Source organism: Schistocerca piceifrons, chromosome 6 (genome assembly GCF_021461385.2).
Source record: "Schistocerca piceifrons isolate TAMUIC-IGC-003096 chromosome 6, iqSchPice1.1, whole genome shotgun sequence".
Lineage (NCBI taxonomy): Eukaryota > Metazoa > Arthropoda > Insecta > Orthoptera > Acrididae > Schistocerca > Schistocerca piceifrons.
The window spans coordinates 16,084,250-16,332,516 of record NC_060143.1 but is presented as its reverse complement, the minus strand read 5'-3'; the positions used below and the strand labels follow the sequence as shown (position 1 = coordinate 16,332,516).

Sequence of the window (248,267 nt, the reverse complement as noted above, 5' to 3'; positions counted from 1 at the left end):
ACCGAGCGCGCTCCGTCTACCTGCTGGCCGGAAGAGGGACAAAAGCTGGATTTCGCGGGGGAAGACATATTTACAGGTGTGTCCAAGGTCGTGACTGACTCAAGCGTCTGTGGGCTAAGGTGAAAGACAAGCTGGAGGTATCGGAGAAGGGAGCGAAAAGAAAGATGGAAAGTGGCAGTAGTGGTTACGAAAAAGATAGTAGTAGTAGTAGTGGTGGTGACGAGGATGAAAATAACAGATATAGAAAGGCGGTTTTAAGGAGATTCCTGTTAATGGAGAATGTTAATTCCCGTTTGACTGACAATATGAATATAAATGAGCACTTATGATAGGCAACTAAAGAAGCAATATTTATGTGAAACAATTGACTGATTTTAAATAGAGTACTTACGGTACATATAGAAATAACGAAGCAATATTTACGTAAAAAAATGAAAAGAAAGAATAAAAATTAACTTATATTAGACAGAGTAAAATATGAGACTTTGTGTCTCGCGAGATTTCGCTCAGTCTTTCAGTTCGGACATGTTCGTCACCGTTTTCCTCCCTCCTTCCGTCTTGGCTACGATCGTGCCATCCTGGGTCCATACATTTTGAAGGCCGAACTGTGTGATCGCAGTGTTCAAAACTTTTAGTCTTTCGCGCGTCAGATCTTCCCTCAGGGTAAACCCACTCTTGGCGAGTTTTCTTTTCTGAGCAAACACTTCAGCTCTTTTCCGGTATGACACAAATTTAATTATTATGGGCCTGGGTTTCATCGCACCTGGTATCCTGCGCCCAACACGGTGGCTTCTGTCAATATCGGCCACGTCGATCTGCACGCCAAGTTTCTCACGCACGAGGCTAATGGCCAGGTCGTCGGTGTTTTCACGATCGTTTTCAGCTACCCCGAACAAGCGCAAGCTGTTCCTTCGCTGATACTGCTCAATTTCATCGGTGGCCGCAGACAGTTTAGCTTCTAGGTCGGCGGCTTTTTTCTCTTGTGCGGCCAGGGACTTTTTAAGAGACTGGATTTCGGTGCTGTTGCGCCCGACAGACTCTTGCAGTTTGTCCATGACCGCGGCCGTCACAGAGTCCGTGATGGATTGCACTATTACGTCTAGCGTGTCTTTTTAAATCTTGCTAATGGGTAATACAAAATGGTTCATGTTATAATGCATTACCTCTTAGTAGGAATATGTATAAAATAAATTTAGAGAGCTGTAGGCATTATGCACACAAATTATCCGTTTGCTTGTAACAATGACCATTTATTTGATGAACTCCAGATAACTGTTATTTACTTTTGAGTAAGCACAAGAAACTGCAACACTTGACAACAACATATCAACAACATACAACAATAGAGAATTGCCATTAAAAACGAAAAGGAACATACTAAAAAGTAATTGAGTTGAGAGATTTTAATTGCAACCCTCAACACTATTCCTCAATTCAAAGAACACTCTATCCACCCCAACAACATTTAAGCAACCTTGCAGCTTTTCAAATTTTTCACTGGGTAATGAGTTAGTCAACAAATCAGCCAGTTGTTCCTTAGTATTTATATAACACACATCAATAATTTCTCTACTCACATTATCTTTGACGAAATTCTATTTAATACCATCGTGTTTCATTCTTCGAACCTTTTTAGCAAAAGAATACAAGATTATTTGTCTTCAAGAATCCTTACTGGGCAGTTGACTTAGAGTCCCACGCCAGTTGCCAGTTGAAATAGTCATAGAAGTTCACCTGCTTCTGTGACCAAAGCTACATTTTTAGCTTCAGTTGAAGGTAAGGAGACACAGCTTTGACGTGTTATTGTCCAACAAACAGTATTTCCATGCACTTTCCAAATTAATTATATGTAGACTTCCTATCTTCTCCACTGCCAAAAACCTGTATCTACATAGCTGAGAACCAACTCTGCTTCTCCTCTTCCATAGCACAAACCAAAACTGAACATTCATCTAATATATCTTGCTACTCTTTTAAGTCCCTTCCAGTGCCTCTCCATTGCATTGATTTAGAGTTTGCTGAAATAATATACTGCTATTCTAAGATCTTGTGTTGTAATCACAGCACACATCAAATAACCATCAACTGTTCTAATGGTTTCGATTCACCTATGTAATCTTGATCATTATTCATCTCTGGTCTGCTTTCCATTGTGGATTTGGTCTCCATTGGTGTCTTAATTGGGTAACAATCGTTCATGTTCAAATTTTCCAGCAATTATTGCAAGTATACAGGTTGACTCATAATCTTTCCGTCGTCTGACCTCTCGAAATCAACGTTCACACATATCTCAAATGAAAAATCGATCTTCTAAATCGTTTTTGATCCTGTTGACCTCATCATAGTTACTTGCAGACAATATAATAAAATCTACATATAAAATGAGATACACTCTACTGTTTTACAAATTATCAATATACAAAAATCTGCCTATGTTTGACTGTGTAAGTCCAGTATTTTGACAAAACTATCAGTTGTTGCTTTCGGTGTATGAGAAACTTGTTTCAGTCCATACAAGTCCTTCTTTAATATAATGATTTGTTTCTTTCTACCTGTGTCATCCCCATGTAGAAAGGCATTTTTGACATCCATATGGCACATAAATATATCCTCTACAATGATGATTGACACCAATGTTCTCAACATGCGAAATATGCAACAGGAGTGTACATTTCATCATAATCATAACCCTTCCTCTGAGCACATCGTTTGACTAAAAACCCTTGCCATCTGTCTTTTCATATCTCCATCTTGATTTCGTTTAATTTTGAACACCCATTCGCTATCACTTGTCTCTGCTCCGGATTCCCATGCCTCATTAAGTTCCAATGACAGCATTTTTCATTGATTGCTTCCCTCCATTCATGTTCATCATGTCCCACTTGTATATTTTCGTAGCATTTAGGAACATCATCAAAAAATGATTCAGCATGCAAGGCTAGTACTGCATAATCGTCAAGTCATACAGGCACCCTTCGTTCCTTGTTACTTCATTGAAGTGTCTGTACCTTTTCAGGGATCTTGACCAGTTCTTTTGAATTATCTGTCTTCTTTTCTTCTTTCTTGTAATCGTCTCTCTAGCATTCTTATGTTCTGGTTTCATCTGTCTTGTATTCTTCTGCCCTGAATTCGTCTGTCTTGTATTCTTCTGCCCTGAATTCGTCTGTCTTGTATTCTTCTGCCCTGTTTACATCTTTTCCTGAATATCATTGCACACTAGTTGGATTTCGTTTCATCAGAAGTTGCATCCAATCCTGAAATGAATTTCTTCAGCTCTGGACTACAAAATCTCTATCCATTTGGTTAACAGCTAATAAAAATGCGTGTAAGAGAATGAGAATCAAACTTTCTAACAACAAGTTCCTTTGAAATTTTGGAAAAGGCTATACAACCCCAAGTTGGGGTTTCTCCCATACCACATAACCACTGGTACTTTTAATCAAAATATCCACGGGTGTACTGCCGGTCTATAGTGTCCAACGGGCACAATATTTCGGCGATCATACATGTCGCCATCATCAGGTGAACTGACGGACTGAGCTCCTGTGAATGTACCGGCACGGAGATCCGTACGTTATGGCTGCTCAGGGGGAACTGGGTTCGGTCGTGGCGGAGGCCGAATTAAATACCCTCCGCCCACGAGGGAGGAGGTAGGCACTGCGTTTATTCCATATACAGGCGCACTCTCGGGGAAAATCGCCCGCATTTTGAAGAAACACCGGGTCGGAACTGTGTTTTGTCCTCCGAATAAAACTCGTGCACTGGTGGGGAGCGCCAAAGATGACTTCGGTTTGAGGAAGGCCGGCGTGTACCAGATTCCGTGTCAATGTAACAAGTCGTATATTGGTATGACGATGCGTACCGTCGAGGATCGATGCCGTGAACACCAGAGGCACACTCGACTGACGTATCCGAGCAAGTCGGCGGTCGCTGAACATTGTTTGTCGGAAAATCACGCTATGGAATATGAACGCACAAGGATTCTGGTACAGACGTCGAGATACTGGGACAGCGTTGTTAGAGAGGCCATCGAAATTCGCACCATTGACGACCTCATAAACCGTGACTGTGGCTATAATCTTAGCAAGGCTTGGGAACCAGGGATTGGGTTAATCAAGAGTAAATCTAGCAAACGTATAGTTGTGACGACCACGGCGGACAGAGCCATCACACCGACGTCATCTCAGACGCCGTCGCAATCTGTTCCACCGCGCGACCGTGACGCGGGGCCCGCACGGCGGGGGGGAGCGCGCCGCGGGCGGAGGGTATTTAAATCGGCCGCCGCCGCGACCGAACCCAGTTCCCCCTGAGCAGCCATAGCGTTCGGATCTCCGTGCCGGTACGTTCACAGCAGCACAGTCTGTCAGTTCACCTGATGATGGCGACATTTATGATCGCCGAAATATTGTGCCTGTTGGACACTGTAGACCAGCAGTACACCCGTGGATATTTTGATTATCAAATACGCCGGGAGAAACTCAAGAATCACACTGATACTTTTCCTTCCAAGGCTGTAGCTGCACTTCTACTTGCTATACACATTGCAGCCAAAACTGTTTCCATCTGCAAACTTTTGTCAAATTTGGATTTAAGAAGTGCACAATGCAAAATAGTCCTCTTTAGACATGCAGAAACCCAATTCTACAGTTGTGTATATCTCATTGTTAACTAAAATTGAAAGTCCAAACCTTCAAAGCAAATTTTCAGTTCATTTGAAGGATATACTCAGCCATTATCACAATAAAGACGAATTAAAATGAGCTGTAGAATTGTTTCAAAAATTTTGAAAAATTTTTGCACTTATGATTTTGCTTCTAGAAAATACATATGTGCAAACAAAATGAGTAAAATCATCAATAAATGTTAAAACATACATTTTATTATTTTATGAGTTTCGAGCAATTGGTCCATTTACGTCACTAATAATAAGTTCTAATGGTATGGTTGTTTTTACTCTTTGTGTTTTATGGGGCTGTGACACCTGTTTCCCATCGGAACATGTGCGACAAAAATCGTAAACTGACTTGTCACATTTGAAGTTCATGTCATACATTAGCATCTGCAACTTACAAATACTATACACTCCTGGAAATTGAAATAAGAACACCGTGAATTCATTGTCCCAGGAAGGGGAAACTTTATTGACACATTCCTGGGGTCAGATGCATCACATGATCACACTGACAGAACCACAGGCACATAGACACAGGCAACAGAGCATGCACAATGTCGGCACTAGTACAGTGTATATCCACCTTTCGCAGCAATGCAGGCTGCTATTCCCCCATGGAGACGGTCGTAGAGATGCTGGATGTAGTCCTATGGAACGGCTTGCCATGCCATTTCCACCTGGCGCCTCAGTTGGACCAGCGTTCGTGCTGGACGTGCAGACCGCGTGAGACGACGCTTCATCCAGTCCCAAACATGCTCAATGGGAGACAGATCCGGAGATCTTGCTGGCCAGGGTAGTTGACTTACACCTTCTAGAGCACGTTGGGTGGCACAGGATACATGCGGACGTGCATTGTCCTGTTGGAACAGCAAGTTCCCTTGCCGGTCTAGGAATGGTAGAACGATGGGTGCGATGACGGTTTGGATGTACCGTGCACTATTCAGTGTCCCCTCGACGATCACCAGTGGTGTACGGCCAGTGTAGGAGATCGCTTCCCACACCATGATGCCGGGTGTTGGCCCTGTGTGCCTCGGGCGTATGCAGTCCTGATTGTGGCGCTCACCTGCACGGCGCCAAACACGCATACGACCATCATTGGCACCAAGGCAGAAGCGACTCTCATCGCTGAAGACGACACGTCTCCATTCGTCCCTCCATTCACGCCTGTCGCGACACCACTGGAGGCGGGCTGCACGATGTTGGGGCGTGAGCGGAAGACAGCCTAACGGTGTGCGGGACCGTAGCCCAGCTTCATGGAGACGGTTGCGAATGGTCCTCGCCGATACCCCAGGAGCAACAGTGTCCCTAATTTGCTGGGAAGTGGCGGTGCGGTCCCCTACGGCACTGCGTAGGATCCTACGGTCTTGGCGTGCATCCGTGCGTCGCTGCGGTCCGGTCCCAGGTCGACGGGCACGTGCACCTTCCGCCGACCACTGGCGACAACATCGATGTACTGTGGAGACCTCACGCCCCACGTGTTGAGCAATTCGGTGGTACGTCCACCCGGCCTCCCGCATGCCCACTATACGCCCTCGCTCAAAGTCCGTCAACTGCACATAAAGTTCACGTCCACGCTGTCGCGGCATGCTACCAGTGTTAAAGACTGCGATGGAGCTCCGTATGCCACGGCAAACTGGCTGACACTGACGGCGGCGGTGCACAAATGCTGCGCAGCTAGCGCCATTCGACGGCCAACACCGCGGTTCCTGGTGTGTCCGCTGTGCCGTGCGTGTGATCATTGCTTGTACAGCCCTCTCGCAGTGTCCGGAGCAAGTATGGTGGGTCTGACACACCGGTGTCAATGTGTTCTTTTTTCCATTTCCAGGAGTGTAGTAACTCGGATCAGGTTGTCTCTGTTGGTGAAACTACATGACATGGCACTTTCTTATTTGTAAAATCTAATGTGCACATGTTTGCCTTGCTCCTTTGTGCAGTGTCAAGAGTCACATTTTCCTTTTGAACAATGCCATCAGACTTGTACAGATGAGGTCTGGAACTGATAAAATATGTGTAATCAGAATCGGAATTTTCTTGTCATTACACAACTGAAAACGTCAATTTCACCAACATACTTAGCATATAGAAATGTTCTGAATGTTGCAATATTCATTTCAGTTGGCACTGGCAATCTTTTCATATTTTTCAGTTCTACACGTATATTACTATTTATTAAATGGTCTGGAGCCCGGGAAACAAAATACAATTTCATTTCAGATGATGATGTTGCTGAAATTTCAGAATTAGCTGCAGGGAAACAGTAATTATTCTCTTTTCTGTATTTATCATCAGAGACTACCCCTGCAGATTTTTGTTTTGGTTTCTGTTCTTTGTTTTTCTCTGGTTTTTGGACAATCTGACATTTTTTGTCCTTTCACTTCACCGAAAAATAACCCCATTATCTGATTTAATATTGCAATCGAAATTACCAGACTTAGATTTCTGTCAAGACTACAACAGAAAACCCATCGATGACTTAATGTGGTCTACCTTGACAACATATAAAAGTACAAAACTACAAAATTCATACAAAATCTAGAGTTAACATATCTAGTGAGAGTGTTTCTAACACTGTGACTAGATTATCTAATCCAGTGGCATTGTCAACAACATAGGGCAAAGAATGTTGGTTTCTTCTAATCTTCCTCTCGAGTTAATTGTCGAAATGGAGAAAAGGATTTGTAAGCAGCAAATTTGTTGGATCAAATTTATAAACTAACAACTGACCTGTTAATCCTCTTCGCTTAAAAGCATTGCACTGTGATAATCACAGATCAAAAAACGTACCAGTAGCTTTGTCTTTGGCAGTCTCTAGATAATTATTCGATATTCTCTGATTTGTGAGTTACATTTGTTCTCACATTTCTTCAAACTTGCTAATAGCATCTCTCTTTGGATGTACAACTAGTATATCATTCCCTTCATATACGACCATTACAGAATACTGCAAGCAGATCCATCTCACTTAACAATACCTCAATTCAAATATTTCTGGTTACTAAAATTAGCTCCAGTGGACAGCAGAATTTAAAATTCCTAGGCCTCATCAGTAGTGAGAAGCAAATTATATGACCTGTAACTCAACACAGGGCCCATAACCTGATAAATTTAGGGATCTGTGGGCGTTCTTAAGGCATATGAATCGTTAGTTTAATTGTAATAATAACGATTTATTTTATGAACTTCAGGCAACTTTTATTTACTTCTGTATCAGCGTAATAAATTGTAACACTTGGCAACAACATCTCAACAACAGAATAAAACATAACAGCACTGAGTTATCATCAAAAAGGGAAAATGACATATTTATTTTATTTATTTATTAACAGTACAGACTGACCTTCACCCTTGGTAACTATAATGGGTTGTTCGCTACTAAAAAATAGTAACAAGTTGCAGAGAGACACTCTCCGCATTTTTCTACAGCGTCACTCAGTACTGTTATGTTACTTGTTGTTTATAATTACTTTCTTCATTTAAAAGAAACTTGTCATGCATAAAGTACATTTTGGAAAAGGAAAACAAATTTTACTATATTCTTAAGAGGAAAATAATAGACGAATATTTCTAGATAAATTAACATCATCTCACCTGCAGAACTACAGCATGTTGCTGGTAACATCAATGTGAAGTCCGTGATACCTGGATGCCCATGACCACTACTTCCAGGATTCTTATAAACAGGTACCTATATATTTTTTAGTGTTATTGTTATGTATTCCTCTATAGGTAGTTCATTGCTACTTGAATCTCAGGTGTAGGGCCTACCAGTTTTATGTAGAACAAAATGTACTTTTTAGAGGGGTATTGTTTAAAGTGAAGGTATAGAAATATCAACCAGTGTACCTACTATGCACCTACTGCACTTCAGCTAGCATTCCTGCAATTGTGATCCTGTACAGAACTCAGCAACATGCCTTCAGGCAACAGTGTCAGCACCAAAACAGAGGACAGTGGTAACATCACGCAACCACCAGATAGTACAACAGATACTACATCAGAACAACATCCTCTACAACTGGCCACACAAGGTAGGAATGCACAAGACATTAACTTACCTGTGTTCTGCATTCACTAACCAAAACTCTGGTTCCTGGATGTGGACATCGTTTCCTAACAACACAATGTCAAATACAACAGACTAAAATACCATTATGTAGTCACTCACCTAACTGAGACTCAAACAATCATAGTAGAGGATGCCTTATACACACATAGCTATGCAGCGCATAAAGCCTGCATAATTAAACATTGTCCAACCACCAGAATACAGGCTCTGCAGATCAATGGCGGATGAGGAATTAGCAAACACATCCCCCACCCACTTACTATGCGACTGCAATAACCAGTGGGATCCGACCTACTTTCCGAGCAGTCCTTCCATACACTATGACTCAGCAGGCTTCCAGAGTGCATGAGACTTATCTTAGCGATGGATAATAACAGTTCACTAAAACTGTTGGTAGACAAAGCTGGAAGCATGGCAGGTTGCATTAAAGAACAGTGTGTTAGCATTAATTCGACCATTGGTGCCCCATACCGAACGTATTGACAGAAGCGGCCGAGCAGAGAGCTCGGTAGAGCAATTCCAAGGCAGACAGTAGGAAGAAGAAGAACTAGACAATGGATGGCAATGAAACAACGACAGCAGTTGGTGCTGGTATTACCGCCAGTTTGGCAACAAGGTTTACACTTTCTAGGCTCAGTGCCAGTTACCAAATGGTGGGGGTGGTGGTTAGTGTTTAACGTCCCGTCGACAACGAGGTCATTAGAGACGGAGCACAAGCTTGGGTAAGGAAGGATTGGGAAGGAAATCGGCTGTGCCTTTTCAAAGGAACCATCCCGGCATTTGCCTGAAGTTACCAAATGCCCTCGACACTGACCATCTACTGTAGCTGTCAAGACACCTTCCCCCTGTTAGAAGTGCCACGCGAAGTTATAAGAAATCGTCCTCTCACAGTGGCACGCCCTGGCCCACGACATGTGAAGATGCCTGCATTGACCTCTGCTCTGTCGTCCTCAGCTCACAGGCACAGCAGCTTCTATGCATGCACTCCCAGCAACAGGTTTCCTGGACAGTAATGGACGAGGGTATCGAGGTGACAGTCAAACACAGGGAATGAACAGCATGTTTCATCCGATTCCAGGAGTACATTGTTTTTGCAGGTTCTGGGACACTAGGACAATTTAAAAAAAAATAAAAAATCCCTCGTGACTGCATCACTCATGATTTTCTTATTTTTCACAAAATTGTCCTAATCTCTCAGAAACTACAAAAACAATCTATTGTTCCTTTTACCTAATAATAATTTAATACAATAAAATAATATAATAATAGCAATAATAAAAATCATTTATTTAACACACATTTCCCATAGGGGAATGTATTGTCATTAAATAAATTAGAGAATTAACTGTTATTTTAAAAACGATTTTTAAAAAAGAGATTTTTTACATCATTTTCTTAGCCCCAAAAATTGCCCTATTTTCGACTTTTCTGAAAAACGTGTTTTTTAAAATCATATTAAAGAATAAGTATATACATTTATTTACTTTCTGCTTTAGCAGCAATAGGATTATTATGAGTTGTTGTTTATAAATGTCTGTTGAAGGAAGATTTATTTATAGATTTACCACATTTACAAGTAACAATTAATTAAAATATATTAATTAACAAAACTAAATTTTAGTAAATTATAAATGGACAACAATAAGAAAATAAAAGATGAATTAGTTAACAATGGTAAATTGTATTGTTTATATAAGTAAATTGTATAAGTTAACAAAAGTAAATTTTAGTAAATTACAAATGGACAACAAAAATAAACAACAATAAAAAATAAAAAAATGAATTAGTTAAAAAAGTACATTATTTTAAAAATTTCCCATTGTGTATGTAAGTAAATTATATGAGAATGTATTAGTTAACAAAAGTTAATTTTATTAATAATCAAATGGACTACAAAAAATTGACAACCCTACTATTTTCTTGTGTATTAAATGGAAAACATAGAGCAAAAGAAATGTACTAAATGCTGTATAGTTAAAGACATTACAGAATATGGAACAAAGTTAGATAAACCAAGATCAATTTGTAAAAAGTGTATAAATAATGATCAACTTAATAGAAATTATTCAAACAAAAAAATTAAGAACGATAACACATTGAACAGTACAAATGATGTAAAAAAGTGTACTAAATGTGAAACAGTAAAAAGTGTAACAGAATATGGAAAAAATTGGGTAAACCTAGATCAATTTGTAAAAAATGATTAAATAATGATCGTATTAGCAGATATTCTATTAAAATGGCTACTATGCAGAATAGTATGGAAGAAATGCAGGACAGAAACCAACAAAATGAACAGAATTGTATGGACAACAAAGAACAAAATCAACAAATTTGTATGGACAACAACTGTTTAAAAATATGCAATTTATGTAATATTAACAAGAATTTACATTGTTTTGCATAAAATGATGGAAAGATACTATCAACTTGTAGAGATTGTAGAAAATTAAGAAGGTCAGAAAATAAAAAAACTAAAATAGATTACCCAAATCTAGGTTTTTTGTTGTGGTATAATTCCCTGTTGTCTAAGAGAATAAATATTATAAAGATGATTTTCCACATATATCCTTCTTCTGTAAATTCGTCCACCATTGCGTTCTTTTACAACTTCTTTATATGGAAAATCATCTTTATAATATTTATCAATATCAACGTCGCTTTCTTCATTAGAATCTAAATCGTTTTCTTCCAAATAACATTTATAAATTGCTTTAAGAATCTTGGTTATATATTTGTTTCTACTTCATTTAATTAAATCTTTTAATTCTACAAAAGCATCTTATTGTTTGCCATAAACTGTAATTTTTACACAACCATTTTTAAGTAAAACTAAATCTAAACATTCTATATGGTATTCTTCATCTAACAAACTATTTAATTTTTCTCGCATATCTTGGTAATGCATTTCATTCTTAAAAAGTAGATCACTTTTGGCGTTTCTGCCTTCTTCCATTTACTATTATAGATTTTTTAATAAGTTGGAGAAAGATTGATTTTAAAATTAAATAGCATAAACTAGATTCATTAATAAATATAATGTTTTTCTTCATTATCTTTAAACCCCAGTATTTTACCGTGATTAGATAAATGTTCAAATTTTACTTTATCTAAATGAATTTATTTAGATTAAATGGATAAATAAATTAATCCTTAAGATGTTGCTTCTTGGGAATCAGATGTATTTGTTTACATAACTAAGAAAACTATAGAAAAAGAATGGTATCTGTTATTATTTAGCTATTTAGTATATAATGTTTACCATATTTATTCTGCAGAAGATGGAAATTTAATTCGACATCGTTATAATTTTGGAAATTATTACATTCGCAAATACATGTAGTTGGAATTAATTACGAATATCCACCATTAATGTTAGACTTTTTTAAACAGAATAATATAGTTATCCCAGATAATTTCGAAACAATTAATTTAGGTACATAAAAATATATAGCAAATTAAATGTCGGTCAATCACCGACGACTTGTAATATGCACATAAAAATTAGATTACAAACACGGGTGTTTCTTTATTCTTATTTGGTGTTGTTTACTTTTAATCTTGAAATTTAGACCTATATTCTTATTTTTAATTTCTTCTTCCAACCAATAACAATTTGGCATATTTTCTGTGTTTAATTTATTGTTGTTGTATACGATTATCTTTGTGTTTTACATAACTGAGGAAACAGATGTATTTGTTTGTATAACTAAGTAAATTAATTATTCCTAAAGATGTATTTGTTTACATAACTAAGTAAACAGATGTATTTGTTTACACAACTAAGGAAACAGATGTATTTGTATATATAACTAAGTAAATTAATTATTTATTTACATAACTGAGGAAACATATGTATTTATTTGCATAATTATGGAAACAGATGTATTTATTTACGGATATAGCGTTTTTTTAATATATATTAGATTATCCAAATTGGACTGACTAAGATTTTCTAATAATTTTTTTGTCATCTTCATCAACATGTTTAAAAACTTATGTGTTTGATTATATTCTAAAATCTCAACAATAAATTTCTTAAAATTTTCATTTTAATATCTTTACATTGGATTTGTTCATTTTCTGTTAGACAACTGGGAATTATACCACAACAAAAAACCTAGATTTGGGTAATCTATTTTAGTTTTTTTTATTTTCTGACCTTCTTAATTTTCTACAATCTCTACAAATTGATAGTATCTTTCCATCATTTTATGCAAAACAATCTAAATTCTTTTCAATATTACATAAATTGTTGTCCATACAAATTTGTTCATTTTGTTCTTTGTTGTCCATACAATTCTGTTCATTTTGTTGGTTTCTGTCCTGCATTTCTTCCATACTATTCTGCATAGTAGCCATTTTAATAGAATATCTGCTAATACGATCATTATTTAATCATTTTTTACAAATTGATCTAGGTTTACCCAATTTTTTCCATATTCTGTTACACTTTTTACTGTTTCACATTTAGTACACTTTTTTACATCATTTGTACTGTTCAATGTGTTATCGTTCTTAATTTTTTTGTTTGAATAATTTCTATTAAGTTGATCATTATTTATACACTTTTTACAAATTGATCTTGGTTTATCTAACTTTGTTCCATATTCTGTAATGTCTTTAACTATACAGCATTTAGTACATTTCTTTTGCTCTATGTTCTCCATTTAATACACATGAAAATAGTAGGGTTGTCAATTTTTTGTAGTCCATTTAATTATTAATAAAATTAACTTTTGTTAACTAATACATTCAAATATAATTTACTTACATACACAATGGGAAATTTTTAAAATAATGTACTTTTTTAACTAATTCATTTTTTTATTTTTTATTGTTGTCCATTTTTGTTGTCCATTTGTAATATACTAAAATTTACTTTTGTTAACTTATACAATTTACTTACATAAACAATACAATTTACCATTGTTAACTAATTCATCTTTTATTTTCTTATTGTTGTCCATTTATAATTTACTAAAATTTAGTTTTGTTAATTAATATATTTTAATTAATTGTTACTTGTAAATGTGGTAAATCTATAAATAAATCTTCCTTCAATAAACATTTATAAACAACAACTCATAATAATCCTATTGCTGCTAAAGCAGAAAGTAAATAAATGTATATACTTATTCTTTAATATAAATTTAAAAAACACGGTTTTCACGAAAGTCGAAAATAGGACTATTTTTGGGGCTAAGAAAATGATGTAAAAATGTCTTTTTTAAAAATCGTTTTTAAAATAATACTTAATTCTCTAATTTATTTAATGACATTACATTCCCCTATGGGAAATGTATGTTAAATAAATGATTTTTATTATTGCTATTATTATATTATTTTATTGTATTATATTATTATTAAGTAATAGGGATAGTATATTGTTTTTGTTGTTTCTGGGAGATTAGGACAATTTTGTGAAAAATAAGAAAATCATGAGTGACGCAGTCATGAGAGATTTTTTATTTTTTTATTAAATTGTCCTAGTGTCCCAGAACCTACAAAAACAATCTACTTCCAGGTGCAGACATTATTCATAAGTGCTGAAATTACATTACTGCCATACCTGGTTTTGAAACCTTTAGTTTCGAAGACACCACACATTGGGCAATGCTGTAGCCGCTAGACACTTCCGTATTCGTTTCACTTGGTCATAAACAACATCAAAATAACACTTAATTACGAATAAAACATCCTATTTGAAGTTTTTAGTGGATGCAGGATCTGATGTCAGTGTTCTACCAAGGGCAATTTTTCAACACAACAGTAAGGGCACCTCATTCCACATCACAGCAGCTAACAACACATACATTCCAACACATGGCGAGAAGAAACTGAACCTTGATATTGGCGTAAAGGAACTAATCACATGGAATTTTTTAATTACAGACATGGAAGAACTTAATATTTGGTCCAGACAACCTATATCATTACCATGTACTTGTGGATATCTGAGGAGTCCCAGTGCCCCAAGCTGCTGTTGTAAGCATGTTGCAACAGGAAGAATTCCAAAGAATCCTGAAAGAATTCCCTAGCCTCACCACTCGACCAACTGACAAACTTGAAAGAAGACCAAAAACACAACACTTTATCCAAATGGCACCAGGACAAACAGTAGCTTTAAGACCTTATCACCTCACACCTGAGAAGTTGACTGCAGCTGAAGCAGACATTGATACGTAGGCTAAGGATGGAAATATGCATCCCTCACACAGCCAATGGGCCTCTCCTCTACACATGGAGCCTAAAAGAGACTCGTCATAGAGACTGTGTCGAGATTACCAGCTACTGAATGGCAGTACCATCACTTACAGGTTCCCCATTCCACACATAAAGGACATGAACGGTGAATTGGTGGGTGCGACAGCTTTTAGTAATGTGCATGTGCGAAAACACAAGTTCTTCGCTCCAGTAGACATGAGTATTCACATATGCCACATGGTGTAAAACATCCTGTCCAGACATGACAGGGCTTCCCCCACCAAGGACTACACAGCATGGAGGGATATACTGTTATATGGACGATATCCCTGTTTTTTTTTCACCCACTGTCACAGGATACTTAGCACCTGCTACAACTTTCTGAATGACTCCAGTAAGCAAGGGTTGTGGTGAATAAACACAAGTGCATTTTTGGGCAATGTAGCATGAACTTTTTAGGGTTTGAGATGTCGACGTCAGGCGTCCTACCCCTTCCAGAACGAGTTAGGGCGACCCAGCAAGGAACGTGACCAAGGACATTCAAAGAATTTAGAAGATTTTGGGGAATGGTTAAATACTACCGCCGCCACCTGCCACATGTGACGCATCTGCTAGGACCATTGGCCTTGACCAGACAGGTTAAAGGAAAATTCACAGCACATATGAGTAGGGTGCTTGAAATTTGGAAGCAACTGTGGCATTTGAGTCAGTGAAGGAGTATGCCACATGGATGGTAGTAATGAGTCATCTGCAAAAAAAAGGCGCCTATGACCATTGTATTAGATGAAAGCTAAGAGGCAGTTGCTGCCATCGTACAACAGCACATTGATAGCACATGGCAGTCCCTGGCATTCCTCTCCTCAATGTTAATAGAGAACCAAAGAACTTGAGCATAATAGGTTGGGAACTGTAAACAATATACACGGCTGTCAAGCATTTCTGTGACTGTATGGAAAGCACAGAATTCACAGTTTTCATAGACCACACTCAAACCACAGCACTATTCAAAAAAGGATCACTCAAGGGCTCGCCCCGAGAAACCAGACAGGTGGACTTCATTTCCCAGTTAACCACTGATGACAACCAAGTGAGAGCAGAAAGAACACTGTCGACAATTATTTGTCCAGAAATTGAACCAAAATTATAGCAGTACGATGGGATCATATCATAGAAGCACAAGAGCTGGACAAGGAATTAGATACGCTAATGGAGGAACAAGGACAGGACTGATAGAGATTGTCACACATGGGCAAAGCAGTGTAGCAGGTGTGTCGGGGAATGAAGACTCCTACGCCATCTGTTGGTGTTCTGTAAAGTCTGTACATTGTGCTGCCCTCTGCAGCGGATATATTTCTACGATAACTGTAAAAGTGGACGTGTGTGAATAAAGGTGTGTGTGAGCAGAAGTTTTACTGTGTCCTTGATATCACTAGTGTGTAGCAACATTTTGGTGCCGAAACCCGGGAGAACACGAAGAGATAGAGTGCTACTACACATTAAAGAGGACTCGACGCCGGCGGAGAAGGTTTTGAGCGACTTCAATCTCAAAATCCGGTCACGTCACGCCACGTTCAGCTCACACAGATAAGTTGCGGCATTGCTCTGAAACTGTAGCAAAGGACACTGCGGGGCGATTGATTTGTATGTGATGTTACTTGATGCATGTTTGTTGGTGGCAGAGCAATAGAGGGCAGTTGGCGTATTATTTGCAAAGCACAACGGGGACTTGCTGAAGTATTGGTAGACTGCAGCGCCATCTGTTAGCAACAGCGACCACTACTAAAGGTCGCGGAGGTTGAAAACTGCACGGCCGCGCCATCTCTTGAGAACTACAAACATCACTAGGGGCTGCTAACGGTTCACACTCGAGGACAGCGCCATCCCTTAGCGATAGCATCCAACTGACGGGGTGTCTTGACCTTGAACGCACTCTCACGACAGAAAGCAAAACCACCAACTCACCATGGCAGAAGCAGTAGCTACGAACTTGGGGAGGCTGCGCCGGAAGCGGACGACCTTGCGATCGAATGCGACGCGTTTCGTCAGCCAAATAAACGCCTTCGATGGTTCTACAGCTGCAGAAGAAGTAGAACACTTCCAGGAACGCCTACAAGAAACATTACAAGAGTTGACCCGACTCAACGATACAATACAGGACTTGCTGGATGACTCTGAATACGAAGCCGACACGGAAGCTTGTGAGGAATATACTGATAAATGCAAACGCGCCCTCCGAAAGGCGAAAGGCCTTCTAGGAGGAGCGCACTCAGGAGACAGAAACGTGACGTCAGCGGCTCAACAACACGCCTGTATGGACATAAAATTGCCTACTATCAAACTGCACGCATTCTCAGGGGATATAGAAGCTTGGCCTCGATTTTGGGAGCAATTCACAGCTTCCATAGACGAGAATCCGATGGTGTCAACAATGAACAAGCATGTATTCCTCCGTGGTTACCTTGATGGGGAACCTAAGGACTTGGTCGATGGCATTGCTGTTACAGCTGATACATATGAGCAGACTAAGCAAATTTTGAAATCCAAATATGGGGATAGGAACAGAATTATCCAAAGTCACCTGGATTTCTTGGAGAATCTTAACACTTCGACTTCAGGCAGTCCAGAGGCTCTCAATTCCACCTACATTGAGTGCCATAAGCGCATCCAAGCACTACGAGCACTAGGAGAAAATGTCGATTCTTATGGGAGAGTGCTTGCACCCAAACTTCTTCGAGCCTTTCCTGAAGAAATTTGCAAAAATTGGCTTGTTCATGCCCGAAGGCAAAAGATTGAAGAAGGGAACCTCACCCACCTTATGGAGTTCTTAAATGAAGAGGTGGAAGGAGCTATCAACACACGCAAAATTCGTGGAGATACTTTACCACACGAAAATTACGTACCAACAGCATCTGCCTTCCACGTAAAGGTTAAAACGAAGAGGGACAAGAAGAAACAACAGAATTCAGAGCCCTTCTGTGTGTATTGCGGCGAAAGAGGGCACTGGGGCCAAGACTGCCAAAAGATTGCAAGCTTGCGGGCAAGAATCGACGCCCTCAAGACAATGAACCGTTGCTTTCTATGCCTGAGACGTGGCCACAACAGAAATCAGTGTTTCAAACGGGGAAAGGCGTCCTGTGCGAAATGTAAGGGGGAGCATCACATTTCTATCTGCAGTAGCCATACCACAACAGTAAATAAAATTGAAACTATGACTTCTAACTTCACATACCTGCAGACTGCTCGTGTGAGTATCACAGGACCCACTGGTAAGAGCAAACAGACACGTGCCATCCTGGACACAGGGAGTCAATCGAGTTTCATTCACTATTCACTGATCGAATCTCTCCAACTAAGTGTCATTGGAAGCACTACTCTCGAGATAACTACTTTCGAATCCAGTTACAATTCATCACTCTCAAGGAAGAAGGTGCAGTTTAATATGATGGGGTGCTCCACTAATTCCCACATATCAGTAACAGCCTTTGAAAGCACAAATAATTTTTCACAGCAACCAACAGTGCCACAAGATGTAGGAGATATGGCCTTGAGGGGTGGTACACCACTCGCAGATCCTAAAGGAGACACTGAAGATCTACCTATTGAGATCCTGATTGGAGCTGATTACTACTGGAGAATCGTGACTTTGGAACAACCAATCAAGGTATCACCATCATTGGTTCTTCTCCCAACAATCTTTGGATATGTTCTCAGTGGAAACAGATCTAGCACCACCGTCAGCAGAGCAACTGTCAACTTTATTCAGGGCAGCTGCAGTGATATATCTGATGAGTCAGTGCGCCGATTTTGGGACCTGGAGACAATCGGGATAACAGAACATCAAGAGCGAGCATTAAAACCCATGGACCACCCCATTTATCAGGAATTCCGAGAATCATACTGTGTGGAATCTGGCCGCAGAGTTGTATCTCTGCCTCGAAAGAAGGATATGCCTCTCTCCTGCAACCGAACAACTGCTGAAGCGCGTCTTCGCTCCTTACAAAACAAGCTGCGAGGGAATGAAGAGTTGAAGGTCATTTACCACGAGACCATGTCGAAATATATTGAGAAGAACCAGGTAGAGGTAGCACCTGAGGACTGTACTGCTGGAAACACATTCTACCTGCCACACCACATTGTGAAGAAATGCATCAGTGGAAGTGTGAAGTATAGAATAGTCTTCGATGCATCCTCACATGAGCCAGAGTCTCTATCGCTGAATGATGCCCTCGAAAAGGGACCAAATTTACTTCCGGATATTCTAGCAATCTTACTACGATTCCGCACACTTCCAGTGGGATTAGTGTGTGATGTGGACCAAGCTTTCCTGCAGTTAACGTTGAAAGAAGAAGACAGAGACCTCACGAGGTTCCTTTGGTATCGTGTTGAGCAAGCTGGAAGTGGTGCCTACATGACCACAAATGACGTGATTGCATATCGCTTCAAACGTTTGCCATTTGGACTTGCACCAAGCCCATTCCTGTTGTCAGCTGCCATAAGGGAGCTAGCAGTACCAAATAGTGAAAAATATCCACTATCCTCAGGACTTGTAAACAAGTCAGTGTTCATGGACGATTTCGTAGCCAGTGTTAGAGACAGCGACACCGCTGCAACTGTTTACCATGAACTGACAGAACTTTTCCAGCAGATAAGTCTTCCATTGTCCAAATGGGCGACTAATTCGAATGATCTGAAGGCAATATGGGATGTCAAAGGCCTTGAAACAAAGACCACAACCCAAGTTTTAGGAATTAATTGGAACACAGAAGATGACTCTATCTGTAGTGACTACGAGAAGATAGCTGAAAATCTAATGGACAAACTGGCTACCAAGAGAAATGTTCTTCGAGCAGCTGCTCAGTTTTATGACCCCCTGGGTGTGTTCACTCCTGTTGGGATCGTTTCAAAGATAATTTTCCAAGACACATGGCTGAGGGGTCTCACATGGGAGGAAGTTTTGCCCACAGATCTTGCATGTCGTTGGCACTCATGGGTCTCAAAGCTTCATCACTTGTCATCACTACATATTCCTAGATGGATAGGGGCGCTGGGCACAGGTGGCTCTGCAGAGGTGCATGTATTCTGTGATGCATCTGAAAGAGCCTACGGCGCTGTTTTGTATATAAGGACATCTACTGAAACTGGATACACTGTGCACCTTGTCTGTAGCAAGAACAGACTGGCTCCTATCAAGAAGGTAACTCTACCCAGGTTGGAGTTACTTGCTGCATTGGTCGGATCACGACTCCTTCATTACTTTTGCCAGGAAACAGGGTTTGATGCCAACAGAGCTACCTTGTGGAGCGACTCAACAGTCACTTTGGAATGGGTACGGAGTGATCCAAACAAATGGAAAACATTTATCAGTAATCGTGTGACAGAGATATTGACATACACCATACCCAGCCAATGGAGGCATTGTCCGGGAAGCCAAAATCCTGCAGATCATCTCACGCGGGGACTAGAAGCAAATCTGCTGGCCACTCTTGATATCTGGTGGGGTGGCCCACCATGGCTTTCAGAAGACAAGCAGTTCTGGCCACTGGAAATCTCAGCCCCACCTCCATCAATGCCAGAAGCCAAAACGAGAGCAAATGTCACTCTGATCACCATCACTGAACCACTACTGGACATTGCAAGGTTTAGTTCATATTGGCGAGTACTGCATATAACTGCCTTTGTATTTCGATTTATCAGCACAACAAGAAACAAAAATAGAATCTCCGGCAGTTTTAGTGCTTTGGAATTACAAAATGCCCGGACCTACTGGATCAGAAGAGTTCAAGAGGAACTATTCACTAGTGAACTGTCTGCATTGCGTAAGGGAGAACAATTGCCCATGGAATCAAAGATTGCTCGATACAATCCCTTTATATCGGATGGCATCCTTCGTCTTGGTGGTAGGCTGCAATGTGCTGCACTGTCACACTCAGAGAAGCATCCAGTTATATTGGATGGACGTCACCATTTCACTGAGCTTCTCATCAGACACACACATGTAAGACTGCATCATCTCGGTGTGCGGATTGTGTTAGGGGAACTGCGAGAAGAATTTTGGATTCTGCGAGGACGACAAGCTGTTCGGAGAGTTCTTCACTCTTGCCTGCCATGCAAGATAATACACAGTCGCCGGTATGAAGAGATGGAGGCCCCACTACCACTGGACAGGGTTCAGCCTTCAAGACCATTTGCAGTAACAGGCATTGATTTTGCCGGACCATTATATGTCAAATCTGGACATCAAACAAAAAGGTCCTACATGGTCCTATTCACATGTGCAACAACACGGGCCATTCATATTGAACTTGCAACTGACATGTCCACTGACAGATTTTTGATGGCCATGCAACGCTTTGCAGGACGTAGGAGCCTACCAGTCACTGTCTACTCAGACAATGCTACAACATTCCATGCAGCCAATCAGAACTGGCAGAGCTTTTCAAAACCATGCAGCATACTGACGTACAGCTCTACTGTGCCCACCATGGAATCACTTGGAAATTCATACCACCACGTGCGGCTTGGTGGGGAGGCTGGTGGGAACGCATGATAGGCTCAGTCAAGCGCTGCCTGAGGAAAGTCCTTGGTCGCTCCCAGGTGGATGAAGAGAGCTTAAACACCACCTTGATCAGCATAGAAGCTGCAATAAACTCACGACCCATCAGTCAAGGAGAGAGCGACACTGCATTGACGCCAGCTCACTTTCTGAATGGTGGGAAATTAGTAACAATTCCATGTGGGCCAGAGCCAGCAACTAGAAAGGATCTTGCCAAGGAGTTCCGACTCAGACAAAAGGTCAATGACGACATCTGGCGCAGGTGGAAGACAGAATACCTCCTGCTGCTAAGACAATATCATGAGGTGAAGGGATACCCTTCGCAAAGGAAACCGAGAATTGGAGAGGTTGTTCTGCTCCAAGAAGACAGCAAACCACGGCACTTGTGGAAGAGGGCTGTGGTAGAAGAAGTGCGGCATGGCAGAGACAGTAAAATACGGTGCATCATCCTCCGCCAGCCAGATGGTATGAAGATCTGTCGACCAGTTCAGCTGGTCATCCCCCTCGAGATGGACCAGGGTGGGGAGGATGTCGGGGAATGAAGACTCCTACGCCATCTGTTGGTGTTCTGTAAAGTCTGTACATTGTGCTGCCCTCTGCAGCGGATATATTTCTACGATAACTGTAAAAGTGGACGTGTGTGAATAAAGGTGTGTGTGAGCAGAAGTTTTACTGTGTCCTTGATATCACTAGTGTGTAGCAACAAGGTGTCAGCAGAGTAAAACTGGCCACCTCACCCTCGGTCCACAAGGATCATTCATCATACCTTCAGCCAGATTTGGGCGTGTACATATGGAACTTGTGAGCCCCCTTTCCTGCTCAAGTGGATTCTGTTACATTTTCTTTTATAAAGAAGTGGAGCCCCTCCATGCCCACGCCAGCATGTTGGCCAAACAAAAAGTCTACTGCCGTCTCTGCATAAAGGTTAGTGTTCACTAAGTGACATCTCATAGGATGTGAGTACTGCATTGTTTGCATACATCTGCGTAAGGTTAACCATTAATGCACACTCATCTGGAGATAGATTGGGTCGGAAATTGAACGAAGGCTAATGGTTTGAAGGGCAGAGGAGAAAAAGTGCCAATTCAAGAGCCAAGGGAAAAAAACTTCTGCGATAACAGGGTCAGGTAGTAAGAGCAATAGCGGATTACTTGTTGCCTGTGACAAGTCATGCAAGGGTAGGTTTTGTTAGTAATAGGTACCATGCATCGATAACATGTCAGAACCATAGGTCAATACAGTGAAAGGAGTCCGGTGCGACAGTACAGTCTGCTGCATTGAGCCCTCTGCTGCACCTTGTCGTTAGCAACTTCGCACAGCATCATTAGGCTGATGTTGAAGGACGGCAGCTACCTGTTGGTGGGCGTCTCTTATTTATTGTGTGGAACAGTTTTTCTGCAGCTGCTCCTTGACCAGCTCTGCTTGCTTGGCGTACTGTGCTGCAGATTCGTCAGAGAACTGCAGGCCGTTCTCTCTCGCATGGAAAATGTACGCTGATTTCTTGTCTTCTCCGTCCTCTATGCTCGTCATCCAGTGGGTTTTGGCATCATTGCTGTTGGTGTTGAGGCGACGGATGTCTTCTTGACGCCCTCCTCCTGCGGTGCTGCTGGGGCGGACGCAGAGACAGGCACCCTAATGCTCTTCTGCGTGAGAGCAGTTGCGTTTGCCGTAGTTTGCACCCCTACAGCTTATCACCGGCCTTGGACAAGGCTACACGCTGTTGCCTCAAGACCTCGCCCTTCTCTGCAGCCAGGGCGGTGCGAAGGCGGCCCTCTCTGCCATCATGATGGCTTTCAGAGCCACTGTGGCTTCTTCCACAGCAGTGCGGAAGTCGACACCACTGTTCTTCTTGGGAGCGCGAGATCCATCCCATCCTTCTGCCACTGGGCGTTCGTCCCCCACTTCTGAACTGTCCCTCAGCTGAGCTGGACTGGTCTGTGCCCATCGTCATTGCCATCTTCTCCGCTGCATCGGGGCGGCCACGGCCGTCTCGCCGCCACTGGCTTGAAAAAGATAGACAGCCGTACCAGCTGGCGACATTCAGTTCACAACACCGGCCGCAAGCTGGCAGCACTTCTCTGCTGCAGTCGCATGCGCGCGGCTGTCGTGCTCGCCGGAGAACTTGACACACCCTGTTGTATTGCAGCAGTACTTGGCGACTGGCCCTCGTCCTGGCACTTGAAGCACTGGGTCTGAGGTTCCATGCCAATAACCTGGTAACCTTAGTGGACCATATTACCTGATCATGGGAGCCCATCTTAGTTGAAGGTAACATGACAGCTATAGTTGCAAAGCTCACTCTAGGTGGTTGGATTGCAAAGTTCAGCACACTGCACAATATCGCTACCATCAAGGGCAGATATTTTACGGCATCTTTATCCGGGAAAACCTATGCCTATGTGGCTGCTCCCACATACACACAATGTGTGCTGGCACTACATGGTCAAATGCGTTACTGCTCATCCTCTTAGGCTTGTGATTGGCAGTCAAAGCAGACCTGCAGCATTCACCGGCACAGCTCGTGTACAACAAAGAGCTACACATTTAAAAAATGATTATTCAAAATGTTTTCGACTTCTGGCTTGTTGTTTGTCAAGTTTCCAATCGCTTTGATGGTAATGCCATCATCCTGTACTCTTGGTTGCCCTGTCTCCCTTGTAATAATATTCCAAATTGTTTTGATTTTGTTATCAGAGGTATTAATCTCAAACATGATGCACATGCTTCTGGACTTTTTAATAACCTTTCTTAATGTAGCACAGTAGTTTTTATAATATTTGGCTGTTTCTGGGTCATTACTCTTTCTTGTTGTTAGATACCAATCACTTTTGTGGTTACAATATATTTTTATTTCTGTAGTAAGCCAAAGTTTTTTGCATAGTTTCTTATAATTAGTTTTAACTTCAAATTCTCTTGCAAGTGTATCATGAAATAAGTTATGTTTTAAATTAGCATTGAATTACTTGTACACCTCATCCCAGTCTAACTGCTCAACTTCAAATTCTCTTGCAAGTGTATCATGAAATAAATTATATTTTAAATTAGCATTGGGTTCCTTGTACACCACATCCCAGTTCAACTGCTGAAGATTTTCCCTGAAATTTCTAATTATTGAGTCATTAATTGAATGCACAACTTTGGAGGGTAGTTTTGAATTACTGAATGAAGCTACGTCATACACTGTAACTAGCTGAGCACCATGATCAGAAAGGCCATTCTCAAAAGGACAAGAATTTATGTTTTTAAACTTACCTTGGTCTATAAAAGTGTTATCTATCAATGTGCTGCTGTCCTTTACTACCTGAGTAGGAAAATCAATGACAGATGTCAAATTGAAAGAACCGAGCAAGACTTACAGGTCATTCTTCCTATTACACTCTTTCACTTAACATTGAAGTCCCCACAAATAATTTCCCATATCTGACAGATAGCACAACAAGGCATCCAAGTTTTCCAGGAATAAATGAAAGTTTCCTGAAGGGGACCTATATACTATTACAATTATAAAAGAACCCTCTTTCAGTTTAAGTTGACAGGCACATGCTTCTATATGTTGCTCTAGACAAAACTTCCTTATATCTAAGCTTCTTACGAGAAGTTTGTGGCACAACTTGACCAGAAGAAGGGATCGGTTGGTAGGACATGTTCTGAGGCATCAAGGGATCACCAATTTAGTATTGGAGGGCAGCGTGGAGGGTAAAAATCGTAGAGGGAGACCAAGAGATGAATACACTAAGCAGATTCAGAAGGATGTAGGTTGCAGTAGGTACTGGGAGATGAAAAAGCTTGCACAGGATAGAGTAGCATGGAGAGCTGCATCAAACCAGTCTCAGAACTGAAGACCACAACAACAACAACAAGCTTCTTACACAGTGATAACTTTTGACATATATGGCAACTCCTCCTCTCACCTTATTCTCTCTACTTATATGTGCAGCTAGTTTATAACCACTGATATTTACCTTTTCCACATCAGATACAATGTGATGCTCAGACAGGCACAGTATATCTATTACATTATCAGATTCAATGTCATCTAAACAAACCAGGAGCTCATCTACTTTATTCTTCTTGTTGAAAAATGGTACCATTATTTTTTACTTTACTTTTGTGAGACTCTACTTTTTTCTTTAATCCAACAATATTTTGGTTAAATATGAGAACAAGGTGGTAACAACAATTCATTTACAAGAAGAATTTGATTTACCACAGTTTTCTTCTGGATGCCTCATTTTAAAATAGCTTTCCACATAAGCTAATCAGAAAGGATATGAAACAGCCATTCGAAAAACTAAAGGTCACCAGAAGGATCAAAATATACAGTGAAAGGAACAAATAGGGATTCTGCAGTAGTTCCACACTATAAAAGCTATTAAAATTACTAAAGAAACGTTGTTAAAAATCAGTATCAGATATCAGTGCTGCCAACAACAGACTCAAGGCTATACAGAATATAGTGATAAGAGAGTCAGGAAAAGTGACCAAAGAACAGAATAAGATCACTACTGAATTGAAGGAAAGGGTTAGAAATGATAAGTCAAAGCAAATATGTTTAGTAACCATTTATTAAATACAGTAGAAAATATAGGGAGAAACATTTCAAGAGCAAATCACAACATCATTATGAAAAAGAAACTCTTAAAATTCAGTCATAAGAATGTGTTGCCGACTTCTCCTTCTGAAAATAGGAAAATTATATATTCTCCATCAAAAAAGATTTTTCTCATGTAATAAGCACAGTCAGATGTAAAATATGTAATGCACCACTACCTCAAAGCACTTTTCCAGGGAGACTGAAATATGCCACTGTTAAAGCCCTCTATAAGAAAGGTGATCCGAGAGACGTCAATAACTATCAACCTGTTTCACTACTAGAATCATTTTCCAAAACTTTTGACTAGGTGGTGTCTTCTAGAATAGTATCTCACCTTAGCAGCAATAATATCCTCATTAACTCACAGCCTACTGGAGTGGCTGAGCAGTTCTAGGCGCTACAGTCTGGAACCGCTCGACTGCTACGGTTGCAGGTTCAAATCCTGCCTCGGGCATGGATGTGTGTGATGTCCTTAGGTTAGTTAGGTTTAAGTAGTTCTAAGTTCTAGGGGACTGATGACCTCAGATGTTAAGTCCCATAGTGCTCAGAGCCATTTGAACCATTTAAACCATTAACTCACAGTTTGCAGTTCAGAAGAGTTGCCATACTGAGAACTTGATTTACATGTTCACTCACCAAATTTTACAAGCATTAAATAAAGAAATAGCGCTGGTTGGTATTTTCTGTGACCTATCTATGGCGTTTGACTCTGTGAATCACACAGTATTCTCCTAGATTAACTGAGGACCATGGGACTGATGGCATAGCCAACAAATAGATAACATCATATCCAACCAAAAGAATTCAGAATGTTGTAATTAGTAATTCAACCAGTGTAGTTCAGGGACATTATTCTGACTGAAGAGAAATCATATGGATTCCTCAAGGCTCAACCTTAGATCTGCTCTTGTTCCTCATATACATAAACAATCTTCCATCTAATATAAAAAAAACAGAATTAGTTATTTTCATAGATGACATTAGTATTGTAATCAATCCAAGCATGGGTACAGTAACAGAAGAATTTGTAAACAGTGTTCTTAAAATTATCATTCACTGGTTTTCTGCAAATGAACTCATGTTCAGTTTTAAAAAGACACAACATATTCAGGTCTGCACATGCAGAGATACTATCCCAATGGTAAGTGTAATGTCAAATAGTGTGGAAACTTCAAAATTCTTATGTGTCCATACAGATGAGAACTTGGACTGAAAAAACAGAATTTTGGAACTCCTAAACCAACTTAGTTCATATACATTTGCACTTAAAATTATAGCAAATCTTCGGAAAAGACAAACCAGTAAGTTTACATATTTTTCATAATTTCATTCAGTAATGTCACTTGGAATAATGTTCTGAGATAAGTGATCTTTAAGAAAGAAAGTCTTCGTTGCCCAAAAATGTACTATAAGAATAATATGTGGTTCTCACCAATGATCGTCTTGTAGATGTGAAGGTCTTATTTCAATAGTGGTACAAGTCCATTTTTGTTCAGTGTGAGATACAGAGTCCTAAAGTTAAATGAGTGCTGAAAAATCTGCAGTTGAGATACCAGAAATATCCAAGCATATGGCTTCATGCTAGAGGTGAACCTTTCTTTCTGTTTGGATTATTAATTGCAATTGTACCACTATTGAAATAAGCCATTCATATAAGCTTAATGAGTGGGCCTATTTGAATGCTGCTTCACACTATATTCATTCAATCATGAAGTTAGTTGTAAACAATCCACTATGGTTCAATGTTGCAACCAAAATTTTTGATCACTTATCCAATGATATAAAATGTCTGACAGACAGAAAAACAAAATTTGAAAACAAACTGAAAAAGTTTCTCCCTGACAAGTGCTTCCATTCCATAGAAGAAGTCTATGGCTGCAGTGTGTAAAAGGTTGTTGTGTCGTCGACTGCTAATATCAATAGTGATCACCAATGTCAACACAAAAAACAATGAACAATTGAGCCTCTTTGGAAATGATTGTCTTTTATGTGCTGTTCCACCATTGTTCTCACGTGTGATGCTACAGTGTAAAGTGTACTCTGATTACATTGTGTGTACAAGAGTTAATTAAGTATTAGTTGATATTTGTATGATTCGTGGCATCAGTACTTGAATATCATTTGTAATCACTGCCACACGAATTCCTACACTGGTGACTTGTCACAACGGTTTGTTTTGTGCAAAACCGGAGAACATACCATAACGCTTATTGCTGAGACAATGGATCTCAAAGTGCATCAGAAGCTATTACGGCCATTCGTCAATCTGGATTATGTGTCCCAAGGATCGCATATTGCACCAAACTGCATGGAGCAACTTAAGAACTAAAATGCGAGTGTCAATGACTATCAAACCCCTCCCATGTGTATTCTTGCTCTTGCTGACACCATATGCCAACATTCAGTGCAATCTTCCTGAGACATGTTTGCTCATTCTAAGTTTTTACACCTTTGCCTACTGATCCGATCTGTCTCTTCAGTCGCTAGGTGGCGCTTCGGTTGCCTATTAGTTGGGTCTTCAGTTGTAGTTCCATGGAGCAGCTTGTTGAACACATGGGCAGTCATTCAGCCGCAGTCAGCGAGGGAGAGAGAAGAGGCACATGTGATGTACAATGAGATGATCATGGAGCTTACACGCCCATGGTTGTCTAATCAGCTTGTGGTCGATAGAGTGGTGTCGGTCAGCAATGCTTGGGCCTAATGTCGACACAACCAGTTTACCCTATATTAACCTGGCATAGTTGCTGATGTGAGTGTTGGAGTGCTGTTAGTTTTCTGGCACAGTCTGTTCTGCCCTTTAGGGATAAGGTACTTGCTACTTGATTTACACATGTGCTCCCACGCTAAAGTTGCTCCCACTATGCTGGATTGCCTATGGTTCCCCATCACTCTGTTTGGCATTATCTGAGTGCTGTATTTGTGTGTTTTAAAATTTCTTTTAATTACAACTTGTTCAATATCTACTTATTTTTTCAGCCATGCCTGTAATTAATTGTCATGTGTTCTAGACTGATACATGTGTTAGTGACCTCTGAGGACTAAACTGAGTCTTATTTGTGCTGGAAGTTGTTGCTTCTCTGACTGATGTAACGACCATAAAATTGTCTACGTCTGTGGTAAGCAAATGCCAACGGCCTTGCTGCAGTGGTAACACCGGTTCCCGTCAGATCACCGAAGTTAAGCACTGTCATGCTGGGCTAGCACTTGGATGGGTGACCATCTGGTCTGCCGAGCGCTGTTGGAAAGCACTCAGCCCTTATGAGGCAAACTGAGGAGCTACTTGACTGAGAAGTAGCAGCTCCGGTCTCGAAAACTTACATATGGCCGGGAGAGTGGTGTGCTGACCACATGCCCCTCTATATCCGCATCCAGTAACGCCTGTGGCTGAGGATGACATGGCGGCCGATCGGTGCCTTTGGGTCTTCCAACATCTGTTCGGACAGAGTTTAGTTTAGCTTTTGTGGTAAGCAAATGCTAGTGGCCCAGTGACTCTTGGTTCATTTGGGGAATTAACTTCTGTGGCTCTGAGATTTTGCCCTTTTCAAGAAAGTTAATCTTTATTGTTTTAAATACGATTACTATTGTAGCTGTTTGAGTGTTATCTCTCAAGATTTGCCTGTTACCTTTCAAGCCACTTAAGTTAATGAGTTTTGGCAGCTGTCTTGTGTATCGACGTGGCTGATGACTACCAAATACATCTGATCACTTCTAGTGCACACCTACACGCCATGCACAGAGAATTGGCAGCCATCTTGTCCTTCCCTGCCACAATTGCCGCACGAAAAGTAGACGGCACATGCAGAAATGTCTGATACTACAAATATGAGTCAGGTCCTCATCCTCTGGTGACTGAGATACACCACGATCAGCTGACAACAAGCCACCAGGCACGTTCCACCGTTTGGAGTATGGAGAGCAATCAACAGATTGCACATAACTGTTGTTTCTGTCACCACTACCTGCATATGCGTTCCTTTCTGCAGTCACCCAAACGTCATCTGTGACCTTCACTAAGTGTCAGTGGTTGTGACACTGCTAAAGCATGCAGTAGAATCACCGGTGTGAATCAAATATGTTTGGTCCCATTATCTGCGTTTACGTGACCAGCATACTAAGCAGCATTTCCTGGTGAATCATCTTCCAAACTCAGCACTCTTCCAGCTCCTTCCGCTACTCAACTGATCACAGATACTTCACCACTACCCAGGGTGGTGACTGGATCAATCGTTATAATATATGGTACTACTGTACATAACATTGATTTCAGTAATGGACAGGTTTTCTAGTGGACATGAACAATGGAACAGAGCACTACAGAGTAGAACGTCTGCCTTTACAATAACGGAGTTCATTATTACAGACGTCACTGTGCAAGCGACTCCGATTATCAGCTCCTATCATTGTTACCTCGACCTCCCGCCAATGTGGAGAGCCTAACTTCGCAGAACTTCAGCCTCAAGGACATCCAACATAATGTGGAGGACCTGCAAAACAGAGTACAGAACTTCATCCACAACCCTGGCAGTAACAACGAGTATGCTCACCTCGACGAATTACTGACTCAGGCTTTATTGAATCTGAATTTTATAGATACTTCTGACAACGTGAATACAGGCTGCCTCTGGAGAAGTGCTGTGAAAACACCAGCCAACACTGGATAAATCTGTTAGACATACTGCAGTCTAGTTTGCCTTCCCATTGAAACTATCTCGTTTTTGAACCAACGAATTGCATACAGGGTAGTGACAGTGCTATCTGTAACAGTGCAAGCGGTGACACTGACTCCGCCACATGTCCATTTAGTGCGTACCAGCCCTTAAGTCACCACGACATTAAGGGTAGCACCAACCACTGAACTGAAACCACAGAGGAACTTCCTGTCTCCTACATGGCACAGTGCCTTCTTTCTGAAAAGTTACTGATCACTGAAGCGCCTGTAGATTAACTAATAACTAAGGACACGGTCCACCCCTCGAACAACCCTTGGGCTTCATTGATAAATTGGCCCCCAAAAAGTATGGCACATTTCATATGTGCAGGGACCCTCAGTTCCAGAACCATTCCTGATCGATATCTGGTACCCAACATCCAAGGCTTTGCCCGTTCACCATCGGATCCCTCTGTTTTCAGCGTCATATGAAACAAGAAGACATACTTGCAAATGCCGGTGGAAATAGATGACACTCCTAAAGCCGCTATTGTAACTCCCTTTGGGTTATTTGGATTTTTATACATGCCACTTGGACTGAAAAATTCGCTACAAACGAAGCAGAGATTCAACTCTACACTGCGTAAACTCTCATTTTGCTTCCCATTTCTGGACAGTGTTCTGATTTCTTCTTCTTCGCCACACGAACGCGAATATCACCTTAAACAGATTTTTACCACCATGGAATGGTTAGGTGTAACACTGAACACCGAAAGTGCCACTTATGACAACAGGAAGTAACATTTATAGGCCACTCCGTTTCGTCAGAGGGACTGAGACCAACAGAGCGAAGGAAGGGGTTAATTCATCTAATACCTAGACTCTCAACTTACAAGGAAATTCATAGATGTTTTGGCATGATCAATTTCTATTGGCGTCACATTCCGCAAGCAGCAGCTATTCTAACACCGCTTACCAACGGCCTTTCCACTATGAACCCGAAGGTAAACAGAATTCTTCTGTGGTCGGAAAATATGTTATAAGCATTTGAATCCATCATACTGTCGTTACTGAAAGCAGCGACATTGGCCCACCCCTCGTCCAAGGCCCACCTGTCTATCTCTGCTGACGCTGGTGACATTGCTAATGGCGCAGTTTTGCAACGAACACTTTTCTCCCATAATTTAGAAGTGTCCTCATGGTTGTGTCAGCATATGACTATGAGTTACTAGTGCTTTGCGACGTGGTGAACGACTTCATGGAAGACACAGAGGGCCAACCCTCCACAAAAATGGTTCAAATGGCTCTGAGCACTATGGGACTCAACATCTATGGTCATCAGTCCCCTAGAACTTAGAACTACTTAAACCTAACTAACCTAAGGACATCACACACATCTATGCCCGAGGCAGGATTCGAACCTGCGACCGTAACAGTCGCTCGGCTCTGGACTGAGCGCCTAGAACCGCTAGACTACCGCGGCCGGCAACCCTCCACACTTTTTACAGATCACTGTCCACTGGTTCACGCCATCCACACCACTTTTTCCAATAGAATGTGCTTATTGAACATCAGTGCGAACACAGGCTCTATATATAAAGTTCGTAACACTTTCAATTATTTATTGCACAAGAACTAAAGATTATACAGGCACATTGTACATACACAGTTTTAATCTGGCAGGAAGTTTCAAATCAGCACACACTCCGCTGCAGAGTGAAAATCTCATTCTGGGATCATCCCACAGGCTGTGGCTAAGCCATGTCTCTGCAGTATCCTTTCTTTCAGAAGTGCTAGTCCGCAAGGTTTGCAGCAGAGCTTCTGTAAAGTTTGGAAGGTAGGAGACGAGGTACTGGCGGAAGTAAAGCTGTGACGACGGGGCCTGAGTCGTGCTTGGGTAGCTCAGTTGGTAGAACACTTGCCCGCAAAAGGCAAAGGTCCCCAGTTCGAGTCTCGGTCCAGCACACAGATCTAATCTGCTAGGAAGTTTCAGATGTCATACATATTGCATTTTGAAGAGAAACACCGAAAGTTTTTTTTACAAACATTCGATATGCGAACCATGAGTGACCCAACAGACGTCAATACACTAATCGAATTCTTGCCATACCCGTCCCAGCATGGCATCGTCGACTGTGGTAGTTGCTTCCTGTCTTCTCTCCTGGAACTCTGCTACATCATTTCGTAGAGGCGGTACATACACTAGATCTCTAATGTGTCCCCACAGAAAAAAGTCACACAGAGTGAGATCTGATGATTGAGGAGGCCATTTCATGAAACAGGTGTAGCACACTTGTTTTTGTCGAACTCCAACACACAGAAAGCTCACTTTGCACCTGAACTCGCCATTTTTGCTACTAGCACTGACTATTGGCAAATTACCAAACTACACTATTTCGGTATAAATTTAAAAAATCAGGGTTTCTCTTCAAAATGACATATGTACTATATCTGTACAATGTTTGGTTCTTGTGCAATAAATAATTGAAACTGTTCCTGGACTTTATGTACACCCTGTATTAACAGTATTACAATGTGAGAATTGTGCATCACTACAAACAGTACAAAAAATGCATTCTTCAAACAGTTGTGCGGGAAACATTATTCTGCACTTACAGAAAACGAAAGTGATTAAAAAAATTCATTAAATTCAGTCTTTCACATACATAACACCTCAATGAAGTGTTAAAAATCTTGAACGAAAGTACAATGGTAGGGACGTTTTCCTCTGCTGCTTCCGACACTCTATTTTTATTGCTCAATTATCAACAGATACGCAACATATGAGCAGGGAGAAAATGTAGTGGCTTGCATTAGATCTTTCACTGGAGTAATTGATTTTGGTGATTTGACCGTAGCACAAGAAAAACAAACATTTACTGGGCCTCCTATAGGACCCCAATAGGAGCTTGAGGTTCCAACACATTAAAGCACCCAGCCGTACAACAAAGTCATGGTGTGACACGTCACAGGGTAGACCACAAAATTTAGTTCCGATGTCATTCGAGAAAATGATCTTTGACAGCTTACACAGTCTGTTCGAAACAGTAGTTTGCCCTTCAATAAGACCAATTATGGAACATTTCGTTTGCTCAGGAATTAAGGCAGACTGCAAGAAAAGGTCACACACCTGCATTCCATGCCACTGTAGCAAAACCAGACACTATGCATTCCCACCACACAGCACATTTAAAGTACAAAAAGGGCATTTCCAGCATCTTCACTTGGATTTAGTCGTCTCTTTGCCAGAATCCAATGGCTATAAGTACATGTTATTGGCTACTGACCATACAACACGTTGTGTAGGGACCTCTACACTATACATTATAATGGCAGAACCCCCATACAGGCATTCTTATATTGTGAGTCTCTCGCTTTGGATGCCCATTGTCCATTACAACTGATCAAGGACATCAATTCGAGTCGCTCTGCTTTGCACAACTGCTCAAATTGAGTGATATGCAACGCTTTCATACAACTGCTTACCATGCACAAAGAAGCAGATGGCACTGCACCCTCAAAGTCGCTTTGATGTGCAATGATGCACAAAGGACTGATGTATTGCTGGGTGTCTGCGCTGCATACAAGGATGACCTGAAGTCCTCTCTCTAAGAGGTTATATAAGTTGAATGACTCACACTGCTGGCAGACTTCTTCTTATCTTAGTCACCAGTTCCAACATTAGACTTAATGCCTTTGGTGCACAATGTTAAACAGCCCATCGCTACTATCTGCACGCCAGCCCTCCCTCATGCACGTAGTATATGGCCAGTTTTTGTGCAGACAGAACTATGTGACTGCATCCACATCACGCTACATGATTACACAGTTTGTACAGCATTATAGCATCCGTATTCCAAGCCCTACAAACTCCTCTAACATGGAGAACAGGCATTTTCAATCCTAGTCAAAGGCAAACCATCGACTCTATCAATCCAATGCCTCAAGAGACTACATGTCAGAATAGGACCTACCTCTTACTTACGCTGTCACTCCACACTGGAATAGGCCGGTGGGGAGGGGGTATTCTGTGACGGCACCGACTGCCGACATCGACAGCGAATGTCAATATCAACGCAATAAACAATGAACAAGTGTAACTTCCTGGCAGATTAAAACTATGTGCCAGACCGAGACTGGAACTCGGGACCTCTGCCTTTCATAGGCAAGTGCTCTACTGTCTGAACTACCCATGCACGACTCACGACCTGTCCACACACAGCTTTAATCTGCCAGGAAGTTTCATATCAGCGCACATTCCACAGCAGAGTGGAAATTTCATTCTGGAATAAATAACTGAGTCTGCTTGGAAATGACTGTCTTTGCTGTGCTGTTCCGCCATTGTTCTCGCATCTGATGCTAAGGTGTAAAGTGTGCTCTAATTGCGTTGTGTGTAAAACAAAATAATTTTTAATGTGAATATAAGACTATTTGTTCCATGTCATTACGATTTATCGTGCAAAATGATCTGAGGAACATGAAAGTAATTAACAAGAAGCGCCGATCGAACTCCCACTGACGCCTCTCCCGAAGGTCGTCTCCTGTACCGATTTAGAGAATCGAATTGTCTCTCGACTATTTAGTGAATGTCGATCCATCGATATCTGTCATCCGATCCGAAGCAGACGTTACCGCGTGTGCGAGTGTGATGATGTGATGTGGGATATAGGAGGTGTTTTTGTGGTTGTGTCCAGCATTGTTTGTATTTGATATCACTTCATCGTGATAATAAAAGTGCCGAGCGGATGATAGCTACTGAGAAAGTAAACAAGACTTCCTATTGTGTGATATGGAACAAAGACTAGACGCTAAACATGGGGTAAACAAATGTATTCTGCAATGAAAAACGTCAACCAGGATAGGAACAATACTCGAAATGATTTTAAAGGTATGTTGTACAAAAATCACCTCCAAATTATTCTTGATACAATACATCTCCGCTGCCGCGGGTTAAATGTAAGAACCACGAAAGCTTTCTTCACAGTTCAGGCTACCGCATGATACCTACACTCCTTCCCAGATTACTGTATTTTTACAAAGACTGTCAGCTGCTGCCACCGAGTTTCCAGTCGGTTTCTTTGTACCAAATTGAACCTAAGAATTTACGTATCAGGTAACAGCCGCAATTTGCTCAAAACTAGTGATTAACATTTATTGTATATATCAGTATATGCATAGACAGAACAAAATTTTTAGTAAGCCCTAATGCCTAAGCACAACATTGCAAATGGAGACATGTGTTTTATTAGTGCGCACGTATTTCGCATAAGACATTTATATATACGATTAATTTCACTTAAATTGTAACTTTATCTACTATAAATAGGGTCATTCCATGCCAAGTGGTCTAAACCTTCCCACCATCATGTCTCCAATTTTCTTCAAATTTTATCTGTAGCACTAGTCAAGTGCTAAATTAAGTTTCTCAAGATTTCAAGCCTCTAGCTGCAATACTTGCTGATCTACACCCCCTTGTCTGAAGGGTAGTAAGTTCGCATGCGCGCGACATCAGACAAAATGCCATTTTTGGGGTCTCATAAAATTGAAACCAATTCATAAGAATGGTTAGTAAGATGAGACCCTGTACAGTTTTTTGTGCTGATTCAAACGAAATTAATTATAAGATTACTGATGCAAAATCCGGTCAAACAAGTCGACTCAAAGTGTACCCCTAATTCTGTCGTGACTTAATGCGACAAATTTTGACCAATATTCAGACTGCAATAATTTCCTTGCAGATAAAGATATGGACTTGAACTTTTTACCAAGTCTTATCTTTGTGCTGGACATAATACAGCTGGATTTCCAACTACCCAGGCTTTATAGTCGCCTTGCAAAATCTCTTCAAATTTGGCAGTGTCAGCGCAAATGGCTTTATTTACCAAAGTTCAAAGCCCATTACTACAAAATAGTCAGCCTGGATTTAATTGTGAATAGTATCATCTGAAAGAGAAACTCTTGCTCTACAAGATGGATATATTTTTCTTTTGCAACGCTTCCATTAAGTGCTTATTTACTCAGGTCAAAGTATCTTATATTTTGTGTGCGCAGTGCCCTGCGTTGGTCCATGATGGCTGAGCCATTACTGGTTATCACAATAAAACCAGCATCCCCATCGCCATAGGGGCCACGCCCGATAGCCATGCAGTAACAGCCACGGGTGGGTATCTTTACTGCAGGTTCCCAAGCCTGATTACAGGGTGTCTTTACCACAGGATCCCAAGCCTGATTGTGGGTTTCTTTATGCAGGTTCCCAAGCCTGTCTTCCTCAGTTACTTCATCATTCTGGAAGCATCGTTGATTTGCAAGAGAATGCTTTCAGGAAAACTGTATTGCCGACCAGATGATGTCACTGATGGAGCTGGAATAACACCAATGATAAGTTGTTCTGGAATCCAGCAAGTATCACGTCTTAAGGGCCAATAAAATGAACTTGCAGGACCATGAGGATGCATAAAGCTTATGAAAGCATCTTTCTGTTCGACTGAGATTTCAACGATGTTTCCAATCCACCATTTCTTTTCATAAATGCAAGCAACATACTGCCCAGGCTGAAGATCCATGACTTGAACTACTACTTCAGCAGCACTAATTTTGGCCAAAAAAGATGTCGCATCATTAGAAACTCTACTGACCTTAATTGTCGTCATATCAATGGGCAAAAAATGGTGGTTTTCTCTTGTGCCAGCTAGAGTGTGCCCTTGCAGGAATCTTTCTTCTTGAGAAGCTTTTTCTTCTTCAACTTCCTCTTTGCTGATGAAAAAGAATTTGATTCCATTGATATTATCATTGCAGAAGTTGAAAAGATCTTTGGGTGTTAGAATCTGGTTTTCATATGGACGTTGCAAACTTGCTCTTGCTGCCAACCGTTTTGTTGTGCCTCCAATGCCATCACAAGGCGACTTTCCATGGCTTGTTCCAAAGAAATTCCATTCTGCCGTTATTTCAAAATCTTCTTTGTGATAGCATAAGTTGAGAAAATTCTTGAAATTCTTATATTGTGCAGCTGAACCATCACTGAAGTAGTGGATGTGGCTTATTTTGGAAAATTGCATCTTCAGGTAATTGATTACTTTTCCAATGTAAACATGGACAGTAATCGTATCGTGTCGAAGGCAGTCACTAATAACACAAAGATTCACACATTGCACCTCTTCGTTTTCACAGTAGTAGACTACAAATGGATGAACTGTTGCTTGACTGTTTTCCCAGTGAAAGCCTTGCACTGCATCTTGAACAATAAATGAATAGTTTTCAGCAAAATCCATTAGTATTATGAATTCGCCTTCTTTCAAATCAGTTTTGAGAGCTTTCAGGTGCTGGCTTTGATACTTGGCAATGTAGTGATGACAAGACAGGTTCCAAATTTTTGCTGCAATATCTTCAACATACTCTTCTGTTGAAAGCTGCTTTGTTTCTAAAGTATCCCTGTCGGTATGAATCCATTGTTTGTACTCAATCAGTTCTTCAGGGTCATTATCTTCAAAATATGTTGCAATAACTGCTTCTACACCTTCTGGACCAGGGCAGTTTTCACAACGATGAAGCATACAATCCTTGTTTTCCAAGCTGCAAACAGCTTTGCTAAGAATTTCCTTGTAGTCTTCATTGATTGATGCACCAGTGAGCATAAGCTTGACATTTTGGTGTATTGTACAGACACAAACTGAGTGCATTCCAGCAGAGCCAACTGTAACACACCATTTTGGTCTAAGCTCGCAAAACTTTGAGAAGCCAATTTCTGGTCCATTTTGCTTCTGATAAGACACGTACATTTCCTTCAAATTGCAAAGCAACAACCGCTTTTGCTTGTACACCTTTGTTCCTGAAATTCTCACAGGCACACAGTCTTTCTTCCCTGGACAAAGTCTGCTGAATTCGTCATCTTGAAAAAAGTCATGTACTTTCTGGACAACTTCATCTGAAAGCTTCCTTCCTTGCCGATTTGCTGGAAAAGCTAGAACACCTTGCTCATTCTTCAGTTTTCTCGCTTGCTTTACCATTCTTTCTGATACATTAAATGCTGTTGTCGTATCTTTAATTGTCCAGCTTCTTGGAACCAAGGTCAATATTTGAACTTTTGTCCTACGATTTGACACTTTACATTTTTCTTTCAACTCTTCTATAAGATTATCAAGATCTGCACAATTATTGCATGGGCGACTTTTACTTGAACTTGGCTGTTCATCGTAATTGATTCCTACAGCAGCAGCAATTTGATTCCCAATTAAACTTTGTGCATCCAAGATCTTTCTTTTTGCATAGCTTTGCTTATCTCTTTTACTTAGTTGTCTTCTTTTCAATGGTGAAGCACCAATAAATGATAAACTTTTGTTGATGGCTGGTTCAGTTTCATCCGTTGTGAAATCTTGTTCAGATTGGGTTGATAGTGATGATGAATCTTCTAGCTTTTGGTTCAGTGCCGACATGCAGCGAGGGCAAAGCTTCTGACCAGGTTTTATATCAATCACTTCTTTTTTCTTTAACAGGCAAAGTTTGGCAGCTGTTTCATTATCAAGCAGTCTAAGTCCAGCTTTTACATTGTGATTCCTCTTCTTGAATGGATTGCAACATTTCTTTTGCATCGCTTGATATTCATGTAGGAAGAGGGCTTCATGGTGGAAGCAAATGATGGAATTTTCGTCAAGTTTGGCTTCTGAACGCGAAACAAGCAATTTCTGGTCACATTCTGTGAAATCACTAAACGCTTTGAATCCAGTCTTCTTAGCATAGAAGATAACATGGCACTTTGATGCAGCAGCATCTTTTCCAATTGAACAGGGGGCCAACGATTCTTCTTCTTCATTAACTTCTGACATCTCTCACTGGCCAATCACTGAATAAAACACGAATGAAATATCCAATTATATCAGTAATTCTAAGCGACTATTAAGATTCAAATTCCTAGAAATGAAGAAAAATTAGTGCATCGCGCATACAAAATATAACAACTTTGATGTGAGTTAATGAGTACTTAATGGTCGCGTTGCAAAAAAAACAAATGTCAGTCTTGTAGAGCAAGAGTTTCTCTTTTAGGTGATACTATTCACAAGCAGATTCAGGCCAACTATTTTTTAGTAATTGGCTTGAAACTTTGGTAAATTTTACCGTTTGTGCTGACACTGCCTAATTTGAAGAGATACTGCAGGGCGACCATATGGCCTGGATCATTGCAAATCCGGCTGCATTATGTCTAGCACAAGCATGAAGCTTGGCCAAAAGTTCAAGTCCATATCTTCAACTGCAAGGAAATCATTGCAGTCTTAATATTGGTCAAAATTTGTCGCGTTGTGTCACGACAAATTTTGAAGTATACTTTGAGTCGAGTTATTTGATCTGGGTTTGCATGAGTAATGTTATACATAATTTCGTTGGAATCAGCAAAAAAAACTGTACAGGGTCGCATCTTACTAACCATTCTTATGAATTAGTTTCGATTTTATTAGACTCCAAATATGACATTTTTTTTATGTTGCATGCACACGGACTAAGTACACTTCAGACAAGGGGGTCTAGATCAGCAGCTATTGCAGCTAGAGGCCTGAAATCTTGGGAAACTTACTTCAACACTTGACTAAAGCTACAGTTAAAATTTGACGAAAATTGGAGACCATGATGGTGGGAACTTTTTTCAGTTTTAGACCACTTGGTGTGGAATGACCCAATAGTCAGGTTCTGAATTGTGCACATTACATTGTAGGCAATGTTTACGACATTTTTATAGTTACATGTGTTTAACATAACAGACACATACATTTTCTCACACATTATGGACGAGTGAACAGCATTTTTAACCTTGGGAGTCTTGAATGTCATGAGTTTTCTTATAAATCTTTCACTCCCTATGTTATGTGAGTAGTTTCAGAAATTTGTAATCACTGAGTTTCTTATGTGAACGTAAAAGTAGCGTAGACAAAATCATGCTGGTGTTGGAAACATGTACCTTCCTTTGGCCTAAGAACTAGCTCATCTAGCCAGTGACAGGAAGGTTTTTAGTCCAAGATTAAACCTGCACTTTGACCATTTCTTTTAAACATACAGGCAGTGTTCATAGTAGGAAATTAAAACTACACCATCAGACAGTAACTGTAATTTATTTATTACTTCTTACGTCAATTAATAGTTAAGGTATGCCATTTACTAATGTGTAAGTCATTGTCCATTGCGTGGATTACTTTTTGAATATGACTCGTGTCAAATGATGCCCCCTCTGTACAACACATTCATCTAGGCAGTGTTGGAAGGTTTCCATTACTCGGCGTAATGTATTCCCTGGGACATTGCTGACGGCAGTTCTGATGCGATCCATCAACTCGGGAATGGTGGCACAACATGTTGGAACACTTCTTGCTTCAGGTAGCTCCAATGGAAAAAGTCTGCACATGAAAGGTCAGGTGAGTGAGGAGGCCAGGAAATGTCACAAAAATGGGAAATAACTCTACCAGGAAATGTCTGATGCAAGAAATCCACGCAAATTCTTGCTGTATGCGAGGTTGCTGCGTCTTGTTGAAACCATAATTTTCCACACCCACATCGACCATACCTAATTGGGGAAGTCTTGCAGCATCTCTAGGTAGCGTTCACTGGTGACAGTTACAGCCACACCACTGTCTTCTTCAAAGAAGAAAGAGCCAATAATCCCAAAGGAAGCAACTCCACACCACACTGTGACACGAGAACCGTGCAAGGGCTTCATGTGCAGTTCACACGGGCTTACATCACTCCAATAATGCCTATTCTGTTTGTTCACTGAACCACATAACTCGAAATGAGCTCCATCTGACATCAGGATGGTGTGCAACATTTGTGGATTTTGGCAAAGGAGATCACGCATGATTAAGCAGAATGTTTCGCGTGAAACCCAATCGCAAGGCCTAATTTCCTGAACAATCTGCAGCTTATATGGGTGAAAATGGAGATATTTGTGCAACATTCGTAAATACAGAAGTGTCCAATTCCCCCTGTCTGCTTTGACCCATGACATCACAAATATGGCGGAAACGACCATACACTACGACTCCAATATGGCGCCTATGACGTCAATACGTAAACATGACCACAAACATGAAAATATATTGAAAAACCAACACACACACACACATTCCACAAAAAACCTGATGAAACCAACAAGAAAGCGTGGAAAATGGGGGGTTTTTGGGTGGGGACAAAGTAAATATAAGCAGATTTAGACACACATCACCATACCAAACCACGCAAAATGACGAAAAAAACCGACAACACAAAACTCCCCACATTCCATTAAACACAATATCCTCTGGAATCGGACACTTCCCTTGATCTGTATAGCTCAGCAGCAGCTCTCGAACCCACAAATTGGAATCGAACATTTCCCTTGACCTATATAGCTCAACAGCAACTCCCGATACTGGAACACCCACAGCCACAACTACACATTGGAATTGAACACTTCCCTTGACCTATATAGGTCAACAGAAACTCCCGATACCAAATCATAAAACCCAAAACTACACCCACGTCCGCAATCGTCACTACTCAAAAAACACAATAAACCAACAGAATTGGAATCAAACACTTCATTGACCTGTTATCCTTACAACATCTCCACATATAGCCATCCCTGGTCCAAGACGCTGGAAATTCAGTAAGCCGCATCTCTTCACGACACACTGAACACTTCACAACTCCATCCAAAAATCCAAATAGTTGAAGAAATTTTATTAGAGACAATGCACTGTCCCCCATCATTGCCGATAACCGAAATCTGTTGACCTTGTCAGTCATATCCATACCTACGAAAGACATAAAAAAAGCAATTTACCAAAATTCACACACGACGAACAGAAAAAAACTATAGTAATATTGTAATATTGACATAAGAAAACCAAAATCGTTAACTCCCTGAAAAATATTCCGTTGAAAGCACAGTCACTGCTAATACCACACACATGCAATGCTAACACACAGCACACAAACACACCACCAGAGAGCACCACCAATCACATCAAAACGACACCTACAAACACGCAATTCTCAGAAACTAAAGTCCACTCCATTGTGACGTCACACACCACAACAGTCTTACGTCATGGGTCAAAGCTGACGGGTGGGATCGGTTGCTTTGGTCAACCACAATATTCTCCTGAATGAGCGACTGGGCATATGCACAGTTTGCGCATGACGACGAGCAGATCTTTTTGGGTTACGCAAGAGTGCAGCACGAGCATTTTCCACGGCTTCTGGTGTTCGCACAGTTCTTTCATTTCTTCCCAGTTTGCCATTGCAGACAGAACCTGTTGTTCGCAATGCACGTACCCACCTCACAACGGTCTGTTCATTTGGAACTTTCCCATGACTTCCCAAGTTGAAATGTTGCCGAAATAGATGCTGGGTAGCAATAACAGAGTGGTTATTCTTGAAATAACTTTCAACAGCAAAGGCATGATGCTGTGCACTCCACCACTCCATATCACTGTCACACTTGAAATGGCAGCTCATTAGTACACGAATGCGGCACGAGCTGGCGCGCATTCCTGCAGTACGTCATTGTACTACACAAGTCAAATTATGCTTTGAACGCTTCCGCACTGTGTACTATCGTTGAAAGTCATTTTAGATATTGTATACATTCTGAGTCCAAATGCAGATAGAAGGGATAATAAAACAATGGAAAATCCAGGTTGCAATGTCAACAACATTACTATTAGGACAGGCGAGTAGCAATCTATCCTGATCATAATATTGTCGACTGTTCTTTATACGATATTTTCAGTACTCCAAAGAGCACACCATGTGGCTTTTTTACCACTTAATATCTCACCCAAACTCTTCAACTTCAATGTCCATCTGCATTAAAAATCATATTACAAATAAAATGGATATCATGGGCAGCACCAACTTGAACATCTGTCTTGTAAAGCACTAACAATCCACAGAAACACTTCTAGCTCCAAACTGTCACTGACATTTGGCCACTGTCAGATGACTAGCAGATATAGTTGAAGTTGGAATGGAAAACTTCTGGCCGACTACTTGTTCTGCACCATCATTCAGTACGAAAAATACTGAATCAGCAAAAAATATCATATTCCTTCCATCAGAATTGCGACAGTGCTTGACAGATGTTAATCGGAAGAATTGGTCTTCCATCATAGAGCCTCTTGACAGCTACATGTTTGCTTTGTAGTCATATCATCCTGAAATCAGCACCAAACTGTATCCACTGACTTGGGAAACACAGTAATACATCCAGAATGAGATTTTCACTCTGCAGCGGAGTGTGCGCTGATATGAAACTTCCTGGCAGATTAAAACTGTGTGCCCGACCGAGACTCGAACTCGGGACCTTTGCCTTTCGCGGGCAAGTGCTCTACCATCTGAGCTACCGAAGCACGACTCACGCCCGGTACTCACAGCTTTACTTCTGCCAGTACCTCGTCTCCTACCTTCCAAACTTTACAGAAGCTCTCCTGCGAACCAAGCAGAACTAGCACTCCTGAAAGCAGGAGAGCTTCTGTAAAGTTTGGAAGGTAGGAGACGAGGTACTGGCAGAAGTAAAGCTGTGAGTACCGGGCGTGAGTCGTGCTTCGGTAGCTCAGATGGTAGAGCACTTGCCCGCGAAAGGCAAAGGTCCCGAGTTCGAGTCTCGGTCGGGCACACAGTTTTAATCTGCCAGGAAGTTTCACAGTAATACATTTCAGTTGCTCTGCATTTAGGAGAGGGTTTTGTCATAATGTGTTGACAATTCATTATTTTTGACCTATGTTATTACATGTCAAAGTCCAGTTTGCACACAGTTGTTGGGTTCTTGTAGTATTTTCATGACACATCTTTGTTCTGTTATTAAAATCAAAAATGAATTCTGCATGGACCTACCATGAAGAATTTTCAGGCCATCAATATTTATTCTTTTTATGTTTTCCAGAAGTCAGAAATGCTACTTCAGAGTCTACTCACTTGATGGGGTAATGGCAGATGTTACAACAGAATTTGTAGGTTGCTACCAGTTCGTATAAATTTTAGCATATGGAATGACTCCTTACCCTCTCCCTTAAAACCCACTTCCTTTCGCTTTTCCCTCTCCTTCCCTCTTTCCTGATGAAGCAACCTTGGGTTGCGAAAGCTTGAAATTTGTGTGTGTGTTTGTGTGTTTTTTATTGTCTCCTATCAACATACCAACGCTTTCGTTTGGTAAGTTACAGCATCTTTGTTTGCTCCCCTTACATGAGCCAGTTGTGAGTTTCTAGCAGAATCATGGTTATAGATGAAATATAGGTACAGTTCTATGTCTGAGCTGAAACAGACATCACCTGAGATTTGTTGTGATGATGTACTATACAGCTATAGATTGCCCCACATTCGTTGCCTGTGAATTTCTCGCTTCAGTGTTTCCTGTAGGCATGTGCTATTTGATGACAAGTTTGTACCCTTCTTTTGGAACTGTGAAGAGTATATGTTTAAAATCTTTCATGTAATTTACATTGCTCGCTCTTGCATGTATCAGCCAGAGTTGATTATTTCTCTGCAGCTCTCCTGGGCAGTCCTTCATTGGAAAACCAATGAGTCCACTTTGTGCTTCACTATCAGTACATCTCAAACTGGAGAAGACCAAAGTGATGGGAATCAGAAAGTGCTGAAGTTCTGTCAAAATATAGTTGGAAGGAAATACATTGAAACAAATAAAAATAGAAAGATGCTTGGGATGTTTGGTGATAGAAAATGGAAGCTGTTTGGAGGAAATAAGAAGTAAAATAACAATGGATAAAAGGTATATTGAAAAGGTGAATGATTTATTGAGAGCAGAAAGGATTTTGATAGAGCTGAGAAAGGAATTCGCTGAGTGTCTTATTATACAGCAAGAAAAGAAGAAATAGTTGTATTGTTTTGGTATATGCTAGTAGAGTGAAATGCTTAAAGTGAAATGTATTGACAAGAATGAGGAGCAAATAAGCACCCCAAAGGCTGCAAGAGGGAAGAATGCAAATGGATTTGATAAGAATGAGGATATATATTTTGAGGAAATTGCCATATATAAAGACGCAAAGATTTGCAGGAAAGAGAGGAAGAGGAAGGACACTTGGAATGGCAGATGACATTAAAAATGGGCAAAGTTACTAGCAGATTAAGGAAGAGAGAAAGGACTTCGGAAATTGGCTAGTGTCCAGTCAACAACCTGGTTCAAGACTGTTATACCAAAGAAGAAACCTCTCAAATCTTTCCATGTATTTCTTTTTATTTGTATTCAAAGTTGGTATTTATGAGTCAAAAGGACTTATTGCCATCATAATACTTAATAATTTACTTCCATAAATCCATACTTCGCCTGCTGGTCAGCAATTGCATCGTCTTCATTGGCACACTATCTGCATTCTTTCTTTTTTTCAGGATTGTTTTTACAAATCATATTACTTAAATGGTTGTTGAGATCTTCATTCTTAGTGCCTATATGATTCAAATACTTGCGGTAGTCTTCCTTACACATTGTTGTGACTTCTGAGTAGTGGAAATTTGTCCTTCTTGTCATAACTATTTGCTATGTCCATAAGGGTGCAACCATTATTTGCAAATTGTTTCCTACCTCATAAGCAACACTAGGTCATTGCCTGTACTTATTAGTCTTCACAACTCTCTAGCTCTCCTTTCTAAGGCTTCCTTTGCCGGCCATTCTCCCTGTGGATTAAATAAGATGGGTCAGGTTATTCTTATGTGAAAACTTTTAATCTCTCTGTAATCAAGATACGTCTGCATTTTCTTTCCCAAATACAAATTAAAATGAGCCTGTCATTCTTCCAGTATTGCAGTTTTCTCAGACAATTCTCTATAGGTTCTTCATTTTAACACTACTGAATGATTCTTGTACTCAGAAGAGCTAATACCGTTTTTCTCTGAATGTTATAACAGTTCCAGAGGTGATTTTGATCATTCTTGTTACATATATATTGTCCCACTTGATTGGCTGAAATCAAATTGATGTTTCCCTTGATGCTAATGTAATCGCTAATTCTAATTGCCTTTAGTATATGAGAAATTGTACAATTTAGATTGATCATTCTGTTGGTAGTACATTTCCTAATATTCTAATTTTTACTGTTGTTCATTCATAGAACACTTTTGAAGCTTTTCATTATAATTGTGAATTCTTTGGATTACTCTAGGTTGGCTGTAACTTTCAGTTTTTTATTTATTTTTGTATTGTTGTACAGTTTTGTCCGTAATCCTTTTGTCCTTAACACCATTTTCAAGTGTCATGTTAAATGTTTTTCATAGAACAATGTTAGATCTTCAAAACATCATTTTTAGATGAAGTTAAAATCAATGACCTAAGCGAACATAAATTATGCTAGATGTAATAACTTACTAGATACAGGAATACAAAGGTGAGGACTAGTTTCGAAATCTGTAATAATTTATGTTATTGTGAGATGTACCCTAAATTGTGAGCCACATTCAGAATCTGATATTAACAGAATTGGTTTCAGTAACTACATGAGTAAGACCATAAACAATCTATCATCCTAGATGAAAGAATACTGCCAAATTGTGGGTATAGGTCAACCAAGCAAATCAGTTGCCAAACGTTATCCGTGTTATAATGTGGTTGATTTAAATAGATTCTTCATAGCATGTACAAAATGAATTTTCCCTCAAGTCATGCTCTTCTGAACTCTGCATGTGTGAACTCTGCATGCAACATATCCTTTGTTCCCACAACCTCCCTGACCTCACTCTTTGATGGTTCTTACGTTCATCCAGTCTTCCTCCACCCCATCCTGTTCCCACCCTGTTCTGTCTTCCTCTCAGTCTCCTATTGCTTTTCCACTTTTGTAACATTTTGTTATCTAATTACCTCAATTTTTCTTCTATGAAAACTCCCATCACCCTCCTGCACTTCACTTGCTGTAACCTAGAGCAAATATATACTTTTACTGCTACAGTATGTTCTCACCATCAAACATTAATACAATTTAAATTGTTGGATCCTTGTATCTGGGAAAACTTTTTTTCCAGAAAATAAGTGAAGTAAAAGGGATTGTCTCTTGAAGTATGAAAAGTTCAGTGTTTGCACTAGAATGCTATCAGTGAGATTTGATGATTCCATGAGCAAATTCAGAGATTTTACGCATGGTACCACAGATATCCTGATGAAATATTTTGCAGTTTGTCTCGTGTAGCCAAGCACTGCTAACAGAGTCAGGGACCCTTGGCAATACAGCAGCTGAGACAATGAATTTGGCGGAGTCTAGTGGAGTCTAGCGATATTTTAAAAAGTCTGGTGGCAGTGGCAGTTAGGAGACTGACATAGTGATGATCTGTTGCCAAAAGAGAGATTGACTCCCACTTGCTCTGTGACCAGTTATACTGCTGTCTTCATAGTTTTAGGTAGTCAACTTGAGTAACCAGCATTCACATGTCACAGTTACTGCCACTTGTGAAAGAGCCACTATACCAACAATATTCGTAGGCTCTGCCATTGGTACATCTTCATCTGTCAATGGCAAAGATTGCTGCTCCTAGCAGTTTTTTCAACTTGCTCCTCCTGGCACCTTATGACACTACCACTGGGAATTAATGTTAATAATGGAGAATAAGTTATGGTTAACCTCTTGATTAGCTACATTACCTGCTGTATGAAACAATCTGTGGGCAATGTCGCTCACTGTTCATGTAGAGGTAGCCACACATAGCTGTTTTAAATCCTTGGTGTCCATGCTGCAACTTTTTGTGGATTCATGAAACTCCAAACTCTACAGTAGTGCAAGTTCCTGAAAAGTTAATTCATGCAACACACTTGGATTTCAATGTTATTGTTTGTTTATTGGGAGTTACTGAATATATCACGAACATTGTCTTATTGTTAATTGAGTGGATGTAATGCATCTTTATTTCTTCCCAAACCAACAAAGCTCCACAATTTTTCATGCAAATAATCATGCTCCCTGATTTGCTCACTTGGTGCAACTTACAGTGGGCTGGCTTGTTACACTATTTTGGGATAGGTCCATAAGTAACCACCAGGTGAAATAAAATGCCTGAAAGCTTGCTGCTCTCCATGAAGGTGACAAGTTGAGTTGGAGACACATACAATGAAAAGGCAGTTGAAAATTAAGCTTTCTGCCAAAGCTTTCATCAGATTCCCCCCTCCAATGCCTCTGATGAAGGCTTTATCCGAAAGCTTAATGTTAACAGTCTTTTCATAATGCCTATCTTCTGCAGTTCAGTGTGTCATCTTTATGGTGAGTAGCAATCTGTGCTCTCCACAACTGTTGATATTCCAACTGGACTTCTGTAATGATTAATCTTTATTCAGTAATAACAGTTACAAGAGGATGTGTGTGGATTTTGTGTGTCCCTATAATTCCTACCAGTTTCCTTACACTCTATCATATATTTTAAGTGTTATTTTATTATCTTTGGCATCTTTGGCCATTCAAGCAAGACAGCCTTTGCAAAGCAAATGTGCATTATGGCATTTAAATGGGGGTTTCCAGCACTGAGCATACCACTCGCTTATCCTCTCATGATACCTACTACTATCATGAATTTGGTTCTGACATTGTACATTGTACTCTTGTTTGGAAAGAACAGGTGCACAGCAGAGAAATTATCTGTGTGTGGAGAGAAGAGTATGATATTCGGCAGCAGTATTTTAGACTTCTGCAAGAATGTAAGGCAGTTGGGGTGAGTACGTAGACAGTTTGTCAACCTCACTGACAGCTCAGGTGTTTGGTACCTTTGGGACTCACACCACCAGCCTTGCCCAGAATAAATATAATATCACAATCCTCCCTCTCCCCTCCATTTTGTCCCCGCCTCACTCTACGTCACAGCTGTTCGTGTCCCCTACCACCCAGCCTATTCAGATTGATGTGTGTGTGTGTGTGTGTGTGTGTGTGTGTGTGTGTGTGTGTGTGTGTGAGAGAGAGAGAGAGAGAGAGAGAGAGAGAGAGAGAGAGAGAGAAGAATTTCATCCGAAAGTAAAGCAATTTTCCATTTCTACACATGTTACTCTTTAACAAATTTATATTTTTCTTTCAGCTCCTGTTCTGAATGACTGCGTGAAATATGTTGAAGAAAGAACTTTTGTCTGTCATCCAGGAAGGACAGACAAAGCACATTTTTATTCTTCTAGGCCTAAACATCATATGCTATTGTGTTCTCCTGTCATGGTGCTCAAGTACTCAGAGCATGGGTATGTACATGTTATGGTACAGCATTCTCATGTGTTCTGTAGATGATTGGTAAATGGGATGAATGAGTCACCTGTAATTCTGCAACTTGGCTGAATAGCTGAGCATATTCATGCACTGTTATAAAGTAGATAAGTAGAGCTGTGAAACTGGCTAAGATGTATTGCATAGTATTAATTGCAGTAAGTAATAATACTGATATTAAAAACTGTAAGTATTAGACATAGACTGTGTTACATCAGTATTATAGAAGAAAAAAATGAAAGTCTATGATGATATTGTAGTGTACCCTGTGTGTTGTAGAAAGCATAGAGTGGATTCATGCTGTCGCATCAAAAAATGTGAACTGAAATCTGATTGTGATGTTCCAAGGGATTTCATACTTGGAGTACTACTTTTCGTAGTATGTATCAATTACTTACATCTGTCTGAGTATATCAATAGCTCCAAAACAGATTGGTTGCATTTCAGACCAAAAATGAATGGAAAGCTTTTGTGAATGTCACTTACCAACCTATGAGCTACTGCAGAATATATTTAGTACCAAAATGTCGGCCACTATAAGAATCTCTGATACATTTAGCCTGGTTTACTTCGTGTACTTTCATTCTTTGGTATGTGTCAGTAATATTTCAGGGCAGCTCACTTCATGCACCTAGAATGTTTTTTAGTCCAAAACTGTTTAACGAATTAAGGATTCTTATAATGTTACAACAATTGCAGCACACCTCATGTCATGAATTTGATGCTGATTGTGTACATTGTGTCCTTATTGGGAAGAAACAGCTGCACAATAAAGAAATTATCTGTTAATAGGGTATAGATTCTTCTGTATTACTGAGATAAGGATATGTTAATCTGCAGTATGTACTTTTAATAGGCTTGTGCAAAAATTTAAGGCAGTTAGTGCCAAACTGGGAGGCATTTCTCGTGACAAACTCCACATATTCTCTGCATGGCATGTAAGATGCATTTACTACAATTGTTCAAAATCTGATGTATCATACAAGTGATTAAACTGATAAGCACCCTCTGTGTAATTGGAAGCATTGACTGCTGAATAAGCACACCTCCAGCCTTGCTCATATTTCCTTCTTAGTGCATTCCTCAATTAAAAAGATGATACAGCAGCTATTCAGTCTGAAAGTAGTTCCTGTCTTATTGTCCTACTATTGCTAAAGGATCCTCTGCAGTGATATTCTAGCAGAAGCTCTCTAATAACTCTCTTGAGATCTACAGTGATTTCGTCCCAGAAGTCCACTATTGCTTCCAATGCCTATTCAGATCTTGGACACATAATAGAACCTCTTACCAAAATCCAATTCCTTCTTCGCTTCTGACATCAACTGTATTGGAAATAACACAGAATATTACACAACACATGACAGCACTTGGCAGCATCAACTTTATTTCCAATCCTTCTAACAAGCTACAAACACAAAGGTTCGTCATTTTGTAATCAAAGACTACAGAGATGCTCCTCCACATTCTCTCCACCCTGGTAAGTTGCCAGAGATATGACCAGCTGGATGGACTTTGTAACAGTTCTCTTATCTGTGCCCCCCCTGCGGGTTTGGGGGTAAGAATAGGCCCGTGGTATTCCTGCCTGTCAGAAGAGGCGACTAAAAGGAGTCTCATGTGTTTCGGCCCTTATGTGATGGTCCCCTCTTGGGTTTGACCTCCATATTTCAAAATTAATCCGAAGAATGAGCCAATTGGGGAAGGGCGCCTTACTTGGTGCATTGTGTCCATCGGCATTGTGATCTTTAGCTCCCCTTTCTCATCATCACATTGCAGTCCCACCCATTCTGCATGTCTTGGGTGAGAATAAGCTGTGCACTATGCAGTGTCGCTTCCTGCCCTGGTTGTAGCCCCCTGACACACAGGGATCACTCTGCTGATGCCTACGCCGCTAACTCCCCACATATGCCAAGGATTAGATGCCTGTCTCCCTGGGGCATCAGGACTCCCCGCAGTGGCCATCCTGCCAGGTGGCCCTAGCTGTGGCTGGGTGGCGCCTGTGGAGAGGGCCCTTGGTCAAAGTGGGTGGCATCAGGGCGGATGACACGCAATGAAGCGTGGCACATCTTCTCTTGCTAGTGGCCAGCCGCCAGCAGTCTCTAAGCGTTTGAGGGCTCACTTAAATGTGCAGAAGTATGACCCCAAATCATTCCCCTCCCTGGCCACACCTTGGGAGGAATGTAGGGCTTCAGAGTGACAGGATCTGTATTCTCCACATTATTTAGTTTGCAGCAGAACTGATGGGTACTTCTCTCTGGAAACCAAGCCTCTGTTTTTTGTTGAGCAGCTGGAAGATAAGTTTGGGGAAGTGACAGCACTGTCCAAGATGCGCAGTGGGTTGGTTTTGATTCAGGCGGAATCCCCAACCCAGTCCCGAGCATTATTCACATGTGACAAGCTGGGTGATATCCCTGTTTCGGTCACTCCCCACAAAAGCTTCAATATTGTCCAGGGCATTATTTTTCATTGTGACCTCCTGTTACAGTCCAATGACGAGTTACATGCTGATTTAGAATGGTGGGGTGTTCATTTCGTCTGGCACGCTTACAGGGGGCCAAAAGACAATAGGGTTGTTACTGATGCCTTCATCTTGGCCTTTGAAGGTGATTCATTACCTGAAAAGCTCAAGGTGACAGTGTACTGCTGTGACATCAAACCCTACGACCCTCCTCCTATGCGGTGCTTTAAATGTTGAAAGTTTGGGCACATGTCCTCCCGGTGCCTTTCCAGAGCCACATGTAGAGATTGCGGACGTTCGCTTCACCCGAATACTCGATGTGCGCCTCCTTCCACCTGTGTGAACTGTGCACAGCATCACTCCCCCTGCTCGCAGGACTGCCCGGTACTCCAAAAGGAGCGTAAAATTATGGAGTAAAAGCCCCTGGGCAGGCTATCTTACTGTGAGGCTAAACTAAAATATGAAAAGCTACAGCCTGTTCCCATGGTATCTTCTTATGCCACTGCCATGACAGCGTCATCATCGATGATGCTGTTACGCCCACCATCTGAGGCTGCTCCTGTGGGTCCTCAGGGCCACCCATATTCCTCCCCCCTCCAGATGTCTGGGGGAAAGACATCTCCTGCTCCTCCCAGAGATTCTACTTTGGGAACGTCGCCCCCCAAAAAGCCAGGGACACTGGTCCCCTCCCTCCCGCCAGAGAAGCAACAGTCTCCTCTGGCTCCTCTCGTGCAGAAGGGGTCCCTTGGGACTCTACCTTCCACGATCCCCACCAGTGGCCCAGGGGACACCAGCCAGTGGCTGAAAGAGCCACTGGCTGCTGGTCGAAGGGCTTCAAGGTCTTTGTCTGTCCCTGAAGCTACTTCTGAGAAGCCCTCCCAGCAAGCCCCTAAGGAGCAGCAAGAGGGCAAAACTTCAAAGAAAAACTCCACTAAGAAACAGGAGCCTCCAGTGTCCTCTGTACCAGCACTCCCCCATGTCTCTGCATCTGATGACGAGATGGAGATTCTGGCGTCCGCTGAGGACCTAGATCTCGCTGACGCCTCGGATGCAATGGTACTGGATGCCAGTACTCAGCAAGTGGCAACGGGTGCTGCTGAGGCCTAATTTGCCTCCTTGGTCACTCCATGCCGCTCCAGACGACAGAAAGCATCATTCTCCAGTGGAACTGCTGCAGTTTTTTCTCCTACCTGGCTGATTACCTCAACTCTTAAGCAATACCCCTGCCTTTTGCATTGTCCTTTGGCAGACCTGGTTTCTTGTCATGTGGACCCCCACCCTTCGTGGCTACTACAAAAACCGTCCTGCCTGTGACAGACTGTCGGGTGGCGTATGTATTTTTGCCCTTACCTCTGTCTGTAGTGAACCTGTGCTCCTTCAAACACCTTTAGAAGCTGTGGCTGTCAGGGTAAGGACACCAAAGGAAATTACCATCTGTAACATCTACCTTCCTCCAGATGGTGAAGCACCACCCCATATTTTAGCTGCACTCTTTTCGCAACTGCCCCCACCTTTTCTCCTTCTGGGTTATTTTAACGCCCATAATCCTTTATTGGGTGGAGCCAAGGTTAATGGCCGTGGCAAAGTTGTCTCAACCTTTGCCTCCTAAACGCAGGTGCCCCCACACATTTCAGTGTGGCACATGGCACATATCCGGCCATTGATCAGTTTCCAGTCATGGTCTCCTCCCATCTATCCACTGGAAAGTACATGATGACTTATGTGGTAGTGACCACTTTCTATGTTTCCTGCCCCTACTGCAGCATCCCTCATCTCGACGCCTGACCAGGTGGGTTCTTCCCAAGGCTGACTGGAACACCTTCACATCCGCTACCAACATAGTATATCCGTCGCATGCCACCATCGATGAAGTGATCCATATCATCAGTAATACCATTGTCACTGCAGCTGAATCAGCAAGCCCTCGATCCTCCAGTTGCCCCCGTCTGAAATCATTGCCTTGGTGGTCACCTGAAATCGCTGCAGCCATTAGAGACCATAGGCGGGCCGTCCAATGACGTAAGTGTCATCCTTCCCAGGAGAACCTTATCTCCTTCAAAAGGCTCCAAGTACAGGCTCGCCTCCTCATCAAACAAAAGAAGTAGGAGTGTTGGGAACATTACGTCTCCACCATTTGAACAGGAATCTTCTGCTCTCAGGTTTGGACCAAGCTCTGTCTACTTTATGGCTACCAGAACCCAGCAGGAGTACCTGGCATTTCCAAAAATGGAGCTGTATCTGCCAGTCCCAACGTAATAGCAGAACATCTTGCTGAGCATTATGCTTGCATCTCTGCATTGGCTATTTACCATCCCACCTTTCGTCTCCTCAAACAGAGGGTGGAGCGACACTGCCTCTCTTTTGCTCCGCGCCGCCCTGAGCCTTACAATGCTCCTTTTAGTGAATGGGAATTCCTTAGTGGCCTTGCCGACTGTCCTGACACATCCGCTGGCCCAGATCACATCCATTCGCAAATGCTGAAACATCTGTCATCGGATTCCCAACACTGCCTCCTGGCTGTCTTCAATCGCATTTGGAGCGATGGCGAATTCCCATCACAGTGGCGGGAAAGTGTCATCATTCCAGTGCTAAAGCCCGGGAAGAACACACTAGATGTTGACAGCTATCGCCCCGTAAGCCTCACCAATGACCTGTGCAAGCTGCTGGAACATACGGTGAGCCAGTGGTTGTGTTGGCTCCTTGAGTCTCCGGACCTCCTGGCTCCATCCCAGGGCGGTTTTTTGCCAAGGGTGCTCCACCAACAACAACTTGGTGTGCCTGGAGTCTGCGGGTGACAACACCTCATTGCCGTCTTTTTCGATCTCACGAAGGCCTATGATACTACTTGGCGACACCACATTCTCGCTACTCTGCATGAGTGGGGTCTTCGGGGCCCACTCCCAATTTTTAACAGAACTTTTTATCGTACCGCACTTTCAGAGTTCGCGTTGGTGCTTCCCATAGCACACCCCATACACAAGAGAATGGGGTCCTGCAGGGCTCTGTCCTGAGCGTCCCACGCTTTTTAATTGCCGTCAGTAGTCTTGCACTAGCAGTAGGATCGTCAGTCTCTCCCTTCCTATAAGCTGACGACTTTTGTATTTCTTTCTGCTCCTCTTCTACTGTTGCATCTGAACGCCGTCTGCAGGGAGCTATACAGAAGTCACAGTTGTAGGCTCTCAGTCACGGCTTCTAGTTTTCGCCCGCCAAAACTTGTGTGATGCCTGTTGTCGTTGTACCGTCCACCCCCATTCAGAACTTCACCTCGATGACCAACTACTAGATAGGCTTACCGCTTTCTGGGACTGATCTTCGATGCCCGCTTAAGTTGGCTTCCCCATATTCATCAGCTTAAAGACAAGTGCTGGCGGCATCTTAATCTACTTCGATGCCTGAGCCCCACCGACTGGTGTGCTGATCATCGTACACTACTGCGGCTGTACCAAGTTGTTGTACAGTCCTGTGTGATTAAGGAAGCGTGGTGTATGGTTCAGCCGCCCCTTCTGTACTGAGTCTACTAGACCCTCTCCACTGCTGTGGAGTTTGCCTTGCTACGGGAGCCTTTCGATCTAGCCCCCTGAACAGCCTCCTTGTAGAAGCTGGCGTTCCTCCATTGTGGCTCTGGCGGCAAATATTACTCAAAAACTATACTGCCCACATCCGTAGTTCACCTCGCCACCCAAATTACCGTTTTGTTTTTCCCAACACAGCGGTCCATCTCCCGCAACAGCAGCCCAGAACTGGGAATCCCTTCGCTGTCCATGTCTGGTCACTTCTTCATGACCTTGACACTTCACCCCTACCACCTTTCCTGCAGACTCGCTTCCATACACCTCCATGGTCCATACCTCGGCCACAGCTTCGGTTGAACCTTTTGCTTGCCCCAAAGGCTCAGTCCCATCTGAGGTCCTTTGCCGGAATTTTCTCTCTTTGTTCTTGGCAAGTTTGGGGCCTCAGAAATCATCTACACAGATGGACCACTGGTCAACAGTCTTGTTGGCTTTGCTTATGCTCATGTTGACCATACAGAACAATGCTCCTTGCTGGTTGGCTGCAGCATATTCACTGCAGAGCTGGTTGCCATCTATTGTGTTCTTGAACATATCCGCTCCTGCTCTGGTGAGTCCTTCGTCATTTGTATTGACTCCTTAAGCAGCCTACAAGCCCTCCCTGGTGCATCAGGACTCCCAGCGATGGCCATCCTGGCAGGTGGCCCTAGCTGCGGCTGGGTGGCGCCCATTGGGAGGACTCTTGGTCGGAGTGGGTGGCATCAGGGCGGATGACACACAATTAAGCGTGGTACATAATCTCTTGCTGGTGGCCAGCCACCAGCAGTCTCTGTAAGTGTTCGAGGGCTCAATTTAATGTAAACACGTATGACACCAAATCTTTACTCTCCCTGGTCACACCATGGGAGGAACGAAAGGCTAAGGTTGGCAGTGAAACTTATTCGCTCCGGTACCTAGTATGTACGAGAGCTGACAGGGAGTCTTTCATGACTATGAAGCCTCAGTTCTTTGTCGAGCATTTAGAGGACGAGTTTGGGGAGGTGGAGGGCTTGTCCAAAATGCGCTCTGGGTCAGTCTTAATAAAAACAGCATCCTCTGCCCAGTCATGGGCATTACTCATCTGTGACCAGTTGGGGATATTTCTGTTACCATCTCGCCCATAAGAGTTTAAGTATGGTCCAGGGTATTATATTCCACAGGGACCTTCTTTTGCAGTCTGATGATGAGCTGCGCGCGAATTTGGAGGGACGATGTGTTCATTTCGTCCGGCGCATTCATTGCGGTTCGAGGGATAATCAGGTTGCCACCTGTGCCTTCATCTTGGCCTTTGAGGGTGATACATTGCCTGAGAAGGGCAAGATGAAGGTCTACCACTGTGACGTCAAGCCCTATATCCCTCCCCTGATGCGGTGCTTTAAGTTCTGGAAATCTGGCCATATGTCTTCCCGCTGTACTTCCAGTCCACATGTCGAGATTGCGGACGCCCATCACTTCCCAATACTCCATGTGCCCCACCTCCCATCTGTGTCAACTGCGGAGAACATCATTCACCTCGCTCGCCAGACTGCAGGATTTTACAGAAAGAGTGGAAAATAATGGAATATAAGACCCTGGACTGACTGACCTACACTAATGCTAAGCGGAAGTTTGAATGCCTCCATCCTGTTCATATGACCTCCTCTTACGCCACTGCGACCACTGTTCTAGCCCCATCAGCCCCACCTACAACAGTCACCTCTCAGAGCCAGAAGACTACACCTGCCCTCTTGCTTGTGGGGGACACTACCCTCCCTGTTGCTCCTGTGCCACTTACTTTGGGAGCAACACCCCCCGACCCATAGGGGCCATCCGTCCCCACTTCTAAGCCGGAGAAGCGTCTAACTTCTTTGGCTCCTCTCGCTCGCAAGGGGACCCTTGGGTCCCTCCTTTCCCAGGTTTCCAACAGTGGGAAAGATGACACCCACCAGTCGCTGAAGTGCCCACAAGAAGCTGGTCCTCAGGCTTCATGATCCTCCTCCATCCCGGAGACTGAATCAGTGACACCCTCCCAGCCAGTGAAACCCAAGCAGCAGCGAGAAAAGTCCATGAAGGAGACATCTAAGACCAAAGAACTTGTGGTGGTACCCACACCACCACTCCCTACAGGCTCTGTGTCTGAGGATGAAGTGGAGATTCTGGCATCTGCTGAGGACCCAGATCTCCCCGGACCCTCAGACACGGATGTCAATTGCACACATCCTCAGTTGGTGGCAGCAGGTAACCCAGTGGTGTAATCTGCCTCCTTGGTCCCTTCACACCTTTTTCGGCCACAGAACATGTCATTCTCCAGTGGATTTGCAGCGGTTTTTTCCACCACCTTGCTGAGCTCCGACAACTTCTCAGCCTTCGTCCTTTCTTCTGCATTGCTCTCCAGGAAACTTGTTTCCGGTGATGCGAACCACCGCCCTCCATGGCTATCAGGGTTATTATAAGAATTGGGCAGCTTATGAGAGGGTGTCTGGTGGCATCTGCATCTATGTCCTTAACTCTCTTTACAGCGAGTGTGTACCTCTTCAAAAACCTTTAGAGGCTGTCATTGTTCGGGTGTGGATGCCTCAGGCTGTTACTGTCTGCAGTATCTATCTTCCACTGGATGGTGATGTCCCACAGCATGTATTGGCTGTGCTGATAGACCAACTGCCGCTACCTTTTCTGTTACCGGGCAATTTTAATGCCTATAACCCTTTGTGGGGTGGCTTGGTGGCAACAGGCCAAGTCACTGTCATTGAGCAAGTGTTGGCACAGCTCGACCTTTCCCTCTTAAATAATGGTGCCTCCACACATTTCAGTGTGGTGCATGACATGTATTCAGCCATCAGCCTTTCAGTCTGCAGCCCTAGCTTTCTACCATCTGTCTAATGGAGTGTGCATGGCGACTTGTGCGGTAGTGACCACATTCCGATCTCTCTGTCACTGTCGCAGCGTCACTCTTCTGGGCGCCCCTCCAGATGGGCTATGAATAAGGCTGCCTGGGACTTGTTTGCCTCCATTGCCACTATTGAGCCTCTTTCTAATAACGCCATTGATGTGGTGGTTCACACAATCACCAGCGGCATCGTTTCTGCTGCAGAATCTGCAATTCCCTGTTCTTCCAGGTCCCCCCAGCGGAGGACTGTCCCTTGGTGGACACTCGAGATTACTGGAGTGATTAGAGATCGCAGGCGGGCCCTCCAACATCATAAGTGGCACCCATCCATTGAACACCTCATTGCCTTTAAACGGCCCTGTGCCCGAGCCCGATGCCTTATTCACCGATGCAAGCAGGAGTGCTAGGAAAGGTATGTCTCGACCAGTGGCATCCGTACCTCTCCATCGCAGGTTTGGGCCAAGATCAGGTGGCTCTATGGCTATCGGACCCCCGTCAGCGTACCTGGGCTTTCCCTGACTGTAGCAGTGTGTACTGCCTCTGACACAATTGCAAAACTCTTAGTGGAGCATTATGCTAAGAGTTCCGCTTCTCTGAAATACCTGCTGGCCTTCCGCTCCCTGAAAGTGTGGTTGGAACATTGGAGCCTTTCACTCCACACGTGCTACCCTGAATTGTACAATGCTCCATTCATTGAGTGCGAAATGCAAAGTGCCCTAGCCGCTTGTCCTAATATGCCTCCCGGGCCGGATCGCATCCACTATCAGATGCTCAAACACATCTCAGTGAACTGCCAGCGGCGCCTCCTAGACATTTTCAACCGTATCTGGGTTGAGAGTGAGTTCCTGTCTCAGTGGCTGGAAAGCATTGTCATACCAGTGTTGAAGCCTTACAGGAACCCATTGGAGGTGGACAGCTACTGCCCCATTAGCCTCACCAATGTTCTGTGCAAGTTGCTTGAATGCGTGGGAGCCGGAGGTTGAGTAGGCTACTTGAGTCTTGGGGCCTTCTGGCTCTGTCTCAGGGTGGACTCTGTAAGGGCTGCTCTGCCACCAATATTCTGGTCTGCCTATAGTCTGCCATCCGTACGGCATTTACCTGTTGTCAACATCTGGTTGCCGTCTTTTTTGACATGTGAAAGGCATACAATACCATATGGTGACATCACATCCACACCACGCTTCGTGGATGGGGTCTTAGGGACTTGCTCCCGATTTTTATTCATAATTTTCTGTCGCTTCATTCCTTCCGCGTGCTAGTTGGTTCGTCCCATAGTTTCCCCCGAGTCCAGGAGAATGGGGTCCCGCAAAGCTCTGTCTTGAGTGTGTGCCTCTTTTTACTTGCTATCAATGGGCTAGCTGCAGCTGTGAGAACATCCATATCAGCTTCTTTCTATGCTGATGGCTTTCGCTGGTACTATAGCTCCACTGGAATTGAGGTTGCTGAACGGCAGCTACAGGCCGCTATCCGCAGGGTGCAGTCGTGGGTCATCATGCATGGCTTCCAGTTCTCGGCTGCCAAGACCTGCATCATAAATTTCTGCTGGTGTCACACTATCCATCGAAGCCACGGCTTTATCTTTGCAGCAAACCTCTTGCTGTGGTGGAGACACACCGTTTTTTTTTTTTTTTGGCTTGCTTTTTGATACCCAGTTGACTTGGCTCCCTCATATTTGAGACCTTAAACAAATGTGCTGGCGGCATCTTAACGCTCTTCATTGCTTGAGTCACACCAGCTGGGGTACCGACCAGTCTACCCTTCTATGACTGTATGAGGCATTGATTCAGCCCCGTCTCGATTATGGGGGCCTGGCTTATGATCGGGATCACCTTCCGCATTGGGGTTGCTTGACCTCATACTTCACTGCAGGATCTGACTTGCAACTGGAGCTTTCCGCATAAGCCCTGTAAACAGCATACTTATGGAGACTGGTGTCCCTCCATTGTGGAACCGGCACCTATGTCTACTGTCTGCTTATGCTGCATGTGTTTGTAGCTTGCCCGGGTATCCAAATTACCGTCTCCTGTTCGCCAACTCGGTCGTCCATCATCCAGATCGGCGGCCCAGGTCAGGGTGTACCATCGTGGTTCACGTCCGGGCTCTTCTCTCTGGGCTTGAGTTTTTCCCTCACCCACCTCTTTTCCGGGCCCATATTCGTATACCCCCGTGATGTGTGCCCTGCCCATGCCTTCGGCTGGATTTGGCACAGGCCCGAAGGACTCAGTCTCTCCTGAGGCCCTCTGCCACCGCTTTCATTCCATCCTAGGCGCATTTCACAGCTCTGATACGGCCTATACCGACAGTTTGATGGTTACTGGTCGAGTTGGTTATGCTTTTACTCTTGGGGATCATTCTGAACAATGCACATTGCAGACTGGCTGCAGCGTTTTCACTGCAGAGCTTGTTACCATCTCTCACACCCTAGAGTATATCCGCTCCTGCTCAGGTGAGTCCTTCATTATCTGTAGTGACTCCCTGAGTGGTTTACGAGCTATTGACCAGTGTTTCCCTCACTCTCATCTGGTGATGGCTACCCAGAAGTCCCTCTATACTCTTTCCCATTGTGGCTGCTCCGTGGTCTTTGTGTGGAGCCTGGGTCATGTTGGCATCCCAGGTAATGAACTTGTTAACATGCTGGCCAAACAGGCTGTCAGTGCACTGGCCTTGGAGATTGGCCTTTCAAAATGTGATCTCCAATCAGTTTTGCGGCAGAAGGTCCTCGACACGTAGGGTGATAAATGGCGCACTCTGCCTTCACCCAACAAACTTCGGGTCGTCAAGGAGACTACAGGTGTGTGGCGCTCCTCCTTGCGAACCTTCCACAAGGACTCAGTTGTTCTCTGCCGGCTACACATTGGCCACACCTGACTGATTCATGGTCATCTCTTGCACCGTGAGGACCCACCCCTCTGTCGCTGTGGATCATTGTTGACAGTGGTCCACATCTTGTTGGCCTGTCTGCTTTAAACTGTGCTCAGGCAGACGTTTCCGCAGCCTGATACGCTCCCTGCACTTTTAACAAATGACGCTGCAATGGCAGACTTAGTTTTGAGTTTTATTCGTTCAGGGGGCTTTTATCGCTCGATCTAAGGGTTTGTCTTTTTTTGTGTTGAGTCTGGCCTTTGGCCTACGGTTTTAGATTGGGTTTGCTTTTTTTTTTAATCCCTTGTGGGTGCTTCATGGTCGTGGAAAAAGGGACCAATGACCTTTGCAGTCTGGTCCCTTCAACCCCCACAAACCAACCAACCAGTTACTCAGCTTGGTGTTTCAGGGTGTCCTCCTTAGGGATATCATGCCAAATTCTGACCAATTGGCATGTTAGATTATCAAAAACCTGAGCTGATTGGAGGGCCCTGCCCATAATGCTCCAGACATTCTCAGCTGAGGAGATATCTGACAACCTTGCTGGCCTAGGTAGGATTTGGCTAGCATGCAGACAGCCACCTTGTGTGGGTGGAAAGACATTATTGTGCTGAAATGTAAGCCCAGGATGGCTTCCCATGAAGGGCAACAAAATGTGGTGTAGAATATTGTCGATGTGCTGCTGGGCTGGTAAGGGTGCCTTAGATGACTACCAGAGTGTCCTGATATGTCAGGCCGCATGGTAGGGGGCAGTCAGGTTGGTATCCCACCATTGTGTGGAGTGTCTCCACACATGTCTTCTATGGTTATTGGGCTCAGTTTGAAGTGGGACTCATCAGTGAAGACAGTTCTACTCCAGTCAACAAGATTACAGGCTGAATGTGCTCGACACCACTGCAAACAGATTTGTTGGTCCACAGAGGTCAATGGTAGTTGACTCAAGGGGCACCATAAGCTCAGCACCCTTTCTGTAAACCACCTGTTAATGGTCCTCGTGGTCAGTGAAGCACCAGTTTCACATTGGATCGATGATGATGATGATGATGATGATGATGATGATGATGAATCTGGGACTCTTGAGTGCCTCTCTAATGATTGCTCAATCCTCTGGGCCTGTCGTCTCTCTCTAGATGTAGGATAGTGGCATTGCTCATATTCAAAAGTTGAGCAATTTACCGATTACTCCAACCGGCATCTTTGAGCTTTACAACATGTCCTCTCTCTTATGCTGACATCTGCGTTTAATGTTCATGTGCCTGTCTGCAAGGCATAGTTATTGTCCATCTGAGTATATGAATGAAGTTCACAAACACTTTATGTCCTGGCATCAACATGTCCCCTGATTACTATCCTTGCCAGCTGTGCAGTGAAATTACATTACAGTGTCACACATTCATCTATCGGCTGCCAAAGTTTGCAGTTTTTTATTTTCTGTCAGTACCTGTATGTATATCAATTTGTGGCGAGTTTGCATAACTCCTTTGTGGTGCTTCATTTTTCTGTATTACAATGTATTTACTAACTATGTGTAATTTTTGTTTTAGTTTAAAGGCAACCATTCATCCATAGTGGACCACTGTGTGGAGCAAGAGACATGTAAAATGAAATGGCATTCACACTAGCTTTTGAGCTCTTTTTTTTGGCAAAAGTGCACACACAGATACACAAGTGCTGTGTCCACGCGAGTACGCATTTGGTTCTCTGTTTGATTGTGTTGGTGAATGTGTATGTACCTTTGCTAGAAAAAGAGCAACCGCTCAAAAACGAGTGTGAATCCTGTTTCCTGTTACATGTCTCTGTACTCTGTCAATCGATCTGCTATTGGCGGTTGGTTGCCTTTCCCATATTTTGGATGTTGCTCCGTACAGGAATTTCCATTATTGTTTTACCTTTTAATTAACTTATTCTTGTTCCATTTTAATATCTAATACATTTGTCTTTAAATATTCTAATTGGCCTCCTTGCTGTTGCTATCAAACAGCAGGCTCTCTGAAACATCTCCTTACTTGGTTATCCTACAGATGGCACAGCACTACTTGGCTCATGCTCCATAATATTGTGGACCATTTTGACAATGAAAATAAGTTTAAAAAATTATCATTTGCTGAATGAAACATAATCATTACAGGTTGTTTTCTTTTCTTCTGCTGAAGCCTAAATTCCTTCATCGTGTCTGTTGCTCTGGAGGGTCTGGGTTTTGCTAGTAGTGTTGTAAGTCTCCATTTGACAAGAAAGTTTGTTGGGGAGAGCAATTGGTTGTCACTGGTATTGAGGGTTGCTTTATTATTGATGGGTGTTGTTTGCATGCTTTTAGCATCCCTACTTCAGCATCTGAGTGTTTTCAGATGTATCATTTCCTGAATCCCACCATCCTCATGCATTAAGCTGAGAGCCATATTGGCAAAACAGAGAGAACTATTTTTCAGTATCACTCTGGTTGCCATAAGCAGCTTTTTGGGAAGACCTTTATGTTCTTCGGTGGTATCTGTTAACTAAAGTTTTGTGCCATGCTCAGTTCTTTTGATGTATTTGCAAACAGTTTGAATTTGTGAATTTAATGTGATCTCCAAACACAATGACAGTGATATCAGCATTATTCCATCCACTTCATTGCTTCACATGTGTTAGTCTGCATAACTTTGATGAAGATTCAAATGTATTGACTCACTGACTGAGGAGTGTCAAAACAGCTGTAATTTTAGGCCATCAATTAAAGCTCTGCTATGAAAGTAAACTGGCTGTCAGCATCTAGTATACAGTGTGTACCTTTGCATTTGCTTCTGAATCCTGTTGCATATATACATGCCATTTGGATTTAAGTGGGACTTGGACTGCCCATGTTGACCATTATGAGATCCATGGAAACACTAAAAGAAGCAAATAATTTCAGGCCGCCGTAAAATAATAAATGATGATTCCTTCTACAGAGGGAGCAGATGGGTCTTTCTTCCCCCATGCAGTGTCTGACAGTGTGGTACTGACTGGGTCTAAGGATATCCTGATTGCATGGTCTCAGGATATCAAGCTGATCAAGTGTGTGTGCTATTTTCTTACAGTCCTGTACCTGATGACTACATTGTTGGCAAAACACACACTATGCCAATGTAGTACAGTGGTGGGGCAAGTGGTGTTGGTATGCAGCCAGTGATCCTTGAGAACGTTCTGTATACACCTACAAAACATGAATCACATTGAGCATGTAGCACTCGAGAAGAACTACAATTGGTTGGCAGTTGATCCCTGCCACTGAACTTACTGAAATGCCAAAATTTATTTTAATTGAAAGAGGTATAATGGGCAACTACACTCATGCTCATAAATTAAGGATAATTGCAGAATGTGGTGCCACACAACGTGGTGGCACTAATAGCATAGGCTTACAGAGAACACATACGACACAGATCTGTAAGTCCGTGATATTGGTGATAAGTTGAGAAAACTGTCCCGAAACACATGTGCTACGAAACGCCACTGTTTCCTGCACATGTTCCCCCGACACCAATATGGCATATGATCACCATGCACACATACACAGGCCGCACAACGGGTTGGGATACTCTGGATCAGGTGGTCGAGTGATTCTAAATGAATCTTGTGTACTACATCTTCCAAGAAGAGCTGCAGAATGTGAATAACTTAATGCCTACAGATATTATAGAAAGCACATAGTGGTTTTGTTCAAGAACAATGCCAAAGACAGAGATAATCTTGTCCCAAGGATTTCTTGAATCTGTCAGTCGGCTACTATGAGTGTTGTTTTGACCTTCATTAGATACTATCTGTTTCAGGGTTAGCACTTCCAAATCATTTAGAGCAGCTTGAATAATCCAGTTGTGATCTTTATATCATGCATGTATTCTCTTTGTATCCTCATAAGTTAAGCAGTCACACCAGTGTTATCCGTCAGCAACTTAGGTTCTCCTTCAGGATACCTGGAAAGAGGTACTGGTAACATACAATGGAAGGTAATAGTAATTTCAATGTGTTCTGAATGCATAGCAGCTGAAATTGGTGACAAATAAACAGTAGCCATGTTACTAATTATTAGTTCAAATAAAACCATTGTAAAGTCAATTTAGGTTACTTCCCAAATAACCATAGAAAATGTGATGAGTATGACCTACAGAATGTACACTCATGCTCACAAATTAAGGATAATGCTGATACATGGTGAAACAACGCTCTGGTGGGCAGTTTGTGGGTTTAAATCACCTCGGGCTATGACCATGGGGTGCTGCTGGTAGCAGTCCACATACACAGAGGTGTATTGGTGCATGTCAGAGTATGGTGCAGCGAGTAAGTGTGCAGACATTTTTAGATGTGCTAATGGTGACTGTGTGTTAAAAATGGCTCAAAGAACACATGAACACATATTGATGACATTATGAGGGGTAGAGTACGAGGGTGACTGGAGGCTGGTCAAACAAAGCAGGTCGTAACACAGGCCCACCGTGTGCCACAAAGTGTGATCTCAAGGTTATGGCAATGATTCCAGCAGACAGGAAATGTGTCCAGGCACTACAGCACGAGACGTCCACAGTGTACAACGCCACAAGAAGACCGATATCCCACCATCAGTGCCTGCAGGCGGCCATGGAGTAATGCAGGTGGCCTTGCTCGGGACCTTACCGCAGCCACTGGAACAGTTGTCTCCAGACACACAGTCAACAGACAACTGAACAGACGTGGTTTATTCGCCCGGAGACCTACAAAGTGCATTCCACTGACCCCTGGTCACAGGAGAGCCCGTAAAGCCTGGTGTCAACAACACAGTACATGGTCATTGGAACAATGGTCCCAGGTTATGTTCACGAATGAGTCCAGGTATAGTCTGAACAGTGATTCTCGCCAGGTTTTTATCTGGCGTGAACCAGGAACCAGATACCAACCCCTTAATGTCCTTGAAAGGGACCTGTATTGAGGTCATGGTTTGATGGTGTGGGGTACACCCCTGCATGTCTTTGACAGAGGAACTGTAACAGGTCAGGTGCATCGGGACATCACTTTGCATCAGTATGTCCACCTTTTCAGGGGTGCAGTGGGTCCCACCTTCCTCCTAATGGATGATAATGTACGGCCCCACTGAGCTGCCATCGTGGAGGAGTACCTTGAAACAGAAGATATCAGGTGAATGGAGTGGCCTGCCTGTTCTCCAGACCTAAACCCCATCAAGCACATTTGGGATACTCTTCGTCGACGTATTGCTGCACGTCTTCAAACCCCTACAACAATACGGGAGCTCCGACAGGCACTTGTGCAAAAATGAGAGGGTATACCCCAGCAGCCACTCGACCACCTGATCCAGAGTATGCCAACCCATTGTGCAGCCTGTGTACGTGTGCATGGTGATCATATCCCATATTGATGTCGGAGCAACATTCAGGAAACAGTAGCATTTCGTAGCACATGTGTTTCGGGACAGTTTTCTCAACTTATCACCAATACCGTGGACTTTCTAATAATACCACCACTTGCAAAGTAGGTTAGAAATCAGATTAATAATGTTGCTCACGCAGCATATGTTCGCTTTATCGGGCAACAACAAAGTTAGTGACTGTGGATGGTATCGTCAGAATGGAAATAATGAAGTCACTGTAAAAAAGTCATTAATTTTGGCACTTATCTTGAATAGATTCCCACGTAGATTTTGTCGAAGTTGTTATGGCTCATCTTGTTGATTCTAGGGTGATTCCACTTTGACTGCTAGAAGGTCCAGATCTGTATTTTAGCAATATTTGAAGACCTAACAAATGCGTTTTTCAGGAAATTCTTAATGATCAAACAATCCCAGATCAGAACGATGGTATGATAGAAATAATTTTTGACTTGGTGTTCACGATCCACATTTTTATTAAACTTCTTGTAAATTCACATATACTTCTTAATTGTCACATCATCAAGAAAACAGTTTTGTATCAATCTTCATATATTTAATTTCCACTTTAACCAAACACAAGACTTGACTGTTCTCTTACAAAGCGAAATAACAACTTAACTTCTGCAAATTGAAACAAAGACTGCTCTGTGCGCATTCGCGCCAAAACGGTTACAAGTAAGTCAAAGATTATGACAGTCTTACAGAAATGAATACACACTAGAACCATATCACTGTAATATGTTGATACATAGGAGTACCTATACATTAATAAAACCAAATGTGAATATTGTCACAAAAATATGTCTGTTACTTCACAGAAATGTAGTATGATATTACTGGTATCGAGAACTGTGGTTGGAATGCCGTAATGGTCATGTAAATAAAGAACCATTACAACTTACAGATCTGTGTCATATGTGTTCCCTGTAAGCCTATGCTATTAGTGCCAGTTTTGTGTGGTGCCACGTTGTGTGGCACCACGTTTTGCAATTATCCTTAATTTATGAGCATGAGTGTAGTTGCCCATTATACCTCTTAATTTGATATTAAGCTGCTCTGCCTCTTTCTTAACAGGTAAGACAAAAGTGCATCATATGTAATCTCTAATCATCAATCTCCAAAGTGTAGATAAGTTATTTATTATAGGTTTCAGCACAAAATGTTTGAAATAATATAGAATATTGTACAACAAACACATCAGCTGATTCCACATTATCTTTATTTCCATATTTGCCAAACTTGATAGTAGCACCAAGATATGTCACTGAAGCTTTTCTAGATCCTGCACACCAACCTTCCTAATGTGGGCTAAATAAACTGTCCCAAGAACTTTATTGTGCCTTATTAATGTGCTTCCACTGCAAGAACATACATCTTACATTCTGATAAAAACCATTCATTTTTTACATTTGTCACATGGTATTACAGCAGTGCTACATCAGGCACCGTGTGTGCTTCAGTTAAGGCTTGGATTACAGGGAGCAGACTTCCATCACTGCAAAACACATTTTAGTTCTCTTTGACTGATGACAGTTAAATGGGCCACTGAAACTACCCAGTAATGGGTTACATGTGTACACCACAGTACCTGAACTCTGCAAGAGCACTGATGCTTTGTAATGATGCACTAACAGCAACTGACAGTTTGCATACGATGTTGAGAGCTACCTATGGTTTGAGGAGCTAAGTTCCAGGATGAAGTGCCAACTGACAAATAATTTTAATTAGACTGTAGTCCAGCCATTTGCCCACAGTCCAACCTTACGTTCCCCTCTTCTGCAACCTTGTTGTCTCTCCCAGCATCGTACAAACTCCAAACTTACTACCTTATTCCATGTAGAGATGACAAACTGTGTCCTTTTGAAGGGAACATATTTTTAAAAAAAGTCTGTCACACAGCCAACGGCACTCTCTCAGTGTATGAGTATACCAACCTGTTTATGGGCCACCTACAGGACTCCTTTACACCTACACAGAATCAGAAATCCCTCATCTGGTTATCTTTGTGACCATCATGTGGGGACAAGGGCATGCTGTCCTCATTCCTCCATAACCTTGCCGTCATTTCTTCACCCGATTCAGTTCACTGGGAAACATTCATGAACAAAACCTTCACCTCTCTGATGGAACCATAAAAAACCTTCATCTGGTTCAAATTCATCAACTGTAACCAGTAACTTTACTTTTATGGGCTGTCACTGCTCCATGCTGAAATTCCCCTCCTGTACAGACTTGCCTTCTGCAGACAATGTCTGTGCTGTGATACACAGTCACATTTAATATAAACCTTTCTAAGACTTTCACAGACACCATCCTCTTTTAAATCTGGTCAATAAGCAGATCTCCCATCCCTGATATTCATAATACTCAACCACAGTAACTAAATCAGTTCCAAAAACCACCCCCATCCCATACTGTCCATAAACTGGAACAGCTGAATAGCATCCTTCACTTGAACTTAAACTACATTTTATTACACCTCGAAATGAGGAATGTCTTCCTCCAAAATCATTTCCATTGTTGTCATGGTCATTGCCCACTACCAACGTATGAAAATATTCTGGGTCATTTTCATGACACTCCTGCTTCCAACTCCTTGCACACAGGCCATGACCATGTGGTGAACCTATATGGAACTGTCTATTGCATGCATCCAGCGCATCCTTTTCCACAAAGGCAGTACAATCTGTGAAAGCAAGCATGTCATATACCAACAGTTCTGCAGCTACTGCATGGTTTTTATATTGGCAAAGCCATTAACTAAATGTCTACTTGTGTAAAACACCGTAGCCAAACTGTAACAAAGAACAGGATTGAACTTCCCATGCTGGAGCATGCTACAGAGCACAACATGGAAAACATTAGTGACTGTTTCACAACCCACATCGTCTTAATCTTCCCTTCCACCACAAACTCCTGTGAATTATATGGTTAGTGAGAGTACTGCTTTCCAAACACACCTTTTGGTCCTGCAATCCATTGGAAGAATCCTACGTCTACCCATGCCACTGTTACTACCCAAATTTTCTGCCCCCACCCCCCTGTCCCTTGCAGTCAGCACTTACTTGTTACTCGACTCTGGCCCCCTCCCTTCAGTTCAATTATTTATGTTTGTGTACCTTCATCCAACTCTTTCTCTTACTTTTCTCATGATTTCATGTGCAGTGTGAGGAGTAATCTGTCTTGCTGCCTCTGTTGCCCTGATATTTTGTATTCCTGTTAATAAGAATGAAGCCAGCATTGGATTTAATTTTCCACTGAGTTATTTTTTATTGATGCTACTGTTATACAATAGATGTCTTCATTGACTGTTTAAAAATGAAAATTCTATGTTTAAAAACTTTTTTGAGGCAAGATGCAAAATGTTAAGTTATGCTGATAGACACATGTAAAAGTGCAAACACTATTCTTGCTTTTGGAACTAATAATTCATTCTTTGAGGAAGAGAGAGATATGGATGTTAGAAGGTCAAAAAGGAAGGGCAGATCACTCAGGGAAAGTAGTAAAGCATCACTTGCTAAGTCACTATGTGGGTTAAAACATGTGTTGAGTGATTGTGACGAAAAATAAGATTTTGACAGTGGCGTAATTCACAACAGAACTCAATGCTGCATAATTCGCTGCAGAACTCAATGCTGCACACGTAAACTCAGTCAGCAACAGAATGACACGAAGGGAGTTCCATAAGTTGGGAATCGCAGGGCAAGCTGGAATTCCAAAACCACACATCAATGATGTAAATGCCTGTAATAGGGATATGTTGTACTGAATCATTAAACCTGGGTTATGGAGCAATGGAAGAGTGTCATTTGATCGGATGATTTTGCTTACATTGTATCCAACTTCTGCCTGAATTTACATTCCAAAAGTGAAACATGGTGGTGGTTTGTTGATGATTTGGTCAGCCGTATTGTGATGTTCCATGGTCCCCATGGTTACTCTGTAATGGTGCATTACTACCAAGGATTATGTCCCCATTTTGGCTCATCAGGTCCATCCAATGGTACAGTGTTTTCCCCAATGATGACTCTGTGTTCCAAGATGACAGGCCCCCTGTTCACACACCTCACATCATCCAGGACAGTTTTGTAGCAGAAGGATGTATTGTCACATCTCCCCTGTCCACCACAGTCACCAGATCTCTATATTATTGAGCTTTTGTGGTCTATTTTGGAGAGAAGGGTGTATGGTCGCATCCACCTCTGCCATCATTGCCTGAACGTGCCACTATTTTTCAGGAAGAATGCTATAAGGTTCCCTTGAAAACCATACAGAACCTGTATTTATCCACTTGGAAATGATTAGAAGCTTTTTTGGATGACAGCAGTTTTCCTACAGTGCGTTAGGCATGGTAATGTGCTATTTTTGTGATGCGTCCATATTTTTGTCCATTCCCTGTATGCCTCTCTCCTCCTCAAAGAAGAAACTATTCGTTCCAGAAGCTGGAATGATATGTATACTTTCATATGTGTATATTGGTAGTATTTAATATTTTTCTCCTAGAGATAAGTACTGGCCAGAATTTTGTCTTAAAAATACTTTTCTCAAGTGAATTTTTCTTTTGACAAAGTATTATATTTGCCACATTTGCTGAATTTTGTTGTGAATTAAAATTAGACAATTGTAAATTCTTATTTCTGCTTGTTTTATTTTTCTAGCTTTGTTGGCCTACACTTACACAATGGGATTTAATATACTAAGGTAAGTTTCTTTCCTTCTGTTTCCATTAAATGTTATAGTTAGTGCTTAATTAATGGTCAGTATACATCTTTCTTTGTTAACACAATTTTCTTTTACCATTGGCTTACTATTAAATTAAAGAAACCCTTTGAATAAAGTCTCTCTCTCTCTCTCTCTCTCTCTCTCTCTCTCTCTCTCTCTCTCACACACACACACACACACACACACACACACACACACACACTTAGGACTTAATGGCTCTCTATGTATTTCTGTGGTAAATAAGAGTCATGCCTTGTTTGCAACTAGTTCTTTTCTGATGGAGGTATATACATACATTCAATAATTTCTGGAATGTTCTTTACTGTTCCTTCAACTGACAGTCGTGCATCCACTTATAAATGAAGAAATCCCAAAGAGATTCTAAAGATAAAATATATTGCTTTTTAGGTGTAGGATTGGTTGTGATTACACTGTCTACCATAAGGGAATTGGGTTGATCACAGAGGCTTTTAGGATGAGCTCCATTCCTTGATGCTGGTGAGCCACCACTTCCCATCTGACGGCAACTACTCTTGGTGCAACAAGTATACAAAATATCCTCCATACCCCAAGCATGAGCATATATCGACGTTACTTATCCTCCTATGTAGCAGTTTTGCACTAATTGTCCTAGTGAATGTTATTTGCCAAGATTAAAGCAAATTCTCACCTTGTCTTCTTAAGAGGGTCAGAATTGTTTGAAATTTGACTAATTTTAGAAAAAAAATTCCAAATACTGTGTTTAGGGATTAGTCTGATAATATGTTGAGTGAGCACCAGATTTTTAAGACTGTGGTTACAGACACATCAAAACAGGGAATTCCTTGGACGCTCAATAGTAATCTATCATTGTATCTTCAGGATCTGCCTATGAGATATGTGTTCTGTGTACTATGCTGAGTTGTACGTGCTTCTCAATACACCAAAGCCGATGAGAAGGGGACCAGAGGAAAATGTTTCTCATCTATTCAGTTTCCCTTAGTGCCCTGTAGGCCCTTCAACAAATGTGCTCAACTGGAAAGAAAATATACAGAACATTCATGATTCTTGTCTTTTGCAGTGGCAGCATGGAAAAGTGGTGGCATTCTGCTGGGTACATGTATACACATGAATAAAGGGAAACAACCAAACTGACATAGCAGCCAAGGTGTGCTATGAATATGCCAAAATTGAAGAATGAATCATTCCCTTACTGGTTTTGAACACACTATTGAACCGGGTGATGCATCATGGGAGTTATGCATCATGAGGGTCATGTATCATGGGTGTCATGCATCATTGCATCATGGGAGGACAGGGGGCTGGAATGGGAAACAATGTATTATGGGCTGTAAAACCAACTGTCCATTCATAACTTTCCTCTTCTTGATCACGCATGCAGAATGAAGTCCTACTCACCTGTCTCGACATGAGACATAGCTCCCTTTACACACAAATTTTTGCTCCAGTGTGAGAACCCAACCATTTGTATTACCTGTGACACAAACATTTTGGGATGAATTCATGTTGAAATGCTTATGGGTTTCTTTTAACCATGTTTATCTCATAATGATTTTCATAAGGGCAATAAAGACCCCTTGTACCACATGTATCATCAACCTCATCATCATCATCATCATCATCATCATCATCAATGGACACAGAACATGTATAAATGCTGCACTGTGTAAGGGGTTACTCCTTTTTTACTGCTCCACTCCCGGCAGGCAGCAGCTGATATGTTGAAACCTCATAAATTAACTAACAAAAAATGGTGTTGAAAAAGATAGAGGGAATTATTGAGCAACAGTTAGCTGCAGACAGCACAAGTAATCACTTACCTGCATGTAGAACAGTTCTATTTATTAAGTGGTCCATATTTAGTAATAGAGATTTAATAGGTGAAACTTATTGGCCTAGCAAACAGTGAACAATAAGTAGGATTCTTTGCAATATTTTAATAAACTGCATCGTGAGTGGCAACTATTTCACATATAAATGTATGCTTATTCAGTACTTTGTGGCTTCACAACTAAATAGTTATTTTTTGAAGTTAGAACTTTTTATGTTCAAAGGAAAGTTCAGTTAAGAAATATAATACAACAGATTCACTGACCATAACTTGCCTTCAGGAGACAAAATGTGTAATACTACCGATAGACATGTGTAAAAGAGACACAATACCTAGCTTTCAGAATGAATAATTCCTTCCTTGTGGCTGCAAGATGAATAGGTTGTGCAGGGTTAAGAAATTAAATAGAGGTCACTCAGCATGTGAAAGACCCATCTATAGGGAGAAATACAGGTGTTTCTCTCTCATCTTGGAGCCTAAATGATCTGACTTCCTTTTTAACATTTCCTGACCTACTGCTCTTGCTTCCCCAATGGAGGTATTTCTAGTACCAAAAACTAGGTAGTGTGTCAGCTATACTTTTGTATACGTCTGTCAACAGTATTAGACAATTTGCCTCCTGAAAGATAGGACTGATCAGCGAATCTCATAATTTATTAATTATTATTGTTGTTGTTGTTATGGTCTTCAGTCCAGAGACTGGTTTGATGCAGCTCTTCATGCTACTCTATTCTCTGCAAGCTTCTTCATCTCCCAGTACCTACTGCAACCTACATCCTTCTGATTCTGCACTGTGTGTTCATCTCTTGGTCTCCCTCTACGATTTTTACCCTCAACTCTGCCCTCCAATACTAAATTAGTGATCCCTTGATGCCTCAGAACATGTCCTATCAACCGATCCCTTCTTCTGGTCAAGTTGTGCCACAAACTTCTCTTCTCCCCAATCCTATTCAAAACCTCCTCAATAGTTATATGATTTACCCAACTAATCTTCAGCATTCTTCTGTAGCACCACATTTCAAAAGCTTCTATTCTCTTCTTGTCCAAAATAATAATCGTCCATGTTTCACTTCCATACATGGCTACACTCCATACAAATACTTTCAGAAACGACTTCCTGACACCTAAATCTATACTCAATGTTAACAAGTTTCTCTTCTTCAGGAACGCTTTCTTTGCCATTGCCAATCTACATTTTATATCCTCTCTACTTTGACCATCATCAGTTATTTTTCTCCCCAAATATGAAAACTCATCTACTACTTTGAGTGTCTCATTTCCTAATGTAATTCCCTCAGCATCACTATCCTCATTTTGCTTTTGTTGATGTTCAACTTCTTTCAAGACACTGTCCATTCCATTCAACTGCTCTTCCAGGTCCTTTGCTGTCTCTGACAGAATTATAATGTCATCGGCAAACCTCAGAGTTCTTATCCATGGATTTTAATTCCTACTCCAAGTTTTTCTTTTGTTTCCTTTACGGCTTGTTCAATATACAGATTGAATAACATCGGGGATAGGCTACAACCCTATCTTACTCCCTTCCCTACCACTGCTTCCCTTTCATGCCCCTCGACTCTTATAACTGCCATTTGATTTCTGTACAGATTGTAAATAGCCTTTCGCTCCCTGTAATAGACCCCTGCCACCTCCAGAATTTAAAAGAGAGTATTCCAGTCAACATTGTCAAATGCTTTCTCTAAGTCTACAAATACTAGAAAGGTAGGTTTCCCTTTCCTTAATTTGTCTTTTAAGATAAGTCATAGGGTCAGTATTACCTCACGTGTTCAGACATTTCTGCAGAATCCAAACTGATGTTCCCCGAGGTCGGCTTCTACCAGTTTTTCCATTCATGTGTAAAGAATTCGCATTAGTATTTTGCAGCTATGATAGTTTGGTAATTTTCACATCTGTCAACGCCTGCTTTCTTTGGTATTGGAATTATTATATTTTTCTTGAGGTCTGAGGGTATTTCACCTGTCTCATACATCTCGGACACCGGTTGGTAGTTTTGTCAGGGCTGGCTCTCCCAAGGCTATCAGTAGTTCTGATGGAATGTTGTCTACTCCCAGGGCCTTGTTTTAACTTAGGTCTTTCAGTGCTCTGTCAAACTCTTCATGCAGTATCATATTTCCCATTTTGTCTTCATCTACGTCTTCTTTCATTTCCATAATATTGTCCTCAAGTACATCGCCCTTGTATAGACCTTCTATATACTCCTTCCACCTTTGTACTTTCCCTTCTTTGCTTAGAACTGAGTTTCCATCTGAGTTCTTGATATTCATAAAAGTGGTTCTCTTTTCTCCAAAGGTCTCTTTAATTTTCCTGTAGGCAGTATCTATCTTACCACTCGTGAGATAAGCCTCTACATCCTTACATTTGTCCTCTAGCAACCGTGCTTAGCCATTTTGCACTTCCCGTCAATCTCATTTTTGAGACGTTTGTATTCCTTTTTGCCTGCTTCATTTATTGCATTTTTATATTTTCTCCTTTCATCAATTAAATTCAATATTTCTTCTGTTACCCAAGGATTTCTACCAGCCCTCGTCATTTTACTGACTTGATCCTCTGCTGCCTTCACTATTTCATCTCTTAAAGCTACTCATTCTTCTTCTACTATATTTCTTTCCCCCGTTCTTGTCAATTGTTCCCTAATGCTCTTTCTGAAACTTTCTACAACCTCGGGTTTAGTCACTTTATCCAGGTCCCATCTCCTTAAATTTTCACATTTTTGCAGTTTCTTCAGTTTTAATCTACAGTTCGTATCCAATAGATTGTGATCAGAGTCCACATCTTCCCCTGGAAATGTCTTGCAATTTAAAACCTGGTTCCTAAATCTCTGTCTTGCTATTATATAATCTCAGAAACGTTCCAGTGACTACAGGCGTCTTCCATGTACACAACCTTCTTTCATGATTCTTGAACCAAGTGTTAGCTATGATTAAGTTATGCTCTGTGCAAAATTCTATATTTTATCAGGTGGCTTCCTCTTTCATTCCTTACCCCCATTCCATATTCACCTGCTACTTTTCCTTCTCTTCCTTTTCCTGCTGTCGAATTCCAGTCAGCAATAACTATTAAATTTTCATCTCCCTTCACTATCTGAATAATTTCTTTTATCTCATCATACATTTCATTAAGCGCTTCGTCATCTGTGGAGCAAGTTGCATATAAACTTGCACTACTGTGGTAGGCGTGGGCTTTGTGTCTATCTTGGCTACAATAATGCTTTCACTCTGCTGATCATAGTAGCTTACTCACAATCCTATTTTTTTATTCATTATTAAACCTACTCCTGCATTCCCCTATTTGATTTTGTATTTATAACCCTGTGTTCACCTGACCAGAAGTCTTGTTCCTCCTGCCAGCGAACTTCACTAATTCCCACTATAGCTAACTTTAACCTATCCACTTCCCTTTTTTAATTTTCGGACCTACCTATCTGATTAAAGGATCTGATCTTCCACACTCCAATACATAGAATGACAGTTTTCTTTCTCCTGATAATGACATCCTCCTGAGTAGTCCCCGCATGGATATCCAAATGGGGGACTATTTTACCTCCGGAATATTTTACTCAAGAGGACGCCATCATCATTTAACCATACAGTAAAGCTGCATGCCCTTGGGAAAAATTACGGCTGTAGTTTCCGCTTGCTTTCAGCCATTCACAGTATCAGCACAGTAAGGCCATTTTGCTCAATGTTACAAGGCCAGATCAGTCAGTCATCCAGACTGTTGTCCCAGCAACTACTGAAAAGGCTACTGCCCCTCTTCAGGAACCACACGTTTGTCTGGCCTCTGGCCTCTCAACAGATACCCCTCTGTTGTGGTTGCAACTATGGTATGGCTATCTGTATCATTGAGGCACACAAGCCTCCCCATCAATGGCAAGGTCCATGGTTCAGGGTTCATGGGTGATTAATGTTCTGTATTTTTAACGCCTATTTTTATATACATTAAAAAAATCTTTGAAACATTCTATGAATTCACTCTGCAGTTACATATTTTCCCTTGCAAGCCACTGTATAGTGTTGTCATGAAGGTTATTTAATCTAAGGTAATGAGAGAAACTGTACTGTAGGGACAATACAGTTTTCAATCTAATAATCTATCTTTTAGGGTTTCTTTTGGCATTGATTCCAGTAACTTAAAGAAATTATTTGCAATATTAATGTAATTATTCCTGGTAATGTGAAAAGTTGTTATCTGTTACATGGAAGGAGGTGGGGATTATTTGGCATTTCTTTCTACCTCTGTTAGAAAACCTAGTTGGGAACACATCTTTTATGAGAAGAGTGTTCACTGGACAATGAAGCATCCATATTACTTTTTTATTTTCAAACAAATAAATCTACTTCAGTTAATAATGTGTTGGTTTGGTAAATGGCCTAGCACATTTAATGGGACTCAGTGGCTGTTGTACATGACTAACAGATTTTCGTCTTGGGCCCTGCTGCTTCCCCTCTGTTACTTTTATATCTGAGATGAAGGGCAGTAACTGCAGTTCATTAGAAACAACAGTATCATTAAAAAAAGATTCAGTATTTTCTATACACCAGAACAGTTAAACAGCATACTGAGTGAAAAATGTGAAGTATACATAGTTTGCAAGCAAGATTTCCCACAATTATAGGAAGGTAGCAACATGCGTACAGGTTTTGTTATGAAAGAAAAAGAACACTCATATATTTGTTTGAGTACTGTTAATTAGTAGAAAGATGCATGATTTTCAAAAAGCACTTTTCATGAGTATGGAAAGGGTTGTAAAACCTCATAATATTTCCACCCAGTATTGGGGGATATTAGTTTGCAGTAGATGAAAAAACAAGTGTGACAAAGCTTCACCTATAATTAGTTACCATTGCATCTGTGTAGAGAGGCCAATTGTACAGCTGAAAAACATTTTTCCATTGCAGGGGAAGAAAGATTAATGTGGAAGAAAAACAGTAATGTGTATGGTGAGGGGGACAATGAATCTACATGGGGAAATGCAAAGGCAAGAAAACTAATGAAATTGGCTTTTCTGCTTGGAAAATGCTGCTACTCCATTAATAGTTGGAATAGTAGAGAAGGAATAAATCAGAAAGTATTTGTAGTGGAGGAACAGGTTGGGAATACAGTTTTTTTATTCAAATGGCTTTGACATCAGAAGAATTGTGAGAAATGACATTGGAAATGACTAGACTCAATAAGTTCAGATTGTCTACATTCTCAGTTAGAGATACTTAAGGTAGGTTCACTTATTCTCAGAAGATGGTAGTTCGAAAGAGATGTTTCCAGTATGTGGTATTTTGTGCTGTGAATACCACCAAAGGTCCCATAGCACTGTGCATGCATGTTTGTAGAAAGTTGCATGATTTTCAAAAAGCACTTTTCTTGAGTATGGAAAGAGTTGTAAAACCTCTTAATATTTCCACAAAATGTTGGAGGATCTTAGTTTGCAGCATATGAGAAAACAAGTTTGACAATGTTTCACCTGTTGCTGATGATGAATAATCAATTAATTATTTAATTGAAACATTTCAGGACAAATGTTTTTTGGTCCCTACAAAGGTGAATGTTTGATTGAAGATGTTCATGCGATAGTCTGTATTTCCTGCAGTTTACCCAGCCTCTTATAATTACAGTTAGTTGTTACATACTTCAAAATCCCTTGCTGTCACCCTGTTTTGTGTGAAATTGCATGAAAATAATGTCCATTAGTTGTGGCATTAGAATAAAATGCTGTAGCTATACGTACATGAATTGTGATAAAGTTTGACAGGTACCCTAATTTTTTGTGTTTGACTAATAACTCATGGTTGATACTGTTGATAAGTCATATTCGGTGCAGCAGCAGATTTGTGAAATGTGCCATTTCGCTCATTTAGGATCGAAGAAACGAAACTCCAAAAACAGTGTTATGAGATAATTCGATTTAAAGGTTTTGTACAAAAAACTTGAGTACTTTCTAATAGTTTTTCACAAACCTTTCTGTGGTAAATAAAGAGTATACTTCATTGACTGTTGTTTTCTACTAGGTGTTACATATTCTAGTCACTTGGTGGACACTAATGAAATAATTTATGAAATTATGTCTGTCCGATCGTTAAGTTAATGGCTACTGCTGTATAACATATGAACATCAAACAAACAATATGCAGCTTTAAGCAATATTATCATATTAAAGATTACTGCAGTTGTGTTAATAATGTCTTTATAAATACAGATTACACGGAATAATCTATGGGAATGTGTCAAGTTTTATTCAATGAGTGCTACAAGCAAGAGAATAAAAGTCATTATTATTTGTTTGCAGTAACATTGAACTTAAAAAAATAATTTACAGGTAACAGAAATAATGTTCTTGTTTTTTAATCTTCACATAACAAACATAGGAAAATCATTTTAACGAAGCACAGTGCTCTCTCACACCTGTTTTTCTGTTTGTGGATTATTGTTTCAAAAATAATACAACACAGACATTTAAATGGGCCAAAATCAGTGGTTTGCATGAAATAGCTAAGGTGATGAACTAGCAACAATAATGAAGGAGACAAGAAAAAAAAAAAAAAAACAGAAAATAAGAATGAAGTCTATTCCTGTGAATCTTCCATGTTTTCCTCATTTTCTAAATCGTTAGCAGCATTGAGTCCTTGATATAATGTGTGATACCTGGGAGGTGTAATACCCTTATTACAAAAATCTATAAGATCTCTTTTTCTTTTCTTTACTCAATGCGGACAGGACTGTCACATGGTGTATATGCTGGAGGTCTTTCTTACAATTGTATAACAGCCAATGGGATAAAAAACATCCATATGTTTACCTTTTCTTTCGATGCTTGAATGCACTGAGTCTACTTCCAATTGTGAATGTCGAGGTTCAAAGAAGTCAATAGTTGGAATGTGCAGCGTATTCACTGCATGCAAACACATAATGCTCATGTTGGCATTCCTGTTCTGGTTCCCATGTGCATCAGAAAAGTGCTCATGTTGGCATTCCTGTTCTGGCCCTCATATGTACCAGAAAATAAGGTTATCAGTTTTCCTATTGCATGATTTTTCAAAAAAATCCCACAGACATGAAGCCACCTGCATGGATCGTCTTTTTGCTGTTGTCTCGTCGCATGTGTGGCAATTGGTTTTGTTTTCTCTTACATTAAGAACTGTGAGATTGTATACGGAGAGCCTTCTTTTATGGAATACTGCCTTTGCATTCACTTTCGGCAGTAAAGCACAGCCTGTAAGTCAAATTCAGCTATAGTTCAATTCTTTTATCTTGGCAGCTCGCGCATGCCTGCCCAGACGCGGGAGATTGCTGTGTTGCCAGTTGCAAACTACGCACGCGCCAAGAGAAGCAGCGCAATAGTGTAGTATAGTTCACAAACTTACGTTTAGGGAGGAGCGCGCAGTTTATGAAGTAAAGCCACCATGGCTGCATTAACCCTTTCACTGCTACAGAGACTTGCTCCCCGCATTCTGCGCTGTGCGCGATTTTGTCATCACTGTACTGCTCACCTGTGCAGACACATGGTGTTCCGACTGCTTTGACACTCTTATCATTCGATTTCACAAAAACTATTTGGCCAAAAAATTTCATTTTTACACATTTTCTAGACTGATGCCTTCCCCCCATAAATGGCTTAATTTTGTCTCGATGTTCTACGCAGTTATTGTGCAGCATTAAATGTAGTAAACCACGGCACGAAATTTTGAAGAGTTTGCAGAGGTAAAAGTCCATAGCGTATACTTTCTGTATGGTGGATTTTAGGTGCCACAATGTTGAGAATGAAATGTGGACAAGATACCTAAATTTCATATAAAATTTACTGTATAACAATACCTCATTTAATTTAAGTACCAGATAGGTATCATATGTAGTATTGAGAAATATTCCGTCTTTCGTGACTGTAATAAAAGTTTTATTGACACTGGGAGCGTTTGGCTTTATTTTAAAACACTTCAGTAAATCAAAAGGAAGTAGACAAAATACATTAAACAGAACTGTGGATTTACAAAAACATTAGGACTTGAATATACTGTGTATCAGTGAAGTGCTCTGAGCTATGTCAAAAATAATTTTTGTGTGTGGCACACACAAACAGCATTTATTTGCTAAAGCACTGATTAGCCGACACAAACGTTGAATATTGCGCTACCACAGCACAAAACTAGGAAAGGTTACTTGGCAATGGAGGAGACAAAATACTGTCAACTGAAGATGCTTCAAAAGAGAAAAACGTGTCTGGTCTAAATAAGACGCTTATTACAGTTGCAGAAGAGGAATATATTTCAAATTCTGCTCTAAACAATACTTTTAATACTGTCGCAAAAGAATATATCTGAATATGAAAATTAAAACAGCAACTGCGGAAGAGAGGATATACAAACAAAACAGATAACATGAATATTGTATGTGTGCCTTTTCATTGTTTTTAATTGCTGTGAAAAGAAATATTGGAGGACAAAATTAGAAAAACCGAAAACCTATTATGGTTATAATGAAGAGACAAAGTGCTAGAAATTTCAAAAAATTACATTCAAACGAATAAAATTCATGAAGTAAGACACTTCGATATTGTTTTTAAATAAAGAAAATATTAAACACCAAACAAGGTTTGAACTCAACCTTTTGCTTAGCAGTTAAACTCCTTCACCATCATGCTAGCGCAGCTCATCATTCAGCAGCACTCCTGGAGGACTCTAAGATATCACGCAATATACTGACAAACACTGTTGGTATGACTATGAAGTACTCACATTTCATCGAGGTACAATAGGAAATATACAATTACCGCTGTTCTTTATTGTGAAAAAGCGGTTCATGAGAATGATACAAACACCTTCCCTTGCTATCGCCTGAATTAGGAGGCTTATTGCTTGTTTGGTTTACTTAATTAATAGAATATGAAGCAGTTGGCATAAAGAATGCCTTTTCCAAACTTTCTATAAAAGAAAGTGTGCTATCAAGACATTGCTTTTGTTCTATTACTTTATTTATGACTGAACATTTCTAAAACTGCAGACACTTGCCCGTGCTCTGCACTGCAGTCGAGCTCTGGCAACGCCATTCTCTGTTCATTGGCTGACTGTGTTTTGTGATGTCAGATGCGCAGAACGAACCTAAACTCGGCCGCCGTCGTAAATGACTCGCACTTTAGTAAAGATTCACCTTTTCTTGCGCTTTCCTTCTTAATGTTCTTAAATTCCCTTGTCATTTCTTTCCTTTATAAATGCTCTTCCTGTTCCATTTTAAAATATCTGTCTTTCTTTTTCTTGCCCGAAATGTGTGAAAACTTTAAACATATATCACACGTATCTTTTTGTGGCCTGTGGAATTTCAGATTAAGTTTCTTTGTGAATATCACTATACAGTCATAATTTCTGGACTGTCTTTCCTTCTTCATAGCATTGTTCCCGATATAACTTATACGTTACCCTAATACTCATATTGGCAGGTAAATAATCTGCAGTACAATTCTTTCCTCTTGTAATGAGAAACAAGGGCAGGAAAATCCTTAATGTGTTTGCTTATAGCCTCTTTACTTTCTTGTGGTCTCTTTATACCTGGTTCATGACATCCTCTTCACTCTTTCTTAATTACATGATGTGGCTCTCTTTTTTTTTAACAGTATTCCTTACAAAGGTTTAAAAAATGTCAAATGTCTTGAAAAAAATTGCATACACACTTTTAATCTTATCAGATCCCTATATTAGATAGAATTTCTTCGTCCTCTTCCTTCGTGAGTTATGCGATTTTGTCCTCACACTCTGTTTCTCTTCTTCTTCCACTAGCTTACTTAGGTACTGCCTTCGTAGCTCAACTGATCGAAGATCCCAGGAGACTCTATGGATATTTTGTCTGTCTTGTTCATTAAACTTACTACTGCACTGTCATTAACATTTAGAGCAATCTTTTGGCTTAATGTTTTGTTGCAGGAACTTTGGAATTCTTTGCAGAAATATATGCCCTGCCATACTGTCAATTGACTTTTCTTTGATTTCTTTTCCATTCCCCTTTAACCACTGCCCTTTTTCATTTTCTTGTTTTGTTACTATTCTCAATACGAGCATTGTCATCTTCAGTTTCCCTGTCCTGATTGTGATGATTTACTTGTGGAGTAGTTGCATCCCCAGCAGTTTTTGTGACACTCTTTACAAGGGACGTTCCATGTCCATAATGCTGTCTGTAACAATATTGCATACACACTTTTAATCTTATCAGATCCCTATATTAGATAGAATTTCTTCGTCCTCTTCCTTCGTGAGTTATGCGATTTTGTCCTCACACTCTGTTTCTCTTCTTCTTCCACTAGCTTACTTAGGTACTGCCTTCGTAGCTCAACTGATCGAAGATCCCAGGAGACTCTATGGATATTTTGTCTGTCTTGTTCATTAAACTTACTGCTGCACTGTCATTAACATTTAGAGCAATCTTTTGGCTTAATGTTTTGTTGCAGGAACTTTGGAATTCTTTGCAGAAATATATGCCCTGCCATACTGTCAATTGACTTTTCTTTGATTTCTTTTCCATTCCCCTTTAACCACTGCCCTTTTTCATTTTCTTGTTTTGTTACTATTCTCAATACGAGCATTGTCATCTTCAGTTTCCCTGTCCTGATTGTGATGATTTACTTGTGGAGTAGTTGCATCCCCAGCAGTTTTTGTGACACTCTTTACAAGGGACGTTCCATGTCCATAATGCTGTCTGTAACAATAACATGACAGGTATTCAGAGGAAGGGAATAGAAAATTAACTGGAACTGCTATAGAGTCTGGTAATTGCTTGGCTAGTCACCGGAATCTGTAGTGTTGTCCGGTTCATAGGAAAAAGGATCATCATCTGTATCTGAACCAATGTAAGCCCTGAGCATCTCCACATCACGTTCTTCCTCAGCTGTGAATATAAATAATAATAATAATAATAATAATAATAATAATGACAACAGCAGTAACAGCAATAATTATAAATATAATAATAATGACAACAGCAGTAATAGCAATAATAATAATTACTTACTACCGAAGTATATACACTAAGAAACAGTTTCTAACAGTTACAAGATTCCATTATATTATGTTCCTTCTCCAGGCACATTTCCACCATCCTTGTTCCTCTGGACTCCATATTTTCATTTTTGACATGGAGCAACGGCGTCAATGCATCTAAAGAGAAGTAGCGGGAAAAGCAACTTCTAACAGTTCTGTTAGGATCAGAGAAACGTAAGAGCTGTTCCGTTTCACAAAAACAGATCAGCTCTTCCGTCTGTCTGATCTGTACTATTTTTTGTAAAATGTAGATACATTGACTACTAAAATGTAAATCATATAAGATAGAGCTACGCTTGTTTGGTCGTAACATAGGTCTTGATTCTGTGCACCTTATGGTACTAAAAACTCAAAAGTGGCAAAAATGTAGTTCCGTCTGTCTGATCCTAAATGGGCGATTTCAGATAGACTGTTGTGTGGTAGTACGTGGAATAATAAGGCTGTGGTATTATCAGGTGTCGTGTGTAATAAGGTGGTTCCTAGTAATATGCAAATAAGTTACATGTTGAAGCCATTATTTGGGAACAATAATCTGACACACTAGTCAGACTGAGTGTAATTTACTGTTTTCTGCAGATGTCTCCATAAGTTCTTGCTTGATTCCTAAACAGCCAGATAAAAGTACCACTACAGGGGTGACAGGGTCATAGTATGTAACTAAGGCTGTTTGCAGACTTATCACAATGTCTGTCATGCTGATTACATACATTATCTATGCCATGGGATGTCATTTCAATGGTGTTGTTTTGATATCTCAAGAATGTTGCAGGTTTCAAACACAGACACAACCTTATTTCCTCAATGTCTTCTATAAACAAATTAGCTACCAAGGGCAACAAAAAGAACCATGACAACACCATTAGCCCATTCATAAAATTTGTCATGAAGTGAAATTGAAGTGATGAATTTTAAAAAATGCCTTCAGTCACAACTTTTTATGTTTTATTAAGTACATGATGCATTTCGTGACAGGAATATGCATTTCACCTCATTCAAGAGAAAAAAATTAAAGCATGTATTAAGACAAATTACACCTGATGATTGTGTACTTAAGAAAACAAATAAAAGCTGTGACTGAAGGCGTTTTTTTAATTCCTACCTCCACTGTACTGAACGTTTGCAAAATATGGATAAAATTAAAATGAAATTGATATGTTTTAAAGAAGCAAGCTTTCATTATCAGAACTATGATTTTAACAAGAAGAAGTTGTACCCATCATGGATAAATGTAAAAGCTATAACCATAGAATGTAGGCTGTCACGGCTGGCATTTACATTATTGGTGGTACATGGTCTATGGGCATAAGGCCCGCGGTCCAAGGCATAATTCATTGCCTGACATTTAGTCTTCCAATGCTGGAGACGTCATTGGAGGTTTTAATGACTCAGAAAGGCGTTACATACTCAAAGAAGCCCAGCAAGCCAAACTGTTCATATCCATCCATGCAATGATTGGTTCGTGATGTTATCAGACTGCTGCCTAAGATCACAGAGTCACGCTGCCATATGCCGTGGAAAGGGAAGAGTTGCTGCTGTCTGTTTTATTTAGTACTGTAGCCCACAGCTTCTTTTCTGTTGAAATTGTTTTTGTGCTTTTGAATGTCTATGGCCTCTTCGTACATCCTACTTGCTTTAGGATTAAAGTAACCCACTCACTAAAAAGCAGAAGCATTGAGTTGCTGATAGGCACATACTGGGTGATCAAAAAGTCAGTATAAATTTGAAAATTTAATAAACCACGGAATAATGTAGATAGAGAGGTAAAAATTGACACACATGCTTGGAATGACATGGGGTTTTATCAGAACCAAAATGCAGGATAGCGCTCCACGCCATATTGCTAGACGTGCGAAAGATCTCTTGCGCGCGTTGTTTGGTGATGATCGTGTGCTCAACCACCACTTTTGTCATGCTTGGCCTCCCAGGTCCCCAGACCTCAGTCCGTGCGATTATTGGCTTTGGAGTTACGTGACGTCGCAAGTGTATCGTGATCGACCGACATCTCTAGGGATGCTGAAAGACAACATCCAACGCCAATGCCTCAGCATACCTCCGGACATGCTTTACAGTGCTGTTCACAACATTATTCCTCGACTACAGCTATTGTTGAGCAATGATGGTGGACATATTGTGCATTTCCTGTAAAGAACATCATCTTTGCTTTGTCTTACTTTGTTATGCTAATTATTGCTATTCTGATCAGATGAAGCGCCATCTGTCGGACATTTTTTGAACTTTTGTATTTTTTGGTTCTAATAAAACCCCATGTCATTCCAGGCATGTGTGTCAATTTGTACCTTTCTATATACATTATTCCGTGATTTATTCAGTTTTCAAATTTATGCTGACTTTTTGATCACCCGGTATAAAACTAAGAAAACATGCTAGCTTTCCGATTTTATCCTTTGACGAGCTAGAGCAAAATAAACACACATACACTCCCACACATGCCTATGCCCTTACATGGTGCCAGCTATACTGACAGTGTCAGTGCTCTTTTGTGGCAGGTGGATGGGTAGTTGTGGTGCTAGTGTCAGGTGGTGTGGGTGGAGGGAGAGGGAGACAGGGAAAGGGCTGTGGGGTGGGTGGCGGCACCCGCTGAAGGTGATGTGGCAACTTCAAATGGGTGGGAAGGAACCTGAGCCATATGGATCCTTCCTTCCACCACCACCTTCTCTGAACCACACAGATGGGAGTTACCCTTACAATGCACTTTCCGCTCGCATAATCGTCCTGGCCTCAATCTCAGTTAATGGCTTCAATCTGAAGTAACCTTATGTCCTTGCACCCTTCATACAACAGTTTTGTTCATCTTGTCTTCCCCTTCCTGCCTTCAAAATTTCGCGCAGTGTTTTGTTTAATTTAATGCAGCATAGTAACTATGGCATATAATGAAAAGAAATTCAGTCAACAAAGATATCAGACTGCAAGATGTGCAAAAATCAATTTTTTTCACCTTGCAGTTTTCTTAAATACAGTTTGTAAGTATTTCGTATTTCATAGCAGGCAGTGAGTCTTCATGGATGGGACTGGGAATGTTGCACCTGTCCGTCCTTTTGGATATAAAACCCAATAACTCAAGTACGAAATATCATTCTGCTATCAATCTTAAATAAAATTTTGTTATCTTACCTGTGTTTCATATACTGCAGTGTACAAGCTAAAATCAATCATATGCAAAATTTATGCTACCTATTTCTACCTCTGTGAACTCCTTAAAATTTCATGCACTATTTTATTTAATTTGATGCAGCATAGTAAGTATGATGAATAATAAAAAGAAATTCAGTTTTTTATGGAGCAAAGACATCAGACTGTGCAAAAATCAAATTTTTTCACCTACTAATTTTTGTATAATAGTATGATAGGTATTTCATATCAGCCGGAATGCTATCCATCAGCACAGGCACCACATTTAGTGAGAAGTACACGCACAATGAAAGCAGCCTCAGCACAGAATCCTAAGAGCTAGTCTGTAGCAGTGAAAGGGTTTGTGTATAGTGTGCTTGATTTTTTAAAAGAGAGGTTCCCGTACTGTGACCTTCCAGGAACTGCTTTTGAAATTTAGACTTCTTAAAATGTTATTTTAACATTTTTCTGAGCATTTTAAAAGTGTGAATACAACATTTGTAGTGACAGTGAGTGAAGTTCTGTTGTACCAGATGTCAAAATCTATAATTCTGACTTTTTTAAAATCAGAGGTACAGATACTGGGAACTGGGGTTATACTGTCACAAATCAAACACTTTGTGTGTGTGTGTGTGTGTGCGCGCGCGTACGTGCGCATGTGCGTGTGTGTGGGTGCACGCACACTTTACATATTTGGTGATTCAGTTTTCATGCAGTGTGCTATATTAAATAATGTATTACAGGTAGATTGCACAACACCACAATACCATGAACCAAAAAGTTAGCTTAATGTAATGTTGAGGAGTCTCTCGTACAATTAATCAACAATTTAACTTTTATAATGTACAAGTTAATTTACTTATAATTATGATCATCACAAACATGAATTTAATTTATTTAGATAGTATGAAACATTTAGACAACTGTTACCTGCCAATATTAATATGTAGCAATGATGTTATCTCTTCAGTTGCAGTAGCAAAAATAATAATAATTGAAATTTTTATAAAACTGATTTCTGTTTCTTTCTTCCATTGCAGCTTGATAATATGCATTCTTTCAGTTTGGGTAAAGAAACAAAAACCGTCTCCATTGTACAGTTTTGGATATGAGAGATTTGAGGTACTTGCTGTTTTTGGAAGCACTGTTTTGGCACAACTGGCTTCAGTGTTCATCATCAAAGAAAGCATTGAGCGGCTTATCCTTGAACAAGCACAGATACATACGTAAGTTTTCAGTTTGGCGTACCATGTTATTTCACTAAGTTTAATTAATGACATAGGTTGTCTTTTTTAAGATCTTCATTTCATCACATGTGGTGGTAAGAATAAATTTATGACGATAAGATAATTATGGTATTGCAAAATTTTGGCCTACCAGTAATCAGTGATATTAGCAAAGATAAAACATAACTTTTATTTATTGGTCTTTTGCAAGTTTACAGTGTAACTACCAGCAAAGCATTTTCTAATTGAATAATTGAAACAAAACTGAAGTGTACATATTGACAAATTAATGTGTTAGTGTCCGAGCATATACACAAACACTCTCTAAATGCCTAAGCCTCTCTTCTTCTTTTTATACATAAGTTTTAGAAGTTGCAAACGAAATTAATAACTAAACTGTATGCTGTATCTTAACTAAACATACTACAGTAAGCTAAATTGTAGAAATAGGTATTTTTAGTATACATCTATGTGACTACTCCGCATTTCATACTTACGTGCCTCGCAGATGGTTCATTGGACAACTTTCATACTATTTATCTACAGTTCCACTTTGGAACAGCACATGGGAAAAAGAAACTCTTAAATCTTTCCGTGCATGCTCTGATACACTGTTTGATCAAAAGTAGCTTGACACATGGCTGAAAATGACTTACAAGTTTGTGGCAACTTCCATCGGTAATGCTTGAATTCAGTGTGGCGTTGGCTGACCCTTAGCCTTGATGACAGCTTCCACTCTCGTAGGCATACGTTCAATAAGGTGCTGGAAGGTTTCTTGGGGAATGGCAGCCCAGTCTTCACGGAGTATTGCACTGAGGAGAGGTATCGATGTCGCTTGGTGAGGCTTGGCACGAAGTCAACATTCCAAAACATCCCGAATATGTTCTATAGGATTCAGGTCAGGACTCTGTGCAGGTCAGTCCATTAGAGGGATGATGTTGTTGTGCAACCACTCCACCACAGGCCGTGCATTATGAACAGGTACTCCATTGTGTTGAAAGAAGCAATCGCCATCCCTGAATTGCTCTTCAACAGTGGGAAGCAAGAAGGTGCTTAAAACATCAATATAGTCCCATGCTGTGATAGGCCAAGGAAAACAACAAGGGGTGCAAACCCCCTCCATGAAAAACACAGACACACCATAACACCATCGCCTCCGAATTTTACTGTTGGCACTACACACTCTGGCAGATGATGTTCACCAGTGTTGCCATACCCACACCCTGCCATCGGATTGCCACATTGTGTACCATGATTCATCATTCCACACAAAGTTTTTCCACTGTTCAATAGTCCAATGTTTACGCTCCTTAAACCAAGTGAGGCGGCGTTTGGCATTTACCAGCGTGATGTGTGGCTTTTGAGCAGCCGCTCGACAATGAAATCCAAATTTTCTCACCTCCCGCGTAACTGTCATAGTATTTGCAGTGGATCCTGATGCAGATTGGAATTCCTGTGTGATGGTCTGGATAGATGTCAGCCTATTACACATTACGACCCTCTTCAACTGTTGGCGGTGTCTGTCGCTCAACAGACGAGGTCGGCCTGTATGCTTTTGTGCTGTACTTGTCCCTTTACGTTTCCATTTCACTATCACATCGGAAACAGTGGACCTAGGGATGTTTAGGAGTGCGGAAATCTTGCGTACGCACATATGACACAAGTGACACCCAATCACCTGAGCACGTTTGAGGTTCGTGAGTTCCGCAAAGCGCCCCATTTGCTCTCTCACGATGTCTAATGCTACTGAGGTCACTGATATGGAGTACCTGGCAGTAGGTGACAGCACAATGCACCTAATATGAAAAACATATGTTTTTGGGGTTGTCCAGATACTTCTGAGCACATATTGTATATTTTATTATTATGCTCCTTTCTTCCTTTGTAAGTGGGCATCAACATGATATTTTCACATTCGGAGGAGAAAGTTTGAGGTTGAAATTTCATGAAAAGATCTTGCCACAACAGGAAAAGAACTTATTTTATTTATTACCGCTCCAAATCATGTTCCATGCCTGTGACACTCTTGTCCCTGTTTTGTGATAGTAGGAAACAAGCTGCCCTTCTTTAAACTTTTCCGATGTCCTCCATCAGTCCTATCTGGTAAGGATCCCATACTGTACAATACTATAGCAGAGGACAAACAAGAGTAGTGTAGGCAGTCTCATTAGTGGATTTCATATCTCTTCTGTGTGTTCTGGTAGTAAAACACAGTCTTTGGTTCACCTTACTCACAACATTATCCATGTGATAATTCAAATGTGTGTTGTTTATAATTGTAATATCTTGATATTTAGTTGAATTGATAGCATTTAGATTTGTCTGAGTTAATCATGTAACTAAAATTTAAGAGAGTCCTTTTAGTACCCATGTGGTTGATGTCACACTTTTCATTATTTAGAGTCAGTTGCTGTTTTTTGCATCATACTCATGTCTTGTCTAAATCATTTTACAGTTGGTTTTGGTCTTCTGATGTCATTATGAGATGGTAAATGTTAGAATCATCTGCAAGCAGTCTAAGAGGTTTGCTCAGATTATCTCCTGAATTATTTATATATGAGATTAATTTGATAAATCTGGCAAATTTGCATGAGAGAATGGAACATTTTTGTTGTGCCTTCATGATTGGTAAGCTTAATTGTTCCAAGGATTGTATAAATAACTTAAAAAAATTGCAGCCTACAGTTTGTTGTTGACAGCCATTTGAATTGGACTGTGTGTTGACTGCAATTGTAAATGGAGAAAACTGGGTTTTGTGCTGTTGTTATACCCATGTTAATTTCATGAATTATACTGCCACACAAATCAAAATAGAGTCAGATGAAGTTCACATAGAGACTGCACCATCATTGAAGATCATTTACTTTTGAATTAACGAATTTAAACATGGTCGAACAAGCACCAAAGACGAAGTACGCTCTTGCCATCCAGTTGAGGACACTACAAAGGAAATCGTTGACAAAATCCATGATATGGTAATGCAAGACTGCTGACTAAAAATTCGTGAGATTGACAAGACTGGAGGCATCTTAACTGAGTGAGTGCGTAATGTTCTGCTCAGAGAGCTGGCTATGAAGAAGCTACACTATGTGATCAAAAGTATTCAGACACCCCCAAAAACATATGTTTTTCATATTAGGTGCATTTTCCTGCCACCTACTGCCAGGTACTCCGTATCAGCGACCTCAGTAGTCATTGGACATCGTGAGAGAGCAGAATGGGGCACTCCATGGAACTCAGGGACTTCGAACATGGTCAGGTGATTGGGTTCACTTGTGTCATATGTCTGAATGTGAGATTTCCACACTCCTAAACATCCCTAGGTCCACTGTTTCTGATGTGATAGTGAAGTGGAAACGTGAAGAGACATGTACAGTACATAAGCGTACAGGCCGACCTCGTCTGTTGACTGACAGAGACCGCTGACAGTTGTAATGTGTAGTAGGCAGACATCTATCCAGACCATCACAATGAATTCAAAACTGCATCAGGATCCACTGCAAGTACTATGACAGTTAGGCGGGAGATGAAAAAACTTGGATTTCATTGTCGAGCGGCTGCTCTTAGCCACACATCATGCCGGTAAATGCCAAACGATGCCTCACTTGGTGTAAGGAGTGTAAACATTGGACGATTGAACAATGGAAAAGCATTGTGTGGAGTGATGAATCACAGTACACAATGTGGTGATCTGATGGCAGGGTGTGGGTATGGCGAGTGCCTGATGAACGTCATTTGCCAGCATGTGTAATGCCAACAGTAAAATTTGGAGGTAGTGGTTTTATGGTGTGGTCGCGTTTTTCTTGGAGGGGGCTTGCACCCTTTGTTATTTTGCATGGCACTATCACAGCACAGGCCTACATTGATGTTTTAAGCACAATCTTGCTTCCCACTGTTGAAGAGCAACTCGGGCATTGCATCTTTTAACACGTTCGAGCACCTGTTCGTAATGCACGGCATGTGGCGGAGTGGTTACACGACAATAACATACCTGTAAGGAATTGGCTTGCTCAGAGTCCTGACCTGAATCCTATAGAAAACCTTTGGAATGTTCTGGAACACCGACTTCGTGGCAGGCCTCACCGACCAACATCGCTACCTCTCCACAGTGCAGCACTTCGTGAACAATGGGATGCCATCCCCCAAGAAACCTTCCAGCACCTGATCGAAAATATGCCTGCGAGACTGGAAGCTGTCATCAAGGCTAAGGGTGTGCCAAAACCGTATTGAATTCCAGCATTACTGATGAAGGGCACCACGAACTTGTAGGTAATTTTCAGCCAGGTGTCCATATACTTTTGATCACATGGTGTATGTGTGAGGTGGGCGCTGTGATTACTCACAGTCGACCAAACGCGCATCTGGTACAACATTTCAGCACAATGTCTGGTGGTGATTAATCGCGATCTGTAAGACTTTTTGCACAAATTTGTGACTGTTGTTGAAACCTGTATCCATCATTACACGCCAGTGTCAAAACGTCAATGAAAACAGAGAACAGAGCCTGGTGGAAGTGCACTGAAAAAGGCAAAGACCATTTTGTCAGCTGATAAGATGATGACCACTGTTTTTTTGGATGTTCCAAGAAATAATCCTCATAGTAACTGGATCCTATTATGCTTCATTGTTGGAATGTTTGAAACTTATTTGGCTGAAAGAAGGCCAAAGTTGGCACTCAAAAAAGAACTCTTTTGCCAGGATAATGCACCATTCCACATATCAGTGATAGCAAAGATGAAAGTATATGAATTGAGCTTTGGACTGTTTCCTCAACCAAACTATTCAGCAGCTTAGCCCCAAGTGACTTCTTCCCATTCCCTAACTTGAAACTTTGGCTTGCTGGGAAGAAATTTTCATCCACTAAGGAAATGATAGTTTCAGTCAATGAGTATTTTACAGAGTCTGACAAAAATTATTTTTCTGATGGGGTGAAAAAGCAGCAGGATCCTTGGACCAAGTGTATATCAAAGGAGACCATGTCAAAAAATAAGGTGAGTTGTTTACAGAACAAACATTTTTTCTTGCCTTTTTACCAAACTTATCAAATCATCCTCATAGATTAGGAACAGCACAGGCCCTATAACACTCTCTTGGTGAACACTTCTGTTTTACTCGATGAATTTCCATCAGTTATTACTAAATGTGAATTTTCTGAGAGGAAATCACAAATGCAGTTGCACAACTGAAACAATATTCCATAGATACACAATTTGATTAGAAGCTGCTTGTGACCAATGGTATCAAAAGCCTTCAGAAAATCTAGAAATATGGAATCAGTTTGATATTCCCTTTCAATAGCACTCATTATTTGTGAGAATAAAGAACTAGTTATGTTACACAGAAGCTATATTTTCTGAATTAGTGCTGACTGTGTGTCAGTAGATTTTTTGTGTCATAATATTCGAACACAGTAAGTGTTCAAAAATCCTACTGCAAATCAACATCAGTTGTATGGGTCTGTAATTCAGTGGATTACTCCTATTTCCTTTGTTGTTTGTTGTTGTGCAACTTTTCAGTCTTTAGGTACAGATCTTTCATTGAGAGCAAACAGTTTTATATGGTTGTTAAGTATGGAGGTATTGTATTAGCATACTCTGAAGAGGAACTACTGGGTGTAGAGTCTGGGCCAGAAGACTTCCCTCTGTTAAGTAATTTGAGTTGCTTCACTACTACTTCCAAGTTACTTGTGTTGGCAGCGATTCTTGATTCAAGTTCTTAAATATTTACTTTATCTTCTTTGGTGAATGAATTTTGGAAAACCATATTTAGTAACATTGCTATTGCTATCATAGAGTGAAGTTATTTATTTTATTGATTGTGTCTTGATGTTGGTGTACTTTATACAGGGTGTTACAAAAAGGTACGGCCAAACTTTCAGGGAACATTCCTCACACACAAAGAAAGAAAATATGTTATGTGAACATGTGTCCAGAAATGCTTACTTTCCATGTTAGAGCTCATTTTATTTCTTCTCTTCAAATGACATTAATCATGGAATGGAAACACACAGGAGCAGAACGTACCAGCGTGACTTCAAACACTTTGTTACAGGAAATGTTCAAAATGTCCTCCGTTAGTGAGGATACATGCATCCACCCTCCGTTGCATGGAATCCCTGATGCACTGATGCAGCCCTGGGGAATGGCGTATCGTATCACAGGCGTCCACAATACGAGCATGAAGAGTCTCTACATTTGGTACCGGGGCTGCGTAGACAAGAGCTTTCAAATGCCCCCATAAATGAAAGTCAAGAGGGTTGAGGTCAGGAGAGTGTGGAGGCCATGGAATTGGTCCGCCTCTACCAATCCATCGGTCACCGAATCTGTTGTTGAGAAGCGTATGAACACTTCGACTGAAATGTGCAGGAGCTCCATCGTGCATGAACCACATGTTGTGTCTTACTTGTAAAGGCACATGTTCTAGCAGCACAAGTAGAGTATCCCATATGAAATCATGATAACATGCTCCATTGGGTGTAGGTGGAAGAACATGGGGCCAAATCGAGACATCACCAACAATGCCTGCCCAAACGTTCACAGAAAATCTGTGTTGATGACGTGATTGCACAATTGCGTGCGGATTCTCGTCAGCCCATACATGTTGATTGTGAAAATTTACAATTTGATCACGTTGGAATGAAGCCTCATCCGTAAAGAAACATCTGCACTGAAATGAGGATTGACACATTGTTGGATGAACCATCCGCAGAAGTGTACCCGTGGAGGCCAATCAGCTGCTGATAGTGCCTGCACACGCTGTACATGGTACGGAAACAACTGGTTCTCCCGTAGCACTCTCCATGCAGTGACGTGGTCAACGTTACCTTGTACAGCAGCAACTTCTCTGACGCTGACATTAGGGTTATCGTCAACTGCATGAAGAATTACCTCGTCCATTGCAGGTGCCCTCATCGTTCTAGGTCTTCCCCAGTCGCAAGTCATAGGCTGGAATGTTCCGTGCTACCTAAGATGCCGATCAATTGCTTCGAACGTCTTCCTGTCGGGACACCTTCGTTCTGGAAATCTTTCTCGATACAAACATACCGCTCCACGGCTATTGCCCCGTGCTAATCCATACATCAAATGGGCATCTGCCAACTTCACATTTGTAAACACTGCACTGACTGCAAAACCACGTTCGTGATGAACACTAACCTGTTGATGCTACGTACTGATGTGCTTGATGCTAGTACTGTGGGCAATGAGTCGCATGTCAACACAAGCACCGAAGTCAACATTACCTTCCTTCAATTGGGCCAACTGGCGGTGAATCAAGGAAGTACAGTACATACTGACGAAACTAAAATGAGCTCTAACATGGAAATTAAGCGTTTCTGGACACATGTCCACATAACATCTTTTCTTTATTTGTGTGTGAGGAATGTTTCCTGAAAGTCTGACTGTACCTTTTTGTAACACCCTGTATACGACCAGAATCTCTTTGGAATTTCTGCCCTGTTTTCCTTTCTTCTTCTTCTTCTTCTTCTTCTTCTTCTTCTTCTTCTTCAGTGTACTGACATGTTTTGTGTGCTGTGGATATCAGTTGCATCTCTTATTAATTTATTTGGTCAAAATCTCTCAGTTGCATTTGATACTTTTTCCTGAAATTCAAGCCACACATGGTCAATGCTTACACAGTTAGTTCAGGAGGAAGAATGGAGACTGTTTCTTAGAAAGACATCAAGTGAATTTTTATCTGATTTTTAAAATAGATAAATTTTACTCCCGCCCCCACTCCCGCCTTTTTTGTGGATGTTACGGTGTTCAGTGTTGCTAGAACGTTGTCACTATTGTTGTGTCCATCATGATGCTACCTGTTTGCCAGGATTACTTGTTGCTGACAGGATAAGTATGGTTTCACAACCAATTCCATTTCAAGTCAGCACCTGAACTAATTGCTCAAAGTAATTTTTGGAGAAATCATTTAGTACAATTTTGAACAAAGGTTTATGCCAACCATCAGCTTTGAACATTTATTTTTGCCAACATATTGAGAGTAAATTGAAGTCACCTCCAGCTATAACCGTATGAATGGCATCCCTATTTGGGATGATACTCCAGTTTCCTTTAAATCTTTCAGCAGCTGTATTACCTGAGTTGCAGTCAGTAAAAGAAACCAATTACACTCCTGGAAATGGAAAAAAGAACACATTGACACCGGTGTGTCAGACCCACCATACTTGCTCCGGACACTGCGACAGGGCTGTACAAGCAATGATCACACGCACGGCACAGCGGACACACCAGGAACCGCGGTGTTGGCCGTCGAATGGCGCTAGCTGCGCAGCATTTGTGCACCGCCGCCGTCAGTGTCAGCCAGTTTGCCGTGGCATACGGAGCTCCATCGCAGTCTTTAACACTGGTAGCATGCCGCGACAGCGTGGACGTGAACTTTATGTGCAGTTGACGGACTTTGAGCGAGGGCATATAGTGGGCATGCGGGAGGCCGGGTGGACGTACCGCCGAATTGCTCAACACGTGGGGCGTGAGGTCTCCACAGTACATCGATGTTGTCGCCAGTGGTCGGCAGAAGGTGCACGTGCCCGTCGACCTGGGACCGGACCGCAGCGACGCACGGATGCACGCCAAGACCGTAGGATCCTACGCAGTGCCGTAGGGGACCGCACCGCCACTTCCCAGCAAATTAGGGACACTGTTGCTCCTGGGGTATCGGCGAGGACCATTCGCAACTGTCTCCATGAAGCTGGGCTACGGTCCCGCACACCGTTAGGCCGTCTTCCGCTCACGCCCCAACATCGTGCAGCCCGCCTCCAGTGGTGTCGCGACAGGCGTGAATGGAGGGACGAATGGAGACGTGCCGTCTTCAGCGATGAGAGTCGCTTCTGCCTTGGTGCCAATGATGGTCGTATGCGTGTTTGGCGCCGTGCAGGTGAGCGCCACAATCAGGACTGCATACGACCGAGGCACACAGGGCCAACACCCGGCATCATGGTGTGGGGAGCGATCTCCTACACTGGCCGTACACCACTGGTGATCGTCGAGGGGACACTGAATAGTGCACAGTACATCCAAACCGTCATCGAACCCATCGTTCTACCATTCCTAGACCGGCAAGGGAACTTGCTGTTCCAACAGGACAATGCACGTCCGCATGTATCCCGTGCCACCCAACGTGCTCTAGAAGGTGTAAGTCAACTACCCTGGCCAGCAAGATCTCCGGACCTGCCCCCCATTGAGCATGTTTGGGACTGGATGAAGCGTCATCTCACGCGGTCTGCACGTCCAGCACGAACGCTGGTCCAGCTGAGGCACCAGGTGGAAATGGCATGGCAAGCCGTTCTACAGGACTACATCCAGCATCTCTACGATCGTCTCCATGGGAGAATAGCAGCCTGCATTGCTGCGAAAGGTGGATATACACTGTACTAGTGCCGACATTGTGCATGCTCTGTTGCCTGTGTCTATGTGCCTGTGGTTCTGTCAGTGTGATCATGTGATGTATCTGACCCCAGGAATGTGTCAATAAAGTTTCCCCTTCCTGGGACAATGAATTCACGGTGTTCTTATTTCAATTTCCAGGAGTGTATTAATTTATTCCAGCTGTCAAGTACAACCTCAGACCATACTAACTCACAGGAACTATCTATTTTAATTTCATTTCAAGATAATGATATTAATATAATAGAGGGAAACATTCCACATGGGAAAAATATATCTAAAAACAAAGGTGATGTGACTTACCAAACAAAAGTGCTGGCAGGTCGATAGACACACAAACAAACACAAACAGACACACAAAATTCGAGCTTTCGCAACAAACTGTTGCCTCACCAGGAAAGAGGGAAGGAGAGGGAAAGACGAAAGGATGTGGGTTTTAAGGGAGTGGGTAAGGAGTCATTCCAATCCCGGGAGCGGAAAGACTTACCTTAGGGGGAAAAAAGGATAGGTATACACTCGCGCGCGCGCGCACACACACACACACACACACACACACACACACACACACACACACACACACACATATCCATCTGCACATACACAGACACAGGCAGACATTTGTAAAGGCCAAATGTTTTCTTTACAAATGTCTGCTTGTGGCTGTGTATGTGCAGATGGATTGTGTGTGCGAGTGTATACCTGTCCTTTTTTCCCCCTAAGGTAAGTATTTCCGCTCCTGGGATTGGAATGACTCCTTACCCTCTCCCTTAAAACCCACATCCTTTCGTCTTTCCCTCTCCTTCCCTCTTTCCTGATGAGGCAACAGTTTGTTGCGAAAGCTTGAATTTTGTGTGTAGGTTTGTGTTTGTTTGTGTGTCTATCGACCTGCCAGCGCTTTCGTTTGGTAAGTCACATCATCTTTGTTTTTAGATATATCATTTCAAGATAACCTGTTTCTAACAGTGACAAAAATGCCACCAGCAACTGTATTTAATCTATTCTTTCTGAATACCGTTAGGTCCTTTGTAAAAATTTCAACTGAACTTATCTCCTGCTGTAGCCAGCTTTTAGTACCTGTAATGATTTGAACTTAAGTACTTTCTGTTAGTATTTGGAACTCTGGTTCTTTTCCAACACAGCTACAACAGTTTGCAACTATAATACTTGCAGTTACTAGGTCTAGCCTTGTCCTTTGTTTGACCTGAAACCTTCAAGACTGAAAGGCTTTTTGTTCTTTCCCCAAGACTCTCTATCCTAAAAAACTACCCAGTCCACTCCAGACAGCTCCCGCTGCCCTTATAGCAACCAACTGGGTGTAATGGACCTCTGATGTATTGAAGTGGAACTCGATACACTACCACACTATGGCAAAGTCCAAAGAATCTACTGCCAAAATTGTCACATACCTACCTGAGCCTCTCATTCATATCCTCCACACAGCACCATACCAAAGGTCCACAATAATGCTACAGATGGTGAGCTTGTCTTCATCTTGCAAGCTAAACTGGCAGTCTTTACTGATACAGATAGCCGCCACAATCGATTTCTTCTGACCAAAGCGACACTCGCCGTTAAGACCAACGTGAGGCACCACCTGCAGTTGGCTGCACCCTGTGGTCTTCATATTAGTGGAAGGACCTTTTCCACATCTGGAATGACTCCCACCCCCAGCATGTGCACAGAGTGCACAGAGCCCCATTATGGGTGTAACATAGGAGTTCTCAGCTACTAGTAATGCCGCCCGGATATTGCAGGCCAAGCAGCTTCCTCTGAACCAGGACAAACAATTGCATCTGGCTCCGGATCTGTGTCAGTTACAGACAGTGCCTGAAATCTGTTTGTCAGATGAACCAGCAAGTCTTTCAATTGGCCCATCAGAAAGTCTTTCACTGCATGTCGCCTTTGGAGGAACCTCCTACTCGGTCATGGGTGAGGGGTCAACTTCAGTGCCAATAGTAACTAGAGCAGCCGCAGTGGTGGACCAGTTGAGGAACACTTGGGATGTGCTGGACATTGTTTGTTTCCCCATGTCTGGTCCCCCTTAGTGATAGGCAACAGCTCAAACTGCGTGATCAAAGTCAGTATGATCTGCAGCTGTGAGGGAAGGGCTGCAATCTAGTACAGAACATTTACAAATTTCTTAGAAAATTTTTGTTTTGAATGTCATATGCAGTTGTGTTTTACGTAAATATGACTGTTGTGCAATGCAGTACTGGTTCATTTCTGTGTAGCAAGTTTGTCCAGCTGGTTATTTATCATGGTGACGTCAAAACAGAAGACAATGAAATTAAAGTTCAAATACTATTTTTTTTCCCAAAAATTACTTCATTAAAGATTACAACATAGTTCAAACTTTCATCCATCTTGTGGATGCCAAAATCACAGCCGAAGAAATAAGTCATTTTATTCCTTGTGGGTGTTGAACACAGTGACTGTGATGAATAAAGGGTTCCGGAAATAAGTGACTGCAAAGATGAAATCAACTGATGTTGCTTAATGGATGGAAGGCCTCTGGACTCAGAGGTATAGTTATTAGATTCTGTGTCAAATCTGCTGAAGAACTTATCCTTTTCTAGCAAATATTTATCCTAGATCATTAGAACAACATTGTTTTCGATGTGATTGCAAATTGTTTTCCATGTGATAGCAAAATCATAGTCAATCTAATTTGTAATAATATTCACAAGACAGATGTGCAAAACAACAGGTCTATCTCACTGGCTTCAATTTGTTGTAAAATTAATAAACATATTTTTTTACTCAAATTTGATGACTCTTTTTTTAATTGAAAATTCCCTCTGTAGGGATCAAAACAGATTCTCCAATCACCAGTTCTGTGGTACCTAGCTTGCTCTGTTCTTTAATGAAATGCAGAATATTGTAGGTTGTGATATGTTGGATGATACTGTGGTGTTATTTTTTCTCCAGCTTTTCTACAGTACGGCATTGTCACCTAATAAGTGTCTGGCAGAATGTGACTGTTCACAGATGATACTACCATGCCTAGGGAGATAACATTGGTAGAAAATCGATACAATATTATGAAAGACTTATAAGATGATGAGTGTATGGCACACATACTGGCAGCTGACCCTCAAGATAAATAAATGTAACGTACTGCACATAAGAAGATGGATTCATAGAAGAGATGAAGTAGATTTAAAGAATAATTGCACAGTTATCACAACTTTGTTTCTTCAGTGCAAGCATGTCACAGAAATTTTCATTGAATTCTTATGGGGTATGCTACAAGACAGACACTGTGTATCACAGAAAGTTGTGCTCTCAAAATTTGCAGTGTGTCCAGTTTGCAGAGATTAAAGAAATTTGGGTTTATGCATTTACCATCTGCAAATAGAATATGAAAAGGAGATGAAATTCAGCTATATTATGTAATCTCCTCCACACACAGTGTAGTGAGTGTGGTGTGCAAATGTAGATTAGATTAGGTGAACTCTGTTTCCATGGATCCATATTGAGGAGATTCTCATGCATGTGGAACGTGTCTTTTTTTTACTTTGTGTGATATTAATCAAAAATACGTGGCAGTAGCCTTGCTGCAGTGGATGCACTGGTTCCTGTCAGATCACCGAAGTTAAGTGCTGTCGGGCGTGGCTGGCACTTGGATGAATGACCGTCTGGGCCGCCATGCACTGTTGTCATTTTTCGGGATGCACTCGGCCTCATCATGCCAATTGAGGAGCTATTCGACGTAATAGTAGTGGCTCCAGTCAAAGAAAACCATCATAATGACCGGGAGAGCAGTGTGCTGACCACACGCCCCACCTATCTGCGTTCTCAGCTGAGGATGACACGGTGGTCAGATGGTCCCAATGGGCCACTTGTGGCCTGAAGGCAGATTGCTTAATCAAAAATACAGCAATAGTAATAACAGTAATAATGCATGTCAGAGGAGTAGGGGAAGCTAGCTACAAGTAAGTCTGTGAGTTTCCTCCTAAAATAAACTTTATTTATAGCTAAACTATTTATGATTTCTGGCAAGTTGTTGAAAATGTATGTTTCTGGATAGTGGGCCAATTTTGGACTAAAGTGAGTTTCTTTAAATTTTTATCTAGATTGTTGTTGTTCCCAGTATTGATTTTGTGAACTGAACTGTGTGTTGCCAAAGGGGATGTACAGTTTACAATAAATGTCATTAAGGAATAAATATACTGAGAAGCAGTAAGTAGTACACCCAGTTCCTTGAACAGGGTTTTGCATTATGTTCATGAATTCACACCACAAATAGTGCTTATTACATGCATTTGATGTCTGAAATCTTTTGTTTGAATTACCCTAAATTATGATACCATACGACATTGTGGAGTTATGTAGCTGTAGATTACATTTGTGAACTTAACTCTATTAACAGAATCCATTGTGATCATGTCATTTTCTCATTCATTTATTCTTCATAGCATTACAGGAAAAGGCATTACACTATTTTTCTAAACTTTGTTCCATGATCTAAACTATCCACACCACGATATTCTCTGCTACACAAAGCATATGGATAATCTTCACTGTATCAGCCTAAATAAGAGTGGAAAAGATATTGTTCTGCGGAGCTTGTCAGATTCACACCTAGTTTGGTGATAGTCCTTATTAGTTAGTGCAAGAAATGTCGAGACCTTTTATACATAATCAAGGAACTATTTTCTGTGTAGTATTCAAACAGAAATGTGAACAAGACAGCGTTAAGCAATTGCACTGTTTTCACACTTTGTCCTGTTTAGGCTGCTGAACATTGTCACTACTTCTACCATCGTAAAGGAAATTAACAGTGTTCCAGGACCAGTTTGCAATGATTGACTCAAGAAAACAGTGAAACACTGGAGAAACATGTTTATGATTGAAACACCATTCATTGTGTTATATTGTGATGAAAAAGTGCAGATTTGGAGAATGTGTGATGTGTGTCATTTGTTCTTCCCATAGCACTCAGAGAGAGGTTTAGGATGTGAAGAACTGAAGATGTCCCCATCTGTTATGAACAACTAATGTTGCTCTTCACAGATATGTAATTGTAGAGGTGTCAGGGTTGCTGTTAAAACTTACTAGACCAATTTTTACTTTAGAATTGTGTGTATCAGTGTGAAAGAAAGCTCTTATCCCGGGGTCTGTATGAAGATTTTAACAAGAACTGTGTTCAAGTAAAGCTGTACTCTGCTGGTAGCACTAGTTTGTACCTGTTATACATTTATGAGATGTTTTGGGACAATGACTTAACACAAAAGCTCAAAGAGCTGCAGTAGTTTTCTCCTGCACTGCAGTTCTTGAAAACAGTTGAGCTACTATTGCCACCAAAAACTGTTTCCAGGCTGGTTGCAATATCCCTTTGAGAGTGCAAGCTGGCTTTTCTTTTTTATTTGTCTTTTTTACCTATCTTTTCAATTACATGTCCCTTTTTATTTAGCTACATTATTCCCTGGATTACAATGTACAAGGCCTTAATTCATAGAGTTTCTTATTAATCCTCTTTCCTGGAGTTAATTCCAACTTTCTGTGAGGGCAATTTGTTTCTATTTTCAACCTCTCATTGATTATAAGCTTCTTTAATGTCACCATATCACATTTCATCATTTAAATTAAAGGTTACAAAGTTCTTCAGACCTCCACTGTACGTAAGGTTGATTGTGAACTGAGAAATGACAGTGAAAAGATATGCAGGATCTTTATCTTCCAGGAGCTGAATTTTCAAGTGATAATTAGAAATAGAAAGTACAACTTCCTTTCTAGCCTGCTGGAATTTGAATAGTCAAGTAACATTATCTTAGCTAAACAAATATAATGTGTGAGAGGCTATTTCAGAAAAATTTTGAAATCCAAATGTTAATGGCATGTTCCATTTTCTAGAGGACGGCTCCTTGTAGGAATGGGACTTGCTTTCCTAATTCATCTTCTGGTGATCTATGGTGTAAGCAACGCTGCTTTAGAACATGTAATCGCTGCCTCATCCTCAAGCTGGTTGCAGGAGCATGTTTCTGACATAAGTCAGAGGTGAGATTATAGGAATAAAGTAATGGTTAATATTATCCTTGTTTTAAGTGTTGTGTTTTCATTGTGTGGGTAGGAGGGGGAGAGTGGGTAGGGTTACTTGTTTGTGTTTATTTGATCCCTAACATATGCTACTTATTTGCAAGCACTGCTGTCTGACGGATGTCTCAATAAACAAAATGTAGCCACAATTTTGTTCAAACAGTAGCCCGCATCTTGTGGTCGTGCGGTAGCATTCTCGCTTCCCACGCCCGGGTTCTCAGGTTCGATTCCCGGCAGGGTCAGGGATTTTCTCTGCCTCGTGATGGCTGGGTGTTGTGTGATGTCCTTAGGTTATTTAGGTTTAAGTAGTTCTAAGTTCTAGCAGACTGATGACCATAGATGTTAAGTCTCATAGTGCTCAGAGCCATTTGAACCATTTTTTTTTTCAAACAGTAAAAGCCAGTTTAAAGGTGATAAATTGTCATAGATAAATGAAATGAGAATGAGACAGCATACCTGTCAATGTGACCAATATTTTTGTGGATTTAATATAAAATTGGACCATTTTGTGTGGAATACAGTTAATGGAATGCTAAAGGTAACAACTCATTGTATTGTTGAGGTACTGAGCAGTTAAGGGGACATTGTATGTCCTACGCCGCCAATGTTAAATTTTCGAATTTTGTGACCCATATCTTGGAAACTTTTTAAGACACCAACTTACAATTTTCCTTAATTATTGAATGCACCTTTCTAGATACACTGAATTAGAATTATTACTAAAATCGTATTGTGGGGCATGTTTTTTTTTTTTTTTTTTTTTTTTCCTCCAAACACTCAATTTTTGACAGAATTTTGTAAATAAATGAACATAAAAACAAAACAACTCAGGATATTTTAATTATTCTAGTTCCATATGTTTTGAATCTCACACTTGGCATGCCGTGAAAATTTCATGTCTATACCATCAGTACTTTTTTAGAAAACGGGTCATTTATTGCAAAAAATGTAGTTCAGAGATATTTAGGTTTAAAACTTTTTTATCACAAATTCTTATACAGATGTACATTTCTGCATCTTTTATGTACTAGAATTGTCCTAGACCATAGTCTGTGTCTTCTTCAGTGTCACAACAGCCCAGTGCTTGCCGCCTCCTTTTCTTTCTTGCTTCTTTTGTCATTTGCTGGGCAGCTAACTCTGCTTCACATACACAAAACTCATCCAGTTCCCGCACTCCTTTAGCTGTGTTCTGTCCAAATCTTACCCCTAACTTCTCCAGATCTGTAAGTCTTTCATAGTTCCCACCATTAAAAGTTATTACAGCATCAGACACTGCTAACTTTAGAGTCATAAGGCCAACAAATACATTTTTAATCACATGGCACCACACAACATTATTGAAGGACTCATTCACATTCTGGGTCTTCCCATGTAAACACTTCTTTAGTAGCTCAGGATTTGCCAAATCTCTGTAATAGGTTTGATTGCCTCCATTACTGCCAAAGGAAGAGAATGTTTATGTGTAAATTCATACAGGGTGCCAGAAAATTGAGCTTGGCTATATTTACACAACTGTTTGGTGGAAGTGGACCCAAAGCATGACATGGCTTTTCATTGGTTGATATTTGATGAAAGAAAGTGCCTCACACAGCTCTTTTCATCTTCTCTAAATTGTCACAGTTCTTTTATGCTTAGTCATTTTATTTACATATAAGAAGAAATAGAAGTTAGCTTACTACAATAAAAGCTGATAATCACACTACTTTCAACAAAAACTAGTATCAGAAACAAATGACTGATTTGTTTATTCGTAATGCCAACTTCTGTGACGTAGCTGTAGGTGCAAAACAAAGCAGTCCACAGCCTTCTAGACTGTATAGTTCCCAGATATGACTGCTCAACTGTGGCCGTATATATGTGTAGCTGCGAAATTTGACAGTCACACGTCAACATTCAAAATATTATTTGAAGGTTTACTATTGTCTGATTGTAATGTATTATATACCAAAATGTTCAGGAAAGTCCAAAGTACATTATGGAGCAGAAAACAGAAAATGTCAAATTTTAATGAATTTCAGGTACAGTGTCCCTTTAATAGGCCATAAATGATACTGAAATTGTCACCAAGCCTCAGATAATATCTGAAAGCTTAGTTAGTATTTCTGTCTTATTTGCATATCTGTCAACTGCTCAGTGCCTCCAACAGTATTGTGATTGGTTACCAGTAATCCCTCCATTATTAATTTTGTGCATTTGTGTGGTAAGTTTCAAATTAGCAGTGTCCCTTGTGGTGAGCACAATAACAGGTGTGGTAGACTTTGCTCAGAAACAAGCCATGTCTCCTATACCAATGTTCATATACTCACCGGAAAAACCTACTAAAAAGCGTGCATATGAGACTGAGGTTAAGAAAACCAGCATATGTCATATTTTGGAAACAAAGTTTTAAAGTGTACATCCCAAGATTTTTTTTTTTTTTCCAATCCTGTAAAACCTATCAAGGAATGCAATGTTTTGAGTGGCTTCAGCGCATGATGCTTTCAGAAATATAATATAATTAAATATATCAAAAATTTACCAACCAAGTGATGCCAGGAGAAAACACATATAAAGGTATTGAAATTTGCAAACTTTTGGAGCCAGTGGCTTCTACTTATGGCAGAAGGGTTGAAGGGGAAGGAAGAAAGGTGTCAATTCATCCTAACTGGTAATGTGTGGAAGTTATGCCATTATAAAAGGCTGAACATGTTTGTCGGAACAGACCTATCTAAAATCATACCCTGAAAAGAGAATCAAGAATTTTGCTTTCAACACAGTGGTGCACTTCAAAATTACTACTGAGGCGTGAGAGAAAATTTTTGATGATACTCTGCTACGATACTGCCTCGGACAAACTTGAATGACTGAATTTCCCCCATTTTTCAAGATTGGCTGGAATATCACTTGCAGGCTTATTCTAAGTAAATGAAATATTAAAAATGAAACTATTCAACTACATTGTTAGAAGCACAGAAAATTAATAAAATGTGTCATTGTCACTATAGAGTGAAGGAGTGATCCGTAAATGTTAAAGGATACTTTATTTTGGACTGCAGTACTGCAAGTTAGCCTAATACTGGAATACAGAATATATTATATTCATATGTGTGTAACACTAGTTGTGATCATTTTGAGCAACTGTATTAACTGTGAAATATCTTAACCTTTTTTATAATATCAGACAGAACAAGACTCCCACTTTCTGGTTGCTAGAATTGGGAGAACTACACTTGGAACCACATAAATTGAGAAAGATGGCTATTCATGTTTCCATAGCTCCCAGTCTCTTAATTCATGAGAACAGAGACTGATGAGGAACAAAAAACTCTAAAATATGTCAAGGTGATACATTGAAGGAAATGTTATATAGTGCCCTCATCTTGAGAGACATGCACATCCACTAAAAGCATGGGAAGACATAGGAGTGAGAATAAAAATAACGCATGCTGAGTTTGAAATACAAACAGGAGAGATAAAGTGAATAGAAGTATGTGTGTTGAGAGGTGGTGGGGGGTTGAGAAATGCAAATGACAAGAGAAAGCAGAAAACAGAGTAATTTGAAACAATGGTTAATAACACAAGAAAAGGTTATTTTGAAGTAGCAATCTTCTTGTTTGATGTTCATAAATTACTAGTTTTGGGAGAAGGAAGTAAAACAAGTCTTTAGGTCTTTGATATTACATTTGAACCAAAGTATATGAGGGATTGGTAACAAAATCAGCTTTCCTGTTGTTATTCCAATATAAAATTCTGAAAAAAATGCTTAGGTTGGATAAGAGATAATAAGTCCACTCATATCATCGTCATCAATTAAAGTCTTGATGAATTACAGGAATGATGGATGAAATCAACTGAGCACAAAATATGGATTGGGAGTAAACCAAGAAAGGTTAAATAAAGTACTGCGGTGTAGCAGAAATGAGATAAGCTATAAACTTAATATCAAAACTGGTAAAATGTCACATAATAAATGAAGCAAGAAAGACATAAGAAATAGACTAGCACAGACCTCGAATTAAGGCCTGAATTCGAGGAAGACATTTCTGCGAATGTGTGTCTGGATCACAGTATGTATGGAGGTGAATTATGGATTGGGGGGAAAATAAGAAATTTAAAGGGTCTGAGATGTAGTGTGGATACTGAAAATTTAGGTAGGAAATGGAGAGGTCCTCCACAGACTTATTGATGAAAGGATATGTGTAAAACAATGGCTAGAAGAAGGGACAGGATGATAGGGCATGCATTAAGACTTCATGGATAGCTACCATGGTACCAGAGGGAGCCTTAGAGAGCAAAAACTGTATGGGGAGATAGAGATTGTAATATGTCCATGAACATTGGGTGTAAGTGCTACTCTGAGCCGATGTTGACACATAAAAGGAAACTGTGGCAGGCTGCATCAAACCAGTCAGAAGGCTGATGACTAAAAAAACCAACTCGTAAGTGTCAAGCCCATTGGTTATGTTTGTTTAGCCTTTGTTGAGACTCAAATAAGAACATACATACGACAAACATCACAGTGCCATCATTAAGTGTACAAGGTTCAAGTATAGAAGCAGTCCCCTGATGAATATATTGTGAATGCTAGGTTAGACAGAAGGTTAGGTTTTGTGGAAGCTCACAATCTAGTTATCTCAATCAATTTTTTCAAGAAGCGACCCTTGCATCTTTGAACTTCTTCCTTGTGCAAACATTTGATTAGAGGCCTGTTATAGATATGCAAAGGCCATTCTGTATTAAATAATGGTTCCTCAACAACACACACTCGTAGCCCAAATGCACATCAAAATGACAACTCAAAAGAAAGAAAAACAAAATGGAACTACATGGATGAAATGATGGTTGTTCAGAGAAAGAGATAATGTCAAACATCAATTTTCCACCTATTACTGAAATTAAAACAACATGGAATGTACTAAAAGAAATTGAATTGTTCAAACAGCTACCCATGAGCAAATTGGCAAATGTAAACCTGGTTGCCCGAAAACAGGTCATCAGATACGGTTGCAGATAGGAGATGTTAAAAACAAAATGAGAGTGAAGAAAGAATAGTATCACATGTTTCTTACTTCAAAAACATCTGCAAACATGAACACCAATTTTGATGCTAGGCATGATGCAGAGTAGGCAGGGCAGTAGCAAATCAGCACATTACAGCAAGATCTGTGAAAGACTTGATGTGCCAGATGACGAGTGTGTTATCTATAACCTAACAAAGGAGTGGCTTAGGCATACTGCAGACAGAGAGAAATTCTGGACATCATTGAAAGAGGAGGCAAACTTATCACTGACTGAATGAAGGCAGGAGAGAGCTGGCAGCAGTACTTCAAAGCAGTCCCCAATGAAGAGTTCTCACATTTCTCAGTAAAACAATTGACACCTATTCCAGGTATATCATATCGATCACCAAGTCAGAAGTTCTAGAAGCCACAGGGAAAATGAAACTTGGGAAGGTGATTCGGCCAGATGATTTTCCAGCAGAGCTGTGGAAATCAAGCACTGTGAGGCAGCTGAATGGCTGACAGATTTCCCCAACGATGTCATCGAAGAGAAGAAGGTACAAATTGGGTGGAGTTTGACCAGTTCAGTCCCAGTTTGGGAACAGAAGGGTAGTCTTGCTAAATGTTCCAACTACTGACCTGTACACTTCCTATCGCATACAATCAAGATCTTGGAGTCCATCATAGACAGCAAGATACGCAAGGTTGTCAGTGGTTTTATTGAAGGCTGTGTGACACTGATACTATATGTGTAACTTGCTTGCTTATTGAGAAAAATTGTGAGAGTCTAAACATCTTTACTTACCTGGACATTTTAAAGTCTTTTGACCAAGTCAAGGGGATGTCGTATGATTTGTCCTCTGAGAACAAGAAGTACCGGAAGAATGGGTTCAGCTGCTGTACCATAACCCTAAAGGTTGACAACTTTCTGCTGCTGGGTATCAAATGACTCTCCTGTTTCTGTGGGTGTCTATCAGGGAGCTGCTCTTGCCCCTACTATTGTTCATCATAATAATGGACATGGTCAACAGAGATCTTCAAAAATTAGCACATTGGACCCTTCTGTATGTTGATCATGTTTTGCTGGCTACTGAAGAAAAAAATTACTTTCAACGACAAGTTCAAGCATGTAAGAACCACCTTGAACACTCTGGACTATGCCCCAATATACAGAATTACTGGAGTTCACCCACTGGAAATTGGTACTGACAAGCCACTCAATCTCTTTATAATTTTGTTCTTGGGTAATTTATTATTTTTGTGAAGTAACTAACTTTTTCTACATCTTCATGAGACATTGTGACACAGTCTGTGGTACTTGCAGTTAACTGAAACAGCTCTTCAGCAATTTATTTCTTCAAAAATTTCAAATTTCTATCAGTGCAGCTTAAATACACAAGTAAAGCATTAATAGTCCCTATTTTGATATTAAAGTTGCTGTTCATTTGGTTGTGGTAGTTTTCATTTGCAATTAACAGCCAGTGACCTGATGCAGTAAAAAACAATGAAAGTTGTACAGAATTGTTAGACTTTCATGGCCACTTGTTTACATATTGCATTTTGACTTCTGTCTCAGTTTCTTCTGCAAACATTTGTTTGACGATTGTCCTGTTGCCACATAAGCACAAGTGGCTGCCATTGTCAAAGTTTCATGCTTCATTGCAGTTCACCACCAGCAATGGAGGGTGAAGCTTTGACTGCCAGCCATTTGTGCTGGTGGGGTGTCAGGAAAACGATGGAACAAATGTCAGCCAAAGAAACTGAAACAGAAGCCAATAAACAATATTTCAATGGAAATTATGTTTGAGTCATTTATCAGATTGCAAATAATGTTTATTTTATGATAGTATACAAGTGCTAGCAGCATTGAAACTATTTGTCATGTGTTCATGTCAGATCAAAGTTGTAGTAGCATTATCTAGGATTGAAGAAGTGCATTGATAGAATATCCTTGTTTTTTAGATCAAATCAATTAGGTCTCCATTATTTTATTGACTCCATTGAACTGATCATACTCTTTTGTTCCCAACAGTGTGTGCTCATTTATACCAGCCCTAAGCAGTCTGTTGCTGCCTCGTATTAACCCCATGGTACTAATAGCATCTACAGGAGCATTGCTCATATTTTTCACTGACCTGTTAATAGAAATGAGGTAAGATTCAACTGTATTCATTTTTTAAAATCCTTATATTTTTTGTGTTTGTGATGTTCTATTTAGACCGTTTGAGACAAGATTATCGACTCTGACTTAGAGTACAAAATAACCTTAATATTCTACAGTATCAGTTGGTTTAATCTGGTGTGTATACCCAGACTGGATCAAAGCAAATTCTGCACTATTTTAGGTTCCATTGTGTTTTTTTGCTGATACAGTGTAAACTGCTCAAAAAATATTTTGCACCATCTGTTTATCTGTTAATAAGTGTGGGCTTAGGTTGAAGGTGGAATAATACCTAAGCCTAGTGAAAGCAAACACCTTCCAACAGCTATGAGCCCATTTCCCACACCAGTAAAGTTGCAAGGTGATAGAACAAATGGTCACTGGACAGCTGGTGTGATAGCTTGAGTCACAGTAACTACTAACAAATATCCCAAGTTGCTTTCATAGGCATCACTCCCTGGTCGACATTCTCATTACCATGTCGATCCATATCGTGCATAAGTGTGGGACTCCGGCTGTAGTCTTTTATTTGTAAAAGGACTATTACACTGGTGGGGGATTGGTATCTTCTTTATAGTGCACAGATGGGGCTTCTGAGGCCACCTGTCCCACTTTATTAGGGAGCTTTTAAAAGGCTGGATTTGTAATGTAGGTTTCATGCAATATTTCTTGGCTGCTAGCTGCACAGAAGGCATGGTAGGGAGGGAACAACGGTAGTGAGGGGGGGAGGGGGGGCTCTCTTGAGGACAGGTCAACGCGGTAGGGAAGATGTAGTTCTACAGCCTAAGCCTTTGCTTAAATGCCTTCCTTGTAGAACTTGTAAGTTACTGCTAGCAAGTCTGCAAAAGATCATATTAACATATTATGCCCATATGTCAAATAATTCCACAAGTCAACCATTTATTATTAAAAACACAATGGGTACAGGACTACCCTGAAATTGGATCAGAGAGAGCATTTTATTTTCACCTGTCTTGTACACCTTTTTTTCTTTATCTTGTTGCCATGTTAAAATTAGCTTCTTTTCTCTAAATACAGCGGTGTTTACACAATTTCACTTCACCAACATGCTAATGCAGCCGCAATTGCAACAGAATCGTGAAAGAGTCTTCTATTAATCAAACAACTGAGGACAAGTGCAGCTTAGCTATGTGGTAAAATACACTCCACATTACACACTATCGTTTGCCAAAAACTGATTTTGGTTACTCAAACAATTTATGAGATTTGAAAGATAGTATGAATATTTCACTTCTATTCTCATTTGTGCAGATGATCAAAAGTGAGTCCACTACATATAATCCATTTTCTCAAGGTTGGCAATAGATATGAATCTTGTCTCAAGTTTAAAGAGAAACTCAGTATTTTAGGTCCATTTCATACACAAAAATGTGTGGACTAGCATGCACCAGACACAAGTTCAAACTCAGAGGGACCCCAATTTTTCATTGCAAATATTCGAATTGAGCATAGTACATTACTAATTATAGAAATATCACAATAACTATGGCAGGTAGTGATATGATAAGCAGTTCATCATGAAGCTGACAAATGAGGCTATATGATGTGTGAGATTCAGGTTTTTGAGTGAATAGTTTGAGAAAGGTTGCAGTCAACTGGTGTGCACATGCCGCATTGTAGGCGAGATGGGCAGAGAATGTTTTGTTCATTAACAAACAAAGCTCACATCTGTGTAGGCAATAGGCAAATGTGGTGGCTGCCCCTTTGGAACAGAGACGTGGATTTGCCCAGCACTGAGAATGAGAATGCTTTCTGTGCACTGGTCAAGGAATCCTGCACGAGCTTTTCACATAGATTTGTCTATTGCAGCTCTTGGTGGACCTGTGAAGTCAAACGGCAACGTCAGCACTGTATCGATGCTCTCTGTTCATGGAATATGGACAAAGACTTTTCCTATTCTACTGAAAAAATTGTGTTTATGAATTTATGTCGGCAGAAGGAATTTCTGCCACCATCCTTACATCTTCATCATGCTTCTCTACGTTCCTCAAAACCAAGAAATTCTTGAGGTTAATGCTCAGTAGATAACTATGCTGGTCTCCCATATATCCTCCTTGGCAGGTCATTGTGTCAGTTCTCTGAAAGCTCTACTTGTTCTAAGAGGCACCTGATGGGAAGAAAACCAGACAGTCTGTCTTTGTTTGCATCAATCCTTGATGCGATTGAAACTGAACTATGAACTATCTTGTGTTCCTCTGCATGACCATCCACCTTACATTATCTTAACATGACTTATCACTGCAGAATCTTTTTGGCCAAACAAGATCTCTGTGGCCAATTAGCAGACAGTTTTTTTTTTTTACTCCACACTGTATTTACAGATACAGTCTTTCACCTCTGGTCTTAAATTAAATAATGGCTGCAACATCAGGAGCAAGATGTTTCCTTAAACTTTCTTGCTTGTGATTGGTAAATTAACACATTGTTACATGCATGGGGAAAAGCTCTGTCCCAAATGAAACAGTGAAAATGCCACAAACTTCGTTGGTGACATTAGTAAGTTAAATTTCAATGATGGTCTACAATTCCAATGATGGCTTTGTAAGCCAAAAACTGGATAACCTGAATAAATTAAGCCTGTTGAACAGAAACAGTATTGTGCTTTTCATTTAAGTGATTATCTTGGGGCAGCATTGTTCTCATGTTGTATGTAGTTTTTGATCACTATTTCATAGTTGAAATTCATCTTTGTTCAGACAAGAACATAAATAACATAAATAAAGACCATTTTAAGGAATTTGGAGAAACTGCCAGAGAATATTTGCCTGCTCTCTCTGGTCATAAAATCTGAATTCACAATCTCTTGGAAGAGAGAATAATGTTTCAATCCACATTAAATATAAATTTAAACAAGTAGCTTGTGGAAATTTCCAGTGACTTTGTGCTACAGAAACGTTAGTCATCGTCACCAATAAGTTTCTGGTCAATCTTAAAGGCGAAGTTCCCACTGCTACCAAATAAAGCCATAAAAACTTTGTTACCTGTCTCCATCAACATATTTGTACAAAAAGGCCTTTTCTTCCTACACTTATATAAAATATAAATGCAGAAACAAACTTCATGCTGAAAGTAATAGAAGAGTTCGTCAACTTCGGTGGTTCCTGACTTTAAAGTTGTATGCCTTGCAAAGCAGGTGCATCCTTCTCACTGAATTCCAAGAAAGGTTTCAATAAGTTAATTCCAAAACAAAAACTTATAGGTTAACAGAAAAGTGTAAAATACTTGACTGTTGCAAAGTAGGTCTATCCATTGAGGATATTAAACCATTTGCTTATAATTGAGATTTTCCCATCTTACAGCAAGCATGACTTTTTTATAAGTTGGGAGTTTGCAAATAACAGGTTCCTATGAAAAGAGGTCAGATGGCATTGCTCGTACTTACGAGGGGAGACCCAAAAGTAACAGGAATCGTAATGCTGCACGTCGTGTACTTTTAGTAGCAGGTTGCACCACCAGAGGGTTGTAGTAACAGCTCTGCTAAGTCATTCTGCCCCATGGCGTCACCCAACAGTGAGAAGTGTGGTTTCTTTGGCAGTTCTTTGAATGCGCGTACAGTGCAGACGTGACACGAGGAAATTGCTAGTTCTTACGAACAACGAGCGGAAGTGAAATTTTGTTTCTTGCTCAGCAAGAACGCAGCAAAAACTGTTGTGATGATTCAGACAACCTACAAAGACCATGCTCTTAGTAAAACACAAGTGTACGAATGGTTTTCTCGGTTTAAAAAGGGAGAAATGGTGGTTGAAGATCAGCGCCGTTCCAGTTGACCTTCAACTGCTCGAAGCAAAGACAACATCGACAAAATCTGTGATCTCATCAGTGAAGATCAACGCAGGACAATCGACCAACTCGAGAACATGTCCGGGTTGTCCTGGAGCTCAATTCGGTGCATCTTGACCATCGATTTGGGGATGCCAAGAGTGGCAGCAGCAAAATTCGTGCTGAAGCTTCTTACCGGAGATCAAAGGGGACGTCGCGTTCAAGCCTGTCTCGAAATGAAGGACGCGTTCATTTTTTCAATAAAATCATTACGGGTCATGGTGCTATGGGTACGATCCAGAAAGTAAACAACTGTCATCACAATGGAAGTCACCTGGCTCACCTCGACCAAAAAAAGCTCGACAAGTGAAATTGAATGTGAAAAAGATGTTGATCTGTTTTTTTTAAATCAAAGGGATCGTACACTCTGAATTTGTCCCTGAAAACCAGACAGTAAACCAACAATTCTGTTTGGAGGTTATGAAACGGCTTCGCAGAAGTTTGTCACGAAAACGTCTGGCTTTGTGGGATTCTAGCGTGTGGTTCCTGCATCACGACAACACTCCCGTGCACACGGCTCTCAGCGTTTGCCAGTTTTTGGCCTCAACAAAGACGACTACCTTGACCCACACGCCCTATTTGCTGGATTTAGCACCCTCGGACTTCTTCCTATTCCCGAGGATGAAAAGAGGCTTGAGAGGGAAGCATTTTACAAATGTGGAAGAAGTAAAATGCAATGTCATGAAAGTGCTAGCAGGTATCAAAGAGGATGAATTTAAAAGGTGCTTCGAACACTGGAATGAACGTTTGGACAAGTGTATTAATGCTAATGGAGAATACTTCGAAGGAGATTAAGGTTGTATTTGAAAACAATAAAGTATATGCTTTCTAGAAAGAAATTCTGGCTATTTTTGGGTCTCCCCTCGTATGTGCAACAGAATCAATGTGACATCACAGTTGTATGATACAGCCACAAAATTATCTGTTGGATGCAAATATATTTGTTAAAATTAAAAACTAAGGCAGTGAAGGAACACAAACAGCAAACTAGAAATTAATATGAAGCTTATTGAAAACTTTCTTGCTTCAAGCAAATAAAGAAATGTTTCTCTGCTCATATCATTACAATGGCCTCCTGGATTAATTTATTCCTGAAATGAGCTATTAATGAGTTTAGAGATTTATGATAGTGAAAACTGGATGTGGTGGAAATATATGTGAAACTTAGAATGGTATTGTAATGCACCATAATCAGGTCATTCAGATTTTCTGTAGGCATTCCATTATGTTTGTCGGCAATGAGAAGCCCAGCTCTACTAAATACCCTCTTGCTAGAGGCAGGTATACATAGATCTTATGAAACTATATGGTTCGACAGACCTTTTTGAGTCTCAAAGATCTATATGTACAATGTTGGAGCGGGGGAGAGTACATCTGGAAAGATGACATCAGTTTTGATCCAGTGACAGCGTATGTCACTTCATGATTTTAGATATACTAATAATGGTTGCAGTGTCATCGGCCAAAAGATAGTCTAGTGGCATAGCTACCAGATAGCTATCCATGTCTACCCTTTAACAGGGGATGCTGACTGGAAGAAGGCTCAGCATGCTGCAGATGTGTGAAGCAAGCAAGCAATCACGCCATGGGGACACACTCGTGCTTCCTACGGCCAACTGAGTGAGTTTGAAAAATATCAGATTGTGGCCTTCCGAGTGGTCGGATGATCCTTTTGGCGCATTGCCACACAAGTTGGATGTGCTGTGTGAGCTGTGCAATGATGCTGGTATTAGTGGCCATTTGAACATTCTCACACCTGTAGATGTGGCTCTGGATGTCCGCAAACTAGAGACTCCTGGTAGGATTGTCATATTGTAATGGCAGCAGTTGCAGATCATACAGCTACCGCAACACAGATAAAAGAGCTTGTGAGCCCAGACATATCAACATGAGCCCCGTCTTCCATTCACGCCTCAGCATCGACATGTACACCTTGACTGACGCTGACAGAGCATTACTTGGAAGATTTAATGGTGCACCATGGTTTACAGCAATGAAGACAGTCTTCCTGCATGCAAGTGTTGGTCGTTGGCATGTATACATAGATCTGGTGAGTGCTGCCTTGTAGACTGCATTCATTCTAGACATGGCTAGCACACTGGACTTGCATTCGAGAGGATGACGGTTCAATCCCGCGTCCAGCCATCTTGATTTAGGTTTTCTGTGATTTCCCTAAATTGCTCCAGGCAAATGCCGGGATGGTTCCTTTGAAAGGGCACGGCTGACTTCCTTCCCCGTCCTTCCCTAATCTGATGAGACTAATGACCTTGCTGTATGGTCTCTTCCCCCAAACAACCCAACCCATTCTAGACACACTGACTGCATCCCAGGCCTTATGGTCTTGGGTGTGATTAGCTGTAAATTTCGTTCACCATTTTTGTTTCTGGAGGGTACTGGTTGGTGCTGTCTTGTAGACTGCTTTCATTCTAGACACACTGACTGCATCGCAGGCCTTATAGTCTGGGGTGCGATTAGTGTAACTTTCGTTCACCATTTTTGTTTCTGGAGGGTACACTAACCAGTATGTTGTTAGACCCGTTCTTTCGCCATTCCTGCAACAGGATGGTGATGTGTTGTTCCAGTAGGATAATGCTCACCCACACACTGCCCGTGAAACTCAATGTGAATTGCAAGAAGTGCTGCAGCAACTTTCGTGGCCAGTATGATCCCAAGACTTGTCTCTAGTCAAGCAAGAGTGGGATATGATGGTACGAGAAGTGACTCATGTGACTCATCAACCAGCAACTCAACAGAACTATTTGAAAAGGTTGATCAGGCGTAGTGTAATGTATCCCAGGACAATATTCGCCATCTGTACAACTGACTGGATATCAGAGCCAGCACGTGCATTTCTGCCTGTGGAGGCTACGCCACATACTGATGTGAGTGTTTCAGTATTGGTCAATACGTGGTACCTCAGAACTTCTTGTGCTGTTGATCTGTTAGTGTAACCATTTCTTGTACATCATATGCAATGTTGCAGCAATTCGTTACTCATTCATTGCAGTAGCAGCAATGTGCATTATAATCTTCATTCACAAAATGTCTTAAATTGTTACTGTAATTTCCAATGCTATACGGACTTACCGTGAACAAAACTTTTAATATTTTGAAACTACTAATTCTTGTATAAGTCCCACTTGTTTGTATACTGGTAGATTGATATACAGTATTCTCATGGCCTGCTGAACTGGAAACTTCTGAAAGACACCTCCCCCCCCCCCTTCCCCCTCCTGAACAGACCTCGGAAGGCCCAATGGTACCGACTGACCGCTTTGTCATCCTCAGCCAATAGTCATCACTGGATGCAGATATAGAAGGAAGTGTGGTCACCATACCACTCTCCCAGTCAGTTTTCATGACTGGAGCCACTACTTCTAAGTCAAGTAGCTCCTCAATTGTCTTCACAAGGGGTGTGTGCACCCCACTTGTCCTACACTGCTTTGCAGACCCAGGCAGTGACCCATCCAAGTGCTAACCAAGCCCAAAAGAGCTTATCTTCAGTGATTTGACAGGAAATGGTATTACCATTGTGGCAATACTGGTGGCTAGATCTTTAAAAGGGTGTCCTTTTTTTCTGGCAGTGTATGTGAGGTCTGTTCATAAAATTCTGGAACTTTGTCCACAAATTTTTTCTGCACTTACTTTTTAATTATTGTGAATAGTCGCCTTTGCAATACTCTCCTCCACAGTTGATACACCACTCCCAATGCTGTTTCCACTTCCAGAAGGCAGTCTGGTATGCCTCTTGATGGATAGCATGAAGTGCTGTCTGTGAATTTTCTTTGTTGTTGTTGTTGTTGTGGTCTTCAGTCCTGAGACTGGTTTGATGCAGTTCTCCATGCTACTCTATCCTGTGCAAGCTTCTTCATCTCCCAGTACTTACTGCAATCTACATCCTTCTGAATCTGCTTAGTGTATTCATCTCTTGGTCTCCCTCTTCGATTTTTACTCTCCACACTGCCCTCCAGTGCCAAATTTGTGATCCCTCGATGTCTCAGAACATGTCCTACCAACCGATCCCTTCTTCTAGTCAAGTTGTGCCACAAGCTTCTCTTCTCCCCAATTCTATTCAATACTTCCTCATTAGTTATGTGCTCTACCCATCTAATCTTCAGCGTTCTTCTGTAGCACCACATTTCGAAAGCTTCTATTCTCTTCTTGTCTAAACTATTTATCGTCCATGTTTCACTTCCATACATGGCTCCACTCCATACAAATACTTTCAGATACGACTTCCTGACACCTAAATCGATACTCGATGTTAACAAATTTCTCTTCTTCAGAAATGCTTTCCTTGCCATTGCCAGTCTACATTTTCTATCCTCTCTACTTCGACCATCATCAGTTATTTTGCTCCCCAAATAGCACAACTCCTTTACCACTTTAAGCCTCTCATTTTCTAATCTAATTCCCTCAGCATCACCTGACTTAATTCAACTACATTCCATTATCCTCGTTTTACTTTTGTTGATGTTCATCTTATACCCTCTTTTCAAGACACTGTCCATTGCGTTCAACTGCTCTTCCAAGTCCTTTGCTGTCTCTGACAGAATTACAATGTCACTGGCGAACCTCAAAGTTTTTATTTCTTCTCCATGAATTTTAACACCTACTCCGAACTTTTCTTTTGTTTCCTTTACTGCTTGCTCACTATACAGATGGAATAGCACCGGGGAGAGGCTACAATCCTGTCTCACTCCATTCCCAACCACTGCTTCCCTTTCATGTCCCTTGACTGTTATAACTGCCATCTGGTTTCTGTACAAATTGTAAATAGCCTTTCGCTCCCTGTATTTTACCCCTGCCACCTTCAGAATTTGAAAGAGAGTATTCCAGTCAACATTGTCAAAAGCTTTCTCTAAGTCTACAAATGCTAGAAACGTAGGTTTGCCTTTCCTTAATCTTTCTTCTAAGATAAGTCGTAGGGTCAGTATTGCCTCACGTGTTCCAACATTTCTACGGAATCCAAACTGATCTTCCCCGAGGTTGGCTTCTACCAGTTTTTCCATTCGTCTGTAAAGAATTTGCGTTAGTATTTTGCAGCTGCGAGGGAATTTTGCCTATCTCATACATCTTGCTCACCAGATGGTAGAGTTTTGTCAGGACTGGCTCTCCCAAGGTTGTCAGTAGTTCTAAAGGAATGTTGTCTACTCCCGGGGCCTTGTTTTGACTTAGGTCTTTCAGTGCTCTGTTGAACTCTTCACGCAGTATCATATCTACCATTTTATCTTTATCTACCTCCTCTTCCATTTCCATAATATTGTCCTCAAGAACATTGCCCCTGTATAGACCCTCTATATACTCCTTCAACCTTTCTGCTTTCCCTTCTTTGCTTAGAACTGGATTTCCATCTGAGCTCTTGATATTCATGCAAGTGGTTCTCTTTTCTCCAAAGGTCTCTTTAATTTTCCTGTAAGCAGTATCTATCTTATCCCTCATGAGATAAGTTTCTACATCCTTAAATTTGTCCTCTAGCCATCCCTGCTTAGCCGTTTTTGCACTTCCTGTCAATCTCATTTTTGAGACGTTTGTATGCCTTTTTGCCTGCTTCACTTACTGCATTTTTGTATTTTCTCCTTTCATCAGTTAAATTCAGTATCTCTTCCGTTACCCAAGTGTTTCTACTAGCCCTCGTCTTTTTACCTACTTGATCCTCTGCTGCCTTCTGTACTTCGTCCCTCAAAGCTACCCATTGTTCTTCTACTGTATTTCTTTCCCCCATTCCTGTCAATTGTTCCCTTATGCTCTCCCTGAAATTCTGTACAACCTCTGGTTTAGTCAGTTTATCCAGGTCCCATCTCCTTAAATTCCCACCTTTTTGCAGTTTTTTCAGTTTTAATCTACAGTTAATAACCAATAGATTGTAATCAGAGTCCACATCTGCCCCTGGAAATGTCTTACGATTTGAAATGTGGTTCCTAAATCTCTGTCTTACCATTATATAATCTATCTGAAACCGTCTAGTATCTCCAGGCTTCTTCCATGTATACCACCTTCTTTTATGATTCTTGAACAAAGTGTTAGCTATGATTAAGTTATGCTCTGTGCAAAATTCCACCAGGCGGCTTCCTCTTTCATTTCTTAGCCCCAATCCATATTCACCTACTACGTTTCCTTCTCTTCCTTTTCCTACTGTCAAATTCCAGTCACCCATGACTATAAAATTTTCGTCTCCCTTCACTACCTGAATAATTTCTTTTATCTCATCATACATTTCATCAATTTCTTCATCATCTGCAGAGCTAGTTGGCATATAAACGTGTACTACTGTAGTAGGCGTGGGCTTCGTGTCTATCTTGGCCACAATAATACGTCCACTATGCTGTTTGTAGTAGCTTACCCGCACTCCTATTTTTTTATTCATTATTAAACCGACTCCTGCATTACCCCTATTTGATTTTGTATTTATAACCCTGTATTCAGCTGACCAAAAGTCTTGTTCCTCCTGCCACCAAACTTCACTAATTCCCACTATATCTAACTTTAACCTATCCATTTCCCTTTTTAAATTTTTTAACCTACCTGCCCGATTAAGGGATCTGACATTCCACGCTCTGATCCGTAGAACGCCAGTTTTCTTTCTCCTGATAACGACGTCCTCTTGAGTAGTCCCCACCCGGAGATCCGAATGGGGGACTATTTTACCTCCGAAATATTTTACCCAAGAGGACGCCATCATCATTTAATCATACAGTAAAGCTGCATGCCCTCGTGAAAAATTACGGCTGTAGTTTCCCCTTGCTTTTAGCCGTTTCTCAGTACCACAACAGCAAGGCCGTTTTGGTTAGTGTTACAGGGCCAGATCAGTCAATCATCCAGACTGTTGCCCCTGCAACTACTGAAAAGGCTACTGCCCCTCTTCAGGAACCACACGTTTGTCTGGCCTCTCAACAGATACCCCTCCGTTGTGGTTGCACCTACGGTACGGCTATCTGTATCGTTGAGGCACGCAAGCCTCCCCACCAATGGCAAGGTCCATGGTTCATCTCATCTAAAAGTCTACATGGGTCAGGTCTGTAGAGTGCGGAGGATGAAGCAGCACAATGATTTCACAGATGGTCTTTCTGGTCTTGACTCATGAGCCTTGGGATGAACTTGACAGCAACACAATGCATTCCAAGATACTGTGTAAGGATTTCATGACATGATCCAATTGAAATATTATATTCTTCTACAATCTCTCGGACAGTCACTCTTCGATTACCGTGCACAATTTCGTTGACATTCCTGACATGAGTGTCATCAATAGATGTCTAAGGGCGTGCTGAACAAGGGTCAGCTTTAACTTCCTTCCAGCCATTTTTAAACCATGTGAACCATTTTTAATACTGAGTACGGCTTAAGCACTCATCATTGTAGGCTTCCTGCATCATTTGGTGCGTGTCTATAAAGGATTTCTTGAGTTTCACGCAAATCTTGATGCAGACACATTGTTCCTCTAACTGTGCTATCTCAGAATTCACAAAATGTGCAACACAACATTCTACTCAGTACAGCACTGAACAGTCACTAACAGGCATACAACATGAAACTTCCAGCAGTTACTCATTAAATACAGATGCGTGCAGGGGGTGCCAACCTTATTTCGCTCCAACACAGCAGTGGCACGAAATTATGAATGTTCCGGAATTTTTTGAACAGACCTGCTACAGACTGAAGCAATGAATGAAAATTGGTACCAAGGCCAAGTTTTGAAACCAAGTCTTGTGCTTACTGGGCAGATGCACTAACCACTATGCCATTCTGGCACAATGGCCTTTCACAATTGCACAGATGACACTATCATGCCTCCGTCCGCAGTCCAAATTCCCATTGATGCCTTAGCCTATTGGTATACCCCTAAACTTAAACAGCATTGCAGAGGCTCTCCAACTGTATTGGAGTAGCACCTTGGCATCAAATGAAATGGTGGACCACGCTTGAAACCCAGGTGCAGATGCTGTAATCAAATGAAACTATATTGTTAAAGAGACATTTGTATGCAGGCTGAAGTGACAAATGAAAATTTGTACCAAGGCTGGGATTCAAACCCACGCCTCCAGATGGTAGTGGTAAGTGCAAGTGCCTAGTGAGCAGGAGACCTGGGTTCAAATCCCAGCCTTGGTACAAATTTTTATTTGTCACTTCGGTCTGCGTATATGCAGCATAGATACAGGAGCATCTACAGTATTGGAACACTGTCAGCTTTTGTAGTCTTTGTAGCCTCTTGAATACTTTCAGAAACTGTATTAATTTGACCTTCAGGTCCTGCCGGATACCTGAAGGAGCCACGAGCATTGTTCCTCATGCACTCTGTTCCCAGTAAAGTTGAACTTGACTAACCAAGATGCAGCCAAGAAAATGGAGCAATCAACCCCAGGCAGATAAATCTGCCGGAACACATGGCTCTATTTAAGACATTGATGGTCAATCACAACCTGCTCTTCAATGGCAGCCCTCCTGAGATCATTCAGTTTGTTAAGAGTATTCCAACAATAATACACCCCAAGTTTCAGTGGGTCCCATGCATGCTCAACCAGATTCATATCAGAATATACTGGTGGCCATGCCATTTGGTTAATACCTGCTACTCAGAGGAGGCATTCATGAGATAGGTGCAGTGTGCGCATGCATTGTGGTCTTTAAAGACAAATCCACCACTGAAATGTTGATCGCAGAGCAGGAGAATAAACCTGAGGACCCTTAACGGATAGTCTACAATCCACAAATTACCCTTTATATCAATGATAAGCATTCAAAATCTGTATGTGGTACTGGCCCAAAACACAACTGACCCACCTGCATACTGAATCCTGTGAGCCTGTTTGCTTGAAACATGCATGATACTCCCAATCTCCTTGCTGTTCTGCAACAATCAGACATCAGAAAATCTTGCATCCCATGGTGAAAAGAACCTAACACTATTGATCCAGGTTCCATTACAAGTGTTCCCTTGCCCACCTTCTCTGTAAACCATGGTATCAGGGGCTTATACCATTGTTTGTGATGGATGCCTTGATCCCAAAGTGATTGTATAGAGATGGTTGTATACTGTCAGGGTCAACAAAGCATTTCCAGTTTCCTCCAAAAAAAGGCAGTGCACAGCTATGTTGCATTCACTTACAGTTCCTATGAGTCGTAATTTGTAGTTACTGTTTGAATGACGTTGGTGTGGTGTACATGCTGTAGTGCCCCATCTTGGGTCCCATGTTATCTGTCTGCTACCAGTAGGTAGCAGTACTAGTAAGTTCTGCTAGAGTATTGGTTATTCTTCAAATTTTACTATCTGTTAATATAGTGTTAAACCAGATATCACAAGAGACAAATTTGGGACTATGCTGTTGAATGTGCACATAATATTCCACTTTGAAAATTTATTTCATTGACACACCAGGTGCCACATAAAGCATTTGTGTAACAGTGTATATTGCAAAAATGAAACAGCAGGTATCTATCTGCTGAAACACCAGAAAAAAACTCTCACTCTCTCTCTCACTCTCTCTCTCTCTCTCTCTCTCTCTCTCTCTCTCTCTCCCTCCCTCTCCCTCCCTCCCTCCCTCCCTCCCTCCTGCTTGCGGGAGGGTTGTTATTTCAGAATTTGTTAACTCTGAGGATAGACTTTGTCCAAGTGCATATCAATGATTTAAATCATGCTTCAAATCAGCCACTCAGTATCTCAATTGTATGGTGACAGATATGGCACTTGTACTCATATTATTTGTATTCCACACAAGACTTTTCATTATTGTATTTACATCTTTTTAAGAAAATTCGTGTCAGTATCAGTAGTGTTCCTAAATTTCTCTGGAACTCAAATTTATCTTCCTGAAAATCAGCTTCTATTACTCTTCCACTCTTCTGCAGATAATCTTTGTTTTACAACCACAACACATTAAACTGATGGCTGAGTAATATTCTCACCTTTCAGCTGTGGTATTCGGATTAATACTTTCTTTTTGAGGGAAGTCTGGGGGTAGTGTGCCAGTCTCCCACATCCTATGTATCAGATGAAACAATTTTGTTATGGCTGATTCCCCAAAGAACTTTAATAATTCTGAGGGAATTTTATGTACTCCGAGTGTATATTTTTATTTTAACTTACTAGGTCTTTCGTTACTCTGTCAATTTCTTCTCACAGTGTTACACCACACATCTCATTTCCATCCATTGCCTCTTCCCTTTCTATAATATTGTCTTTTAAGTTTGTCTTCTTAATGTAGTACACTTTCTATATATTCCTTCCACCTTTTAGCCTTCCCTTCTTTGCTTAGTACTGTGTTGCTATCTAAGCTACTGATGGTCATACAGCTGCTTCTCTTTTTTCCAAAAAATTTCCTGTAAGTGCTATCTCGCTTTTCTGTAGACACCCATGCCGCTACAGCTTCTCATATAATCATTCTTGTTTTCTCACTTTGCATTTTCTGTTAATCTCTTGTTTTGGGTGTCCACATTCTGTTCTATCCACTTAATTTTTAAATTTTCTCCTTTCATCAATTAAATTTATGCTCTTATGTAATATCCAAGGTTTTCTAGTGGGCCTTGTCATCCTGCATAGTTTTTTTGTTTGCTTTCTTCACTGTTTCATGTCTCAAAGCTAACTATCATTACCATCAAATGCATTAACCACATAAAAAGGCAACTACACACTTGCATCTGATTGGGTGCGTGACCCATAGATGTGTGTCACAGCACAGCTATTTGACTAGCATTCAAGCTGCAGGTTTCTCCCCCATTTTAAGCACATGTTCTACCCACTCCCACAACACACACACACACACACACACACACACACACACACAAAAGCTTTCATTCCATAGACTCGCTCGGAGAGCAGTCTCAGATCACCAGCGCTGTATTAAAAGTATAATGCAGCATTTATTATTGACATATATTTTCTTATGTCATTTATTTTTGAGGGTGATTTTAATATAAAATACATTTGGCAGCATGATTGTGCTTAAATCTGCTTTCTGTGTAACACATTTTCTGCTTTTCGTAGGAACTATCATATGGCAGACACATTTGCTGCCATACTAATAGCAGTCATGATGTGTGCAACTATGTTGCCTATGAGTGTCTATACTGGGAAAGTGCTTTTGCAGGTAAGTTTTATCATATTACATATTTTGGTTTCTGTTTGAAGTATCAGTAGCTAGAACTCAACAGTAAATCTGAAGTTTATGCTGCGTGACAGAACAATATTTGGAGATTATTAAAATGGTTATAGACTTAATTCTTCTATGTATTATTTGTGCCAATAAGTTTATGCAGCAATGTTAGATCTGTGTGCAAATGTGAAGGTATTATATTATTTAATGAGCATTTGGTACAAGATGAATCAAATGTGATCGTACCTCAGACTGTGCTATGTAACTGGATAGTACCTCACTGAAATGTTTGCAAAGAATCTTTGATATTCTTATGTCCTTCCCCCTCCCTGCCCCATGCATCCACCTTATCCCACCACCCATGCAGATTGCAGCTCCTGTTGGACATGGTAGCAGCCTGCGGTCCAGCCACAGCAGCCAGTGACAGTGGTCATATGTGTGCGAGTTGTGCTTGTGTGAATGTGTGTGTGTTTTCTATTATGGCCATTTGGCTGAAAGCTCAAATGTATAGCAGTCTTTTCATTGTTGCCTCTCTGTGACTCAGTATCTTCTCTGTTTGGTGAGTAGCAGTCTATTCATTTCATAATAATGTTGTTAGTCCATCCTGGACTTTCCATTGTTTAATTAATCACTTGTTTTGGGTGATTTTAGGGTCCTTCAGTTTTTTTACTTCATTCATTTTTCCAAAGTCAGATTTTAGTATTTGAATGTATCCAACATGTTTAGATGAGGAGATGTATAGGTTTATTTTCTTTTCGAATTTTTTCCACAAGATATATTTGAATCATATTCCATTTGTATATATAGAAAAAATGTTAATTTTCTGCTAACACAAGTTATTTAGTTTCTTTTTTGTGTGTTGATTGTGTCATTAATTTCAATTTATTGACTCTTTTCTTTTTCTTAAAAATTATCCCCCAATATGCATCTAAAGAGTGTAGGTGAAAGTGTGTCTCCTTACTTTGAATTACTCTGTATTCTGAATGATTTAAGAATTTTCCTGAGAAATTTTACTTTAGATTTGTTATTTGTGAGCGATTGTTTTTGAAGTTTATCAGTTTGTTATTTACCTTGAATTTGTAGCATGTAGAGCAGGTTTTAGTACACACACTGGGGTGGCAAAAGTCATGGAATAATGATATGCACATATACAGATGGCGGTAGTGTCGTATACACAAACTATAAAAGGGTAGTGCATTAGTGGAGTTGTCATTTTATTCAGGTGATTCATATGGAAAGGTTTCCACTGCTTATTGTCAAAAGTATGATCATAAGGGGTCTCAAGGGAAATTTGTGACTGGATTGAGGACTTTTTGGTAAGAAGGACACAGCCTGTTATCTTGGATGGAGAGTCATCAACAGATGCAGAAGTAACTTCGGGTGTGCCCCAGGGAAGTGTGTTGGGTTGGGTCCCTTGCTGTTCATATTGTATATTAATAACATCGCTGACAATATTAATAGTAAAATCTGGCTTTTTGCAGATGATGCAGTTATCTATAATGAAGTACCGTCTTGAAAAAAGCTGCATAAATATTCAGTCACATCTTGATAAGATTCCAACGTGGTGCAGAGAATAGAAACTTGCTATAAATGTTCAGAAATATAAAATTTGCACTTGACAAAATGAAAAAAATGTAGTATCCTATGACCATAATATCAATGACTCACTGTTGGAATCAGTCAACTTGTACAAATACCTGAGTATAACACTTTGTAGGTATATGAAATCGAATGATCAAATTGTTTCAGTCGTGGGTAAAGCAGGTGGTAGAATTTGGTTTATTGGTAGAATACTGGGGAAGTGCAATCAGTCTACAAAGCAGGTGGATTACAAATCATTGCATGACTGGTTCTAGAATATTGCTCATATGTGTGGGATCCATACCAAATAGGACTAACAGGGGATACTGAATGTATACAGAGAAGGGCAACATGAATGGTCACACATTAGTTTAATCTATGGGAGAGTGTCACAGCAGTACTGAAGGAACTGAAATGGCAGACTCTTAGAGACAGATGTATACTGTCCCGAGAAAGTCTATTAACAAAGTTTCAAGAACCGGCTTTATATGATTACTCTAGGAATATACTAAAACCTCCTACTTATTGCTCACATAGGGATCATGAGGATAAGATTTGAATAATTACTGCATGTACAGAGGCATTCAGACAATTATTCTTCGCGCACTCCATACATGAATGGAACAGGAAGAAACCCTAATAACAGGTACGATGGGGCGTATCCTCTGCCAACAAAGCATTGTGCAAGCTGGTGGTGGCTCCATAACGGTGTGGGCTGTGTTTACAAAAATGGACTGGACCCTCTGGTTCAACTGAACTGATCATTGACTGGAAATGTTTATGTTCATCTACTTGGAGACAATTTGCAGTCGTTTATGGACTTAAATGACATCGTGTCACTGGGCCATAGTTATTCGTAAATGGTTTGAAGACTGTTCTGGATAGTTCAAGTGGATGATTTAGCCACCCGGATCACCTGTCATGTATCCCATCAAATATTTGTGGGACATAATCGAGAGGTCATTGACGCACAATGTTCTGCACCAGCAGCACTTTCACAATTGTGGCTGGCAAGGGAGGCAGGGTACACGGGACTTCCAACGACTTGTTGAGTCCATGCCACTTCGAGTTGCTGCACTATGCCTGTCAGAAAGAGGTCTGGCATGATATATTAGGAGGTATCCCATGACTTTTTTTTTTTTAGAATATTATGTTCTTTAAAATTCTATAAATGTGGTTTCTGCATAACCTTTCTTTGTAGATTTTATCCTGATATTCCAGTTTTTATCAATATGATTTTCCACTCTGCTTCATATTGCACTAACATGGGATTTTGTGAGTTTTAGAATCAGGGTGACTCCCCTACAATTGTTTGTACTTGTTTTACCTGTCTCTTTAGAAACTGATAAATTTTGACCACGTGAAAAACTGTTAAGTTAGAATGTTAAGGATGATGGGAGATGGGAGAGGGTGGCTACATGAACAGTGTATTTCCTGTATTGAAATATGATGATGATGATGATGGATTATCAAACATATCCAGTCATCAGTTTTCTATCCCCCTAGTTTGTATGGTTTGCTTCTGAAAGTTTGTTATGTGCCGTTTTCTGTAGATTCTTTGTTTCCTTTTTTAATTTTTAAGTTGTTGATTCTTCTAAATTAGGTGGTGCAGAGTTTACATCTTGTTTGTCAACTGTTTGGAAGATTGGTCTTCTTTTGGATGCTACAAAGTTGAGAAGTTAGCTTAGTAATAAACGTGTAGTGAAAAATTATTTGCATTGTCAAATTCAGGTCCCAAGTTTCTTTTCTCGATCAAAATTCTTCAAGAGTGAGGTTTATTTAATATTTTGTAAGGCATATTGTGTTATTCCTTTGAAATGCCTCTTCAACTTTCTATGTCTTATTGAATGTTATGTTGTGGCATTTTTAAAATGTTTTTGCATTTGGTTTTTAACATTTTGTGTTTTTCTTTGATTTTATTCTTGTAAAATTTCTGTTATCTGGGAGTTCGTTACACCCTTTATTTCACTAAATGTGATTCATACATGTTCTCTGAATTTTTTTCTCCTAACATGTACTGGCAATTTTTTTTCACCTATCTCCCTGCCCCTCCTTTAGATTTATTCGAAACTTCCATTGTTGATTTCTTCTAATTATTTTGTATGATTAATTGAAGCTGTATGCTATCAATCTTTATTTTTAATTTTTGGCTACAGTGAAAAATGTTTTGAGATGAAAATAATAAATAAAAATTGGCCACATGCAAGTAGGACTCGCGCTCTGAGGGTTCTTTAGAAACTTAATTATCTCTAAGGACAGTCCATCCATCCCGGGAATCAAGAATCTTGATGATTGTTGCCTGTTGATTCTAGTAAGATAACGGCCCCAGGAATTCCGAGACTTGCGAGAGTGTTTTAATTTTAATTTTGATGTTGGATAACAAATGACAAAAAAGTATTTTTGTATTATATAACCTCAGATTAACCCTTCTCAGATTTTGTTTCTTTACTTGTACTGTTAAATGCTGCTTCTTACCAAATTTCATGATTCTAGGTCAAAGGTAAGTATCCTACAGGTTTTAATGAGAGGGTTTGCGACAACACGTGACATAAATGGCTGTGTCTTTTGATTGCTTTGACTTTGAAACTTACGTTTATTACATTGCCAAGTTACTTTAGTATGTAACATAAATTTGAGCGTAATACGTATACCCGTTCCTGAGAAGAAGGGTTCTTGACATACAGACAGACAGACAGACAGGCAGGCAGTCAGAAACAAATGACAACTTTTTTCATGTGAGATAATTACAAATCAACCATTTTCAGATTTTTTTCCCTTTAGTTATCCTGGAAACCTTGCTTCTTGTCCAGTTTCATCATTAGAGATCAATGGGAAGCACCCTACAGGTTTTCAAGATTGAGTTTGTGAGTATCAAATAATGTGACATAAATGGTTGTCCTTTTGGTTGCATCAAATTGTTTCACTGCCAGTTGGCCTTACACGTTAGTATGAGGCATAAATTTCAACTTGATATGTGTACCCATTCCTGAGGAAAAGGGATTTTAACAGTCTGCTGGGTGGACAGATGGACAACAAAATGATGCTATAAGGATTTCATTTTTACCAAATGAGGTACAGAACCCTGAAAATGAGAAAAGGGAACCACTCATCTACAACTGAATGATGTGTGGTAGTTAGACACATGTAGTAGCATAGAAGAAAGTGGACATTAATTTTAGACTGAAGGATTTACAAAGCTGTATTGATTGATTGATTGTCAACAGTTTATTTTTCTCATTTTGTAAGTGGCAGACACTCTACCATTATCTGTAATGACACTTTTTTTTTATGAGAAGCTTTATTTTTTAATTGTTGTCATGATTGTATTACTCCTTTGGATTCTTCCCTTTTTTGTTAGTTGCCACTATTGATTGAGACATGACAGTTGATTCAAGTGTATTATCTGTTTATGTATTCAGATGTCAAAAATGATAGTCATCCAAAAGAGGACAAATTTAGTGACAGATTTCAATATTTTTCTGTTGACAGAGATATCAATCTCACCAGTTCTGAGATTACATGTGTTTCCCATGATCCTTGTGCCAGGTTTCTTTTTGAAGCACGTACAAGTTATCCACATATCTTGTATATCTCCCATAATATTTGTTTCTGGTATTACAAGGATTAGACTGTTGTATTTTTAGAATGTTTTGTTTTTCCAACATGTGGTTTAATTTACTGATCTTTACATGGAATTAATGTTGAGTATTCCAAAAGTGTTCTATTTCGTTTTTATTTTAGACTTTGATGGTGATCCTGTCTGTTTGTAGTGCTTGTGGTATTAAAAAAATCCTTGAGGACAATTGTGTTGCTTTTTGCAAAGTTTTGTTTTCCTTTGTTATTACCACCTGCAGTACTTTTCTTTTTGAAAATTTCCCTCATACTTTTTTTATTAGTTTCAGTTTAGAAAATCAAAAGAAATGCTCTACTTCAGTAGCACCATTAGAACTGTAAGTCCCAGAGCATATTTAAACAGCTGTTGCTAATGTGGAGAGGTGATGCTGATCAGAGTACCACATAATATTTAAGACACACACATCTCCACACATCTCTTCTCAAATCCACCATGAAGACTGACACATTTGGCTTGGGCACAAAATGGCCAAATTTTTTAATATCAATATGGCACTGGGAAGTCTCCGGTGGAGTAGAAAAAAATTGAAGGGAGTGAAGGTAACAACTCACTATATAGTAGAGATATTGAGTTGTCGATAGGCACAAAAACAAGTGTTCAGAGAACATGTGCAAGCATGCACGCACGCACGCACACACCCCCCCACCCCCACCCCCACCCCCACCCCCACCCCACACACACACACACACACACACACACACACACACACACACACACACACACACGTGTGTGTGTGTGTGTGTGTGTGTGTGTGTGTGTGTGTTTCCACATGAGCAGGAGTCATCTGAAAGCCAAGCGCAATTCTCAGTCTCGTTAATGTGTCTTTTGGGACCCAGTGCCTCAACCATATGATGACTTGTGGGATGCTTTACACCTTGCTAACAAAGCCAAACAATATAATGTATTCTAAACACATCAACAAAAAATTGAAGTAGCAAACTTGGTGGATCACTGTTTAAGACACTGGATTCTCATTCAGGAGGAGCAGGGTTCAGTTCCCAATTGAGATGTTTATATTTTCCCACCTCCGTGTTGCAAATGTTTTGAGTGAAATGCCCAGTCGATGCGCTTTTGTTTTCACCTCAATTCTACCAACATTGAGAGTTGTTTAGTTCTCGGGGTTTTGTAAAATTCCTGGATTCATGTCTCGTTGCTGTGCAGCCTATGAAAAGGATTGCAGAAAACTCCCAAATAAATTCCAAAGTACAGTGCAGTTTTAATACCAATATATTTCCAGGACTCTGGTGTCCGAGCCTGGTGAACTGTACCTGTTACATCACATGTACCCAAAGTTGACATCAAACGACACAGTGTTCACAACAATCAACAAACGAGTGAGCCTACAATACATTTGCTCGCAACCCTAGCCAAAAGAACGAGTGCCCCAAGGCGCCTGCGTGACCTCTATTTATACTTTTGTTAACAATTACCTACAATGAAATTTACAATTTTATGTAAAACCACAATTAAAAGTTAAACCGAATATGAGATACACATTGCTAAAAATTTACAATCTTAGTGCTGAACAAGGTGAACCTATTTTCAACTTAGTTATGAGTTAATATAACATTTTCTGACCAATTATGTTACAGGTGACAATTACATTTCTAAATTTGTTTATAACAAATCAACTAGTGCCCGAATTTTAGTGCTTATATATATTGGAGATTCAATTGACATGCTTTATTTATGTGTTCTATCTAATTTGCTGTAGTAATTTTATACTGATAGGTTTACTGGTACATCCTGACCATGTGCTACATTTCTTTCGATTAGTTAAAGTATTAATTTCGCATTTATATTATGTTTCTCACATAAGACCAATGTTAATCAGCAAAGCATCGTTTTTGAATTATATGTATACTGAAATAGTGGTTATTTTTGTATGTAATTTGGAAACAGATCACTTTACAATTGGACAATTAGGACTGGTGTTTATCTTTAATGCACTCCGAGCGGTGCTGATAGGTAGCGATGAGATACAGTAATATTTCACAATCCAGCCCTCCGGAGCTGAGTTTTCTGTAGTTTTCCTCTATAGCTCAAGGCAAATGCAAAGATTGTTCCTGTGAAGACGAGCCAATTTCCTTCCCTATCAGGACTCACAACCTTACTAGTTTAGTCCCTTTAAACAACAAACCAACCAACCTTCCATACCCCGGCCCAGTTCAGACATCTATCCATTTCTAATTACCCGGTCTCTTAATAAACTGGACTCTTCCTTCACTTAATATGCAGCAATTTTCTGATGGTTCTCAGCAATGTGGAAGGAACTGGGAAGGAGAGTAGGTTTATATGTCACGAGCTACCTTGCTTCTTTATGAAGAAGGATGTTGAAAAACATCTTTTTATCTACCAGAAAAATTTAGTTTCTGCAATTATGAAAAATAATGGTTTAATGGTATCAGTTTGATTATCACAGCAATGGAAATAGTATATTTTAGAGTGACTGATTGTTTGAACACATTTAATCTCAGTTAACAAAAATAATTTAGAGCGCTAGACTTTGGTTGTCATTGTGTAGAAACTGTTGTATCATTTTAATTTAGTAATCATTGAATATATATCTGTACCTGAGAGGTATAGGAGGAGAAGTCCAGTGCCCACCGTTTTAACCTTCTTTCTAATATCCACTCATTGCTTCACTTGTTATACAGCATTTGCCCAATTTAGGCAGTGCTAAAAGGCTGTATGTCAGTTTAACATATCTTAAATCAGTCATTGGTTGGATCAAAACTCAACTATTGGTTGGACCATAACTCAATCATTGGTTGGAGCATAACTTCCCAGTGTGTGGGAATTGAAAATATTGTGTAAGTTGAAACTGTGGGAATTGGACTTATACCTCTTCACCTCTCAGGCATGGATGTATGGTTTTTATACATGAACACTGGAGTACAATTGCCAAAATTCAGTTTTCTTACACAATTTTATAAGAATTTTTTGATAAACATATTTTGTTGTAACATTTATTTTGTTTGCTTTTAGACAACACCTTCACATGTGATTGGGCAGCTTGACAAATGCCTTAGAGAGTCTTTAACCATCGATGGTGTGCTTGAGTTTCGAAATGAACATTTCTGGACACTTTCATTTGGAAAAATGGTAAAATTATTGTTATATTTTATGCTGCTTATTATTTCAAAGAACACTATTGTTGAGGTAAATATCTATGCTATGAAAATGTTCCTGTGCAGTGATAGTAATTTCATTGGTATGACATTTTATGTGAAGGTGGTTTTTGTGAACCAGTGGCATTGTATTCCCTTTCAGCTCAAAAAATATAATTAATCTGTTCCAGTTAGTGTACTGTATTTGTGCATAAAGTCAGTTGTTCCTGCGCAGGAGTGTAGCATTTGTCCCATTAGGCAGCTTCATACTGTTTAATCTTTTTTGTACAACCAATCAAAAAAGAAATCTCCATCTTACAGCTTATGTATCACTAAGTTTTGCTCAATTCTTTGTACTTGCCATACATGTACGTTGATAAGCGATTCATGACTAATATTCAAGAGACTGATGTCCATGGGATCTTGTCCATTAAAGCAACAATCAACGTCCCATATATAACAAAGTCACACTCAGATTTGAGGCAATAACCAATAAATGTAACAAAGCTGCTGTCTTGCATAGATTTAAAGCTGTAGTGATTTTTATCTGTCTGAGGAAAAAAAATGTCTACATACCAGTTACTAGGGACCTGAAAAATAGGAATTTTGTCATAAATGTGAATATAGAGGTGAATTCTACATCAGAATGCAAAAAACATAAAATTACCCAATAAAGGCTGTTTCATAAGACATGTTATCCCAATGAACTATTCAATCACAGACAGTTTGAAGTAGCTTTATTTACAGTGTGTAAACATAAAAAATGTAACACATTTCATTGTACAAGTCATTAGGTTTTGTTCCCGTTCCATTGGTGTATGGAATACGAGAAGAATGATTGTTTAAATGCCTCTGTATGTGCTAGACTTAATCTAATCTTGTCCTCATGATCCCTATGTTAGCAATATGTAGGGTGGTGTGTATACCTAGAGTCATTATTTCAAGCTGGTTCTTGAAAGTTTGTAAGCAAGCTTTCTCAGGGCTCTTCAAGAGTCTGCCAGTTAAGTTTCTTCATCATCTCTGTGACACCCTCCCATGGGTCCAAGAAACCTGTGATCATTTCTGTTGCCCTTCTCTGTATATGTTCAGTATCCCCTGTTAGTGCGAGTTCCATACACTTGAATAATATTCTAGAATGGATTGCGTGACTGATTTGTAAGCGGTTTCTTTTGTAGACTGATTGTACTTCCCCATTTTCTACCAGTAAACTAAATTCTACCATCTGCTTTACCCACAACAGAGTCTAGGTGATCTTTCCATTTCATATTCTAAAAAGTGTTATACTCAGGTATTTGTTTAAGATGGCTGATTCCAGCTATGACTCATTGATGTTATAGTAATAGAATACTATGTTTTTTCGTTTTGTGAAATGCACAGTTTTACATTTCTAAACTTTTAATGCAAGTTGCCAATCCCTGCACCACTTTGGAATTTTATCAAAATCTGACTGAACATTTAAGCAGCTTCTTTCAGACAGTACTTAATTATAGATAAATGCATGATCTGCAGAAAATCTGAGGTTACTGTTAATATTATCCACAAGGTCATAAACATACACCATGAACAGAAAGGGTCCCATCACACTTCCATGGGGCACATCCGAATTTACTTTTACATTTGTCATCAAAACCCCATCCTTGATAACTTGCCAGGGAAGATCCCTACCAGAAACTCTCAGTCCAGTTACAAATTGCACCTGATACTGCATACGATCAAATAGGCATGTATATGGCACTGATTCCAAATGCTTTCTGAAATTGAGAACTACTTCGTCTGCCTAAACGTCTTGATCCAAAGCTTTCAGTATGTCAAGTGAGAAAAGTGAGGGTTGGGTTTCGCATGATCAGTGTGTTCGAATCCATGCTGGTTAGCATGGAGTAAGTCATTCTGTTCAAGATATATCATCAATTTTGAGCTCAGAATGTGTTCCAAGATTCAGCAACATATCGAAGTCAAGGGTATTGGGCAGTAGTTTTGTTTGATCACTTCTACCACCCTTCTTGTAAGTGGATGTGACCTGTGCTTTCTTCCAACTACTGGGCATGGCTTTTTGTTTCAGATATCTATGATAGATTATACACTGGTCAAAACAGTTATGGGATCAGTTGAGATATCTAGGTTCTGACGTATTGTCACTGTCAGAGTGAACTAAAATAGTTCAATGTCTTCCTGTCGGTTCTATGGAGTGGAGACAACAACATTACGGTCACCGAGATAGTGGTAATAACAGAAAGTTGCTGCAGAGAGGGTTGGTGTTGACTTGTATTTACACTACCAAATGAATTACACAAGCAGTTGGGTTCAGATAGTGTAGTGAGCAAGTAGTGCAATGCAGCAACAATGTGACTTACCCGAAGATATGGCATGGTGAGCCATAGGACAGCTGGAAGTGGGACAGACACAGAGGGAAGTTTTCTACACGAAGAACCACTTACAACTGCAATTTGTACAGATCTTCCCACCCAGCACACAGTCGGCAAATTAGGAGATGCAGCCGTGACATGAGAACAGTTTCATTTATACAGAACTGGAATGGAAAAAGGAATTATTGTGCCTGTTGTTCTGCATATTGTGATGATGCGAATTGACAGTGCAGAAATGACTGAAGTTTAACAATATTGTCCCGCTGAAAAACCTGAAATAACAAAGAGCTATCTATCAGAAATTATGTTGTCTGACAGTTATCTGAAAAATGCTTTTCACTTTGAAAATTTTTTAATCAGGAGTTGAATTGCACTATTAGTTCTGGATCCAAATTATATTAACAGTCTTTTTGTCATTTTCCTAAAGACAGAGGTGTCATTATGTCCAGGCCAAGAGGGATACTGTACTTTCAAGTATTTATGATGACACAGTGTTAAATGTGATTGAGAAAATTTTTTACCAAAGCACACAGTAAATATTCTTTGTCCGTCCTCTTCTGTAGTATTACTGTGTGTCACAGATATGATAACACACGAGTTGGGGTGGCAATTGTTAAAACAAAGGCATTTTTTGCTGCTGTGAAATCTTTCTACAAAAATTCAATCAACTACTTTCTGCTCCAAATGCAAAAATATTTTGTTTGGTACCCACCTATATAGAGAGAAATGATATCACAGTAAAATAAGATAAATCAGAGCTTACAAAGAAAGATTTAATTGTTTGTTTCTCTCATACACTGTTCAGGAGTGGAATGGTAGAGAAATTGCTTAAAGGTGGTTTATGAACCTCCTGCCGGGCATTTAATTGTGAACTGTATAGTAGTCATGTAGACGTAGACATAGGCTTAAAGCTAAAGGAAGTGTAACTCTAAAACATTAATGTGCTCCTTGAAAATGTATAATGGGTGATAAGATTGAAAAGTCTACAAGTCAAATATATGATTTGTATCAGGTGCTGCAGATGATAAAGAGAGATTTACATGGACCCTATCTCACAGCAGTAATTGGCTGCAATATCTTTGCTGTCCACATTTCTGCAGTGTGGCTGCAATACAGTCAATTCTCTGGTTTGGCTAGACAGTATTGCTGATGTCACAGGCAGCTGCAGCATTTCATTACGTGGCAACACGTAATGAAGTTGTAATATTTCATTGTTAAAAGCACAGTGTCTGATGAAATAGCTATATCAATTGGGAAAAGAATAATAGTACACCACAAAAAAGGAGAAACATGGTGAACAGTGTGAAAAAGTTCAGAATACAGAATTATGCTGTGTGTCGGTAACAAAGTGGTATTGCGGGTTCCAGACCAGATGAGAGGAAACACAGATTACCACAAACCATCCCACTGATGATGCCTTAAAGTAATAAAAAGGTGAAAAGTGTCTGGGAAAAATTAATTTGCAGTAAGAAAACGCAGTTTTATTTACAAAACAAGTATTTCTGCACTTGCTGTGGAGGATGGCCACGCAAACAAACTTGTTATCACTAAAGAGTTTCAGAGTGGAGTCATATTAGCTACACAGGTGGCTGAAAAGGGCTCTGTGCCACTGCAGTGTGCCATCTACATCAGAGGTGGATGTTTTTTTTTTTTTTTTACATGTCTGAAGCAGGAACTGAACTGATTGTGCAAACAGTGATATGTGCTGCTCAACAAAAATAAAATATAAATAAAAGTACCAATATAAAGATGACTCATTGAGTTGTGGACAGGCACAACAAAAAGACCATTACATATTATAGCTTTCAGCCAAAGTCGTGGGGGCGAAGCGACCTGTGGGAAATGTGGAAAGGCAGCCCATGAAGCTGGGACTGACTGTCTATCTCCAGCAGTCTGTGTTAACTGCTTTGGAAGCCACATAGTCTGAAGCTGAGATTGCCCTGTTTTTGCAGAGGAACTAAAAGTGACCAAGTGGGTCTCCTTCGCAGAAGCCAAAAAGGAATATAAGGCGATGAAGCCCCCCCTGTCTTTACCACTTCTAATGCTTCTCTGGCACAGAAACTGTTCCTAAGGTCAACTCTTCGATGCAGATGACTTCCAGCGAACAACTATCCACCACCAGCACCTGTACTTGCATGTGTACACGCAAGGCAACGGGAGTAAGGATTAAGCAACCCAAGCAAGTGCCGCAGAAAAGACTAGCAACAGTTCCGTAGTGAGCATCAAGAAGGCACTCGATAAGCAAAATGCCTCTCAACATTCCCTTTCCCCCTCATCCTCAAATGGGTAGGGTGCAGAATCACGATGTTCAGGTCAAAAGCTGCATCGAGTGCCATCAGTGTCATTCTTTCACGTCTGACTGCTGAGGAGACATCACAGAGTTAGGTGCCTCAGATCCAGGCAGCCCCTTCAGCCCCCTGCTCTACAAGTTCTTCACCTCCCCAGTACAAAGATAGGGGTAAATTAAAACCATGCCAATGAAATGGCTCCCGTACTTCAGTAGAACTTGCAGTGATTCAGGCTGCCTATGGAGGAACTGTGTCTACTATCTCAGGGTTGACCACTGTGTCTGTCTCTGCAGGAGACTAATTTTAATCGGTCATACACCTCTGTGGTATGAGACTATGTACTCCACAAAAAGGATGACTTTAGTGGAGAGAAAAGTAGAGGAGAACTAGGTATTTTCATCTGTACTGACTACCACTCCTCGCCTCTCTCCCATACAGCGAATTTACAAGCTGTTGCATCATCAGTGCACATGCGTCTTCCATTGACAATATATTCCCTGTATCTGCCTCCACATAAATCGCTCAGTGAAGAGGCTCTCAACGACCTTTTTGCACAGCTCCCCTACCCCATTGTGTGATTTCGATGCACATAATGGTCTTTAGGGCTCTGCAACTACCTGCCCCAGGGGTAGAGCAACTGAGAGGCTTCTCCTGTCATCAAATGCATTTTTGCTAAATATGGAACATAACATGCACTTCTGCACTGGAACTGGGCCATTCTCTGCCATCTATCTCTCACTTTTCCCCTGTCCTTGCTCACCTTGCTCAATGGGAAGTGATCGTTGACTTACATGGAAGTGATCACTTTCTGATCTGGTTTGACCTACCAGATGGGTTGGAACCCAAAAGGAAACCACTGCGATGGGTGCTCAGTAGAGCAGACTGGACGCTTTACAATCAGCTAGCCCCGTTTGAACATCATGTGAATGTTCGCAATAGGTGGATCATATTACCAAAATGATCCATCCACAGTGCACAGGACAATTGAAGAGGCAGCCTGTTCCTTGGTAGAGTGACAAATGCTGCTCTGCAATCAGGACTAGGCATGCAGCCCTGCGTGCAGCCAACTGCCGAGAATCTTGTGGCCTTATGGGTGGTGAGGGCAAAATTATTTGAGAGAGCAAGAAGAGGTCATGGCAACAGTTCCTGAACATCATTAATCATTCCACGAAAAGTTCTGTTGTGTGGGAGACCATCTGGAGAATTTCTGGGAGAGCAGGAGGGGTGCCTCATAGCTGCTTTAATGGCGAAAAGCACTCTTCAAACTAGTCCGTGAGACATTGCCCAAACTATAGCAGTCTATTTTGCCACATTTACTCCAACTGCCAGTCAGGATCCAGGTTGCTACAGAGCAGTTACTGAGAGGAGCAATTTGGACTTCTGGTCCACCACCGATGAAGATTATAGCTGCCCATTTTCCATATGGGAGCTGGATTCTGCAGTGTCTGCATCTCGAGCACATCCCCTGGTCATGACAGAATCAATTACAGTATGCTATGACACCTCACTTGGCAAAATGAAGATATCCTTCTCGCACTTTTAGTGCCATTTGGGCGTCAGATCACTTTCCCGACTCGTGGCGTGAGTCAGTTGTAATTCCACTTTTAAAACCTGGGAAATACTGTGCCTGCCCAAGTAATTATCATAGTGCTGCCCTCACTAGTTGCATGAAAAAGACCTTGGAGCAGATGGTCAACCACCGCCTTGTCTGGATTTTAGAATTCAGGCAATTTCTTGGTCGCTTTCAGTGTGGGTTCAGGAGGTATCATTCCATTTCTGATAACCTGCCCCTACTGGAGGCAGCTATACAACAGGCTTTCCTGCATCGGCCTCATATTCTGTGATCAGGTCTGGAGAATATGGCGGCCAATTGAGGGCCATGCCAGTGGCCTCTGGGTACCCCAGAGCCCTGCTCCTCCAGGACATTACACACTCTCCTGCTTCGATGGCTTCGAGCTCTGTCTTGCAGGAACCACACCTTTTCAAAATCAGGGTCAGTCTGGATAAAGGAGATGAAATCATCTTCCAAAAGCTTCGTGTACTATTCGGTAGTCACTGTGCCATCAAGGAATATCGCACCGATTATTTCATGACTGGACATTGCACACCACACAGTCACCCGTTGAGGGTGAAGAGACTTCTTGACCACGAAATGCAGAGTCTCAGTCCCCCAAATGCACCAATCCAAATGAAAGTGGGCTTTGTCTGTAAACCAAACCATACAGCACACACTATTCCCATCAAGCCCCGCAGCCAACCATGCAGTTTGAACGACCTAACACAAACCGTTCAGAAGTTACAACAATTTTATTTCATTTAGTTCAATAACTGTCACCCTGTATGACTGCAATTCATATGGCCACTGTATTGCCAGACAGCGTTGTTGGAATGTACTGCAGGCAATATGCAATTTTTATGGGGCATGTAAATGTACATTAACTTGTTTCACCAGTGGTTGGGGGCACTCGACCCATTGTTCTCCACTCTGATGTCAAGCCTCATTCGACATGATTTTTCTTAGTACTCTCATGCTCCATTTTTGAATCTGACTATACTAGGCATCCATGCTGCAGAGTCTGGCCATTTAGGGCAGCCTGCTTTAACTCAGTGTTGAACTTGAGCAGTTGTGTTCAGGGAAAGGTTGTAATTATTACTTTCAAGTTACTAGGGGCAGAGTGGCTAGTTCTTCGTGCACAATTCTTTCTGAGGATGAGATGGTAGAGATTTTAGAGGAATTTCTAAGTGCAAACGAGGGTGACAAAGATTTTGATGATGACAGTGAGTCATTTGTAAACAATTCAAGTTAAATAACAATGGAAACTCTCCATCCGAAGAGGTTCAAAAAATTTGACACAAACAAAAATTTTGTATTGTAATGCTTATGTAAATATATTTCAATGAAAGCACACTTGTTTTAATATATATCCTACTTGTTAGTCAGTGGCCTCATTGTTTCCACAGAGGGACTGGCCAATCCTTTGTGGCGCACTTGCCGCTTGGATTGTGTCAATTTAAATAAGAGCACAGAAAGATGTCCTGTGTCCGCATTACAGAGTGCAGAGGGTTAAACTATTGTCTCTATATAATATTATATGGCTCTAATACAGATGCTGTGATTTTGCACTTCATAACATCGTGCTGAAATAAAAAGAAGTGTGCATGGAGCAGGAAGATTAGGCTATTCACATATAAACAGCATTTCTCAACTTTCTCACTTGTTGAATAGTCAAGTCTCATGATGACTGCATACAAATTATAACATGTAAGGTAAATAAAAGTATGTTGACTATATAGAGAAACTCCACGTAGACCTGAGTGGCAGTATTGAAGTAAAGGAAAGAATAACCACTGTGGCTACCTGCAAAAGTCTTTAATTTCAGTTTTAAAATCTTGTTAATACAAGGGTAAACCAGTAAGTTTCAAATGCCAAAATACTGTCTAGGACTGCATGTAATTGTGCAGTTTCATTGGCCGAGGGACTGTATGCAGAGAATAGTCATCTCTTGCTGTGCTGCTGTCACTACCCCGCTTTGCAAATTATTTATTGACTAACCCTTGTATTTTTCACTGTCATTGATGTAAGAAGACAAAACTTTAATTTCTGTGTATCTTGTTTACAGGCAGGATCTCTTCATGTGCGTGTTCGGCGTGATGCAGATGAACAACTAGTGCTCGCTCACATTGTGGACAAATTATCAAATGTGGTATCGGAATTAACAGTGCAAGTATTTAAGGATGAATGGACCTTAAGAAGAGGTGTGAATAATATTGCTCCATTACTATCCATGCCAAACAGTGTGCCGCAACCATTTCATTTAAATGATGTCAGTTATAGCCGGACTAACTCTGCAGTCAATGGCAAAAATGCACGTGTGCCTCATGGTAACTGGGTAGATGCTACTGCTCTTCCACATTCCGGTAACAATTATTCTGCAAGGTTACTCATCCCTCATGGTGCTACTGCCCAGACTGTTAAGTCATCAGTTCCAGTGGGAAAGATTGACAGTTGGAGTAACATGGGAAATACAACTAATGTGGCTCCAAACTACAATATGAACATTGTCCCAGCTACTCAGGCAGTGCAGCGAACAGAGAGGCAAACAAGTTTCAATACATATGAATCTAATTATGTGAGTCATTCACTTCCATTGACAAATAGTTCATCATTTCAAAGTGTGGATCAAACAAGCAACCCTTTTGGCACGCTAGTTGGAACTACTGTTGAAATAAATCATTCACCACATAAAAACAACCCATTCTTACAAGAGATTCCTGTGTCAATGGTAACAAACCCTCAAAATGTTAGAAACAATAATCTCCTCCTATCAGGAACTAATATGTTAGATTCTGATAAATTTGTGTATCGTCCGCACTGAAAATGTGTTTTATGGCTGTGAATTATTAAGGACTTCAACACTTACTGTTATATTCAAGAAAATGATTACTCGAACATATAATATTTATTTATAACTGTAAGTTTTTCTGCAAGAAATTACAGATGTCAGTTTTAAAAAGTCTATTAATATTGTTGACAGTGTTTCCTACCAGTATTTTTATGACAAAGTTTAATGCTATCTAGCAGTTTTAATTGAAATTTGTGATTAACTTTGCTGATTCCATGTTTTTTGTAATCATTGTAATGGTGGCATGTTTTTCAACCTATAATAAAGACTGGATTACAATTTATAGTACAATAAATATTGTTTACCATTTTACAGTTGAAGACTTTCAAGCTTAGAAGTAAAGAAGTTTAAAATTATATTTTAGTCATATTTTTCTATTTCTGTTGTAAATGTGATGGCTACTGAATAGAATTTACAAAACTGAAACAAAACTTTTTTTCTCTGTTTTTAAGGCTGCAAGTGTTTAAAGGAAAGGGCAACTGGTACTGTTCTGTGTTACGATTCAATTTTCTAGACAGTAGGGATGTAGATGATACGAATTACATTTGTCAGTTAAAAAATTTGGAAGATGTCAGTTGAGAAGAAAGAGAAAGTGAACCTTGTGGCTTGTTGGTCTTTGGTTGCTACAGTGTTAATTGATGGCATGACTGAATATGTGCATCACATAGGGATTAAAATATTTCTCTTACCTTTATAATATAATAAAGTAATGTAAAATTCCAGATCAATGTGAAATAAGGAGTAAAAGTGCTATTCATTTGGGTGAGTAGAAGTCTGTGCTCCAGTCCTTTATATGTTTGTGTTTATCATCTGCGACTTATCAAAGAAATATACTGTCCTTTTTAATATTAAAAAATGGAAATTAAAATTATTTTCATATTGCTAGTGTTTTTATTGTGTTGCCTGTAATGTAATTCAGTGAACACTACTGTCCCAGTTTATAATTTCAGAGCTACACAATCACATCGTCATATTGCTTGCTGAAAGTATTAATACATTTAGTCTTTTCTGACAAGCAGCTCTTTGTTATCCTAGATCTTCATGCCTCATATGATCATAAAAACAAGTTAATATGATAACAGAGGTATACTGCATTACAGTGTCTTTATTATACACATGAAATAACTGTACAAATAAATGTTATTCAGATTCCTATTGCTTGTCTGGTGGTCAAAGATTGCAAACTTACTTACGAGTGTTCCAAATATAAAGCATTTCATTGATGATGGGTCAACATTCTAATTGTCAAACATAAATTTGTATGGTTGTGTAAGAAGTAATCTCCTCCTGGGACACAAACCAGTCCATCTTCTCCAGTCTTCAACTATCTTTCTGATGCTGCTTTGTCCTAGTCTTTATCTCTCTTTGTTGTAACAAACAAAACAGAGAACACCAGTAAACAGACAATCACTTTAATATGTAAACCACAATTGTATCTGATACAGAGTCCATGTACATAGCTAGATTGGTGCTGAGTGAACAATCGAAGATCTGCGAGCCGAGTGTAGCTATCAGTCAAACAGAACATTACAAAACAAGGATGAGTGCACCTCTCTTTGGTGTTAAACAGTGGTCTCCATGTGGTGGCACTGGGCATTTTCCGTGTGCATTGCTCCGGAGTCACAGCTGTCTTGGTAGCTGAGCTTCGCTGCTGCATACTGCCATGGGCAGATCAAAAGACAAATTACTGGCCAGCGCCTCGTATCCGATTGACTTATGATGGACAGCGAGGTGCTGACACAATTGTATGGTAACTGTGGCTTACTGCAGTGCTCTCCTCTTGTTGGGGTGCTGTGTGCTGTTGTTTGTCACTCCAGCGTCCCTCACCCATTCTATGAGACGGTGCTCAGAGTCCAGAAAGGTGATGTCCATTTCTTCAGAGATGCCCCATTCAGAAGGCGCCGCACCACACAGCAAAAAGATTCCCGTCAGCCTGCACTTGAGAATATGGTTGGAAGTTGTCTTGACTCTGATGGGACTGCCACAGGCGGACGCACACAGTGGGCCAGGGGTGCCAGCTCACGTTGCTGAGTGTCCCAATTTTCAAGATCTGTTGACATGTCCCCATTCACCTCCGATCAGAATGCTGAATGTCCTGATTTTGGGTCAGTTGAAAATAATAAAAGTTCCAAAGCTAAAACAATGGTGTGACACGACATCTCATTGTCTAGTTCCTCCGCTGATGCGCAAAACGGCCATTGTTATGCACGCGCTCTGCGCCGCTCCACATTTCGCTCACTCAGGCACGTACATTGTGTTTGTTTTTTATGCCTTCGAGTTCAATTTATGTAGAAATTAATGTAAGTTGTACATAAGCAATACTTTTATATGATGTTGTTGCTATGGTCTTCAGTCCTGAGACGGGTTAGATGCAGCTCTCCATGCTACTCTATCCTGTGCAAGCCTCTTCATCTCCCAGTACGTACTGCAACCTACTCCTTCTGAATCTGCTTCGTGTATTCATCTCTTGGTCTCCCTGTATGATTTTTACCCTCCACGCTGCCCTCCAATACTAAATTGGTGATCCCTTGATGCCTCAGAACATGTCCTGCCAACCGATCCCTTCTTCTAGTCAAGGTGTGCCACAAACTTCTCTCCTCCCCAATCCTATTCAATACCTCCTCGTTAATTATGTGATCTTCCCATCCAATCTTCAGCATTCTTCTGTAGCACCACGTTTCGAAAGCTTCTATTCTCTGCTTGTTCAAACTATTTATCGTCCATGTTTCACTTCCATACATGGCTACACTCCATACAAATACTTTCAGAAACGACTTCCTGCCACGTAAATCTATACTCGATATTAACAAATTTCCCTTCTTCAGAAACGCTTTCCTTGCCATTGCCAGTCTACATTTTATATCCTCTCTACTTCAATCATCATCAGTTATTTTGCTCCCCAAATAGCAAAACTCCTTTACTACTTTAAGTGTCTCATTTCCTAATCTAATTCCCTCAGCATCACCCAACTTAATTCGACTACATTCCATTATCCTCATTTTGCTTTTGTTGATGTTTATCTTATATCCTCATTTCACGACACTGTCCATTCCCTTCAACTGGTCTTCCAAGTCCTTTGCTGTATCTGACAGAATTACAATGTCATCGGCGAACCTCAAAGTTTTTATTTCTTCTCCATGGATTTTAATACCTACTCCGAATTTTTCTTTTGTTTCCTTCACTGCTTACTCAATATACAGATTGAATAACATTGGGGATAGGCTACAACCCTGTCTCACTCCCTTCCCAACCACTGCTTCCCTTTCATGTCCCTCGTTTCTTATAACTGCCATCTGGTTTCTGTACAAATTGTAAATAGCCTTTCGCTCCCTGTATCTTACCCCTGCCACCTTCAGAATTTGAAAGAGAGTATTCCAGTCAACATTGTCAAAAGCTTTCTCTAAGTCTACAAATGCTAGAAACGTAGGTTTGCCTTTCCTTAATCTAGCTTCTAAGATAAGTCGTAGGGTCAGTATTGCCTCACGTGTTCCGATATTTCTACGGAATCCAAATTGATCTTCCCCGAGGTCGGCTTTACTGGTTTTTCCATTTGTCTGTAAAGAATTCGCGTTAGTATTTTGCAGCCGTGACTTATTAAACTGATAGTTTGGTAATTTTAACATCTGTCAACACCTGCTTTCTTTGGGATTGGAATTATTATATTCTTCTTGAAGTCTGACGGTATTTCGCCAGTCTCATACATTTTGCTCACCAGATGGTAGAGTTTTGTCAGGACTGGCTCTCTCAAGGCTGTCCGTAGTTTTAATGGAATGTTGTCTACTCCCGGGGCTGTGTTTTGACTTAGGTCTTTCAGTGCTCTGTCAAACTCTTCACACAGTATCATATCTACCATTTCATCTTCATCTACATCCTCTTCCATTTCCATAATATTGTCCTCAAGTACATTGCCCTTGTATAGACCCTCTATATACTCCTTCCACCTTTCTCCTTTCCCTTCTTTGTTTAGAACTGGGTTTCCATCTGAGCTCTTGATATTCATACAAGTGGTTCTCTTTTCTCCAAAGGACTCTCTAATTTTCCTGTAGGCAGTATCTATCTTACCCCTAGTGAGATATGCCTTACATCCTTACATTTCTCCTCTAGCCATCCCTACTTAGCCATTTTGCACTTCCTGTCGATTTCATTTTTGGGACGTTTGTATTCCTTTTTGCCTGCTTCATTTACTACATTTTTATATTTTCTCCTTTCATCAATTAAATTCAATATTTCTTCTGTTACCCAAGTATTTCTACTAGCCCTTGTCTTTTTACCTACTTGATCCTCTGCTGCCTTCACTACTTCGTCCCTCAAAGCTACCCATTGTTCTTCTACTGTATTTCTTTCCCCCATTCCTGTCCATTGTTCCCTTATGCTCTCCCTGAAACTCTGTACAACCTCTGGTTTAGTCAGTTTATCCAGATCCCATCTCCTTAAATTCCCACCTTTTTGCAGTTTTTTCAGTTTTAATCTACAGTTCATAACCAATAGATTGTGGTCAGAGTCCACATCTGCCCCTGGAAATGTCTTACAATTTAAAACCTGATTCCTAAATCTCTGTCGTACCATTATATAATCTATCTGAAACCTGTCAGTATCTCCAGGCTTCTTCCATGTATACAACCTTCTTTTATGATTCTTGAACCAAGTGTTAGCTATGATTAAGTTGTGCTCTGTGCAAAATTCTACCAGGCAGCTTCCTCTTTCATTTCTTAGCCCCAATCCATATTCACCTACTACGTTTCCTTCTCTCCCTTTTCCAACTGCCGAATTCCAGTCACCCATGACTATTAAATTTTCGTCTCCCTTCACTATCTGGATAATTTCTTTTATTTCATCATACATTTCTTCAATTTTTTCGTCATCTGTAGAGCTAGTTGGCATATAAACTTGTACTACTGTGGTAGGCGTGGGCTTCGTATCTATCTTGGCCACAATAATGTGTTCACTATGCTGTTTGCAGTAGCTTACCCGCATTCCTATTTTCCTATTCATTATTAAACCTACTCCTGCATTAACCCTATTTGATTTTGTGTTTATAACCCTGTAGTCACCTGACCAGAAGTCTTGTTCCTCTTGCCACCGAACTTCACTAATGCCCACTTTATCTAACTTTAACCTATCCATTTCCCTTTTTAAATTTTCTAACCTACCTGCCCGATTAAGGGATCTGACATTCCACGCTCCGATCCGTAGAAAGCCAGTTTTCTTTCTCCTGATAATGACATCTTCTTGAGCAGTCGACGCCCAGAGATCCGAATGGGGGACTATTTTACCTCCGGAATATTTTACCCAAGAGGATGCCATCATCATTTAACAATACAGTAAAGCTGTATGCCCTCAGGAAAAATTACAGCTGTAGTTTCCCCTTGCTTTCAGCCGCTCGCAGTACCACAACAGCAAGGCCGTTTTGGTTAGTGTTACAGGGCCAGATCAGTCAGTCATCCAGACTGTTGCCCCTGCAACTACTGAAAAGGCTACTGCCCCTATTCAGGAACCACACGTTTGTCTGGCCTCTCAACAGATACCCCTCCTTTGTGGTTGCACCTACGGTATGGCTATCTGTATCGCTGAGGCACACAAGCCTCCCCACCAGCGGCAAGGTCCATGGTTCATGGTTCATATGTCTTTTAGTTATCCGTATTAAGTGAAGTGACCAATTTTATGTTAAAAAGAGGAAGGAAAAGCCAAGAGGGAACATTCCATTTGTTGTGTATGGTGACTGAAGATAAATGACTGAGGGTGACAGTCATTCTGAAAGGAAAGAAACGTAAGTAACTGAAGTATTCATGTATTTCTGAAAACATACTTCTCATATTATGAGTGGCATTCTTTTTTCCTTTGGTTTGGCTTAGATATTCAAAAAAGTTTACACAACTGCATATATAAAATTTTACAGAAAGCATTGCTTGCGTTTCAACTTGGAGCAACGATTTTTCCGTCCTTGTGAAACTAACTAAAATACTCTGTTGGTAGATGTGTTCATCTCTGACGAAACAGAGAAGATACTGTACGATGGCTAGCAGTTTTTGCCTGGTATTTGCCATTCATTAAATTTCACGAACATCACTCATCATCCCCACCCATCACTTCAGAAAATCATGCTGCAAGAAGTTTTGAAATGGGTAGATATTGGTAACAAAGAAACTGTAAACAAAGAAATAATACATAAACTGATAACTTAATGCATGCTTACTCTAGAACAGGAACTATACCACTAGAGTTCAGATTTGATGCTGAGGCAACAATATCGAGTTCTGCCTACATGAACGAACCAGCTGCTGCTAATGAAATGTTAGCTATGAGATTTTCTGTTTGAAACTAAGTTCTACAAAACCACCAAGCCTATAAAATTGTGTACTATACACAACTAGTTTTTAAAGAAAAAAAAATCATCTCTTTTATGATATGTTTGGCGTGCTCCCACCCAATTTTAATTTCTTTTACAAAAGAAGTTGAGAAATCCTTATTCTCATTTCACTTGCTAATATATTTTCATATTACCGGTGGTAACACACTCATGAGTGTGCAAAGAGTGCTGTCTATTGGCTCACTGATGTGTTCCAGCTCTTGTTTCACTTGACTGCGGCTTGTGTTCCAGCTCTTGTTTCACTTGACTGTGGCTTGTTTCTATCTGTTAGGGCTGTTATTAAACTATTGTTTGCTTTCCCCACTGTCTAAAGTAACAGTATTTCAGGACAACAGAATAGACATTATTGAGTTTCAAAAACAGAAAAGAACATTTTATTTAAAAACTGAACGTTTTGGGAACAAAGAGGAGGCAAGGTGATTGTGGTAGTCTTTTCCAGTCGGTTGTTAAAAAAAATAAAATAACCAGGTATAGGCAGGACAAAAATTAACCAAATGGTCAAACCAAAAGAAAACTTTTTTTTTTGTTTTAACAAGTAAGTTTTTACCCCTTCACTAGTTCTAAGGTTATGCCTGATTCAATAAAAGTTAAAATTATACACACCGAAACATACTTTTATATTACCACAAGCTTGAGAAATTTATGAAATTAGGTGTTTGACAAGTAAGTATCGATTAAATTATATTTCAACAATGCACCACGTTAATTCAGTAGAGTAGTATACTTTATTCTTAATTTGGTATGTGTGTGTGCTTCGAGTCTGAATAGACTTTATTGATTCTACAAGCTTTGAAGCAACTCATAATTGCTACATATATCTATACCCAATTTTCCATGCTAAAATAAAATGCGCGCGCGCACACACACACACACACACACACACACACACACACTGGTGTCCAAAATTAAACCAACAAACTGAAATTTTGCGAGGTTTCGTTATTTTAGCACAAAACTGTATAATCAGGTGATAGTACAGTAGAAAGAATATAAAGAATACACGATGTAAACAACTACAACATGCATAACGGTAGACAAAAATATTCTTTTTTTTTTAAACTTAATGGATTTACACACACATTCCAACAACTGATTAATGCACTCGTTGTGAGGTGTGATCACCTCTGGCAGCAATACAGGCCTGATAGACGACGGGGCTTGCTGTGAATTATGTCATCAATCTCATGTTGAGGCAATAATGCCCGTTCTTCCTGCAGCACCGCTCGCAAGTCTTGTAGAGTGGTTGGTGGATGCGGCCCGTATCCCAGTGCATCTGATGTGCTCTACAGGATTCAAATTGGTAGATCAAGCAGGCTGCACCATGCATGCAATATCTTCCATTTCCAAGAAAACATCAACCGTGCGTCCTCCATGAGGTTCAGCATTTAACTTCCATCAATACAAAGTCTGGGCCCACAGCACGTTGCAACAAACGCACCATGAGGTCCCAAGATCTCATCATGATACCTGACAACAGTTAAACCCTGCTGATTTAACCATACAATTTCATGAAGGGGTATTCAAGTGGTCAAGATAATCCCTGTCCACACCATTAAGGATCATCCTCGACATCAGTCTCCTTCCACAGTGGCTGTGTCCCAAAATTGTGTTCCACGTTCCCTCCAGATGCGAATCCGTCAAGAATCACTATCGAGACCAAATCGGGACTCATCTGTGAAAAGAACATTGACCCACTGTTCGTGTCTTGTTGACAGCTCCACTCTAGATGCTCCGTTCTGTGAAGACGCGTCAGAGGTACATACACAGCAGGTCTCCGACAACAAAGGCCACTCTGCTGAAGCCTTCTGTACACTGTTTGCCTTGCTAGAACAGTTCTGTGGATGCTGCGAAGTCAAATGCAGTTGCCGTGCAGTACTAGGGCGGTATTGCCGTGCTCTTAATGCCAAATAACAGTTCTCAGTTACACAGAGCAATTCACATTAAGCCATCAGGCCACATCGGTTTGCGACTGTCCTGCTTCCATTCTTCCCATGGCCCTCCACCGGAGAGAGTCTGGTAGGCGTCTTCTTTGTGCCACACTGCACCGTCTGCGACAGTGTACATAGCGATTGTGAATGTGGGGCTACCCGGCAAACTCTATCCCGTTTGATAGGTGCCCTGACGTCATCGTTGGCGTGCGCTGTCCGTTGACCAGAATGCCATCCTCCGTGCAGAACACGATCGTATGGACATCTGTTGACAGTTTGTATGATTATATCGTGAAAGGTCGGGGAAATTGTGGTTTCTTGATTTTATTTTGGGCGCCAGTGCACTTACTACCTTATTTTCTAACAACTGAGCTAAGATTTCACCCTGTTATGAATGTAAAAACTAATATGTATTACCCCTCTCCTTTACAACTGCCGACGGCAGATTGCGGAAGTAGCGTTGTTTACATCCGAACGAAACGAAAGCAGCCAAGCTTACGCTGAAAGAAGTCTCTTGGCTCATGGAGGATTGAGAGGGGCGAGGGGAAAGGACTTGAGACGACAAACGTTTACCACAATACAACCAACTTAGCGTGCGTGTACTGCATACCGATTAGGAGCTATAACAATGTTATAGGGATGGCTGTCTTAAAACGCAATGCTTATTTCTGGCAGAGACTCTGAAATCGTATGTAGGCTGTTGTTATGCTATCATAAGATCGTTGAAGCTGCCACAAACAGAAAACAAGACCGTCAACACGAAATGTCCCGAATCATGCCACTGCAGCTCGAAGCAACCTAGATAAGGCGAAAGACAAAAAAATCACTATGGAACCCCTGGATTGTACAGTAGCATTAATATTCGTAATGTATTTTACCTCGTACACCTTCATCCCAATTATTTGATCGTCAAACAGCAACCTTATATTCCTACGCGTATTCTGTAGGAGAGACTATTATAAATGAATGTAGCTTATGTTTATCTCGTGCACGTTAAACTCTCACTGCGTACGAAATGTGCGTAATCTGAACGGAGACCTTCGTCCGAAACAACCAATAGCAGAGCACGTAAACAATTCACAGCGCCCACAGCTAAAGGGCAGTTGTAGAGACGAGTCAACTGGAGTTACCAAACCGGCTAACTCGGTTTAAAGGGATTTCGAGTCAACCCGAGTTACATTTTCAACTAACTCGAGCTGTGCTCAGACGGTGCATGGCGGCTGCCGCTACCGATGACAGTCTCGCGCGAGGTCGAAGTACATCCCCGTCGCGTCGACCGAATACGAATTGTGAACCGAGTTGAGTCCATGCCTATAGAACGCGACGTCACTCACTGTGATATTTAAAACTGAATATGCTTATATGATATTTCGTGAAGAGTTTAATTTTTTACTTTCTATTTTATTTTTTTATTTATTTACAGTATACAGAGACTGAGGGAAACGATGACGAAGCTTTAAGTTTATACTATTCATGCTCGATCCGCAGCATTTGGCTACCTTAAGATTGTCTGATGGCCGCCAAAATCCTTAAAGCAACTTTCGGGTGTCTCATGAGCGTATTTTTGAATTGCGGACTTTAACACGCCAACCATTCATAAACATGTCGAGGCATTTGGATACCTAAAGATCGTCCGATCACTGTACAAATCTTACAGCAAATTCAAAGTGTCTTATGAGTCTATTTTCAAATTCCAGCTTGTAGTGTGGCATAAATTAGTGCTCGTGAGGAGGCAATGGCTGCCTTAAGAACGCCATTGTAGCAAATTCCACACGTATCACCGGCTTCAAAATTTCATGTCAAAAGACTCGAAATTGCGGCCTGCAGCGCCTGCTCGTGGCGAGGCATTTGGTTACTAGATCGCCGATTATGAGTTGCCCTAAAGAAAAAAATTGTTGCGTTAGAAGATTTATATTGCATTGATTGTATAGCTTGAAATAAAAAAATTGCAATCGGTAGAACATACTGCTTTGCCATAAGATATTTAGATGTCACACAATAAAAAAAAAGTTCCAGGTTGATCGCCTATTTCACATACGACACAAAATTGCAATCAAACCGTTTCGCAAACCACGCAGACGCTAACTCGGTTTATGAAACGGGCTAACCTTTTTTGAGATTATTACTAACTCGAGTTGAACGAGATACATGGCGGCGCTCAGTTACGCTTTGTTTCACGGTAGTTCGGAGATCACCGCCGCTTTCGCACCGACCGAACCCGAAGAGTGAGGTGCTAAAATTGTTCGAACAGATATTCTGGAAATCCAGTCACATTGATAAAACATATAAATAAAGCAGCCTAGTGAATATTATTGTCCCTCGGGGTTAGACAGTAATACGTCGGTATCTACAAGTAACGGTAATTGTTCCTCCAATATGGCGTCTCTACCACCAGCGACTTCTTCAGGTATTGATGAATAATCAACAAAACAATTCAAGCAAACTCGTTCGACTGTGCCACGAAAAATTTTTCAGAAATCTAGAGAGGGCTGGCCGCGGTGGCCGAGCGGTTCTAGGCTCTTCCGTCCAGAACCGCGCGACTACTATGGTTTGTTTATTTATTTATTTACGTCCTGAATCCTTGAGGTACATATACCATACCTTAGATGTTGGACAAAATGACATTACATTAATATACTGTTACATTGATTGTATACATTACATTTATAAATTGTTACATTGTTATATTGTTACATTACATTTTTATATTGTTACAACCGAAATTAACTAATTTTTCAAGATACTGTGTTACTGCGTAAAACAGTTTTCCAAGAGATATGAAGTTACAGATTTTTTAAAGCTATGGATTTTGTTTATGCCCTTTAAGTTACTTGGCAGCTTATTAAACAAATGTGAACCTGAGTGATATACACCTTTCTTGCACAGTGTGGTATAACAATGATCAATGATGTCTGTGTATGTCACTATTTGCTCTTGTATGGTGTTCATGTACAGATTTATTTTGAATAAATATTTTTTCATTTTTAGCACGCTTTTTTTTTAGCTACATGACAACTTGTAGTATATAGATACATGGTAGGGATAGAATCCTGAATGTTGTTACGCTATGAGGACAATTTCCCCAGAATATGATGCCATATCTCAATAGGGAGTGTATTCAAGCGTAATACACTGCTCTAACTGTTTCAGGACTTGTATTGTTCCATATAATTCTCATCGCATAAGACATTTTCTATAGTTTGGAATTTAATGATGTGATGTGGGAATTCCATTTAAGATTGTCTTGTAAGTAGGTGCCAAGAAATTTTGTTTCAGTGACACTGTTAATTCTTTGCTTTTCCATGGACCTGTTTGGATTTAATGGGTTTTTGTTTTGTTGGGTATGGAAGTGTAAGACGACTGTTTTTTGAGAGTTTATCAGTAATTTATTCCTCATAAATCACTCTCTGAGATTTTCATTTGTGACTTTAGCATTTAAACTTAGAGCCATTTCGTTTTCACCTTCAATTAATATGCTTGTGTCATCTGCAAATAGCACTGGTTCAGAGTGTTGAACATGTAGGGGGAAGTCGTTTAGGAAAATTAAGAAGAGAAAGGGACCTAAAATTGAGCCTTGTGGTACACCGTGGGTTAATGTAGACGGTTTCGATTGATAAGCTTGGAGTTCGTTTTTTCCCATGTGTTTTACCTCTGTTATCTGAGAGCGATTTTCTAGGTAGGACTTCAGCCACTCATGTGGCAGGCCTCTTACACTGTCACAGGTTCGAATCCTGCCTTGGGTGTGGATGTGTGTGATGTCCTTAGGTTAGTTAGGTTTAAGTAGTTCTAAGTTCTAGGGGACTGATGACTTCAGATGTTAAGTCCCATAGTGCTCAGAGCCATTTGAACCATTTGAAATCTAGAGATGATGCCCCCTGATTCATATGCTAGTTATGGATTACTAGCCTTTTCCAAATTGTCGAGAATGAGGGTTTCCACGAATGCAGCAAAATATTAAATGCTGATTACGATCTGCATTCTAGAAGAAAATTGACTCAGTTTTTAGAAGAAAAGTATAATATTGAGTCAGCAGCTTGACTCAGTTTTTAGAAGAAAAGTATAATATTGAGTCAGCAGCTTATCAGAAAAAAATGCAGAAGGTTGAACATATTACTGTAACATATGATATTCAGACATCAGAAGGTAAAAGATGTTTTATTGACCAACCATTTTATAGAAGAAACAGAATTACAATGAATAGTAATCTCTACCTCGGAAATACAAGACAATCACACAGCTGAAAAATAGCAAATGTTATTCGGCAGATATTGGAAGATCGACAGATAAGCTCAAAAATAGGTATTATAGTGATGCAGCTTCAATAAAAAAAAGTGTTAGGGCCAGCTGTACAATCTCCGGTCGGCAACCTGTTAATCTCTATTCTTGGAATAGTGCGAGAAACGCATTGTATGAACCCAGAATAATGCCTAACCGGAGAATATGCTCGAGATAACTTAACCAGCGATTTCTGGCCGGTTAGCGAGCTTAATCGAGGAATAACTCTTCAAGATGGCAGGGATAGTGGCAGATGCTGAAATGTTCATGAGAATGAGGAAGGAAAAGAAAGAGTGACGACGCCGATTCCGAATTTACATGACTGGACAGGTGAGACTATTTCTCTGTTTTCTTGAATAATACTGTTTATTTGTAGTAATATGCATCCGATTTCAGTACCTTGTAAATTCCGTCGTGTTATTTATGAAAATCAGGAAAATTAAAACGGCGGTTGGTTGAAAAAAGGTCTTGTTTATCTGCTACAATTGCTGCGGTTGCTAAAAGGACTGTTTCCTTTTATTTAGCAGGTACTGCCATAATAGACTTAACCATATCGAAAAACCACATCAATTATATGTACAATTTGCATTAACAGCTTTTTCTGTTTTTGGCGAAACATCGATTTTTCCTGTAGCAAAACGTTTTGACAAAACAGTAGTGTCCCAATCTCATCAATGACAGAAAATATTGTTCCACTTTGGTTGCTATTGGAAATGCCTCCTTTTTGTAAACACCGCAGCAGTGACAAAACAACTGCCCCCCTTTTATTGAAAATATTAGGATTACAGGCCCATTAATGCTTCAGAGCTGGAAGATTGCCTCCCACCTACCATTATTTACTGAAGTCAGTGAACTATTTGTTCTTACTCATGCTAAGTTTTTACACAGTAAGATTAAGAGGAAAGTAAGATCTTTTTCTTTAAAAAAATGTTATGCTTCCCAAGCTATAGAATGTAGCTGTTGTTTCTTTGTTATTAGTATTATTCCCATAAACCAACCCATATTTATCATAAAATAATAGCTGTATTTCTATTCTATAAGAATAGAATAGGAATCTAATTATCTGCATAGTTGTGGCATGTGGAAGTAATGCCTGGTATGCTATGTTTTTAAAATTCCTTGAATACCAGTATCAAGTTATTTTCAGTGTTCTACTTTATTTCAACTTGTAGCGAGTTAAAGGTAACTTAAATTGAAATATCTTATATTTTACTTGTGTGAAGCATCATTTTTCTGAAGTTGATGGTTTATTGTTGTTGTTTAACGTAACAAAAAGTTTTATAGTACACTAATGTCCCTAGTTCACTCAGCCAAATCTATAGTAAAAAATACTGTTCACTCTTATGTTCCATTGGGACAATAATTTTCCATCTTTCAGTGAATGCTTCACAGCCAAAATATAGTCCACCACCTAGCATTATTCCCATAAACATATAAATTGTTTGTATTTACTCAAGTTAAATTTAACACAGTAAAATTAATTGGAAAATATTTTTTTAAAAAAATAGCTATAGCAGATTACTGTTGTATTTCTCAGTTACCGGTATTATCGATACAACCACACACACATTTATCATAAAATAATTATCTCTGTGTGATAAGAACATAGGTACTTTTCATTCAGTTAACAGGAATCTTTAGTTATTGCATCTACACAATCATAACAATGGAAGGACTGGCGGTAAATTATGTTTTTAAATTTCTCTTGAATTGTCTCATGTCATTCTTTTCTTTCTTTCAGAAATGACTCTGTTTTACCAATGAACCAGCTAGTACAGACACTCAGATATTTTGCCACTGGGAATTTGTTTCTGTCCATGATTAAAAGGATGTGCGTGACACTGGAAAACACGCACAAGAGACAGCTTTTTAATTATTCCAGTTCTCTGGTGTAATGAAAAGAAAAGAAAAAAACAAATGTGTATGGATTAATATATTTTTATTCTGAAATCATTTGTATTAATTTTTACTTTCTGATCCTAATTTTGAGCTTGATGATGCTTTTTTAACCAATACAGTTTTTTTCTTCCTTCTCTGATACTTGTTAAGGTACTTTTGAAGAAACACCATGTGCAACTCTGATAATTCTTTCACATTTGAGAGTAGGTATTTTTATTCTGAAAACAAAATTGCCAGTTCTAAGATGAGATGACAAGAAAAGAAGGAAGAACACACTTTCCCTACCGCATTACATACAGGTGCTTACACAACCCAAAATTATGTATGAAACAGTTTCTCAATCATTTATGGTGCCTCCAGTTGGTATGTGCCATAGGTACATTTCCACTCCAAGATTATAGAAAAGATAATGGATGCTTATTGTAAATGTTCGCAGCTTATTCTTTATATATACCCTCAATATTATTAATAATCACATCAAAGAACCATCAGTTATATATTTTCAAGAGTCGCGAAAGTGGATGCACAAATAGTGGTCAATAATTTAGCAAGGATGCACAAATAGTGGTCAATAATTTAGCATGGGTATTTTCTGCATAACACTCATTGCTGCTGTAATGAATGAATCGTTCTAGGGCGTAAATACAACAGCAAGACAGCCAGTTGCTCCTTTCAGAATTTTCAATCAAAGCAATCGCCATGATGTCTATGTTGTCACAGTTTCCTGGAGAGGCTGTGAAGAGCAACTATTTCACAAAGCAGACAACATTTCACAGTTGCTTCTATTTATGTGCCTACTTGCAATTCAATTCACCATCTACTCTACAGCTACATTTGATAGAATACTACAGTATTCCTACTGACTGTGGCGTTCTTCTGTGAGAACTTTATCGAATCGAGTATTTTTGGAACTTACATTCCACATATGGGGCCACCAATCTACAGCCTCTGCTACCTTTTCTGTGCGTAATATTTACGTGTTTCTTAGCTTACATAATAACAACAATAATAATTATCGTATGCTTATTGTAGCTGCTCTGTCGATCTACACTCCTGGAAATGGAAAAAAGAACACATTGACGCCGGTGTGTCAGACCCACCATACTTGCTCCGGACACTGCGAGAGGGCTGCACAAGCAATGATCACACGCACGGCACAGCGGCCACACCAGGAACCGCGGTGTTGGCCGTCGAATGGCGCTAGCTGCGCAGCATTTGTGTACCGCCGCCGTCAGTGTCAGCCAGTTTGCCGTGGCATACGGAGCTCCATCGCAGTCTTTAACACTGGTAGCATGCCGCGACAGCGTGGACGTGAACCGTATGTGCAGTTGACGGACTTTGAGCGAGGGCGTATAGTGGGCATGCGGGAGGCCGGGTGGACGTACCGCCGAATTGCTCAACACGTGGGGCGTGAGGTCTCCACAGTACATCGATGTTGTCGCCAGTGGTCGGCGGAAGGTGCACGTGCCCGTCGACCTGGGACCGGACCGCAGCGACGCACGGATGCACGCCAAGACCGTAGGATCCTACGCAGTGCCGTAGGGGACCGCACCGCCACTTCCCAGCAAATTAGGGACACTGTTGCTCCTGGGGTATCGGCCAGGACCATTCGCAACCGTCTCCATGAAGCTGGGCTACGGTCCCGCACACCGTTAGGCCGTCTTCCGCTCACGCCCCAACATCGTGCAGCCCGCCTCCAGTGGTGTCGCGACAGGCGTGAATGGAGGGACGAATGGAGACGTGTCGTCTTCAGCGATGAGAGTCGCTTCTGCCTTGGTGCCAATGATGGTCGTATGCGTGTTTGGCGCCGTGCAGGTGAGCGCCACAATCAGGACTGCATACGACCGAGGCACATAGGGCCAACACTCGGCATCATGGTGTGGGGAGCGATCTCCTACACTGGCCGTACACCACTGGTGATCGTCGAGGGGACACTGAATAGTGCACGGTACATCCAAACCGTCATCGAACCCATCGTTCTACCATTCCTAGACCGGCAAGGGAACTTGCTGTTCCAACAGGACAATGCACGTCCGCATGTATCCCGTGCCACCCAACCTGCTCTAGAAGGTGTAAGTCAACTACCCTGGCCAGCAAGATCTCCGGATCTGTCCCCCATTGAGCATGTTTGGGACTGGATGAAGCGTCGTCTCACGCGGTCTGCACGTCCAGCACGAACGCTGGTCCAACTGAGGCGCCAGGTGGAAATGGTATGGCAAGCCGTTCCACAGGACTACATCCAGCATCTCTACGATCGTCTCCATGGGAGAATAGCAGCCTGCATTGCTGCGAAAGGTGGATATACACTGTACTAGTGCCGACATTGTGCATGCTCTGTTGCCTGTGTCTATGTGCCTGTGGTTCTGTCAGTGTGATCATGTGATGTATCTGACCCCAGGAATGTGTCAATAAAGTTTCCCCTTCCTGGGACAATGAATTCACGGTGTTCTTATTTCAATTTCCAGGAGTGTATATGAAATTGTTTGTGAATGGGAGCTATCGCATTTTTTTCATATACTTTATTCAGAAATCTAGAAAGCTCTCTTACAGGTCAAATAAGTAATACCTGATAATTCAACTTAATTCAAGACAGGAAGTTATACATATATGTACCCTACCAATTTAGTTAAATGTTTTGCGCTAATATTTTAACTGAATGAGATTGCAAAAGTTTCTGTGTTATCTACTCTTGAACTCATTCACAGCCTCAAGGTACCCTCAAGTGAAATGCTTGGCGATCTGGAACGTTTATCACTCATTTTTGACACAGTATTTGTGCAGATGAAGACGACGACGACTACGTAAATATGAAATGATCTACGCGAAAATAACCAGAGAACTGTTCAGTTGTTGGCAACTTAACTTGACATGAACGTTGTTCCGGGAATAACTAACCGAGAATAAAATGGCGATGTACAATGCGCACTCCAAGTCAACCAGTGGCTAGCCTATTCCTCGGTTAGCTAGCCTTGGATTTATCCCGAGATTGTACAATTGGCCCTCAGTGAAATTTTTAATAAGCACAGTCCGTTCTGTGTCGCTAACACTCTGTTTTGCAGTCAAAGACAATGTAGAAATAGACAGACTTCATTTAGGGGACGAAACACCTGACAATCAGTTACTGCAAGTATTAATTAAATGCCATTTGATTGTTTCAGGTTGTAAACATAGCACAACATCTTCATACACCTTGGTCTCCAAGTAGAAGCAAATGAATTTGGATGTAATTAGACTAACGCAAGATGTACGTACCCACTGGAACAGTACATTTTACATGCTCGATCGCCTGCTAAAGCTTGAGGTTTGACTTTCCGCTGCTTTACCGTCACTGCAATCACCTCCAGCAAATTTGGATTCACAAGAGTGGTTATTGGCTGAAGATATCGTGGCTGTGTTACATCTTTTGAAAACTGCTATTTTATCCGGGTAAAAATATCCGTCACTATCATTTGCTATATCACTTGTAGTTGGCCTACAAAATGCCATAAATAGAAAAATAAAACAATGGCAGAGACAGGTAAATACTTACAAAGAGATCTTGCCAACGTAACAGAAAGCCGATTTGGAGTTTACAGAACTAACAGGATAGCAGCAAAAGCTGCTTCTCTCGCTCTGCGATTAAAAAATAAAATAAAATAAAGCTTTCAGTTTAAAAATAACGTAAGCTGTGCACAAATGAGGGTAATAAATGAATTAAAGGACTACTTATCAGTGGTGACGTTGGGTTCACTCGACCAGCCATCAACGTCTCTTGCTTTTGATGCAGCCTCTACTTCTAATACTGAAGATAAACTTTGGGGCGTTTTAGACAGAAAAATACCACGAACCATTGAGCAGTCCAGTTCCATTACATTTTCTACAGCAGCCGCAATGACAAAATTGTATAGTGAATTATGTATGTAGATGGGAAACACGGTTGCCTCCAATTCTGGAGTGAAAAAAACTTTATTTCCGGCGCTATTTAAAACAGCACATAAATATCTCTGCATACCGGCGACTTCATTGCCATCTGAAAGACTATTTTCAAAAGCAGGTGTTTTGTGTAACATTTGGGGAAACCGACTAGGGCCCAGAAATCTCAAAGTTCCTTTTATCAATGCACTGAATTAAAAATTAGTTTTTAATTTACTTTAGAATCAATGTAGTAACTTTTTATTACTTGAAAGAAGTAATTACATTACACCATATGTTTCTTGCTCCTGTACGTACTTTGTAATAAATACAGTTCTTAAAGCTTGCATTTTTTAATTATCGATTAATATACTTCCTTGCACTTACTTGCGGTAATGGTACTATATCTTCAATTACACGCTGCGTGTAATGCATAATATCTTATTTGCAGCCTATTCTTATGTCTTAAGTATTACATATTATTCGTTGGGAAATGAGAAACATGTACTTGAACCATATGTTGTGAAAGCACAACTCGTGATTTTTAGTTAATTAAAATATATTGTTTTCCAAATTACAGATAATATTTTATTTGCTGCCTAAAGTACGATTTTAATAATCAATATTGAGCACTAAGTAAAACAAAAATATAGTGCAGGTGAGCGAATACATCGTACAGTTGCGTCACTGAAGCATATCATTTGAGAAAGTACTCATTGTTGGCTATACTTCAGTTGAAGGGTGGTAGCTGTCTTGAACATACACACATTGCCAAGTTCACCTTGCAAATGGTGAATGTAGTCACAGTGTTCATAGGAGGTTCTTCTTCAATTGGGAGTAGCATAATAACATATAACTAAGGACAACAATGAACTTGCTACTAACTAAAGTGTGTTATATCTGAAACCAAGACATTGTTTCAAAATAAGTAATTAGTGTAAGTATAAGAATAAGTTTTTGAATTTCTAGCATAATAATTGCAAATAAAATGTCATATGATAAAGTAAATCTAGAGTAAAAAAGAACAAGTTATCGATAATGGAAGAACAAAAAAATTAATATAGATCTTATAATAAATAAAACGATGAAATTCAAGAAACTAGCAGTTAGTCACATTGTTTCAATGTATGCTTTATACAACTCTATCGGTACACATAAATGCAGCAGAGTTGCCAATTGTAAGGATATATCCCTACAATTACCTAGTAACTTTCGGCTCTTTCTTCCCAATCTAGGGATAGGTTTCTCTTCACTGTGAAAATGTTGGGACTTGTCAGTCAAAAAACAGAAAGTAGAAATTAATTGAGTCTTATAAATTCTGAATGTTGTCTATATGAAGCACTATTACAAAACAAACCACTATATCTGCTAGCATTCATGTTTCACATTTCTTTTTCAGTACTTGTGACACTGCCTGTAAAGAGTGGTCATATGTGGTAGGTTAGGGTAAATAACAACAGTTTGTACAGTTATTCAGGTGGTTTAAATCCAAAAAAAGGTCAAGAGATTCTCTTTATGTAAAGATGATGATGCCTTCAACTTCGAAAATGAAAAAGAAAATGAGGGGGCGTTAGTAACAGAAAAAGTAGAAAGTAATTTATGGAAGTGTGGCAAGAAGGACAATTTACATGATACTACCATTTATCATCACGACTGTAGTTGCAATTCATTTATTTTTTCTTCATCAAACAGGATCTAATAGTCCTTTAGTCCTTTAGGATTAAACAGGGATATTGAAAAAATTCAATTTCATCCATATTTTACATTTAAGGATTCCATTACAGTTGCATTAACACCATCACTATTAATTATATTATGCTTTAATGACAGCAGACAGACAGTAAGCCTAATAATCGCGCGTTATAAGGCGTTTGACGTTTTTGTGTGTTGGGAGAAGTGAACTTCTAAGCAAGCAGACTGTGATATATACAAAAATCGAGAGGCGCAAAGCTTCCATCATGGGTGCGGCAATATTCTACCAATACAGCAAATTGTAAACATCATTTAAATGAGCTTATGAGAGATATTTAGTTCATTAGAAAATTGTCTAAATTATGATAATGCGTGAAACCAAAATGTACAGATAGTTAAAAAAAATTTATCACTGAAGTAGAGGCTGATACTTTGAGTGGCATACTTCCAAATCAAAGGTTTTTACTGTCTGTATATGTTATAATATCAAGGTCTTAGTATTTAATCAGACATGTGCGTTTTTTTCCACATTTGTGATTTTCACCGATTGTTAAATAAAGAATAAGGCTCTTTGAAACTTCCTGGCAGATTAAAACTGTGTGCTGGACCGAGACTCGAACACGGGACTTTTGTCTTTCACGGGCAAGTGCTCCATCAACTTAGCTATCCAAACACGACTCACGCCCTGTCCTCACTGCTTTACTTCTGCCAGCACCTCGTCTCCTACCTTACAAACTTTACAGAAGCTCTCCTGCGAACCTTGCAGAACTAGCACTTCTGAAAGAAAGGATATTGCGGAGGCGTGGCTTAGTCACAGCCTGGGAGATGTTTGGAAACATTTGTTAGGCATTGTACTCTGGGTGTCTTAACCTAATGTTTGGGCCTTTGCCGGCACTTAACCTATTATTCTGTTATGTGGTTTTCCATGTCACCACACTTAAACTATTGTACCGCCTTTAAAAGTGGTTTTCCATGTCACCACACTTAAACTATTGTACTGCCTTTGATACCAAATTAAGTAATCAGTCACTCACTCACGGACTCCCTCCCATTAACTACTGTACTGTTAACACTGCCTTGATATAAAAAATTTATGCAAATTAATTAAATCGATATTCTTCACATGTATGAGGTAGTTTTTCTTAATTCGCAGCATCCCATTGGTCAGTGAAATCGATGGAATATAGTTTAAACAAAAGATTGCTAATACACTACTGGCCATTAAAATTGCTATACCAAGAAGAAATGCAGATGATAAACGGGTATTCATTGGACCTCTGGCCGTAATAATGGCCTTGATACGCCTGGGTATTGAGTCAAACAGAGCTTGGATGGCGTGTACAGGTACAGCTGCCCATGCAGCTTCAATTCGATAACACAGTTCATCAAGAGTAGTGACTGGCATATTGTGATGAGCCAGTTGCTCAGCCACCATTGACCAGACGTCTCAAATTGGTGAGAGATCTGGAGAATGTGCTGGCCAGGGCAGCAGTCGAACACTAACTGGATCCAGAAAGGCCCATACAGGACCTGCAACATGCGGTCGTGCATTATCCTGCTGAAATGTAAGGTTTTGCACGGATCAAATGAAGGGTAGAGCCACGGGTCGTAACACATCTGAAATGTAACGTCGACTGTTCAAAGTGCCGCCAATGCGAACAAGAGGTGACCGAGGCGTGTAACCAATGGCACCCCATACCATCAAGCCAGGTGATATGCCAGTATGGCGATGACGAATACACGCTTCCAATATGCGTTCACCACAATGTCACCAAACATGGATGCGACTATCATGATGCTGCATACAGAACCTGGATTCATTTTAAAAAAATGACTTTTTTCCGTCTGTGTACCCAGGTTTGTCCTCGAGTACACCATCGCAGGCGCTCCGGTCTGTGATGCAGCATCTAGGGTAACCACAGCCTGGTCTCCCAGCTGATAGTCCATGCTGCTGCAAATGTGGTCGAGCTGTTTGTGCAGATGGTTGTTGTCTTGCAAATGTCCCCATCTATTGACTCAGGGATCGAGATGTGGCTGCATGATCTGTTACAGCCATGTGGATAAGATGCTTGTGATCTCGACTGCTAATGATACCATTGGGATCCAGCACAGTATTCTGTATTGGATCTCGACCAACGGGAGCAGCAATGTCACGATACAATACACTGCAACCGCGATAGGCTACAATCCGATCTACATCGAAAACGTGATGGACGCATTTCTCCTCCTTACACGAGGCATCACAACAATGTTTCACCAGGCAACGCCAGTTAACTGCCGTTTGTGTATAAGAAATCGGTTGGAAACTTTCCTCATGTCAACACGTTGTAGGTGTCGCCACCGGCGCCAGCCTCGTGCGAATGCTCTGGAAAGATAATCAATTACATATCACAGCATCTTCTTCCTGTCGGTTAAATTTCGCGTCTGTAGCACGTTATGTTCGCGGTGTAGCAATTTTAATGGCCAGTAGTGTAAAACACACATCCCAACACTTGACACCCGACGCCACCGCCGCCCCCACCACAGCCGCCGCCGCCGTCGCGAGCCACTGCTGGAGGCAAGCCAGTGCGAGCCATCGCTATCACACTGCTGCAGGTGAAAGTTGGGTCTATTTTCGTGTGTACAGTTAGTATTCTTCGAGTGTTATACTGACGTCACAGAAATCCAAGGCGTGCATACACCGGTCCCATACGCAATGACGCATAGCTGTGGTACGGTCCAGCACCGAGAGAGATGTTCCAATGCTTCCCAGAGTAGCACAGAGCGCATTGGACCTAGCCAACATGAGACACATATTTAACCCTGCTTAACTTAAGCCCATCTAACAAGGTTCTCAATCTTATACTGATGTCACGTGACTATGTAAAAAATAACGGCCAAGTCGACTTCTCGGAAATTGTATAGTGTCACAGAAATACACTCCTGGAAATGGAAAAAAGAACACACTGACACCGGTGTGTCAGACCCACCTTACTTGCTCCGGACACTGCGAGAGGGCTGTACAAGCAATGATCACACGCACGGCACAGCGGACATACCAGGAACCGCGGTGTTGGCCGTCGAATGGCGCTAGCTGCGCAGCATTTGTGCACCGCCGCCGTCAGTGTCAGCCAGTTTGCCGTGGCATACGGAGCTCCATCGCAGTCTTTAACACTGGTAGCATGCCGCGACAGCGTGGACGTGAACCGTATGTGCAGTTGACGGACTTTGAGCGAGGGCGTATAGTGGGCATGCGGGAGGCCGGGTGGACGTACCGCCGAATTGCTCAACACGTGGGGCGTGAGGTCTCCACAGTACATCGATGTTGTCGCCAGTGGTCGGCGGAAGGTGCACGTGCCCGTCGACCTGGGACCGGACCGCAGCGACGCACGGATGCACGCCAAGACCGTAGGATCCTACGCAGTGCCGTAGGGGACCGCACCGCCACTTCCCAGCAAATTAGGGACACTGTTGCTCCTGGGGTATTGGCGAGGACCATTCGCAACCGTCTCCATGAAGCTGGGCTACGGTCCCGCACGCCGTAAGGCTGTCTTCCGCTCACGCCCCAACATCGTGCAGCCCGCCTCCAGTGGTGTCGCGACAGGCGTGAATGGAGGGACGAATGGAGACGTGTCGTCTTCAGCGATGAGAGTCGCTTCTGCCTTGGTGCCAATGATGGTCGTATGCGTGTTTGGCGCCGTGCAGGTGAGCGCCACAATCAGGACTGCATACGACCGAGGCACACAGGGCCAACACCCGGCATCATGGTGTGAGGAGCGATCTCCTACACTGGCCGTACACCACTGGTGATCGTCGAGGGGACACTGAATAGTGCACGGTACATCCAAATCGTCATCGAACCCGTCGTTCTACCATTCCTAGACCGGCAAGGGAACTTGCTGTTCCAACAGGACAATGCACGTCCGCATGTATCCCGTGCCACCCAACCTGCTCTAGAAGGTGTAAGTCAACTACCCTGGCCAGCAAGATCTCCGGATCTGTCCCCCATTGAGCATGTTTGGGACTGGATGAAGCGTCGTCTCACGCGGTCTGCACGTCCAGCACGAACGCTGGTCCAACTGAGGCGCCAGGTGGAAATGGCATGGCAAGCCGTTCCACAGGACTACATCCAGCATCTCTACGATCGTCTCCATGGGAGAATAGCAGCCTGCATTGCTGCGAAAGGTGGATATACACTGTACTAGTGCCGACATTGTGCATGCTCTGTTGCCTGTGTCTATGTGCCTGTGGTTCTGTCAATGTGATCATGTGATGTATCTGACCCCAGGAATGTGTCAATAAAGTTTCCCCTTCCTGGGACAATGAATTCACGGTGTTCTTATTTCAATTTCCAGGAGTGTAGTTAACGCTCGCTTTCTTGATGCTCAGCTTGTACGCACGAAAATTCTTGCCCTAACAGAACATATTTACGAATGCAATCTTGCTCGCGGACCTAACGTGGAACCCAGTCCATCACATGTTACCCATCCTGCTTTATACACACAAACGTTTTTTCCGCTATGTAGAGGCTCCTATATCCCAGCACAAAGAATGTCAATGAATCTACCATAATAATTAGCTCTTATCGAATTTACCTGCCAAATTACTGATGCCGCCGGTATCGAAGCACCGTCAGCCTTTTTTTCCTTCTGCAAATGAGACTTACAGTGGCAATAAACTATTTTACACTGATCACCATATTGCAACGATAACTAAACATCGCAAAGTGCCACACATATCGTCAAATACAGAAAGACTCTTACTCATTTACACTGCTCTCCCATCGAGGACAGGAGCTTGAATATCAGTCTGCGAAACCGATCTCCAACTCAGCAATATATCTCCGCATACTGTATCGATGTAGTAAACATACAATTCCCAGAATGAGATTTTCACTCTGCAGCAGAGTATGCGCTGATCGTTTGAGCCTCAGTACGGCACACAGTTTCAATCTCCCAGAAGTTTCAAACATACAATTCATATCCTCCGCTATACAGAATCATCCCTTTTACATCAGACTCGTTCAGCGGACCGAAGTTGCACTCAGAACTGTTCTACAAATTCGGGATCGTCACCCCTCGGCACAAACGCATTAACGTTTCTGTACCTGCTTCCTTGCTTGCTTGCTTTTCTACACACACGTCCAGACTTGGGGATCACAAGTCACGGGTATTTTAGTACTGTTCGCCATAATATTATTCCATTTTCTCGGTACTCCTCGATATCAAGCACTAGGCGGCATCCTACCGATCGCTAGCGCAACGTAATTCCCAAGATATAGACTGGAAATTATTTCTCTACAAACTCCAAACTTTAGTGAGGTGCAGCGTGCTGTAAACCAGTGAGTAACTAGAAACAAATAGAGGAAACTGATATTTCCACTCTTGAAGCCAAATAAGGTCTTTCCCATATCTAAAGAACAGGCAATCGTGTCTTCCACATGCTAGATGCACACACCACAATCGATCTTCTCTCAGCTAAATAAAGGCGCAAAATGTGCAGAAGCAGTCAACCGAACAATTTACATGGGAGGGAATAACGATCCAGCGCAAACGCACCTCCATACACAATCTTCTCAAATTTCCACTTGATCACGAAAGCCACCCAACACATACTAAGTATTAGTTTGCTATTCGATCATCTAGAGGACTGTAAAGTTAACTCAGATAAATTCCTACACTCCAACAGGCCTCTGCATTTGGACGGCTGCTGCCGTTAATGGGAAACTCGAATCATTCCCACCACAGGCCATGCATACACGGAATCAGTCTAGAAAACCGGTCACATATGTGTTTTATCTTTATACACTACTAGCCATTAAAATTGCTACACCACGAAAATGACGTGCTACAGACGCGAAATTTAACCTACAGCGTGCTGACACGACGAAAGTTTCCAACCGACTTCGCATACACAAACAATAGTTGACCGGCGTTGCCTGGTGAAACGTTGTTGTGATGCGTCCTGTAAGGAGGAGAAATGCGGACCATCACATTTCCGACTTTGATGAAGGTCGGGTTGTAACCTATCGCGATTGCGGTTTATCGTATAGCGACTTTGCAGCTCGCGTTGGTCGAGATCCAACGACTGTTAGCAGAATATGGAATCGGTGGGTTCAGGAGGGTGATACGGAATGCCGAGCTGAATCCCAACGGCCTCGTATCACTAGCAGTCGAGATGAGAGGCATCCATCTGCACGAACAGTTCGACGACGTTTGCAGCAGCATGGACTATCAGCTCAGAGACCATGGCTGTGGTTACCCTTGACGCTGCACCACAGACAGGAGCGCCTGCGATGGTGTACTCAACGACGAACCTGGGTGCACGAATGGAAAAACGTCATTTTTTCGGATGAGTCCAGGTTGTGTTTACAGCATCATGATGATCCCATCCGTGTTTGGCGACATGACGGCGAAAGCACATTGGAAGCGTGTATTCGTCATCGCCATACTGGCGTATCACCCGCCGTGTGGTATGGGGTGCGACTGGTTACACGTCTTGGTCACCTCTTGTTCGCATTGACGGCACTTTGAACAGTCGACGTTACATTTCAGATGTGTTACGACCCGTGGCTCTACCCTTATTCGATCCCTGCAAAACCCTACATTTCAGCCGGATAATACACGACGGCATGTTGCAGGTCCTGTAAGGGCCTTTCTGGATACAGAAAATTCATTCGACTGCTGCCTTGGTCAGCACATTCTCCAGATCTCTCACCAACTGAAGACGTCTGGTCAATGGTGGCGGAGCAACTGGCTCGTCACAATATGCCAGTCACTACTCTTGATGAACTGTAGTATCGTATTGAAGCTTCGTGGGCAGCTGTACCTGTACACGCCATCCAAGCTCTGTTTGACTCAATACCCAGGCGTATCAAGGCTGTTACTACGGCCAGAGGTGGTGTTCTGGGTACTGATTTCTCAGGATCTATGCACCCAAATTGCGTGAAAATGTAATCACATGTCAGTTCTAGTATAGTATATTTGTCCAATGAATACCCGTTTATCATCTGCATTTCTTCTTGGTGTAGCAATTTTAATGGCCAGTAGTGTACTTACAATTAAATGTTACGATCGCCATCTCAATTGAACGGCATTCGACAATGAGCGAAGTATCGGAAACACACCCTACTGTCGGCAGTGGTTCTGGAATTAGAAATGTGACTAACTTTCTTGTGAGTTGACATACTCTTCCATTTGCTATCGCAGTACTCCAAGTAAAATCCATATCTGTCAAGCGTGCATATACACAGACATACAGAAAACAGACCAAGCACTCTCCGAATGTGGAGGTGACTGGATACAGTAGAGTACAGTGTTGTATTACGCCTCCCAATCAGTGCATTTGCGCTAGGTGTTTGTCGCTGTGCTAAATTTACAAGCAGATGTTGTGTCATGATCGCATGGATAGATCTGACAAAATCCATAGAATTGCGAAAAATGATGAGGGAATAGGTATAAATTGGCCAAATATCCATCGAAATGTGGGGAAATTGAGGAAGTACTTGCTTATTTTCTGGTTCAATAGTGCACGTTAGTACAAGTTAGTACACGTTAGTGCACACTAGTACACGTTTATGTACATTAATGTATGTGGCATTTTGTCTACAGAAATAAAAAAACGCAAACACAAATTTAAAATTGTAAACATATTTATTTATTCGGAGTAGGTATAAATTGACCGAATATACACCTAAATGCGGGGAAATTGGGGAAGTACTTGCGTATGGTTCAAATGGTTCAAATGGCTCTGAGCACTATGGGACTCAACTGCTGTGGTCATAAGTCCCCTAGAACTTAGAACTACTTAAACCTAACTAACCTAAGGACATCACACACATCCATGCCCGAGGCAGTATTCGAACCTGCGACCGTAGCGGTCGTGCGGTTGTAGACTGTAGCGCCTTTAACCGCTCGGCCACTCCGGCCGGCGTACTTGCGTATCTTCTGGTTCGCGCCGAACAACTTGTACATGGGAACAAGTATGCGGCAACAAGAGGAATCTGGGAAAACGTCGACATCCAAACGAAGGGAATCAGGTAGGCAGTCAATTTTTTTCCGTCGAGGCAGCATTATATTGTATGTCTATTGAGATAGCAGTGATACAAGCGAGGTGACTACTCTATTGACGTTTTTCAGGAGAACAGAGAACCATTCACCCCTAAATTTACTTGCATCTGCGTTAAAGGATAACATAGAGTGGACGGGGTGACAGAGTGACATAGAGCTGTAACGAGGTACGATTTAATGCTTGACTGATGCATTCTAGAGAAGGAGAAGTTGCTGCAGGTCAATCTTTTTCCAGTGTTCTGTCTGGATGCATCAGTCGCGTGACTTTCTACTTGTATACAGCCACGTGTTCTGTATGTGGTTTGAAGCACTGTCTACTTGCGATAGTTAACGGTAAACCTGTCAGTCATCAGAAGACTAATGAAACTTGATACATTCCTCTAAACGATCTTTGATTTGTGCAATCCCCCCTGTTGCATCTTGGGTATAAAATCGAGACTTCGGCGTCATAACTAAGTTAGCGATAGGAGCTTGTGAGGCGCTGCAATCACTTTGTATACATTTGCCCAACAGATGTGCTGTTTACAGAGATAGTGACGGAATGACTTGTAATTTTCACATGCCGGAGGCTGCTGCTATGCGTTTATCTGTTTCCTTGTAGGAGGTATCCTCCACTACTAACGATCATTAGGTCTGATGCAAGCATCGTATAATTTCTGAACCGTGGTCCGATGTGAACATTGGACACATACATCTCTGGAAAGCTTGTGCTCGTATCATGCAGAGGAAATGTTTTACGGAAGTAGATTTTTCGTTTTATGGTTCAATGACATAGTTTATTGTAGAGAAACCAGGAAGAAGGATGTATGTGATGTGCCTGAAATATATTTCTCACAATTGAATATTAACAACGCTACATTCCATACGACTGATAGGTCGGAAACACAGGCGGTCTAACATTCTAGCCCATTTTAAGTGCGGAACATTGTAGCCTTAGGAGTGCATGTGTTTATGTTCTCTTTTACCAATAAGTTCTACGTACTGATCCTAGGCTCTAGAAAAAACTTTAGAGGCAATAGCTTGGTTGATTTACATAAATATGCGTCGAAATCCAGCCGTCTCTAGCTCCATCACACGTAAAAATGAGTCGTTCCTTGTTCTTCTTAACTATCTGCTATTACATCAGGACACTTTGAAATATGTTACTATACATCGATAAGGAGTGCTAAGCTCCTCGACATGGACGCATCTCGTGATGGGTGAGGACTCAGAAAGATCCATTCATTCACGAGACGTGGAGTGTAGCTGTCTTCTTCTGGTCGGTTGCAGATTAATTAGCTAACAGTGCTGCAGGGTGGGTTGGTCAATGGCAGCGTGAGGAGGGTCTTTCACTCTCTAATTTTACCCTAAGACAGCGAGAATGCTCTGTGACTCCCATACGCTGCGGGATAGATCATAAATTTAACACTATGCTCGACGTGATAGAAATATGTGGAGCACTGTCTGGTATACTTTGATGATTTATGTGTTCGTGAAGTAACACTGAATGGATGTACTGCACAGTCATCTATCCATGTTCGCAATGATACTCGCAAAATGGAGAGGGGGTGGTTTAGCTATGATACTGCACGTGGGGAAACATGCTGTCAGATCATTGGCCGGTGTTGAAGCTGCTGTAAAATTGCTAAAATTGTTCGCGCTATCAACTGTGATGCTCATTATTACAGTACATCAGCGGTGTCTTTTCCATCCCATCTGCGCACTGGCATGCTGATGGTTACCACATAATGATTGACTGACATCGCTTGTTTGAGGTGAGGAAAGAGTTTTGCTGGATGGACAGCACCTTCTGGGGTGGATAGTGTCGTGTTGGCAGAAGAGCCAACACCGTGTTACAACTGGAGGCCGAAATGCACGCGTTTTAGCTCACGCAGGCTGGCGTGAGGAGGGAGGAACTATAGTGACGTGAGGTTTGGAACATGACAAGGAATGAGAATTCAGAAAGCGGACATAATTAGTTTGATACTTAACTTTAATCCATTAATGAGGACCGTCGCTCTTGGCGGTACATGATTCACAATATTATCTGTTCAGAAGACATATAGTAACTGAATATGGCGCCTTGCTAGGTCGTAGCAAATGACGTAGCTGAAGGCTATGCTAAACTGTCGTCTCTGCAAATGAGAGCGTATGTAGGCGGTGAACCATCGCTAGCAAAGTCGGCTGTACAACTGGGGCGAGTGCTAGGGAGTCTACACTAGACCTGCCGCGTGGCGGCGCTCGGTCTGCAATCACTGATAGTGGCGACACGCGGGTCCGACGTATACTAACGGACCGCGGCCGATTTAAAGGCTACCACCTAGCAAGTGTGGTGTCTGGCGGTGACACCACAGATAGCACCGAAATTGATCACATACATGAGTGCAATATGAGAAATCAGTCGAAAGGGAACGCAGATCCGACAGGTATTCCGTCAGTGTGAGAGACGATTCTAAATGTAGAGCTCGTGAATCACCTTCGGACTGTAGTTTGGAAACCTACGCCAACATAGTGAAACTCTTCCGGTTTCCTTATGTTGTAACTATCTTTTATTTAATATCAGCTGATGTGTGCGTGATATGCCATCCGCCGTAAGAACATGATTTACGCTGTGCAACGACTAGTTTCCTGCGAAATGCCGTGGATTGGAACTTCTTAATGTCAGTTTAGAACCTAGCACAGGCCTCGATGTCGTGGCAGAAAAACGAAATGATTGGCATTGTACAAAAGCGTGTTAGAAAACAGTGCTTCATACAACTAAACAGGAACAGAGGGAGTGTCTCATGCGTTTTATTATAGTCTGTGGGATACGATCATTCGTGAATACCTTGAGTATAGGTGATCAAACTTTAAAGTGACCTCTGCAGTGCCTGTATATTTAATAGGATCATGCCATACAAGCAGCAGCAGTAGCTGCAGCAGTTTGTGGTGTCAATTCGGTGAGGGAGTGGGTATACTGTTAGGAATGCTTGGATGGCTGCAAGCTACGCTATTCTGGGGAAGCGTTGTGAAATCTCTTTCTCCGCGCTGGACCGCACCGTAGCTATGCGTCATCACACTAACATTGTTCTTCTAAATCGGATGAAGTTTTATAGTTCATAATTTTTCTCTGGGAGGGGGGGGGGGGGGGTAGAGAATAACGATGATACCATGTCGAGATGACTGATTTGAATGGACACAGATCTGTTTCGGCCTGTAGTATCTGTGTCTAGTTTGGAAACGTACCACATTGCATGCATTTCCACCGAATGGTCAACACACGATCCTGTTGCAGTGACTCAGACCGTTCTGTTTCTACATGGTTTGCAGAAGGTGGTGGATATGCGGAAAGCTGTAGAAGTGGGAGCGGTTGCAAGATGCATAGGGGGTGACTAAAACCACATTGGTATTTTAATGTAGCAGCTAGGTTGGGGAAAGGTGACTCGTTTCGAGATATGAGAGTGCCAGAAATATGATTGACTCGTGGTTGTAATTATTAAAGGAATTGTCAATAGGATCCAACACAGGTATGTGCATGAATGGAATAACCCGATTCCAAATCATGGACATCATTTCTGGCGGACAGCGTAACACGAGAGATCTGAGAAGCTAGTGTACATTCTCTTACGACCCTAATCGGCGCATCATCTACTACTACTGTTTGTGTTCCTTCTCAATCAGTCATCACCTACAATTCTGTGGATACATCGCGGAACCTCTGATATGGTCTCGAGACAGAATGCGCTACAAATACTATAGAATTATCTATCTGGGGCGGTGTCAGGGAGTCGCAAATACCGCTTACATACCACGTTCATTAGTGACTTTCAAAATGCGCTAAATTTATCACGAGGTTGCATCGTGGGCTACGTGATGATCTGATAATACACATTCCTACGATCACCGTCACGGTATTTGTCCGGAAAAAAACCACCACATTCGGAGGTAATGTCATACCTCAATTCACAAAGCGGGTATAGCTTTTAACATAGATACTTGTGTGCACCTGTAGAACCAAGATCGCTTGTGACAGTAACATGCAGTAGTTGTTGGGATCGTTTTTTTTTAACATCTGTTTGAATACATCTCTCTTTCTAAGACACAGACACTCGCAAGGAAAACCTAAGAGACGTGTCCACCCATCATTGATTTTCGGTCAGTATTATTTCGTATCGTAGGCAAGTATTATACTTAGTAGCAGGGGATACGCAATATGTTTGCATTTGAGCATCAGGTTTATAAAGTATGTGTTTGTGGAAAGGAAATGACTATGTCCAGTCGTAAGTACGGTGATAGCAAAGGCAAGAGTATGTCAAGTCATAAGAAAGGTAGTCATATTTCTAATTCCAAGGCCACTGCCGACAGCAGGGTGTATTGTCAAATGCTGTTCAATTGAGACCACGACCGTAACATTTAATGGTAAGTATAATGATAAAACACATATGTGACCAGTTTTCTAGAATTATTCCGTGTATGCATGGCCTGTGGTGGAAATGATTCACGTTTCCTGTTAACAGCAGCAGCCGTCCAAATGCAGAGGCCTGTTGGAGTATAGGAATGTATCTGAGTTAACTTTGCCATCCTCTAGATGATCGAATAGCAAACTAATACTATGTATGTGATGGGTGGCTTTCGTGATAAAGTGGAAATTTGAGAAGATTGTGTATGGAGGTGCGTTTGCGCTGGATCGTTATTCCCTCCCATGTAAATTGTTCGGATGACTGCTTCTACACGTTTCACACCTTTGTTTAGTTGAGAGAAGACCGATTGTGGCTTGTGCATCTAGCATGTGGAAGACACATTTGCCTGTTCTCTAGATATGGGAAAGACACCTGAAAGTGTACCTGTAGAAGTGAGGGTGGGTGGGATTGGGGGATTGGGGGAGGGGGTGGGGGGACAATAGGTTAAGTTCAGCAACATGGAAAACCATTTAGCAGAACAATAGGTTAAGTACCTGTCAATCAAAGGAGAACAATAGGTATACCCCTGAGTGCTTCAAGAGTGGAAATATCAGTTTCCTCTATTTGTTTCTAGTTACTCAGTGGTTTACAGCACGCTGCACCTCACTAAAGTTTGAAGTTTGTAGAGAAATAATTTCCAGTCTATATCTTGGGAATTACGTTGCGCTAGCGATCGGTAGGATGCCGCCTAGTGCTTGATATCGAGGAGTACCGAGAAAATGGAATAATATTATGGCGAACAGTACTAAAATACCCATGACTTGTGATCCCCAAGTCTGGACGTGTGTGTAGAAAAGCAAGCAAGCAAGGAAGCAGGTACAGAAACGTTAATGCATTTGTGCCGAGGGGTGACGATCCCGAATTTGTAGAACAGTTCTGAGTGCAACTTCGGTCCACTGAACAAGCTCTGATGTAAAAGGGATGATTTTGTATAGCGGAGGATATGAATTGTATGTTTGAAACTTCTGGGAGATTAAAACTGTGTGCCGTACTGAGGCTCAAACGATCAGCGCATACTCCGCTGCAGAGTGAAAATCTCATTCTGGGAATTGTGTGTTTACTACATCGATACAGTATGCAGAGATATATTGCTGGGTTGGAGATCGGTTTCGCGGACCAATATTCAAGCTCCTGTCCTCGATGGGAGAGCAGTGTAAATGAGTAAGAGTCTTTCTGTATTTGACGATATGTGTGGCACTTTGCGATGTTTAGTTATCGTTGCAATATGGTGATCAGTGTAAAATAGTTTATTGCCACTGTAAGTCTCATTTGCAGAAGGAAAAAAAGGCTGACGGTGCTTCGATACCGGCGGCATCAGTAATTCAGCAGGTAAATTCGATAAGAGCCAATTATTATGGTAGATTCATTGACATTCTTTGTGCTGGGATATAGGAGCCTCTACATAGCGGAAAGAACGTTTGTGTGTTGAAAGCAGGAAGGGTAACATGTGATGGACTGGGTACCATGTTAGGTCCGTGAGGAAGACTGAATTCGTAATATGTTCTGTTAGGGCAAGAATTTTCGTGCGTACAAGCTGAGCATCAAGAAAGCGAGCGTTAACTATTTCTGGGACACTATACAATTCCCGAGAAGTCGACTTGGCTATTATTTTTTACATAGTCACGTGACATCAGTATAAGATTGAGAACCTTGTTAGATGGGCTTAAGTTAAGCAGGATTAAATGTTTGTCTCATGTCGCTCTAGGTCCAATGCACTCTGTGCTACTCTGGGAAGCATTGGAACATCTCTCTCGGTGCTGGACCATACCACATCTATGCGTCATTGCATATGGGACCAGTGTGTGTACGCCTTAAAGTCTGTGAGGTCAGTATAACACTTGAAGTATTCTAATTGTATACACGAAAATAGACCCAACTTTCACCTGCAGCGGTGTGATAGCGATGGCTCCCACTGGCTTGCCTCTGGCAGTGGCTCGCGACGGCGGCGGCGGTTGCGGTGGGGGCGGCGATGGCATCGGGTGTCAAGTGGTGGGATGTGTGTTTTATTAGCAATCTTTTGTTCAAACTATATCCCATCGATTCCACCTACCAACGGGATGCTGCGAATTAAGAAAAATTACCTCATACATATGAAGAATATCGATTTAATTAATTTGCATAAATTTTTTATATCAATGGAGTGTTAGCAGTACAGTAGTTAATGGGAGGGAGTGCGTGAGTGGGTGACTTTTAGCAGAGGAGCAGATTATGTGCAGAACACTACATTAATTTGAATAATTTTTATGTAAGACACAGTACAGTAGTTTAATGGGGTGGGTGACAAAGAAGAATGCGCCAGGAATGATGCTGAAAAGCATGTGAAATTCGAAAAGTGTACCAGAAAATGGTGGAAGGACATAACTGATTATTTAACTTGGTATCAAAGGCGGTACAATATTTGAAGTGCAATGACATGGAAAACCACTTAACAGAACGATAGTTTAAGTGCCGACAAAGGCCCAAACATTAGCTTAAGACACCCAGAGTACAGTGCCTAACATTAGGTTATGCAACATGTTTTGCCCCATGTAACTGCTTCTTGCAAGACCTACATGCTCTCAAACAGCCGAGAATGATGAGTAAGAGAAATCCAACCCTCAAAAACTGGTTTCTTATAAATAAACAAGATACCATTTTCATATATTCCATGCATTGTCTAAATTGTTTAAACAATGTTCCAAACAGAGCAATGAAATTCCCTCCAAATGATGGATCAACTGAGTCTTTCTCCTGCCAATTCCTAGAAAGAGGTGCCGACCGGTGTGGCCTTGCATTTCTAGGCGCTTCAGTTTGGAACCGTGTGACCGCTACGGTCGTAGGTTCGAATCCTGCCTTGGGCATGGATGTGTGTGATGTACTAGGCGACTGATGACCTCAGAAGTTAAGTCGCATAGTGCTCAGAGCCAAATTCATGCAGCACAATAAAACATTAACAGCCCGATTATTTTAGAAAGTAAAAAGATCAAGAGATGCCATCACAAGAGAGATAATAAGGAACTATTTTATCAATCTAAAAGAAACCCTCCAAGATGTGCCACCATCCAGTATATTTAACTGGACGGTTTTTTAGGTTCTCGGGAAAACATATGAAGGACTTCAGTCACAAAGGGTGCAGGCTGAAGGAAGAATGTAGATACAGGAACCATTGGTATAACAGTTGTAAACTGTTGTAGCTGTGTTGGGAAAGTACCAGAGCTGCAAGCACTAATAGAAAGCATTAATGCCCAAATAGTTAAGGCACTGAAAGCTGGCTAAAGCCGGATATAAGCTCAGCCGAAATTTTTGTGAAGCACCTAACGGTGTTCCGAAAGGATAGGCTAAGCACAGTTGGCGGTGGCGTGTTTGTTGCTGTTAGGAGTAGTTTAACTTGTCACGAAAATGTCCTGTGAGTTAGTGTGGGCAGAGGTCATTGTTGGCAACCAGAATAAAATAATAATGGTATCCTTTTACCGACCTCCTAATTCAGATGATACAGTTGCTGAAAGGTTCAAAGAAAAACTTGAGTTTGATTTCAAACACTACCCGTCTCCTACGATAATAGTTGGTGGTGACTTTAATTTTCCCTCGATATGTTGGCGAAAATACATGTTTAATTCCGGAGGAGCGCATAAAATATCATCCGAAATTGTGCTAAACGCATTCTCTGAAAAATATTTCGAGCAGTTACTTCATGAGCGCACGCGAATAATAAACAGTTGTGAAAACACACTTGACCTCATAGCAGCAAAAAATCCGGAGTTAATAACGAGCATCAAAACAGACACAGATATTAGTGAACACAGGGTTGTCGTAGCGAGATTGAGTACTGTAATCCCAAAATTCTCAAAAAATAAGCGAAAAATGTACTTATTCAAAAAAGCAGATAAAAATTCACTTGACGCCTTCCTCCACTCATTCCAAATTAATAATAAAGTGTAGACCAGATGTGGCTTGAATTCAAAGAAACAGTATCGGCAGCAATTGAGAGATTTATACCATATAAATTAACAAAAGACAGAGCTGATCCTCCTTGGCACACAAAACGGGTTGCAGAAACAACGAAACAAACATGTAAAATTTATACAGACGCAAAATCCCCGAGACTGGCGATCTTTTATAGAAGCTCGAAATTTGGCGCGGACTTCAGTGCAAGATGCCTATAACAATTTCCACAACGAAACTTTTTCTCGAAACCTGGCAGAAAATCCAATGAGATTCTGGTCGTATGTGTAGTATGATAGCGGCAAGAAACAATCAATGCCTTCTCTGTGCGATAGCAATGGAGGTAATATCGAAGATAACGCTGCCAAAGCAGAGTTACTAAACACAGCCTTCCGAAATTCCTTTACAAAAGAAGACGAAGTAAATATTCCAGAATTCGAATCGAGTAAAACAGAAGTGATTTCTGGAGTTCCCCAAGGTAGTGTTACAGGCTCTTTGCTGTTCCTTATCTATATAAACGATTTGGGAGACAATCTGAGCAGCCGTCTTAGGTTTTTTGCAGATGACGCTGTCGTTTATCGACTAACAAAGTTATCAGAAGACTAAAACAAATTGCAAAACGATTTAGAAAAGATAACTGAATGGCAGTTGACCCTAAATAAAGAAAAGTGTGAGGTCATCCACATGAGTGCTAAAAGGTATTCGGTTACACGATAAATCAGTCTAATCTAAAAGCTGTAAATTCAACTAAATACCTAGGTATTACAATTACGAACAACATAAATTGGAAGGAACACATAGAAAATGTGAAAAAGACTAACCAAGGACTGCGTTTTATTGGCAGGACACTTAGAGAAAGTAACAGATCTACTAAGGAGACTGCCTATATTACACTTGTCCGTCCTCTTTTAGAATACTGCTGTGCAGTGTGGGACCCTTACCAAATGGGACTGACAGAGTACATCGAAAAAGTTCAAAGAAAGGCAGCACGTTTTGTATTATCGCGAAATATGGGAGAGAGTGTCAAAGAAATGATACAGGATTTGGGCTGGACATCATTAAAAGAAAGGCGTTTTTCGTTGCGGAGGAATTTTCTCACGAAATTTCAATCACCAACTTTCTCCTCAGAACGCGAAAATATTTTGTTGACACCGAACTACATAGGAAGAAACGATCATCGTGATAAAATAAGGGAAATCAGAGCTCATACCGAAAGATATAAGTGTTCGTTCTTTCGGTGCGCTATACAAGATAGAAATAATAGAGAATTGTGAAGGCGGTTCGATGAACCCTCCTCCAGGCACTTAAATGTGATTTACGGAATAGTTATGTAGATGTAGATGACACCAATTTTACCGACAAGCCAGGAGTAAGCAACAGTGTGGTAAAAGATGGTGTAAAACAGGTGGAGCAGACTACTGAATCCTGTAAATCAAGCACAAGGTTGTGATTTGTGCATTGGCTGATGGAGTGGTCCTTCTGCCCTATGTAGTGTATAAGGCAAATCACGTCTACCCAGGATGGTGTCAGAGGAGCAGTCTACAACTACAGTGCTAGAATTTGGTTTGACCTGCCAACTCTTACTGACTGGTTCAGGAAACTTTTGCTTCCACATCTAAAAAATTAACTGGGTGTAAAATTGCAATGTAAGATAATCTATCAAGTCATTTGTCTTCTTCGGATGGAGATAAACTTCGTGAAGGTAATGACATATCTTTCGTTTTACTACCTTCAAGCTCTAAACAGCTCTGTCAGCCTTTGGATGTTGCATATTTCAGACCTCTGAAGAGAACTTGGAGGAAGGTCTTAAATCAATGGAAGAGCAAGACCAGAGGGCTTCTTCACAAAAGTGCTTTGGCAGCTGTCCTTTGTCAATCCTTCAGGGAGGTTTGTCTCAAGTCTGCAACAAATGTGAAGAAGAGAGTTTATCGCCTCTGAGACAATCTCATTCAGTCCTGAAAAAGTCTGCGAGAAAATCCCAAACTTAGATGACAGTAGGTCCAGCGAACCATCATAGGCTGATACCATCACCGCCAACAGAGACCTCATGTTGCAGAAACTGTAAAATTGGGCAGGAGAAAGGGGAAGGGAGTGTCATTTACACCTGGGAAAACTATTTGTATTGAAGATATTTGTTGCATTGAGAACAAAGATGATACTGAGGTAGGAGGGAGGCATGATGTCCCTAATGGAATTAATAACCAGAGGGGCACTTGGAAGAAGATGGCAAAAAAAGAATGTAATTCTCTCAGTGAGGATGAGAGAATGCAAGCAGAAGGAGGAGACATCTCTCACAGGCCTATTGTTGAGAGTGATTCTGCAGAAAGAAATATTTACACTGTAGGAGATATTGTTCTCAAAAATGGTTCAAATGGCTCTGAGCACTATCGAACTTAACATCTGAGGTTATCAGTTCCCTAGAACTTAGAACTACTTAAACCTAACTAACCTAAGGACATCACACGCATCCATGCCCGAGGCAGGATTCGAACCTGCGACCGTAGCGGTCCCGCAGTTGCAGACTGAAGCGCCTAGAACCGCTCGGCCACCCCGGCCGGCCGGATCTTGTTCTAGTTGATCTGAAAGACAATAGTGGTAACCATAAATTTCTTACTGGGAAAATTATTCATATCAATGATGAGGCCGATGACTTCACACTGTTTCATGACGAAAAGGATCACTCACCAAAAAGCACATGTTGTCTTTCTTGAAGCTATTGACAAAGCTTTTGCAAAGCAGGCTGAAATTGTAACAAAAGTAAGAGCCCGAGGTATGAGATGAGGTCAAAATGTGTACTATTTGATCAAAAGTATCCGGACACCTGGCTGAAAATGTCTTACAAGTTCGTGGCACCCTCCATCAGTAATGCTGGGATTCTGTATGATGTTAGCCTTGATAACAGCTTCCACCCTCGCAGGCATACGCTCAATCAGGTGCTGGAAGATTTCTTGGGGAATGGCATGCCATTCTTCTCAGAGTGCTGCACTGCAGAGAGGTAACGATGTCAGTCGGTGAGGCCTGGCATGGAGTTGGTGTTCCAGAACATCCCACAGGTTTTCTATAGGATTCAGGTCAGGACTCCGTGCTGGCCAGTCTATTACAGGGACGTTATTGTCGTGTAACCACTCCATCACAGGCCGTGCATTATGAACAGGTGCTCGATCGTGTTTAAAGATGCAATCGACATCCCTGAATTGCTCTTCAACACTGGGAAGCAAGAAGGTGCTTAAAACATCAATGTAGGTCAGTGCTGTCATAGTGCCATTCAAAATAACAAGGGGTGCAAGTCCCCTCCAAGAAAAACGCGACCACACCATAAAACCACCACCTCCGAATTTTCCTGTTGGCACTACACACGCTGGCACATGACGTTCACAGGGGATTCGCCATACTCACACCCTGCCATTGGATCGCCACATTGTGTAACGTGATTCATCACTCCGCACAACATTTCTCCACTGTTCAATTGTCCAATGTTATACACTCATTACACCAAGCAAGGCGTTGTGTGACATTTACCGGCATGATGTATGGCTTATGAGCAGCCGCTCGACCATGAAATCCAAGTTTTCTCACCTCCCACCTAACTGTCATAGTACTTGCGGTGGATTCTGATGCAGTTTGGAATTCCTGTGTGATGATCTGGATAGATGTCTGCCTATTACACATTACGACCCTCTTTAACTGGTGGCGGTGTCTGTCAGCCAAAGACAAGGTTAGCCTGTATGCCTTTTTTGCTGTACGTGTCCCTTCTCGTTTCCACTTCACTATCACGTCGGAAACAGTACACCTAGGAGTGTTTAGGAGTGTGGAAATCTCGCGTAGACATATGACGCAAGTGACACCCAATCACCTTACCATGTTCGAAGTCCATGAGTTCTGTGGAGCGCCCCATTCTGCTCTCTCACGAAGTCTAATGACTACTGAGGTCACTGATATAGAGTACCTGGCAGTAGGTGGCAGCACAATGCACCTGATATGAAAAACGTATGTTTTTGGGGGTGTCCAGATACTTTTGTTCACATAGTGTATTAACGCCAGATATTATACACATTATTTAATATACTGACGTTTTTATAGTGATGAAACAACATTATTTGTTTGCGACAGGCAATGTCTTGTTAAGAAACATTATTCCCACGGACATTAAATAAGTCTGAGGAGATTAGAATATTTCTTACAATCTGTAATTCATAAATGATGTACTAATTAATAAGTACAATACGTTAATGAAGGTTTATAGATGATTTTTATGTTGTATTTGTCCCATCTCTTTTTCTTTAAATGTAAAATTGAGATCAACTTTGCTGTCACCACCTTTACATGTGACACATTGCATTACATTACAATACACTAACACATTTTACATAGATCATGAATTCACATTTTGTAATGATGTGGAATGTGTCAGTTTAACATAAGTTTTCTTTACATAATATAATTAATTTTTTTAGAGTTACTCCTTCATAGCTAAAAATGCATCTATTGAGTAGATGGAATTGCCATTCATAAATTCTTTTAATTTGTTTTTAAATGATGTTTGGCTACCTGTCAGATTTTTAATGCTACTTGGCAAATGGCCAAAGATTTTTGTGGCAGCATAATTCAATCCATTTCTGTGGCAAAGTCAGATTTAACCCACAATAATGGAGATCATTCTTTATTCTAATGTTGTGGCTATGCAATTCGCTTTTATTTTTGAACTGGGATCGGTTGCCAATAACCAATTGCATGAGTGAATACATGTATTGCAAAGGCACTGGGAATACTCTGAGCTCCTTAAATAAATGTCTGCAAGGTGACTTTGTGTGGACTCCAGCTATTATTCTGATTAAACGCTGCTGTGCAATGTATACTTTTTCCCTTAATGATGAATTACTTCAAAATATGATGCCATATAAAAGCAGTGAATGAAAATAGGTATGTTTATCAGCAAAATTGTAATAATCCTAATAGCATAAGTAGCTGAACCTAACTATTTCAGCAGATCATCAATGTGTTGCTTCTAATTCAATTTCTCATCAGTGCACGCAACCAGAAATTTTGAATATTTTGTCTTAGCAACACACTTCTGTTCAAAGTCTATTTTTATCAATGGTGTTATGCCATTTACTGTATAGAAATGTATGTAATGTGTTTTCTCAAAATTGAATGAGAGTTCATTTTTAGAGAACCACTTAATGATTTGCTGAAAGACACTATTTACAATTTCGTAAGCTGAGTGTTGTTTGTTGGAGGTGATTACTAAACTTGTATCATCAGAAAAAAGAACTAGCTTTGCATCTTCATGAATACAGAGTGGCAAATCATTAATATATATCAATAAGAACAATAAGGGACCCAAGACTTAACCCTGTGGGACACCATTCTTGTTACCTCCCCAGTTAGAGGACTCTGTTGATTTTCATAGACTGTCTGTACTATTAATTTCAGCCTTCTGCATTCTTACAGTTAAATATGAATTAAACCATTTGTGTACTGTCCCACTCATACCACAATAATTAAGCTTATCTAGAGGAATTACATTGTTCACACAATCAAAAGCTTTTGAGATGTCACAAGATATCCCAATGGGTGATGTTCGATTATTCAGAGAATTTAATATTTGATCAATAAAAATATACATAGCATTTCCTGTTGAAAAGCCATTCTGAAAACCAAATTGACATTTTGATAGTACTTCATTTTTACACATATGTGACACTAGTCTTGAATACATTACTTTTTCAAGAATTTTCGATAAATCTGTTAGGAGTGTGATTGGGTGGTATCTGTTTGCATCAGACCTATCCCCTTTTTCTGCAATGGTTTAACATTAGCAGATATAACTATCTGGAAAAAAGCCCTGTTTCAGTGAGCCACTACATATGTGGCTGAGAACCCTACTTATCTGTTGGGCACAAGCTCTTAGTAGTCTGTTGGAAATGCCACCAGTTCCTTGTGAGCTTTTAATTTTGAGTAAATTTGTAGACTAGACAGAAAGAAGGGATTAAGTCACGAAAATGACTTATTGGTATCATTATGAAGTTCATCATATGTGCTTTCAGTTCGGTGAACTTAATGAATGTGATAGGTATAGTCATGGAGATGTAGAAAGATTAAAATATAGATACACGGAGAACATGGGTCAAGTCTGTCCAACACACAGGCAGAAAAGGTGAAGTCCAGCAGGTGCGGATTTCTAAGATGTATTAATTTTTTTGTCTGCTTTTATGGAATTCTCATTGTTGACATTGTTAAATGCAATTTCATTGTTGATCTTTCTTATGTATTGTCGAAGCTAATACAGAGCAGATTGGCATTAGCTTCTTTGCTTTGTGCTGTGGTGGAACTGAATTTCGTGCGGTGATTTGTGCTAACACAGAGCAGCCTTGACAATCACTTCAGCGCTTTGTGGTGTGGTAGACAGAACTGGTGATGGAATATCCAGAGTCAAGCTGCAGTGGCAAGTCTAGAAAAAGACAAGAACTACAGTAATCAGAAGTATCTAAAAAGCTAAGAACAATGTCACATGAAATAGGAGAGCAATATAACTGCAATAAGAATTGTACTACATTAATATCTAATTTCAGTTTGCTGAAGGACTGGAATTAGCAAAGTGGTCACCTGACAGGACTGATTTCTGTTGACAATGTACAACGCCATAGGCCTTGCAGAGATGAGACAGTATCTACTTTGCATCATCATACATTTCATTATAAGATCAGAATAATGAGAGACAATACTGTGACAGAATTGTCTGTTAGTCAAAAGGCCCTTATATCACTGCATGGTATTTCAAAGGAAAGATTAGAAACTATGAGGAATTCCTTAAAAAATGAAGGCATGGCGCCAGTTGATAAACGAGGGAAACACGGAAACCAAGTTCAAAAACTTTCAACAGAAACAGAGCAAAATATTTGCACTTGCATCAAGTCATTTAAAGGACGATCCAGTCATTACAGCATAAATAAAACACAAAAACTGTATTTGCCTAAAGAACTCACAATCAAGCAGATGTTCAAGGTGTTTCAAGAGACACATTCTACTTGTTCATATCATATGAAACTTATGTTAAATATTTAATACAAAATTTAATATCTCATTCAGTTTCTCTCGAAGTTATACATGCTGTACTTGTGATACGTTTTCTGTAACATTCAAAGCTCTAGAGGCACAACTCACAAATGCAACAGATGGAAATGAAAGATCAGACATTCAAAATAACATTAAGAGAGAGAAAGAAGATTGAATACGAAATGTACCATCATAAAGCTGATGTATTCTATCAGCATGAAAGACAGTCTCGACAGACAAGCAGAAAGTTTATAAACACAGAATCGATATGTATGGTTTTCCAACGAAACCTTCCATGTCTAAACATCAGCCCCAACATTGTCTATTGTAAGCAACAGCTATCTTTGTATCTATTTAACATACATCAACTCTCAGACAGTAATGCAGTGTTTTATGATTATCCTGAAACTATATGGAAGAAAAGCTCAAATGAAGTAGTTTCTTTCCTACATTGTTTCTGCATCCTGAGGTTAAAAATTTGAAAATCTTCTATGACTCATGTGGTGGTTAAAACAAAAACTACACCCTTTCCAGGTTATCTCGGCCAATCATGCAAAGCGTTTTGAATCAATTCGTGTGACATTCCCAGCAAGACATTCATGCCTAGAAAATGACAAAGAGGTGGGCGTCATCAGATGTAAAACAAAAGCTGAGCTCCCAAAGGACTGGGCAGACATAATTAAAGATGCCCATGAAAAACCGACTCATTTTTAGGTTGTTGCTCAATGATACATGATGGGACTGATTTCTTGCAACCAAAATACCGACTAAAATGTCCATTCCCATGACGAATTATTAAGGAGATGAAGACAGAACGTCATACATTGTGACACAATGAATCTTGGATCACATCAGCTGTTGCTGCTCCTGTGGGCAAATGGAAGAGGAACTAGAACTTGCAGAAGGAGAGTTTTTGTTCACTTCGCCCTGTTACGAAAGTAGGCTGTTAAAGACTTTAGTCAGAGTAAGTAAATGAAACTAGATCATATCAGTGTGTGAAATAGCAGGTCCTGCTTTATTATAACAATCATATTGAGATACCATGCTAATAAGAGATCGCATGTCCAATGTTTCAGGACTGCTACCTGTCACCAAGGAAAAGCATCATGATCTGCAAGAACTGAAGGTGTTCTGTGACACAGGGGCCAAAGACTACTACACAAATATTCGTTTCTGGCAGTGAATTTACAAACGAATTTTGTGTTATTTGCTTGTAATAAGTAAAAAGTGATAAATAAAGACTGTGGGTTATAAAAATTGTGATTTATGCTGATAATTGAAATGACATCCTATTAACAATATTTTTAATGTATGAGTTGTAACCATTTATTGAATAACTATTGACAGTTGTATACCAGGTAATTTAAAGATACAAAAGTTGAGACATGGGCTTATTAATCATTATAATTTACATGAGTTCAATGAAAATAGATACAGAATATTGATAAACAGTATTGTTGTTAAAACCTGAATAGTCATAAACATCCTGTACAATAATGACGACTCAAAGATGAACAGATCTTTGTCAGTGGAGTTGTGGTCAAGTTTTATAGTGAAGTATCATCCCAATATCACATTAAATTCTGACTATTACAATATAATTAGTGCATTATACAAACAAATTTAAATATAGACATTCAGATAAAACGACATACAGCGTCCAATTTCTTAATATTTTTTCCACTTTTAAGGAATCCTAACGAAAAGGTCGTTGAATGTACTGTATAAATTATGAAAGCACATTTTAATAACCAATGAAAATGTAACGTTTTAATCTTTAAAATTGCTTTCCTGAAAAATCTAAAAAATGGACTTGTTTCCATGTGTTCTTCATTTATTATTTTCCAATTTCAGTAGGAGAAGTGGACTGAATTTCAGTTTTAGCAAATTGCATCGGTATTTGCCCCTTACACATACTGCCTTGCATTTTTCTAATGAATACCAGGATCGCATTTTCTCTAAAACACTTGAAAAATGATTATTAAAAATGTTTTCTACTTTCAACTTTTTGTTAACAAAGTTTTCATTGAGTTTGATAGAATTAGTCTTCCTGTGCACTTGTTTGCCCTGTTTCCCTTTTAACAATATTCCAAATTGTTTTAATTTCATTATTAGAGGTGCTAATATCAGTCATAATGCACATACTTCTGCACTTGATATTTTTATCCCTTCGGTAAGCTATGACATTTTAGTTGGTTTCTTACAATTGTGTTTCACTGTTTTCATCAGGAAACTGTTTTCAAATATATACACAAAGATATCCTGAAATACGTAAAATTAGGATCAGGTTCCTTGTGGTCTCATCCCAACCTAACTGTTGCAAACTTCCCCTAAAATTTGCAGTTGTCATATTGTTAACTGAACACACTGTTTTGGAGGACTGTTTCGCATTTCTGTATGGAGCTGTGTTATATACTGTAACTAGTTCTGCATCATGAACAAACTGACCATTTTTAACAGTTTTCATGCGATTAAATTTATCTTTGTCTATAAAAACATTATTTATCAGTGTGCTGCTTTCCTGTACCACTCGAGTAGAAAATCAATAACTGCCGTCAAATTTAAATAACCAAGTAACACTGTAAGGTCAGGCTTTCTATCGGAATCTTTCAGAAAATCTACAGTGAAATCACCACAAACAATTTGCTACCCTCTGTCTGATGGACAGCACATCAAAGAATCCAAGCTTTTCAGAGAGTGCTGAAAATTTCCCAATGGGGATGTATACATAGCTACAATTACAAAAGTAGCGTTATTTAGTTTAAGCTTTCATTCATGTGCTTCTATATGATGCGCTACACAAAATTCATCAGTTTCGGTTTTTCACACTTTGATAAATTTTAACATATAGAACAACTCCTCCTCTCTCCATAGTCTGTCTCCTTACATGAGCTGAAAGCTTATATGCACCTATATTTACCTTTTCCATATCTATGACTATATGATGTTCACCTTCCAAAAGACGAAAACCGAATTTTGCGAAAGCGTTTTTTGATGTCATGTTTAGATGTTTAAGATCCGAAGCGGGCTTGGTAATCCAGTTAAATACGTCTGAAAAATAGCTGATACAATTTCTGATTCAGTCAACACAAACGTTATTTTTCTTCACTTAAAGATTAATGGTAGACAGCTTCATGCTCAGTCTCACATTTCTGCTTCTACTTCGCAGCACTATAAGTCCGTATTGACCAAATATTCTGAAAACAAGTCGTAACTTGACAACGCAAGCACATTTCAAAATTGGTTGCGTTTACATGGGGAGCGAAAAATCGATTGCGGAATTTTGAAGTTTTAAATGACTACCAGAAAACGGTATTTGGTAATCGGTAGGAGCCGTATGTAAACGAGGTGTGTTAGAAACCTCTAGGTCGGTTTCTGTGTTGTTTCAATGGTGATCGACTTTAGCAGCCTCCTATCCTAAAGTCGATCACTGTTGTATCGGCTAACAGGTATCGATTATTACAAAAGTGCACTTAATTTTTAATGTTTTACGAAACAAGATGGATAGAAGATTCTAAATTATAGTTTCCACATGTTAATTAATTGCTACAAGAACGATAATTTAAAGACCGACTTTAGCAGCATTTACAGTCAATATTCCTGTCCATTTGCTGTATGTTTGCGGCTTGCAATTACCAACTTTTTCTTTTCTGCACTGGGTTACAAGGAGTAATCACGAAACAGATTTTGACACCAAAGAAACCTGGCGTCAACGAGTTTCGTTACTCAAAAAACTGATGTATGTGCTATTTGCAAGATGTTTTGTCAAAAAAATTATTCGTTATGGTGCCAGCCCATGATAATAAAGAGGTAGCCCACTGCACGTTGTGTCCTAAGGATTTCAGTATATTCTCATGTTGGCTAAAGTGACACAGAAAGGCACAGAAGTATCACTGATCATACGAAGAAAGAAGTGCAAAAATGACGAGATAAGAGTATTTCTGATTACTGATCAAATAAGCACTATAGAAGAAAACTTACAGCTGTCTAAGTAATTAAAGTTGCGTTAAGCGTACACTGTAATATAAGTCTCTGGACTGGGAAGCTAAGCTTGATAATATCTTATATAGTGATTCAATAATTGCACAAAAACTTAAAGTTGGAGGAACAAAGGCCAGCGCAATTGCACATAATGTTTTAGGTTCAGCGTCTGTTTAGGAAGCGATAGAGGTCCTTCAAAGTGGCACTTTTTTTGTTAGTGTTGTTACAGACGCTTCTAATCACGATACAACAAAACTATTTCCGTTGCTGGTAAGATTTTATAGCCCAAAGACAAATTTAAAAACATGGGTGCTTGTCTTTTAAAGACGCACGTGAAGCTGCATTAGTAATTTGGTTGGTGGGTTTCTGGGATTGAAGGGACCAGACTGCTAGGGCCATCGGTCCCTTTTTCCAAAAACTTCAAACGCCCACAAAGAAATAAAAACGAATAATGGAGATGACAAGAGACGACACAGGACAAGAAAGACGCAGACAGAGACCAGACAAAAGGAATTAAAATCACACAGAGTGTAACAGTGGTTGGCCGACCATAGAGACAAAAAAGGAAAAGCCAACCACCTAGAAACACACGAAAAAACCGAGTCTACAATCGTAGGCCAAAGGCCAGACTCAACACAAAAAAATGACAAACACTTAGATCAAGTGAGAAAAGCCCTCTTCCCGAATAAAACGCAAAACTAAGCCTGCCATGGCAGTGTCATCAGTTAAAAGGGCAGGGAGCGTATCAGGCAGCGCGAACGTCTGCCTGAGCACAGTTAAAAGGGGACAGGCCAACAAAATGTGGACCACCGTCAAAGGCGACCCGCAGCGACATAGAGGCGGGTCCTCATGGCGCAGTAAATAGCTGTGTGTCATCCGGGTATGGCCAATGCGGAGCCGTCAAAGGACAATTGATTCCCTGTGAGTGGCTCGCATGGATGACAGCCACACATTCCACATTTATCGTCTCCTTGATAGCACGGAGCTTGTTTGGTGTGGTCAAGTTGTGCCATTCAGTGTCCCAAATCGCGAAAACTTTGCGGAGGAAGATTGCTCGCAATTGGTCTCTGGGAGGCCAATGTCCAGAGATTGTTTACTGGTGGCCTGTTTGGCCAGGCGGTTAACATGTTCATTGCCTGGTATCCCAACATGGCCTGGGGTCCAAATAAAGGTCACTGAGCGACCACTCCTGTAGAGGGCATAAAGAGTCCTGGATTAGCAATACCAAAGGATGCCGAGGGAAGTACTGGTCGAGGGCTTGTAGGCTGCTTAAGGAGTCACTACAAATGATGTAGGACTCACCAGAGCAGGAGAAGATATGTTCCAGAGCGCGATAGATGGCAACCAGCTCTGCAGTGATTACGCTGCAGCCAACCAGCAAGGAGCGTTGTTCTGTATGGTCAACATGTGCGTAAGCAAAGCCGACAAGACCGTCGACCAGTGAGCCATGAGTGTATATGATGTCTGAGCCCCCAAACTCGCCAAGAACAGAGAGAAAATTCCGATTGAGGACCTCAGGTGGGACTGAGCCTTTGGGGCCAAGCAATAGGTCCAGCTGAGGCTGCAGCCGGTTATTGACCATGGACGGGTACAGAAACGAGGCTGCAGGAAAGGTGGTAGGGGGGAAGCGTCAAGGTCATGAAGAAGTGACCGGGCAGGGACAGTGAAGGGATTCCCAATTCTGGGCCGCCGTTGCGGGAGATGGACTGCCGTGTTGGGGAAAAGAAGACGGTAATTTGGGTGGTGAGGTGAACTATGGAAGTGTGCGGTATAGACTGCGAGCAATAGTTGCCGCTGGAGCTGCAATGGGGGAACGCCTGCTTCTACATGGAGGCTGTTCACGGGGCTAGATCGAAAGGCTCCCGTAGTGAGGCGAACTCCACAGTGGTGGACAGGGTCTAGTAGACGCAGTACAGAAGGGGCAGCTGAACCATACACCATGCTTCTGTAATCAACACGGGACTGGACAAAAGCTTGGTACAGCCGCAGTAGTGTACGACGATCAGCACTCCAGTCGGTGTGGCTCAGGCATCGAAGTAGATTGACATGCCGCCAGCACTTGTCTTTAAGTTGACGAATATGGGGAAGCCAACTTAAGCGGGCATCAAAGACCAATTCCAGGAAGCGGTAAGTCTCCACTACTTCTAGTAGTTGGTCATTGAGGTAAAGTTCAGGATGAGGGTGGGCGATACGACGTCGACAGAATCACTCAAGTTTTGGCAGCCGAAAACCGGAAGCTGTGATTGAGAGCCCATGACTGCGCCTTCCGTACAGCTCCCTGCAGACGGCGTTCAGCTACAACAGCAGAACAGGAGCAGAAAGAAAGACAAAAATCATCTGCATAGAGGAGGGGAGAGACTGACGCTCCTACTGCAAGCGCAAGACCATTGATGGCAATTAGAAAGAGTGGGACGCTCAGGACAGAGCCCTGCAGGACCCCATTCTCTTGTGGATGGGGTGTGCTATGGGAAACCAATACGAACTCGGAAAGTGCGGGAGGATAAAAAGTTCTGTATAAAAATCGGGACTGGTCCCTGAAGACCCGATTCATGCAGAGTAGCGAGAATGTGGCGTCGCCAAGTAGTATCTGGATGAGGTATCGAATATATTGCTTCCCCCTACTTATACCTCCCGAGGAGATCACGAATGTAAAATTAGAGAGATTAGAGCGCACACAGAGGCTTTCAGACAGTCGATCTTCCCGCGAACCATACGCGACTGGAACAGGAAAGAGAGGTAATGACAGTGGCACGTAAAGTGCCCTCCGCCACACACCGTTGGGTGGCTTGCGGAGTATAAATGTAGATATAGATGTATATGTAGACCTTCGTGAGATCGAAAAAGATGGCGATGAGGTGTTGTCACCGGGAAAAGGCTGACCAAATGGCAGACTCCAGGTACACCAAGTTGTTAATGATGGAGCGTCCTTGGCGAAAACCGCCCTGGGACAGAGCCCGAGACTCAAGGAGCCAACTCAATTTCTGGCTCACCATGCGCACAAGCAACTTGCAAAGAACGTTGGTGAGGCTAATGCGGGGTAGCTGTCCACCTCCAGTGGGTTCTTGCCAGGTTTCAGAACAGGGATTACGATGCTTTCCCACCACTGCGACGGGAACTCACCCTCAATGCAGATACAGTTGTAAAGGTCTAGGAGGCGCTACTGGCAGTCCACCAAGAGGCGTTTGAGCATCTGAGAGTGGATGCGATCTGGCCCGGGAGCCGTATCAGGGAAAGCAACTAGGGCACTTAGGAATTCTCTCACTGAGTGGAGGGAGCATTGTACGATTCAGGGTGGCGCGTGTGAAATGAAATGCTCCGACGTTCCAACTGCTCTTTCAGGGAGCGGAAGGACAGTGAGTAATTTGCAGAAGCAGAACACTGAGCAAAATGCTCTGCTAACTGATTTGCAATGGTGTCGGATTCAGTACAGACTGCTCCATTCAGTGAAAGCGCAGGGACGCTGACAGGGGTCCGATAGCCATAGAGTCGCCTAATCTTGGCCCAAACCTGTGATGGAGAGGTATGGAGGCCAATGGTGGAGACATACCTTACCCAGCACTCCTGCTTGTGTTGGCGAATGATGCGGCAGGCCCATGCACAGAGCCATTTAAAGGCGATGAGGCGTTCCAATGAGAGATACCGCTTGTGACACTGGTGTGCCCACTTGCTTAAATCGCCTCAGTGATCTCAGGCGACCACCAAGGCACAGTCCTCAGCCGAGGGGACCCAGAACGGGGAATGGCAGATTCTGTGGCAGTAACGATGCCGGTGGTGACTGAGTGAACCACCGCATCAATGGCGTCATTGGAAAGAGGCTCAATAATGGCAATGGAGGTGAACAAGTCCCAGTCAGCCTTATTCATAGCCCATCTGCAGGGGCACCCAGAAGAGTGATGCTGTGGCAGTGACAGAAAGATCGGAAAGTGGTCACTACCACACAAGTCGTCGTGCACAATCCAATGGACAGACGGTAAAAGGCTAGGGCTGCAGATCAAAATGTCAATGGCTGAGTACGTGCCATGTACCACACTGAAATGTGTGAAGGCACTATCATTTAAAAGGGAAAGGTCCAGCTGTGCCAATACATGCTCAACGGTGCTGCCTCGGCCTGTTGCCACTGATCCACCCCACAGAGGGTTATGGGCATGAAAGTCGCCCAGTAACAGAAAAGGTGGTGGCAATTGGGCTATCAGCGCAGCCAGGACATGCCGCGGGACATCACCACCCAGTGGAACATACAGACTGCAGACGGTAACAGCCTGAGGCGTCCAAACCCGAACAGCGACAGCGTCTAAAGGTGTTTGTAGAGGGACAGACTCGCTGTGAAGGGAGTGAAGGACGTAGATGCAGATGCCACCAGATACCCTTCCGTAAGCTGCCCGGTTCCTATAATAACCCCGATAGCCACTTAAGGCAGGGGTTTGCATCGCCAGAAACCAAGTTTCTTGAAGAGCAATGCAGAGGAAAGGGTGAAGGCTGAGAAGTTGTCGGAGCTCAGCAAGATGGTGGAAAAAACCGCTGCAGTTCTACTCGAGGGTGACATTGTCCATGGCTGAGAAAGGCGTGAAGGGACCGAAGAGGCAAATTATGCTGCTGGGTCACCTGCTGTCACCGATTGAGTACCAACAGCAGCGATATCCATTAGCTGTGCAGTCTTGGGCGCTGCAGTCATGGACTGTGCGGGTGGTCCCGGCAGAGGTTCGAATCCTCCCTCGGGCATGGGTGTGTGTTTGTCCTTAGTATGATTTAGGTTAAGTAGTGTGTAAGCTTAGGGACTAATGACCTTAGCAGTTAAGTCCCATAAGATTTCACACACATTTGAACATTTGGTCCCCGGTGGTTGTGGGGGTGTTGCTCCCGAGGTAGGTGGTGTGGGAGCAACAGTGAGGAAAGTTCCTCCCACCATCAAGGGGGCAGGTGTGGCCCTTTGGCTCTGAGAGCTGACTGTATGCAGTGCAACTGATGGAACTGTAGCAGGAGTGACAGTGGTGGCATAAGATGACGTCATGCGCACAGAATGAAGCCATTCAAATTTCCGCTTAGCCTCAGTGTAGGTCAGTCGGTCCATTATTTTCCTTTCCTTCTGTAGAATCTTACAGTCCGGCGAGCAAGGCATTAGTAATTTATATAAATGTAGTGGCACATCTCACGAAAAGCTATATTAATATCAAATTTCTTATGTAACAGTTTTTGTGCAGACAACGTAAATGTTTACTTCGGGTGCCATAATTACGTTTCCAGATGCTGTATAATGAAAACAACAATGTTATTCCAGTGGAATGTCCAGCACATGTTTAATCCAACAGTGTAAAATTTGCTTTCAGTTTAAGTAAATTTGATTTGGAGAATTTTATTCCTGAGCTCCTTAGTTATTTTTCATACAACACAAAACGAGAAAAACCTTTAAAGAATCGTTATGAAATGCATGAATCTGAATTTGCTCCAGTCCTGTAACACGTAAAAATACGATAGCCATCACCACTTCCAGCTGAAGTGTGTCCATTGGAATCTTACGAAATATTGAAGAAATACTTCATCTCTCTGGCAGAAGATGAGTGTACTTTTACTCTCTGGAACTTCATTAATAGTGAGCAAACAGGACCCTACCTAGCTTTGTTCCAAAATGCACTGAACGTGCTACAAGATGCTGTACTGAGCCTTGAAAATGAAACACTGCTGTGTTACGAAGCCTATGATATAATGTCCCTAACAAATTAAGGCAAAGGACTGATGATGAATTTTTGGGTTTCACTTGTAGCAATTAAATAAAAATGTTACCTATTGATGGTATAAAAATGTTCTTAAATTTATAGAAACAAGGTATGAGTTTAATGACAACAAGTTAAAAGTGTTTAAGCCTCTTTCTCTACATGATCCTTTAACAAACGTATCAATTGTTAATGTCACAGAAAAAACTTATGACACACATTTTCAAATGGGTGTTCTTCATCAGAAGTTTTTGATGTCAAAGAAGTACTGAATGGAATAGCATACAACAAAACTTTAAAGACACTAAAAAAATGACACACTAGTTGACTACCATAAGCTTCCTAATTTGCAGCATTTTTTTTATTTTTTTTGCATGGCCTCCATACCTGTTTCAGATACTACAACAGAGACAATTTTTTCAAAGTTTGGTCTGAGAAACGAAAACGATTATCTCTTGAACACATAAAAGCGGAGGTACAAGTAAAAGCCAACTTTAAAAAGGCATGCACAGATTTTTATAATTATCCATAAAAAACAAAGCACAGTTCAAAGCTATAAAATCTAATTCAAAATATAATTCTTTCATAACCAGATATTATAGATTTTAATAATACAAATATAATAATATATTATATTAATAGACTATATGACAATCATTCATATTACTTATTTTATGAATACATTTAGCTATGTTGTGATTTGATGCAATGCCTAGAAAAATGTACTGGAATATAGAAAAATTATGATGACTTTGTTGTTTTTGATAACTCATTCTTTACTTAAAAGTGATGTATATTTGTAAAGAATATTTAACATTAGTTATAGCAATTTAATAGATAATATTTGTTGTGTTGAAAAAAGTATGTTGATATTCATTACTAAATAGGTACTATATTCATACTCATATTTTTTCACCTTAAACGTTTTACACGTAATCAGTGTCATATAATAAAAGTTACAGATACATTGAATACATCTATATATACATATATTTGACAAGACAAATTGCCTGCATAATATTACATTTCAAATTTTGTAATATATACTCCTTTCACAAAATGTACCCTCAAAATTCAGTGTCATTTATTGCAATCTCTTGAACTGTATAAAATACTTTACTTTTCATCAATTTTGCTACTTTTACTTTAAATTTATCCATGGGCATAGAATGTGGACTTTTTGGTAATTTGTTAAAAATGTGGGTGCTAGATACTTATAACTGCAATGAATAATGTAGTGGGAGTGTTCTACTAACAGAGTCTCTCAGTTTATGTAACAAGAAAATTACACATGAGAGTTTTTTGCATATCATGCCTGTACGAGTTTCCCAGATACCGTAACTTAGTTGGTTGAAGACAAAAATAAATACTGACCTATAGATACTATATTTATTCTAATTGTCCGATTGAAGAAGCAAAGTCCCAATTTTTGTAACTGTCTATCTCAAAAATTAATATACTTGACCAGGCAACACTAGTGCAAACACTAGAATGAGCTCCCTGGAGGTGACCGGGGGACTGGCTCTGGCAGAACCAGTGGTGGACTGGATATGAGAACATAGGGCTGTGAAGAAGGTACATTCACATATGGGGCCAGACATAGTGGGTGGGCCCCTGGAGATGGAGGAGAGGAAAGAAGTCCACTAACTGAAGGAGTGGATGATCCAGGGGAGGAAGAGGACTGGACTACACATGGGGGCAAGGTTAATTCTATTGCCCATCTGTAGTGTGTACATGCATTGACCACGCTGACTGTGGATGACCACTCTAATCCAACACGCATGCTGACTGAAGGTTCAGACCCAGACCAGTATCCCAGGTGCATAGCGTGCCACTGGAAGGCCTCAGTGCGAGGAACAGAAGATTCAGCACTGTTTGTGGCTGGTGGCCTTGCAGGAGCTCTGCTGGGCTCTTCTGTTCAGTGGGCACAGACCTGCAGGAACTCAAAAATCTGTGAGGGCATTGTCTAACAGGGCGTGACCAATATACCTGTTCATCTGCATCTTAAACGTGCAGACAAGGTGGTTTGCCTTCCCATTCGACTGAAGATGGAACGGGGGTACACACATGCGATTTATACCACGGTTAGTATGGAATCATGAAAAGTGTGTGAGAGGAATTGAGGACCATTGTCCATTACCTAGGTGCGGGACAGTCCGTTGATTGAGAACAGCATCATGAGGGTCCGTAGCATTACCTTTGCTGTAGTGGAACAGCAGCTGATGATGTTCCAGTATCTGGAGTACACACTAATAACCAACCGTGAAGAATAACATTGCTGGGAGTGGCTTGATGGCCACGCACATTTAGAGCATACAACAATGAAATGTTCAATCTCCCAGTCTACGCTGGGTCAATACACATGGCAGTAAACCAACATTTTCGTGATTAAAATGAGAAATTTAGTGAAAAATACTGTTTATTTCAACATTTTTGATTAATTCTTAACTCTAATTGAAATATCACATTATCAAATTTAATGTTTTGTCAATTTTGTGGAAATTAATAAGATTTTGTAAAAATAGCCACCATGTTAACATAGTTAATGAAACAAAGAATACAAAAAAGTTGCTGTGATATTACATAAAAGACATGTAAACTTACAAAAACTGCTATGTAAAAATGATGCACTTGGAACATCTTACTTAGGCCCCAACACTGCAGTTTGTTATATTTCGGTTTGTGAATGTTGTTGTTTTCCTTCGTCGAAAGAGCAGTTTGATGCAACTCTTGGCGCTAATCTATCCTGTAGAAGCCTCTTAACCTCTGCATGGCTACTGCAACTCACATCCATTTGAGCCTCCTCACTGTATTCATGCCTAGGTGTCTCTATGGTATTTACTCCTCCCCACAACACTTCCCACCATTACCAAATGTATGACTCCTTGGTGTCTCAGTGTGTCTTATCGACTAATCCCTTTATTTAGTCAATTTGTGCCATAAGTTTCTTTTTTCACAACTTTGATTTAGTGCCTCTTCATTAGTTATTTCAACTACCCATTTTATCTTCAACATTCTTCCGTGACATCACATTTCAAAAGCTTTTGTTCTCTTCTTGTCTAAACTCCAGACGTATTCCTTCATAAAAGTCTACCAAAGAATTATTTGATGTTAACAAATTTCTCTTTTTCATATATGCTTTTCTTTTTACTGCCTGTCACCATTTTATATCCTCTCTATTCTGGCCATTGTCGATTATTTTTCTGCCCAAATAGCAAAATTCATCTGCTACTTTTAGTGTCTTATTTTGTAATCTAATTCCTTCAGCTTAATCTAATTTAATTTGACTACATTCTAAAAACTTCACTTTACTTTTGCTGATATTCATCTTATAACCTCTTTTCAAGACCCTACCCATTCCAGTCAATTGATCTCTAGGTGTTCTGCCAACTCTTGACAGCTAGAGTAGAGTTGTTGCTACTGAGTAAACAATTTGGTAAGAACATTACTGATGATTTTGTAATCACTTCACAAATGCTTGATCATTTCTCAGTTCGAATGTAATAAATTTTATTAAGACCAAGAAGCTTATGTCCACAAATCAGCATGTTTTTAGAAAGAATCACTCCTGTGAAACTCAGCTTGCCCTTTTCTCACATGATAAAAGTGAACTATGGATGAAGGGCAACAGGCAGATTCCATATTTCTAGATTTCTGGGAAGCATGTGACATGGTGCCCCATTGCAGGCTGTTAAAGAAGGTACGAGCATGTGGAATAGGGTCAAATGCGTGTGAATTCCTAAGGGACCAAACTGCTGAGGTCACCGGTCCCTAGACTTACACACTACTTAAACTAAAGTAAACTAACTTATGCTAAGAACAACACACACACACCCATGCCCAAGAGAGGACTCGAACCTCTGGTGGGAGGTGAAATGGGTTCACAGATATGTGAGTGGCTCAAAGACTTCTTAAGTTATAAAACTCAGTAAGTTGTCCTCAAAAGTGAGTGTTCATCTAAATGATTTGGAAGACAGGGTAGGCATTAATCTGTGGCTATTTGCTGATGATGTTGTGGTGTATGGTAAAGTTTTAAAGCTGAGTGGCTGTAGGAGGATACATGATGATCTATACAATATTTCTAGTTAGTGTCATGAACGGCAACTAGCTGTAAATGTAAAAGAGTGTAAGTTAATGCAGATAAACAGGGAAAACAAACCCCTAATGTTTGGATACAGCATTCCAGATTTACACTGCCAAATCACTCAAATATCTGGATGTAATGCTGCAAAGTGATACGAAATGGAACGGGCATATGAGGATTGTGGTAGAAAAGGTGAATAACTGACTTTGATTTATTGGGAGATTTTAGGGAAAGTGTGGTTCATCTGCAAGGGAGAGCACATATAGGATGCTAGTGTGATATATTCTTGAGTACTGCTCGAGTGTTTGAGATCTGCGCGAGATTGGATTAAAAGAATATATCAAAGCAAGTCAGCTGTGCACTCCTAGATGTGTTGCTAGTATGTTCAACCAACATGCAGGTATCATGGACATGCTTTGGGAGCTCAGTAAGGGAATCCCTGGAGGGAAATGTGATGTTCTTTTTGAAGTACACTATTGAGAAAATTTATTAGAGAACCGGCATTTGAAGCCGACTGCGGAAGACCAAAACATCGTGCATAAGGACCACAGTGATAAGATATGGAAAATTAGGGCTCATATGGAGGCAAATAGATACGGTAGCCATTTTTCCCTCACTTTGTTTGCGCGTGAAACAGGAAAGGAAATGACTGGTAGTGGTATGGGGTACCCTCTGCCACACTCCTTAAGGTGGATTGCAGAGTATCAATGTAGATGTACATGTATCACACAGATGACCTAAAATACGCATATGCATAGATCTGGTAACTGGTGAAACATGTTTCACAGCTGTAAGATAATGTGCATAATATTCTATATTTCAAACAAATTGGTAAACACTCCATCATCATTTGTCCTTTGAGCTGCTTGTATAATCAGCACCTGTAGTTATTTTATGTGTAGTGTCATTTTGATATAAAACAAAAATTAAATCCGTCAACAAATGAAGTGCAATATTTAGTTACATCCTTTGGTAAACCATATGTTTCATCAGCTCTGCTACCTTATCACTTCACTTTTTGCCAGCTGATGTGTTGTTTTTGTTGTTGTTACTTTCCTTTCTCTTTCTCTCTGAAGTGCAAGCGCACATGTGTGTTATATTAAAAGTATTCAGCTGACAAAATACATAAATATGGACTGTAGAACTGCTTTATCATAAACATAATTGAAGATAATGACTTCCAGTATATCTCAGCATATGGCAACAGAGTCCATTCAGAAAAATATCTTGCTAAAGCATTGCTCTGAGATATGGAATGTTGAGAACAAGCTCACAGCTTCTCTGACCCTATATTTTGTTACCATAGTAGCTAGATACACAAGGAAAATGAGAAGAAATTGAATAGAGGAAATAATTCATTTGAAAGTGGAAAAATAAAGACTAGGATTTAATTAAACATCAAAAATGAGGTCACTACAGACTGTTAAGGGCTGGATTTTGTAAGTGAGCCATTTACAGGCTCAAAGTTATCGCTTTTGTCATTGGGGTTATAGAATCATTGCAAGTGGGCATAACGACAGGCACTGTCACTACACAACGTAGACCAGAAATATTATCCATACATGCAATGGACCAGCAGACCGTGGAATGAAAAACCGATTACTAAGGGTACCCACAGTACTGTAAAACAGTAAATAGATGAAAGTGCGCAAGAATATGCTCTAAAACTAAATGTGAAAAAAGGAGAGACCTGCTATTTTTCAACCTTCTTGGATCAGCTTACCCAATGAATTCCACATTTTAGAAATTGCCTTGCCGACAATGTTATCTCTTGTCGGGGCATCCAGATGGCTGACAGTTACTGGCTTTGCAGTGCTCCAATGGCCATCTAAAGAGAAGGAATTCCAAGCATTCTTACACAAGGTCACATACTAACACAAATTCCTTGTGCAAGTGGCTTTGGTTTCCAACCCTCTAACTCAGCTACTGAAAAAAGTGAAACATCTTGCCTGAGACCACGCATTCAAGACTTTGAAAGATGGTTTATGTTCTGTCCTGTGTTTGGCCATCTATCAACCAGGGCTCCAACTTGTGGTTGTGATGGATTCATCGTTGTATGGTGTGAGGGCAATGTTGTCTCAGTGTCGCACCAATAGCTCAGAACAGCCCATCGCCTTCACATCAAAGATGCTTAACAGTGTGAAAATGAATTACTCTGAAACCAAGGAGGCGGCTCTCACCATTATCTATGCTATTAAGAAGTTTCATGTTTCTATATTGTGTTAAGTTTCATTTGATAACTGATCACAAGCTGTTAGTCTCTCTTCACAACCTGGTAGTGTCTCTTTTTGGTTCTGTGGCAAACTCATCAGACAAGACAGCATTTAGACTTTTCCCTGATTAGATACAATCACGCATTTATTTCTGACCCACAGCACAACATTCAAATACTGACGTTCTTTCATGTTTGCCGATGGACCCGGTCCCTAGTTGTGATCGAGATAAAGCGCTTTATTTTTATCTTGATGAGGAAGCTCACCATACGATAGACTGATTTCCGATTACAAGTTCTTGAATCGCTCAAGCCATTGCTGCTAACCCCATTATTTGACAAGTGCGCTGATATGTTCAGTAAGGATGGCCCGAGTGACCTCCGGCATGGGCATCGGATCCCGTTCGCAATTATTTTTTGTTGCAACACACACTCACTCTTGTCAGTGGTGTTCTTTTAGTGTCTACAAAAATGACGCTCCTCAAATGGTTTTCCTGCAGCTCTTCAGTGCAGCAATCCTCGCTTCTGCACCAGGACCATTGGGGCGTCTCACACAATTTCTTAATAAACCTGCCTGTTTCTTAACAACACTACATGTTAGTTACATTTATAATTCTACAATACTCTATCCACTACAAAACCTATTACTCTTTTGTATACGCATAGCTGTGATACCATTATTGTTGGCACAAAATATTTCTATAAGTGGCACTCAAATGAAAAGAAAACAGATGGAAAAAGTACACGAAATGTCTATTATCTCAAAAGTAATCGACAGAACTGTTAATACATTTATCTCACTGTGAGACAAGATGGTCAGTACTTCTTTTGAAAAATGTTTGCTGTTGTCTATGGAACCATGATTGTACCCAGGCACGTGCCTCTTCGTCTGAAGCTAATTAACAGCCACAAATGTCTTTCTTCAGGGCTCCAAAAATATGGAAATTACGTGGGAGAGATTGGGGCTCTATGGAGGATTTGTAAGGGCTTCCCAGCAAAATTTCTGGTGTGTACTCAAAAAAACCTTGGCAACTTGTGGGCCTGCTCACACTTTATTCCTTATTTTTGAAGCATTGAAGAAAGACACTTGTGGCTATCACTTTGCTTCAGATGAAGAGGTGCAGTAACATGTATTAATAGTTATGGTAATTACTTTTGTAATAATAAGCAGTTTATTTACTTTTCTTTCATCTGTCATGTTATCATTAGACTGTCCCTTGCATATTAGCCAATGCTGGTTTGACTAAAAGCCCAGAGAGCTGACCCAGCAAGAGGAAACAAAACTCAATGTGTGAAAAATCTTTTTTTGGGGGGGGGGGGGGGGGGGCGGCAGCAGAGAATCTGACACCGGACAGAGGCAAGCATGGAGCAAACAATGCGACTAGCATGAGTGATATGTAACCAAGCTAGTGTAAAACAGAGCCAATATGAGGCAAAGACCAGATCAGATCCAAGATAGTGAATGTCCACAGAGGCACAACTGCTTCTGCCAGCACTGTAAAAATTTGAGATCTATGGTGAGCACAATTTTACATTGCGAACAAGAAAAGCATCACAGGTGTAAGAACATCCTATGTTGCATTTTTGTATCTGCGAGGCATGACGACACTGCAACTCCATCACTGTCCGCACAAAACATTACTAGCGAATGGTTGCCTGATTACAAGTGCTGAGAGCTGGCCCAGGAAGACTGAATCAAATTCTGTGTACGAGTCATTCTAGAGAGTCTAAACACCATGCAGAGATGACACACAAATACCACATGGCCAGTGCAAGTGACTATAATTAAGCATGTGGAAAACAATGCACAGTATGAGGCAAAGGCCACATCTGAGATAGTTGATGTCTGTGTAAGAATTGCTGGGCCAGTTCTATTGCCACCAGCTGGTAAACACCTGGGTCAGTGGCTCTGTCCATCCAACACCTCACAAATGCACTCAGTGGCAGCATTCTGTACTATTTTGCTGTGATACCCATGCCATCTCATTTACATCTGTCTCAATATCCACGGGCAGTAATTCTAAGAGGGAATTTCAGTTTTATTTTAATATAGTTCCACGATATTATATATGAGTAAAGGTCATGGAATTTTATTTTATGAAAAATTTTGTTTTACCTAACTGAACATTATGAATAAGCATTATTACAATAATGAAATTATCTGCTATTATATAATTTTAAGACAATTACATTACACTGTATAGATCCAGTTTGCTCGGCTGAGCACCTATTTTGGGTGTTTCCTTTTGGAGACTTTTCTGTTTGGGAAGTGTAACCAGATTGGTAGTGATTGCTTGAACTTTAACAGAGATGGGTTCAAATTTCCAAATTAGTCATATCTGTGAGGGCATGCAATAAAAAGAAAACATGTGCCCTCTGACAGAATGAGAGTTTCTGAATTAACCATCTTGAGAGTCTCTCTGTCAAGTGCTCTGAATGCTCATTTTGCCTCACCACTGGAGATTTTCCCAGTTGCTTTCAGATACTGATACTTCCACTCCTCGGCATGTTCCTGACATTCCTTGCTCCACACAGTATGGTCACCCTGACAATTGACACACTTCAGAGCAGATGTGCATGGGGATTCCACTTCATGTGCAGCTGATCCACATCTACTGCAGGTACATACTGAAGATAATCACTTCACTGAAAAAACAATAAATAAATACACATTACAGTATCTTTTTGGTGGTTTCTTGATGTCATTCTGTATGTACATTAAAGGTGTGCAACAATGTTTGCAGAAAACAAGCAACATTAGTGTGCCATAATCTCTGGCATTTCAGTCACCCCATTGGATTCTTGATAATTTTCTTCATGCAAGAGACCATGGCCATACAGGGTGGGCCAACAATCACTATCCATCATAACCTAATTGAATGTACAAACTCTTTTTCTCCATTAGAAAACTTCACAAAAAGTTAGAATCAACAATGAACAATGGCTTTTTATGTAGCAGTGCACTCTGGTGTCTGTATTTGTCATTACCACATACAAACAAGATTACGTTAATGTTTTCAATGAGTTACAATATCTAGTGACTTTTGGCCCAGCCCATATATTTATTGAAAAAAATTGTAAAGATTTGACTTCAGTTCCTGCTTATATGTATTTAGTTTGTTGAAGCTCTCACAACTGGGCAATTTCAGCCTTACAGACAACTTTCAAGTGTTGTACATGCCAACATGTCATAATTTTATCTGATTATTTAACAGCACATAGCAGTTTTGAAAATGAACTATAAAGTGCAGGTGTCAAATTTAAAAATAGTTTTTACCAACTGCATTAATAGCCATCATCAAAACTATTGTCATGTTATAAATCATTGTATGCGCTGGCTTTCGTTGATTTTTAATAATGAAGCCGAAATGTCAAGTGACATAACAATAGTTTCAAGGATGACTATTTCAACATTCATTAAACATTCTGTTTTTAAATTTGACTTCGGCAACATATATCGATGGTGCACCAGCATGGCTTCTGTCATCTGGACACTTTATATTAGGTGATTGTCTCAATCTTTACTAATCTCTTGAACTCCAACAAAGAACTTCCTAGGTTTATCTATCATCCTTTTGCCTCATTACATGCTCACCCAACTCCATTTAATTTCTGTTACATTCATAATTGTGTTTTCCAGCCTAGCCTGTTTCCCTAATCAATATGCTTTATTTCCTGTCTCTCTTAGTAACTCCCAACATGCATCTCTCCATTTCTTGCTGAGCAGCACTTTCATTGTGAAGTCTTTCTTTTTTGTCCCCTACCGAAGACAAAAATTTGTGTATGTTTCTGCTAATTTGATAAAATCTGAACATTTCTCACCTGGGCCTCAATTTTGACAACTGTGTGAGTTTCCCGATTTTTTTTTTCCCTGCAAAACTCACTTGGATATCACATTTAATATACAGTGTTTATATATAAAAACAAAGATGAGGTGACTTACCGAACGAAAGCGCTGGCAGGTCGATAGACACACAAACAAACACATACAGTGTGATTCAGGAGGAATGTCACATACTTTGTGAGGTGATTCTACACGTGAAAATAAACTGAAAAAGTCCTATGAACATGTGTCGGATTTTTTTTATCAATACAGAACTGGACTGGGCCAAAGACTACACCCATCAATGAATGAATATGAAGACGAGTGTGAATATTGCTACCTGAAATGGTGTTTAGGTGCTGTGGTTGACAGAATAATGGTGAGACAGATGACTGATCCATCTTCCAAGCTGTGTGGGGGCTCTCCAACAGATGTCGGCATTGTGACATCACACTGAGGCAAAAGCTGCAAGCATACCCTGTGTGCAATAGTGGGTCAGATCAATGAGTAGTTGTGAGGCCATGTGCATGTCATGCTTGAGTGTTGTTCAGTTGAGCAAGTCCATTGTGTCTGTGAATACCAACATGCCACATACGTTCAACCATCCAGATTACACAGACATGTTTGTGTACAGACACTGTAATGGCAGTGTGCATGTGGCTGTGACAGAATATCAGAGATGTTTCCTGATCTTATGGTTTTTCTAACATTATGTGAATCCAGAGCACTATCCAATGTACACGTTACATCAGAACTTGCAGTAAAGTAATTTCAGGAAAGGGAAGACACGACTGCAACAGTACAACGGAGTTCCACCAATAGTATATGGTGCATTATCCGTCAGCTCGGTATTCCACAAAAGTGTGGTGTATGTTACATTCTGAGGGCTCGTACCCATTCCGTGTGCAGCCTACACAACATCTGCTTCCGGGACCAGTCATCTGTCACACCATTATTCTGTCTGCCATAGCATGTACGCAGCTATTTGGATGGGTGATGTGTGTAGTCAGTCCATAAACTAACAAGCTGTGGCTATAAACTGAAATTACTTATTTTCTCTGACTCACTGAGGATTATTTCATGTTATTCAGGGAATGTGGCCTGCATATGAGCTTGTCCAGAACCATCAGGGCTCACTTTTCTCCCTATAAAAGTGGGGTAAACATATATCATACTGCTGCTTATGGTAGCACGTAAGAATCCATGACGACTAGGTCACTGGCTTAATTGTCTAGAGAGCAAAACATGGTAACAGTATGCACATCTCTTTTACTACTCAGTTTTAAGATCGGTGAAGAGGACTGCCCCATATATGGCTATGCCCCCCCCCCCCATGTCCGGAACACCATACATTAAAATCTTGTGTAAGTCTGCTGTAATGAATCAACAAGTGTTAGTCTGTTTGGACATTCCCACACTCACATAGTGGCTCCTCATTGGGCAAGGTTATACTTGCAATTTCAGACTGTAGTTCTGTTGAGAGCCTTCCAGGTTGTGAGTGATTTGTTACTTCCGGCCCCAAGGTCTTCCTTCAGTTCCAGGATAGGATTTGGTGTTGCCTCCTTCCATAACTGAAGTCTCCTCTCTTCGATGATGACGTTGATTGGCTATGACATCCAAAGGAAGCTCTTTCTTGAGCAAAGTTGCTTGGGCTACTTGCCACCGTATACTGGGAGGACCTATCTCTGTGAGAGGGTAGATTTTTTATTGCCAGTTTGGGCCTCAAACATCCTGGTATAATGCAAGATGACTCATTTTTGGCCACATTGTGTTTCACATGGGCCAAATTCTTCCACACAGGCATGGCATATTTAGCTGCCTACAACTAAGTGCAATGGCTCTTGTTCGAAGCACTTGTGGGTCAGCACCCCAATTTGTGTTCATCAGCTTACAAATGATATTATTTCTAGCACCGACCTTTTGCTTAGTGTCCAAACAGTACAGTCCAACTTCACACCTAAGTATTTTAGAGTGTAGCAGTGCTCCAGCTCTTGCTCTTTCCAACTCACATGGAGTTTTCTTTTAGCTTCCTTATTCCTCATGTGGAAACTGAAAACTAGCAGTTTTGCTGGGTTTGGTTCAGGTGGTTTTGGTGATAGTAATCCCCCAGTATTTAAAGGTCGCTAGTTAATTCCTCCACCATTCCCTTGAAGGTGCTCCCTCAGCAGCCACAGCCATGTCATCAGCATAAATAAACTGTCTGTCATCGGGATGTATTGGCTGGTAACTGGTATATATATTGAATAGCAAAGGAGATAGAATAATCCCCTCAGTGAGATGAATTTTTAGTTTTTCCAGCTATTATCTTTTCCCTGCATGGTAACATACAAGAACTTATTCTGTAGTACGCATTGCACAAATCTTGAAAATCCAAACTCCTTAGTTACTTTGTGAACCTCATATGTCAGTCTACTGTGGTTAATAGTATCATAGGCTGCCCTCAGATCAATGAAAGCCACACCAGTCACCTGCTTTCTTTGATATTTATCTTCAGTGTGCTGGATTAAATTCAAACTCTGCCCAGCACATGAGTGTCCTGGACTAAAGCCAGCTCATTCAGGTCTTAAGGGCCTCAACTACGGGTTTGGATGTTCTATTAGCACCATTCTCTTGGGGCCTTAAACAGGTGGCACAGCAGAGATACTGGATGCAAGTTGTTAGCATCTATTGGATCCTTGGTTGGTTTTAACAGGGCTGCCATTCCTGATTTTCTCCAGACTTGGGGATCTGCATGGTGTTGGTGCAGTTGTTCATTAAGTTTGTTAGCCATCTAAGAGTTTTTGGTCCAAAGTGTTTAATTTGTTTGATCCTTAAATCGTCTTGGCTGACTGCCTTATTATTTTTCATTTTATCCATTACTGTCCATAGCTCCTCAACTGTGAAAGGCACCTCAAGTGAATGGTGTTCATTTTCCAGGTCTCTTATGATAGAAAGCTGGGGCAGTCATAGGTGATTTTCCCATTGAGTAGAAGCTGATGGGTGATTTGGTTTAGAAAACACGAATGTGAAGTGTTTTGGGGCTTGTTGAGTCAGTCCTGAAGTCCCTGAGTAGACTCCAGGCTTGTCTGCTGTTTTGTTTCATATCCAGTGATATGACTAAGTCACACAACTTCTCCCTTCTATTAATGGTTAATGCCCAGAGCAGCCTCTCCAGCCTCCAAGGCTTCTTCACAGAATGGATAGGTATTGTAGAGCTGTTTATATTTTTATAGGGTTATTTATATGTTGTCATCAAGCACACCTAGGTATTCCTTCCAACTGCCTCTAGGGATGTATTTCTGAGATATTCATTTGGTGAGCTGTATAAATGTGTCATAGGAGCTAGTGATTGGAGGTATCTCATCAATGTTAGCATCCAGTTATTCTGTGAAAAATCTCCAACATACCTTCTTGAAGATGAACTGCCTTTTAAAAGGTATGGTATATGGGCACACTAAAGCTTTTACGGTCAGTGCGATGGTTTTATGTTGAGTCCTTGGTAGTGTGTCTTCTACCAACTTAACTGATTGCTAAGATATCCAACATGTTACAGATATGTTGTCAGGGCTGTATCCATGTTCCTATTGTCCACTGTTAAAAGAGGCTGATAATTTGGGATTGTGTATAAGCTTAACTCCAAATCTCTTTGCCCGTTTTTTGACTTCTTCCCCATTGGACTCTCTCTCTGGGTAGTCCCATGTTGTTCTGCAACTATTAAAAACTCCAGTTTTGAACTTCATTGACTGGTTTTGAAAGTTACTTCTATGAACCTGAAATATGCCCCAGGTGGTTTGTAGGGTGGAAGTCACTGCGCATATCTTCAATTCATTTTTTAGAATTTCTGTATTATCTATATGCATCATCATCGCTGATCAAAACACAAGGCAGGGCTTTGTGAATATTGCAGTCCCACATTGTCCTTGGAGGTTTCCTGAAGCTAATGTCATGCCTCTGATTTCTGGTCTGGTTCTCTGAGGGTTTCCTGGAAGGTTGAAATATCACATTTGCTGCAGATGTCATAAAGTAAAAGTTCTTTATTTGCAGATAAAATTTCATTGAAACTGAAGTTATTTTTAAGGCTAATTCTGAAAAGGACCTTTTGCTCTCCTTGGGGAAGTGGTTTTAGAAGGATTAACCAACTGCATACCGTTTCCAGGGATTTATTCAATCTTCTATGAGGCTACTTCTCTTTCTCCACAGATATGGTAGAAAGTGGCTTCTTGAAACTTCTTGTCAGATTACAGCTGTCTGCCAGACCTGGAGTCAAACCCAGAACCTTGCCTATCATGGGTAATGTTCATACTGACTGAGCTATCTGTGCACTACTCTCGAGCCACACTCACAGCTTTACTTCCACCAGCCCTTCTCTCCTACCTTCTAAACATCACTGAAGTTGTTTTGCATACCTTGTGGGAACAGTATCTTTGGAAAAAAATATATTCTGGAGACATGGAATAGCCAGAGTCCAAGAGATTATTTTCAGAATGAATCTTTCACTCAACAGCAGGAAGTGCACTATTGTAAAACTTTCTGGCAGCTTAAAACTGTGCACCCGATTGAGACTTGAACGTTCCAGGTTCGAGTCCTGGTCTGGCACAAGCCCAAAATAGCATGCACCCTGCTGGAGAAAGATTCAGTCTGCAGAAAAAATGCCCCAGTGTGTGCCGCAACTAATCTAATTTTGTCATCACAGTCCTTAAGGAAGCTATATGTAGGGCACTGAGGAATCTCTACATTCTTCACTTAATACTGGTTCTTGAAACTTTATAAGTTAGCATTTGTGAGATAATTGGTATTTCTCCCCATTCAGGATTTTCTGTGGGTCAGACAAACCTGTGGCCATTCATGTCACCATTCTTTGCATACATTCAGTATCTCCCATTAGTCATATTTAAAGGGGGGAGGGGGGTTGAGACGCACACTTTTGAGTAATATTCTAAGATGGACACACAGGTGATTTGTAAGTAGTCTCCTTGGTAGACTGAATGCATTTTCCCAGTGCCAATGAACAGAAGTCTGCCACCTGCCTTACCTTCGATTAAGCCTAAGTGATCATTCCAGTGCAAATCCCTTCAAACTGTTACAATCAGATATTTGCATGGGTTGGTTGATTCCAATTGTGGCTCAATGATGTTGTAGTCATATGATATTTTGCATTTTGTGAAGTGCACAGTTTTATATTTCTGGACATCTAAAACAAGTGGCATTTGAAATACGACCCCTGGAGTCACTTGTCATTTCACAGAAAGCATTCCAGGTGGTTAACTTTCACCCTCCACTTAGTACATTACTTATATCTTTGCCACAACTCATTCTAATGTGTAAAATTGTGTTTTCTAATAAGGTAACTTAAACATATTAAATATCTTAAAATTCTACTGCCACTCTGTGAAAATTAATAACCAAAGTATGTCCACAAAGTGGTCTATTCAACATATCTTCACATCCTTCAAAACTGATAAGTCATTCAAAGAAGAGACAAGTTGGTTTGCATGGCCATCGTCTGCAGCAAGTATATAAATATTTTGTTTTATAAATTCTAACACCTTTTTCTTGCTACAATCTATTTTATTTGTTCCATACATGTTTCATCTTTTATATTAAGGCACCTTCAGGGGATTTAACCTGCGAGCACTTTCTTCAGCTTGTGGACACTGTCAAATGAAGAGTACATGATGTTCTTGTCTGATGCAGCCACTTTTTTACTTGGGACGATGTTCCGCATAGACTGAGTTGGTCAGTCACTCCACAATTCTAGTGTTCACACTACTCTTTCTACCATGTGTATTCAAAAACATGCCCACAGCAAAATACATCATGTATTCCTCATTTAAAAGTGCCCACAAGCTGAGGAAAGCAAACACCAGAGTAAATCTACTAAAGCTGCCTTAATGTAAAAGCAAAACACAAAATACAACTGCATGAAGAAATATGTGTTTAAAAAATTCAAACAAGTAACTATGTAATCTGTTTGAAACAGACTGACTGCCATCAACCTCTTTAATTGTGTATTGGAGAAAATCAAGTTTGTAGGAAAAGCCATAGGGGTATACGGAATATTGTGACATACGTCTAATGGAAAAGTTGGAAAACTCATATGAAGTTCTTAGGTTTCACAGACATTCACACTCTATTACCTCAAAGAAGGAATGTAAAAATTAATGGATAATCTGCAGGAAAATGCTGCGAAAAAGGGCAGAATACATTATGTATGAGACTAATTTTGAAAAAGTAATGCCAAATTAGGCTGCTCCTTTCAAAAAGTTTATTTTCACATTCTCTCAAAAGTTTATGCACCTATGGTTCCTCAAACCACTTAGGGGCGAATTAAAATTCATTATTTAGCTCAGTCAGATTTGTAAGATGACACGGGTGTTCACAGTCATTTCCACCTATTTAATGGCTGAAGCTAGTCATAATCACCTGTATCATTTTGAAACTGTGACTGAAATAAATTATCTATTTTCAAATTATTAATATTTACCGTATGATGGAGTTTTTCCAGGTAATTATTTCATGAAGTTTCGAGACTGCAATTTTACACTAAACCTTACCGGAAGATGGATGGATGGTTGTCAGCCAAAATATTATAGGAAGAAGTCAGTATCACTGGGCTGTAATACCACAATCTTTTGGAACGAGTTACCATATTTCTTCAGTGTAATACGCATGCTCTTAAAACACTTTTTGATAACTACATGCTATATTTATGTGTGAAGATTGTTCAACAACATTTTGTAGGCAGATTGGCAACATCTGGATTCTCACAGATATTTTGTTCATTTCTAAAACCTCCCATTGTACAGTGATGGTGAAGCTTTTAATGCAAGACTGCTCAAGGAATGATTGTGTCTTGGCAGCCAGCTTCTGGACTTGAAAACTGTCTTATAATGACATGTTACATCATAATAATCTGCACTTATTGTCCTAGCTTTGTGTGTGACTGCACCTGTAACAAAGAAAGCACACATCATTCTTCTGCACATACTTCGCTCTTATCAGTTTTGTTAGATGGCCATCATCAAGAGGACCCAGACACAATTGTTCCATTTCTTCAGTACATTGGTACAGCCTGTCTCCTCCACCTCACCCCCTTTTATGGCATTGAATACCAATTAGGATTTGACTAGATTTAAATATATCAAGCATCTGCTCACAAAACTTTCAACTTTGTAGTTCTTACTCTGCAGCTATTGACCGTGACCTCCCTAATCTGAGTCTTGGATCTAAGAAATCGCCTTTAATTTATTCCTAAGACCACAGTTTGTTTCTGTACTGGTAAGTGTACCAGACAAGGTGGCACAATGGACCTGGATACAGAAGGAGTGTGATTCAAATGCCTGTAGAGCCAAAAAGGTTTAGGTTTCCCCAATTTCTCCAAATTAGTTAGCATATGAGGAATGGTGTTTTCAGAAAGCACACAATTAACTTTCTGTCTGTTTTTTTCCCATCTGAGTGTTTGCCCTGTCACACACATCACTGTGTGTGTGTGTGTGTGTGTGTGTGTGTGTGTGTGTGTGTGTGAAACGCTTTCCTATTGACACCTTTTGCTTCCTATGAAAGAGATGCAATTTGAACTATTTTGTGGCATTTTCTGTTATACCATACTATTCTAATTTACTTAAAAGGTATTGTGATTTGCACAGCCTGTAATGTGTCTAATTTTCCAGTGAAAAATGTTTACACGGTTAACTTAATATGTTACTAAACTCAGAAGAATATTCTGGTATTTTATCACAATCACTAGATTTTTTAAACAGATTTTATGGTGAATACTACTTTTCCAGATACTGTAAGAGTAATATTCATATTGCTGAAGTTATTTATAATGATTGACCTGAGATATTCCCTGGCAGTATGTAATAAATCTGATAACCCAATCTTTTCGGTATGTTAAGAAATTCTCAGTAAAACAGTTTTGCAACACAGGACACTACTGTTAGCAATGTATCATTTACTTTTGAAGCTACCTGTTCTTCCTCGTCTGTGTCCCCTCCTTCACTCAAACCCATGTCTTTATTTTGTTAACCTAATGTGGCTATTTTTTTTCATAATGCATTACGTTTTCTCTCTCTACTTCTATCTTCAGTAATTTGCAGTGTGCCTTGTAATGAGCTACAGCATTGACATCAGAGATGTTTCTGACTGACAAATACAGTTTTCTTTTTGTCCTACAAGATATCTCTCTTTTTGAGTAAATACAAGCTTTTTATAGACTTTGGGCTAATCTGTATTAGTTCTGGGAGAAAACGGTTTTTAACTAAATTAAGGACTTAGATGTAAGATCTTGACAGTAATTAATTTATATAGGCCCTACTGGTATTTTTGACAATGTTAATTACATAGTTACTGAACTACCAAACATAACTGTAACAAATCAAAGATGTGATAATAATACGAGACTCTGTACATCTCTAGTCATACCACAAAACAGATTAGCAAAAACTAAAAATGACCATATGTATAGCAATCAGTGTGTAACTTATAACAAATTTTCTAAATAAACATAAAACATGCCTACAAAATTGTTTAATAAAATGTGGCATTGCTTCTTATTAGCAAAAGCATTTTATCTGTCACAAAAATGCTTACAAATGTCTAACACAAGCATATCTCTCTAAAAACATATTTATGTAAAATTTTGCATTAAGAAGAATGGTATTAATAAGGTAAGTATACTGATGAAGTACTGAATATACTTATGTCAAATGGCTAAACTCTTGCACACTGAACAAACCTTGAATCTGTTTGCACTTTATGGTATGCACAGTTTCATAGCGTGATGTAGTTTGGCAACATATCCATATTAGATTAGAAATTTTCAATACTTGTTTTGTATGTGTGTGAGTGGGAAATGAAAGTGTAACAACACTGAGTAAATATTACTGCCTGTACTTATATAAAATCATTGTTAGATTTATGTTTTCTAACTTTTCATTAAATCACCTATAACTATGACTAATCAAGTAATATAAAGCACCTTTTTAGGAGATATACAACAACTTTTAGTATAACTGAGGAGGGAATCGCATTTTTCATCGCAGCAGCTATTTTTTTAATTAACTTGATTAAACTTGCCTGGCATAAACGTGAATAGCATTTAGTTTGTTCGTGTTAACACATTATAAAGATGGATTCTCTATTACTTGCTTGTTTTATGGATCTTTTTCATAATATATCGTATTGATGAGGAACGAATCATATACATTCGCAAAAGTTGATGTATACCCGGCTCCTTCCACATCTCTGCTGATTCTCTTTAGAGAGGCTTACGGAACACGATGAAGCAATGAATGGTGAACTGCAACTCCGGAATCAATAGAAACTAAATAGATGTGTAGCATCAAAAGGTAATGGAAATTTGTTATCGCTCGACAAATGCACATTCTGAAAATATTTTTGCATCCTTTGCTAGAGATAGCTGTACGATATACTTGTGTTTCGTTACAATACGCACAAAGAGTTTGCATCACACATAATCGCTGAAACGTTTTATAAACGACTAGTTATGCTCTCTGAATGAACTCAACACAATGTTTGCGAACCGCTACATTATTTACAAACATCAAGATCGCACTACCATCCACTAACACCCACTAATAAAATCTCTGACTTTCTCGGGCATGCGCAGAGTCGCGTCTGCAGACGGCAGTTGCAGCACGCTCTGGCGTTAGGTGGGCGAAGCACAGCTGAATGATATTAGTTCGCTGCCGACAGTCCTGCTGTGTAGTGCGGTGTCCGCGGACTGTGGAGGTTCACGTTAGGTTGTGACAATTTTCCGCCGGTCAATCATGAGACGCAACGTGAAACTGTTGTTACTCTTCTCCGTCGCCTGGATGTTCGTCATCGTCTACTACGTTCAGGTCTCCAGGGAAGAAAAGGTCAGTCTTCAGACGATATTTTGCTGCCCGGCGTATATATGTACCAATGTTGTTTACATTAACTATACCGGCTTTTGATGTAGGAAGACTTTTTTTTAATTTATGTTTTTGGGTGAATGTATATAGATCGAGCGAAATAGCGCGCCTGTATAGATCAACGCAGGTCCAGGAATTTAAAAAAAAGGATGGTTATTGAAATATTTTGGGTCTGGCTTTTGTCATTGTTAGCTTGACAACGTTGAGATATTTGTTTATTTATTTACTTTTTGCAGGAAAAGGCAAGATTTTCTTTTGATTGCAGTCTGATTGTTGTTTCACGGTGAATTCCTTAGTCCCCGTCGTCAGTACAGTAAATGACAATATAGTAAAAATCCGGATTATTAAATAATATCATTGCTGATGGAAATGTTTGAAAAAACGTATTAACTGCTTCTGTAATTTTGGAATGTTCCTATTTCCAACATCTACCCGGCACCTGTTTTGGCATGTCTTCCTTTAGGCCACCAGGTAGTTTTGTTGGAGTCGCTCAAAGATACTGATGTTTGACTTAAAATTTCCGTCGATCTATTGTTTGTACTCGAGTGCTTTGAGTTACGCATAGGCTTGCGCACTGTGCAGTGACGCATTGTTATTTATGCGTTCATTCCACGTTGCTTTCGATATAAGCCCTTTTCACCAGTATGCGCCTAGGCGAACATCATCTCAGACAGCAGAAACTTGGAAAAGAACTCAAATGTATTTGAAGTGCAGCTGCAAAGTTCCTGATAAGTAACTTTAGGATGTAGAGAATCTGAGTATGTTGTTGCATAATGTCTTATCAAATTTTTTTATACCTGTAATTATGCTGTTACTGAAACCCATTACTGGATAAACACAGGTCATCTTAAGAAATTATTCTTGTCCTTCAAGTCCTCTGGAATAGTGGTCCAGTGTATCTTTCGTTGTTGTCATCATCTTGAAGCGTCAGCGTTGTAAGAGAATGGTGTAAATTTTTTCCGCTCTCGTAGGCGCCCTCGGGATTACAAAGCCCGCTGAGCGAGCGCGATGTGAGAAGCAAGTTTACACTGACAGTGGGGACAGCGATGTGGAGTGAGGCGGTATCCTACAAAAATAAAAGAAGAGCGGAAATTCACCTTTCACACTGCTGTTAGAAAGCATTTCTTACATTGAAACCTTGGCAAGTTTTCATATTTTCCATTTTAAAGAAAATATGAAGACGATTTCCGCGACGTTCTGCATACGACTGTAGACATTAGCAGCGAAACAGAACGACTGAAACTCTCAGTGTGATATTCGGAGTCTTTTGTATTAGGACTGTTCACATAAAAAGTCTACGAAGACATTAATAACATTCTGCTCACTAAAGTGTGTGCGCATAGATAATGTTGGTGTAACTACCGTGGAAAATAGTACGCGACACCTCCCGTAGGAGGTTCGAGTCCTCCCTCGGGCATGGGTGTATGTGTGTGTGTTGTTCTTAGCGTAAGTTAGTTTAAGTAGTGTGTAAGCCAGGGGATCGATGACCTCAGCAGTTTGGTCCCTTAGGGATTCACACACAATTGAACATTTTTTGAAAACAGTAGCACTAATACTCAATTTCATGGCAAGTTAAAGCTGCTCTCTGGATAGGATTTCGAAACAGGGGACATGCATTTTGCCGGCAGTACTCTTACTTTAAAGCTAGCCGACCTAGTCTAGAGGATATATTTACTCTAAGCAACAGCTTGTTACTGCATCCTCTCAGTTTCTTCCGCACTCTCCATGGAGCCGTAAAGTCGGCCAAGTGAGGTGTAATGAACTGACTCAGTGGGAAGACAGCTGTCGGGAGAGAGTCTTGGTTTCAACTTGTCACGCATGGTTAACCCAGCGTACACTTTACCGACAGTAAATGAACCTTGGTGGCAGTATCTGAGATTATTTTTTTATGGCAGTCGCTCCTTGAAACATTTTACCAAATCCATATTCCTTTACGGATTACACTGCTCTCATTGGCGTTAATGTTGGCCTTCCAACGTACGTCTTCATAGTAATTTCTCAATTAGTCTCGTGCATCTGAGTGGTCTTGGTTTCAACGATTTATGAGATCGACAAGTTGATTGAGCTTGGTACTTCACTCTCCTTAGTTTACTCTCAAAGATGACATCGCAGTGTATTTAGCAATGCGGCATGAGCTCCTTGGTTGGATGCATAACACAGTTTTCAGCCTCCGTCCAGTGCGTCGCTTTTTTAAAAATCTTTGACTCTGATCATTAAAAGTAGTACACATGACGCTTGTGCTCCCTACTGAGAGACGATTTAAGTCCTTGGACCGTGGACAATTTCAGAATTGCTCGGAATACTCTTGCAAGTGAAAACCTACAGTTACAACGAAGGTTGGGATTTAAAATCCCGAAAATTACAACAAAGATTGGGTTAAAATTCCCTCGACATCGCCTGAAAAGATTTTTGGAAAACAATAGATAACATTATTCTGGATGACCGGACGGGGATTTCAAATCCGCGTCTCCTGATTACGTACCCGGCGCCTTAACCATTGTGCGAACTTCGGTGTTACAGAAAGTGCGGGTCACTCGACGAGGAAACTCTCTGTAATTATTCGATGGCTCGATCAAAATCTTACCGGTCATGTGGTATTTGTAACTAACTATGGATCAACAAAGGGACGATGACCTCCGCTCGGATTAGATGTGGTACTTTTCGTTCCAGTAGAGACTATAGTGAGGAGATCCACCAGGATGTAGAATATGTCAAAAAAACAAGAATACACAGTAAATATTTTCAAAGGAGTAGTTTGCTAATGTATCTTCCACTGACCCCAAGTGAAATCGTCATCATGGATGCGGAGTAAGTGAAAAAATCGTAACGTGTTTTCACTTAAAAGATAATAGCACACTTGCTGCAAAACATGTAAATATCCAAATCACTGCTGTGCATAAATGATAATTATTAGATTATTTTAGCCATGCAACATCAAATACAACAATCATTTAAAACTCTTCATTTACAATGATCGCATAACTGCACTAAATTCGCGTAGAAGCCAGTTTGTACGTTATATTTGCATTGTTTGATATTATTAGTAACATACACACAAGCTGATCTTACTAATAAATTCGCAAATAGAGTGGACGTTAGTCAAGTATAAATCCTCTAGGCTCCTCTTAAACTGAAGTTTATTGGTAGTTACATATGTTATGGTTGCTATCAAGGTATTAAAAGTGTTGTGAATCCCGACAATGAGAAGTTAATCATTTGTGAAGATTATTCTTATTTCTAGTAGTTACTGATTTCATGAACTGGGCAATTGATTTGAAAATGATACGTATTTTATTGACAAATATAAATTTCGCTAAGGAACAAATATATTGGGAAGCAGATGTTCTGTAGTTTCCTAAACGGGCCTCTGCAGGATCTTCTTGAGTTCACACCACAAATAATTCTTATTACACGTTTTTGAACTCGGGAAAACTCTAACTTGGCTTGATGAGCTAGTCGCCGCCCTCCTCCCCCTAAAAAAATCCCGTGTGGCATTGTAGAATGAAAGCAAGCGTAGTATGCTGGCTTTTTTATTTTCGTGTCATCTGTGTCTGGCAACAAAGTTTAGTGGGAAAGAATGGCTAGGAATCATTTGTTATTGTCCATGAAATTTTCATTAGCCAATCTTTGCACGATTATACTTGATTTGCTATCTATTGCAATGTTTGTATCAGTTCCAAACAAAACAAACTTCGCATCAGGTAATGTCTCAGATGAAAGGTTATTGATATACACAATAAAAGTAAGGGACCTATGTGGAGCCTTGTGGGACACTACATGTGATTAGTTCTCAGTTCGTTACGACTGATAGCTTAGTGTTCATCTCTTCCCTATTGACTCCCTTTGTCAGAAATGTAGGATTTGGACCATTTTGCAACATTTTCTGTTACACGGTAATATTCCAATTTGCTTAATAGGATATTGTGATTTACACAGTCAGATGCCTTTAGCAGATCACAAAATATACTAATAATGTGTAATAAGTTGTCTAATAAATTAAATACATTGTCGCTGTTTGTATAGACAGCCTTCCACTTATCAGAAGCCTTTAGAAATCCGAACTGTTACGTTGACAATATATTATTTTTTATCAGATGCTTGAGAAGCCGATTGTATGTTACTTTTTCTAAAATTTTCGATGAAGCAAGAAAAAGTGAAACTGGATAGAAATTCGATGGTATTTCTGTATCTCCTTTCTTACACAAAGGAGTAACTTCAACGCATTTCAACAATTCAGGAAATCTTCTTTGGATAAATGACTGGTTACGCAGATAATGTTACTAAACTCAGAAGCACACTCTTTAAGTTTGGATACTTTATCATAACCATTAGATTGTCTTTAATTTCAAAGATTCTATGATGGACATTATTTTTACTGCTGTTGTACGGGCCATATACATATTACTGAAGTCATTTGTAATGACTGGTCTGAGATATTCCGTGGCAGTATCCACTGAACATAATAAAGTTTTACAACTCTGCTCATCTCTGTCACCAATGTATGTTCATGTCTTCGAGAAATATCCTAAAATAATCAGTGTTTGGGTTACTGACTACCCTCTTGAACTCAGATTTAGTATATTTACATCCTGTCCAATATTAGCGTTTAACAAAAGAAATTGCATGTTATGGTCTGAGAGGCCACTGACCATTGGTTTTGTAATGTAATTACGTGTACAGCCATGTACGATAAAGAGGCTTGCCAATGACATGCTTTGCTTACCAGTCTCAATACTGTACAGTATGTCAACTGTAAGGTGAGTGGTTGTTTCGGGGAGCGGAGAAGCAAGCTCGGCTCCACTTTGTGTAAGAAGTCGTGCGGGAAGAACACGCACTGCTTTTCTCCCGTAGTCTATGGTGCTTCAGGCTCCCGCTAAAGTAGATGTCACGCACGGAAGTAAAAATTGGTTAAGTGCTGGCCGCAACTGAAACTGAAATCATCTTATGTATTGATATATATAAGATATAAAGATCGAACTGCAACAATTACATGCACTTATCACAAGAAAAGGAGACAGTACGAAACAGCGTGAAGTACGACACAGTAACAAAGCAGACAACACAGGATTCCTAACATAGTACTGTCAGCTAGCTAAGGTTGGCTGCAACCGAAGACAAATGACTAACGGCCGAAGCTTTCTGACTTCTAGGGATTCACTACCAGAGAGCTAATTGGCCAACTTTATAGTTAACACGTTGCATCATGTTGTCAGTTGTACGGAATTTCGCCGTCATTCATCCACGTTCGTTACAGGGTAATTAAGAGCTCACGTTCTTGGCGCGAGTGTAGTTGTTTCCACAGCGTCATTGCTAGGCAATGGATCATCGGCCTCTATCCTGTGTAAGTCGGGTGAATCAGCAACTGTGGTCAATCCCTGACGAACAGCTCTCTGTGTCCCCAGGAGCTGTTATAGCTTTTACAACAAGCCGCTCAGATGCCTTGCGCACGCGCATTCTCGCGATAGGGCAGTGTCCGTAATCCTGGGTGATCGACTTCGAGTAACAATCGTCTTTTGGATATTATACCTATTTCCACTTTCTGCAATTGCAAAAAACAAATTGGGGAGTATTTCTGACTTATGCAAGCCAAAAGTCTTTCTCTTTGGAGAGGAGCAATATGGTTTCAGAAGCAGAAAAGAGAGAGGAGATGCCATTAGACTTCTAAGGAATGTAGGCGAAATATACATAGAAAAGGCCAAAGAAGTATTTACGGCATTCATAGACCTCGAAAAGATCTGTGACACAGTGTCGTGGGATATACTGGTGGATATCTTGAAGATAAAGGGAGTAAAGAGGAATGGGAGAAAACTGCAAATCTGTACTTGAAACAGAGGGCAAGGGTGTGAATAGGAAATGATATCTCGGAAGTTAGCAAGATCGGGAGAGGGGTCAGACAGGGTGTTCTCTCTCGCCGATCCTATTTAATATTTATTTGGAATAAATAGTGAAGAGTTGGTTGGATGGGAAAAGAGGTGTCAGGATAGGTCGACGGAAAATAGAATGCATAACATTCGCAGATGACATGGTGACGCCTGCAGAAAATGGAGAGACACTCCGTCTTCAGGCCACGAGTGGCCCACCAGGACCATCCGACCGCCGTGTCATCCTCAGTGGAGGAAGCGTTTAGGAGGGGCGTGGGGTCAGCACGCCGCTCTCCCGGTCGTTATGATGGTATTCTTGACCGAAGCCGAGTAGCTCCTCAATTGGCATCAAGAGGCTGAGTGCACCCCGAAAAATGGCAACAGCGCATGGCGACCTGGATGGTTACCCATCCAAGTGCCGACCACGCCCGTCAGCGCTTAACTTCGGTGATCTCACGGGAACCGGTGAGGAAATGGAGAGACACAGATTCAAATGCTAAATGACCTGAATGAAGCCTGTTTAGCGTACGGCATGAAAATAAGCAAAAATAAAACGGAATCTTGGGTTTAGGCTTAAAGAAAAGAAGAGCAAACTTAAGCCAGAAACGACAGAACGGGTGAGAGCAGTCACGTATTTCGGAAGTCGGAGTATGGAAGATATTCATTGAGAGTAGGTCATCAAAGTCAGAGTGACTGGCGAAAGGTATTTCAAAAGCAGAAAAGACTCTTAGCTAGTGGTTTGAACACAGAATTTAGATAGTTGCTAGTGAAATGTTTGATATGGCGGGTCGGGGGGGGGGGGGGGGGGGCTTCTACGAGGCGGAAACGAGAAGATTCAGGAAGCAGGACGAGAGGAGAATTGAAACTTGTGAAATGTGGATATGGTGCAGAATGGAGAATATCAGCTGGACTGATAAAATCTGGAATGAGGAGGTACTGTGAAAAGTTGGAGAAGATCAGAGGATGTTACTGACAGTGAATAATGAAAGTTAAACTGGGTAGGCCATATTCAGAGACGAGATCGCCTTCTAGAAACCACAGGCTTTATTCCCGGAAAGAGGGAGAAGTCCAGAAGAAAGGGCCAGAGGCTGGACATCAGTAGACCGTAAGGAGGATGCAAAGGATGAAGAGGAAACCAGAGGACAGAGGAGCTTAGGGGACTATGTAGTCTAAACTTACCGCAAGGCAGATAACCAGATGTTGACGACACATGTATGTCCCCCCCCCCCCCCCCCCCATGGTTATTCCGCCTCACCGTCGTTTGTTTTTTTGTTTTTTGTTGTTGTTGTTTTTTGCGGTGGTAGTGTCGTAGGTAACATACTTTATACTGCTTGTGGCTTCTGGCGGTGTCATCATGTTCGTCATTGTATTGGATGTGTTAAGACACTTTCATAATTCACTACCGCTGATTTAGCAACTGCACACACATTGTATCACGAGGGTGGCGCGCGACAGCAGAAATTTCGAGTATAGTATCGGTACTCTCTTGGTCGACACTGGACGCCCAGCTGCCTCCAAAACGGCAGTGCATAGTTTTGCTGCACTCTCATCAAAGTATCTGCCAGCCATACTTTGTAATAAGCAGTGCTCAGATGGTGTTATTGACCGTGGCTAGCCACTACGAGGTAGATCCTCAGCGTTTTATGCCTCACAATAGAGGACGAACTTTCAAATGACGTCACAGAGATGGATGCCATCTTCCGTCGGTCACACTTTCTTGTCGCCAAGTCTCAATGGGCATACGATCTTGTCTAGAAATTGCCCTTCCAGCCATAGTGTCGGACTGAACAGCATAGACGAGCCTCTTTGTTGCGTTCACAACTGGGATCAAGCGGAATTCGTGACTGGGTTAAGGATTTCTCGGTGTGGAGAACACAGCAGTTACACTACTGGCCATTAAAATTGCTACACCAAGAAGAAATGCAGATGATAAACGGGTATTCATTGGACAAATATATTATACTGGAACTAACATGTGTTTACATTTTCACGCAATTTGGGTGCATAGATCCTGAGAAATCAGTACCCAGAACAATCACCTCTGGCCGTAATAACGGCCTTGATACGCCTGGGCATTGAATCAAACAGAGCTTGGATGGCGTGCACAGGTACAGCTGCCCATGCAGCTTCAACACGATACAACAGTTCATCAAGATTGGTGCCTAGCGTATTGTGACGAGCCAGTTACTCGGCCATTATTGACTAGACGTTTTCAATTGGTGAGAGATCTGGAGAATGTGCTGGCCAGGGCAGCAGTCGAACATTTTTTGTACCCAGAAAGGCCCGTACAGGACCTGCAACATGCGGTCGTGCATTATCCTGCTGAAATGTAGGGTTTTGCAGGGATCGAATGAAGGGTAGAGCCACGGGTCGTAACACATCTGAAATGTAACGTCCACTGTTCAAAGTACCGTCAATGCGAACAAGAGGTGACCGAGACGTGTAACCAATGGCACCCCATACCATCACGCCGGGTGATACGCCGCGATGACGAACACACGCTTCCAATGTGCGTCCACCGCGATGTCGCCAAACACGGATGCGATCATCATGATGGTGTAAACAGAACCTGGATTCATCCGAAAAAATGACGTTTTGCCATACGTGCACCCAGGTTCGTCGTTGAGTACACCATCGCAGGCGCTCTTGTCTGTGTTGCAGCGTCAAGGGTAACCACAGCCATGGTCTCCGGACTGATAGTCCATGCTGCTGCAAACGTTGTCGAACTGTTCGTGCAGATGGTTGTTGTCATGCAAACGTTCCCATCTGTTGAGTCAGGGATCGATACGTGGCTGCAAGATCCGTTACAGCCATGCGGATAAGATGCCTGTCATCTCGACTGCTAGTGATATGAGGCCGTTGGGATGCAGCACGGCGTTCCTTATTACCCTCCTGAATCCACCGATTCCATATTCTGCTAACAGTCATCGGATCTCGACCAACGCGAGCAGCACTGTCGTGATACGATAAACCGCAGTCGCGATAGGCTACAGGCCGACCTTTATCAAAGTCCGAAACGTGATGGTACGCATTTCTCCTCCTTACACGAGGCATCACAACAACGTTTCACCAGGCAACGCCGGTCAACAGCTGTTTGTGTATGAGAAATCGGTTGGAAACGTTCCTCATGTCAGCACGTTGTAGGTGTCGCCACCGGCGCCAACCTTGTGTGAGTGCTCTGAAAAGCTGATCATTTGCTTATAACAGCATCGTCTTTTTGTCGCTTAAATTTCGCGTCTGTAGCACGTCATTTCCGTGGTGTAGCAATTGTAATGGTCAGTAGTGTATTTTGTGTGGAGAATCGTCGAAAGGTTTAGAAGAAACTTAGGGGTACCCCAGAGAAGTGCGTTGCAATCCTTGCTGTTTGCGTACCACATTAATGTCCTTGCAGTCAATATTAATAGTGAAGTTAGAGAACCTGCAGACGATGCAAGATTTGAAAGTGATGCAAAGACTGACAGCTAATAGCTTTAAAAGCACGGGAATTTAAAACCTTGCAGTTCACAAAACGCGGAAATGTACTGTTATATGATTAACACGTTAACGTAACCACCGCCTGTGGTCGACGTCGAGTGCAATAACCACTCACAGACGGCAGATAGCAGCACTAGCAGCGAAGGGTGTGTAGCGTTTCGGGGGGGGGGGGGGGGGGGGCGGGGAAAACAGTGTAATCATTGTCGTAAAGCGGAAAAGGGGCGATTTATGTAACGTGCAAATGGGCCTCTGGTGAAAGCGTTTCCGAAACGGTTAAGTTTGTAGTCGGTTGGCATGTCACCGTGATTAAAGTACACCGTACATGGCAAAATTCGAAACCGGCGCCGAGGCAACTGTCTGTGATGCACCACGGGCCATCGATGACAGGGATGAACAACGGCAGCGGAGATGTGTAGCGGCGAATAGAAGAGCTACAGTTCAGCAACTGCCTGCCCAGATGAACCAGTGCGTTACCAGCAGTGTCTCCCCAACGAACGTTCAGCGAATGTTGCTGCGTATTGGCCTCCGCAGCAGGCGCCTGGTTCATGCAACCACTGCTGACTTCTGTTCACCGGGGACGAAAGATGGAATTTGCACGCCAGTACTACAAGTGGACATTCACAGAGTGGCGAGTGGGCTTTTCAGATGAAGCACGATTTTATGCTCCATCTGACAGATGGCCATTGGCGTCTATGGCGTGAATCGTCCTAAAAGCAAACGTGCTTAACAATCGTTGGAAGGTCCAGATCGCAGGATGGAACGTTGTAGTCTGGGGAATGTTTTTGTGGCTTTCCCTGGATGATGTCGTGGCTTTCCCCTCGATGGTGTCGTGGCTTTCCCCGGATGGTGTCGTGGCTTTCCCCCCGATGGTGTCGTGGCTTTCCCCCCGATGGTGTCGTGGCTTTCCCCCCGATGGTGTCGTGGCTTTCCCCCCCCGATGGTGTCGTGGCTTTCCCCCCCCCCCCCCCCCCCCCCCGATGGTGTCGTGGCTTTCCCCCCCGATGGTGTCGTGGCTTTCCCCCCCCCCCCCCCCGATCCCCGATGGTGTCGTGGCTTCCCCCCCCCCCCCCCCCCGATGGTGTCGTGGCTTTCGCCCCCGATGGTGTCGTGGCTTTCGCCCCCGATGGTGTCGTGGCTTTCGCCCCCGATGGTGTCGTGGCTTTCGCCCCCGATGGTGTCGTGGCTTTCGCCCCCGATGGTGTCGTGGCTTTCGCCCCCGATGGTGTCGTGGCTTTCGCCCCCGATGGTGTCGTGGCTTTCGCCCCCGATGGTGTCGTGGCTTTCGCCCCCGATGGTGTCGTGGCTTTCGCCCACGATGGTGTCGTGGCTTTCGCCCCCGATGGTGTCGTGGCTTTCGCCCCCCCCCCCCCCCCCCCCCCCCCGATGGTGTCGTGGCTTTCCCCCCCCCCCCCCCCGATGGTGTCGTGGCTTTACCCCCCGATGGTGTCGTGGCTTTTACCTCGATGATAACTGCATTCTGGAAGGCACATTGAATCATAAATGTGTATCTCACCGTGAGGACCATGTCTAACCCAACACGCACTTTGGTTTTCTTCGGCACAGTGACGTCTACCAGCATGACAGTGCAACATTTCTCACAGCTCGCAACTCACGTGCATGGTTCCAATAGCACCAGGATGAGTTTACCGTACTCCCCTGGCCACCAAACTCCTTCGTTCGGGTTGTACGCGCCATGGATCCTCAGCCGGGAAACCTAGTGCACCTGGCCACGGCACTGGAGTCAGCGTGGCTCCACATCCCTGCCGGTACCTTACAGAACCTCGTCGACTCTTCCTGCACGCCCCGCAGCAGCCCACACTGCAATAGATGGGTATTCAGGTTCACGTTAATGTGATTGGACAGTGTAATAGAGGCGTTGTGCGTCACAGTGTGAGTTACTGTCGAAATTCCGAGAGCGTCCGTATCTAGAACAGCCAACCAACATTTTGCTTCCTCCTGCGTATATCTCATTAAAAGACCATAAAGAAAAAATTAGAGAGATTTGAGCTTACACGGGGGTTTACCAACAATCTTTCTTCTCGAGCGCTGTTCATGACTGGAACAAGTGTGGAGGGGAATGATGATGATACACAAAATACCCTCCACCGCAGAGCATAGATGCTGATGTAAATGTAGGCATGTGCTATTGTACATTTTTGTTAAGTCAATCAGTTAAGGGTCAACCAGATGTCTGGTGCGGCTCGTTTCTAATTAATTTTCCTATTATTCAGTTCGGAGTCACTCAACGTACGAGATCGTTCAGAAAAGTAATGCCTCCGATCATTTTATTCTCTTATGAATATCGGTTGAGGTATTACGTGTCACGAATATTACTCGGTCGACTTTCCCGCTTCGCTGACGGAAGTTGCAATCTCCTCTCGCTAGAGGGTACCGAATTGTAGCGTGTACCTCTTGTCGGTGCGTGAGAAACCTCCAGAAAACAGAAATCACGAATTCGAAGAGTTCGTTCACTCTTGGAGCGCCTTCTCTTCAGCACGACAATCCCAGAACGACACGAGCGCAGCTACTTCTGCAACAGTCCGACGCCTTGGGTTCACTGTTATCGGTCACCTCCACACGGTTCCCGACTTGGCCCCATCCGATTTCCATTGATTTCTAAACTTAAAGAACACTTTCGAGGACTTCACTTTTATAGTGATGAAGTCCAGCAAGCAGAGGTCAACAAAGTAAATGGTTCCACAGTGGCGGTATCAACAAATTGGTCTCTCTTTGGAAGAAAGGTGTTCGTGCCACAGCGACCATGCTGAGAAATAAATATGAAGAATAAAGGTGTAGAATGTTAGTAAGGTTTGTTCTATTTAAAAAGCTGCAAGAGTTTTCACATTAAATATTCGGAGGCATTACTTTTCAGCACGTCCTTGTACATCGTCAAGTCATGCTCAAATTTCATTGCCTTCTGTGCCTTTGCTTTCATTACTGCTACAGTACTCTTTCATTACCACTACAGTACTCTTACAGAAGAGTAGTGATGCAGATTATTTCTTAAAATAATTTACTCTTGGCTAAACCATACCGAGATCCCTGTCGTTTTTATCCTCCAGAAATTTAAATTGACTCCGCAAGGTGTAATGGCCTCAGCTTGGGGTCTACACATCTGCACGCCTACAGCGAATACCGCACTCCGTCCACCTTGACCTCGAGAAACTTCAGTCAAGCATTTTTGTACAGCAGATGGGCTGCGTTAATCTGATGAACTGTTTAATGTGTATTACTCTGACTCGGCTAATGAAACGTGATGCGAATAGCTCGACAAAGAACATCTCTCTTTACCCTCGTCGATAGCATTGCGTAATTATCTTGGAGCATATGAAATAAGAGAGAAAGTAAGTACTGATGATACGAAGGTATTTGAGGGACTGCGGTTCAGTAGGAGAATCACGAGAGGTGCAACAGCGTTTCCTTCGAGTTGGTCTGTTTCAATACATTATCGAAATTCAGATGCCTCGCCTGCTTGGGATCTTTAAAAGTATACGCGATGTGAAGGATTGGCGAAGCTAAGAGTAAAGTTACACAGTTTGTAGCAGACACTCGTACAAGAAGCCATGGGCCAAGCTCATCACCAGACAAATAATAATTTTTATTTCTTCTGCAGTAAGTACTTCCTGTAATGTGTGTGTTTTTAGCGCTGTTTCTGAAAGCAGACATTTAAGACCAGACCTGGATAATAGTATAAAAAAACTATATTCCCGTCAACTACTCGTTCTTCATTGTGCAAGAAGAGACTAGAGTGTTTCCAACTTCTTCCTCGGGTACGCATTGCATACACAGTGTTATTCAGACATTTATATGATAACAGCTCTTCCCATTATTAGAAATGTCTTACCGACAACAAATAGCAATAAGATTGTGCGGGAACCTTTAAACAGCAGTATGTAACAATTGCGGTCTTGTTGATGAGGTTTTGGAACATGGAAATGTATCACATGAAGCCTTAACAGTAAAGCGTATGTGGCCTCTAGCAGTTTCTGAAACACGGCTAGCATGCTGCGGTTATTGGATTGGTTCAGCTTTCGTTATGCTGGAATCATGACAACTAGTAGAGACGATCGGGCAGAGAATGTCTGCTGTTGCCTTGCTTTACTTTCCAAAAGCTGTCCAGTGTGGAATATTTTCTGCTTCCTCTGTCAAAAAAATGGTTCAAATGGTTCTGAGCACTATGCGACTTAACTTCTGAGGTCATCAGTCCCCTAGAACTTAGAACTACTTAAACCTAACTAACCTAAGGACATCACACACATCCATGCCCGAGGCAGGATTCGAACCTGCGACCGTAGCGGTCGCGCGGTTCCATACTGAAGCGTCTTTAACCGCTCGGCCACACCGGCCGGCCTCTGTCAAGAAGGCGCATTTCATTTCAATGCAGGAGGCTGTTTGGCTTTATTAAACAGCTTCTGCAGTAACGTATGACAGACGGAGTATACTTGTGTAATTCTTGCGTGATACGCAACAACCCAGGGCGGGATCCTGGTGGCTTAGTGTCTTATCCTTTCGCGCGGCGCGGTGGATGCACACATCGCAGGTTACGTTGAACGGTCGGGTAATATGTGGCACTGGCTGTTTATACGGTTTCTGTTTGGAGTGAACACATCTGGCTTGCCCTGCTCTGTTTACTGTGTCGCGTTATCTGTGTTGTCTCGTTGTTACTCTGAATTTCCACTTGCTGCGGCACCCAACGCTTGTGAAAGTACGACTCCATACTAATACACTGGGTTGTATATAAATCAGTGAAAAATTACAGAAAAGATATAACTCGTGTTACTCGGATTAACACTGTTGTCGTTTTGTTGATGACGATGATTTGTCTTCAGTCGGAATACCGCCATGATGCATTTCTCCGCGCTAGCCTACCCTGTGCAGCCCTCATCGTCTCTGCGCAACTACTGCATCCTCCATCCATTTTAAACTACCTACTACCTACTACATTCAACACTCAATGCCCCTCTACAATGTTACTTCCCACAGTTTCCTCCCAAACAGATAATTTCTTGCTGCCTCACGACATGTCCTATCAATCGATCTTTTCTTTTAGGCAAATTGCGGTATAAATTTATTTTTTCCCCCAGTTCGGCTCAGTACCTCTTCGTTAGTTATTCGGTCTACACGTCCAATTTTCGACATTCTTCTCTAGCATCAGATTTAAAAATTTCCTATTTACACCCTGTCTGAACTGTTTAATTCCACGTTTCACTTCTGTAGAACGCTACATTCGTGACCCCCTCAGATAAAGACTACCTAACACTTAAATCTATATTCGATGTTAACAAGTTTCTGATGTTCAGTAGCGCTGTTCAAAACTTACCACATACAAATCAGTTCACTTGCATCATCTCTTCATACCAGATAATAACTTCTGAACATGATAAATGTCCTCTTATGGCTGTCGACAAATTTCATTTTCTGCAGTTGCGTTTTCGACTGACTGTCATAATCAAGCATCTGGAACCAAAACCGTAGTGTTAAGAGAGACTGCGGTTGTTTAGTTACACCATAAATTTTTCTTCGTGGTAATTGAGAACTGCGTTTATAAATACAACTGAACTGAGTCTTTTGAGTCTATGGTTATTGAGGATGTAATGCAAACACCTTAAGAAATCGGCACAAGCACTTGTGTACTCTGTCGCCGAATGCTGTTCTCCTGTTTGGAGTAGAAGTAGCCATGTCAACAAAACAGATATCCATCTAAATGATGCAATGAGATTCGTAATGGGAACTCTTAAATGCACACCTTCACAATGGCTGTTAATACTACTCGCCTATATTGGCCCTCCAAATCTCCGACGACACAAGCAGTAACACATAACTAGATGAAACTCAAAAGTTTCGGAGACTTACCTATTCACGAAACACTGAACAACTTAACCACGCATTCCATTAAAATGTAGAGAACCAATCTGGGTAAGGTCCAGAAGGCTATAATAGAAGAGATGAATGAAGAAATGGATATCCTTCCATGGTCATAAGAAGTTAAGCAACATAGATCCGGCCGTCCAACTCCCAGGTGCGAACCAACCAAGAGGAATATGGACCTCCCTGAACCGAATCAGAACTGGCCACGCCGAGACCAAAGCAACTCTACACAATTGAGGAGTTAGCGATGATTATCAGTGCTAATGCGGAACATTGGAGAACTCTCTGGAACACCTTTTGCACGATTAGCCAAAAAGAAAATTCATGGGTACCTGTAAAAGATTTTGTAAACGCAACAATTGCAGCAAAAAGCAGATAAAAATTCACTTGGCGCCTTCCTGAGAGACAAACTCCACTCATTTCAAATTAATCATGTAAATGTAGACCAGATGTGGCTTAAATTCAAAGAAATAGTATTGGGAGATTTATATCAAGTAAATTAACAAACGACGGAGCTGATCCTCTTTGGTACACAAAACGGGTCAGAACACTGTTGCAGAAACAACGAAACCAATATGCCAGATTTAAACAGACGCAAAATCCCCAAGATTGGCGATCTTTTACAGAAGCTCGAAATTTAGCGCGGACTTCAATGCGAGATGCCTATAACAGTTTCCACAACGAAACTTTGTCCCGAAACCTGGCAGAAAATCCAAAGAGATTGTGGTCATATGTAAAGTATGTTAGCGGCAAGAAAGAATCAATGCCTTCTCTGCACGATAGCAATGGAGATACTATCGAATACAGTGCTGCCAAAGCAGAGTTACTAAACACAGCCTTCCGAAATGCCTTCACAAAGAAGACGAAGTAAATATTCCAGAATTCGAATCGAGAACAGCTGCCAACCTGAGTAACATAGAAGTAAATATCCTCGGAGTAGTGAAGCAACTTAAATCACTTAATAAAAGCAAGTCTTCTGGTCCAGACTGTATACCAATTAGGTTTCTTTCGGAGTATGCTGATGCATTAGCTCAATACTTAACAATCATATACAACCGTTCGCTAGACGAAAGATCCATACCCATAGACTGGAAGGTTGCACAGGTCACACCAATATTCAAGAAAGGTAGTAGGAGTAATCCACTAAAATACAGGCCCATATCGTTAACGTCGATATGGAGGAGGATTTTGGAACATATATTGCATTCAAACATTATGAATTACCTCGAAGAAAGCGATCTCTTGACATACAGTCAACATGGGTTTAGAAAACATCGTTCTTGTGAAACACAACTAGGTTTTTATTCGCATGAAGTGTTGAGTGCCATTCACAAGGGATTTCAGATAGATTCCGTATTTCTGGATTTCCGGAAGGCTTTTGACACTGTACCACACAAGCGGCTCGTATTGAAATTGCGTGCTTACGGAATATCGTCTCAGTTATGTGACTGGATCTGTGATTTCCTGTCGGAGAGGTCACAGTTCGTAGTAATTGACGGCAAGTTATCGAGTAAAACAGAAGTGATTTCTGGCGTTCCCCAAGGTAGTGTTACAGGCCCTTTGCTGTTCCTTTTCTGTATAAACGATTTGGGAGACAATCTGAGCAGCCGTCTTCGTTTGTTTGCAAGTGACGCTGTCATTTATCGACTAATAAAGTCATCAGAAGATCAAAACAAACTGCAAAACGTTTTAGAAGAAATATCAGAATGGTGCGAAAAGTGGCATTTGACCCTAAATACCGAAAAGTGTGAGGTCATCCACATGAGTGCTAAAAGGAACTCGTTAATCTTCGGTTACACGATAAATCAGTCTAATCTAAAAGCCGTAAACTCAACTAAGTACCTAGGTATTACAATTACGAACAACTTACATAGGAAGGAACACACAGAAAATGTTGTGGGGAAGGATAACCAAAGACTGCGTTTTACTGGCAGGACACTTAGAAAATGTAACAGACCTGTTAAGGAGACTGCCTACACTACGCTTGTCCGTCCTCTTTTTAGAATACTGCCACGCAGTGGGATCCTTACCAGATAGGACTCACGGAGTACATCGAAAGAGTTCAAAGAAAGGCAGCACGTTTTGGTATTATCGCGAAATATGGAAGAGAGGATTTGGGCTGGACATCATTAAAAGAAAGGCGTTTTTCGTTGCGACGGAATATTCTCACGAAATTCCAATCACCAACTTTCTCCTCCGAATGCGAAAATATTTTGTTGACACCGACCTACCTAGGGAGGAACGATAAAATAAGGGAAATCAGAGCTCGTACGGAAAGATATAGCTGTTCCGTCTTTCCGCGCGCTATACGAGATTGGAATAATAGAGAATTGTGAAGGTGGTTCGATGAACCCTCTGCCAGGCACTTAAATGTGATTTGCAGAGTATCCATGTTGATGTAGATGTAGAGTTAACTGGCTGGAGTCTTTGGATACCCACCTACGTTGAAAAATAGATCTCTCAACTTCTTTTGTCTACTGCTGTTTCTCCAGCTTTCGTTACTACCTATACATACGTAAATACACTGAAGCGCCAAAGAAACTGGTATAGGCATGTGTATTCAAATGCAGAGATATGTAAACAGGCATATACGGCGCTGTGGTCGGCAACGCATACATAAGACAATAAGTGTCTGGCGCAGTCGTTAGATCGGTTACTGCTGATACAGTGGTGGATATTCAAGATAGTCGACGCACGAGCGATGAGACACAGCATCTTCGAGGTACTGATGAAGTGGTGACTTTCCCGTACGACTGTTTCACGAGAGAAAAGATCCTGCAAGAACGAGAACAAGAACGAGAACGGGACCAACGATGACTAAAGAGAATCGTTCAACGCGACGGAAGTGCAACGCTTTCGCAGATTGTTGCAGATTTCATTGCTGAGCCATCAACAAGTGTCAGTGTGCGAACTACTCAAGGGAACGTCATCCATATGGGTTTTCGGAGCCGGAGGCCCACTCGTCTACCCTTGATGACTGCTCGACACAATGCCTTACGCCTTGCCAGGGCCCGTCAACATCGACATTGAACTGTTGATGACTGGAAACATGTTGCTTCGTCGGACGATTCTCGTTTCAAATTGTATCCAGCGGATGGATGTGTACGGGTATGGAGACAACCTCATGAATACATGGACCCTGCATATCAGCAGGGGACTGTTCAAGCTGGTGCGGGCTCTGTAATGGTGTGGGGCGTGTGCATTTAGTGATACTGGATCCCTGATACGTCTAGACAGGAGTCTGACAAGTGAAACGTACGTAAGCATCCTATCCTATCACCTGCATCCATTCATGTCCGACCGACTTGGGCAATCCCAGCAGGACAATGCGACACCCCACACGCCCAGAATTGTACAGGCTGGCTCCAGGAACACACTTCTGAGTTTAAACACTTCCGCTGGCCACCGAACTCCCCAGACATGAACGTGGAGATGCCTTGCAAAGTGCTGTTAAGAAGAGAGCTCTACCCTCTCGTATTCTTACTGATTTATGGACAGCCCTGCAGGTTTCATTGTGTTAATTCCCTCCAGCACTACTTCAGACGTTAGTAGAGCCCATGCCACGTCGTGTTGCGGCACTCGTGCGTGCTCGCGGCGGCCCTACACGATATTAGGCACGTGTACCAGTTTCTTTGGCTCTTCAGTGTCGGCGACATGTTATTCCTGAAATTTGCTTTTGTATACTCGACGCTTCGACTAGTCTACTGGGCTCTTCCTCAGGATCTACAGGTGTCCCCGGTTAGCTGAACATTGCAGAAGATCAGTGTTGCGTTCATGTTTAAAATAGTCTTCCCACGCTTGTTCTGCAGGAGTTGGGATATTGGGTGAAATTCTTCTGGGTACTACTGGTTATCCATCGTCATTGGACCGGTAGCGCCAACAGGTAGAGGGATGGAGGGAAAAAGAGAGAGAGAGAGAGAGAGAGAGAGAGAGAGAGAGATGGCGGGGGGGGGGGGGAAAGGGGCGGTATGTTTACCAAAATATAATTTAACTTCCTGGAAGATTAAAACTGTGCGCCGGAGTGAGACTCGAACTTGGGACCTTTGGCTTTCGAGCGCAAGTGCTCCACTCACGGCCCGTCCTCACAGCCTCAATTCTGCCAATACTTCGTCTCCTACCTTCCAGACTTCACAGAAACTCTTCTGCAAATCTTGTAGTACTAGCACTCCTGGAAGAAAAGATATTGCGGAGACATGGCTTAGCTACAACCTGGAGAATGTTGCCAGAATGAGATTTTCACTCTGCAGCGGAGTGTGCACTATCATGATACGTCCTGTCAGATTAAAATTGTGTCCTGGACTGAGACTCGAACTCCGGACCTTTTCCTTTCTCTGGCAAGTGCTTTACTAACTGAGCTACCCAAGCACCACCCAAGACCCATGCCCACAGCTTCAATTCTGCCAGTATCTCGTCTCCTACCTTTCAAACTTCACAGAAGCTCTTCTGCGAACCTTACAAAACTAGCACTCCTAGAAGAAAGGATATTGCGGAGACAAGGCTTGGCCACAATATGGGGAATGTTTCCAGGATGAAATTTTCACTCTGAAGCGGTGTTTGCACTGATATGAATCTGTGGTTAAGCCATGTCTCCGCAATATCCTTTCTTCCAGGAGTGCTAGTTCTGCAAGTTTTGCAGAAGAGCTTCTGTGAAGTTTGGAAGGTAGGAGACGAGGTACAGGCAGAATGAAGCTGTGGGGACGAGTCGTGAGTTGTTCTTGGGTAGCTCAGTTGGTAGAACACTTGCCCGCGAAAGGCAAAGGTCTCGAGTTCGAGTCTCAGTCCGGCACACAGTTTTAATCTGCCAAGAAGTTTCATAGGAGACACTCCGCTGCAGAGTGAAAATCTCATTCAAAATATTGTCGTGACGCGAGGTGACTTCCCTTTTTTGTGGTAGTCCTTTGTATTCTTTGCGCACCGTGGCTGCCTATTTACGTCCTTAATGGCAGAAAGCCACTAAGCTGGAAGCGTATAGCCGTAATCTGGATTAAAATTACTTTCTATCTTAGATATCGCAACCGCTTCTCGAACTTTCTTTCCATAAATGATGGATTGTTTGGCGAGCGCGGGTATGTTCTTGAAATCTGTATCCTAACAGCAGTTCTCGTGATATCCCGCTACCAGGTTTCACATTTCCTTTTAAACGCATGCGGCGTTCGTGCTCTTCAATCCATTTTTTTATTGTCCTCCCAGTTTCGTCTGCATACACTTTGCCACACCTACAGGTAACTTCATAGACTCTCGCAGTGTGGAGATGATTGAATGCGTCCATTTTGCGTCGGAAAAGGTCTTATTCTGTAATTACAAAAATATGTAAGTTTTACGCCATTCTTCCGAAAAGTTTTGCTTATGCGGTCAGTAGCTCTAACGGTAACTTGGTCGAGTGAGAAGGCGGTTGCTGATGCTTATTAGCATAACATACTGTTTCAGTTTACTGAGCCAAATGTTACAATTTATTAGACGGCATGTCTGGCTGTATGTATATTTAGTGACTATACTTTCTTTAAACTACAATTTGCTGCGTACTCTCTGAGCTCGAAAAGCCGTATGGCAATTACTTGGCGTTTTATTAGAGGTTCTGACTTCAGTGGGATAGCTGTAGTTATTCTCCTCCCTGAGTAAGATTACTGTGATCGAAACACGGAACGCCTTGTAGAGGGAACTTTGTTCTAGTCGATAAATTAAATTGAAGCACCCACTCGGCTTACATCGCTAAACTAAATTGTGGGAACCTACCTACCAGCCGTCCTTTGAAAGCGTCTTTTTCGCTCTAAAGTGGCGTCACTCCACGCTGCATGCTCTTAACGAAATTTTATGCAGTTTTGGAAATTCGCTTAACTGAAACTCAGCAGATATTGCTTGAGATTATCAGTTATTTTGTATCTAAGGTGCTGAGGACTACCCTCGCTTTAACTCTCTCCTTGTGATGCGAATGCATGGTTTCGCGGCGATATACAGGGTGTTAAAAAAAAGGTACGGCCAAACTTTCAGGAAGCATTCCTCACACACAAATAAAGAAAAGATGTTATGTGGACATGTGTCCGAAAACGTTTAATTTCCATGGTAGAGCTCATTTTAGTTTCGTCAGTATGTACTGTACTTCCCCGATTCACCGCCAGTTGGCCCAATTGAAGGAAGGTAATGTTGACTTTGGTGCTTGTGTTGACATGCGACTCTTTGCCCTACAGTGCTAGCATCAAGCACATCAGTACGTAGCATCAACAGGTTAGTGTTCATCACGAACGTGGTTTGCAGTCAGTGCAGTGTTTACAAATGTGGAGTTGGCAGATGCCCAATTTGATGTATGGATTAGCATGGGGCAATAGCCGTGGCGCGGTACGTTTGTATCGAGACAGATTTCCAGAACGAAGGTGTCCCGACAGGAAGACGTTCGAAGCAGTTGATTGGCGTCTTAGGGAGCACGGAACATTCCAGCCTATGACTCGCGACCGGGGAAGACCTAGAACGACGAGGACACCTGCAATGGACGAGGCAATTCTTCGTGCAGTTGACGATAACCCTAATGCCAGCGTCAGAGAAGTTGCTGCTGTACAAAGTAACGTTGACCACGTCACTGTATGGAGAGTGCTACGGGAGAACAAGTTGTTTCCGTACCATGTACAGCGTGTGCAGGCACTATCAGCAGCTGATTGGCCTCCACGGGTACACTTCTGCGAATGGTTCATCCGACAATGTGTCAATCCTCATTTCAGTGCAGATGTTCTCTTTACGGATGAGGCTTCATTCCAACGTGATCAAATTGTAAATTTTCACAGTCAACATGTGTGGGCTGACGAGAATCCGCACGCAATTGTGCAATCACGTCAACAACACAGATTTTCTGTGAACGTTTGGGCAGGCACTGTTGGTCATGTCTTGATTGGGCCCCATGTTCTTCCACCTACGCTCAATGGAGCACATTATCATGATTTCATACGGGATACTCTACCTGTGCTGCTAGAACATGTGCCTTTACAAGTACGACACAACGTGTGGTTCATGCACGATGGAGCTCCTGCACATTTCAGTCGAAGTGTTCGTACGCTTCTCAACAACAGATTCGATGACGTACGCAACCCCGGTACCAAACGTAGAGACTCTTCGTGCTCGTATTGTGGACGGTTGTGATACAATACGCCATTCTCCAGGGCTGCATCAGCGCATCAGGGATTCCATGCGACGGAGGGTGGATGCATGTATCCTCGCTAACGGAGGACATTTTGAACATTTCCTGTAACAAAGTGTTTGAAGTCACGCTGGTACGTTCTGTTGCTGTGTGTTTCCAATCCATGGTTAATGTGATTTGAAGAGAAGTAATTAAATGAGCTCTAACATGGAAAGTAAGCGTTTCCAGACACATGTCCACCTAACATATTTTCTTTCTTTGTGTGTGAGGAATGTTTCCTGAAAGTTTGGCCGTACCTTTTTGTAACACCCTGTATACTAATAAAATTCTCTCTGGCTTCCAGCGCGTCAGGTCTTTAAAACCTAGAGCTTTCGGCCGAGTTCTCAAGATCTGACTATCGCTTGATTGCTGCTGCTGTCGAATAACGAAGCAGCACAAATTTGGCAACTCATGAGGTCTGTGAAAGGCGTTGTACGCCTCAGAACGCCAAGAGTGTATAAAATATCGTGTGGGTATGGACAGTTTTTTGTTGGAAGGACTGTGTGTACTATTGAACAGCGCCATGTAGAACACGAGAGGTGTTTCCGCCTAGGCTGTCCTGAGAAATGAGCGGTAGCAGAGCATGCTCTGGAAAATGGACGCTGAATCGCATTCAACCATACCTCCGTTATTAATCGGTTTAACGGTTTGCGGGATAGCGCCATAAAAGAAGCGACCAAGATAAAAATTTGTGAGAACACCCTCAATAAAGAATATGGCCTGCAGCTAAGCAGCCACGTCTATACTCCGCAAGCGACCGGTGAGTGGCGGAGGGTACTGTGTGCACCATTGTCACTTTCCCCTCATTTCCTATTACAGTCGCGAATAGTTCGCGGGAAGAACGAATGCCGGTCTTTTTGCTATATATAGGTAGGAGGAAGCAATATACGAGGCGTGTTTTTTAAGTAAGTACCGTTTTGAAATTAAAAAAAAGACGTGCTAAGATATCTCAATAATTTTATTTTTACATGAAAGCCTGTACCTTAATCTACTTTTCTACATAATTTCCGTCAAAATTGAATCACTTGTCATAACGTTGTACCAGTTTTTGAATACCTTTCTCATAGGAGTCTGCCGCCTGACTTGTTGACCACTGCATCACCACTGTTTTGACTTCGTCATCGTCTTGAAGACGCTGACCGCCCAAGTGTTTCTTCACATGCAGGAACAGATGGTAGTCACGGGCGAAAGATCGGGGTTTACGGAGGATGATCTAGAGTTTACGATCGAAAAGATGTGATGAGATCTTTGGTCTGATTCGCCACATGCGGACGGGCATTGTCTTGCAGCAAAACGATGCTCTTGCTCAACTTCCATGGACTGTTGCTTTGATTCTCGTGTGACGTATGTCACCCATGTTTCATCGCCCGTAACAGTTTGGCTTAAGATATCATCACCGTCGTTTTGGTACCGCTCAAGAAAAGTCAATGCACTGTTTGGTTTTGCGCACGTCCGTCGACATTTTCGGTACCCAACGTGCGCACAATTTTCGGTAATTCAAGTGCTCGGTCGCAATGCCATACAAAACACTACGAGAAACATTAGGAAAGTCATCCCTCAAGGGGGAAATCGTAAAGCGTCTGCTTTCTCTCACTTTATTGTCCACTTCCTGCACCAAACTTTCATTAACGACCGAAGGACGTCCACTCCGTTGTTCATCATGCACAATTGTGCGGCCTTCTTTAAATGCACTCACCCACTTTCTTACCATTCCATCACTCATAAAGTTTTCTCCGTAAACTGCACAGATCTCGCGATGAATATCGATCGCTTTTAGGCCTTTAGCACTAAGAAATCTTGTAACAGCCCGTACTTCACAGTCGGCGGGACTCACGATTATCGGAGGCATCTTAAACACTCAGTACACAATGTAAACAAGGAAGAATCAGACTGTAATGGCGTCAGTGCGTAGATTAAGGTACAGGCTTTCATGTAAAAATAAAATTATTGAGATATCTTAGCACGTCTTTTTTAATTTCAAAACGGTACTTACTTAAAAAAACACGCCTCGTATTTGTTGACTCGTCTAGGAACATACGCTCTCGATAAATCATGCGTGATGCAGAACGCCTCTCTTGCGGTGTCTGCAACTGTAGCTGGTTGATTGTGTCTGCGACGCTTTCCAACCTGTAACGAAACGCTCTGCTCTGCTTTGGATCTTCGCTATTTCCTCTACCAATCCTGTCTGGTACGGACACCTTACTGACGAGCAATATTCAAGCATTGGTCTAACGAGAATTTCATTAAAAAAAAACCCTCCTTTGTTGATCGACTACATTTACAGAGGATTCTTCCAATGAATCTCAGTATGGCGTCTACCTGTCCTGCGATTAGTTTTGTGTTGTTCCGCTTCATATCGATCCAGAAGCATATCCCTAGATATTTTGTGGAAGTAATTACTTACAATGATTGTTCTGCAACCTTGTAGTCATACTGTGATGGGTCTTTCTGTCTACGTAAACGCAATACGTTATACTGTAATTTTTTGTGTGAGGGTTAATCGTCACTCCCTGCACCAAGCGCCGATTCTCTGCAGGTTTTCCTGAATTTCGTTATAATTTTGTAGAGTTGCGACTTCTGTGAATACAACAGCATCATCTGCCAACAGCCTAATGGAACTTCCGATGTTGTCTACAATGTCATTCATACATATTGTGAAAAGTAATGGACGTGTAACACTCCCTTGGGGCGCGACCGAAGTTACTTTTACATCAGAAGGCTTCTCTCAATTGACAATGACATTCTTGTCCTGTTTGCTCGAAAGTCTTCAATCCAGTCACATAGTTACATTAAATGTATTTGCAGTTGCGAATGATGACAGCTACCAGCTGTAGAATGGAACGAAGACAATGAAAATTTGTGCAGGACTGGGACTCGAACCGAGCGAGGTGGCGCAGTGGTTAGACACTGGACTCGCATGCGGAAGGACGGCGATTCAATGCCGCGTCCGGCCATCCTGATTTAGGTTTTTTTCGTGATTTCCCTAAATCACTTCAGGCAAATGCCGGGATGGTTCCTTCCCTAATCCGATGAGACCGATGACCTCGCTGTCTGTGGTCTCCTCTTCCCCAAACAACCCCCCCCCCCCCCCCCCCCGGACTCGAACGCTGATTTCCCGCTTATCGCGAGCGATCCCTTACCATTTGGCTATCCGTGCACGACTCATGGTAAGACCCAATCTACGACTTGAACTCGTACATCCATTATGTATACGCCCGTACAGTCCAGACGTTGTACTTGAAAGTCGCTTTCCCGGTATCAGCAGAGAAATATCGATATGCATGCATATACATGCATGCATGTCCAAAGGAACAGGCATGCCACGAATACAGCCGTTATGAAATACATTAAATGTATTCGCAGCTGTGAATAATGACATCAGCTGTAGAATGAAATGACGACAAAAGAAAATTTGTGTCGAACTGGGACTCGAACCCGGATGCATGAATGTCCAAAGGAACTTTGCATCGTAATCAGAATAACACAGGCACTGCTATATCGTAGTCACACAGCTAGTCTGATATTCCGTACGTACTCAGGTATTCTGTTCTTTAGGCCGCAGTGCAGAACTGTATAGAACGCCTTGAAAGTCAAGTAACATAGCACCTATTTGGCCGCCGGTATATACCGTCCTCTGGGTCTCACGGACGAACAGAGCAAGCTGGATTTCAAACGGTCGTTGTTTTCGGAACCCACGTTCATTCCTACAGGGGATACTTTGGGTCTCGAGAAATGTCGTAAGCATAGCTTGGTACCCGGCCATTGGAAGGTTGAAGCGGTCGCGGCGAGTACGCGACGAGGACATTACCATACGTGGCGCTCGAGTGAACATCATTGACGTCGCAGAAGGAAGAGGGACGGCACGGCAGTTACCATTTGGCAATTGGCGAGGAGTACTCGACCGAAAACTTTCACATTCTTGCCTTCTTATTCTCCTTATATCTTTGGTTTCCAATATGTACTTAATCTCTAAACATGCCACAAGTATTCTTCCTGGGTTGTTTCTGAAAATGTGTTCTTAAATTGTACCTAAATGTGATACGCCGAGTGAGGTGGCACTATGGTTAAGACAGTGGACACGCATTTGGGAGGATGGCGGTTCAAATCCTCATCCCGTCATTCAGATGGTATTTAATGGTGTCCTTAAATCTGAAATGCTGGGACGGTTTCTTTGAAAAGGACGCGGCCCTCTACGATCTTGCGCACAGTCTCTAATGACCTCCTCATCAACGAGATGTCAAACCCTGGTCGTGTTTACTAACAAGGGAACCTCCCCATCGCACCCCCCTCAGATTTAGTTATAACTTGGCACAGTGGATAGGCCTTGATAAACTGAACACAGATCAATTGAGAAAACAGGAAGAAGTTGTGTGGAACTGTGAAAAAATAAGCAAAATATACAAACTGGTCATCAGTCTTGGCCACATAGGCAACATAAAGGAGAACGTAAGCTCAAGAGCGCCGTGGTCCCGTGGTAGAGTGAGCAGCTGCAGAAGGAGAGGTCCTTGGTTCAAGTCTTCCCACGAATGAAAATTTTACTTTCTTTAATTTTGCATAGTTATTATCTGTCCGTTCGTTAATTGACGTCTCTGTTCACTGTAATAAGTTTAGTGTCTGTGTTTTGCGACCGCATCGCATAACCGTGCGATTAGTAGACGAAAGGATGTGCCTCTCCAATCGGAACCGAAAACATTTGATCGCAAGGTCATAGGTCAACCGATTCCTCCACAGGAAAACACATCTGATATATTCTATACGACACTGGTGACGGCATGTGCGTCATATGACAGGAATATGTTGTCGACCCACCTAACTTGTACACTTGGCGAATGCGTAAAAAGATTCTTCTACCTTGCCCGATTTAGGTTTTCTTGTGGATTTAATAATCACTCCCAAAAAAAGTGATGAAAACATATGAGTTTGTCACATAAACTGAAAATAAAAAAATAAAGTTTTCACGCGATGGAAGATTTGAACCAAGGACCTTTCGTTCCGCAGCTGCTCACGTTACCACGAGACCACCTCGCTGCTGCGGTCCCAGTGTCCTTAATGTTGCCTATCTTGCCATGAACTACTCATTTTGTATATTTTGCTTATTTTTTCACAGTTCCACACAACTTCTTCCTGTTTTCGCAATTGATCTGTGTTCAGTTTTTCAAGGCCTATCCACTGTGCCAACTTATAACTAAATCTGAGGGGGGTGCGATGGGGAGGTTCCCTTGTAAGAAGGCTGTAAAGAATTAAGAAGCCTATATGAGAATTACCTTTTTTAGGTTTTGAAGCGTTTAATCGCCGTAGGTATTTATCAAACCATTGTTTTTCGTTTTTGTGAATAAGACTGTCTAGATCGCTTATTAAAATTTCTATATTTATTACGACGTTGCGACTACTGCCAGCATAAGACATATGCAGCTAAGATGAGAGGAACATAAGAGGAGACAGGGATTTGTTACATAACAAAAAGCAAAGAAATAATAAATTGAAAGATTGAAAAATATTTTTAAAGGTGCACTCACCAAACAGCTTAGAAAGTATGAAAGAAAATTCTTGTGTCAGTACTAAAATCTATGCCCAATCGTTTAAATATTTTACAAAGGTGTAAGTTTTAGCAGACAGTTGGCGCTAGTGTTCAGGACTTTGCCTTCAAATTTAATTTTATTATTGATATATTTTTTATGCTTCTTCATACTTATAAAAAGACAGATCGTCTTCAAAACTTGTTTTATGTTTTAATAACGATCCGTCTTTTTTAAGTGTGAAGAGGCATCAAATATGTAAATAATAAAATAAATAAAATTCGAGGGCAGCGTCCCCAGCACTGGCGCCATCTGTCGGCTAAAACTTACACCTTTGTAAAATATTTAAACCAAGCTGTTATTGACGCCTCGATGAGGCATAGTTCTTAGTACTGACACAGAAAGTTCTTTTATAAGTTCTTTTTTGGGGAGTTTACTTACAATATTTTTTAAATTTTTAGTTTATTGTCTTTTATTATCTTGTAGTTGTATAGCGAACGCCTGCCTCCCTCTCTCTCTCTCTCTCTCTCTCTCTCTCTCTCTCTCTCTCTTTCTCTCTGTGTCTTCCTTTCATCTCAATTGCAGATATCAGATGACGCCAGTAACCGAAACGTTGTAATAAATAAAGAAATTTTAATAAGCGATCTAGATAGTGTTAGTCACAAAATATTCATAATGATCGCGGGTCAGTACAGGAAATTCATTTCCTTGTTTTTCTTTCTTAAGAAGGAATAAAAGCCGGCCGGTGTAGCCGAGCGGTTCTGGGCGCTTCAGTCTGGAACCGCGCGACCACTACGGTCGCAGGTTCGAATCCTGCCTTGGGCATGGATGTGTGTGATGTCCTTAGGTTAGTTAGGTTGAAGTAGTTCCAAGTTCTAGGGGACTGATGACCTCCGATGTTAAGTCCCATAGTGCTCAGAGCAATTTGAACCATTTTTTTGAAGGAATAAAATATAAGACGTCAAAAAATTCATCCTAATACACTAGACTGTATCATTTACATGAATGGCGATAGAAATTTTGGGCAAATTATACGAGGGGCGTTAAGTAAGTACTGCAACACATATTTTCCTGAAAGTAGTTTGTTTAATTCAGGATTTGAATACCCCACTGTTTTGCTCCAAGCCCTAGTTTTCGACATAACATCCGTTCAATGCGATGCTTTAGGCTACCTTACTGGGAGATACTCTAAGCCCATATGGTACCACCCTAGTGGTCGCCTTCGTAGCTAAAGTTTTGCTGGTTCTGTAACCTCTCCATGAACCACGTGCTACCCCCCGCGGAGTGCATCCTTCATTGGACCAAACAGATACAAGGTGCGATATGAGCTGTAGGGTGGATGAGGAAGAACAGACCAATGAATTTTTGTGAGCTGCTCTCGGGTGCTTGGATGTCGCCTTGCGTTCTCAGGAGAAGAAGAGGAGAAAAAGAAGTAGTTCATTTGCACAGGGGTTACTGAATTGCATGTGTTGACATGGAGAACGTAGAGCGCCTTTTGTTGCTGTGTTATCGCTGCCTCGAACCGACGCACATTGGGTGACGAAGGAGCGGGTGAGCTAGTTAGAGAGCCTGTATTGGGAGAGAGTGGCCAACCGGACGATACGGCGGCCATTTTTTTGCCAAACTGCGGGCGGGACTTTTGAATGGCCAGTAGTGGAGTACACACTCACCAAATCAAAAGCACAAGACAATATGGCGAAATCATTCGTTAAATGCCTTTGTTTATAAGAATGATGTGTTAATAATAATTTTCACACAGCCAATTTACATGTCTGTTTTCAAATTTAACTATGTATATTGCAAGTTGTTTTATATGTAGTAAAAAGCAAAAACGACTTACTTCGCATAGATAAGAGTACTTGGCTGGTTTCCACGAGGCTCCTGTTTGATTTATGTCAGTCCTGTTGACTGCGACTGCCCAGTGCTTTCGTGTTTCTTCATTGCGTGGAAATGCTAACATGCGAAATCCACCTTCGCCTCTATTGGAACAACCAAATGCAGCACAACCTGGCATCGTTTACGAACGTCTGCAGAACGAATTACAGATGTCAAAAACAATACTGTAGAATTACTAACGTGTTCACTTCAAACATGTAGGCCTACCGACTTCATCACAAAACGCTTTATTATTTTAACTCGTATTTAAGATCGCAAACGCTAATTACGTACTAAAAACGATATACAACTAAATCGAACATGCATGCACAACGCACAACAAGTCTCTCAATAATCCAAATACCTTTTAATCGTTTCCAAAAGTCCTCTGAACTTCAATTGAACTCAAAAGCACGGCGAACATAGGAAGCGCGAGAGACGTTTGGCGCCATTTTTCTGTCAGAGCTAATCAACCAATCACGGGCAACTTCACCTATGGCCACTCTCTCCCTATACAGGCTCTCCAGGGCTAGTTGCATCACGGAGACACCTATCGGCAACGTCATGAACAGGAACTTACAACTGGAGGCAAGCTTAACTTTTTGTTCGATGCGTAAGTTAAAATTCACCCCCCAAGTTTCTATCCTAATTCATACAGCAGACAGAGGCTTCTGAAATCGGAAGAATAGGTTTGAAATACGCTGTATTACTCTCTTTTCTCTGCAGTTTATACCGTGAAATGTAAGAGTTAGTAATAAAAGAGTTGACCGCCGGCATTCGGGATAGGGGAAACCTTCGGTCTCAGGTTATTTCCCAACTTTCGGCTGCCACTGTACGTAGAGGATGTACCGTGCTGCGGGGAGCAGAAAGAGGAACTATCTGCAGATCAGCACCGGGGGTCCTACTGCGTTGCACGCTACTCTCGAGTTGGGGAAGCTGGTAGCTTCAAGTACGTCCGGGTATTTCCTTGCGTAACACCGCTTCGCGCCAGTTGCGGAATCATGTTAGTCCCGCTGACCAGTGCTAGCACACGCATGGAGCAGCATCTATGGAGCAGCATCTGCATCTACATCTAAATGGACATTCTGCAAATCACACTTAAGTGCCTGGCACAGGGTTCATCGATCCACTTTCACAATCATTCTCTATTATTCCACTCTCGAATAGTACGCGAAAAAACGAACATCTACATCTTTCCATGCGAGTCCTGATTTCCCTTATTTTATTATGATGATCGTTTCTCCCTGTGTAGGTCGGCGTTACCAAAATATGTTCGCATTCAGGGGAGAAAGTTGGTGCTTGAAATTTCACGAGAAGACCCCGCCGCAGCGAGAAACGCCTTTGTTTCAATGATGTCCACCCGAAATCCTGTATCATGTCCGTGACACACTATTTCTACTTCTCGATAATACAAAATTTCCCGCTCTTCTTTGAACTTTCTCAATGT

At 41.1% G+C, this 248,267-nt stretch overlaps 1 protein-coding gene and 1 pseudogene across 2 annotated transcripts; both read left to right on the top strand.

Moving 5' to 3' along the window:
- The first annotated feature begins 29,218 nt into the window (after positions 1–29,218).
- Positions 29,219–29,336, top strand: LOC124803613 (annotated as a pseudogene).
- A 6,028-nt stretch (positions 29,337–35,364) lies between these two features.
- LOC124802537 (zinc transporter 6-A-like) lies at positions 35,365–144,117 on the top strand. 2 transcript variants are annotated; one of them, XM_047263395.1, is made up of 10 exons: positions 35,365–35,628; positions 35,725–35,853; positions 49,755–49,908; positions 71,697–71,739; positions 88,794–88,979; positions 104,234–104,377; positions 111,428–111,547; positions 126,378–126,480; positions 134,690–134,806; positions 143,083–144,117. In XM_047263395.1, the coding sequence occupies exons 3-10, from the start codon at positions 49,782–49,784 to the stop codon at positions 143,836–143,838; spliced, it is 1,596 nt and encodes a 531-aa protein (XP_047119351.1). In that variant the 5' UTR covers positions 35,365–35,628; positions 35,725–35,853; positions 49,755–49,781; the 3' UTR covers positions 143,839–144,117. The 2 variants fall into 2 exon arrangements, with proteins under 2 accessions (XP_047119351.1, XP_047119350.1); XM_047263394.1 differs by lacking the exon at positions 35,725–35,853 and having other exon boundaries at positions 143,083–144,116.
- Positions 144,118–248,267: the final 104,150 nt, after the last annotated feature.

Bases quoted from the DNA above. Each gene is read 5' to 3' on its own strand.
- LOC124802537 (XM_047263395.1), top strand. From the start codon at position 49,782: ATGTTGAAGAAAGAACTTTTGTCTGTCATCCAGGAAGGACAGACAAAG. The intron at 111,548-126,377 runs GTAAGATTCAAC...TGCTTTTCGTAG, and splicing joins GACCTGTTAATAGAAATGAG to GAACTATCATATGGCAGACA. The intron at 126,481-134,689 runs GTAAGTTTTATC...GTTTGCTTTTAG, and splicing joins CTGGGAAAGTGCTTTTGCAG to ACAACACCTTCACATGTGAT.